Consider the following 259,306-nt stretch of genomic DNA (forward strand, 5'->3'; position numbering starts at 1 on the left):
AACTGAGAAAATGAATAGCATTGTCACATAAAATATCCAGGACTATGCCAGTGAGGAGGAGCACTTTCCTATCCTGTGGGCTGTGGCTGTTGGGATCCAAGGACAAGTCTTGCCGATTCTTAGCTTCAGGGGGTTATTGTCTCATGTACAAAGTGTTTGCTCAGAACTTGGAAGCTGCCATCTTACACCCTGAAGGAAACAAGATTTTATAATTGACAATAATTCATTTGGATGTTATGATAATCAGAAAACAAACAAGAAGATTCCTTTGTAAACTGAGAGGTTGTTCATCTGGGATGCTTTGAAAGGAACACACATATGCTCAGTGAGAGTAACATGTACCAATAACTGACTCTGTTCCATAGAGACTATTCCAGTGTCAAACACAGCAACTTTTTAGCAGTTCGGATTTGCCGGAGAACTATTTTGAGTGGTGTACTAGTGAAGGAACAGCAAGTTTCCTGTGGCTCTCAGCTTTGATTTTAAAGTTCCTAGCCATTATGGCTGCAAAGCTAGACTTGACACCGTATAGGCAATGCTTGGTGGATCTCAGAAGCCTGAGGTGTGACTGAATACGATTCCCAACAGATGAGGGCGTATGAGTCCTTGCAAAAGTGGACTCGAATATGCCACATTCTGTAAACCTGTGTGATTTGCATAATTGCAATAAGGAGTAGGCACGGAATCTGATTTTGTAGTTGAAAAGTTGCAATTTTCTGTCTGTGAAAAATGTGGTGCCCCCACTGATCTTAGTGGTAAGCACATCTGGAAAATTAAGAAACTATCTTAAAATGGCTGCCGGGGGGAGACATGGCCAGCCCAAAATGGCTTGCTTGAGGCAAGGGGTGGGGCGTGGAGAGAACCGGCTAGTCACAAAGCAAAAGTAACTTGCCCAACAAACCAAGGCAGAGGTTGAGACTGAGTCCTGAACCAGATATTTAACCTTACAAAGCCCAACAAAATAAGCGGGTTTTTTCCCAAGGCTAGCTGATGAGGTTCAAAAAAAAGTAACACGGACAAGTCCAAGAAACTGACTACAAGACAGGTTGGGTCTGGGTCCCATATTTAACCTGCATATTTGACTGCATATAGCAGAACAAAATCCCCATTTCACAGAATGGAAGCCAATTAATTTATCCAGATTACATCTGAATGGTTTGTTTATGTGACTGACTATTGATATTGGTGGTTTAAATTCTGTTTTACTGTATGCTGCCATGAGATCACATTCAAGATGAAAGATGCGCTAAAAATAGCTTAAAATATTATTTTCTCTAAAATTAATTTATTCTTCAATATTAATAGGAATATCACTCGCAAACCAATTCTCCCAATTCATTTTTAATCAACTCTCAATACACTCATTTCCCTTTACCCTGCAGGCCAAATGCAGTCCTCTAGGTCACTCTGTCTGGTATTCGGGGTGCTCCCCATGGCCTGTCCCTCAGCAGCCTGGCTCTGCATTCACCTCGAGTTTTTCTAAAGCTGGGTTGTTTCCTTCAAAATCAGATGTGTTGATGTTTCTTGCTTAACCAAAGAGAAGGATTTGGGGGCTTGGCATAGAAAATCTCTGATTCTGTGTACATGATAGGCCCTTCACATGCATGTAACTAACCACGTTGGGTGTAACAGTCACCCAGTGGCAAACACGTACAGGTGATTTAGGCGCTGTGTATTCATTTTAGATCAAGCATTGAACTAAATGTATACTTGTTCTAATGGGTCCATGTATTGTTTCTCACCTTTTCTTTGCATTGGAAGAACCCTACGATTTTACTCCACCAGTAGCAGCAGAGATTATGTTAGTTGCCCTCCTCGTGAGTCTGCCATATTGTTTTCCTAGAAGTTCCCAGGTGTTGCATTGTTCTGGAACATTGTGATATTTTTTATTTTTTATGTTTTTTTAAAGATACTCACCACACACATGCAAAATGGCAGCCCCCCACTGAACTGATTTTTTAAAAAACACAGAATGTCACAATGTCTAGGGCATTGGGGGGGGGGTAGGATGTCAGCCATTAAGAGCGGCTGTCAAAGCCACTGCCACAAATGCCATCCAAAAATGTGAAAACAATGTAGGACAGATGCACGCCTAACAAGCAAATAACAAAACGTATCTGACAAATCAGTAACAAAAGAAGTATTTTATAACAATATATATATATATATAAACCTCCCAGAATGAACAAGCCTTATGATTTAATTCTGTCTTGTTTTGTTCTTCCCACAAATCATTTTTCTTTTGACTCTTTTCTCTAGGTGTAAAAATCACTTCAGAAGTCTGGCTGCACTTTGTATTCTAAAGCCACCATTTTGAAACATCTGGTGTGGGTGTGTGGGCGTTGGAAGGGAAGAAATATGTGTATTTAAAATAAATTAATATGGCAATACAGTAAGGCTAATTATTGAACAAACTGCTGAAGTCTGTACTAGAACAGAAATTTGGAGATAAGTGGCTTAAAAAACCCCCACACCTGCCTATGTGCTTCAAGCACAGCAAATCCTTGTTTAATGAGTCCAAAGGATTAGTGCTGCACACCAGCCATATTAGCACCATATTGGCCAGAGGTGTGTATAGATCCCTTCTCCAGAATCGTACCACTTTTTTTTTTAACTGTGTGCCCCCAAGGCTATGGCTTTTTCCCCATTCTGACTCTTTCCAAAGGAGCGAATCAATACCAGTCCATTACGTACGTAGCTGAAGACCATCAATAAAGGAAGAACTAGCTGGAGGTGAGAAGGCAATAATAGAGGATTTTGCGGTTTTATCAAAGGGCTTTCTCTGTGTTACAACAGACTTTGCATAACTAAGCCTAGCTGGAAATAGTACAAAATAGCATGGAGAAATAAACAGATAAAAAACATAGTTGTAAGTGGACCAGTTGATTATTCTGAGTTATTTGAAAGGGTGTTTTTTCAAAACAAAAACCAACAACAACTATCAGTAGTGCTGACGTGTTCAGGACAGAAAAGATCCTTTAATTTTGATTTGATCTGCTCTACCCAGAGACGGGGTAAAGATTCATATTAAAAAATGGCCTTTTGGAAACAATCATACAAAAGGAACATAATAAATTTGCTAAATTTTGCTAACTTTTTCCACGTAGATGCACAAAATTTTGAAATTGGCATCTTTTAAAACTTCTGATGGAAAACATTAAAATACATAAAATCTGTGAAAGTTACTATAAATGTTATACCAAAAAATTAAATTTGTATCAAGTAGCCCAGCTACCTCCAGTACGATATTCTGTGATAAAAAGATACTTTTATGCATGCAAATAAGGCTGAATTTTAAAAACAGGAGTATAAGCACTGAACTGAAACAATCATTTTCTTGAAAATTTGCCTGAGTAAGACAATAAATTTAGCAATGGTGCCCTCTAGTGGGACAAAATGGCTAGTGCCAAAACAAGTGGAAAGCATGGACGGCAGTCACAAACTATCATCAACCTGGTTTTCCAATAGCAAAGATTCTATTGCAGAGCTAAGGGGATCTTAAGCCTGACCAGGGTTATGTCCTATTGTAAATAGTCAATTATTGTTTGCAATTGCAGTTGTTGGCAGTGCGGGGAGTAGCGCTGGTTTTCCTTACCATGAGGACTGACATTTTTTCTTTCCTAACAAGAGGTTCTGTGCCTTTAATGGCTGCATAGCAGGCAGGCTTCCTAGGCAGGATGATGTAGCGATAAAAAAAGGCTGCCCCTGTGGAGTTTCTACCTCTCATGTGAATGTTAGAGACTGAGAGCTTGGACTGAAAGGTGCCAGAACTCCCTCATTCTCTTATCATGGCAATGGTGCCCACTTGAGAGATGCCAGAACTGAGTTCCAGTGAATTTCAGCTGGAAAAAAAGCCCATTTTCACACTCGCAATATGACTGTGGAGGTGCAGGGCATGTCCACATATTCACACACACGTGTATAAGGTACCGTGAGAGGCAAGCAGTATGCTTGTGCATCTTAACATGTGCCAACCCAACTTGTGCAACCCTTCCTCCTCAGAAATGGGGGCAGAGAACAGAACGACCACACGAATGAGGCCTACGTTGTTACTGAATGAGCATAGTGCTGGCATCATATGCATGTGTCAAGGGGCTGTGCCTGCTTCCCACTACCACCACCTGCAAAGGATCATCGTCATCATCCAAAGCCGGTAAGTACGTTTTACCCCAGGGAGTCAAGCTGATCTTGTTGATATACAGTTGAACTTGGAACAGGAAGTAGTACTAGGTGCACATTTCCATACAGCCACAAAATTCACGGCTTCACCTTGATCCAGTCGTTCTCTCTGCCTAATCTCCAGAGACTGATCTTCTATATAAAACAAAACAAAATGGAAGAGGCCTGTGCTACTTCTAAAGGTGCTGGATAGTTGCTCCAGAGCACTGGAGTCTGTCAAGGAAAGAGATGGGGAATCTGAAAAACTCCATTTGCTACTGGACTACAACTTCCGCCATCCTGGACCACTGGCTATGCTGGCTGGAACTGATAGGAGTTGGAGCTGAGAACAGCTGGAGGGCTACAGCTTTTCCATCCCTGTTCTTGGATGTGGGTGGGCAGGATGGAACCTGAGGTACCAGTTGGTACCAGTGTGGTATAGTGGTTAAGAGCGGTAGACTTGTAATCTGGTGAACCAGGTTCGCTTCCCCGCTCCTCCACATGCAGCTGCTGGGTGACCTTGGGCTAGTCACACTTCTCTGAAGTCTCTCAGCCTCACTCACCTCACAGAGTGTTTGTTTTGGGGGAGGAAGGGAAAGGAGAATGTTAGCCGCTTTGAGGCTCCTTAGGGTGGTGATAAAGCAGGATATCAAATCCAAACCCTGCTGCTGCTGCTTCTTACTTTCCCAGCGGTTTAGAATGTGGTCCTTCTTCAGACGAGTGTGGTGGGAAAACATAGCAATGCTAATACTGTTCAGAACTAAAATTCTGTGATGTATGTTAATGTCATGAAGTTTAAGTGGTAGGAACAGCTCAGAGTCATGACATAAGTTAGGTGTACTATCCAAAGGTTACCTCGTTCAAAGTCTTTATCTTGGATTAATCCCATTTGGGTCAATGGGACTTTTCCAAAGTAAGGATTTTAAAACTGAGACCTAAAGGCCCATTCCTGTAGATCGCTTACACCAGTTGATGGCTACCAATTGGGAGAGAATATTGGCAGCAGGAAAAAAACCCATATAAACAGTGTACGGCTGGGAGGTTCAGAAGGACAATGGGATCGTGCCTGAAGTATTGGAAGCTTTTTGTGATAGCTTTTATAACGGAGTGAAATTTCCTTTCCCTTCTTGAGCTTCATGTTTTCGTAATAAACCCCAGCATGTCACATCACCATTTCTCTCCACACTGGCAGCTGAATGCCTGAGCACCTTATGCACCAGTATCTAATGTACATCAACGCATATTAATAAAGTGATTCTGATCTTTGACTTGCCTGTAAAGTAGCAACTGTTTGTAAAGAATCAATTATGTGTTGACATTAGCAAGCGCAGAGCTGTAATGGATAGTGCAATTCCAGGAGTCAGAGAGGCCATCTGGGATCTTTGACCTTAACCTGAGGAGTAGAAGTCCTTCTCCTTGCTACCATATTAGTTGTTAGTTGATCACTACCTTGGGAGCCTGTTTTCTGACTCGTTTTTAAGCCCTATAGCAAAATCATCATCATAATCATCAAGTTCCATTAAAAAAAGCAGATGGAGAGGATAGGGACATACTTTAATGGCACTCTGCATGTTACATATTTTCCGAGCAACTCAAGGAAATGGGATTATAAACTAGAAAAAATAAGTCAGCAATATAAGCAGAGGAAGAAGCCATCCCAATAAGCAGAACCAGAAACTCCAATCTGGTCATGATGATGAACTAGTGAGCTATTCTGTTTCAAGAGCTGCCACAAATGCAGGAAGCCCAAACTTGGATTTGCCAACAGCGCATCACAGTTGCCATGACACTGCTGCACTGCAGGAATATCATGTGACTCATTCAGGCAGTCAGCTGATCTACATACAGTAAGTGATCTAGCCATAAATTCAGTTGACCTACCAAAACATCGTGCGGTTAAGCTGTGTAAACAGAGTGAGCAGAGGATAAGGGAAGTAAAAGCGGGACGTTGCACTGTGAAAGCTGCCTTGGGCCATGAAGAAATTCCAACCCCGACTGCCAGGCTATGAGGTTGATGCCAGAATGGCTGTAAATGGGCTCCCTTTCTGAGGCATCTTAAAGCACCACTTTCAAGTCAAGAGCTGAGGCTCCTGCAGCCATCTAGTGACAGAGCTTGTGCGGGCAATTATCACCACTACTAAGACTGAACATGCATTAGAGTCATGTTCTTGTAGATATCATCATGATGAATGAAAAAAGATGAACACTTCATGGCTGCCAAAAACAAAAGCAATAGTTGTACTCTTCCCCCACCCCCATCTGTCTTCTTGTCCTGTCCAGTATTTCTTCAGTAGTTTTTCTTTCTCGCTCTGATTCGCCAGAAGCGGCTCCCTCGGCCTATAGAGCAAGATGAGCACCGCAACCCCAGAGTCGTCTGTGACTGGACCTAACGGTCAGGGATACCTTTTCCTTTTTATGCTTTACATATGCATGTTTTTCTCCCAGACCTAAACCAATTCCTCCTGCCAACAAGTGCCTCGTCTTATAAACCGCCTTGATTTCTCCATACCTATTTTACTCTGATTTCCCATCCTCTGCTCTCTTGCTTATTAGCATTTCAGCTATTGTATAGGCTTGATTTGCTTCCTTTGTATATCTTTATCTCCATTGGGGAGGAGTCGTTAGATTAGGGCTGAACCAATTTTTTGTGGGCAAGGATTTTTTTGGTGTGCCATGCTATTTTACCCGTTCACAACCATTCTTACTTTTGGTGCAAAATTTAAAACAGAGGGTAAGTTTCCTCCACTTTCTGATTATGTCTTCTGGCCAATCAGGGATCATATAGGCAGCATTATGATGCCATGGCACCACAAAACCAATTGATTTGGCTGTGTGACAGCACACTGAAGTAAAATCAGAGTTAGGGCAACTCTTCCTGTTTTCACTCTGAAAGTGGGACTATTTACCTCAGTTGCTGAAAAGAGTATCATGTTTCACAAAAACAACTGTTAACCAGGTTTGTGGTTTGAGTCCACCCAGAGGCAGCTGTGAACAATATTGTAGGGGTTGGACTATAGAACCCTCAAGGTCCCTTCCAATTCTACAATTCTATGATTCTATAAAAAATTGTATTTCGAATATCACCTCTTCCTCAGTTTCGGTCAATACTAAGTCATGTGAGTGAGTGAGTGAGTGAAAGAGAATATATCAGAGCAGTGGTAGTGGTGTTTTTCTTAATACTAGTAAATCTAGTAATAAAATCATATTTATTTTCAGGCAGTAATTTGGTGGGTGGGAAAGAAGCCATTGTATTTAATAAATTCTGTATTTTCATGCCTAGCAATACCACTATACCCTCAGCAAAGTATAGCCAGTGCATTGGCTTCTCATTTGCAACAGAGCTACACCAGAGTGCACACAAAACACTGCATTTGTCCAAAATAAAAGTGTTATTGTCATCCCCTGCCACCTCAAGCTATTCTTAGCACTAGATATTTTGAGATCACCAGAATACAGGATCTGAGTAGCTGCTTCTTGGAACTTGGGTCTTGCATGGTTGAGGTTTCATTACTTCTAGAATCATTCATTAGAAGTATAAATTACTTGCTACTCAGTAGCTGCCAAGAATAACTCGCACATCATCCTCTGCCAAGCTCTAACATTGGCACTGGGCTCATGCCCTGTCAAAATAAGCTCAGTTCATGTAGTCAAGCTTTTGGCCAGCACTCAGTATGTTAATATTAGGCACTCATGCTAATGGCAGTGAAGGTCATAGGTGTGACAGTGTCATTTGGTACTAAAAAGGTAATGTGTGCTTTAATTAGCTAATACAGTATTGATAGTGACTGATTTGCCATTGCTATATTTGATCAGTATTGCTAATTTTAATTATCACTCCTCTTTTCCAGAGATGCCCACTTTTGGCTTTGTTTCATTACTCCTTACAGTTCGCTTGACTTACATGGCTCATGGCTTGGTATTCTTTCCTAATGAAATACCAATTGTAACCTCATTATGATCCATAGCGACTGGGTGATGGAAGTGCCTACACAATCTGGGGTAACATATTTCCATGTGCTCTGTGGTGTCCCTGAAAATAGGGTCCAGGCAGAAGACCCAGTTTGCCTCGCAACTACATTATCCACAAGCTCTACATTGTCATTCTTCCCATACGCAACAACGACAGATATTTATATGGGAGAAAGGAAAAGGGCACAGTATCAGGCAGGAGTGGCTAATCTGGCCCCCACGCAATTTTTTCTGACCCTCAGCCCTAATACCTTTGGTGACAGTAGCACCAACACAGACACAGCTTTGGTGTGGGCAGAGTTGGGCTGATGATGTGAATCAGCCTCTTCCCATTCATCATCTCAACCATGTGATGAGCAGAGAGGGGGTGATGATTCCTTTCCTCAACCAATTTGCTCAGATCATTTGAGGAGCTCGGCTGTGTGCATGTGTGAGCAGGATGAGTGTGAGGTGGCCAAATTCTCACCCACCAGTGCCATGCACCCCCTTGCAGCTCCTGTCCAGTTCCCGGTGACACTAGTATAGGAAGGGAAGCACAAAAGGTTTTGCACTTCTTAACTATGTTGCTGTCTGCAGTCCATTGTCTTTGTCCTATAGAGCTCATCGTGAACTGTTGAGAGCCATACCACCCTTCCTTGGATAATCAATCACACCTTGGTTTGCACTGCTTGTTCATGCTACTGCGTGATAAAGAAATGGTACCAAGAATTGTTTTTAGGTATGTAAGTAACTTCACTACTGATATTAATTTACAAAGTGCTTCATGACTGGTCTTCTTCACCCTTGGAACACTGTGAGATATAATCTTGCTCTCTTCCTAGAGGCATAGAGCTGAGGACTAGAGGTTGTGATGGCAAGGTTACCCTTACCCACTGAATTAAGTTCATTAAAATAAATAAATACGCTTATAATCCTGCCTTTCTGCCATGTGGCTCTTAAAGAGGTCTCCATAGGGTTCTCAGGCACTGATTAGAATCAGACCCTGAGCAGCTCAGCTTCAACAAGGTTGCTGCATGAGGCACATTCAGACAGTGTCCTGATCTGGGAGTTGAACTTCAACCCGTATTTGATCTATTTTTAGTTCACACAAAACAGGGAACAAAAAATGCTCAGTTAGTGGGTTAAATATACCAGTATATGTTGACTGAGCAAAAACTGGGAGCAAATTTTATCACTTGTGTAACCTCGCACTGCCATCTTGCTCCACGTTTACTAAACTCACCTCGCCAAAATGGTCCTGGGAGGCAGCCAGGTTACTAAAATATGGCTGTCCACGACAAGTAGAGACAAACCATGATACCATCAATTAATCTATGTGCACCTCAAGTTGCACATTTAACCTTCTCTACAGAAGATAGGACTAGGCAAGGGCTGGTGTGTGTGTGTGTTTAAAAAACATCCTAAGCTATAACAATCTAGTATTATTAAACATAGACAGACAGAAATAGTGCGGGAGGACTTAAGAATTTGTAATTTATTCATAAACTGCTAAGCCATCATAGCAAACTTTTTAAATGAAATCTGATAGTTCTTTAAATATTTACCAGCTTGTTGACCCATTTTCTCAGTTAATTAGGGATTGCATTAACAATGTACTGAACAGAGGCAGCTTTTAAAATTAAGCAGCCCAACTATTCTGCATTGCACAAAGTTTTTATTTTGTTCAATGAAGCTAGAGAAAGGATGCTCAATTGAAAACATCCCAATTCTTTAACAAAAAAGACACCTAATATATGACTAGATTAATCGCTTTTCCTATGACTTAGTTGACAGATCCAGATCATCTTTCTAGGAAGAACATTCATTTTGCAGTCTTCTCTGTTTCTGTAATAGCTTTTTACTGACTTCAGCTGCACATATTTTCTTACCATGATTTCTGTGATAGCCTGCATTATTTTCCAGTGAAAGGTTTTGCAGCATTTGCTTCTAATTAAAATGAATGAGTAATTCATCACACTTTCTCAACCTTTTTCAGTGCACTCGTTCATTTCCATCTTTAAGCTGAATCTCTTCATCTGAAACACATAATTGTGCAGCTGAAAATAATTCAGGGAAGATGTGGCCACACACCCTGTATGGCCTATTGCCAAAAGGGATTGAGAGATGTTTTAGTTGTTTGTTTCTTCTTTCACCTTTATTTTCCCTCACTATTTCCCTGTTATTAGCTGCTGCCTTGTACTTTATTTTGCATATATTTTGAGTTTTGAAGTCTTTTCAAAAATCTTTTTGCAGAGTGTTTCATATTGAGGATGAAAGGTGGGATATAAATGTTTCTAATAAATACATAGCAAGCTCCGGGAGTAAGAAGAGGCATGCCCAGTGCATCCCATTCTATGACAACTTAGTGGTCTCGACGACTATTTAAATCTATTTCAGGTTAAGCAAATTTTTTTTAAAAAGATATGTGATTTTAAAGTGAGAGTTGCAACAATGTTGCAGTTCAGAGTGCTTCTCTACAGGGCCAGCCAGCCAGTCCCATTCCCAGGATACTCCATTAAATTTCCTGATTCCCTGGTCTTCTGTTCTCTTGCCCCACCTACTTCCACAGTCAGCCAGCATTGCATGGTTATTGAGCATGCCTTCCCTGGGGTCCCCCCCCCTTAATAATGATAATTTTTTATATTTCTACATACTTTGGGATTCCCCAAAGCATACCTTTTGGGTATGCTTACAGAAGGATTTGTACTCAGAGTATTAAATAGCCGTTGCCAATTAACTCTGAACTTTAACTTGGTCTCAGACTAACCATTGCTCAGGCCTTCTTTAATCCAGCGCAACCTGAATCCAAAGAAAGTTTTTCCAGTCAAAGTGCTAAAAGGCTGTAAAAGTTGTAATAGGGCCATCCATTGGGTTTCCTGAGTTGACCTGAGGTCTTTGTTCCAATTGTTCCAATAGCTGAACTGACCCAAAGTAGAAAACAAAGCAACTGCCAGCCGTGAGGATTAAACAAGCCAGCATATCAAGGTGCAAATGGCTAGAAGAAGCTTTCTCTCCATTTGCACCTGATGAGCAGCCATGTTCCTCTGCCAAAAGGTGGCATTTACTGTGTCTTTGTTTCCTTCCTGGAGATCAATTCACAATGCAGCCAGTCAGTGTTTGCATCCCATGGATCAATTTTCTTAACCGCCAGTGTTGCTCTGTTTTGTTTTTCTAAAGAGGAAAGTTAGCTCAAGTGGCAAACATTTGACTGATTTGAGAAATCTCACACACCAAACCAAAGGCATCGCAACCTAAGTGAGAAGAGGGCAAAGGGCTTCTGCTTACTTGAAAAGAAAAACTGCAAGAGCAGAAACTTTTTCTGCAGAGACGAACTAGGAGGTGACACTCAGTGGCAGAGGAATGATTTCTATTTCTGGCACTACCTCAAGGCAACAAAGGAAACATAAGGGCAACAATAGTCCAATTTAATGAGCAGGTATGCAATATTAATTGCATTAAGAGTTACACTTTGAACAAAACATACCTTTATGTTTTCATATCTGAAAGTAAGAACATCTGCAATAATATCTGCAAAGTAGCTAGATACATCTGCATTGCAACAAAATTATGCCTACGCAAAATAGGTTTGCTTAGATGGTTATATGCAACTGCTCCACTTCCTGTGCTATTATTTTCTACTGCAGGCCTACAGATGAAGCTATCTGACATCTAACAGGAAGAACCACCACCATCCTAGAGAACAGCTTTTTTCCCACTGCCTGATGGGCTGATCCAGTTGTATTCTGCCTGTACCAGAACAAAGCTGTTCTCTCGTATCTTTCTGAAATGCATCATCTCCCCATTCTCCTGAAGTGCCATGGCATTATTTTCTGGCTCACTAAAGGACACTTCCGTTCGCTTGTGACAATACTGGGAATGGATGCAGCGTAGACCAACAGCCAGCACCATGCTGAGGACAGCAGAGCATCCAAGGAGAACACCCAGCTGAGCTACTACAAGCTGGGACTCCTTGCGTGGCTTTCCTCCAGAAACAGTAGCTTTGGGTGTGGCTCTTGTTACCTTCAGGAGTGTGTTCTCAGGGATATCCTTTCTGCCCTTTTCCTCCTGCTCATGTGATGTAAGTTCAGCCTGGGGCAGGAAGTTTGCTGGAACTGCCCATGTCGCTGCTTGCTTCTCTGCCATCTTCCTCGAAGCTCCTGATAAACTTTGATAGACACTCATGTCCTCTTCACCACCTAAATGCTCTGATATTGTTTCTATGCCTGGAAGGCGTAGAGGATCCTGGAAGTGGGCCAGCGGTGAAGCTGTAATGGGTAGCACAGACTTGCTAAGGCCTGGGTTAGGTGTTGCAGAAACGCCCTTAAAAACAAAGAGATGAAGTACACATGGGATGTGACAGCCATTGTCTTGGCTGAGATATACAATCACCTTTTAGTTGTTCAGTTAGATCAAAACTATCATCGTTAGCCTACTAGAATCATCACAATTCTAACAGATATCTGTTCTCATCATAATAGCACACCACTTAAGAGCTCTTAAAATGATCCTAGAACAGTATTGAATCAGACCAATGGGAGGGGATGAGGAAGAAGATAGGAAACAATTTATTAGCATTCAGAATTCTCATTTTAGAAAGGCTTCTTAGCTTGCAGAGGTAGGAGCAGGTTTATGCTGTGTCACCACATTTTGTGACCTTCAGAGATGAGCATGTTGTTTCTTACTGTGATGCCGTTATATGCTTTGGTGATGGGCTTGGCGTTTGGGTAAAGGAATGTTACAGAACTATTTTGTTTACCCCACTGGTCTGTGCTCGCTCAAAAAATGTCTGATAGGTTTTAGAGACAGGGGAGAATAAAGTTAGCCTGTTGCACAATCAAATGCTTCTATCAGATGTCAAGGAGATAAAGAACAATACAACAATTAGAAGACATCTGGAGGCAACCTTACATAGGGAAAGATTTAATGTATTATTATGCTTTTAATTTGGTGGAAATTCTCCCCCAGTGGCTGGGGCAACCCAATCAGATGGGTGCAGTACATTTATTCATTCATTCATTCATTCATTCATTCATTCATCTAGGTTAGACTCCACCAGGAGCTTTCTTGGCCACTGCCAGTTAAGGAAAATGGAAATGTGAGACCCAATATGGTAGAGAAGGGCAAAACTATGGAAATGCATGTTCCAATTCTCACTAAGTAATAAAGTTCATTGGGTGATCTTTGGGCCAATCACCATCTCTCAGCCTATCCTATTCTATGAAGTAAGCATCTGCCTGTTCTTTTATGCCTTCTGACAGTCTCTGTCTTATCCCTACTATTTATGCGACAATTACTACCCTCTCTCCTTGACACTGCTGCATTGTTTCTTCCGTATGAACTATAACTCCTCTGAGCAGAATCTATCACTTCTGTGTTCTGCTCAGTGCCTAATATCATGAGCAAAAGAAAACACTGAGTAGCAGGACTAGGAAAGCTACTACTACTGAGAATCGTAGTAGTTGAAAGAGCATATCCGTATGCTGTATCTATGGCCCAAGGGTTAATTGTAAGACATGTCTATCCTCTTTCAGCAGAGCTGTTTACAGCCAGCTGTCTCCTGTCTATACAACTCAAGGAATAATTGGCATCAAAATGAACACTTAGAACACAATAGCTTTGAATGTCTGCATAAAAAGGTACCACAAACCCAGTGGGACTTTCTTCCAAGAGTTTACTTTAACTTATTTAAGATTTCAGAGAGTCTACTGCCCTCTAACTGGAGTAAGCGAGAACAGCACTAATGCCTCTGTATATACGTGAGCTACATCAAAATCCACTGGAAAATCAGGCATTGACTATTTAGCCTTCTTTCCAGGACCTGCCATCATGAGTACTGTAGCACTGTGCTCATTTAGTCTTTCTGAATGTACTTCAGATTTTCACTAAATACATACACTTTAAGGGGAGAGAAACTCACCAAATGCACTTCTTTGCTCGGCCTGTTTTCTCTGTGGTCTACACACCATGCCTGTGTCTGAAGCCAGTAATAGTGGGGAGAGAATTATTTGCTTCAGAATCCGACGAATCTTAAAGCTAACTAGGTCACAACTAATTAAGCACATCAGTTTTGGCAATCTGTGCTTATCAAGAGACATGAAATGACCTCAGATGCAGTCTACATGTGCCAGACATTCCAGACAGGATTCCGGAAGGCTAAAATCAAGCTTTTGTTGGATCCTCTGTATTTGTAGACTGGGGGCAAGTTTTCAAGTCACAAAGAATTCTTCCTCACTCAAGTAAAAACCAGAGTTTCTACATGCAAAAGGCTTCTGCCCCATTACCAGCAGGCCGACCCTCTGTTGAACCAAATGTTCTGCAAACAAACAACACATTCCCTACAAGGTCTGTTCAGCCTCGTGTGAGTATGGGACCAAGCCTATGACTTTCCCATCACAAAGCAAACAAAGCAGAAGTGTGTCCATTATACTTTTGAGTTCAAGCCTTCAAGGACAATTTGTTCTCCATATACATGGTTGGGGGGGGGGGGAATACAGTTACAGATTTGTTTTCAGTCCCACATTGTTATACTCTTACAATTTCAATGCAGATTAAATAATGAGACAAGTTCTCATTGCATTCAGTGACACTGTGATTCTCTGACTAGCAGGCCTTACAAAGCAGCAGGAAAATGGTCTCAGGAGCATTTGAATTTCTGTCCGAGGAGAGACTCTAAATTTTATCATTAGTAGGGTTTAGCTATGTGTTGGGTCACTGCAATAGCTCTTACTTATTTGCACAACTCTGTGAGATTAGAGTGTGGTACAAGTTTAAACAAATACATATCACTTTTATCATATTAGGCTTCTGTCAGAAAGACACAATGCTGAAGCAGAACAGTAAGAATGTACTACCAAAGATCTTTCTTGAAAACAAATCAAATGCCATCCTTTCAGTGCTTACCTCCATGCCTTTTATACATGTAGAGCAAAGCTGTGATATGGGAAAGCTTGAAGTATTTTCTCTCCTGAAATGTTGGGGAGCAAAGTGTAAGTTAATTACATTTTGTTCTGATAAATTCAGCTTGTATTCTGCACACATGTTCCCAACTGTCATAGGGAAATTCCTCCCAAAGCTTACTCAGGACTGGGGTTGGGGTGCTTTAATTGTATGGTATGTCACATATATGAATCCCACATAGGAGGCTGCTTACACAGAGCCAGACCACTGGTCTGTGTCGCTCAGCATTGTCTACATGGACAGGTAGCACATCTCCAGGGATTTAGGCAGAGGTCCTTTGCAGACTTACATGGAGATGCTGCAAGCTGGCTACTCTACCATTGAGCCACAGCCCATATGTGCCACAGAATCAGATCTGTTTCATATAAGATAGGCACTATGTGAAGGTCATTTGAATTCATACGCTCAGGTGTGCTCTGGAGCTAAAAACCAAAGACAAGGAATGGGCTAGTGCCCAACACTCTGTGAGCACTGGGACTTCCATTTCCCCTCCTCTCCACTGCAGCCCCTGCACGACCTCCAGAATTGGCTCCAGAGAGGCCCCCGAAGAGAGATTTGGAGGATGCATAGGGGACAGAAGGAAAAGGGGGAAAGGAAAATTCCCTTTGCAGAAGTGGAAGTCAATTCTGCACACACAATGGTGACACTAGATACAAGCTGCAGAGACCATCTCTCCAAAGACTGTCTCTCTCCATGACCATCTTATTTTGCTACCGGACAGCTATCATTCCAAATAACTTTCAAATGGCAGCCATTTTGCATTTAGCTGGTCTTGGTCCTCCAGAATGCCTACACCTGTTTGAAAGCTCTGCTGCTGCTATTTTACAATTATTTACACACTTAAAATGAAAAACAAACAGGGTGTGAGAGAGAGATGCAGCACTCAGAATCTTTTAAGACTCTGCCATGTTTTGGCAAATCCAAAATTCATAAATATTAGTGCAATAAGTGTTATGTGCAGCATGGCATGTAATGCTCAAACAGTACCTGTTGTACATGCTGTGGCTGGAGGAATGATGTTGTGCTATGAGGCCGAGATCCTGGAACTGAAGTGATGGCTCCAGTGTGAGATCACCAACTGTGCCACTTCCATTAGCTTGTCTTTCTCTACTGCGACTGATGGCATGTGAAGTGACCAAGTCTGCAAGGGATTCAGACAGAGCATTTCCATTGTCAGGAGGCTCAGAGACTTGTCGTCCACTGTAAGATGGATCCAAAATCAATGTGGCTGCAAGCCGAGTCAGACTAGTATGTGTAAATTTTGCAAACTGAGTTAAGATGGTGTCAGGAGTGGAACTTTCTGGGGTTAAGCACAAAGCAAAACATTAAAAAATATAATACTGTTAGCAGACATTTCTTAAAATATTGAACATGCTTATCTTATGTATATATTTCTTATTTGTTAAGCTGACATAACTGGAGTACTGGATTAGACACATCTAATCTGTTAGATGCTTCTGTTTCCAATAGTGGCCAAGTAGGTGCCTCTGGGGAACCTCACAAGAAGGGCATGATCATGACATTCAAATCATGACAATCAGTAAGGCAAATACTTTCACATTCATTAGCCCACATTACATTCTGGGAACACAGCACACTGTCTTTTACTGCCACTTCAGTGGTCCACCTCACTCAGTACTGTCTAACTTTATACACCAAGTGGCAGCAGCTCTCCAGGATTTCAGACAGGAGTCTTTCCCAGATCTATATGGAGAAGCTGGGTATCGAAAACAGGACCTTTTCATGCAATGTATGCAGTGTTTATTAAGACTTTCCATTCCCAATGACAATGAGCAGTAATATAAAAGAAAGCTTATAATAAAAGTTAGAAGAAAACCTTTCAGCTTTGGAAAAACAAGTATCATCTTTCGGCTAGTACATATATTCTGTTTTCAATCAGATAAGCAGGAAGATAAGGAAGTTAGAAGAAAGAAATATGAGATGGGAAAGAGGAATGATGGAGTAAGTTTGTGTATGACAAGGAGTTAGACTCTTGGATAAAAGAGCAAATTTAGTTTTACAAAAGAGCAGAGGGGGAGAAGCAACAGTGACACACCCTTCTTCTTTCCCACTTCTACCAAAAAACCTCAAAGAGAACTTGTCTGGATGTCATCCACAGAGATTGTGAATTACTTTGAGAGTTCTCAGTGAGATCTTGTGAGGCCTCAAAGTAATAAGGTGCTCATGCATTTCACTGCAGGTGAGATCCAAGAGCAAGTGATCTCAACAAAGCTGCTTAATACTCCGAATTAGTATGTACAATCTAGCTCTGTTAAAGTCCATTCCCTTTGCAATGTAGTGTGAACTGAATCCAATGGAGATAATCTTAAGGATATTTACTTGAACATCAGGGCCATAGAAATCAGTGGTATTTACTTCTGAGTCAATGGGTGGTACACACCTAAATCATAAGAGTAGGTTCATTGAAATCAACGGATGCAAGTCCCTTAAGTCCAGTGGTTTCAATGAGTCTGTTCTGAGTATGATGCAGGGCATCACACAATGAGTTTATAATTCAATCCAACATAGAAGCTTTGCACTAAGTCCTAATACTTCTAAGTCATATAAGATAATAGAAGTGTGAAATAGCATAGACCTATAGAAATGTTCCACTTTGGCGGCGGGGGGGGGGGAGGATGTCGGATAAAAACATACCTTTCTCTGCAGCAAATGCTCCTTTTAGATCAGTAGACTTTTGAAGAGGTGTGGGCTTTATTACACTGGGGGCTACATGACTTCCAGCTGTGGTTCTGTTTTGTGTTTGTTGAGACACAGTGGAAGATTCAATCCTTGCCCAATAAACAAAGTACGACTGGACGACTGATAAACTGTTTTTAAAAAAGTGTTTGAAGCAAGGCTTTAGTCATTCTGTACCATAAATAAATCATCAGAACATTTGGTAAATCAAAGGGAATTTTTTAAAATCTACAAACAGAATTAGCGTAAAAGACATTAAAGGATTAGACCATAACACTTTTCTGTTTTGAAATGACAACAAATAACCAGATGAAACCTTAGTGAACGGGGTTTTAAATAAAATCACAATTAGAGCTAATCAAAACACATGGGGGGGAGTTACTTTTAATTTAATCAGCTTTTTAAAAATTAATTTTACATTTGACAAAAATAGCGCCATAGTCAAGAAGGGGAAGAAAACTGAATGTCATTAAAAAAAAAAAATCGAGACCAAGTCCTAAGTGTAGCCAGAATTTTTGTTGAGGGAGGGTAGCCAAAGTTGTTGAGTTTTTAAAAGAACATAAAATGTTAATCAGACAAAGACAGAGGCCTGGTCAAATAGAAACATGTACTGGTTAAAGACATATTTTTAATAGATGGAGCTTGTCTTAGCACTGAAGTGTCACACTGGGAAACAGAAAAATGTAATCTCTTTCCACAACAGCCTCGTGAATGCCCTCTAAAGTTGGCTTTAGTTTCTCTAGGCAGGTGGAGCTAGCTGTGTGAGGGGAAAATGTACTGCTCAATTCTAAAAATGTTTACTTAAAAGGACTTGTGCCCAGTGTTTAGTAAATGTGCCCCAAGGCTGGAATCCTAACCTATACTGCCCTGTTTGGCTGGGCGGTTACTAGCATTTAGGATTCTTAAGAAATCTGCCTGTGTTGGATGCCTTCCAAAATGTTGAGGTTTCACTTTACCAGAGAGAGCAGAGCTGATCAATGTTGGAAATCCATTTATATACAGTTTAAAGGTTTAAAAAGAGAAAGCATAAAAATGATGCTTTGCCACTCTGTCTGACTTTAAATATCAAACTTAAATCCTCAGGAGTACAACTGTAAACCTGTGCAAAGAAGAAATGAAACGCTTTCTCTTATTTCCCTTTTCAGTATACACTCCTGCAAGAAAGATTTTTAAAAAATAATAGTTAATAAATTGTTTTGGGTAGGCTTTTATAGAAAATAATTTTAACTTTTTTAAAGAAAGCCTTCCTGAAGGAAAAAGAAAAACAGAAAGTAATTATGTAGGGAAATGGGTTGTAGTTTCTACAAGTGGAATTCCTACCGGACTACAAACAGAGTGGAACTCAAAGGATATTGAAATGGTGGAACAATAATGGAGCAGACCTGGTTCAAGTTCTCTTATAGTGACCATTACGTTTCTGAGCTTAGAATCAATATCATGCTACCATTCCTCAGTAAATTTTGCAAAGAGCCAGCTAGCTAGCACCCATGGATTCCTCCACTAGAAGATTTCCAATCTGTTAACCATCAAGCAGACCAGACCTTCAATCTTAACAATCCAGAATTTCTTACAAGAACCTGATGTCTCCAATGGGCTGATCGGGTGCTTTCCACACAAACGACAGGTTTCTCTTCAGGGACTTGTCTGAATGGGTGACGGTGTCGCCATCTTCAAAACAAGTCAGCAGTTTGGAGCCAGGAGGAATGTAAACAAAAGTGCCAGCAATTTGATCGTTTGATACCCTGCGAGCTTGAAGCATAAAGCCCATGAAATCACGTGTGCTCCTGACGGTGACTGGGGACAAAGTGGAAGTTACACAATAACATAAGCCCTTGGAAATGCATTTTAATATTTGCGTTGTGAAATTTGCTCTACACTCCATGCTAGGAAGTATGCTTGGCAATGCCAAGTTGTTGGAATTTTAGATATTTTAAAATAAATGTTGCCCTTGGTAATTTATTAAGCACAGCCAATATTAGCATTAGGGTCCTGGGGGGCAGTGGCGGGGAGAGATACACTAAAATAAGCCTTGCCATACTGACCTCCACTGATTACTGTCAACATTCTGGTCTCATCATGATGAGATCCAAATCTCAGAAAGCAGAGAGGGGAACCTGTGGCTCTCCACATGCTGATGGACCCAAACTCTTATCAGTCTCAGCCAGGAATGATAGGAGTTGTAGTCCAACCAGATCTGGAGTATATGCACATACAGTTTTATCCCCATAGAACCTACTGCCAGAAGTTGTGCAAATGTGTGGACACCAGGGGGCAGGAACAACAACTAAGACAGTGTCAAAGTGGGGTCAGCAAACACAGTCCCATTCCCCCCTTCACAAATTAACTGTACCCATGAAGGATGAGGGGTGGGGTATTTCTAGCCTGTGAAAGTGAAGCTTTCTTTGCCATAACAGAAGGGAGTCACTAGAGCTTCCATAGCAGGAGGCTAAGTCATCTCCTTCGATGAGAGCCAACTGTAACTGGCAGTGATCCATGAACTGTGTATGAAAAACACTGGTGCTTTATTCCAAGCAATGTCACATGCAAGCTACTCCTTCTGTAATATACATGAGCATAACTGCATTTTGATTTCTGTTTACAGTTACACCCAACACACATTAATTATCACATATAAAGCAAGTTTCCTTTTAAGTAATATATCTTCCCAACATACCCGTAAAGTGCTCGTTGTGTGAGCCACATAAGTATCTTCAAAACTGCCCTATTTTAATTAGTGTTTCAAATTTAATCTTACTGTTACATCTGCTTACTGCTTGTTATTCGTTCTTCTGTTCATTCAATCAGTTTTGTCCTCCTGCATTTGGAGAGCAACTGGGACTTTGGCAAATGCAGGCCATCTTAAGCAGCAAAGAGCAACTGAGAAGGGATTCGGTGCTTAGAATCTTTTTCAGCCTGAGGGCTGCATTGCCCAATGGGCAAACTTCCAGCTGCCACAATGATAGGTGGGACATAAAGCAAAAGTGGGCAGAACAAGGAATGCAAATTTAACCTTTGTACAGTAGGCTAGTTGTTACACTCACATACCACTCTCTATGCACCATCCAGGCAAGCAAAAGCATTATCAGAGTTTCAGTGACACATTCCAGCCAGGCTAAACCACCAGAGGCTCATGCAAAGCAGCAACATTGAAGAGTGTTGCCTGGGGAGAAGGAGTGTTGCTGGGAAGAGTCCCAAGAGCTGTATAAAGGTAAAGGGACCCCTGACCATTAGGTCCAGTCGTGACTAATTCTGGGGTTGTGGCGCTCATCTCGCTTTATTGGCAGAGGGAGCCAGTGCACAGCTTCCAGGTCATGTGGCCAGCATGACTAAGCCGCTTCTGGCGAAGCAGAGCAGTGCACGGAAACGCTGTTCACCTTCCCGCCGGAGCGGTACCTATTTATCTACTTGCACTTTGACATGCTTTCGAACTGCTAGGTTGGCAGGAGCAGGGACCGAGCAACGGGAGCTCACCCCGTCATGGCGATTCGAACCGCCGACCTTCTGATCGGCAAGTCCTAGGCTCTGTGGTTTAACCCACAGCGCCACCCGCGTCCCATAAGAGCTGTATAGAAAGGCCTAAAAGGTTACATGTGGCTCCCAAGGCTGAGGTTCCCGCTCCGGATCTACAGCCTCTAACTGAATACATCCCTCTGTCTTTCCCCCAAAATATCATAATTAGCTGTGACTCCTTACCTGGAACCTTGTCACCTGGAAAAAAGGATATATTGGTATGGATGGTAATATAGTTATTCTGTGGGTTCTGAAGGTGAGCTCTGATATGTTTGGGCCTCATATCAGTACATGCCGAAAGACTGGCCCCATGGGAGAATGCAGCGGTGTATGAAACTAAGCACAGGATTGTCAATGACCACACAACAAAAAGTGCCTGAACTTTCATCTCTTCCTCTACCTGTCAGGAAAAGACGTTGGAAGTTATTGCAGTGCTTTTCAATCAATTTTTTAAAGTACAATTTGTATGAAGCTACACCAGTGACACCTTTGAATTTCAGATGAAACTGTCAATTTCACAAGCTTTGGACTGTGAGAAAGGAGGTTTTAATCTTCCCTGGAGCTTTTTCCTGGTTAGTCCACGGAATAAAACACTTTGAGAACAAAGCAGGCTTTGACTTATTCTGGAACTGTTGGGGTGGCGGGGCAGTAACCACCCAGGCAAAGTGGTTATCTGAAATCCTTTGCCAGTATGCTTCTGGCTCATGGCAATCAGACGGAGCATGTATTCTCTTACATTGTGGCCATGCTGCAAAATGAGAGCTAGCAGTGGGGTAACTATCAGAAACATCGATGGACCTTTCCCAATGTTTAGCACGCAGGGAATGGATAGCAGCTACTTGGATTCCACACACAGTTCAGAGGACACTGCAGCAGCTAACACATCCTTGAAGGGCAGTTGGCATTTCCCCCAGCGTTCAAACCCAATACTGAGTAGCTGGAAGACAACACAGCCATTGAAACTGCAAGTATAATGTGGGATGAGATAGCATAAGTCGGGAAGGGTTTAGTAGTAGGAACACATGCTTTTCATTCAGAAGATCCCAGGTACTTCCATTTTAATGGATCAACCTAGCCGAACAAATGCTCTGAGCTGGTATAAAGCAACTTCCTCTGTGCGTGTTACACATACCTATTTAATTTGTATACTGCTTTTGCAAATATTTCCCAAAGCAGCCTATGACCATATACAAAATTCGTATCACTTATTGGCTGGTCCTCATGGCATCCATAGTGAACAGGGACACAAGTACTTAATGATGCCCACCATGTTGATGCCATTTTATTTTCTAAAATACTTTTTAGAGGCATCTTTAAAAGTTGAGCATTCACAACTGTCCCAATATAGCCATTTAAATCTAGCATTTCAAACCCAATATTTCATCAGTTCTCCAATTTCCCTCACTTTCACTTTACCTCTGTGTGCTCCTCCTGATCAGTGCTGGAACACACAACCCTACTGACTTAGAAATATACCAAAGAAGACTAGGAAAAAGGGAGGTGCTCATATAGTTAAAAACCCATGCTGAATATATTCATGTTCTTGGAAATAAATCCTTCAAAAGTATAAATATACATGTAATTATTAAAAGAAGCTGTGCTTGAATACTGTAGAGCAGCAATATAGAGCTATGGCAGGAAAGGTCCAAGCAGCAGAAGGTCCTGTCCAAGTCAGGCCTAGGTCTCATGGTCACTTCTCTTGAGGTACAGTGCCAAGAGTGTTACCACTCCATATGTGGTCAGTGAAGTTTAAAGGCCTCGTGTCATACTTGACTCCAAAATTTCCTTTAATTATTCATACTTTCCAAAACAAAACAAAAGCCCAGCTTTTCTGGAAGGTGAGTTAAGATTGGAGAGAATGAAGGGTGGTGAAGCAAACATGCAAGAGTAGAAAAATCATTTCCATCTGCACTGCAGATCCATCATCCAATCTCCTCCTGCCACCTATTCCTTCCCCTTCCATTTGGGTCTGCCTATCGGCAAAATCAGTTCTCCATTAAAGAATTATCCATTAGCTGATCCCATAAGCTTCTATAGTCATCTCCTCTATCCTACCAGACCATATCAGCCATTTGGCATTTAAATTAGTGTCTTAAAACACCTTAAGCTCATACACAAGAATGGGTCTATGCAGAGTTCAGCTTATATACTTTCCTACTACCTTTAAATGTGCCTGATCAGTTGCTATTAAATATTGAACTACTTATTCTGAGCCAATGTTTAGCTCAATTCTTTTCCTCTAGTGATTTCTGAAACCGTTTACAGACTGAAGACAACACAAGGCCATATAAAGGAATCCCTTTTTGAAAACCCAGCCCTTGCAATAGAACAGGTTTTGAACAAATTAAGTCACACACACTCCCATCTTCCAATATAATCCCTGCTACAGCCATTTTTGCAAGTAGTTAAATATATACAAGTTATTTTTCCTGTGTAATAGGATATTTCCTCCATATCCCAGTTTTGCTTTTAGCCCTATAAAATCTCCTCTTAGTATTCAACACCTTAGTTGCATTAACATTGCCAGTTTCTTACCTTGGGACACATGTTCCTTCAGACACTCAGCAATTTTCTCCTTCAGCCTGCCAGGCAAACATCCTTTAAGGAAAAAAGTTCTTTACTCTCTCTACTAATGAGAAGAGCAACAGCTGTTACTGCTAATCCTTAATACCTACAGGAACTCTGTCAGTGCTCAAATCCAGTTTTAATCATGTTAGTTTTCTTCACACTCTACTCATCCACTTAAAAAGAAACACAGCAACACCAGGTTTCCACAGTGAAAACAAAACCTGGGCTACCATATTATACACATTTACTTGGAAGAAAATCTCAGATAAACTTAAAAGTGAACATAGGATGAGAGCCATTAAAAAGCCTGTGGGGAATAATCTAGTGTTTCAGGTACATTAAGGTCTGGCCTCTTTCTCTCGCCTCCCCACACAAGTGTAGCACAAAGAAAGATGTGCTTTCTTTTGTGCACTCAAGGATATACACTGAGTATTTTGCCTTTCAGATCTATATGGGAATAACTTGAGAGCAAAAATAATACGGAAGGAATGAGACCTAGACATGTCTATTTCACTGTATTAAAACATAAATGTTTTGACTTCAACAACATTTTAAAATGCAGTTATACAAAGGGGAAAGGTCCTGATCCTTAAAGCTCCCTATTCTCTACCCTCACTTTGGCTGATGTCATTGATTCTGACCAAGAATATAGGTCATGGCCACAAAATCCCATTCTTAGCGTGAAGAAAGGCTGCAAGTCTTAACTGAAGTTTCAAAACAGGTGTTCCAAGCACTAGAGCATGAGCAGCATAGCATTTATTTATACCATATTCCTTGACAACAGCCTCAGTGAAGAACCAATACTGAGAATAAAGCCTGAAAACAACTTAAACTAGTGTGTGTGTGTGTGTGTGTGTGTGTGTGTACGTACACACAGGCACAGACACACACACAAAATATATACTAAAATATTTGTAACCTCCCTTTCACATGTTTTAGGTCTGTGGGCACATCTGGATGTTTGAGCAAGTGCCATGGGTACCACCACCCTGGTCACTTCTGCCCCCCAACCCAAAGAAAGGAAGTGCATGCACATCTTACTTCCAAGGGATCTAGGTTCAGGGAAGCATTCAGAGGCTTTGTGGGCACTAGGAAAAGGCTTCAGGGGCATCATTGTGCCCCTGGATGCAACACTAACGACCTCTGCCCCATGAATACTAACAAGCAACATTAAACAGAGCAGCAGAAATAAAACCAAAAGCACTCAGCAGAGCCAATCAGAAATCCTCTGGAAAGTGGACACTTTGGCCTGGCAAATATTTAAAATCAAGAGGGAAGGGGTAAGGTAATTTCCCCAAGAAAAGTCCCACAGCTTCAATATCACTGCAGAAACAACCCTGGCTCTGCGTATTATCCAGTAGTTGGGGGCATATGTAGCAAGTTCTCTGCAGATTTAAAATTAACAGCTTTAAAATTTGAATGCTGAAAAACTCAAGTGGAAGGCTGTTCTACTTATGTCTCTTTAGGTTTTAAAATCTTCATCAAGCAGAGTAAAAACTAGAACTCTTGCTTTGGGGAAGGATTGTTAGTTCTGCTGTAGACGGATTCTTGGAAGTTTAAAAATTGCTAATTGTCATTTTCCTCATTAATTGCTCCTTTCAGGAAAGCCTAAGTAGGTGATGGCAAATTTTATCACTAGTGGTATTCATTAAAATTGCTAGAGCTATAGATATTTTGTACAGAAATCCTGTACTTCTATCATTGATCAGTTGCACTTTCCTACCCAAGGGAGGAATTTTTGTTTGGACTCAGTCTGGGCATTTTAAAGCAGTTGTTACATGATAATGCTCAACTAGCCTTGAGCAGACACTTCAGAAAATAAAGGGCAACTTACAGTGAGTCCACTTAGAAGCCTTAGCTCAGTGGAACTTAACCCTCAGGTGAGTACAGAATTGCAGTTTTATTATCAAAGAATGTATCAAACAATTTTTTTCATAGACTAATATTGGGCAAATAAGCTTCCTCTTTATAATAGGAAAGTACTGTGCCTTAAATATTCTTGATATGTTACAGATCAGCAGAATACAGACTGAGTTAGCTTTAGACTTTTCAAGATCCCAACAGAAGATAGCAACTTTCTTTTCATTTCCTGCAGGCCTTGATCCACACCAAGAGTTGCTCACTGTGTAAAAGGGCCTAAGGCAAATAGTGAAGGTTCAGCCAAATCGCCCCCAATATATAGGTGGGATTAACTGCGTGATCCTATACACTCAGATGTTAAGCCCTAAGGAGTTCAATGGTGCTTAGTAAAGAAGGTAAAGGGACCCCTGACCATTAGGTCCAGTCGTGGCCGACTCTGGGGTTGCTGCGCTCATCTCACTTTATTGGCCAAGGGAGACAGTTTCCAGGTCAGGTGGCCAGCATGACTAAGCCGCTTCTGGCGAACCAGAGCAGCACACAGAAACGCTGTTTACCTTCCCGCCGGAGCGGTACCTATTTATCTACTTGCACTTTGATGTGCTTTCGAACTGCTAGGTTGGTAAGAGCCGGGACCGAGCAACGGGAGCTCACCCCGTCGCGAGGATTCGAACCGCCGACCTTCTGATCGGCAAGTCCTGGGCTCTGTGGTTTAACCCACAGTGCCACCCGCGTCCCTCAATGGTGCTTACTCACACCCAAATGTCTATTTCAATCACTTTTCTCCTTAACAGCAATTAAGTTAAGTCTTCATCCCTGTCGCTAAGCCATTTTGCCTTCCTGGATAGCCATGATTTAATGTACAGCTACATAATAAAGAACATACAGACATAGCACAATTGCAATGACTCCCAGTCATGCTGCTCTGTTTACATTGCAATGACACAAGGGGATGGCCAGTTATTATCTTGGGCTATGCATGCAATGCAGCGCATGTGTATGCATATATTTGAATTAGGGCTCTTAAATAAAGCTGCTCTTTAGAGTTGTGACAGGATTAAATAACTGAGGGTAAGATATTATATAATAGTGGATATACTTACAATAAACATTCCATAAATACACTGTTTTAGATGTTTGGAAACAAAATACTTTAGCTACTTCCAGCAACCATTTTGGAAGATGAAGGGATCCAGTGACCTTGCCACCTGTAACCTTTTTCCAAAACAAGTTAAAAATTACATAGTAAACCTGAAGGAACATCCATTTTAAAAAGGAGCCATTAATAGAAAACCATGCCTGTGATTTGTATTTACATGGCAGTCCTTTCTCAAGCCCTTGTCAAGGAGTTATAAATTATTGAAACATGCTATAAAATTGGGTTCTCTTTGTATGCTGCACAGAGCCATGTGAAATGTGAATAAGTTAACAATTATTAATTCCTTCCCTTCAAGTGTTGCTATTCCCTCCTTGTACCAAAGGTCTTCTGTTATTTGAGGAGATGGAACAATGTTGTATTCACACGATTGTTAATGCTTATTCATGCACAACTCAAAGAAAGGTATGTGCTGATTTTTAAAGGCAGCTTTAAGTTGTTCAGAGAACAGTATAATGTACAAGGCACCCCATGCTGAGTTGTTTTATAACTTTTTATCAAAACATTCTCAACTCTATACTATAGGACTTGTTTTAGTTTAGCTTTGCATACAGTACAATCCTGTACATGCCTATTCAGAGATGCCCCTTTAAGGTAGGTCCCAGCTGAGTTCAATGGGAATTGTTCCCCAATAAGCTGAACATAGAATTACACCCTAAACATATTTTGAACAGGAGTAAGATTCCTTTGTACACACATCAATGGCTATTTCAGAGTAAGGAAACATTTTGTTTGCAGCAACTGAGTTTTAACTTAGATTGCAAAACACAAGGTTTATAATTCCTTTCCCCCTATTCTTCCATTTCCTCGGGTTAAAAAGTCAGGCATCTAGTTGAACATTTTGGGGCACAAATGTATGAAAGAAAGTGTGTGTGGCCTAAAGAATGGTTAAGGGATATGCAATGGAACTTTGACCACAGCAGCTCTACACGGACCTTCCCCTATTTTTGTTATAGCCCATCCTACCAATTTATTTATTTTTTATTAGTTTCTTAGCTTTCATGTTTCAAGGCTGACTCTGCTTTAAAAATAAAAAAAGAATAGTCTTTGGATTCTGCTCAAGCTGCTGGATTTTACATTACATGTCAGATCCTGCACTCTGTGCAGCCACACAGATTTATGAGCCTCCCAGTGTGCTGAGGGGGGGGGAGGGGAGAAGGAAAAGTTAATGGCAATCAGGAGAGCAAAGGGTTGCCAGGATTTGGAGGGCTGGCACATAAACAGAAGCTTCTCACTTGCAGTGCTTACTTGTAGCTGGCACAATGCTACCCCTGGATTTTTCTTCCATCCTGTTCCTATTGTTGAATTGTCACTGTTACACCCACTATTTAAGATTTTTGTTGGTTCACTTCAGACTGCAACTGAAGATTTTACCGTGTGACTAGAGTTAAAGAAAGAGGCTGTGCTTTTTTAAAACAGGGCATGCAGTTTGCCTTACCTTTCCAGCCATCCAAACTTTGGAAAACAGGCTTTCACAGCAGTCCAAGAAAGGTTCCAGTGTGGTGTTAGGTTCCACTATGGTGTTATTCTCTAACTTACCACTGTTCATGTGAGTACCAGATGTTGTATAAAATTAGCTTAGAGCATAAACAGATCATATTCTTTTCCAAGTTTATTTCATTCCAAATTATAACACAAGATGTATTCCAAACTCTGTCAGCAATATTCCATTTTGTTATTACATATAAAAAATAACCATCCTTTCTTACAGGCCACGTAACTTTTACAACAAAATGAAATAACCTTGTTCACTGAAGAATTGCCAGTAACAAACAAAATAATGTTAAGAAACTAAAGTTGCAATACAAAAATGTTCCATCTTCAGGTATGCTCACATTCTCCTCTTCTGTGTACTTATATACAAAACTGTTTAAAAGGAGGAAAAGACAATTAGGATGTTTTGCATAAATGTACTTGTATATATAATAGTTTATATATAATAGGTATAATTATAACAGCTACAGTCCATAAACTTAATATTATTGCCAGAAATACTGGTTTGATCCAAAAATACCGATCATTGATGGAAACACTGTTTTACATCTTGTCCTATAACACTGTGAGAAAAGTAAAACAAACCTAAAGAGGTTTTGCTACTGCAACCTTTTGTATGAAACCTGCTACAAAACTGATTTCTTATAGAATCATGTGACGTTTTGAATATTTGCACCAACAGTGCTAGTATAGCAGCTTCTGTCTGTTCATTATTCCTTGGAGCCAATGCTGTAGTATAGCTCTAAAGATATTTTTCTTTGTAAGACAATAAAAAATCTTAGTAGTAAGACTAATGCAACCCTAAAAGAGGCATGATCCTGCCAGGACTAAACATTGTTAAAGCCCACTGATTACAATGCAAGCTGTTTATGCATGTGCTCAACTCTTCCATTGAAACTAAAAGGGCAAATGCTTAATGCTCCCATTGAAATTAGAAGGGCAAATAACTAGATATGTACAGCGTATGACACACCCATTAAACTTAAGTTAAGCCATCATACTAGAGAAGCTCCTACCTGCTAGACTGCTCCAAAAGTTTCAAGTGTCCATACTCTAAGGGTCTTTTGTTTCTTTGTTTCAAATATTTATATACATGCATTCCCACCAACCCCGGCTTAATTTACCAGATCCTAGCATCACTACTAAAATAAATGAAGTTATATCACTGCAAAAATTAAGAAAGCCTATTTTTCCAACTCTGTAAAACCTGGTGCAACCATCAAGAAAGCTAATGGAAAATGTTTGAAGAGAAGCACTGCCTAAAAATCTATTTTCCAATCCCAGGAACAATTCCTAAAATGTAAAGTAAAAATAAAACAAACCACCACTGAGCTCCATACTCTTGACTTTGAGGGCAACACAGATCACTTATTACCTTTTCGCAAAGCCTCACTTGAGTTGAAATATTTAATCATACCTCAAATTCTCTCATTTGTACCAGAACATGAGGCAAGAGGAAGGTGTTGTAACATGTCATTCTGCATAAGGCTTTACAGAAGCCAAACATTTATGGATGCCTGCTTACTACATCTAATTCACCATCAAATGTATGTACACGAAGAGCCATTACCTAATTTTTCAAAAAAAAATCTTCCCTCAAAACAATTTGGATAAATAGACCAAAACCCAGTATCTTCTAGTTAAGCATACTTACCATTGTTTCCTCTGATGAAAGCATCCCCATATTTATTCTTTAGTTGCCCATTTACATACTCCTCTGTCTGCTCCAGAGCTATATTCATGTACCCATCCAAGCAAGCCAGAACACCTAAAATCAATGGGACCCAAAGAACTGCTTAGACTTTAGAGCTACATTTTTAAATCCAATGCTGTATTAAAAATTCAGTACAAGTACAGTACATTGTTGCAAAAAATGACCAGGCAAGCAGAAGTGTAGAGCTATAGGTTGTTATGGTAAAAATAATTGCCACGTCTTCCTAGAAACTGATTAAGACTGCAATCCTTACCCTATTTCCTAGGAGTAAGCCCCATTGACTTCAATAAGACTTGATTCCAAGTAGATGTTGTTAGGATTGCACTGTAAGTCACTATCTGTAATTTAGCATATGAAATGTAGTATCACTGTAGCAGAACCCTTTGCCACAAGATCAATAGTTTCTTCTCTGGAGCCTGGAAAGGTTATCCTTCCATTTATGGATTATCTAGAGACTACTGTATCTTAACATTCTGCAGTAAGTTGTCATAAATTTGAATGGACATAGGCACATCAAGTTTACCTCATATTGTATGGCATGTATTTTATGTTTTCATATTGCAAACCACCCTGTGATCTTTGGATGAAGGGTCGTATAGAAACCAAATAAATCCAAATAATAGAAGGAAGCAGCCATGTACACAAGACCAAAAGTCTCTTATCACTGAAAACTGGAATACTACAGCTATAACAACATTTTAGGTATACAATGTGGGAAAAGTTAAACTAAATTATGAAGTTATCTAAAGAGATAATAATCTAACAGGCAACTTTTGTTTTAAAAGTGTGTAGTATTAAAAATGGGACGTGGGTGGTGCTGTGGTTTAAACCACTACGTTGCTTGGACTTGCCAATTAGAAAGTCGGTGGTTCGAGGCCCCACAATGGGCTAAGCTCATTGTTCGGTCCCTGCTCCTGCCAACCTAGCAGTTTGAAAGTACACAGTGCAAGTAGATAAATAGGTACCGCTCCGGCAGGTAGGTAAATGGCATTTCTGTTCGCTGCTCTGGCTTTGCCAGAAGTGGCTTAGTCATGCTGGCCACATGACCCAGAAAAACTGTCTGCGGACAAACGTCAGCTCCCTCGGCCAGTAAAGATGAGCGCCGCAACCCCAGAATCGTTTGCGACTGGACTTAACTATCAGGGGTACCTTTACCTTTACCTTTAGTATTAAAGATAGCTATTTAATATTACCTTAGAGTGCAAACAAGATTCAGATTCAGAGGAAGGCTTGAGGGGGGAAATGCTATGAGTTTATTCTAAAATATGTAATGATTTTGTGGGGTTTAAAAAAATAATGTTGTATGAAATATTTTAAAAATAATGTCCTGCCAACATATTTCAGTTACAGTCGTACCTTGTTACAGTTACAGCGGTACCTTGGTTGTCTAACTTAATCCTGGGAGTCCATTCGACTCCCAAAACGGTTCGAAAACCAAGGCGCAGCTTCTGATTGGAGGCAGGAGCTTCCTGCACTCAATCAGAAGCTGCGTCTGAAGTTCGGCTTCCGAGAAACATTCGCAAATCGGAACACTCATTTCCGGGTTTGCAGTGTTTGGGAGCCATAAAGTCCCGAGTACCAAGGTGTTCAACAACCAAGGTAAAACTGTGTTCTTAAACCAAGGTTTCAACCAGTTTCAAGTAAGTCCTAATGATTTTAAAGGGTCTTACTTTCAAGTTAATATGATGAAAAGTAAGATACTGAAGTTGAGATCATAGAAGTATAGAATTATAGTGTTGGAAGGAACCCTAAGGGTGATCTAGTCCAACCCAATGCAATGCACAATATTTTCCCCAATATCTTGCGCCCATTTAATCATTGATGCTTTAACCAATTCATCCTTTGTTTCCCACTCTAAAATCAGATTATACAATTTAGATATATTTTTTTATTTTTCTTGTATTAAGTATTTATCGAATTTTGATATTTCTTTTTCAAATCCTAACTTTTTGTCTTTCGCTAATCTATACTTAATTTGAATATATTGGAACCAATCACTAATATGAGCTTTAATTTCTGTGTAATCCTTTAATTCCAATTCTCTGTTTTCTTCCTTTAATACAGTTTTATAGGTAGCCCAATTTTCTTTCATATTTAATTTTTTCACTGCGACAATTTCTGCTGGCGATGCCCACCAGGGAGTTTTCGGTTCTAGGAGTCTTTTATATTTCTCCCATATTTTATATATAGATTTTCTGATTGTATGCCCTAGGAAGCCTTTATGTACTCTCACTTTTTCATCTATTAAATAGGCATGCCATCCAAATCTCGTCTCTACTCCCTCTAAATCCAATACATCCGAGTCATCTAATTTGATCCATTCCTTTAGCCACGTCAGACCCACCGCATCGTGATATAACTCCATATCTGGGAGACCAAATCCTCCTCTCTCCTTCTTATCTATCATTATTTTGTGTTTTATTCTTGGCTTTTCCCGACCATATGAATTTAGCCAAATCTCTTTTCCAGTTATTAAAACATTTATCTCCTCCTAGTATTGGGATACTTTGAAATAAAAACATCATCCTTGGTAATATGTTCATCTTTATTACCAATATTTTCCCTAGTAAGGAAAGATTTAATTTCCCCCATACTTGCAAGTCATTTTTTATTTCATTCCATGTTTTCCCATAGTTCTCATTACTTAAATCTATAGTGTTTGTTGTTAAATTTATTCCAAGATACCTTATTTTCTTTTTAATTTCCAATCCTGTAATTTCTTGTAATTTCACTTTATCTTTTTCTTCCATATTTTTCACTAGTATTTTGGTTTTCCCATAGTTTAATTTGAATCCTGCTAATCTGCCATATTCGTTTATGCATTCCAATATTCTAGGTGTACATTGTAGGGGATTTTCTGTTGTGATCATAACATCATCTGCAAAGGCTCTTAACTTGTATCTTTTTTCACCAACTGCTATTCCTCTTATTTGGTTGTCCTGCCTTATTTTCTTTAATAGAACCTCTAATACTATTATAAATAACATTGGGGATAGGGGGCATCCTTATCTTGTACCTTTAAAAATGTTGATTTCTTCTCCAAACTCCCCATTAATAATAATTTTTGCTTTCTGCTTTCTCAATCCAAAAAGTTTGGCTAGGATGATAAAAAGATTCCAGATGTGGGGACTAAATTAATCTCACTACTCCTACCTTTGTATATATAACCCATAATGCCTGAGCTTGACTGTGAAGAACTCTCCAAGAACAGGCCAGGATCATAATCCAAATTATATTGGTTCCTTTCTTCCCAACTCAAAGATCACATAAATATATCATGATGACTGGCACACAAGACTGACAGAACTTACCTCGATAATCAACTCCAGAATTCAACTTTACAACAACTGGTCTCCCAATGATTTGTTTCAAGAAATCACTTGGAGTTTGTTTCCGTAAACTCATTTTGACAGATCTGGGAGGCTAAAGGAAACAGAAATAGGAAAATGGTTGAAATGCAGAACTCAAAACAGCACAAACAAATGCTCAACAAACAGAGGTAGGATGCTGGCTCTGTAAAGTGATCATTTGGGAAATAAATATCAAACAAGAGGATAAAGCAAAAAAAATTTTGAAGCGAGGCTTTTGAAAATGCAATTCTACAGCCATTGCATGAAACTACTCTCAACTACATAGTTTGATATTCTTAATAAGAAGCTTATCTAACACATCTGTTCACAACACACCACCATTTGAAAACATTCAAAGTACTCTGGCATGCCTTTATTCTGTCTCTGTAGTTTTTCTACAAGAGAACTTCACAGTATTGTGGAATTCAGATTCTTTTTTTAACATAGTGACTATGGATTTATAAATAAATAGCTAACTGAGGAAGCACAAGCACAGGCACTCTCATCTCATGTACAGCTAATTCAGAACTTTCATTATTTGAAGGCAGTAACATACTGATGAGTGAAATCACTCCAAAGGTACATTGATATAATCGTATAACAAGCCTAATTTGTTAAACATGTAAATAACCATCTAAAACTTCAGATCCATTTAGTAAATTATTGTTTTTGCAACTGGATACATGTTTCCTAGAAGCACAAGTTGGTGTTGGCAGCATTTCCTCAAATATCACAATAAATATGATCTATTTAAAGTCTCTAAATCTGCTTTTCTTTTGACTATCCTGAACTCTGCACTTTTTGCTAAATCAAGTCAACTTATGCCCATTTCACAATATCCATAGCAGCCCAGATGTAACATACGAGAAGCCTACACAACACAACTGACCTAACTGGGATTTATGCTGTAACAGATTAGGGCTCCTGCCCAAGAACATCAGCAAAGGATTCATCAAAATATTTTCTTCATTTATTGCCTCTAATATGGTGTTCTGGATTTTTAAGAAGTAGTTTTAACTATTCTTATTTTCCTTTTCTATTTTCACCATCATTCACCAGCAAGAAGATGATGACAGTCACAGATAACCTAGAAATGAAAACCTACAAGTAGACAGGATGCACAAGGTTTCTGCATGCAAACAAACACAGGTCAGGCCCATTCATTCATAAAAGCTCCAGATGACCCAATTATTTCCAAGACAGCTAGAGGTAATATCATTATAATATGCTTCTCTGGACTTCCGGAGGTGGCGCCAACGGCAATGGCGGTCTCCTTCTAACTACGAGGGAGAAGCTCCACAGAAATCGGTTCTATCCGCTACGGCGCAGCGGAGACCCTTCAAAAAACCACAGGTGGGGGAAGCCTGCGGCCGTGGGACTCGGCGGGTGCCAAAAGCGCCCCCACAAGTGGCAAAGGGACCCCGCGAGGGGCTCCAGAGCGGAACGGGGGTGGTGCGGCACTGAGAGTCGATCGCTACTTCTGTGGAGTGAAGCCACTGCAGCTGTTGCCGGAGAGCGCTGTCCTTTCTTCCTTGAAATTCGGCTTTTAAACTACAACCCGTGAGTAAGATTTTCTAAAGTTGGAAAGATCAAAGGATTTGTTCCTTTGATCGGAATAAAGAACTTGAATTTGGCTCTGAAGCGGGGAAGACGTAAAAAGGAAGTCCGTCTTCCGGTTTTGTAGACAGTATTAAAGCAAAGACTATTGGAACTAAGAACTGTGAAAGCTGAATTAAAAAGACTTAATTTTAATGCCAGATCTAAGAACCCCCCTTCAGAGTGGGGGGGGGGAGAAGAAAGTACTTTTTGAAGGGAAAATTGGAAGGAAAGAAGAGACCACCACTTAATCCCTGATATTGGTCTGCCAGGAAAGTGGAAAGTATTGCACTGTTTAGAGACATTGTAATTTTATGTGTTTAACCTGCATTTGAACTGAATTGAAGGACCCCCTTTGCAACTGTTGCCATTCTATGGGAAAATTGGAAAGTTAAAAAGAGATACTGCTGCCTTTAGACAAAAGTTGCTTTGAAAAGAACATTGTTGCCATTGTGCTCCCCTAGAGGAGGATTGGGATACAACTGGGGGATTTCCACTGCAGCTGGCTTGGAGATTTTTTCATAACAAAACAAGTTAAGTTGTGAGAACGACCTTGGGACTTTAAGATAAAGTTATGGATCAGGATAAACCCCAGGAAAAATCTACAAGGATAAAAACTAGGCAGCAGCAACGAAGACAGTCGATAGTAGTTCCATCTCTCCCAGAAAAAGAGGATACTGGGCAGACAGGAACAAAGGGAGTAGGCCCTGATGAGACATTAAATGCATCACTTGACAAAATATTTGGAGCTTTGGAAAAATTGTCAGCTAAAATTGATTTAAACACTACAACCATCAGCTCCAATACACAGGCTATTGACCGGCTGCTCCAGGAATCTAAAGAGACAAGGAAAATTGCTGAAGAAGCGAAAGAGAAGGTGACGGAGGTAGAGGAAAAGATATCTCCAATTAATAAGCAATTGGAGGATCACAAGGCCCAACTATCTCTAATTGAACTTAGAGACAAACAGAACAATTTAAGAATCAGGGCAGTACCGGACGTGGAAGGAGGCAATTTGTGTGATTTTCTTACACAGGAGTTTGAGGAATTTTGGGGCCTTGAGTCAGATAAAGATTTCAAGATAGTGAGTGCCTTCAGAATTGGCAAAGGGGGAAGAAAGAACAAAGTGAGAGACTGCTTGATTTCACTTAGATCTAAAGAAGAGAGAGACAAAATATTGAGCCTCCATTACAAGAATCCATTGGAGATAGAAGATTTGAGAATCGAAATCTTCAAAGATATACCAAAACACCTATTGGATTTGAGAGCTAACTACGGTGACTTAGTCCAACTGTTAAGAAGAAACAGCATTATTTTCAGGTGGGAGTTCCCCCAGGGTCTGTCCTTCAATTATAAAGGGAAAAAAGTGAAGATAAGATCAGAGGAAGACAAAGTGAGATTTTTGAACTATCACGAGGAAGATCTACAGAAAGAGGCGGAAAAAGAGCCGAAGACATTAAGACCAGGAGTCCTGGACATAGGGAACCCACCATCAGGCTTGGAAAAAACAGAGAAAGCAATACCACCCACTGATCAAGAACAACTGACGGGAGCAGTTGGAGGGACTACAGAATAACAACACAATGTCTCTGCAAGCACTAAGTTGGAACATCCGGGGTCTGAACTCCCCTGACAAGAGGAAAAGAATTTTTCATTTGTTGAAAAAAGAAAATTTGGACTTGATTTGCCTGCAAGAAACCCACGTGATTAGAACACATAGGAAAGTATTGATTAACAAAAGATTGGGTCAAGAATTCATTGCATCAGACAAAGTTAAGAAAAGAGGAGTGGTGATCTATGCGAAAGAAAGTTTATCCCCAAAATTTGTCTTCAAAGATGAACAAGGAAGATTTGTGGCAATTGAAATACAGGCCCAAGGAGAGAAATTCTTGATAGTAGGTGTTTATGCACCAAATGAGGGGAAATCAGAATTCTTTAAGAAACTGCATGAGATGTTGGACTTTATGGATTATAACATCATTATGCTTGGAGATATGAATGGAGTGGTATCGACAAACATGGACAAGTCAGACAGACAAGTAATAACAAAAGATGGAAGACTACCGAAATCTTTTTTTGAAATGACAGACAATATGGATTTAATTGATACTTGGAGAACTAAGAACCCCCTAAGTAAAGAAGCGACTTTCTTTTCTGAAGCCAAAAAGACCTGGACAAGAATTGACCAAATCTGGATAACCAGAGGAATGGCTCCAAAGATTCGAAAGGTGGAAATCTGCCCCAAAACTTGCTCTGACCATAACCCTGTGAAACTGGAAATGAAACTAACACTGACTGGCTCCTTCAGATGGAGGATGAATGACACCTTGTTTAGAGATCCAGAAATTATTAGGAAGGCCCAAAAAATGGTGAAAGACTATTTTGAGATAAATTTGAAGACATCAGTGGAAAAAAGGGTAATCTGGGATGCAAGTAAAGCCGTTATGAGAGGATTCTTGATTCAGCAGAATGCAATAAAAAAGAGAACTCAAGAAGAGAAAAAGGGAAAGATCTTGGAAAAAATAAAAGGAGAGAAGAAGCTTAGAGTTAAACCAAAGTCGCAGGAAATCTTGAGAGAGATCAAATTTTACCAAGCACAATATATGAAAATGACAAATCAGGAGATAGAATGGAAAATTAAACAGATGAGACAGAAGACTTTTGAATCTGCTAATAAATGTGGGAAATTGCTAGCATGGCAATTGAAGAAAAGACATAAGTTAAATACTGTGACTAACCTTGAAGTGAATGGAAAGAACATACAAAACCCACAGGAGATTAGAAACTGCTTCCAGAGATATTTCAAACAACTTTATACACAAGGGCCACAGACAGAGACTAAAATTGATCAATTTCTGAAAACCAATGGATTACAAAAAATTTCTCAAGAAAACAAATTATTGTTGAACTCTAAAATATCAGAACAAGAGGTTGAAGGTGCCATACAGACTATGCAACTGGGAAAATCTCCAGGGCCTGATGGATTAACCTCCAAATACTACAGAACTTTGAAGGACTATTTGATTCAACCACTAAAGGAGGTTTGCAACGAAATCATGGAGGGGAAAAAGGCGCCGGAGTCGTGGAAAGAAGCCTTCATCACACTTATACCTAAAACTGAGTCTGAGAAGACACAACTCAAGAACTATCGCCCCATATCCCTGCTTAATGTGGATTACAAAATTTTTGCTGATATTTTGGCTAAAAGACTTAAAAAAGTTTTAGCAGAAATGATACATAAAGACCAGGCTGGCTTTCTCCCTGGTAGACATTTATCTGATAATATGAGAAATGTAATTAACATTTTGGAAAAGTTACAAGTGAATATTAATACAAAAGCGGTTTTGATATTCGTAGATGCGGAGAAAGCCTTTGACAACATCTCTTGGATTTTTATGAAGAAAAATCTGCAGGGTATGGGGGGTGGACAAAATTTTGAAAATGGTATAGGTGCGATTTATTCTGAACAAAAGGCTAAACTTATAGTTAATAACATAGTGACAGAAGAATTTAAAACTGAGAAAGGGACACAACAAGGCTGCCCAATTTCCCCACTGCTCTTTATTTCGGTCCTGGAGGTTTTGCTAAATATGATAAGAAGGGACCAGCTGATTCATGGTATTCAGGTCGGAGTAAAACAATATAAACTTAAAGCCTTTGCAGATGATCTTGTATTGACATTACAAGAGCCAGTACCTAGTACCAAGAGGGCTCTAGAATTAATCCAGGAGTTTGGTCATGTGGCAGGCTTTAAGTTAAACAAGTTAAAAACTAAGGTTTTGGAGAAAAACTTGACGCCGATGGAGAGAGAGAGGTTTCAGAAAGAGACAGATCTGACATTAGTAAAGAAGGTAAAATACTTGGGGGTGAATATGACTGCTAAGAATGCAAATTTATTTAAAGATAATTATGAGAAATGTTGGTCAGAAGTGAAGAAAGATTTAGAGATTTGGTCGAATTTGAAGCTTTCCTTGCTGGGTCGGATTGCTGTCATTAAGATGAATGTACTGCCGAGAATGTTGTTTTTGTTTCAATCATTACAAATCATTGACAAGATGGACTGTTTCAAGAGGTGGCAAAGAGATATCTCTAGATTTGTCTGGCAGGGCAAAAAGCCCAGAATAAAATTTAAGATACTTACTGATGCTAAGAGGGGGGTTTGCCCTGCCGGACTTTAAACTTTATTATGAATCAGCAGCTTTTTGCTGGTTGAAGGAATGGCTACTTCTTGAGAACACTGACATCCTAGATCTTGAAGGTTATGATAATGTATTTGGGTGGCATGCATATTTGTGGTATGGCAAGGTTAAAGCGCATAAAGCATTCAAAAACCATATTGTCAGGAAAGCACTATTTAATGTCTGGACAAGATATAAAGATTTTTTGGAGAACAAAACCCCAAGGTGGTTATCACCTATGGAAGCGAAAGCTATGAAAAAACTTAATATGGAGGCAAAATGGCCAAAGTATTGTGAAATTTTGGAACAGGAAGGTGACAAGCTGAAATTGCAGAGTTATGAGAAGCTTAAAGGGAAGGTGCGAGACTGGTTACATTACTTTCAAATAAGAGAGGTTTATAATCAAGATAAAAAAATTGGTTTCCAGGTGGAAAAATCAAAGTTGGAAACAGAATTGTTAGAACCCAATGCTAAGATATTATCAAGAATGTATAACTTGCTGTTGAAATGGAGTACTGAGGAAGAAACGGTAAAATCTGCTATGATTAAATGGGCACAAGATATAGGACATAATATTATGTTTGTTGACTGGGAGCAGTTATGGACCACTGGGATTAAATTTACGGCATGTAATGCCTTAAGAGAGAATATTATGAAAATGATGTACAGGTGGTACATGACCCCAGTCAAGCTAGCAAAAATCTATCATTTGCCCGATAATAAATGTTGGAAATGTAAAGAAATTGAAGGTACATTCTTTCACCTTTGGTGGACGTGCCCGAGGATTAAGGCTTTCTGGGAGATGATTTATAATGAAATGAAAAAGGTACTTAAATACACTTTCGTGAAGAAACCAGAGGCCTTTCTCCTGGGCATAGTTGGCCAATTGGTGTCAAAGAAGGATAGAACTTTCTTTATGTATGCTACACCAGCAGCAAGAATACTCATCGCAAAGCATTGGAAGACACAAGACCTACCCACCATGGAAAAATGGCAGATGCAAGTAATTGACTATATGGAAATGGCGGAGATGACTGGCAGAATCCGAGACCAGGGAGAAGAGTCGGTGGAAGAAGATTGGAGGAAATTTAAAATCTATTTACAGAAATATTGTAAAATGTATGAATGCTGATGACATTGAAATGAAATGAAGGGGTTTTAGTAACAAGATAGATAAAAATTAGAAATTATAAATTTGGAATTTAATATAAGTAAGGATAAAGTAACAGGATATGAATTTGCTGAACCAACTGTTAAAAAGGGATACAAAAAAAGGAGGCGTGAGGAAGTCAGGAAAATAAGTTATCAAAGATAAGAAATTAGAAAAGAGTGATCTGTGTTTTACCTTTTTGTTTGGATATTGATTTTCCCCCCCTTGTTAGGTTAAATGTTTGTAGTTTTGTATTGTGAAATTTTCTATGTTTTATATCCCCTCTGTGTTTATATTGTTTTTGTGAATGTTCTTTTTTCCCTATTGTCAAACTTAATAAAATATTATTTTAAAAAAAATATATAATATGCTTCTCTGCAGCAGCCCTGGCAACCTTTGACACATGATGTACGGTGCATATGTACCCTAGGGGGAAAAACAGGGCAGACTTAAGTGTCCACAATTTTCCATCAAAATGTTGGGCATAGACCAATCATTTGGATTATAAAATTCACAAGCAAAGACTGGAAGAGCTGCTTATAGAAAATGAGTCAAGAGGCCTTGCAACTTAACATTTAGCACTCCCAGAACTATTTTCTGGGACTCCTCCTGGAGTCCTGCTGGTGAAGGATGGATAATAAACTTAATAAAATTTAATAAAACCAAGTGGGTGCATACATAGAACAGCACCAGAGGAAGCTTCCCAGGAAACATTTCCTGAAAGCACCTAACAGAGACCTAGGCTCCTTGACCTATCGCCATTTCGGTTATTTGGCATATGCAATCCTTGTGAAGGGCAGGATTAAAAAAATAAATGCCGCTTTCAAATGTATTCCTATTCTACACAGATGTAAGAAGTTTGCGCTTGGCAGTTATTTTGTTATTACCCGCGTGTGCTCCTGTAAAGGCCACTGTGACAGTAGGTGTGTTCCCGTGTGCTGTACAGTAGTGATCAAAGGGACGTATAGGAAGTGGGTGGGTGTGGGTGGGTTAGGTTCAAATTGCTGCCCAGCTATTAAAGAACCGCCGGGTAACACCGGGCCAGCCCCACCTGCCTCGCAGGTTTATTGTGAGGATAACGCGAACGCGGGGAGGGAGAAGGTGGAATGCAGAACGTTTGCGCGAATTTGAACCCTCTCCACTGCCAGTCCTTCTGTGGGGTCGTATACCGTTAAGGGGCGCACGCCGAAGCCAGGGAGGCTGCTCGGCAGTGTATCGCAGGCACCCAGCAAAGGGAAGGGCTGAGGAGCCGAAGCCCACACAATGCGACGGTCAGGGCCGCAGTCCCCTGCATTTTTTGGGGGGGGTGTCACTTGACTCCCAAGCCGACAGGGTCTAGGAAACCAGCGTCCAGGGGCCCCTCGTTAACAGGGCGGCTGGGAGGCGCTGAGGGAGAAAGCGACACCCTCGACAGCCGCGGCTTGCGAAGGGAGCGGCCCCGCCGCGCAGGCCCTGAGGGAGGCCGCGGCCTAGAATGTTCCGCCACAGCAGCGCGCGCGGCCTCTCCCCCCCCCCCAACCGCCACCCCTCGCGCCGCCGCTGCCCTGGAGTTCCACGCTTGCCCGCCCTCAGTCACTCACCCGCGCTTCTTCGCGTTACTTAACTAGCTCGGGCGGTTTTTCCCGAACGTAAAAGAAAGATGATGGGCTGCTGGCTCCGCCAATCAGCGCGCTTCAGCTTCGCGTCGCAGCTACGGTGCCCCGACCCGGCCAAAAGTCTTCGCTTCCTCCGCCTTTTCAAAATCAGGGCGGAGTTCTTTCCTTAAGGCTAGAGAGAAGGAGTCCCGTTGGACTTAAATCGGGTTCGTTTCCGAGGAAAGGCGACGCACGCAGGGGATCGGGCTGTAGGGCTCCCTTTGAGAGAGCCCCGCCCTGCTAACGGTATAGGCAGGAGAAGCCGCGAGGGAGGAGTTCATAAGCTTTTGTTGTAGTGAAATAAATACGCGCGTGCAGCGATAAGAAGCGAGCTGTGCCTTTGTTTTCAAATCAGGACGTTGTTGCTGCCGGTCTCAAGTATTATAATCATAAAACTGTAAAGTTGGAAAGGGGTCACGAGGGTCATCTAGTCCAACCCCCTGCAGTGCAGGAAACTTTTGCCCAACGCGACTGCCTTAATAAAGAAATAATTGAAATAGCAATCCTTGGAAGAATCCCCTATAAGAAAACGCCTTTTGCTTCGGAGTTGGCAGAAAACATGTTGCAACTGGGTGGGATTCGCTGGTGCTTTCTCCAGGCAGAATTTGGCCCCTCTGCATAGAATTTGCCCCCTGAGTGGAGCAACTGCCTCAAGAGCAGGTGCTGGCAAGGCATCGGGGGGGGGGGCTCTCCAGTGCCCTCTGCTGACCTCATTGGTGGACAACACTAGCCCATTGTAAGTACTGTATTGGGAAACATGTTTGTGGGCTTCCTAGGAACATATGATTGGCCACTGTGAGTACAACATGAGGTGGTTGTTTTTTTAGGGGAGCTGCCACAATTGTTGAGCTTTATTAGAATAAACAGCCAAAACTTACGTACCTGGTGTTTTGAGGGACAGGCAGTGGCTCCACCCACCTGCAACGGTGAAGACACCTAGTAGCTGCCATGCCACCCTGCATCTCCTCTGCTGCCCAGCAGTCCAACCCCCAATGCCCAGGAGACACCATGCCGACCTACAGCCCCCCCTGCGCCCGGGTTGGCTCGCCACCCCGCCCCTACAGTACAGGGACTAGGTAAGCTTTTGGCCTCATTCACCATCAATAAGATTCAACTGCCAATCCAATTGGCCCTCAGTCTAATAGAGGTGCTGCCTTGTTCTTTGCCTCAGGCAACAAAATGTCTTGAGCCAGCCCTGCCGCTAGGGTCAGCTGTTCAGAAATCCCTGTTATCGGCTTGTGCCTAAATACATCACTCAAAAATGCCCCACTGGGCTTGGCAGGATTTCCTTTGCAGAATATGTGCATAGAGGTTTGCACATGATTACTCAGGCTGCATATACATAACTTTAAAGCACATTCAAAGTGCACCCTGCACAAACCCTGGTAACTGTAGAATTGTAAGAAGAGTTGCAGTTCCCGGCACCCTTAAACTACAGTGCTCAGAATTATTTGAGGGGTTAAATGTGGTTTGAATCTTCTTTAAATATATGGTGTTAAGCAGCATCAGAATAAGCCCTGCTGTATTCAGTGGAGCATCTAAGTGCACTTGAGACTGCAGCCTATTGCTCAGGAAGCAGAGTGTACAGCTTGTGAATTGCAACAAGAGTTGCAGAATCCTGAAATTAATGGATTCTGGTACTGGCTAGGGTCTGGAGGTGGAGTCCAGAGAGGGACAATTCAGCTGCAGAATCTAGTGGCTCTTAGCGGACCTAGGAATAGAAAACAGTACAGTTTAAAAAACGTTGCAGAAGATGCTCAGGAGTGACTTTGCCTATTGCTTTTCAAACAATTGTCAGAACCTCCCCCCCCACTGCTTAGTTTGAACTCTCAACAGGTGTGTCACTTGTTTGATGGGACCCTGAGACTGTCAGCTCCCATTATGTGCTAGAGCTAGAGAAATGAGAACGTGCACATAATGCACATGGAGATATGGGTGGGTAGAGCATTGAAAGTCCCGGGTTCAATCCCTGGCATCTCCAGATAAGGCTGAGAGAGAGAGAGCCCTGACTGAAATCCTGGAGAGCCTCTGCTAGTCAGTGTAGACAATACTGAGCTAAATTGACCAATGGTCTGGCAGCTTCCTATGTTCCTAATTCACACAACTCTCCTGGAAAAATATCTAGTCTGCTTTTCTTTTTATTTCAACCTGGTTGAAGTTTTAAAAACATAGATTGAGGACTCCTATATAGGAGCCAAAAATATATTTTGATGATTTTCAAGCCAGAAGATATGAAGTGGTCAAACAGCTGCCTAGACTCTATGAGCTGTAAGGTTTCATGTGACATATTTTACATTCCAATTTTAAGATTTTGGCTCTTGGTTGAAAAATAAAATACCTGTAGTGTCAAAACCAGTTTTGAACACCCGCTAACCCATCATATTGCATATTTTACAGGAATACACAAATGTGCTTTTCTCATATGACTTCCTTGGCCAATCTTGATTTAAATGGCAGCATGAGTTCTTGGCAAATGTTATGTGGAAGGGACCAGGTGAGGGAAATGAGAGGTAGCCAGCTCAGCAACACATTACCCATAGAGGGAAGTTAGGGCAGGGAACTAGTTCTTAATGCTCCTTATCTCCATACCCTTTGTTCTCCATTACATAACTGCTGCCTCTTGATGCATGAACTGAAAATATTTCTTGTTTAGTATGCAATTTCCATTAATTTTGTTTAGTTCCTCTGCCAAGCAAAGCAGGAAGTACACTTTGAGTGCTGGGGTGGCTGTAGCTATGCTCTCCAGAGGACAGATGTCAAGGGGAGACAAGAGTAAACACTCAAAAGAGGTGAGCAGTTTTATGTCTGGCCAGAAGAGAAAGCAGAGACAATGGTTTTTGTATTGTTTAAATGGTTTTCAAAGAAAATTGGTCTTCAAAAACAAGGCATTAGCAGCTGGGAAGGTATCTTGCATAAAACCACAACTTCTGCACAACTTCAGTTTATTTAGGAACATAGAATGCTGCTTTGTACTGAGTTAGATCCCAACTCCATCAAGCTCAGTATTCTCTACACTGACCAGGCTGGTGGTATTCCCAGCCCTAGGGGACCAGGTGGCGCTGTGGCCTAAACCACTGAGCCCCTTGGGCTTGCCAATAGGAAGGTCAGCGGTTCGAATCTGCGCAACAGGGTGAGCTCCCATTGCTCTGTCCCAGATTCTGCCAACCTAGCAGTTCGAAAGCATACCAGTGTGAGTAGATAAATAGGTACCGCTGCGGCAGGAAGGTAAATGGCGTTTTCATGTGCTCTGGTTTCTGTCATGGTCTTCCGTTGTGCCAGAAGCAGTTTAGTCATGCTGGCCACATGACCCGGAAAGCTGTCTGTGGACAAACGCTGGCTCCCTTGGCCTGAAGCGAACTGAGCTCTGCAACCCCATAGTCACCTTTGACTGAACTTAACTGCCCAAGGGTCCTTTAACCTTTTATTCCCAGCCCTACCTAGAGAGGTTAAGAGATTGAATCTGGGACTTTCTGCTTGCAAGGCAGGTACTCTCCTATTGAGCTATGAGCCTTCCCCAAATTTCCCGGAAATTTCAGCAAAGTTTCTGCATAAATTGAATTATGTAGTACAAAATGACGGACGGCATGTCTGCTTAGGGCATGTTGGGAGATAGGGATGTTCTGATAAGCTGGGTCAGCTCATCCACTCTTTGCTAGCCAAAGGGTATCCATGCAAACCTGCACCAATCCTCTGGATTGGCCTTTTTGGACCTATGGGCTGATTAGCCATCCAGAGAAATTGTGGGCACCGCGCACGCACACACACACACACACACACACACCTCCACCACCACCACCGCAACCAAGCACACCTTTGCTACTCACTATAGTAGAATGTATCTTTCAAGCCTCATTTCAGCCGAGAAGAGGACCCTCTGGGTGCCAGAGAAGGCGTATTTGGTTTTTGTGTACTAGAAGGTGCCATGTCGGTGAACCCTGCTCTAGTTAGTACAAGTAGAAGGGCATGCAAAATACGTTCATTTTTTCCCATAGGTTTAACAGCTAACCCAGGGCAGTTGTGAAAGCTCTACCATTATCCCATGAACAGGGCAGTACTTAAAGTTTTATTTTTGCTGGGGTAATTTAATTATTCCTGCACAGTTTCAGTTTGGCTCAGCTCATTTTTTATATTTTACATTCTGTACTGTATGTTTCATTAATAAAAAAAAAAATCATGAAAAAAAAATGCATGAGAAATATTCCTTGGGTTCCATAATCTTTTCCAAAGCCTATTTCGGAAAAGGTGGATGAAACATATTTTCAGCTACACGAATTCCTTTGGCTTGCACTTCTCATGAAGACAGTGCAATAGATAGCAGGAGATGTTAATGCCTTCCTGTCATAGTCCTAACAAAGCTCGCCTGCCAGTGCCAGGCCAGTATGAATATGTCTCCAGCACGTTCTCTCTTACGTAGAATACACTTTCTTGCTAGTGGGTAGTACTTAAAATGAATGTTAGATATCACCAGGCTTATATTTGATAAGTGCTTTGATATATACAGTATATAAAAAGCTTGCCCTTGACCATAGGAGTCATTCACAGAAAAGGCAGGGTAACAATACATTCATCCCCATAGCATCCTCGAACTTCCATTGGAAGGATTGTAATCCAAATTCATTCAGCCTTTCCTTTGGAAAGCAAGGCTCTGATTTTGTTTTTTTCAAAACCACTATTTGGCAATATTTGCGATGGTGCTTTTAGTGTTGACATTTGTAAATAACAGGTATCCTTTCTGCTGTGGTTGAATGTTTAGCACTGGAAAGGGCAAGGGAATATCACATTGTGAACTGTATCTTCACTCTGCATGCTTCCTCTCAACAATTCCATCTAAAGCCTGAACAACTAAAAACAATGGGAAAGCTTCCCTTAGCACCTGTATGATGAAGCTCAACTCATTTGCTCTTCGTCTTCCTGCTACAGTTACTGCTACTTGAGAGATATATTTCCTGTGAATTTCTGCATGATGTGTGCAGCAAAGGGAAGAAATCCCTCCAGTATCATTCAGAGGGCAAATTATGATGCTGAAACTTGGGAAGGCATGGTAAGCATCATCAGAAGAACATAGGAAGCTGCCTTGAATTGAGTCATACCAGCTAGCCCACTATTATTTAGCTTGTAGCAGCTCTCTAAGGTCTTTCACATAATCTACTAGCTCAGAGTTGCTAGACGCCCAAGACCCATCAGCCCCACTCAGCATGACCAGTGGTCAAGACTGATAGGAGCTGTAGTTCAGAAAGACCTGGAGGGCCACGTGTTCCCTACCCCTGCACTACCTGACCCTTTGAGGTGGAGCTGGCAGGGACTGAATCTTAATGAATGGAAGTCAGATTCCCTGAAATTGAAAACACTACAAGCCCAACACCAAACACATTGGTGCAACTACATTGCCAAGGGTTTAGCTGTAGGGTAAGAAACATGTGAAATGAGCCTGTTTAATAGTCCTTTGGTGAAAAGGAGGATCGCCAAAGTTCACTTAACAGCACATTCCTATGCATATTTAATTCAAAGTACATTCTATGCAGGTTGTTATACACCACCCCAATCTCCACAGCCGTGCAAGATTCCAGGGTTACATGTTTCCTTTGGAAATGAGGCACAGTGGAGACTGTGGTGTCTTTATGCTATATGGTTTATTTACACATATATACATCCGAGCCTACAATGTAGGGGTTCAAAGCATTCTACTCAAAGCAGGTTCTGTCTCTCTCATGGCTGCAACGTTTAATCCAAAACTGCCAGCCCCATGCTGCTCTGAGTCCTCCTTCTCCAGCTCGCAAACTCCTTGCCAAATGCAACAAACTCTCCTTCAGCTTACATCCTCGCCCATTCCAGTTCTGCCCCTCACTCCTGCAACTCTGCCTTTTGTCTCCTGCTACCTATCTCTCAGCCCATGGCTGGGCTCCACCTGCCTGCATCCAGATAGTCTTTGCCTTGTTGACGGCTTCCTTGATGGGTCGACACCCTGCCTTCGTTTGCTTAACGACCTGGCCATTCAGGCTGGCCTGAACACTGGAGGATTGGTTTGGCTGTATTTTGCAAAGCCAAACTCAGGGTCTGGCACCCAGGGATTAGAAGTGGCAATTAGAAGGGGAGTCCAGGCACCCCTCAAACTATAGCACAGGTCAATGGGCTAACTTCAAAATAGTGTGTATAGGATTGTAGATAAAACGTGCTAGTAGCAGACTTTACAAAAAGTTGTGTACAAGTACATTTATCTCAATGGCTAGGAGACATTCAAAACATTCAGATAATACACAAATGATGCTGTGTCTGAGACATGCAAAGTAAACGTAGATAGCTGTAATTTTAACTGAAGTATATGCAAGCACTGGATGACCTAGACCATTTGCAGCAAAGGTGAATTAAAGTGATTAATCTGAAGTATCTCAGAAAACATTGGATCAACAGGCAAGTATGCCTTATCTCTCTTACCAGTCAAGAGGAGTGGATATTAATTATTAACAAATGTAGGATGGAAACAGCAGATGAAAATTAAAACTCCTAAGATGGTTGAATTCCATCTTAATATATCCTCGAAGATCATGTAATCACATCTGTTAATGGGCAACCTAAGAATGCTACATTTCCTGAGTGACAAAATCTAAATGACCTCAAAGATATAGTCTTCAAAGAGTTTACGTAATCCATAATTAATGGATGTGTTTAAACAGTTCAAAACTCTGGAGGTGAAAATAAAGCCGATCTATGTTCACTACACAAGTATGACCACAGCGTTGAAATGATTCAGTCACAAATAGCCTTACATGCATTTTGGAGCAACTGGCTTGAACATTGTAGCCCGGTATCTTTTTTAAGTGTTTAACCTATATAGATGCAAGGCAGATTCAGATCAGATCAGGTAGATTCTATGTACTACTGCTTCTGTAAATTTCTTTACAGTGTACCATGGCAAAGCTTTCCTAGTGTTATTATTCATTGGAATCAGACAGAAGCCGCCCTTGTCTTTTAATCAAGATGAACTTGAAAGGTGAACATTGTAAGTGGCAGAAATTATTTATAATTTTGGTAATAAAAGTTTATGTCCAACATTCCAAATTTCATACATCTGCTCTGGTGCTGGCCTTGAGATATAAAACAATTGGAAGTTTCCTTTAGAGTGGGCATTAGTTGAAAGGGGATAAATCAGAATGATAGAGTTCATAGCCATTCCTAGCTCACAAAATTTCCATATTAACATCTTCACCTCAAACATAAATGGTTACAAAGTTACAATGAGGAGAGTTGCATTGGCCTTTGTCAATTGAGCTTAATGATGGAAATCCAGACAATGGAACATTTACCTACTGTGGAGCGTTAAAAGAGGAACAATTTCAGAATCCTTGTGCAGAAGACCCAATTAAAAATTTATGGCCAACTGTAAAACATAAAGTGATATTTGACAGTCTTTCTCTTGTTCTCCTTTTACCGAAGTACAAAACAATGAAACATAAGAAGTCCTCTCACCCCCAACTACTTATAATGAAGCCTTTTTCATAGATCAATGGGAGCTGTACAGAGGATTAAAAATGTGTTTCAGGGTTGTATTTGTTTTATCTGTAGCTCATGCTATTACAAAGGCTGGGATGGCATAACAGAACAAAAAACATAATGTTTTTACAGCTATTAAGCCCTAGCCATAGTTATCAATTTAATTAGGACTGCAGTTCCTTCATTCCTTTACCTGGGAGCAAGCCCCATTGAACTCAATAGGACTTGCTGTTGAGTAGACATGAATAGAAATGTCTATTGAATGACATTTGGGATTTAAAGCACCACAGCTTTAAAGCACATTAAAAGGAAATGTATCATTACATAAATTTTCATGGATTACCAAAAAATGATGCAATCTGATGAAGCGGGCTTTAACTTCCAAATAAGCTTGTGTCATAATAAATTTGTTAGACCTGAAGGTGTTAGTACTGATCTTTTTATCTTTCTGCTAAAATTGTGCTGTGATCTACAGTATTTCACAGGGCTGTTGTGAAGACAGTAGACTGTAAAAGACTTCAGAATTTGGTCACCTCCACACCATACATTAAACACATATGTAAGGCACATTGCATCTCTCAAAGAATCCTGAGAAATGGAGTTTGCAATTCCCAGCAGCCGTAACAAACTACTTTCCCCAGGATTCATTGGGGAGGCCATGTCTCTGGGGGAAGTATAACATTACTGAAGGGCAGCAACTAAGAACATCTTTCTGCTTCCTCCTTCTCAGCCTGTTCCCCACAATGGGCTCCTGCTTCTCTTCTTCATCTGACAGCAATTACCACCCCAGCCTCGAGCCAGTGATGACACCAACCCAAGACAGACTTATCTCCCTCCATAAGTGGATACAGGCATTCCCCACTGTGTACCATTGCACAGTGTTTCCACGGACAAACATAGGGCTCTGGTCCATGACAAATTTTCAGAATTAGGAGAAAGATTGCACTTCAGTATTCACAACCCAAAGCCAAACAACAAAAGCATCCTTAACCGCAAGCCAAAATCACTGTAGTGATAGGAAAGGGTCCGTATGCTCAGACAGGGGTCTCAAGTGGACTCGTTCTGCCAGTGCAGAAGGCAGAGAGAACTAAGCTAGAAACCTCATGTGCTGGAGATTTGACTGGTTCAGTAAACTTAATATATGGCGATAATTGACAAACATGTTTTTGCTGCAGTTTCCTAACCTATCAATCTATTGAGGAGCTTTTAGGCTAGTGTCCTAGTATGCTGTCAGCAATTCCTACAACATTCAGCAGGACTAGCTGATCTTACGAATCACAATTGGCCATGACTAGAAAAGTATTGCTGAAAACAAGCAAGGTCTTAAGAAACTGAATAAGTGGGTGGCAGGCGTGAACTTTATAGAGCCAGGCATGGGCTTTGGCAAGTTCTGAAACAGACCATCTCTGGCCACAATGTGATATCAAGATGTATGTAAAACCAGGGGGGGGCAGTGTGATGCCCTCCAGATGCTGTTGGACTACAATTCCCATCAACCCCAGCCAACATGTCCAATTTTCAGGAACGGTGAGAGTTGTAGTCCAACAACATTTAGAAGACATTACGTTGGCTACCCCTCTTCCAGCACTCCAAAGACTCCACAGCTAGCATGATATGCTGCTGTTTGCCACACCATTTGGGTTGTCTAATAGTGTGTGAGTATTCACACACCCCAAATTTACAAATGGCCAACCCATGTAAACAACTACAGCGACACTCATATTGGCTCTTTTACAGAGTGTGCTGGAGTTGAAGGCACTGGTCCCAGTCCTAAGATGTTGGCAAAGGATCGCACCCAAGGATCACCAATGAGAAAGGATGGGACAAGGTTGTTTGAAGCTGTAAGCACATATATGGGGAATGGGGAAGCAAGAAAAGGACTCAGTCCAGTCTCCAGTCTTGTTTCTCTGTCCCCACCACAGATGCTGCCAGAGATGTCCGTTCTTATTATTTGTTTGGCAGTGTCTCTTCAATACACATGTGCCATGTGAAAGTGCTGGATACACAGTTCTTACTCAGCCTTGTTTGATATTTCTAGCAGGGGTTAGTCTAGTCAGGAATGAAAATTGGTTTCTGCTTTTGCATCACTCTTGCCAAATCGTGGCAATTGTGTGGTTTCAAGCCCATATCTAATATAGAGAAGCTGTATTTCATGTTAGCCTTTGTGGGGGGGAGTGATTAAATCACTGGACAATTTTCCAGTTTTATTATGAATTTTTAACCATATGGATCAATTTCAGGGTGTGTCAATTTCAAGGTCTTGAATTAAAGCTGTATAATTGTCAAACAAGCAGCCTATAACCAGAAATGGTTATTCTCCATCCATGTTTCCAATTACTGAATCTAATATATTATTAAATTAGCCTTTACCCAAAAAGCATTGATTCTCTGCACAAACATCAGCTTAGACTGTCTTGTAAACTGCACATTGTTTTCCCTTCTGCTTTTAATTTCATCAAAGTAGAATTGATTTTGTCATGTAGAAGAGCTAACCATAGCAACAAATCAGGTTTTTGAAACAAAAGTTCATTGTAGATACCATTCCCCCCCCCTTTTGTTGAAAATGTTTATTTTCATTCTTTGCTTTAGTTTAGACTTGGCTTATGAAAAATGCAATGTTTACTGTTACTTATATTGCTCTTTAATGTAGCTAGTTTTGTCTACAATTACTACAATTATGCTTAGGCTATTCAAAGCAAATGTGGTAATATCATGCTCAAAATCTCTTGGACAAAATTACTATCCAGACGTGAATCTTATGGTGTGTCCTAGTGAAAATCACAGATTCTTAGTCTAATTCACTTCAGAAGTTGGTTTGGAGGGTAAAATGAGGCAAATGTGCTCTTGGGATGAGGGCAAGAAATATACTCTAAAATAAATATTAAAAATGGCTAAACACAGCTATTTTCTGGTGACTAGAATTCCATTGAATTCATGGATCTTTCCATGGGTTCCCGTATCAGGGCTTGGTTGCTCCATGTTCTGAAATGCATACTTAAATCTTTCTATGCAGGACTCGCTGGACTCTTGATCAGGACAGCTAAAAGTTTGCTAACTGCTTTTGAAAGACTAGGGCTGTCATGGGCGTAGCCAAGGGGGAGCACGTGCTCCCCTAGACTGAGTAAAACAATATACTTAACTAACTAACCAACCTCGTCAGTTTTGCCCCCACCAACACAAGTCCTGTTCCCCTAACCAAGTCCTGTCTCCCCCAACAAAAATCCCGGCTACACCCATGAAGGTTGTTCTTGTTCTTTTAAGTTCCTCAGCAATACAAGGGAGGCCTGTTTTACAGCCTGAGCCTGTGCAGTATAGTGATTTGACTGTTGACCTGGAACCCAGCAAACCAAAGTTCAAACACCTATGTCAGAGGAAGAGTGGAGCCGGGGGTCGTCAGAAAGAGACAGTGGCAGGCTAGCGACACTTTGACTTGCTAGGGCTGCAGAGCAGCAGAGGTCAGGTTGACAGAAATCTCCCCTGTAGTGCAGGGAGTATAGTGATTTGGTCCTGTTGCAAGAATCTCCAGCTCAAGACCCCCAGAACCTTACACACTGCTGTTCAACTGTGACATTAACTGGGCAATCTTGGGTCAGTCACTTTCCCTCAGCCTAACGTTATTTACAGGGAAGTTGTGAAGATAATATTGGGGAGTCTGGGAGTGTAATATGCTACCAAGAGCTCTTTGAACAAAAGGCTGGTATGCGTGTAATGCTCAAACTTGTGTGCAACAAGCAAGCCACTGTGATATAGTGGTTAGAATGTTGAAATAGGACTTGGGAGTCCAATGATTCCCCAGCAACATCTGAAGGGACAGTGTTATTTTTCTAGATAAAGAGGTGCCGGAACTCACCATGGATGCCTCCCTTGTTCTCTTATAATGGCAATGGCACCCACTAGAGAGGTGGCACTGAATTCCAGTGAGTTCCAGGTGGAAAAAAAGCCCTAGTCCTTAGATATTGCTTGGATGCTAAAGTCTATGATGGATTGGTTTTATGGTGTATTTGCCATGTATAGTTATTGTTGCCCCTTAGGATAGCTTGCTGGTGAAGAGTGGGTTATCAATATTACAATCAGTCAAGCAAGTAAGTCACTTTATTCGTGGAAGTGACTCTAAACCACTTAACACAAGTAAACTGACCCCCAGCACCCCTCACCATCGGCCAATACTGGCTGAGGATAAGGATAGAGGACTCTTCCTATCTCTTTCCTGTGTTCGTTTAAGTTATAGGTCTGTTTTATCCCTCCATGTTTTTTTTTATTATTTGGCAGACTAAACAAATGAAAAGATGCACGAAAAATTCACATTTAAAACTGTACATGTATTTATTGATTTATCCCGCCCTTCCTCCCAAAGCAGCTCAAGGTAGTCAACACTTTATACATATTCTTTCCCAAAATACAGAGTTTGGTCAATGCATCCCCCCCACCCCCAATGAACACATATTTGTACTGTTCCATGGTTGCCACATATTCAATTACCGTAGTTTCTACACAAACTATGGCTTTTAGAGCAGTGTGGCACCCGTACTTTGGAACACTGTTGCCACTGAAATTAGGCAAGCACCCAGAATTCTAGGAACATACGAAACTGTTTTATACTGAGTTATGCCATTGGTCCATCTAGCTCAGTATTGTCTACACTGATTGGCAGTGACTCTCCAGGGTTTTAAGCAGGAGTCTCTCTCAGTCCTAGATGTTGAAGATGAAACTTGGGACTTCCTGCATACAGGGAAAATGCTCTACCACTGAGCTATGCCCTTCCCCAGATTCTGATGTCTTTCTGCCTGCTGAAAATGTTTCTGTTTCGCCAAGCATTTCTAAAGAATTAATTTGATTCAGAGCTGGTCATTTGTTCTGCACATTACAGTTCGATAATTTTATGGTGTTTTAATGATTTTATTGCACACCACTATGCTTTCTTTTTTTTTACAATGAATAGGCAGTTTAGAAGTACACTTGCAAATAAATATCTATAAAACATTCCTCATAAAATATGCATTTTTGCGTGCATTTCTTGAACTGAAAGTGCATCATGAAAGCCAAAGAGCATAATCTGATTGACAGCTTTATTCCGATCTGCATATAGGTCCAGGATCAGCAAATGAGGTCAATTGACTTTAAAATGAAGACTGAATAAATTTCTCTTCCATCCTTAGCTGGGGATTATGGGAGTTGTAGTTCAATAGCATCTGAGGACTTGAGGTTGTGGGAGAATGATGCAGACGTGGGAACCTCCATCCATACTTTTTGTTGTTGCAGGTTAATTACTGAAAAGATATGTAAGTGTGTGCCCTTAACACACATTACAACGCTGGAGAGTAAGGACTGCACAATTAGACACTTTAAAATTACATTAAATTCAATAGGCTTGAACTTATTGCATTAAAGTCAGTGTAACAAAAAGTTATTAATTGGATTGAATCATGTCCTTAATTATTACCTAGGATTATGTATTGTACTTTTAAAAAAAATATCTAAGTACAGATGGGTTTCAGTATTTTTTCCATACGAACCTTAGAAAGTCACGCCCTCCCATCAGATGTCAGGGAGAAAAAGAATTACACAACTTTTAGAAAACATTTGAAGGCAGCCCTGTTCAGGGAAGTTTTTAGCTGACATCTTATTTTATATATATATATATTGCTGGAAGCTGCCCAGAGTGGCTGGGGAAACTCAGCCAGAAGGGGGCAGGTTATTATTGTTGTTGTTGTTGTTGTTGTTGTTGTTAAAGTCAGTCGCTTTTATACCCATTTTAGAGTTCGGGAACTGAGGCTGACGTAACTGAATTGCTAAAAGGTGAGTCAACAGCTCAGGCAGGGCTTTGAATCTTTTATGTTTCATTTTGCTTTTGTAAAGTCATTCCCAATCAGTTTATTGAAAGCACAAAAGCAGGTGAGCTTTACTAGAAGCCTGACAATGCCATGAGACAGAAACTGATACATTATTTATATTTTTATTACTGCTCAGAAGGAATTTTGCTATCAGATTCCTTTATAGCATGTATAATGGTTGGATATTGTTATAGCCATTTCCTAGAGGCCACACAGGTTTTTTTGGTTTGGTTTGGTTTTACGTGTGATTTAAATATGAAAAGAGAGTGGGGGAAACAGGTTAAATTATTGGATGTCATTTCTTTTTGAGGCTGGCGGCCTAAAGTCAATGGGAAAGGCTAATGATTTACTGCATGAGCAAGTTAAAAATGTATGCACTAATACATTTTACTGCTCTGTATATTCATGCTTTATTCCTCTGGCTCTTAAACAAAGTTTTTTTAAAAAAAGAAAAACCATACACAGAGACAGAGAGTTTTCTACATTTAGAGATATCTCCTGAAAAATTGCCCTAACAGATAATAGAAGAGTTAAGAAAATGCAAACATACAATTTTAAAGCAACCTCTTTGCAGCTGTGCATCTTTCCCCTTGTAACATGGGAGCAGAGTCCTTATCTTCCTATTTCCATAATGAAAGCTCCCCAAGCACAGGCCACTGTGGCAGATTTACAGCCCTGGAACAAGAGAAGTGACAGGCATTTTAATATGAATGGAGATATGAGGTCTTTAATGTACAGTGATGTCACTTCTAACAAGGTAGAAAGTGGGGGCGGGGATCGGATGGGACTTTTCATCTGTTTGTTTGTTTCACCTTCTCACTCCAGTTACCAAAGCAAGTGAAACCTGCCCGCTACGTCAATGACCTTTTTTCAACTGGGAAAAGGTCGCAAATAATTGATAAAATAAGGGAGGAGATTCTTCTTATTCAGGTGGAAGGCACATGCTCAGGTTAAGAGAAGGGAACAGACCTTCCTTGGGCATGCATTAACCAAAATAAGGTAAAGCCAAGCATAGTCTCTAGACAGAACTTACTTTGGGAGCGTATAAGGGCAAGACATGGTAATGAATGTCCTCAAGGGAGTGTTAAAATGAATCGCTTATTGGATGTTGACCCTCTTTTTTATTATTCTTTTGAACATCCTGGATATGGCCTAGGAACTTCTATGTAGCCTGATGATCCATCTATTGGTCAGAGAACAGGAGTGGCTGGTGCAATATAGGGCTGTGTTGCAAAGCCATCCTCCTGACTTGGAATAGGCAAATCCATCAAGTTCTGTTTCTTCTCGTTTCTCATTTTCTGGTCTTCAGTCCTTCCCAATTTCCACATCAATCTGCAACTTTTGAAGAAGTCCTCATGGAAATCCACCGGCATCTCAGTGCACAGTTCTTCTAATACCTTTGCAAAGCATTCTTTCCTTAACATAATGCATTTTTGTATGTTATTATCTCCAATATATGCATTTGTATGCACACTGGATATGCACTTTTGAAAATATTTCTTGGCTGAGTCAATGGGAGAAAATGCCTGCTCTGCAATGTTCTGTGGGCTGTGATGCACCAAGTAACATTTACCCAAGTGCTCTTACAGGTTTCTGCAATATGCAAAACTGTTTAGATTCTGTGATCTTTCAGCCCCTCCCCAACCTTCTCTCCTTGGGAAAAGTTAATGAATGAATGGGTCAGTCGACAGCCTGTGGGCCACTTGAGTGCATTTCTGCCAGCTTTCTGGACTTCCATGTCAGTATGGATTTCATTCATTGTATGATCCCAAAACTGCGCTTGTGGCCTTGCTTGACAATCTTTCTCTAGAGACTGACAGGCAAACTTATACTACATTGACCCTATTAGATCTTTCTCTGGCCTTGGGTACATATGACATCAAGAGGTGTTAGGGACACAGTGGTGGGACCTGAGAGGCATTTGCATGCCAGCAACTCCATTTGTTCTCCAAAGAACGTTCCCAAAAGGTAACAGTGAGTAATTGTGCAATGTTCCTCTGGCACCTCCCTTATGGAAAGATTCATAGGTGTCGCATTGTTAGTTTTTACTCTCTCTAACTAGGGCCGGATTTAGGTTTGATGAGGCCCTAAGCTACTGAAGGCAATGGGGCCCTTTATATGTCCAGCTGTCCTTTGTCAACAACAAATTGTCGCTGTTTTTTGTGTTGAATATGTGCTATATGCTAGCAGTTTGAAAGCACGTCAAAGTGCAAGTAGATAAATAGGTACCGCTCCAGTGGGAAGGTAAACAGTGTTTCCGTGCGCTGCTCTGGTTTGCCAGAAGTGGCTTAGTCATGCTGGCCACATGACCCGGAATCTGTACGCCGGCTCCCTCGCCCACAAAAGTGAGATGAGCGCCGCAACCCCAGAGTCAGTCACGACTGGACCTAATGGTCAAGGGTCCCTTTATCTTTACCTTACAACCTAAGCCTACAACAGAGGAGGTCACAGCATTAACACCCCAAAAAGGTTCTGCTTCTCCCATCGTCACAGCCTTGGATTTAAACAGAAATCAAACATTGTTCTGACTCTCTCTCCAGCTTGCAGCTTTTCCTCTTGCTGACATCACTGCAACTCTCTGCTCTCAACTCTGGCTTTGTCCTTCTAACTAACTGGAGTTAAAAGGAGGGGGCTCCACCAATTTGCCATTTCTTAGAGACCCCTTAATGGCCCCTCACCCAGGCTGTCACCTCACCAGGAGACAAGTCTGTCTATTCCAAGAATTAGAAGCTAGATCCAGGACTCGGAAGGGTCTCAGCATACAACCTAACCCCCACCCCCACCCCCGTAGCACTACTTTGGTTTTATATAGCCTCCTTTCCATAGTGATTTATTTCTACCAACTTATTCTGATGGCTACTTCTGCAGTACAATAACTGCCCCAGATTTTGGAATGGAATCAAAGAGGCAAAAGAAAGAAAGAAGTTATCGGGTGTTTTCATAGATTTCTCAGAGTAGTCAGCTTAGGGACCCTCTAAGGTAAAGGTAAAGGTACCCCTTTACCTTTGTGGTGTAGTGTGGTGCCAGTGTGGTGTAGTGGTTAAGAGCGGTAGTCTCGTAATCTGGAGAACCGGGTTCGAGTCTCCGCTCCTCCACATGCAACTGCTGGGTGACCTTGGGCCAGTCACACTTCTCTGAAGTCTCTCAGCCCCACTCACCTCACAGAGTGTTTGTTGTGGGGGAGGAAGGGAAAGGAGAATGTTAGCCGCTTTGAGACTCCTTAAAGGGAGTGAAAGGCGGGATATCAAATCCAAACTCTTCTTCTTCTTCTTCTTCCCTGCCCGTACGGGCCAGTCTTGACAGACTCTAGGGTTGTGCGCTCATCTCACTCTAGAGGCCGGGAGCCAGCGCTGTCCACAGACACTTCCGGGTCACGTGGCCAGCGTGACAAAACTGCTCTGGCAAACCGGCACCAGAGCAGCACACGGAAACGCCGTTTACCTTCCCGCTATACAGCGGTACCTATTTATCTACTTGCACTTAAGGGTGCTTTCGAACTGCTAGGTGGGCAGGAGCTGGGACTGAACGACGGGAGCTCACCCCGCCGCGGGGATTCGAACCGCCGACCATGCGATCGGCAAGTCCTAGGCGCTGAGGTTTTACCCACAGTGCCACCCACGTCCCTCTAGGGACCCTCTAGATACCACCAAACTCCAACTCCCCCATACCTGATCATAAGCATGTTGGGTACGAATAATAGGAGATGGAGTCCAACAATATATGAGTTGGCTACCCTTGGCTTGGGACATGGGTGGCACTGTGGGTTAAACCACAGAGCCTAGGACTTGCTGATCAGAAGATTGACGGTTCGAATCCCCGCAACGGGGTGAGCTATCATTGCTCAGTCCCTGCTTCTGCCAACCTAGCAGTTTGAAAGCACCTCAAAGTGCAAGTAGATAAATAGGTACCACTCCGGTGGGAAGGTAAACAGCATTTCCATGCGCTGCTCTAGTTCGCCAGAAGCGGCTTAGTCATGCTGGTCACACGACCTGGAAGCTGTACGCCGGCTCCCTCGGCCAATAAAGCGAGATGAGCGCCGCAACCCGAGTCGGTCACAACTGGACCTAATGGTCAGGGGTCCCTTTACCTTTACCCTTGGCTTAGGCTATGGCTACCAACTTATTTGGCAATTAGTTTTCTGGGTAAACATGCATAGGATTGCACTGTTTGCTTATCATTACTGTTTATTAAGGTAAAGGTACCCCTGCCCATACGGGCCAGTCTTGACAGACTCTAGGGTTGTGCGCTCATCTCACTCTATAGGCCGGGAGCCAGCGCTGTCCGAAGACACTTCAGGGTCACGTGGCCAGCGTGACAAGCTGCATCTGGCGAGCCAGCGCACCACACGGAACGCCGTTTACCTTCCCGCTGGTAAGCGGTCCCTATTTACTTGCACCCGGGGATGCTTTCGAACTGCTAGGTTGGCAGGCGCTGGGACCGAACGATGGGAGCGCACCCCGCCGCGGGGATTCGAACCGCCGACCATGCGATCGCCAATCCTAGGCGCTGAGGTTTTACCCACAGCACCACCCGCATCCCTGTTTATTACATTGACCTAAATGTACATCCATTCAGTGATGTACGCTTTCAGTGAAAAGCGTCTTCTTTCCATTTTCTCTCTCACACTAACAGCTATCTTGAGAGATGCTTAAAGGCAAATCTCTGGGCATAATGAATGAAAATGTTCGACAGGACCACAAGAACATTTCCAGATGGATCACACCCGTGGCATGCTGCTGCAGATGGAATGTGTTTCAGGAACTGTAGCTCAGTGTGCTGAATCTGTTTAGCAATTAGAATGCCTATGTTGACAAAGACAAAAAAATAAAAATAAAAATCAGCCAAAGATAGTAATGAGAGACTATAGTCATGGCTCCAGTAGAACATATTATTAGCATTAACCTTAGCACTAGGTCATGCACTGTCCCTTCTAATGAGTGATGTTAGGGCTTCTCTGACAGGCTGATTCCAAGCAGAAGAGTAACATAACCTTTACTATTTGATTATGCCAAGAGGCATATATGAACTGCAGAAGGCTAGACAAGCCTAGCCCTGTATTATAAAGAATAATTTGATTTCCATCCTATTCCCTTCCCTGGCCTTTTAATTTCCTGCCAGCAAAGGGGAGTCCAACAGTCCAGTCATATAATGAATCTGGCGGTTAAATCCCATCAAGTTCTACAAGACTTACAGTCCTCAGCGTCTTTACTCAGAAGTAATTTCCACTATACACAATCAGACTTGTTCCCTGAGTACCAGGTGTGTGCATAAGATGGCAGCCTAAATCTAGGATAGGTATGCGCTTGATTACAGCCCAAGAGTCTCAGAGTACACACTCAAGAGAATTGAATGTGGATGAAAGAATACAAGAATGCTTTGGCATCTTAAAGGCTGATTTGTTGCAGCATTTTTGGTATTCAAGAGCTTACTTATCTGATTGATGATTGATTGATTGATTGATTGATTGACGGCATTTACATCACACTTTTTTCTCCAAGGAGCTCAAGGTGGTGTACATGGTTTCCCCCCTCCTTATTTCATCTGCACAACAACCCTGCAAAGTAGATTAAGCTGAGAGGCAGTGGCTGGTACAAAGTCACCCAGTGAGCTTCATAGTTGAGTGGGGATTTGAATCCTGGTCTGACACTCTTAATACTCTAACCTCAAAACCACACTGGCTGATGTACACAATTGTGGTTGTCTGTAATGCAGGCATTGTAAGTGTAAGTGAACACACAAGCACAGACATACACTGGATACTTGAGGGAAAGGAAATAGTTATAAGGAAGGCTGAAAAATCACACCCAACACTGCTAGGCAAGCAAAGAATTTGCACAGCATCACAACATTTGAGTTTTTATTTTTTATTTTTTAAATTATCACATCTACATATCCAATAACCAAAGTAGCAAACAAGCATGAATCGTCTAATCGTCTAATCCTAAACTGCACAGATAGTATACATAAATGTTAAATATTCAGTTTGACCAATGTACCTAAATATTTACTTGAAGCCACATCCACTCCATACATCCATAAAACTTTTAAAATAACAACCACAAATATCAAGTCATTAATGGTTTTAAATTCTAAATGCCATTATAAAAATATTATTTAAGTAATATGCATGTGATATTATTTTTGTTTGTAGTGAGTTGGCCAACCAATATCTTTGAGCAATTAAATTTGCCAGGGTTTAAGATGCACTTATAGTGAGTATTCTTTGACAAAAAAGTGATTAGACAGGCATTGTAATCTTCCTTGTAAATCTTCCATGTAAAACTGTTCTCCCTCACTTATGCATTTTTTAATGTATGTGCATTTTTAGCTAACGATGTCCCTGAGCTTATAGTAAGTCTACCTGAAGTCATAGGTGGAAAGACTGTCCTACAGGTATGTTTTTTGTTGACCACGTGCAGAACGACCTATTTGAATGAGCTACAGCAGCATTCTTGTGATGGAAGTGGGGTATGTCCACACTATTAGCTTATTGTCATAGTATACTTGCTTTGTGCTTTAATAGATACATATTGCATTTTGACAATGAAGTGAGATGGCAGCACAGGAGCAAAACCTGCAAAACTCCCTTGTGATCTTAGCAGGAGCAGAAGCTCGTTAATGCCTAAACAGTGGCTTGGTCCATCTCTTTCAGTCCCACAGATTCCAGTATAAACATGGCAGCCATATGTCTTCAGAAACAAGGAATCCCAATAGTATATCTGCTAATATTCTATAGCAGATCACTTAATTTGGTATACAGGCAGCCCACCCAGCCCACCCCATTTATGCATGTTCAATATGTGCACGATCGTGTATAAGCACATTGCGCCAAACCTGAAAGTGACCCGGAATCGTCCTAAAGACGTCACTGAAATGGGGCGGTGTGGAGTGTTTGCAGCTACATAAGGGAGCTGTTGTATTACAAAGCACTACATAGAAGCTCTCCATGCTGTCCAGTCAGTGATGGCCTTATTTCAGATGCCCTTCTTAATCAATCGTATTGGAGGGGGAGGAAGAAATACCTTTGACCTGCCTATAAGCAAGAATGAGATTGGCTAAAAATATATTGTAAGTCTGTCTGGTGTTAAAGCTCTGATGTTGTGTTCAGCAGGAAATCCACTCAGATCAATGCCACCCAAGCACAACTATCAATAATCAGAAGAGTGTATGACAAGAACTAATGTTTTATATCACAAAATAGGTCTTTTTCACACAAACAGTTAGCTTTTGGATTCTGGGCAAACAGGCTGATGAATAAAAGTGACAACTGCTTTTTTATGCCTGCTTTTAATGTAATTGCTTGCTGCCTTTAACCCTGTTTACTGTATATTTGGTTAATTTAAAATATTGACTGAAGTTTTTGCTTGCAAAGCTCTGTTCTGTAATGCAGATTACTATGCATCTAAATGGGCTTTTTTGCCTTAGATCTTCCTACCAGAGACCCTCTGAGAGATGATCTTTGTTTTGTTCCATATCAATACCCATTTTCCAGCTGCACGCAAGATGACAATAATACATTGCTTCTTTTATACAAGGCAATAAATGACCTTAATAAAGTAATACTTATCTAAGGGGCAGCATGGCTTGTTAAACTGGGAAAAGAATGAAGATCAAGAAAGTTCCAGAGATGTTGGCAACTGTCTTTCTCAAGACAATGGAGTGCACCTCCAGGGGTGAAGTCAAACCACTGGGAAATCACAGTGCCTGCTGTGGCTGCAGAGACCGGTAACTCATAACTGCTGCCTTCTGCATTGTTGTTTCTGCATTAGCAGCACTGAAGTGACATCCTCAGGGCGCAAGCCCAGGAACTGTGTATGGAGGTCCTGGCCTGCCCAGATGACAAGAGCTCATTGATGTGGGCCAAAGGAAAGCAGAACAATATGTTTGGCACCAGTTGCTGGAAGGAAGCATACAAGACTCCATCCAACCCTTTTCACAATGTCACAATTCTCTGAGATGGGAAATGCGATGACTCATGATAGGGTATTCTCAAGAGTGGCACCCCAACTCTGGCATGTCCTCCATTCTCAGGTGCAATCAATATCAACACTAATTGAATTTTGACACCAGGGGGGAAATGTGTCCATTCTTCCAAGCATTTGTCTTGGCTGATGTAGTTCTGTTGTTGGTTTATTGTCTGATTTTAGATTAAATAGTATTTTAATGAGATATTGTTTTATTGTATATTAGTGGTATTCCTCACTCTGGGATTGTGTGAATAATGAAGAGCAGGTTATAAATAATTTAAACAAACATGTATATATGCAAACTGGAGTTGACCCAATGGGTTCCCATGACCTAGAATCTTCTGGGGCTATGTGTGCATATGGAGCCATTTTCTTCGGCATCAAGTTTGACTTGTGCACCCAAGGAGTTTTGTGTGCACATTCTGTGGCACACGTACATTGGTGTTGCACCAATGCCTTTCTTGCTGCTAGGGCTTCACTTGTAAGAACCTGGGCTTGTTTGCAACTTTAAAAAAAAAAAATATGGTGCCTAATATTTACTGAAATCAGCTGAATGTTGACAGGAAAATATAATCAATAATTTCAGAAAATAAATTAAGCCATGTGACAATGTAGCAGCAACCTTCCTTCTTCAAATCTGAATAATGAAGAAGAGGGTGACAAAGAGCAGCAAAAGACGGGTGTTTGAAAGCCTTGGTTTTTTACTAATTAGAGCTCTGGAAAAAAATCGTCATCATCACTGGACTCAGCCCTGAAACACAGAAGCAAACAAACAGCCCTGGTTCAATTTTCAGTTTGTGCTTTTGAGTCAGCTCCGGGGTTGCCTTTGATATGTTACATGCTCATGAACTTTCCATCAATTATAGATGTGAACTTTTTCACTCTGCTGAGTTGTTTGTAAATACTGTGAGGTAGCTTTGCCCCAGATCATACCAACTTAGAACTTCAGAATGGAAAAAACACCTACAAATTTATATGAGATTATCTTCCCCTACACCTATGATTGGCTAGTCAGTTTTGATATGTTTATATTTCTGTCCATCTGCCCATTTATTCTTTGACCCCACCTGAATCAAAGCTATTCTTGAACTCCCCCCTCACCTCCACTTAGCTAGTAATAACTTTGCCGTGGAAACTTTTCCAAAGATTATTCATGAAAACCAAAGTCTACTGTAAACGCTCCGTGCAAATTTAGCTGTGCGCTTGAATGATTCCCACAAAATGCTAACAATATGGAGGCAACTGAGGTAACCCACTATCTGTTGCGGGATAGACAGACTAGGTAGCTAGGAGTGGAGGCAGAAAGTTTGCAAAAGTGAGAACTGCCTGGGAATGAAGGAGAGAGACGATTCAGAACCCATGTAATTTGCACTTCTTGAAACATTACATAAACCAAAGGGAAGCTATCCTACAAAATTCACACTTCTCTGAATTTTGCAATGCAGTCATGCAACTAAATATTGTGTAAAAATGTGCACAGTGGTACCTCAGGTTACATACGCTTCAGGTTACATATGCTTCAGGTTACATACTCTGCTAACCCAGAAATAGTACCTCAGCTTAAGAACTTTGCTTCAGGATAAGAACAGAAATCGTTCTCCTGCGGTGCAGCAGCAGCAGGAGGCCCCATTAGCTAAAGTGGTGCTTCAGGTTAAGAACAGTTTCAGGTTAAGAACAGACCTCTGGAACGAATTAAGTATTTAACCCGAGGTACCACTGTACATTGGGCAAAATTGGAGGCAAAAATATGTTTTATTAGGTAAAATGTGCACTACAATAGTAAAGCCTATTTAAAGCACATTTAGTTCCTCCCCTCAAAGGTAATTTACCCTTCATCGTGCTACAATACCTAGCACACTTAACAGACTACAGTTCCCAAGCTTCTTTGGGGAGGTGCTTTAAATGCAGGGTGAATATGGAGTCAAAGATGAGTGTCTTTCCCAGCTCTGACTGGAGAAGCTGGGGCCTTTTACATGCAAAGCATGTGCTCCGCTCATTGAGCTAAGGTCTTTCCCCTAAGTATTTTGCCTCTGTCCTGGATGACTGAAAATAAGCTGCGAGTTTCTGCCAATCAACATTTCAGATCAAGAATACCTTAGTATGTGGTTGCATCATGCAGGCAGCTTGGCTAATAGCTGATGATTAACTAATATATTCCATTCTAATTGATGTTTCAAACCCAGTTAATATTACTGATTTTTCAAATCAGGAGCAAGATGATTATCAGACAGTCAGCTATTTAAAATTGTTTTCTGAATGTAGGCCAAGTGTTACATTTTCCTGGCATGCATTTGTTATCACTGCTGTTGTCGAGTAGACAACAACACCTATGCAGCTAGAGTAATTCAGAGATTTAACGGCTCTTGTCTGGTGCAATCTCCTTTAATTTCAGAGTGAGGGTGTTTCTAATTAACCTGTTTCCAACAGGTTTGCTTTGAAGTCCCTGAAATACCTTGGGACAGTCCAAGAACTCAGAAATGTCGGATGTGTTCTAAATCCTGCTTCCTCCTCCATCAGGCTTAGTGGCGTAAATTTTTTTTGCTATATGACATTATCAATTGCAACAATTGGGTTATGTATGCTATGATGGAAAGGGAACTCGTTCAGTTGATCCTTGCACTAGACTTGTACATGCTTTTGGGGTTTCATCAGTAATTAGGATAATGGACTTGGTCTTGATTTTCAGAAGAAAACAACCATAATGCCTTAATGTTTTCTATGGCAGCATTCTGGGCAACATATATTTTAGCTTTCACATCTAAATGATGTTTGTTTTGTGGTCTTGACCTGCCTGTCTAGATTAGGTAGCATCCCATTTAAGAGGAGGTTGGGTGGGAGGGAGACAATTTATTATCAATACATTAAATAGCCTCCTCAGTTTATTAATAGCTGTATCCATTACAGAAATGTTTCTAAAGTCTTTCCTGCAATACTGGCATTACTGCTAGCTAAACTATGACAATTTTTCCTGCTATCATTAATCTAGTGAGCTCACCTTTAAAATGTCCATCTTTTTGGCTTTATTCTCCCCTTTGGCATTTTGCCAGTAACTTTTTGCTCTTTTAGCCTTTTTTTTTTTAAGCTACCTAAGTGGATGAAGTAGGACATGCACAAGTCTTCAGATTCGCGTTAAGTGGTTTTCAGAAAGCAAGGAGCAGGAGCAGAAATGTGAATTTCATAATGAAAAAAGGAATGCTCCAGGCTCCAGAATGTATCTGTAATCATTTACGCCCCACGTGGTAGTATGTTTTGGATATGGAGCTAAAAATTGCTGGTCCACTGCAAAAAAGTGATACTAATAATTCCTTTGAAAGTGTTATATACAATCATACCCAGCCCAGGCGTAATTTCTCACCAGTTGTTCAAGACTTTCATACAATTCTGTAGCAGCTAAAAGGTATGGCTGAATAGGACATATTTACTGAGTTCAGAAACTTCTGTGTTCCTATTTCTCCCTGTTACTTACACTAACCTAAAGCCTAATGGGGTTGATAGAGAACTAAAAACATGGCTGCCAGTTTCACTAGATCTTCTTGTAGCAAATGGTGCTGAAGTTTAAATTATTTCCCATATAAAAACTGTTTGAAGTAGATGTTGTTGTTTCTTTGATTTTTACTGATTTATTCTTTAAAATAAATATTGCCTTTTTTTCACAGGAAGCTATCTTATATTGGGCCAGAACATTAGTCCATCTAGTTCTCTATTTTCTGCGCTGACAGACAGCAGCTCTCTAGGCAGGAGTCTACCTGATGACACCAGGGATTGAATCTGGAACCTTTGGCATGCAAATCAGGTGCTCTACTACTGAGCTATAACTCTTCCCTTTGCAAAGCTGATGATTTCTCTTTAGAATAAGAAGGAGCTATGATGCAGTCCAGATTATGCTTGGACCAGGGAGGGACTATGTTATGATGGTGGGCTAAGCAAGGATGTCTTTAAGGGGAACAGTGGCGGAGGACGTCTCTCTGGCACTCGGTGTGGGGTGCTGAGGGGTGGGGCAAACCACCCAGCTGCGCACACACGGCACCAATACGGACAGCGCTCAAACGGCGCCCGTACAGATGGCGCACGTGGCGCCCATACTGACAGCGCGCATGCGGCGTCCATTCCAATGGTGTGCGAGCAATGCCCGTACCAACAGCGCATGCGCGCCCTCGACCACCCTACAGCTGGGAGGGAGGCAGCGGGCAGACAGCACAGAGCCTGCGGGCACCTGAGAAGCGTGGCTTGGGCGCGCTGCAGGTCCTGTGGTGAGTGCCACGCACCATTGTGTCACTCCCCCCTCAGGGTGACACCCAGGATGGCCTGCACCCCCACCCCCCTTTGTACGCCCCTGAAGGGGAAGAGACCCTGAAGGGAACTCCTGGTGGATGGTGGGAGTAGACTTCACGAAGCACCACTGTTACACCATTTCTCCATTTCAGTAAGATTTGTATGGCATGCCCATTTCTTAAAAGCCTTTGCCGTGTGCTTAGAGTTACATATGTTACAGCACTACTTCATAGCAGGATTTCATCACCTATATCATCATTAAAGCAATTATTTCAGAAACGGTAGTCTTCAGTATGCTTGTAGTAGCCAGGATCATATATTGCCAAGTTTTATTTCTGCCTTGTCTATATAAATATATAGGAGCATTAGAGAGCTGCTTTGGCTGCAGATGTAATAGATTTATTTAACTAGCCCATCAGTGTGACAGGTTTTATTTATTTTCATTTTCCTATTGTAATGATAATATAAATCAGCAGTAAGCCTCAGCAACCAGGATTCAAACGGGTGGAGGGAGCAGATGAGCGAGTGCTGAAGAGGCTACAGTGTCATGGTCTGGTTGGACACAAAGGAATGGTGGGAGAAACCAGTTGGGGAACCCCCAAGGGAAGAAGGCTCAGAGCCCGCCTGGGAAAGTGGTGCGACAATGATGACTGGTCAGATGGAGAAGACTGGGAGAAGGAGGCAGAGCCATTGCTACGGAGCGGGGTTTTTTGTCCCAAGTGAAGCCTCCAGAGGGGCACCATTGAGGCTCTCAGTCTGTGTGTACACAAATGTGTGTGTGTACGCATGTGCGCCAAACTGGGTCTTTGGGTGAAATAAAGCCTAGTTTCGCCCTTGGGAGGGGGTGTCAGAAGCTGAGGAGGTAATAGGGCTTAGTGATCTAGGAGAGTCTGTGGCTAAGAGAAGTCCAGAATCAGAGAAAGAAGCTGAAGAAGGAAGGTGGGAGGAGATGAGTGAGGCACAGATGAGTGAGCCTGGTGCAGAGTCACAGATGTCTCCCCCTCCTGCTGCGACAAACTCCCCTACTTTCATCTCTCCCAGAACCAGAAGAGGCATGAAAAGGGCAAAGGAGAGATTGGTGACACAGTCTCTTATTGCTTGGGGGGGAAACCTGAATAGGAGAGGACTTAGGCAGCTGTGGGGAGGCAGGGGACCTTCAATCTCAGCAACTGCTCCATGGGGGCAAGACCTACCGGAGATGAGTTGCTGTGCTTATTAGCACTCCTGTGCAGATTGTGGTTTTCTTAATAAAGAGGTAACTCCAACTTGCACAGTGTTATTTACTGCTGGCTCACTCCTGACACAGTCCTGGAGAACTGTACATTGACCCAAGCGGGTTGCAGCAGTCACACTGACCCAATGGCTAACAAGTGGCTTAATAGGACAGGCAAACAGGGAGATTTTCAGCCATCCAGGGCCGAAAGCCCCAGGTTGGGGGTGGCCGATCTAGTGAGCAGAACATTATAATTGCATTCAAAATGCAACTTGCATAACTGATCGGCTATAGACAGAGAAGAATGTGGCATTGTGTTAAAGTACTGATAACAAGGGCTCTAAATTGGGATCCTTCTTTCAGGTGTATTTATTTATTTCAAAAACTTATATCCCACTTTACAACCTCAAGAAGTTCTCAAAGCAGCTGTACAAAAAAATTGCATAATAGAATCCTATTCAAGACCAGTATCAGGGACATGGGTGTCCATATGGTGCCAGGATTATACAGGCAGCATTTCCTGTCCTCCTCATTAGTCTTCCCTGGTGTCACTCTTTGACTACGTCAGTCTTCACCAGCCTGTGTCTTCCAGATATTTTGGAGTACAACTCCCATGAGCCATAACCAGCACAGCCGCAGCAAAGACTTCTAGCCCAAAACATGTAGAGGTCACCACCAAGTTGAACATCCGGCTAGGCAACAGGCCCCGTTGAGGACCTCTCAGGTAAATCAGTGAGGCAGATTTGCTCAGCTGAATTTGCTCAGCCCATGAGGGAAGCAAATATTCATTTTCTGGCAGTGTGTCAGAAGCTGAGGCAATGAGTTATGCAGCTGAAAACCATTTCTTCTTCGAGACTGCAATCCTACACACTTACCTGGCAGTAAGTCCCATTGGAACTTACTTCTGAATAGACATGCCAATCACTACTGCTATTTTAGCATTAAGAAGGTGAAATAAATTAACTTTAAGCCTGAGACAACTCACATTGGTTCATTGATTTGTTTACTGACATTCCCTTTCTTAAAACTTAAGGGGGGGGAAATCAAAACAATACAATGACACTTCATTAGTGTTAGATTTCACTGGTGAAATTACCGTACAATGATTCTGAAGTGAAAGGAATGCCCATTTGGTCATCACTTTCAAAGTAATGGTTATCACTTTAAACTGTACTATGCAAATCACTAACACATAGATTTCACCTTGAGGGTCAGAGTTCATTTTAGGCCACCTATTTTGACACTAGGTTTGAACTGTATATCAGTTATTCATGACTGCAATTCCACCCCTACCCCCCTCCCTAATCGGACAAGTCATTTTCACATCTGCAATAACCGCTAATGGTAATTATTTAATCAGCCTTTGGTATGCATATTGTGTCCTTTTCTTCTCCTGCTTGATACCTACACTTGTGTAGATTTGAACTTTCATATCCTTTCTGTATTATGCAATAGACGAGGGGTCACACATGTTTCTCTGCTTTGAATAATACATCTCTATGAAGTCTTGGTATATTAACTGTTGGAAAATTTGTTTCTGTCGTTTTAATATTTTATCATTTTTTGTCCTAAGTCGATGACCTTAACTGGTTGCAGTTCATTTCATTTCTTTTCTGCTTAAATATTTTAAAGGCTCTGAAGTACAAATATCAATCATATTGGGTGTTAAGAAAAATGCCAAACTTGAGATTTGGGTTATTTAATTGCAATTGTCAAGCTGTATTTAAATTCTTTTCTTTTCCTTTTCCTTTTCCCCTGCAGTTTTTCCTCTCTCTTCCCATGTAGTTTTCAGCCATACTACCTATTTCCACTGCAAAATACAGAAAGAGACAGGGAAGAAAAGAAACCAATCCAGCAGATAAGTTCATTTATTTATTTAGCACCATCAGTGTGCACAGCAGTTGCAGGATATAAAAGGATTTGTCCCTGTTCTGAGGAGCTTACTAGGGACATGGTTCCATCTTAGATGGGCCACAGGGCCGTCTTACCCATAGGCGCTAGGGGTGCAGGGCACCCAGGCGCCAGGCTCTTAGGGGCGCCAGGCCAAGAGTCCGGGGCCTGAGAGTTGAGTCTGGGGAAGAGCCTGCCCGTCAGTCAGAGCACCACGGTGGGCTCTTCTGCGAGTTTGGGGGCGACCGAGCCAGCGAGACGCTGAGGAGGATGGCTGGTTCCGCCCTCCTGCGTGCCTGGGACTGGGCAACTGGGGGGGGCGGGTGGATCTTTGCACCCAGGCACCACATATGCTTAAGACAGCCCTGATGGGTCACCACCCCTTCCTCTTGCCTTCTGCCACCTCCTCTTCCCTCCTGTCACTGGCTCCTCCCCATCCTCCCTGGCCTGTTGCTCTCATACTGTGCTCTGAGAAAGTGTCCCTTCATCAGAGGGAAACGTTGTGGAAGAAGTTGTGGATGTGGGATGAAGTTGTGGATGTGGGAGCTGGGCATGTTTAGCCTGGAGAAGAGGAGGTTAAGGGGAGTTATGATAGCCATGTTCAAATATATAAAAGGATGTCACATAGAGGAGGGAGAAAGGTTGTTTTCTGCTGCTCCAGAGAAGCGGACACGGAGCAATGGATCCAAACTACAAGAAAGAAGATTCCACCTAAACATTAGGAAGAACTTCCTGACAGTAAGAGCTGTTCTACAGTGGAATTTGCTGCCAAGGAGTGTGGTGGAGTCTCCTTCTTTGGAGGTCTTTAAGCAGAGGCTTGACAACCATATGTCAGGAGTGCTCTGATGGTGTTTCTTGCTTGGCAGGGGGTTGGACTCGATGGCCCTTGTGGTCTCTTCCAACTCTATGATTCTATGATCTATGATTCTAAGTGGCTGCACAGATTGTCCGTGCCATTGCTGCTTTGCTGCAACATTCACAAAGCCTGCTTAAAATTTAACAGCCCACATCAGTCAAAATGCCTCACTCTCAGGAAGGATCCTTTCCTCAGAGTGAGTTGTGGTGGGCCTGGAGAACTTGGTTGGAGTGCCAGTGACGGCTTTTGTCATGATAGAGGTGCTGCATTCCTTGTGAGTGGGCAGGAGGCAGCTACTGCAGCAATAAATTTACCCACAAGTCTTCACTGCAGGGGGTGGTTGTGTGGTGTGGTCGCGGTGTGACAGCAGCAGGAAGCCCTATGGGTTGTTGGGGTGGGGCTGTTAAATTCACTACACATCCTAATTTTCTGCTTGAGGGCTGAGGCACTTGCTCATAGAGCCCAGAAGTTTACCGTGTAATATTTGACACAAGGGAAACAACAGAGAAAAGGCAGGGTAGTGGGTGGAGGGTGCTTGTTTCATTTGTACATGCTTAGGCTTAGATACATGCTAAGAGTCCATCCTAACAGTAGATGCCCAGTATCAGGATGAAATGCAGGCAGAAGATTACATCCAACTAAGTTATACTTGGAATGAAGCCATTCAAGTTAATGGGCTTAAGTTAGTCAGGTCTATTAATTTCCATAGGTTTACTCTTGGTATAACTTAGGCTGGATACACACCATACTTTTAAAGCACATGACTTCACCCCCCAAAAATATTGTTAACAGTCATTTGTTAAGGCTGCAGGGAATTGTAGCTCTTTGAGTGGTTGAACTACAGTTTCCATGATTCTCTGGGGGAAATTATGGGCTTTAAATGTATAGTGCGTATTCAGCCTTAGTTGGATACAGCTCTTAAGAGTTGAATACCACCTTGTAGCCTAGGCATCTTGGCTTCATTTATCATTGGGACTCTCTGCAAGGAACACTGAAAGCCAGGCAGGGAGAAATGGCCAAACACCTGGAAATGCATGCCATGATGGTGTCACGGAAAGGCAGGAGGCAAGAGTTCCTTCATCATGGCATTTCACACTGGAAAATCCCCCACCCCCCATAGAGACCCACAAGAAATAACTCTATGCAATGTCTGCTGGTGGGTGAAAATACCTTTGTATAGAAAAGCTTCCCAGCTGCTGATAATAGGTGGGAACTGGCGTTATTCAAAGCTGCTGCTGTTCTTGTTGCAGTGATGGTCTTCTGTAAGCTCACGGGAAGTAACCTGGTTAAGCGGGGAACACAGTGAGAGAGATTCTTTGAAGCTCATTTAATTTATTACATCTTTGGAATGACAAATATGGAGATGATCCAGATTCATACAGCTTGTTTTCTGAGCTGCAATTTGTTAACTGTAATATTTTTAATGAAACAAACAATTGGAATAGCTTACAATTTGTTGCCTTTTTCACTCTTTTGCTTGATTTAATGCTGCGGAACAGCATAGCCTATTCTTTCCCTGTCAAAGACAACAGAAGAGGCACTATTTCTTAAACCAGTATTTTTATCCTGTCCTCCCTATTCACCCACTTTCAAATGTAAATAATTCCATAATCATATCAAACTCAGAATAAATATTTGTACTATCAATGTTTTTCAAATAAGGCTTAAACAATCCTTTTGGTGTTTGCACACTACTCAGAAATGGCTTTCAACATGCCTAGCAATATCTCCTGTGTTCTGGAAATACAGACCACCTTGTACTGTGTGGCTCCCTTTATTTATTTATTATTATTTTGTAGCTTTCCTCCTCCTAAATGCATGGTGCATGCAACAATGTCAAAGTCATAAACCCTATTAGGATGATTGAAACTGCTTTCATTCCTCCATCCCTCCCAAATCCTTAGCTACTAAAAGTGGTTTCAAATAACCTCTTGGGCAGCCCTTCAGAAAGTGCTCATTTCTGAATACAGTCGTACCTTGGTTGTCAAACACCTTGGTACTTGTACGTTTCGGCTCCTGAATGATCAAAATCCGGAAGTGAGTGTTCTGGTTTTTGAATGTTTTTTTGGAAGCTGAACGTCTGATGCAGCTTCCGCTATTGTTTCCGGTGTGCCTGCGCAATAGGAAGCCAATCGGAAGCTATGCCTTGTTTCTGAACGTTTCAGAAGTCGAATGGACTTCTGGAATGCATTCTGTTCAAAAACCAAGGTACAACTGTATCTATCCTACAGCTGAGTGGCAACCATATGAAAGAGCTAGATAAGGTGTAGAAAAGAGCAACCCAAATCATCAGAGGACCAGCTCAGCTTCCAGATGAGGAAAGTCTACAACAAGGGTGGGGAACCAGTGGCCCTCTAGGTGTTGCACAATTCTCATTGACTATGCTGGCTAGTGTGGATAGGAGTTGAAATCTACCAACATCTGTAGGTTTTCTATCCCTGGTCTACCATTTTGGGGTGGGTGCGCAGTAGAACATGATGCAGACAATAAGGCTTTGTGCAGACCAATCTATAACTCAAATTGTCATGCTGGAGGAGGGTTGGATGAGGCAGAAGTGTCTCTTCACCCAGCTCTGCCAGTGGAGAACCTTCACTATCACTAAGATCTCCACCCAACCCCTCAGAATGGAAGCCAACACTAGATGTATCCTTACTGTGGGTAGTCAGCCTAAACCTATGAAATGGGGTTTTGAGGGGGAGGGAGGGAGCAAGCAAGGCCAAGCCAGCCTAGGATCCGCTGGATCCTAAGCCAGTCCAGCTATGGGCAAATTGTGCTGAGGCTTGTTTTCTGAGCCAGCCTGGAGCTGAAGCAGTAAACATAAAGACTTTTCCTGCCACCCTCCATCCTGGTGTAAGACCAATTCCAGTGGTGAAGCGGGGGCATCTAGACATGGCTTTTAAATCAGCTTTCCAAGTGATGCCCCTGGGATGTTGAGGAAAGAGGTAAGGAGTCTCTGAAAGACTCCAGGGTACACCCTAATCAGTATTAGGAAAAGCAGGATTAAAATTGTGCTTTTAAATTGTGCTGAGAGTCTGGATACCTCAGTTCACATCTCACCGTGTGACTTTAGTTTGGGCAAGCTTACAAACAATGACCAGGAATCAGTGTAGTCTACCCATTCAAGAAGTATTACTCAATTAATTATATGAGCTTTAATGAATAAGTTAATGACTGAAATTTGTATATTAATAAAACAATCATTGTGAAGAGGAAATGCATGTCCTCAGATGTCTGCCTTATGAGTCAGATCACACACTATCACACACTATCTTAGAAGCAGCATAATTTCTTGTGTGCAATAAGATGAACACTTCTTCTGAGATCAGGGGTTGTGTCCAATGCTACATGCGTACAGTTCCTTTCACAAAGCTATATGATCATTACTCTTCCTCTCCTTGTATACCTCTGGAGCAGATATTGAGGTGGAAGGCTGCAGAGGAGAGGAAGGGAGAATTATGCTGCAGAGTTCGGTAAAACCCAATACCTGTCAACTTTCTAACATGTTACAAATACAGATAATCTGCTGCTTGATTAATTAGTGTTTTTGATCAATTAGAAGTTTTAAAATGGGATAATCTGACCAATTAATCCTCACATTGTTACAGCCCTAGTGAGAACCAAACATAATGTCTGTAAAGTGCATAAAGAATTAGAAATGTGCTCTATGCATGCTTGGTATTATGATCGGCAAAGGAGAATTGCAAGTTGATACTGAGGAGGTGTGAGTTACCCCCCTTTTCAGAGAACTCAGCCAATCAAAAAAACAGGTGTAAAGTACTTTTGCCGGGTCTGGTGTCTGTTATTTTTCAGATGTCTGCCCCACCCTTGACCTTAAATTGTTTCTGAGTTATCTTTCTGCAGCCTGGCACATGTAATCATGATTGCTGTGGACACCTGCTAGTCATTGATTAATGGGGCTGGGAAAGAATCTTATTCAGGCAGGCCTGAAATGACTTTTGGACTTCAGAGGTGAAAGAAGGTTGTCTTCTCAGAGAAGCCCATCTAGGGACCTTTGGATTTTTTCCAGTAGTGGGAAGAATGCTTTTAACGCTGCATGTTTCTGCATCTGTTGACATTCTGGAATTAGATCAGCCACATAACAGAGGATAGAAGAGGGCACCACAGCCCCTAGATTATTTTCTACAAGGGTGTTCACACCTTCACATGTCCTATTCAATATGTACAACCTGTGTACACAATAGTTGAGCACTACAAATCCACTCACACAAAGGCTTGTACATGGGTAGAAGCAGCTTGTACCTGTGTTCAGTGGTGTGTGAGCAAGCCTTATAAAAGTTAGGATAGGGTGTTATCAACAAAGCTATAAGGGCTCTCTGCCTGCTAGGCGGCGATACAGGGAGAAATGAGTGTGATCTCTGCAAGCCGTGGGACACCTTCCTATGAGCTACAGACACAGCTATCAACACAGCTGCATGCATTGGGCACAGAAATGTATATTTGCTTCTTAATTAAACATATCTAATGTCCACATATTAGAATTTTAAGAATTTTAAGATGTTGTTTTAGACCATGCATTCAAACCATTATGATACCACATTAAATAGTCATGGCTTCACCCATATAATTTTGGGAGCTGAAGTTTGTTAACAGTGTTGAGAGTGGTTAGGAGGCCCCTATTCCCCTCACAGAACTACAAGTCCCAGAGTGGTTTAATAGTCAATTCCTCTTCACTGGGAACTATGAATTATCATTTTGCCTGATAGTGTGTTGCCTGCTGCACTGAGCACAGAAAAGTCCCTTCCCAGAGAGAAGATGTCATCCAGCACAACATTTGTTGTTGGAAAAACAAAATATTAATATTAAATCAAATCAAACGCTGGGAATTGTAGCTTGGGGAGGGGAATAGGGGTCTTCTACTGCTCTCAGCACCTTTATCAAACTACAGCTTGCAGAATTCTTTGAGGGAAGCCACAACTGTTTAAAGTGCTTTAAATGTATGGTCCGAATGTGGCCTTAGTCTCCTTTGGTGATCTAGGTGGACAAAGAGAGAGCCAATAGTTATGAAATGAAACCCCAGCATTCAGCTGAAGGTCCATGTATACAGCTGACTGGGAACAATGGCATCTGTATACACAGCCACGGATCATTACAGAAGGACGAGTCAATTAGCCTTTGGCGACACTACATCATGAGCCTGCGAAGTAATTTTTGAATACTTTAGGGGCTGTTGTCAAAAGGACAGTACAAGGAGGGCAATAACGGGGGCGGGGGCGGGGGGGAACCAACCACCGTATAAACACTCCAGTGTTCGGAACTCTATCTGATGGCTTACTGTCAAGTAAAAAGGGTTTCGTTTGTTTTTTTTACGAAAAGTATAACAATTAACCTTTACTTACTACACACCATGAAAAAGCAATAGAAGGTGGTCCAAGGCTACATGTCTCATTTGGCCTGTCCGCTGATGCCTATAGCAGGACGCATTATGTACAGAGTGCAGAGGGCAACCCTCCAGGCCTGTGGGATGCAAACATCTTGCTGAAAAGGTCTTGATCTTCCCCAAGTGTGACAAATAAGTTGTTTCAACTTAGTATGTGGTGCATCACAATTAGTCAGATAATAAGGCACCGCCTTTTAATCCCATGGCAGCCTTATTTTTACTTACTTATTGTATTGTCAAAGCAACCGTGTGGGAGGATTGATTTGGATTGGAGCGGCAGTACCGGGGAGGGAGTGTTTAATATTTCCCCTCACTTACCATTATTCCAGTTTAGAGCAAACCCACCCACTCAAAGCTGCTATTAGCCCCACTTGAGAAAGAAATGTGCAAATACAAAAGGTACCTGTATTTCCTTCACAGAGAGGCTAATAGCAGTTTGGGGGTGATTGAGACTGGGAAAATGGCACAGAAGGAAAGGGTTACATTTTACGTGTTCCAGAACTGCTGCTTCCCCAGAAAAACTTTCAAGTTAAAAAATAATAATTAAACCCAACAGTAGGAGATCTGATAACATATATCCTATAGCTTATCTGTTTTGAACCCTAGTAAAGGTAAAGGGACCCCTGACCATTAGGTCCAGTTGTGGCCGACTCTGGGGTTGTGGCGCTCATCTCGCTTTACTGGCCGAGGGAGCTGGCGTACAGCTTCTGGGTCATGTGGCCAGCATGACTAAGCCGCTTCTGGCGAACCAGAGCAGCACACGGAAACGCCGTTTAACTTCCCGCCGGAGCGGTACCTATTTATCTACTTACACTTTGACATGCTTTCAAACTGCTAGGTTGGCAGGAGCAGGGACCGAGCAATGGGAGCTCACCCCGTCGCGGGGATTCAAACCGCCGACCTTCTGATTGGCAAGTCCTAGGCTCTGTGGTTTAACGCACAGCGCCACCCGCGTCCCCGTTTTGAACCCTAGTTAACACCAAAATAACATGTAGAATCTCTGGTATACATATGTATTCCTAGTAAAGGGACTGACACACTGGGGGTTGAATTCTCTCACAATAAGAGACCCTCAGTCTAAAGCACCTACATCCCAGGTGAGCAGCTGTGTGACTACTAGGGATCGGCTCTCTCAGTTCCTCATTTTCTCCAATCTTAAATTCAGTTCTCCACATTTCTGCAGCAATTTGGGGGTTGTGGTTGTTGTTGCTTTAAAAAAAATCTTCATGAAACTTCATCAGTATGTTAGTGAGAATTTCTCCGAATTTTGGCATGCAGTTTTGGCTACACACTTTTGCAAGACCTTCCTCCTAAATAGTGCGTTTTTGTATTCTGTCCACCCTATTACTTTGTATATTGGCCAATCAGAAAAGGCTGTGTCATGAAGTATAGGGCTGTGATGCACAGAAATAGAAAAAGAACATCACACTAAGCATGCTATGTTCTCAAGGTGCACGGAAATTTGGATGTGATCTGAAGAGTCTCTCCGCAAAGTTTCACAGTTTGCATTTCCCGTGTGTGGAAAAGGAATCCTTTAACATTTACTATGTAGAGGTAACTACAGAAAATAACTGGTACCGGATTAGGAAGTACTGGTTCTGGTTGCTAGAATGGAGTAAAGTACACTTTGGATATTCCAAGGACTAAACACATGCAGGAAATAAAAGTCCATTAAATTGGAGGGAGAAATGGCAACACTTTAGGATTCATATCTATTGGCTGGTGTCCAAACAACTCACTCATCAATTGCAGCCCTCACTTCATTCACTGGTTAAAACCTCATTGGTTAAAAAGGTGGGAGCAGACAGCCAGGCTGGCTCATCTCACAGGAATCACGTTTTGCTTCCCTTTCATAGCAGGTAGAAACTTGCATTATTGTTTTTGAAATGAAAGCTGAGTGTCTGGGCATTAGTTGTGAAGTTTGATGGACCCCTTGGAAAAACTCAGTGTCCACCCCCCACCTAGGCCTGCAGCCCCCTGCTATAGGACAACAATCTAACAAAGGAGGTACTGAATCAGAATCTTGGGATTAAGCTCCAATATCTCAACTTCAGTGATGGCTCTCAGATATTTGATATTGAATCTATACATCACAGAGCAGTGGAGACAACACAAACATACCCTTCTGAAGTCCTGCTCTGATTAAGTTTTAGAAGTTGTAGAGTTGTTGGTGACCTCTAAGTTAATCAAGCCACTGTGACAGAGGGCACTGGACACTTGCTTCACATATCATGCATTTTAAAATACTTCAAGTACACCATTGCTGGTGCTTTGCCCTCTACCAGAAACTTTGGTCAAGTATTTCAGTGAGAAACTTTAGCAGAAGGTAAACCAAAGACTGAAAGGAATATATGTTCTCAGGCATATAGACCCATATAAAGCTGTTAATAGAGAGGTGGAAATCAAGAGACCTTTCTGGGCTAGGCTGAGTCAGCTTTATTCAGCAACCAACAGGACTGTTTCAAGTTTATCCCCCTCTCCAGACATAAAAACCAACTACCTCATTTAGAACATATAAATTCCAGGTTGAACTGGGTGGGGGGACAATGCTTGAAGCCTCCAAGATAGTCTCATATGACTGCCCTATTTTTTTATATTTTTATATATATATTTTTTTGCCACATAGTGTTTAGTTCCTACTGCATAGATACTCCTTGTCCTGAAATACTCTTTGTGTGGTGGCCAGACGGACATTTTCCCCACCCAGAATTGTGTGATCTTGGTGTTTTTAAAAAAATGAATTAATAAATATCCCCAATTAAGCATATGTATGGATGTTGTTGATGGCATCCGTCTCTCTCAGGAGACAATAGAAGAGTGCACCATTGGGGGTAAAATCAAACCATTGGAGAATTACAGCACCTGCTGTGGCTGCAGAGACCAATATGGGAGAAATGTTTCTCTGTAGGTGGGGCAGATGAAGGAGGCCAGTTTTGCTACGATGCACTATGGCATTTATTTTCTCTACGCATCTCCCAGTGGTCATTCTCCCTCTGATCACTGCTGTGAATACGCAAGCTAACTGATTGTCTCCAGGCACTGCCATCATCTGCAAGGGATTCCCACATGGCTGGTTTGATGTTGCCAGCCTTCATGTCTTGTTTGCAGACATCCTTGTAATGCGGAGTTGGTTTGCCAGTGGGCCTAGTGCCTGAAGCCAGCTCCCCGTATGGATGTACCAACACATTTTCCAGTAGGTTTGTGCAGCGTGCAAAAAGCTGAAAGGGAGATGGAAGCCTGAGGCAACATCTGGAAACATCTTAATTTCCAGGACCAAAGAATAACTGGATCGTAAGTGTCTGGAGTTTTAGCTTATGGATTATGCTCATTCATAATTGAACATAGTCCTACACATACAGCTACTCATACACATGTGAGCAATTAGCTATGGAAATACTTCAGTCATGCAGTTATATTAGGCTACAGCTCTCAGCTGTTGTTCCTTCTAAATTAAAAATAAATAAATTTAAGCCATGACCCGATTGTGTGAACTCCAGAGACCAAAACCAAACGGGAATTCAATTTAGGGCTGTGCCAAGCCATTATATCTTTGTACCAGGGAGCTTATGTGGCATCAGAATTCTTTTTAGGATATTGAACTAAATCTGCTCCTGGTCCTGCCTTCTTTTGGTTGGTGCCATATTTTGAGAAATACATCATATTCCAAGTGCTCTGTTCCAGTAATGCAGAGGACTACACTGGCAATACATCTGTTGTTGCAATAATATACTGGTGCAATCTATTATCAGATTGAGACATACAAGTAATATATTACTCGAGAGGTGGTACTATTCTGAAAGGAAAGTCACCATGAAAGTATTCAGCTATTGAGCAACAGCCAAGCATAGCATACTTGAAGCCACTTTATTCCGAAATCTCAATATTATAGTCTGCTTAGTACTGTAGCTCTAGACATTAAAATCTTCAGTTCATATGTCTCTTTTAAACCTTTATAAACATACTAAGAGCAACTACCATTAACCTTAAGGTCACTGTAAAACTGACTGCATACCATTGCATTATTTCTACTTTATAGTAGGACAATTCTTACTTACTCGTAACCATTTGGAACCAAGTAACATTGACCCCTAGATGGTCGGAAGAGCACACTGTATCTCATTATAATAATCTCAGCTCCATTCTTTACTCAACATTAATTATTTTCCATTCTAAAACATTTTGTGCTGCATGACAGCAAAACTTTAGCCTGTCGTTATCCGCGGGTCACTTTACCCTAACCTCTTTATTCCCCATTTCAAAGCATTTATTTCTTACAGTTCAGAACAGAGTCGGTCTAGTTTACATTTCCCCCCTGTGAATGATGCAAATTAAATATTTCTAACACCTTCAAAGCATCTTCATAGCATAGGAAGATGCCATGAGCTTTTCTTCCATACATTTCATGCAAGCACTACAGATTAAATAGGCTTTCTTTATCAGGGTTCAAGCTGATATCTCTCCTGTCCCAAGTAAATTTGGAACCAAATTTCACATAAAAACACATTTTTAGAGTCTTGCTTCAACGGGAGAAGTTTCAAGGGAAATTGGGTCAATTTTGATAAGCTACAGCAAGACAAGCGGGAAAAGTCATAGCTTGGTGGCAGAGCACAGGACCCAGGAGAGGAGTTACAGTGGGTACATTGGCCAGAATTTTCCTGGGACCTCAGAAAACATATGCATATATTGCATGAAGACTTGCATTTACACAAAATGCCGTGACATTTCTTCCTCTGCCCGCTTCCTCTTCTGCCAATGTGCCCCCACCTACTTCTCCCATGCAATCCAGAGAGGCAGCAAAATTTAATGTAAGTGGGTAAGTCGAGAAAGCAAGCTTGCTTTGCCTCTCCTGCATGTGATGTTCTTCACCTTCTGAGGGGACTGCTGTCTGCCGATGAAGGGTGTCAGTGCTGACAGTGGCCCGCCTTCAAGCAGAGAAATCTGAACAACAAGCAACACGTTGGCGAATAATATACTGACAATATTTTTATAACACTTTGTTGTTTAGTCGTGTCCGACTCTTTGTGACCCCATGGACCAGAGCACGCCAGGCACTCCTGTCTTCCACTGCCTCCCACAGTTTGGTCAAACTCATGCTGGTAGCTTTGAGAACACTGTCCAACCATCTCGTCCTCTGTCATCCCCTTCTCCTTGTGCCCTCCATCTTTCCCAACATCAGGGTCTTTTCCAGGGAGTCTTCTCTTCTCATGAGGTGGCCAAAGTATTGGAGCCTCAGCTTCACGATCTGTCCTTCCAGATTTAACACTATATTGTATCAAAATTCATAAACAGAAGACATGTAATATGTGCATGGAGTCACAAACTAATAAGAATCAGATAAACGTTCCATAACCAGGAATTGTAGGATTGGTAAGTCACTGTCAAGAATCACTGAAATAGAAGCAGAATGCCTTTCCACAGTCAATATCCTCTCCAAAATATAGTTGGAAGTAAGTTGGAGCACGGTGGTTCTATGGGCACAACACTACAAACATGAGATGATGGGTGCTCCAAACGTTGCAATAGGGTGCTCCGAGCACAGCAGCAGACAGAACAGTTCTTCCAGGATAATGAACAAATTAATCGTCCCCAAAGGTACATCAAATGGCTGTGGATCAGCTATCACTCAAAAGTGTGGTAAGAGGAAGGCAAAGCAGAGGAAGGCAAAGCAGCTCATTGCCACCGTTACCATCACGAACAGATGAAGAACTGACTACATCTGCAAAAATGATCTTTTCCAGACAACTCTCCTAAGAATCAGGAGATAGTTAATAACATGAAAAAGGTCATAGTCACAGAGAACGTTACCTAGCTTGGCAAACTAGAAATGTTCCTGCAGTCTGGGACAGGAGTTCACATCATCTTACAAGCATCCATCAAAACTGAAGCTGTGAAATGGTACTTGTTAAAGTGCATCACCAATGTTGCACTCTTCTTGGGAGAAAATGGTTTAGCAATTACTGATTCATCCCATCAAATTGGTGATTCAAACAATGGAAACTTTTTAGGACTCATTGAACTGCTCTCCAGGTAGGATCCCCATCCTTCAGGAACATGTGCTAAGTGCAGAGGAGTCACAGAAAAGGCGTGAATCTTGTGAAGCAACACTTTTTGCTTGAGAGGCAATCTGCAAATGCTTTGCAGTAATAGTAGACTCTACACCAGATTCTTCCCATGTTGAACAAACAACATTTCTTTGGAGATGTACTTTTAAAAGAAATGCAGTATGAGATTCAGGAAAGATTTCTGAAGTTTGCAGATTGTAGCAACAAAAGAGGGAAAGAAATGGCTCAGATGATAACGAATGCATTGGAAGAACATGCTATTCCTCTCAGTGAATGTACAGCACAGGCCTACGATAATGGGACAAATGGGACATGAAAATACAATGGCACACAAGCCAGGGGTGAACGAAGCATGAACGGTACCCCGGGCAGGGGGGCAGGGCAAACCGAGCGTACGGTGCATGCACGACACCGCTACATATGGCGCATGCTCTGCTCACTCCCTCTGCCTCATGCACCCAGCCTTTTGCCCCACTCCATCAGAAGAAGAAGAGTTTGGATTTGTTATCCCGCTTTTTCACTACCCGAATGAGTCTCAAAGCGGCTAACATTCTCCTTTCCCTTCCTCCCCCACAACAAACACTCTGTGAGGTGAGTGGGGCTGAGAGACTTCAGAGAAGTGTGACTGGCCCAAGGTCACCCAGCAGCTGCATGTGGAGGAGCGGGGAAGCGAACCCGGTTCACCAGATTACAAGTCTACTGCTCTTAACCACTACACCACACTGGCTCTCCAGAGTCAGGCGTCGAGCGTGCAAGAGAGGGAGAGCCGGGAAGGTCACTCTTTCTTTCCCTCTCTCCGTCCACACGCGCCTCCCCCACCCACCCCACTCCGCCAGAGACAGCGGAGGTGACACTGAGGCGGCGGCGGTTAGCGCAAGAGCAGACGCGACCGGGGATGGTGCGCCTCAGGGAGGCGGTGGCCTTTGCCGCTGCTGCTACTGCTCCTCCTGCTGCCCCTCTGTCCTTGCTGTGGGGGTGAAGAGGCGGCAGTGGAAGTGTAGCTACGAGCGGAGGGTCCTTTGCACGCGGCTGTGGCAGCGCGATGGCACCCCCGTGGGGTGCCCTCTTGTCACCCTGCCAGAGATGGTGCCGGAAGGGTTGCGCTCCCTCCACCACCCCTTTCCTACATCACTGGAACAAGCAAAAATACAAGAAAAATACTCAAAAGCAATTTTTTTTCACCTTGTGGTTGTCACACACTCAACTTATGTGGAAATTCTGCTGCTGAATGCATACCTGAAGCAATAACCCATTTTTTTGGAACAATTTAAACTGTGTCCCACCTGTTCAGTTCCAGTCCTAAGTGGTAGGAAATACTATAAAAACTATATTGGTTGTTCTTTTCATAGTATGTCTGAAAGAAGATGCTCAGATCCTGTTGAATGTTGAACTTTGCAGATCACTTGCCTGGTATTAAATTAGCACTGGAAGACCTCCTGGAACTAAATTTGATGGCCAAAACAAGAAATGAAGTCCATGGAGTTTTATTATATGTGACATCTTTTGCCTGTGTGTTATAGTGTCAGCCATGTGGTACAAAACATTAGCTGGCATAGATATTTGAAACAAGGTCTTTCAAGCTAGAGATACCACACTGGATGTTGATGTAACAGAGCTGACAAAACTCCAAAAAAAGTGGAAATGCCTGTGGAATGAAGCCAGATTGGTTGCATCAAACCTAAATATAGAAATAAAACTCTGTCCCATGTATGTAATTAAGTTAGGTGCAAGAGGACAAGGTCACATGACAACAGCACACCTGATGCTAACTTGGAAGAAATGAATGACACAGATGATACTCCAGAAGAGACCCACTTCAGAAAGTGTGTCTTTTAGGTTTTGGTAGGCAATGTTATAGCAGGGTTAACTGTCCACTTCAATGCTGTTAAGCAATTTGCACAAAAATGCTTTCTTCTGGAAATATCTCACCATGTCTGAAAGTGAAGTGGAGAGAAAACCTTTATCTTTATCATAGCAATATCCTGCTGATTTTAATTGGTGATGATTTTGGAAAAGAAATGCAACATTTAGCCTCAGTACACGAAGCAGATTTTGTAAATGTGCAGTTAAAGCCATTAGGTCTGTTGAACTTGTTAAGAAAGTACAGACTTGGTGACCTGTTTCCAAATGTGTGTGCTAGCTTAAGAGTACTATTAACAATTCCAGCAACAGTAGCTTCTGGAGAGAGGTCACTCAGCAAACTTCAGCTAATTAATAATTATTTAAGGTCTACAATGTCTCAGAAACGTCTTGTGAATTTGGCCAGGCTAAGTATTGAATCAAACATTGCCATAACAATTAATTTTCATGCTGTGATTTGAAATTTTTCACAAAAGTCCAGAAAAGCTATTTTTAAAAAGCACATAGTACGTTTATCTTCCTTTCTTTACTAACACCAATGTCTTCTGGTGATCTGATCTGCATTGCAATATAAAGGGATGCTTCAATGTGAATTATTTGGCCTTATCTGTATTGTAGCATAATCAAAGATGTTCCAATCAAATGTGCTTTCTTATCTCTGATCCTCTTTTATTTTATTTATATTTATCGTGGAGGGACTATAAGAGCATAAGGCCTTACATGCAGAATAATAACAGAATGCTCCACTCAGCCCATCTATTGTCTTCCATGCCGTTTTTGACCTTACAGTATAACCAATGGAGAAGGTAAGGGGACCAAAAGAGACATTTCTTGATAAAATTCCTCTTGGAGGCCCTGGTAGAGCATGCAGAAGGTCCCAAGATCAATCCCTGACATCTCCAGGTAGGGCTGGGAAAGACTCCTGCCTGAAACCCTGGAAAACCACTACCAGTCAGTGTAGCCCAGCCAGGGAGAAACTGTGGCCTTCCAGAAGTTGTGGGACTCCAACTCCCAACAACTCCAGCCAGCATTAGCAATTGGCTAGGATGATGGGAGTTGTCATCCAACAGCATCTGAAGGGCTACCGCTTGCAAGCAAAAGCCCCTCTTCACACCTTCCCTGCTCAACATGGGAAGAACAGACACTGAGTGGGCAGAGCCAACATGCACAACAACTGTGCCTCCTACACATGCTTGAATAGGGCTACAGAAGACAACGGTTCTTATAGAGGACAATAAGAATGGAAGAAGTGTCCTGCTGGATGTGGCCCATCTAGGCCAGCATCCTGTTCTCAAGGTGGCCAGCCAGAGGCCTATGGGAAGCCTGAAAGCACAAGCCTGAGCACAATAGCATGCTCCCCACTTGTGAGTCCCAGCAAGTGGTGCCTACAGTGGAGGCTTTCCTACTTCTAATGGGGAGTCATGATGGAGAAAGTGTTCCTTCAGAAACCTCTGGCCCAGATCACCAAATAAGCTGAGGCCTACCTAACTTAAATGAAGCCAATGCTTGTGACAGTCAACTCTGATTAAGCAAGTAAAGTACTGGCTCAATTCCCTTGGCAACGTGCTATATTTTTACTCCAGAAGACCAAGGGGGCCCTATTTGTTTGATTTAGCCCTTTAGACGTTCTTTGTTTTTGAAGCAAAATGCTTCCTTTTGCATTGAATAAAATGGAGTACTCTTTGTTATGTATTTAGACTCAGTTAACAAATAAAAATTCCAGCCAGGAAACAGCAATTAATATCACCATATGCCAAAACTGTTTCTTTCTCCTAACCAAAGAAAACTTATTTTTATTCTATTCAGGGATTAATCTGAGCCAAGGCTCAGCAATGGAACCTCTTTTTAATGCCAGCACTTGGCCCTTGAACATCTGAAGCAAAAACAAACCACGGATGTGTAGAATGCTTTTCCTCATCACTGCGGGAGAGTAACCACAATAGCCTACATACCTAGAATTAGATATTTCCAGGCGGTCTCATCTCCCGGCATCTGTCCACTTCAAAAATTAAAACACTGACTGTCTGTTTCCATACCCCGCCTGCTCTTTAATTAATAGCACTCTCTACACGGGAACTAGAAAAAGAGTCAAATCCTTTCTGGCGGGTGACTGAGAAATTCAAGTTTTAGGAGAGAATTCTCCTCTTGAGAATTCCGTTGTGCACACAGTGCAGGAAAATGTATGAGCTGCTTCATCTTGGCTGTGTTGCCAAGGACCGATTTGGGAGCCATGCATTTTTCCACACAGTTGAGACTCAGACTCAGCAGTTTAGCAAGATGCCTCTCTGGACTAAAGACATAAACCGATGCAAGGAGGCACCCTCTGCCCCCTCGGAACCAACCACAGACCATTCTAAACTTAATACACTGACTTGAAGAAGCATGCCAAGGAGAGAAATGGTGACACAGACACACGGCTGGGATTGTCAGAGGAATGCTGCCAACACCCCCTCAGCTGACCACTCTTAAAGGGAAAACACATGCGCCTTCCGTATGCCTGCCAGCACTCTGCTAACAGTCGTTTATGGGCTTTGGCTCCTCCTGATCAGAGCAAAGTTAAAGAAATCTTACCTAACCAACAAGCTAAAAGGCGTACAGTATTTACACGAGAAGAAGATTTTCTTTTCTCTGCAAACAGCTTTCGGAACTGAATTTACAACCTTCAAACCACTCTGTGAATTCAAGTAAATTCAGTTTCTGGAAAGTCCTATTATAGCAGGGTGAGGCAAAATGCAGTAACTATATGTTTTTGTTCTAATACAGATACCTCTAAATTTAGTGTAAGAAAAGATGGTGCCCTACAACTAATAGTAGCACTATTTCCCAAATTAATATTTGAGTTTTGGTGACATAAGAACAGTAGTGCCTTTTCTTTTATCGCCTTACAATGCTTACTTGGAATGCCTATTTACTTGGGAGTCAGTCCCACTGAATAAAGTGGGACTTACCTCTGAGTAAATATGCACAGGAGACTTAGAACTGTGAGCTGCTCCTCACACACAAGCACCAGCCTGAAAATAGTAAAAAGTAATATGCGGAGACATTTGTAATCCTTTCAGTCTTTCTTCCATAGCCCTGCCCTCTCCGTCAGAAAGGATATATGGAGAAAGTGGCAGTACATTGGGCGGGGGGGGGGTTTAAGCTTCAGCCAGGCCGCTTAATTGGCTCCAGGTGTCCAATGAGCCAAACCAAACCAAACCAGGAGGTTTCAGCAGCAGCTGGGCAAGAATGTGCCACAAATAAAAACGGGCTGTGGTTGTGTAGTAAAAGGAAATGGATGTCTATGCCCAGTTTTTCCTAGGAGAAGAATAGGCTTGGAACAGCAATGCCACGAGTATTACTTTCTTGCCGACGAACAGAATGAGCTATGGCTCAGTAGGCACATAGTGACAGGGTTGTCAACTTTTGGACAGACCAGTGTAGCAGCTTGTTGTGCATACTTTAGCCGTTGGCAACCTTTAGGTTCACATGGTTAAATAAAGCTACAATTATACGGGAGGAGTAGGGAACAGACCGTGTTGCTTTTTCTGATCAGTTGGCAATCATAAAAACTTATTTCTTTATTTAAATATGTGCAAACTGCACTTTTGTAAAACTACAGCAAGGCAATGCACAACATACAAAAGTTACAACAACAATAAAATATCAGAGCAGGGATGGACATCTATAAATATGGGTTGATAAAAAAATAATTTGCATTTCAAAGTCTCATCTGAATAACCCTATTTTTAGGTGACATAAAGAAGGCAGGGATGATTCCTGCTGAACTTCTGCTGGCAAGGACTTCCACAGGGCAAGTGTTAAATATATAAGTTTAATACACATAAATTGTAATGTTTGTATGCACTGAAGTAAAACAAAAAAAAAGGTTATGTAGAGAACTCAGTGTCTTAGTCAGTCTTTGGAGTCAACAGCAGTAGAAGCTCAGCTCAGCGATGATGAACAAGCAAGATGATTGCATAGGATTGCTCTTTGGGGCCAGGGAGAGGAAAGTTTCTTAAACTGTACATTGGTACCTCGGGTTAAGTACTTAATTCGTTCCGGAGGTCCGTACTTAACCTGAAACTGTTATTAACCTGAAGCACCACTTTAGCTAATGGGGCCTCCTGCTGCTGCCGCGCTGCCAGAGCACGATTTCTGTTCTCATCCTGAAGCAAAGTTCTTAACCCGAGGTACTATTTCAGGGTAACCTGAAGCGTCTGTAACCTGAAGCATCTGTAACCCAAGGTACCACTGTATTAAGGACTAGAAAGACAAGCAATCTGTTACTTTGTATTTTTGCAATGTTTTATTTTGTAAGTAGTTTAAGGCAGTTTTGCAGTAAAACCTTTTGGAATGCATTCTTGTGGTGGAGCTCGTTCATTTCTACTCTGCATAAGGTCCAGCTCAGGCATTCCGCTTGCAGCAACTCAAACAGCTAGCCCTGGCACACTAAAGGCTCAGTCCTTAATAAAGGCTGAACAAACCTCAGGGGTGTGGGGAACCACAAAAGTGCCCCATCAGAGAATCTCAGTGACCAAGGTGAAGCATAATGGATCAGGCAATTTTCAAGGTGCTTTGAGACCAAGTTATTTAAGGGTTTGTGAATTAATTCAAGAACTTTGAGCTGAGTCCAGCAGCAAACTGGCAAAAATAGTTTTTAAAGTTGTTTAGCCTTTGAGTTTTTAAAGCTGGGATTGCCAGCTGATAAGAAGTTGAAAAAGCGGCGTGAAGCTTTTTAGTAGAGCTATGATATGCATAAACCAACAAGCAATGCTTTTTAAACTTCGGAAATAAATATTATCACTGATTAGTTGCTTCAGTTCCTATTGCTGTTAGCAACTGTTCCCCTGTCTCCAGTTCTTCAGTGCACAGGGTTAAGGAGAGACTTGTCTTTTTAAAAAGAATTACAATAAACATGTGGCAAGGCAATAACATATTTTGTGTTATCCAAATATCATTCAAAAATCACGTTACATAAAAATGAAATAAGAAAGCCTTGTCAATTTTACCTCTAATGTTTTGAAAGTACAAATGAAATGGTCAAAGGCCTCAACCGCACAGAAGTTGAATGTAGATTTGAAACTGCATTTGATTTTTGGATGTTGCCCACATGATGTTTTCCCCATTCAACTGGTACGCTTTAGTATTTCAACAATATACTTGGATTTTCCCTATCTGGAAAAAATCTGAACAGGGGAAGTAAATCCCAAATAAAATCACTTGGTACCCAACTGCAGACACAGAAGGAGTGCATTGTCTAGATGGGTTCTGGTGATTTCTGTTCTGTTGCTGTCAGCTAAAAAAACCTTGCTGCTTTCCCCTTTTTAAAAAAAGTTTGCAGCCTTCTAACCTGTTTCTGGCCCATTAGAGTGTTTTTTTTAAACTAGCCTCCTGTGAGGAACTTGTCGTAGGCTTTTTGAAAGGCCACATAAATTATGTTGTTCAGTTCCCCTTTTGTTGACCACTTTGGTCATATTTTCCATTTGTAACAGAAGAATGAATTTCCCTTTACAGAACCTTTCCCAGTTTTCTGCCATCTCTTCCTAGACATGCCCAAACCTTATTTTCCACCCTCCCTTTAGCTATCTACTGTGTAACATAAAATGCCAGACACAAAGCTGTCGTTTTTGACTAGGAAGAACTAGTTCCTGCTCTAGGGCTTATGTGAAAAGTGGTCAGGGTGGCTGGGGGTGGAGTGAGGGGCAAGGATAAGCAAGCTGGACTTTTAGCATCTCTGGCACCAACTGGTTAAATTTAAAGTAGACTCGAATCTTTGTTAGGCTTTCTCCACTCAAGCAATTACAGTCATGGAGAGAGCAGGTTCACACTTGCCGCCTTGCCCCCCCCCCCACTGTTGCACCCTGATGCCCTCACACAGAAGCTCCCCATGCAATTTATAGTGCTGCATGAGCAGGATTCTAAACTACCGTATTTTTCTCTCTATAGGACGCACCAGACCATAGGACGCACCTTGTTTTACAGGGGGAGAACAAGGGGGGGGGAAATCTCCCCCTCTCTGCTCAGCGCCCCATCAGCGAAGCGGCAGGAGAAACGGAGCCCCTTCCATTTCTCCTCCCTTTTGGCTGAAGGGGCGCTGCGCAGCTCTCCCTCTTTGCTGAGGCCAGGAGAGTCTTGCGTGAAAGGAACCCGAAGCCTGCAGAGTGCAGCGGGAACTCGTGCTGCACTCCGCAGGCTTCAGGCGGCTATCCCTGAAGCCTGGAAAGCGAGAGGGGTTGGTGCGCACCGACCCTTCTCGCTCTCCAGGCTTCAGCGAAAGCAACGCGAAGCCTCCAGAGCATGGAGGGAGCGCTCCCTCTGTGCTTCGGAGGCTTTGCGTTGCTATCGCTGAAGCCAAGGAGCCTGCATTCGCTCTATAGGACGCACACACATTTCCCCTTAATTTTTGGAGGGGGAAAAGTGCGTCCTATAGAGCGAAAAATACGGTATATGCATGAGCCTATAGGCATGCAGCAGGCTTGCTGTTTCAGTCCTTCCAATGTATAGATGGTGGCAGGGAAGTGAGCAAGGATTGACAGAAGGGGCAGGGCCAGGAAATGCAGGTGGCCATGCTTCTTCCCCTCACACCAACATGTAACTCAGTATTTGGGGATTTTTCCTTTTTGTACAATCTTGTACAATGGGACTTTGGGACATTTTTCGTCATTGTACAGTCTTGTGTGATCAATAAGGACGGGGGAGAAATACCAGTTCACATTTAATGGGAAACCAGGTTAACATGCACTTTCTGAAACAATACACCAACCAAAACACAGCCATTCTTCTCAATTTACTCTTCTCTGAATTTTGCAGTGCAGTTCTCTCACCAAGTAAGCCATGCAATGTGTTACAAAAATGCGTATCACTGCATATTTTAGTGATCAGAAGTTAATGATGTATTTGGGGAAACATATTCAGGGAAACTGCTTTGCAAAAATCTGAATATCTGACAAATTGCATTAAAAAAGTAAGTGTGTGTGGAGAAATTCATGGATGAATTTTACTGAGGGCTTTTTTATTTTAAAAAAGTTGCAAACTGGTGTGGAAATATGGAGAACTGACCTTGAAGATGAGAAAAATGAGAAATTGAGAGAAACCAAAATTGACAGATTTCCCCATCCCTAGTGATAAATTAGACTAAAAGCAATATAAGCCAGAGATGCTATGACTATATTATAACTATTGAGATAAGGTAGATGAGCACTCTGTTTCTAGAGGAAAATGCTTCTAATTTCCGTTCATTTATCCTCAGGTTTCTGCAAGAGACCATGTGTGTCATAGTTCCTGTAAGTTAGCCTTTGGGTAGTTGAACCCGTCATAGGGTTGTCAGTAAAATCACAGGCTGTGACAACTGCTTTGGCCTTCGTAACACAGTACCATCCACCCATATTAGACTCTGAACCAGTGAATGTATCTGTATAGTCAGAGGAGCCTGTGCGGTGTCGTGGTCTGAATGTCAGCATAGGGCCGAGGAGACCCAAGTTCAAATGCCCACTTAACTGTTCAGTTCACTGAATGACCTTGTGCTAGTAACAGCCTGTGGTGGTCATTTATGCATTGCTAAGGAAAGATGAAGTGCATCGTTGAAAAAGAGAACAAAAGAGGGTGCAGATTTGCATAAAATTTACATGTGTTAATTTATGGTGTAGAGGTGCGAATTTAGACAGAAATACTCTAATTTTAATAGAAACACATCTCACCATCAGGGATAAGACAGTGACCAGGTGATCCATGTGTGTGGACTGTTGAGCAACTTCATGGATGCTGCTCTCTCCCCCTTCCTCTGGTTCTTTAGCTTTAAATTGGACGTGGACTAGACAGCCTTTTCTGAAAGAAGATTCATTCGAATAAAACGTCTTCACAATTTCTTCAAAGAGAGGAGAGCCCTCTGCAAAGGCAGCTTGTAGTTCCCCTTCATATCCCAAATATTATCTAAATACTACAGTTTATATCTTTTCTAATATTTGCTAACAGACTTTGGTACCCCAGCTATAATAATATTTTACCTCGTATTTACCTCATTTTACCTCTCAGCTTCTATAAGAATGAATGAACAATGAATGAATGAATGAATGAATGAATGGTTAAAATCCAGGCCAGGAAACAGTCACCAGGTGGCATGACTAAAATCTGGGTAAAACCTGGTCAACCTAGCAAAATGGCCACTCATCTGCTTATATTTGTCTTTTAAAGAAAATATGTGTAGCAGGCTTCATCTGAAACAGCATGAGACAAAATGGGGAATGTGGCATTTAAGGTTAGGGTGGGCAGGTAAAAAAAGAGAACAGTGTTCCTGCACCTTTGATAGTTGTGTATTAAGGGAATCTTAGCAGCTGTACGTGCAGAAATTTCTTCTTCCTCTTGTCTACTACAGATGCAGGAATCCTATCTTCTTCTTCTTCACCTGCTCACCATACTTAAGGTTTTCTTGTCACTTGCACATTTTATAATACTTATATTATTATTAATAATTATTATTATAGGCTGAATCCAACACTACATGCAAGGAGTTACTATTGTGCAGCAGGTCTTCTCCTTCTTCTCTTCTCTGCATGTGCCCTCAGATCTGCTCAGTAGGGTTGTCCAACCCCTTGCAGCAGATTTTGAGGATGCATAGGGAGCTGCAGGAAAGAAGAGGGGACGTTCCATTCCACAAGCCGAAGTCTGCCACACTAGCGGAACAGCAGTGTTGGATCTGACCCTTTGTAAAAATCTGCTGTCTTGTTGCCTCTTTAGTAAATTAAGAAAGTCTTTAATTTATTAATCTAACCAATTAATTGATTAAACATTGCAGTCTTGCATCCTACGTACAATATGAGCAAATTTTTAATACTGGCTTATTTTGCATTACAACTGTTTTGCAGGTTCAATGGCCTTGAATTAATTCTCAAAGCCCTGAACAACTTAGGTCCAGGATACCTTAGGGACTGTCTAAATCCCAGTGCAATCACTGAGATCATCTGAAGGACTGTTGCTGGGCACCCCCTGAATTGGTGAGGCTCATTTGACATCAACATGAAACAGAGCCTTTAGTGTGACCTGTGAGTCCTGTGGAATGAAATGCTAATTGAGAGATTTTCAGAGCAATTCCACAGACTTTAAGCATGAAGCTTATGCAGACAATTAAGAAAATATATTTCCATAATTGTTAAATGATTGTCTTCAATTTAAACTTTGTATGTGTTTTATTAGATATAGATATCACTGTAAATTGCTTTGATATTTTTTATGATATAGCAGTATATAAACATTTTAATAAATAGATACTGTATCTGGCTTTTCTTTGGGCAGAATTTGCCAAGAGTTGCTTTGGTATAAAATTGTGTGTGAGAGAGAGATACACACGTGTGTACACTAAAATAAATGAGTTCTGAGTCCACTGACCAACTGAGTCCATGAGTTATTGGGATAGTAACAAATAATGACAATACAACAACTACTACTACTACTACTACTACTACTACTACTACTACTACTACACATACAGAACAGTTAATAGAATAGTCTCTGTAGAAATCGGTTAATTTCTAGTTCCTTACCCTAGGAGCTAAGGTCACGTTTTGGACAGAGCTTTCAAATTCTGACAGCCCAAAAAAGAGTTATGGAAACCTAGTTTTAAATACAGTCAGTGATTAATAATTACCTTTCATGGAAGTTCAGAAAGGTTGTACAAAATGGTGGTTTTATACTTTCTAGGCTTGTTTTAATTAAAAAAAACACAAATCTCTATTTACTGTGGCAGAACACTTCACTCAGATATGCTGTGTACTGCACACCACTAATTCCCATCTTACTCTTCCATGGGTCTACAGTTTTTCAAGGAAGCTATGACATTGTCCTATGGTGTCTTTGACAGTTTCTACCACCAAAAGTCCTAAAGGAGGTTTCAAATGGTGGAAAGGAAACCAGTGTGCTATAAACAAGTAACAACAGTGTCAGCATTAATTTATTACAGAAATCTGTGGGGAGTTGAAGGGAGAATAACGTTACAGAAAGCAGAAGTCCTCCTGGTAAAAAATTCTCCTGAACCACACAGGGTTGGGTCCCCCCCTGCCCCCAAGTCTTCCTCAGGATCTAGAAGTAATATACTGGTGACAACTTCATATCCCTGAATGAATCCAATTACTCTTAAGTTGCCCTTGTTGGAGGGAAGGTGACAATATTTGCACCTAGTGGTAGAATGAACTCTGAAAACATGTAGTTCGGTTTAGTTCGGTTAAACATATTCAGTATGATAATAATACAATGTGCAGGGCTGGTTTCATGCCTGATGGGGAAAGCACACTTGGGCGGGCTTCCTTGTACATCTGTGGGCTTCCCTAGTAGACTTATTAGGCAGCAGTGCTGTGCCACCATTTTAGTTTCCTAGAATGACCCCAATGTGGCATCACTGTGGAAGATGAATGTGAACTTTGTGGGAGTCTCAGAGTCATGGGAGAGCATCATTTAAATTTCCACAATGCTCGAGAATGAGGCTACATTGGAGAGACACACATGTAAATTTCTTCCTGTTTTTAATTTATTTTTGTTTTTAACTTTTTATCGTTTTATTTATTATTTTATTGTTTGGAAAGAAAGAAAGAAAGAAAGAAAATATATTCTTGCCCAGAGGATCCTATTAATTACTATAAGTTAGGAATAGCTGGGTAAGATTTTCCCCCTCTTCAGTTGACTAGATTGCCTACACATGAGTAGTTTTCAAGTGCTGGCTGAACTAGCTATATATAACATTGGTATATTAATTCTCAACCCCCTTACTAGTACACTGCAATTGTTAAATTTCTACATGTGATGGGGAAGGAATATGCAGTCATTATTTTGTATTGACTTCAGCAGGCTTACGTACAGAACTTAAGGTAGTTCATGGCTTTAGGTCAGTGGCAGTCCTTGGCGACTAATATTTCAGTGGTGTCCTTTGCATTGCTAAAATCCAGTGCGCGTCCCCCTGCCTCTCACCTTCCATTGGATGTCATAGTTGTGGCACCCCCTGCAGCACCCCAGAAGCTTCATGCACTCCCCTAGATCCACCTTTGCTTTAGGTAAGCAACTCCACATAAGCCTCAGTCCCATTCCCCATCCCCTTCTGCAATATAAATAATACTGGCTTACCTGGCAGGGTTGTCGTAAGGGCTACATCTAAAGAAGGTTCACAAAGCACTCTGAACACTTGAAAGTACTATACAAGATAATGATAATGAAGGCAAATATTCATCAGGCTTTTTTCGCCCCATATCTGTAACCAGCATGGGATGACACAAGAATATCAGCTGGGTCACCGATGTTCTAATTGCAGTTCCCTTGCTGTGTTGCACTTACTGATCAGAAGCCTTGGTGTCCCATTATTTATGTAGTGGGGTATCAAAGTGGCATCTCCCAATGTGTTTCCCACTTCAGAGTATACTTTCCTGTCTGGCTTAAACTTGATCCATCACCCCTTGTGATAGCTGTCTCTAGTGAAACGGACAATCAAGGAGATAGAAGCTTCCTTATTCAGAATGGCCAAAATATGACATAGCTCTATATGCAGAACTAGTTTGCACATGCCTTTCACATCCAAAGATAATCTGTGCAGGGAAGTATACTGTTACTCTGTGAAATGTCATGCAAATGTTTCTTTTCGCTATGAATATACAGGTAAGAGCCTCTGAACCTGTGAAACTGAAGTGAAACAAATTGTTCTGTCCTTCACCTGTAGTGCTGCACAAGATCTTCTTTTCACAAAGATGCTTTGCAAATATAATCTGAAAAATGGCTATTACAGGAAGGTAGCCTGCGTGCCTTGTATAGTGTGATGTGCATCATTATCACAATCTAGATTTGGATATTCCCAGGGCTCTGACAGTGCATGGTGTGTGAGTTACTAGAGATGGACTCAGTCACTCCTGCCCCTTTTGTAAAGGAGTATCTTTATGTGCAATGCCTGTTCCATGTTTTGGAGGCCTTTGTGCAAGATCCCCTCAGCAGCCAGCTCCCTGAGTGAACCCACTTTTCCCTCCTTACCACTGTTGCCGATGTCCACTTGCTTGCCCTGCTCTCTCTGTGCTCAAGAAGCCATATCAGAACAACACATGTAAAACATAATGATAGCTCTTTAAATGGCTTCCTCCTCACAGAGCTACAATTTCCAAAGTGGTTTAACAATCAATCCCTCTTCCCAGTGAACTCTGAAAATTGTCACTCTGTGAGGGGAACAGGCCACTCTCAGCACCCCTAGCAAACTACAATTCCCAGCATTTTTTGAGGGAAATCATGACTGTTAAAGTGGTATAATGGTGCTTTAAATGTATGGTACAGCTGAAAGGGTGGACAAGGTGTAGGGCAATTACAGATCATCATCACTTTTCTCTCACTGTGTCATTACAAAGGCCAGATGGACATCTTTCAACCGCCTCCAGTTTTTGCCATCCTCCTTTCTTCAACATGTTGATTGACAATGCCCTGTCTGTTAGGACTGATACTATTAAAACAAGAGCTCTTAAGTGTTTATAAACACACAACCAGCAGAGCGAGGTAGCAAAGGCCTTCTGTTAGCATGGACTGTCCCATGGCACAGGTATCCTCTATGAATGAGGTGTGGAACTAGCACTTCAGGGAGATAGATTTGCCATTCTTGGTCCTGATGTTTTACAAACAACATGAGGCAGCATTCAAAAATGAAGATTCCCCTTTTGTCTAGAATAACAGTCCACTGTTAACAAAAATTCATTGTGTAGTATATTATAATGCTATCTTTTTAAGACCAGACATGCAGAGCCAGACTAGAGAATGACTTCCAAGTTCCTCTGCCTTAGAGAGGACTCTTTTAGTTCTAAGGGGAGAGTGTGAAGAGGCAGCCATTTTGTATTGCATCCTAAATAAATTATCACAGCCAACAGCAGCCTTCCCATGTCAGATGCCCTGCAGATAATTCGAACTATGATGCTCTTCAGCCCTAGCTGAAGAAACTAGCAGTCAGAGAGGATGGGAGTTGTCATCCAAAACATCTGAATGGCAGAAAGACAGGGAAGGCTGGCCTAAAGTATCCTATCTCAGAGCCATCTTTGATGGTGTGCCCTCCATGCCACATGACACTCACTCTGCTGCATGTTTTAGGCCTTGCAAGTAAAGGCCTAAAAGCTAAAGGGCAGTTTCACACACTACAATTGAAAATGCATTATTGAGACTGTCTCCTGCTCATTTAACGATAGATTTTTTATTAAATTTTTCCATAATATCTCCAATCATACAATTTTCCAAATCACATATTTTGACTTATTGAACCTCCCTCAACTCCTCTGACAATCATCCGTAGTTAAATTTCTATCTTCACATTCCTTAATTATAGTATCACCTTTAAGTAAAATTTTTCTGTCCTCATTTACATTCTTTCAATATTCCTTATTTTTTTCCACAAAGCTTCTTTAAAACACACTAGCGTTGTTTGTTCCTCATATACAGTCTTCAAATATTCTCTGAATTTTCCCCAGTCCTCTAGAAACTTATGGTCTCTTTGAAGTCTGATTTTTCCAGTTAATTTGTCCAGTTCTGCATAGTCTGTTAGTTTTGTTCTCCATTCTTCCAAAGTCGGTAGTTCTTCTTGTTTCCGTTTTTGGGCCATCAATATTCTCGCTGCTGTTATTGCGTACTGAAAGAGTTTACAGTCCCTCTTATTTATTTCATTTTTAGTTATTCCCAGTAAGAAGGTTTCTGGTTTCTTTACAAAGCTATATTTCAGCATTTTCTTTAACTCATTATATATCATTTCCCAGAACCCCTTCACTTTCTTACACTCCCACCACATATGAATAAATGTACCCTCTTTCTCTTTACATTTCCAACATTTGTTACAGGTTTCGTACATTTTTGCCAATTTAACTGGTGTCATATACCATCTGTATACCATTTTCATAACATTTTCTTTTAACGTAGTACATGCTGTAAACTTCAGATTTTCATTCCATATTTTTTGCCAATCTTCCATATCTATACTATACCCTAAATCTCTGGCCCAGTGAATCATTACCGCTTTGACTTCCTTATCCATCGTGTGCCATTCCAATAAAATTTTATACATTTTTGAGATTATCTTACAATCATTATTAACAATTTCTGTTTGAAATTTCGAATCTTTTTCTTTATACCCTTTTTCTTTCACATCCTTTTTAAACATATCACTTATCTGATAATAGTGCAGCCAGTCAAATACATGTTCTTTTACTTGCTCATATGGTTTCAATCTCCATTTCTCTCCTTCTTTCACCACCAAATCTCCGTAAGTAATCCAATTACTCCTCATGTTAATTTTCTTGACTCCCATAACCTCTAGTGGGGATAGCCAATGTGGAACCCCCATTTCTAATAAATTTTTGTATCTGTCCCATACTTCAATTAACGATTTCCGGAAGATATGGTTTTCAAACGATTTATAACCCTTTTTCTTCTCTTGCCATAGATACGCATGCCACCCAAATCTGTTATCAAATCCTTCTAGATCCAATAGTTTTGTATTTTTAAGTTTTATCCATTCTTTTAACCAGCAAAGACATGATGCCTCATAGTATAACTTCAAGTCTGGCAGGGCAAAGCCTCCTCTTTCTTTTGCATCTGTTAGTAATTTATATTTAATTCTCGGCTTTTTGCCCTGCCAGATATATCTTGAAATCATTCTTTGCCATTCTTTAAAAATCGTTACTCCTTTTAGTATTGGAATCATCTGAAATAAGAATAACATCTTTGGTAGCACGGTCATCTTGATCATTGAAATTCTACCCCAAAAGGAGAATTTCCCCATACCTCCAGATCTTTCTTGATTCCATTCCACACCGGAACATAATTGTTCTGAAACAAGTCGATATTTTTTGGAGTTAACCATATTCCCAAGTATTCAACCTTTTTAACAATTTCAATACCCATTTGTTGTTGCAGCACTTCCATCATTGTTTGATCCATGTTTTTAATTATAATTTTAGTTTTTTTCCTATTTAAAATAAAACCTGCCACATCACCAAATTTTTCAATTTCCTCTAACACTTCAGTTGCACTATTCATCGGATCTTCCACCATTATAACCAAATCATCGGCAAAGGCTTTGACTTTATATTCATTTTGGCCTACTGTCACCCCCTTTATCCTTTCATTTTTCCTAATTGAATTCAGAAAGACCTCCAGGACCATTATAAACAATAAAGGTGAGAGCGGACAGCCCTGTCTAGTACCTTTTGATATTTTAATTTCTTCTGTTATCACGTTATTTACTATCAGCTTCGCCCTTTGTTCAGTATATATTGCCTTAATTCCATTAAAGAAATCATTCCCCATCTCCATATATTCTATATTTTTCAACATGAAATCCCATGATACATTGTCAAATGCCTTTTCAGCATCTACAAACATTAACATTGCTCGTCTCTCATTCCTGGCTGTCAGATATTCCAAAATATTTATTATATTCCTCACATTATCTCTCATCTGTCTGCCAGGAAGGAAACCCGCTTGGTCCTCATGAATGATTTCTTGTAAACCCTTTTTTAATCTCTTTGCCATTATTCCTGCAAAGATTTTATAGTCCGTATTTAATAAAGAAATCGGTCTGTAGTTCTTTACTTGTGTTGGATCCGCGTCCTCTTTTGGAATAAAAGTTATAAATGCGTCTTTCCAGGTCTCAGGAATCTCTCTCTCTTTTAAGATATTATTCATTACTTCTTTTAATGGTGTCGTCAGGGTTAGTCTCAACTCTTTGTAGTACCTTGCTGTAAAGCCGTCTGGTCCTGGGGCTTTCCCGTTTTTCAGTTCTGTTATTACCTCCTTGATCTCCTCGATGTCAATCGGGGTGTTCAGCCTCTCTGTTGCTTTTGTCGGGATCTTTTGCAACTCTTTCTCTTTTAAATATCTTTCTATTTTCCTCATGTTGTTCTTTTCTTTGTTCCTATACAATTGTCTATACAATTACAAAGTCCAGGAATCCTTTTCTAATACCTTTAGGGCTGATTATCTCTTCTCCTTCCACTTTAATTTTGTTTATTGTACTTTTTTCTTTCCTTTTCTTGATCTGCCAAGCAAGCCATTTTCCTGATTTGTTTGCAAATTCAAAGTTCTTTTGTCTTAATTTTTTAATGTTCCATTCCACCTCTTTGTTTATTATCATTGCAAATTGGGTTTGCAAGACCTTGATGCTTTTCTTAATTCTTGTATTGTTTGGTTTTTTAATTAGTTTTTGTTCATTTTCCATAATTTGTTTTAAAATCTCTTTCTTTTCTTTCTCTCTGTTCTTCTTTTTGATTGAATTTTGTTGTATAAGAAACCCTCTCATCACCGCCTTGCTTGCATCCCACACTATACTCATCTTCGTTCCTTTGTTACAATTGTCCACAAAATATTCATTCAGTTTCTTCTGTGCCTCTTGTACAAATTTTTGATCATCGAATAGATAATCATTCATTCTCCATCTGAATGTTCTTTCTTTAAAGCCTTTGAGTTCTAACTTGATCGGACTATGATCTGAGATTCCTCTTGGTTCAATTTCCACTTGAAGGATTCTTGGGGTTAATTCGCTTGAAATCCAAATTTGATCAATTCTAGACATCGACTGATTTGGTTCTGAATAAAATGTAAATTGTTTTTCCAATGGGTATCTTAGCCTCCAAATGTCTATTAAATTACAATTTTTTACCATTTCAAAAAATGTTTTGGGTAGTTTACCTTCTTTCGTTCCACTGTCTCTCAGGCTATCCATTTCTGTTAAAACTACCCCATTCATATCTCCCATCACAATTATCTTTTGGTCCACATATTCCAACAATTTTTCTTCCAAACTTTTGTAAAAATCAGTTTTATTTCCATTAGGTGCGTAGATCCCGACAATTATTAATTTTTCACCTTGCCAATTAATTTGAACAGCAATAATTCTTCCTTCTTCATCCTTAAAAATTTGCTGGGCTTCAATTTTACTTTTTATATGCAGAATCACTCCTCTTTTCTTTTCTTTGTCTGAAGATATAAATTCGTTTCCGAGTCTTTTGTTAATCAGAATTTTCCTGTGCCTTTTTGCCACATGTGTCTCCTGCAGACAGATTATATCTAAGTTTTTTTTCTTTAGAAATTGTTCCACCTTATTCCGTTTTTTTTTGTCGTTCAGTCCATTAATGTTCCAATTCCATATTTTTAACGCCATATTGTTTCCAATTAATAAAAATGATAATAATTTTTCCTCTAATTTATTTTATTATAATCTTTCCTCTTCTTCCTCTTCTTCTTCTTCTTCGTCAGGCTTTTCTCCAATTTTCATCTTCTCCCCCAAATCCTTCACTCCTTTAACATCCACTCCTCCTGTTGCTCCTTTGACTTCTTCTTCTTCCTCTGTTAGTAATTCTTTATATTTTATCTGGAATTTGCCTATCTCTTCCGGGCTGGTCAGTCTGTGCCTCTTATTTTTGTAAATAAAAGAGATCCCTTCCGGGAACTCCCATTTGAATTCTATATTGTTCTTTTTGAGAATTTGCACCTGTGGCTTGTAGGGGTCTCTCTGTTTTAACAATCTAATTGGAATATCTTTAAAGATAATTATGTAACAGCCATCTATAGATAATCTTTTTTCTCTATTTTTTTGAAGTACCAAATTTCTCATGTCTCTATCCTTAAAAGTTATCAGACAGTCCCCTGGAAATTTTCTTGCCTTAGTCATTCTCACTTTCATTCTGAAAGCATTCTGTACTGTACTTGCCACCTCCTCTACTTGTAACTCCAACCATTGTGCCAATTCTGTTACTAATTTTTGTCTGATATTCTCACCTTGGCTTTCTGGTACCCCCCTCAGCCTTAAGTTGACTTCCCGTTGCCGAAGTTCATTCATGGAGATCGCATCCCACATTTCTTCTTGTGATTTATTGGTTTCCAAGAGACCTACCCTGATTTTGTCATCTTCACGTTTCAATTCCTTCATTTCCAATTTCGTCCTTTTCATTCCTTCCTCTAACGCATGAGTTCTTTTGGATACCTCTTTAATTTGCCCTTTCAGATCATTTACTGTTTCATCTATTTTCTTGTCCATTTTCCCAATCTTTGAGTCCACCTGTTCTATTTTTGTTTCCAAATTCTTCTCACTTTGTCTGATCTCTGCGAACATTTTTAATATTTCGGTTCTGAAATCTGATTCTTGCTTAGACCCCTTTCTTTCTGCCGGAGTCCCCCCATCCCCACCTTTCTTTGGTGGATGAGACATTTTGTACAAATATGTTAATAGTGCACCAATTAAATATAAAACCTATTTCAATATTAGAATCACCAATCCCAAAAAAAGAAAATATAAATCAGTTTTGCAAATATTTTACAAAGCTCAGAGCAAATTCCAATCAATTAAGTTCACTAAAGTTCAGTATATTTGGTTCTGATGTATTTATAATAAATCGTTTTGAATAAAGTTCCAATATCTTCGTCTTGTTGCCACCAATTAGGCTAATCCACCAAATAGAATAATCCGAAAGCCCCCCCCAAAAAGAAACCAAAATTCAAATTATAATCCCTCCAGGGGTATCCAAAGTTTAAGTTGAAATCAGATGCTTAGATCAATTCTTAAATCTTCATGCCTCCATTTAGGCTATTCCTTACAGGGTCGTTTGTAAAGTATTTTTTTAGAACCACTCTTAGTCTTCTTGCCCTCAATTGGGCTAAATTCCACAGAGATTCAGACCAGCAAAAGGTTCCAAAAGAAATTCAGGCAGACCAGAGTTCATCCCCCAAAAGTAAAAATCCAACCTTCAAAAACGATAGGCCGGCCCAGGGAGTCCAGCAAACACCAGAAAAACAAGTTGTAATTTCTCCCCCATCCACCAGGAGTCCACCATCCGGCCAAAAGAAAAAAGAAAAAGAAAAAAAGTCTGCCCAGCTTTTGTTTTAACTTCCCAAAAACAATGGCAATAGTGGCATGTCCATAAAAATTATTTAGAGTTATTTAAGGTTGTCTAAAGTTATTTAAGGTTACGTAAAATCAAAATCCCGAAGGAAAAAGATAGCACAAAAGACGCACCTTCTTCCCCCTTCCTCTTCCAAAGCACACAAAGACAATGAGCAATGGAGTCTAAACAATGAAGCAATGGAATCTTCCGTTGCGCAGAACTTTCAAAGTGAAACTAGATTTCCCTTCTTTCCCACCGTCACAAAGAGGACTAAAAGTAACAAAATATTATCCCTTTGCTCTCCCTCTACTTTCCTCTTTTGCCAGTTATTTTGTATCTTCAAGTGTAATCAGAGAAAGTTAGAGAGGCGAGAGAAACTTTGGCCGCTAGCGTCACTCACGTTTTCCTCCGCTTTGTTTAGATCTCTGCATCCGCGATGATTTCAGATAAGAATTGAGCTCTTTTAGACTTCCTTTTGTTCGAATCTTTCCTTAAATGACATCCAGATTACTTTTGTCCTTTTTTGAGCTCGAATTTCCTTTTTTTGAGAATCCAGCGCTTCTCCTACAGGCTCGGGGCTTCGCTTTTTCGGAGATAGCTATGGCTTCCCTCAGCCCGCTTCTCCCCCCGCCGTACTCTTCACTCCAAACCAGAGTTACCTGACGGCCGGGAGGTCCGTGTTTTGGCTCCGCGGGAACCAGTGTATCTGAACACCCTCCAGATACTTTTCAGGGGACCACGGCGCCCTGTGGAACCCCTATTTTGTCCGAAAAGCTCGGGATTCTCCGCTGGGAAGAAATCCCCGCCTGAGTCGGAGTCGCGCTGAACCGGAAGTCCGTCTCCTGCTCATTTAAAAATGATTTTATTATTTTCCTCCAAGGGAATCAAGATGGCATTCATGCATGGATTTCCTTCCCCAGTCTTTTATTTTCACAACAAGAACAACAACTGCCCTATGCAGAAAATAAGGCTGTAAACAAACCACTGGCCCAAGACCACCCAAATAACTTTGGCTGAGCTGAGAAACAGAGGGCCTTAAAAATATGAGGGCCAGCATAAGGGTTTATCCTTATTAGCTACCTGGGCCCTTGATCAACAATGCTGAATCTTACATTGGGCCTTCCTATGTGTGGATGTGCTTGACAGAAAATGGAAAGGACAGGGCAGTAGTAAGTTCCTACATGCTGTGGAATTCAGGAAAATCATGTTTTTAAAAATGTGCACACATAAAAAAATATAAAACTAAAGAGAGCCAAGGGCATGTCAGACCCTCCAAGTGTCCCTATTTTTCAGGGAAATCCTTGCTTTAGAAAAGCTGTCCTGGTTTTTGATTTGATCCCGGAATATCCTGCTTTTCCTTAGGATGTCCCTATTTTCATTGGAGAAATGTTGGAGGGGATGGAGTTATCCAACCCACAAGCTGTCTGAAGCAATCCTGCATAGGGAAGGTTGTTTTTTTAAAATGTTTAATGTGCAGATAAAAGTGCTCATAGTTAGGCTGAAACAAGAAGCTTGCATAGGCTTACAGGGAAGGGGAAGTAAAAGGTTTCTCTGAGCCCAAGATCTCAGTTTAAAGGATGAAAAAAAATGCACCTCCTCAATTGCACATCCTTTGAGACCAGTTCTTCTACTCTGGGAGATCTACAGCCTCCAACGATTGCTCCACTCCCAGATCCTCTCAGGTTGAGCAGAGGAGCAGCAGCAGCTGCCAAGAGACCAGTCACAGGCATCTTCTCAATCCACATATTTTTTTGAAAACTAAGCACCCCAATCCAGCTAAGGATATCCTCCCGAATAAGCAGACTTCTGTATGTGCATCACTTGCTACTGGATCAGAAACCATAAATATGCATGAGATGCAACTGAGTACAGATGTTTTATCCACATTGTACTGACTTTTAACATACAAATGCAACTAAACACAATTCACTGGGGATTGAGCGTGTGCATGCGGGTGTGCATCTGATTTCTACCTGTCGTTCCTGATCCAATTTTGGAATTGCATTGATTTACACCTGTGGTTCCTGATTTATACCTGTGGTTCTAGCAAGTGACACGTGCAGCAGGAAAGCTTGTTTCTGCATGCAGATCGTTGCATAGAGGTAAGGAAGCCTGGGCAAGATGAGTGATACAATAAAAGGAAGAAAAGTTTCCTGTTCTCTATCCTCCCCTGCCCTGAATGTTTGAGTGTATTGGACACTTTTCTATATTAAGAAATGTGCGTGTTTATAGTTGTTGTTTTTTAAGACCGCCAAAAGTGAAATTCTACTAAACAGAAAGTTTTTAACGTGTCCACTTTTGTAAAAGGAATCAAAAGGAATCATCTATCATATATGCAGGAGCAGATGGCTGCCAAGAATGCACCAGTACAATCTCTTATTTCAGAAACAATTCCCATTGAACTATCAGCAAATTGTGTCCTCCCTTAAAGAGGGTACATGTTGCGGTGAGACCTGGAAACCGATCCCCTGTGTTATGGGTGGGTAAGATTGGTCAGCCACAACACCCGAATGGTAGGTCCCTCGATGCTGGGTTTAATCTGGTCAATGGGGCGCAGTCCAAATGGATCGAGGGACCTATATATGCCCATGCATGTGACCCAGAACTTCCTCTTTCGGCGCGTGCATTCAAAATACCTGCCCACCTCTCCCTACTTTTAGGGCTTTTGTGTTTGACCTTGCTATGCTGTCGTGTGTCGTCTCTCGTTGGGACAGGGGCACGGCAGGAATTTCCCCCACTTAGCTGATTGGCTCTTGCCATTTGGGTTTCGCCTGCCGCGTAGCAAATCGCCACAACTTGTAAGGTTGTGGATAGGCTCTGGTTCAGGTGATAAGGATGGGAGAACGCTCTCGCCATCCCTACGTGAAGGGTATTCCGTTAAAGGAATCCAGGGACTCAAATGGTTTGGTCAACCCCTGAGAGGGGGTTGTGCCCGTGCCAGAGTCCAAGGGGACATCTGGGTGGTGGACATAGTCTGTTCCCGACTTTTTGCTTATCCAGGTTTCACTCTTCGTTGACCTATGCTGGAACCCTGGGTCAGCGCTACCTGCATGGCAGGGAGCTAGTTGAACCAGAGCCTATGCAACCACTCACTTTCTGTAATCAATAAAATTGTGGCCTAAATTCTGCCAAAAACCAAAACTAAAATTTGAGCCAAGTGTTAATTTATTTAGGGGGAGGTTTCTGGGTCTGAACACGCAACAAAAAGTATTTGCCCAGAAGCAAGTCCCACTGATTTAAAAAAAAAGTTTATTCTAAGCATGATGCAGGCATAGAAGTGCAATGTCAGTATAAAATAAAAACTGCACTTCTGCGCAACACTTTAGTTTATCTCTCTGCCTCATTCCATTCTATCCTCATTTGTACATCCAATACTTTCTGCTAGGTTTTAGTACAGATTGGCCTCTGCCTGAGGTTGTTGAACTGAGATGTACTCTGAGGGCTTTACTACACAAATAACTAGTACAATGCATTTTTTTCCTAGAAGAAAAGTGGTATATAAACATTTAAATTACTCAAATGCTGTTGAAACCTATTTCTGAGGAATCCCTATAGGCCATGGGACTCAAAGTATATTTATTCACTGCTATTTAACTAGAAGTGGCTGAAGCAGAAGTGATAGTAAGCAGCCTAAGAGAGTTCTGATGGCTATTTAGAGGGCTTAAGCATGTTGGGCTTGCTTGTGCTTAGGTACCAGTAGAGCTATGACACCACAAATCACACCACTATCTCCCCTACCAGTTATATGATAACCTTAGTAGAGACACCACATGGGGAAAAGGGTGGTGAAACTTGTTTCCTCAAAGGCATCCAGAAAACCTGGATAAATTCTGTTATCTTTATCCTTTCAGATAACCTTCCTCCATTGCAATCCCACCATGCACTGGTTGTAAAAAACTAAATAAATTTTGGGAGAGGGAAGACTGCCCGCTGGGGAGCGGGAGGGCTGGCTAGGTCCCCAACATTTAGAGGCCCTAGGCTTCAGCCTACTTAGCCTTTACATAAATCCAGCACTGTAATCAAGTGCCTGTAAATGTGGGGGGGAAATGTGTGCAGAATTGTCCATATAGTGTGACATGATGATAAATTACATAAAGTACTAGCTAAATGTCTATTTGTTATGATAGGTAGTATATGGATAAAGAAGGTGAATACTATAACAACTTGGGGGCAACAGACAGGGTCTTACAGAAGGTGCAGAGACCACCTTATACTGTCCTGTAGGATTCCAGGCAGCGAAAGCTAAGCCCCCACAAGGTCTGTTGTTGTTGTTGTTGTTGTTTAGGGCCCTTAAACAAACGTGTACCATGTACAGTATTAACTTATATGAACCCATTCACTTATATGTGAGAGTGCAAAGGGGGAACGATTAGGGATACCATTAGGATGGCTAAGACTAATTGCTGCCTCTGGTGATACCAGCAATTGAGGACTGGACCATCTCCTATATTCATGCCCCCATCCTGTTTCTTTGTCACACTGGAGTTTCCATGGAATACTGAGCTTTTGCATCCTTGTGGGTGTATAAAAAGTCTTTGTGTATGTTATAAGTTTATGTTTCAGAAATATTTGCTTCTGTTACACTTGAAGAGCATACAAACTTCCAAGTACCTGTTCATGCTTAATTTAACTAAACTTGGGTCTCCTTCACAAAATATGAACTTCCCACACAGATGGCATTTCTGCGTAGGAATAAAAAGCAGGTAATCTGCTTATGGAGGGTCATGTTTGATGATAGCACTCACACAGTAGAAACCAGTTTTGGCTTGGGCCTCCCAGTGAATGTATACGCTATGTACATTTGGTGCTAGACATGTGAAATAATCAATTTTTGACCTGTCTGAAGCTGTCCTTAATATGGACTGCTGGTGTGTATCTGTCAATCTCTTTAATGCATACTCTCATTGTTCTCCCTTTAAACTAAAACAAGTGCTTCATGGCTAGCAATAATAAATATAAAGTACTAAAATGAGTAATATTGCCAATAGCAAGCAAACAAAAAAGAGGAACACATAGCGTAATAATACATTGAAAATAGTTATTTTTCTTCTGAGTCATAATTCATGTTACATCTTCTACTAAGTTCAAAGATTTTGTTCTTCTTCTCGCACAAAGCAAAAGCTCTGTGAAACAACTGTGCTTCAAATCATTTCACTCCAATTGTACTAACAGGTTTTAAGAGTTTAAATCGCAAGCCACCTCTGAGTGAACCTTTATCCAAATGACTGCAAGTCGCACACAAAAAGAGCACTTCTCTTTCACGGAGTACCTTTTGTGCTTTTGAGCCCCAGTCTCTTTTCTCTCTTTTTCTCTCCCCCCCCTTCATGTTTATCTTTGAAGAAAGATGTGTGCTTTTGTGCCGTAATGAAAGCAGGTATCAGTTAATGACAACCGCAACCCTGGCTTCATAATGTACCTTGGAAATGCTTATAGATAAAGCTTCCCATACCTGCATTTATGTAGGAATAAAGTACAAATTCATAAGTCAGGATGACTGCGAGCCCTGTAGGGGCATCATGTAGCAGTTAAAACCAACTATTAGGGGTGACCTAGTCTTGCTTCCCCCCTTCCCCTTCCCATTCTCCAGATCAAGGAGTTATGATTTTCATGCTGATCCTCTCCCTCGCCCCTCAAACCCGGTTTTAAGCTGTCCTAAAGTGTTCCACATTTGGATAGCACACTGTCCATAATTCAAGTCAGCTACTCACCACTTGATTATTATTTTTTTTAAAAAAATTCATTTCACCCTCTAGTTTAATCAACGGGGGGGGGACGCGGGGGGGGGAGAAGAGTTCCCCTTTAAACTCCCAAATAATATACATTATTATTTTTTTAATGCCGTTACTAAGGTCATCTCAACCTACCCATAAAAAACCACTCTCAATCGCGCCAACTTGACCTTTAGTATTAATTTTAAGAACACCCTGTTTTATTTTAACAATCAACGCGGCTAATGTGGAGAACTCCAAACTTCCCCTGCCCACCCCCCTCCGTCTTTGAGAGGAAAATGGGGCTGCATCCTGCTGGGGCTGCCCCCTTTGCCTGCCTTTGTCCCCCCTTGAACCTCGCTGCGAGGAGCGCTCGCGATTCGGTGTGTGCGTAAAGTACAGCCTAGGAGCCTGGGGGCACCTTCCTCTTTGCTCTGCCTTGTGTGCGTGTGTGTGTGCGTGTGTGTCTCGTCTCCTCTCTCTGCCTCTCTGCCTCTCTCTCCTTCTCCAGCCTGTGTGTGAGCTGTGAGCACTGCTGCCGCCGCCGCTGCCCTTTGATCCCTGCATTAGTGTTAGTTAGGGGCTTGGAGACACACAGGGAGCAGCCATAGACACCGCCGCACCAGCCCTCATTATTGACACCGCATATGAGCACACACTCTCCCTCGCCCATTAGATCCATTTCTATTGAAGAATATTGCGACCGGGGACAAGCCAGGTGCACGACCGGGGGAGGGGAGGGGAGGGGGGGAGAGAAGAAGAGAGAGAGAGAAAAGGTGGGGGAGGAAGGGCAAGAAAAAGGGGAGAGAGGCGAGGCGGGGGGGCTCTTCTCCTTGGCTCCAGGAAAAGCAGCTTCTCAACCCCCCCACCCCCATTGCCCAGGAGAAGAAAACCAGCCCTTGCTGGGCAGCCACCCTTTGCCCCTGCTTTGTGCCTGCCTCTGCCCCACTTTTGGGCTTTTAAAAAAATATATTTGATCCCCCATTAAACCAAGGAGGAGAATGTGAAAAGGGGGGAAAATGCCCAGGAGGAAGCAGGAGCAACCCAAGCGCCTCTCTTCACGTAAGTGCTCCTTTTTTCTCTCTCCCTCCCCCCCCATTTCCCCCTTCTCTCCTTCTCTCCCTCGCCCCCTCTCTCTTTCTCTCTCCCCCCACCCCACCCCCCGGTCTCTGCCTGCCTCCTTCCCCTCCGCAGCCTCCTCCGTTGTTTTGTGCATTAGTTTAGGGTTACAGAGGTGAAACTGACAAAGACACAGCCTGGGTTATTCCTCTTTTAGGTCTGAGCTAAGGCAGCCATGTTGGTGATGAACAGCCTTGTGCCCTTTTAATTTTTTTCCTCTTTCCCCCTCCATGTGTGCGCGCGTGTGTATGTGTGTGTGCGAGGGAGAGAGCGAGCCGGAGAGAGCGAGTGTGTGTGTGTCTCCCCTCTCCCTCCCTCCCCTCTCTTTCTTCGCTCTATTCGTCCTCTCTTCCCTCCCCTTTCTTGTGATTGTGCATTTGTGTGTGAATGGATTTCTCTCTTTATGGCTGGGGTGTGTATGTGTGTTTGTGTGTTGGGGGGGGGAGGAAGAGGCTTCTTTTTATTATTATTATTATTACTGTTATTCTTATTGGGGTGGGGAGTTGCACAATTGGAAACGAAAGCGGTTCGCTGGCGCCTTGCGCGGAATCAATCGCGAGGTCCGTCTCCGGCTAAAGGTTGCGGCTGGGCTCGCCGGCCCCGGAGCCGGGGAGGAGGAGGCGAAGAGCGGCGGGGGAGGGCGAGGGAGGGAGGGAGCGGCGCGGGTGGCGGCGTGGGGGGGGGGACACACAGCGAGAGAGACACACACGAGAGAATCCGGGGCTGCTGCTTCGCTGCCGCCGAGGAGAAGCGAGCATGATATTGGGGGGTGGGGGACGGCACGGGAGGCAGATCGTGGCATGCGAGGTCCCTGCAGAGCGGCGGCGGCAAGCGAGCTCGGGGCTTCTCGCGGCTGCAATAAAATGCAGGGTCAGATGGAGCCTGGGCGAGTCGGAGGCTTCAGCGCCGCCGCTGCCCCAGACCAGAGCAGCAGAGCGCAGGAAGGACTCGAAAAAGTGCCCTCCTCCTCCTCCCACAGCCTGCAGGCAATGCACACACCACACATTGACACAGCCGCTCACCCCGCGCTCTCCCTCCTTTCCCACCCCGCTTCTTCCTCTTCCACCTCCAACCCGCCGCTTCCCCCACCCCCGATTTTTCCTCCTCCTCCTCAATTCTTTGCAAAGCAGTTAACTTTTTCTTCTGGTTCCCTGTGGTAGCAAGAAGCGATCGGGCACTCTTGGAAGGAGGAGGAAATAAAAGTGTTTTGTGTGTGGGGACACACACAAATAATATGTCTTTTAAAAAAAGAGCCCTCGCGTTGGCTTGGTGTGTCTAAAGAAAGGAGGAAGGAAGGGGGCGGCGTGGGTGGATTTAGGGGTCATTTTCCTCCGCTCTGCCTCCGGCACTTCTGCTCGCCGCCTGCTCGCCCGGCCCCTCCCTGGCTCTGCCCCCGGGTTCAGTGTCGGCGGGGCTGAACTGCTTATGTGTCAAAGCCATGGTCGGTCACCTGAAGTTCACTAGGGAGGGAGGGAGAGGGAGAGAGGGCTAAGGTTGTCGCGGATGGCGTGTGTGCCCTGCGCGTGTTTTTGTGTGCGGGGGGGGGGGCTCCCGGCCGCCTTTCCTCTCGCCTCAGACAAAAGAGCACGATCGATTACTTCCCTCTCTCCACAGATACATAATTTTCCGATAGTTTATCAGGGGAAGGGTCTTGGAGAGAGGACTGACCTCCCCCTCCCACTTTTCTTCCCGCCCTCTCATCCTTTCTCTCTGCCTTCTTCCCTCCCCTCCCCTCCCAAGCACACACTAGCAGCCTGCCACGCATGAACCGTAGCAGAGGTGGGGACACCAATGGCACCGGAGGGATCGCGCGCACCAACGTTGCTCCTTTCTCTTGCCGCGCAAAGCCGAGGGAGAAGGGCGCCCTATTGGGCCCCTCCCGGCACTGTTCTAAGCAACCCCCCCCCCCCCCGCATACCGTCTAATCGCCCTCACGTTAGTGGATTCGGTTTTGGAATATTGAGGTTTCCCTATCCTAAAAAGCTAGTTCAGAGAGGTTGCACAATTGAGTTTCCTGAATGTCTAAAGGGGCTACAATTGCGTCCACTGCTACTCCTTTTCTTTGGGTCACTTGCTTCAAAAAAAGGGGGGAGCGGTGGGGTGGGGGCAAGGTCAGTAACCTTTCAGTTTTAAATTATCTATTTTCATATGTATAAATCTCGGAGGGCTTCTGATTGAAAGTTCGCCCAGCCCTAAAATACAATAAAGTGCAATATAAGAGCAAATGGGCATTTTCAAAGCACGCAGAGAGTTTTGTGGAGGCTTCTTTTAAAAAAAAAAAACCAACGGAAGAGCCTGTTGTGTATGTGTGCATTGAAAGTCTGAACTGAGAGTTTTGGGAAGCGTGTTGTCTATGCGGTTGAAGACAGCTATGCAAGCAGCTGCAGACTGCCCCGCTAGTGACCTTGACCTAGACCTGGTGCTGCTGCCCTTTCTGTCTGTTTCTCTAGGGCAGAGATGAAATTCTGTCTCCATTTTAGCTCGCTAGGGAAGAATCTCCCTTGCTGCTTGTGTGGCTATACTTGGGTTGGCTTGGTGTGTCTCTCTTCCCCTCTCCCCTCCAAATGACTGCAAGTTTTATTACCCATTCGCTGTAGCTGTTTGTAGGGGAAGTTAGTGTTTATTATATTACAAGGTGCTGTGGCCTGTCAGGGAAGAGGGCTGTGAAAATTCCAGCTTTTAAAATGTGGTGCCCTATTTCTTAAGCGTTGGTGCTTAGTTTTAAAGTATTTTTAGGATTTTCTGATGTGTATGGCTTGGAGGGGAAGGGTGTGTGTGTACCACTACACCACTGTAAATGGAGGGTGCTTTAGGCCTTGTGTGTACTTTTGATCAAAGAAAAGCAAACCTGCTATTAAAGACTATGAGACGTTTGACACCAAGCATTTGTGATGCTGTTTGTGTCCGGTGGAGACTACAAGGGTACAAGGCATTGTATCACCTCTAAGAGAACGTAATCCTTCTGTAGTTCAGTATGAAAAGTGCAGGGCATTATAGTGTTAGGATGATAAGGTGTCAACATTAATTCTGTCCCTCCTCCCTTCCATGCAGCTATACAGGAAAGTCCTTACATGTTCTCTTATTAATTCTTAATAACATGTTAATGGAGTATACAGCAGCACACACCACATCTTGTAGCACTGTCATACTAGAATTGGTTCACTGTGTAAGCAAGGTCTTTTTTCTGAAGAGAGCCTTGTATATTTTGGCATTCTTTCATAACAAGTAACAGCCTTGCTGTAAGAAAACAGGGTGCTAATGTAGTAGCTACGCATGTCCTGAGCTTGTTATGAAGGCCACAATCCTAAACTTGCTTACCTAAAAGTAAGCCTCAGTAAACTTGGCAGGACTTGCTTCTGAGTAAATATGTCTGGGATTGGGCTGCACCTCCCAATTTGCCCATGTGCTTCTATATGATTACTTTTAAGTTCAACCCTGAGCACTTCACTGTGATAATTATATGACTTTACTCACAAGTAGTTTTATAACAGTCCCTCCTTTTCTACTGTTCCACTGTTTGGGTTTTTGTTAGCTTCTTAGTCACCTTATTCTTCTTGAGTGTTTTACCTCAGAAAAGTTGTGATACCTCAGAGCAATAAAAATAGTATTGTCTACTTTACTGATTGTGGTTGCCACCTGCAAATGCAAAGTTAATTTCAGCAGGCCCATTTGCTTGTTGGGAACTTGGGGGAAAACAGGGATATAGAATCTGATTTTTAACTACATTCATTGAGAGAAAAGTTATATACAGGATAAACTTGACAGTTATGATAGTTAAAATAATCTAATTATAGGAAAAGAGGAGACTGTAGTATGTAAAAAGGGACTTAATAACAAGAATATAATTACTGTAGAAATAGCTTCAAGAATGTGGTAAAGGCCGCAGGACCCAAAGACCCAGTTAGGTTTGTGTAAGCACTTTCCTATGTACATCAGGGCTATCCCGAGAACAGGTGAGGTGCAGTGGTTGGAGTGTTGAACTAGGATCATGGAGACCTAGGTTCAAATCCCCACACTGCCAAGAGATCTACTATCATACTGGTGCAAACAGTTGTGGCCTCCCCCAAAGAATCCTGGGAATTGTAGTTTGTTAAAGGTGCTGAGAGAAGACCCCTTTCCTCTCACAGTGCTACAATTCTCAGAGTGGTCTGACAGCCGATACCTCTACTGTGAGGGGAATAGGGGCCTCATCACAACTCTCAGCGCTCATAACAAACGACAGTACCCAGGATTCTTTGTGGGAAGCCACAACTGTTTAAAGTGGTGTGATAGTGCTTTAAATGCAGAGTGCAAATGGGGCCTGATGGCCTCATCACTTCCTCCCTTTTACCTACCTCACAGAGTTATTGTGAAAGAAAAATAGGGCTGGTGGTAGAGAACAATGCTCCTTATGGGAAAGAAAAGATATCAAGGCCAGAGAGCATCTTGGCTGTGAGTCCTGGAAGACCTGCTCCCTGCCTTGCTGGCCCTTTCCCAGCGGGCCTGGGAGGGTGGGGCCCTGACTGACTCCAGCTACAAAAGCTGACGCTGTGGAACAGATTCTGGCTTGTTTTCAGCCAGAACTCACCACAGCTCAGTTCTGGAAACTCTCAGGTGGGCACCATTGTTGTGGTAAGAGAACAAGGAAGGCGTTTGTGGTGAGTTCCGGCACCTCTTTTTCTAGAAAAAAAGCACTGGGTTGAGGTATAGTTTTGAGGTTTTTGTTGCTGTTGTTGATGCTGTTTATTTTTTTGTACCTTTATTTTTTGATCTTTCAATTTATGTGGAAATTGTTTCATTTGGTTGTGTATGTTTTGTTCATTGTTTGTGACTACTATTGTTATGTTTGTAATTATGTTGTACATGTTGTAAGCTTGCTGGAAAGGCGTGGGCATGGCCAGGATTTATGTTAGGCAGGCAGGCTTTTGTTAGGGGAGGCCGAACCTCAGTTAGTGAAGTATTATTATTTTTATTGATGGGGGGAGCTGCCCCCCCCCCGCTACCTCCATGGCAGCATACAAATAAAATTATGGCTATATATATATATATATATATATATATATATATATAGTTATGGTGCTGATTGGTAGTAACTGAGGGGGTGGGGAGCCAATTTCAGAAGCCTCAAAAGTTCCTCAGCCCATAATAGTCACCTGCACCTCCAACTTTGATCAATACACAGCAGTGGTACAGTTAAGATTGTACATGTTGCCATGCCTGTCATTTATTAGGGGAGTTCACCGTTCAGTTCTACAAAATCTCGATAGTATTTTAATTCTGTCTTCTACATTCTTTTAAAGTAATAAGACAATTGATAGTGCTATTTTTTTGGGGGGGGGGAATTTCACCAACATACCAGAACATTACGCCTATGTGTCATTTAAAAAAAAAAAAGAACTCTGTTCACATGCTCTTTTTTAACCACTGTTGGTTTCTAAATATAAATTTACATCTTAAAAGTGTCCAAAAATGGAAAAAATGTTTTTAGAAAATAATAGTTGACATTTATAGTGTGCTTTGTATATAGCACAATAACCATTACAATAACCTTGTAAGGTAGGTCAGTATCATTATCCCTGTATTGAAGATGAGGCAGGTGCTGAGGTTCAGAGACAAACATTATCCAAAGATCAGATAGTTAGGTAATAACGGGTAAAATTTGAAACGGCCTTCCTGCTTTACAACTATGCTACACTTGTTTTGGAAAAATTCCCGAGTTGTTGCTTGGGATCATTGCTTTATCAGCTGATCCGCCTTAGAGAAGTTTTGTACTGTAGTATTTTGTCAGAAATCCTTATGAGAACGTTTGTATGCTTTTTTGTGTTTCTAGAAGATGCACCACAAGAGGTAGATAGGGAATTGAAATAATAATAGAAAGTCCTTTCTTATTCTTTTCTTGCCCTACTTTGTTGGAAAATCTGTTTGATATTATACCAGGATCTCAAGCTAGGAATGGGCCCCAATGGGCACCCAAAATATGGGGAGCCAGTAGTAGAAGAGAATATAAATAATTTTGCATACTTTATCAGTAATAGGTCTATCAACTGCCAAGTCTCCATTCCTCCCCCCCCCCAAGCAGGTTGTTCCCATGGAATGGTTGAAAGGGAACAAAGGGGTCACAGGTGCCTGATTTCTAAGGACCAATTTGCCCTAGTTGGAGATGAAGTGGTACAGGTGTACATAGGATCCATATAGAGACATATGACTTGTTGTGTGAGTGATAGAAATAATATGTGGGAGTATATACATAGATGCTAGGCAGGAAGATAATAAATAGTGAAGAGGAAAAATGAAGTAAATAAGCATGCTCAATTAAATTTTTAGGCTGAATACCTTGGAAGGTCTAATAAAATTAGGAGATGGCATTTTCAGAAAGTTTGAAAATCACATCCCCAAACATATAATGTATGCACGCTCCTGGATGAGCACTCTAAGCTCTAGATTGGAAGCCAGAAGTTCCATGTTTGTACTCTCATACCTGCCACAAATGATAGTGGAAATGCAAATAGGGAAACCCACAAATCACTTGAGTAGGCAAGTAGGGTTCATTTCATGAAAGCAGGAAATCTTAAAAGGGATTTGATGATCACAGCCTGCATTGTTAGAGTGCCAACCGAGGCGCTTTTCAAATATCTCTAGTTCAGACCACTCAAATCCTATTTTCTAAGTCAAAGGTAGCAATCTTACACCAACCTGTTAGTGAAGAAGACCTACTGTAGTCAGTGGAGTCTCAGACTTTCGTATACAATTTTGAAAAGACTTTTGTATACAGTTGGGCCATGCCACTATTGTAAAAACCCTGCAGGATCTGACCAAAGAGCCACGGAGCCCAACATTCTCTTCCCACAGGGAGTAACCAGATGCGTATGGGAAGCCTGTTGGCAGGACATGAGCTCAGTAGTCCTCTCCCTCTTTCTCTCAGACTCTTCTTATGTTCTATATTGATTGTGTATCTAGAGCAGGCATGCGAAACCTGTGGCTCTCCAGATGTATACTTGCTGTTATCCCTGACCATAAGAAATGCTGGTTGGGGCTGATGGAAGTTGAAACACAACAACTTATGGAGGACCACAGGTTCCTTACCCCTGCTTTAGAATATAATGCTAATTCTTATGTATACACTTGCCTATTATTTTATTTAGCTGTATTACCATTTCCTTATGTTGAACTGCAGCATGTGATATAAGAACACTGGGCAGCATATTAAATGTGTGTTCCCAAGAGTACGTGGAAGATGTTTGGGGGAATGGAGATGGAGACTAGAAAAAGTACATAGTTTTGATGGAATGGCAGCTAGGCAGAGAGTAAAAACCTACTCAGAAGAAGGAAGGAAAATTGTAAGGAGGTTTTTATTACGGTAATGACTTCAACAATAGGACACTCAGTTTAAGGATGCAATACTATGAATACTTAATTAGGAGTAAGTTTCATTGGTTTATGGGACTTAACGCTGAATAAACCTACATCATGCTGCAAAAACGATAGAATGGAAATTCTGAAATATTGTCATAATGAATCTAGTCAGTGTCCACACAGAGTGCATCATATACAGCGGTACCTCAGGTTACATACACTTCACGTTACAGACTCCGCTAACTCTGAAATATTACCTCGGATTAAGAACTTTGCTTCAGGATGAGAACAGAAATCATGCTCCGGCGGCAGCGGGAGGCCCCATTAGCTAAAGTGGTGCTTCAGGTTAAGAACGGACCTCTGGAATGAAATAAGTTTCAGGTTAAGAATGGACCTCTGGAACGAATTAAGTACTTAACCCGAGGTACCACTATATTTGTAATTTACCACAGCAGGACATGGGTGCTACCAGGTCAAATTCACAAAATCCATTTATCTGACATTTCAGGGGATTTGGGGATGATGAATTGGTCTTGTGATCCATGTTGAGATTACAGTTACCATGTCCTTAGGAACACTAGAAAAATTAGGCCAAAGCAGCAAATGCTACATTATTCTCTCACCATGACTCAGAACATTCAGAAGGCTAGTTCGTGAAACCAAAATCTTGCCCCACCCTCCCATCAGTTTAGGGACTTCATAATATAAAAAGATGATCTTAACCATGTGGCCTCAATCTTAGCCAAAGGAGGAGCCTGGCCACATGGGGGTTATGTACTGTGCATTTAATTGTTCAGTTGTTCAGCTGTGGACAAGGTCACCACAGGTGTAACAAGATGAAATAGAGTATAATGTGAAATTATTGCCTTAGGGACAAACCATTTGCAATTGAGTCCTAAGTCAAGAAGGCAACTCTTTGGTGTTTTATGTGTGGAAATTCCAAGGCTTAATCTCCAGTTGGGAAAGGAGCTCAGGTAGCAGTGCTGAAAAAGACCTTGATCTAAGACCATGGAGAGCTCAGAGTAGATAGTACTTAGTTTGATAGGCCATTTTTTCTGCCTCAGAATAGGAATCTCATGTTCCTTTTTGATATTCATATCTTTGTGGTAGTAACCATACTGAAGGTGTCAGTTTGTGTTCTGATGGCTCAATAATTAAAAGAACAAGTTTTGAGATTGAAGATCTTACTTTGTTTCTCAACCATTAACTCACAGGCTAACCTTTGACAAGCCATGATATTTCTGTGTTAGTCCCCATCAGTAAATTTGGAACTGTTTGTTTACTTAATAAATGTATAAACTGCTTTTCAGGTAAAAAACTCTTCACAATGCAGTGTACAGGTATAAAAATCATCACCACCAAATACTGCTTACATGTTAAAAACTTTTAAAACATCCAAAATTCAAAATACTTAAAATCTGTAAAAGCCACCACAAAAACTGAAAGAGACCAGCATAGAATTCAACACGTATCATAAAGCAGCCATATCATTTTTGCAGCCTAGCTGTGTGTTAAGAATATAGAGAAAATTATAATAATTGAATCTAATACAAAGGCAAATTGAGTAGCTGCAAGTCATAAACAATCCTAAAATTATTTGGGTCCCAGGTTTCATTACATGCATATGCTTATGGCACCAGGATTCAGTACTGTACTTTCAATTCTTTCTGAGCTACCTTACAGGAGCCTTGTTAAGATAATACATACAAGTCTTTGGAGTGATAAATGAAAGTACTTTACAAATACTTGGTAGGAGCATTGAAAAAAGAATACTACAAGTGCTCTTTCAATACCACTGTGGATATTTGGTCATTCAGTGCAGGCTTTATATGCACTTGGTGAAGTGGCTGTGTTCAGACTTTGGTTAAAACGTTGTATACGTTTTGGGGTAGGGATGATAAAACTTGTGGCGTATATATTTTATGTAAACTGCTTAGAGATTTTTCATGACCTCTCTCTCTCTCTGAGTGGTTCAGAGGTAGGGTAAGCATATGAGTGCTGTATGAATGGTATCCTTTACTACTGCAAAGGGTTTATCGCTCTTGTATAATTATTTGTAACCATTATAATTACTGTAGGATATCGAGAACATGTACCGGTAAGTGAAATTAGGGAGCTCACAAAGCAAACCTGTAGCAAGACTACCCCCTGTAATCGACAATAGTCAAAGGAGGGAAACAAATATATCAATCCAAAGGAATATGTGTAATTATTTTTAAAAGCATATAATTAGTATAAAGAGTCAGTACCCTAGCGTGTCTCACTAATATATATAAAATTGTTATATAGAAGATTGAGCACAAGAAATAAACTGGGGTTCCGAAAAATAAAGGGCTTCTAATGTACTTGAAACATTTTCCTGTTTTGATTAATGGTGCGTACAAAGCCCCAGCAGTGAGGCAACAATGCTGTACAAACACTATATCATCAATTAGAGATGAAATTTCAGAAATAATTAGATGATAGATTTATGGTGTTGCCCATGATGGAATTGCTGCGGAACTGAGGCCTTCTAGATCTGTTGGGATCCCTGTCACAAGTCCCAAACCTTCCTTGATATCTTAGTCTGCATCACACACACACACACACACACACACACACACACACACACACACACAAGGCTTGTGTACACGGCGTGATAATATCATTATACCATGTTGTTGCAGGAGGCTGCTGGGCATAAACATTACAACCTACAATGACAAAGCCTTTGGGGAACCCCTGGATTCTTGTACATCATCCCAGAAACCAGGAGGGAATTGAGCTTGCATTTTTGACACTTTTCTTTTTGGATTAATGCATACTGCATACTATTGAAATATAACACAAGTGGGGCCTGCAGCCCACCCCCTTTAGGGTACACCTTTATATTGGTGCAGGAAGAGGAGTTTTTGACGATTTTAAAATTTTTTTTATTGAGCTAGATCTTCAAGATAGCCTGCAAAAGAGAACCATAAAACAGATCAAAACAGTTCAAGTTTTTTACTTGCACTCCAGTATGACCCCTACAGGCTGTTAATGGGCTTGAGCAAACCAATCCCCTCCTCTCCCTAACCCCTTCTTAGGTAGTTTTGATTTCTTTTAAAAACGGGTTTCTTCCTTGTAATTTACAAACTTCTGTACTTCTGTTTGCCTAGAGACTCCCCCCCGAAGCACGTAGAAACCACTACCTCCTTTTTGGGAAGCCCCATCTTTCTTTCAAACAAATTTGCTTATTGGGAATTTCCTAAAGACTCCTTATGTCAGCTGAGTCTTCATCTACAACCACAAAGTTACTTTCATTTGCCCCAAGTTTAGCTTGTGCCAGTTCTTAATAGTTCTGAGAACCTTGCTGAGAGGTATGAAGGTGTACAAGGGGAATGTCTGTATGTTATTTTCACTGTTTAACTGTTGTAGTAAGTCATGATACAGTTAATTTCTGATAAGAAGATGCATGCAGAGAAAATTGTTAGTCTAAGTGTGATTGAGTTAATAATTCCATTACTATCGCAGTCATTGAATGAGTTTGGTGAATTTCTCTCCTCCCCCCTTTTAGTGCAAACAGTGGATGTTGTGCGTTAAATTACCTAAAACTATTGACCCTTATTTTCTCAACCCTCGACTTCCTTTTGATTATTGTGGCTACATAAATAAAGTACTTTGAGGTAGCTCAAACCCATATCTTCCACTCTTCTCTTGTTAGAAATTATATGTCTGTCCAAAGCCATATAGTCATTTCTGATTAACAAGGGCTTGGTAATGTAAAATGCCCATTGATTTCAAATACACACCCATTTTCCTTTGAATGGCGTTTGGGATATGGTAGAGATGCAAATTGAGGTAAAGTTCAAGTACTGACTCTATAAACAACCCCAATAAGAGGAACAACTGTGTCCAGGGAAACAGAACAGAATGTATTCTTTCAATGAATGACAAAATCATCACCAATTTGTAAATGTAGTTCCCTCCCTGGCATGTCAAAGGCAGGAGTGGGAGAAGGGATTAAGAACAGATATAAAACAGAAGGGTTAGGAAGAGCTGGTCAGTTCGGAATAAACTATTAGTAATTTTCTGTAATTGAATCAAAACAGATCCCAGAACTAGATAATGAGAGCATGACCTACAAATGAGGACTTTTTGGAAGGCAAAAGGGCTTGTAGCATAAGGCTTTGTAAAGCCATGTGATGTCAAACTCTTCACTTACTTTGTAAATAATGATGCTGGGTCTGGTTTCCAGTGTGACCACTTTCTGTTGCGTGGTTTGTTGAGCAAGATACTGTAAATCAAGTGCTGTAGCTGTAATTTATTTTTTTTAAAGGAAAAAGATTGTACAGTATAGACAGTATATAAGAAAATAGTGCACGCACACAGATTTCAAACATTGCATGATGCGTGACAGTTGGGCATTTTCTCTCTCTGAAATATAGATTTGTATTTTCATCCTCGGATTGTGAATTATATTTTAATGATGCCAGTGGGGAAACATCCATAGCTCAATACTAGAGTACATGCAACCGGGGTGCCAACTTGAATAAAATTTTGTGGGGAGGCAGGTAAGCCCTGCCCCGCATAATCAATGACAGGATGCAGTACACACACACCATTTTAATGTTTTATTGGGGGTGGGCAAAGGAACCTCGGCTCCTAGGAGTTGGTTCCTATGCATGCATACACGTGTAAAAGGTCCAAACTACAGGGCAGCTCCAGGTCGGGCTGGGAAAATTTTCCAGTCTCAAATCTTGGCGAGCTTCTGCCGGTTGGACCAAAGTTCTGACTTGGGCCACATTCACAGCCATACATTTAAAGCAGTATGATACCATTTTGAAAGGTCATGACTTGACCCAAAGAATTCTGGGAGTTGTAGTTTAAGGGTGTTGAAGGAGACCCCAGTCCCCTCCCTGAGCTACAATTGCATGTTCCTTGTGAAGAGATATTGATTGTTAAACCACTCTGGGAATTATAGCTCTGGAAAAGGAGTTAGGGTCTCCTAACAATTCTCATCACCCATAATGAGCTACATCTCTTAGAATTCTTTGGAGGAAGCCATGACTGTTTATAAAGTGGTATCATAGTGCTTTGAATTTATTGTGTGAATATGGCCTTGGTATAAGACCAAGGTACCAAGGCCTTTTTATACCAAGGTATAAGACCTTGGTATAAGACCTTGGTATAAGACCTCTGTGTTCTCTATTTCAAAGTACTGCACACATTCAGAATCTAAATGGAATGGTTCTGTGCAGATGATACTGCTAGTCCGTAAAGATTTGAATTAAGTTTTGCTGCCTCATGACCATTTAAATATTGATATAAAACTTTTAGGCTTGGTTCTTTTAAAGAAAAATTGTGTAGTATATGATGCTGTTTTCCCATTCTTCATGTTGTTTGCCACAGATGGAGATAAAGAGGACAACCATCTAATTTTGCTAGGATCCTGTTGTCCAGCACTCTGAAGCCAGATATGGGCTTAGATTTATTTATAGGTTTTATAGAAGCTGCCCAATAACATTAATCTTGGTGGCTTGCAAACATAAAATAGTAGATGCAGTATTAAATTAGAATATCATAAAACAACAATCACAGCATAAAAGCAGAAGTAGACAGTTGAAACCAGACCTAGTAATGCTTCAAGTAGACCCAAGAAATCAATGGGCCAAAAGTTATGTTTTATGGCTGTTCAATTTCAATAGGTTTACTCTGTCTGTCCAACTATGAATGAACCAGGTTTCACCATTTAAAATGAACATTTAAAAAATAATTATAATGAACACTCCCAGGAGCACTTTTTGTTCTGACGTCATAATACATGGATTTATATCGGAGCCAGGGTGGAGCCACAAGCTGCCATATTCAATGCAAATTTGGGATCAGTGTCTTCCAACCAAGGCTCCTTGCTGTACATTGGTACATCAGTAGTGTGTAGGTATAATCAGGGCTGGAAGCAGGTGCCAAAGGCCCTTCAGTGTTAGTTTGTTTCTGTACCTGTCCTGGTGGGTGCTGGCACTCACAGTGACATGTAGTTACGAAATAACTTGATTTCATGGATAACAGGGAAATTTGCAGCTACCTCCAGGGGGTGGCATACAATAATTTGGTTAAATGTGCAGCAGCCCAGGCTGCTGTGTATCCATCTAACAGCAGACTTGCCTTTTTTCAAGGGCCTTTCATACAGAGTCACTTTATCTAGCAACAATTTCCTTCTAAGAATCTTCTCCACCTCGTGAGTCCCCATTGGTGCTTCATCAGCCCTCTCAGACACACTCCTAGGCTGTTGTTCCTTTTCTGTTTCTGTCTGCCTCTTGCCGTCCCTTTTCCAGCAAGTCAACCCTTCTTAGGTCAGAGCTACAGGTGTTCCCAATGCTCCACAGTCCCATTACATTACATTACCCACCCTTTTGGGAGGTGGGGAGTCTAATTCTTACATCCAGCTAATCCAAACGATAGTCCTCAACTCAGCAGGGTGCTCTGTGCTCTTGCTGCAATTGTCTAGTTATATTTGTCTCGGGCCCCTAAAGAGTCCTGAACCAGTTGCTTATTCTCCTGCATTGATGGTGCTACTTCAGATGTAGCTGTATGCTCCCATCTATGGAACTCACTCCCTTGATTCATTGACTTTGCAAGGTATTGTGTCGTCTTCTGAATCTGTGCCATCTATAAAGTTTGTGCATGACTACAAGACATTGATGTCTTAACTTCTTTGCATCTCTGAGAACTGGTTTTGTCAGTGAGAAAAAATTATTTGGCCGGTACATTGATTTTGTGGCAAGCTGTTGACCTGTTGTTCTGCAGGATCAGGGCCCTGGTATGGTTTGAGTCCATTTTAGTATAGGACAAAGCTATGCCCACCTAGAACTGGCAATGGTTGACACTGCTAAACATTTGTGTATGAACCTCTGTATTTTTGCTGCAATGTAACAGTTAGATGTTTCCACTTTCTCTGGTTTTTGCCTCAGACACTCCCTCACTTGCTATGCATGTGCTCCTTTTGCCTCTGTGTGACTTTATGCTGATGGAGCTTCACTGCTGGGCTTACAGTGCTAAAAATATCAACTAATTCAGTAAATATGCGTAGGGTTTGTATATTTTACCGGTACATCTGCTCCATTCAACAATTCTATGGGGAAAGTAGTCTCATTTCCAAACATTACTATATATGGTATGTGGCACATGGATGACTGCACAATAGATCTGTAGGCCATCATGACATAGGGGAGCATTCTGTCCCAGTTCTGCACAAAAGATAACAAATAGCTGTCAGTGAGAGATTCAAGTGTTCCGGTAGCCCATCTGAATGGTAGGGCATGGTGCAGGTTTTTCTTATCTCAAGTACATTGCAGTTCTTGTGGAATACTCACGCTTAAAAATTTCACCCTTGATTAGTGAGACAGGAGTAAGGAGAACATGAACCGCGTTCACCTAGATTCAGGTAGGTAGCTGTGTTGGTCTGACGCAGTCGAAATACATAAAAAAAAATAAAAAATTGTCCAGTAGCACCTTAGAGACCAACTAAGTTTGTTCTGGGTATAAGCTTTCGTGTTCATGCACACTTCTTCAGATACACTGAAACAGAAGTCACCAGACCCTTCTATATAGTGGGAGGGTAGGGTGGGGTCTTCTCAGATTTTTGGCGTCTGCGCAGACATGGTTTTCGGCGTCTGCGCATGCGCAGACGCGATTTCTGGTGCCACGGAAGTGAGTCCCCACTCCGCGCTGCACCTGTTTAGCACAGTGAGTGAGGGCTCGCCGAGTGGATGGCTCGGTTCAGGGGTGGCTCGTGGGCCGTTTAAATGACCCTCATGGGCTACAGGTTGCCGACCCCTGCTCCAGAGGATTACCATAGTGGCAAACCAACAGCTCTACAAATACTTTAGAGAGTGTTTGAGCTTCTTGGTCAGGCAGAAAGTGTGTCTCTGCCCACTTAGACAATGATCTGCTAGCTCAGAATATTTATTGAGACTTGCTCTAGAGGACTACTTGCTTGTTTGATCACTGTCGGAGCTATGGCTATAACAGAAGTACAGTGGTACCTCAGGTTACAGACTCCGCTAACCCAGAAATAGTACCTCGGGTTAAGAACTTTGCTTCAGGATGAGAACACAAATGATGTGGCGGCAGTGGTAGGCCCCATTAACTAAAGTGGTACCTCAGGTTAAGAACAGTTTCAGGTTAAGAACAGACCTCCAGAACGAATTAAGTTCTTAACCCAAGGTATCACTGTAGTTTCGTGATTACAAGGATTGCATGTATTTTATGATTTCACCCCATCCTTAACAGTTGTGGATCATCCAGGCTAGTAGAGTTTGTTTGTGGGAGTCCTGTCTTCCCATCCAGAGCAGCCATATCCTGGAAGAGGAAAACACCTACCTCAGCTCCCAGCCTCTGTTCCCCTTGTCTCAACTCCCACCATGTCATCCTTCTGTTCTCCTCCTTTGTCTGACTCAGCTTGCCACTGCATACCTGAGCCCAGCAGTGCTTAAGGAGTCAGTCATGACACTAGATACAAGACTTGGACTTCTTTGAAGGTGGGAGTTCTAGCAAGATTCCTGCTTCATTTTCAGCAGTGGTTCCTTCTAGTGTCAGAGTTATGATTAAATTATCAACATGTTATCTCTCAGCCTCAGAGTTCTTGTTGGGATTATCAATGCCTGACAGAGCATCAGAATTTGTGTGTTGTTTTCCTGGGTGATGTGCAATCTGGTACTGGAACTGGAACAGAGCCAGGTGCTCAAGCCAGCACAGCAACTGTCCCTGTGGCCCGTAGAAGTTATGAAGCCATCAAAGTGAATTGCGAACTGCCCTTAGCAGGCATTATTTTACCAAGAGGAAACGAAAATGCTTAGTAAATATCACTACAACTAGCAGGTCTTTCTTTGTAGTGAGGTAGTTCCTTTCCACTTTGATGGGCACCTTCCTAGCATATTATCAGCATCGTACTGTGCTAGTTGGACCACAGCAATACCTGACACTGGCGTCTGTATCCAGGATAAATGTTAGCTGGAGGTCTGGGTAAGCCAGAATTGGTGCAGACATGAGCTTTTGCTTTAACTCTAGGAACAATTCTTGGCTGGCTGTGGTCCCCTGGAACTTTTGCCCCTTGTCTGACAATTTGTGTAATGGCTGGGCAACAATGCCAAAGTTAGCAATAAATCTTCTATAGTATGCAAGTAGATCAGCAAAACTCTGTTTCTCAGCAACTGAGTGTGATGTTGGCTGAGACTGGGTTGCTTCTAGTTGCTTTGTCAGAGTCCGTTCCTATTGCATCTTGGTCTAGGTGCTTCATCACAGAACAAATTATATTTTGCTGGTTTCACCTTTAAGTTAGCTTGACAAAGATTCTCTAGTATTGCTGTCATTTTCTGCAGATGTTCTTCAAAAGATATTCCAATGACAATTATGTCATCAAGGTAAACCAGACGATATGTGCCCTGTAGGTCTGCCAAGACATCTTCCATCAATCTTTGAAACATAACTGGAGCACTGCAGAGTCCAAAGGGCAAAGCATTAAATTGTGCTTCATGGTGAATGCTGTCTTGGGTCGGTCATTAGGATGTACCTCTGTTTGCCAGTCGCCATTGGCCAAATCCAGGGTAGAGAAGAAACAGGCACTTCCAAGCAGGTCTAGAGTGTGATCCAATCCAATAGAACACATCACAGCGGGTCAGAGTGCCACCCACAAATGCATGGAATATAATAATAACTTTGCTGGAGTCAGATCAAAATTCTGTCTGGTTCAGCACTTCACTGATTAGGTTGATAATGGTTTATTTGTGTGTTTTTAATTTATTAAATTGGTCAGTTGCTTTATCTTGCCCAGGGCAACCCAAAGCGACTTACAACCAAATAAACGCCACATCTATACATTAAAACCAGGAGGAAAGAAATGCATTAAAAACATCCCATTCCAGACCTTCCACAGGGCAATCATTGGGAGAGGATAGGCCTCTTTCACAGTAATATTGCTTAGCTGTTGAAAATCCATACATATATTTGAATTCTCCCATCTTTGTTCCTTACCAAGACTTCTCCTGCAGCTCGGGGACTTAATGGATGTTTCCTGGTTCCATCATCTGCTGCAGTTGCTGACTGAAATCTGCCTGATAATATACTCGTATCCTCTACTACCCCAGTCTCACAGGTCTTGTATCTCCTGCCTTGATCAGGCATTTGTCAACCCAGTACATCCCAGGTCATCATCCCTTTTGGAAAAACTATCACTGTAATCTTTCAACAGCTCCCCTCACTGCTTGCTATTGTTTTTATGACACACACTCTTATTTCAGCCTCAGCCCCTGCACAAAGTGTACTATGTGCTACCTGTCCTTTGTCTTCCTATGAGGGTTATCTTGGTGTTCCTGCCTTGGCGTGATAGCAGTGTCTGGCTGTACTGCCAATACCTCAAAGGCCTAATATTCATAAACCACCACGTCCATATGAAATGATCATGTCTTGATACACATTTGAGGCTCTTGTCACATTGGCCACTTGCACTGGGACTCAGACTAACTGATTCTTGGCTGTGGTTCACACAATCAGAATCTCATGTTGGCCTAGCAATATGGGGTCTGGCATGTTTTCCCTTCCTTCTCTGATGTTTTCTTTCATCCTAAGTATAACCAGTTCACTTCATGGGGACAGTGTCACTGTCTTCTCCACAGAAACTTTATCATCTCTGCTTTACCCTCATTGTTGTAGTGACAGACATTCTATCCTTTATAATGTAGAGGCCTTGTCTAAGGCATCATATTTTAAAGGAATCTGTCTCCACTAGGGCTTCCCAGATGTGTCTTCTGTGACTGAACTTCCACAAGGTAGACAACGTGTGCCCATGATGAGGGTACCTCTGATATTTCTATGATGCTGAGCTTGGTCTGGTTTAGAACTTGAATCGCCCCTGGAAAGGCTTCTGTTTCTGCCACCATCCTTTAGTTGTCCTTTTCCAGAATTGTGAATGTACAAGGATAGCTTGTGCTCCAGAAGCAATCAAAATATTACATGGAAGTCCATCCATTTTTGTAACAACGTAGTATTTTGGCCTGCTCTCACTGGCCTGTAAGATACATTGTGGGGGTACTGATTTCTAGGTGGGAGTTTAGCCCATAGTTCCCACCCTGGAAAGTTTCCTGGCATCTTTCAATTATGTTGCTGCGGGCACTCATGTTTAAAATGACTTATTCTGCCACAGTTCCAACATGGCTGCCACTGTAATTCTTTCCTGCTTATAGTGGCCCATGCTTTATCCTAGTGGCCTTGTCTCACTTGTTCTTTTTGAGACTGTGTGGTTCCCTTGCAGCTTTCAGTTCACTGATGTCACACAGCATTGCTGTCATGCCTACAAATAGTTCTTTGAGATTTGAGCCCTATGTCTTCCATGTACCTGAACAACATCTGTTTTGGTCTCACACACTTGTCTTGTTGGAGCTGTGCTGTTGTCAGCTGCTTCTGTGACTTGTTCTAACTTTGTATCTTCTTGTAACCCCTTTAGTTTCTTCTTAAGTAGAACTATTCTGAGTTCCTTCTCAGAACTATTAGCCACAATTTGATCTCAGGCCAGCAGGTTCCTCATGCTGCCATCTTAGCCAGGGTATATCCAAAACCTTGGACAGATTTCTTTTCCTCCACTTTCCTCTTACCAAAAACTATTCAATTCCACTCAGGTTCTGTTGTTCTGTCCAGTGATTGATATAAAGCATTCCTGACAGAAGTGTAGGTTCCCAGACCCCTTATGTTAGTCCTTCAAATATCTCCTGGGCTTTGCCTTGTAGTAGAAGGCCAAGGAAATAAAATTTGGTGGCATCGTTCCAGTTATTTATGTGTGCAGCTCATTCAAAGTGATTGATCCAGTTGGCCCAGCTTGGGCTATTTCCAGTATATGCCTCTGGCATCAGAATAGGTTGTTGCAACAGCTTGTCTCCATTGCCCTGTTCAGTTTCACCAGCAGAACTTTGGGGTATGTTCAGTTAGTAGTCCATTTCCACATATAATACTGTCCTTGCCCGGCTATATGTCTGAAATTGCATCATTATCACAACTGTAAGAAATTTACAAATCATTGGCAATAGGTACGGCCAGCATTGAAGGTGATTGCTGAAGCTATTTCATTGTTAGTAATCTCTGTACTAACCCTGGTGGGTGCCAGGGATCACAGTTGATTAAGTGGGTCATGTGAACAGAGAAACTTGCAGCCACATAGGGACCACGAGAATCATAGAACTGGAAGGGACCACAAGTGTCATCTCATCCAACTCCTTGCAACGTAGGAATCTTTTTGCTCAAACCCATGACCCTGAGATTAAGATTCTCATGCTCAACCAATTGGCAGATAAAAGAACTAAGTTACAAGTGCAACAGTCCAGACTTTTACATTTTATCAGTTCAGCAATAGGCCTGGAGCAGCGTCAGCACAATTTGATGCCTTCCTTCATTTCAAGGGCCTTTTTCACAGTCTATCAACTATCCAAGGGCTACTTTTCTTTCCAAACGGCCAGCATAAATCTCCGTCTTTGAGTCCATTGGTGCTTCACATGTCAGGCATGATGGGACTTGTTGTCCAACAATATCTGGAGGACCACATGTTTCCCATTCCTGCTTTAGAAGTTACATCCATAATGTTTTACTGTTATCTAGTTTAACTGCTCCATTTCTGTGGTATGTTAGGTTTGCTTCATCTAAGAGGGAGCAATTTATTATAGGCCTAAACAATCAAGAAGCACCTAAATAAACCTGTTTTGCTGCATGCCGTGGATTGAAAAAACCGGGATTATCAAAGCAGGTCCTACATATAATATTGGTTGATGGGCTGGATTCATGGGACACAAATCATGCAGATCTGATACAACACAAAATGTATACTTTTTCTAGGTAGGAAGCCTGGTTGGAATCTCATGATTCTTCAAAGACTAACATTTATTATGGCTAAATATATTCTATCTCTAGAAGGCCACAGAAACTAATGGATTCTTTCTGTTTTGCAATATACTGCAGAGAAATTGTATTGTGAAATAGGAGTTCCTCTATGTCAGTTTTTAGATACACTCTCAAAATCTCAATTTTCTCATGCCTTTCATGGTTTCAAAAAAGCGGGGGGAGGTTCAGGAAGGCCTCTTATTCAACCTCCATACGTTGATTATATGACCTTTGACTCTGTCATGGGTCATAAGCTGGGGCAGTGCCTTGAAAGGACATGTCTAAGAGTGAGCAATGCCTATTCCACATGGAGTGTTCTGTTTTAGTGCATTAGCCTAGAAGTACTAGTAGCTTCCTAATCCTCTCTTGTTTGACTCTGCTTGTTAACCCCAAGCAATCCTCTCAGGGGCTGAGAAAGCAGCTGTCTTTGGTGAAGAAAACACAGCCCAGCAAAACAAAAATCTCAAACCTTCCCTTTTGACTTTGTATCATCATACCTTTTGGGGAAGTATTGCTAATACAGTGAAATATAAGTTGTGATATGGCCATCAGAATTATTAAAAGGTAGATTTTGCTGACATTTATGGGAATAGGAGTATGCTTGCAAACTAAAGGCAGAAAGACAACTGGAAACCTTTTCCCTGAACCCCTGGGAACAGTGCCATATTTGAAGTACATCGAGTGAGCAGGAGAGAGAGATCTCACATATGCATTGTAAGTGGTCAATCAGGTGCGCAGTGCATACTAAATATAGCAGTGAACATTACAACTCACAAAACTAGGCACAAAGCAATTGAAAGCAACAATAAATCAGCTTTGTTAGATCTGCTGTGCCTGTGCTCTTATATCACCTGTTAATGTTTGAGTACTGCCCACACATAAGTGAAATCATATTTTTTTTCTGCCAGACCTCTGATGTAAGCACTGTAAACATCATTAAGAATTGTGAAACAGCTTGGACAAAAGTTTTGCCCTATCGTAAGTTTTTCTTCTCCTTATGACACCGTGGTTGTCGTTCACAGCTCTTGGAATGGAGTGAGGTATAAATTGAATGAATGAACAGCTAAGCATAAACTTTAAAACTTTTTTTTGTTTTTAGATATGTTCAGTAGTTTCATATAACATACTTAATTTCTTACTTTTTTTTACAATCAAAAGACCTGTCTATTTTGTCATTGATCAGGACTATCCATTTTAGGAAAGCAATTGAAAATAAAACTGCCAGGGTCATAATGCTATTATACCACTGCTTAGTCTCAACAAGAATATTGCTGATCTAGAAACAGGACAGAAAAGGGGGAGCAAGATTATCAGGGATCGCAGAAGGGAAAGATTACAATGTTTTGGAGCTTCTTAATTTGGGGGGGAGGGAGGTGAGTAAGGGGGGGACCAATGTTTATATAATTATGTATACATGGTGTGGGGAAAGTGAATAGAGAAGTTTCTCCCTCTCTCATAAAACTAGAATCAGGAAGCATCCAGTGAAGGCAGAAGGAAAGACTTCTTCACAAAGTGCATAGTTATGGAATTTGCTAGATGTAGTAATAGCACCAACTTAGATTAAAAAAGGATGAGACAAGTTCATAGTGGATCAGGCTATCAGTGACTGCTAGTCATGATGGTATAAAGGTATAAAGTCTATTTCCAAGTTCAGCAGCAGAATGCCTCTGAATACAAATGGTTGAGAAATAACATAAGGAGAAAGCTGTTGTCTTCGCATCCTGCTTTTGGCTTCCCAGAGACAACTAAGTTGGCCACTTTGTGGAAGAAGGCAGTGCTAATGGTCAACAATGATCAACACAATTTCACTGTTCTACATAGTTGTTTGATGATAAATCGTTTTCTCATTTTGTACTTTTCTGTTGTGAACTGCCTTGGGATCTTCGGATGAAGGGCGGTATACAAATTTAATAAATAATAATAACTTGGAACCCAGTGAAGATGCAGTACCAACACAGGTTCTCTGAACACAAGTACATTCAGCAATGAATAGGTTGCTATATGCTCATTCCTATGACCAGTTACTCAACATGACCTCTTCACAGAACTAATGTCTTCTACATCTGCTGCCATTACCTTGATGGTCCACAACCAAATCCTAACAGTTGTGAGCCACTGATTTGTAGTCCAGGATGGGTGAGTTAGTGATCCGCAGGCTCATGCATACCAGATGTGTGCCTGCAACAGACATTTTTTCCTAGCTGCTTCCTGTTTGGCATATCCTTTGCCAAAACCCAAAATCCACTTTTAAATTTCCTTGAGTTTAAAAATTGCCTTGTGGTTTGCTGTTAGCTGCAGAAAAGGAAATGTCCAGAAAGCTTTTAGTGTGGGTGTACCTTACCTCATTGGAACATGGCCAGAGGGCCTAGAACTGTGACCTAAATATTACTAATAATCCAAATTCTGCAATTTTGCAAAAAAATATATGCATAAGCCTAATCAATTATATTACAGTGGTACCTCGGGTTAAGTACTTAATTCGTTCCAGAGGGCCGTACTTAACCTGAAACTGTTCTTAACCTGAAGCACCACTTTAGCTAATGGGGCCTCCTGCTGCTGCCACGCCACCGGAGCACGATTTCTGTTCTCATCCTGAAGCAAAGTTCTTAACCTGAAGCACTATTTCTCCACTATTTAGTGGAGTCTGTAACCTGAAGCGTATGTAACCCGAGGTACCACTGTATTGTACTGCAGAGTGTATGTGAACAGCATTGCAGAATTTGAAAAGTATTCTTTCCCTTTGTTTCTGGGATTGAGGAAGTAACATTGAAACTCACAGAACAGTTTGGAGCAATTGGTGGGCAAAACAAGAGAGTCCAGGGCAGGGGGGTGGCTGAGGGCAGAAAAAAATGCAGAAGCGATATCCTGACTCCTAAAACTCCCTTTATTACTTCTGCCTTTATCTGATGTCTAAGCCTTTAATAGAAGCTGCCAACACTCCATATGTTTGTGTTTTTGAAAGTGATAGCTAGGGTACTTTAAATTGCTTTTACTGATGCCTGCAAGGAAACCATATTGGTTCCCCAGCTTCCAAAATGTGGACACCGTAGTATTCACAGGACTTGCAACAGAATGTTGCAGTTTAGAAGACTCTTGTTCAAGCCATGTCTTTTTCCAGAATTCCCCCATTCCTTTCCTTACCACCTACTGTAGTGTTCTCTTTCTTTGCCTTAAAAGTCAGTCTTGCATTATTTGGCCACTGAAGCCCTTTGTCATTTGGCAGTTTTGTTTTTTCTCTTTGATTTCCACTTCCCCCCAAAAAAGGTGTGTGTCTGCTCTTGCAAACCTTAGGATATCTCTGAGCCTACTGAGCCTCTTGTGCATGGAAAGGGCCATTTGGGTGACATAAGCATCTACACTCAGAGAATGAGCTCACTATTATTACATATGTAGGAATGTTAAAATCAATTCAGAGCCCCTTCCTGATTGCATTGACTTCTTGTGAGTGCTGGTTCTATCTTAGAGGCATGCTTTATAGTTTATCCTCATTTTAACAGAGCTTTCTATTCGATAGACCCATGAAAACAAGAGCTTCAGTATCCAAAGAAGCATGGTAAAACATTTTTATTTGTGCTGGCAAAACAACAAAAAGTGTGGGCTCCAGGAAGAGCAGTATTTACCCAAAGACAGGCAACCCAGTTATCCTTGGATTGCAGACCACAGCCAGACATTACAGGCTGAATACAAGCTGCTGCAAGGTGTGGCCCCTTTGCATTGCAGGAATCTTTTTGCTCACCATGGGGCTTGATTCCACAACCCTGCAATTGAGAGTCTCATGCTCTGTCACCTGAGCTATGGGGAGCCACAAATCATTACTCAGTACCTTTTGCCTCTTCTTTTCAAAACCAGTTCTAGTTTTATGCATTTCATAGTAAGTTGCATGGATTTTAGAGGCAATACAGTCTTAAGATAAAATAAGAATGATGTTGGCACAACATAATGGTGCCTAACTAGAGACCATAAACAACTGTTTAGTACATACTAGTGGTTTTTTTATGTTGATTTTTATTTTATTTTCCCCAGTGAAAAGTTTTGCCAGCTTCATGACAAAATGAAATTATTCTAAAACGCATCAAAAAAAATTTTAAAGAGAGGTATATTTCTTTTTGTGGAAGATCAATATTCTTTTAGTTCAAGTGGTCAGGTAATCAAACCTTGCAACACTGTGCTCCAGTTTCACTGCCCACCCATAAAACAGATATAAACTTTAAAGGATACATTCTTGGAGATAAAGCTAGAACATATGGATTCTAGCCATTTTCCCAAGAGGGGGAAAATATTTATTTTTCTTTGAAGTTGAGACTCATGTGATTCTAGATATGCCAAAGAGAACTCAAGCTGTTTTGTGGTATTTTCTGTCTCCTTGAGGACATACTGTAGTGGTATGTCCATTCCTATAAGTTGCCTGTACATAATTAGTGCTGATGAAGGCAAGGCCACACGCAACTCGGAGTATGATTCCATCCCTTAAGTTTTGTTGGCTGGGCATGGCAGCATTGCGCCTACACCAACTTGTGCTAATGGATCCCCTACATGAGCACAGCTAGCTCCCTCTTCCAACCTTCACCAAACATACTGAGTTAGGGAGTGAGAGTGTAGGATGTACAATGTCACATGCAGGGCTTTCCACTTCCCTTTATTCACACATTTCATGTGACCAACACGTGACTAGGGCTTTGCTCTGCAGTCGGCCATGACATACCACTAGAAGTATGTAACCCCATGAAGGGGCAGCATGGGTCTTATCAGAGGGCTTTCCTCATTCTGCACCCCACATCTAAAGAACTAGAAGCCTGAAAGTGGGTGCTTTGGTGATGTGGGCATGTGGGCTACTGTGAACAAAGGAACCGTTTTGTGCAATCAATGACTACTCAGCAGTTGGGGAAAACAGAGACACCACAAGATGATTTAAAGAAGAAAGTATTCAACAGGTGCCAAAGAGACAATAGAAGTAGTGCCTGACTGATATGCAACAGGAAGGACTTCTAAAAAGTAGGTGCTGCTGCCACAGATTCTGGCACAGCGTGGAAGAGACCTCCTGATAAGATGATATCTGGAGGATGATGCCCTTTCTTGCAGAGAGCAGTGATCAGTTGGTTATACAAGGGGTGAGATTTAGCAAATAACTGGGTGCTGGTGTAGCAATCCTGTTATCCAACAGGCTGTAGAGTTGCCACATGTCCTACTTTGCAGAGGACAGCCCTCTCTTTGAAGGAATACTCTGTTTGAAGGGCTGCCTGGTCTGTGTCCAGCTTAAAGATAATGAAACAGAAAAGGGGAGATCAGGAAGCTTGAAGTTGATCATCAACAGTTGGCAGCACTTTGCCACACATTCTTCCCTGCTATGGTGAAATGTACTGTTATTTCTATTTAGAGCATAGTCCTTTTAAATGTGAATTTCTGCATATTAAACAGCAGCTGCAAATTTTATGCACATCGGCTGCACCTTTTTTTGTCCTCTTCTTTGGCGATGCACATTGTCAAAAAATTAGAAATGCAGGTGCCCACACTCAGAGGTTGTAGAAGTATTCCCCATTGAGGGAAAGTCAGGAAAGTATTCACTGTGTAGAAAGGGAGCATAGTATAGGTGTGCAGTGATGTGATGGGTGGATGGCAGTGCATTGTCCAAGGACACAGCCAAAGTGTAACGAGTGTTAGTTTTAGTTTCTGCAACTACAGTTTCTGCAACTGCAGTTCTTATGATTACATTGGCAATGGCAACCTGGTGTACCAGGGCTATAGAATAATATCAACTACTTACAGACTCCCTACAAAACAACAGCATTCTTCTGGTAATGGAAAATAAATTTCTTATGAGTAAGCGTTCTAATATAAAGGTACAGATTTATTTTTATAATGCTTTTCCTAATAAGCCAATTGTAATTGCATTGAGCCTGTCCTGGTAATTTAAGACTGTCTTGATAATTTAAAACGATATCTTCTTGTAATAGGTATTGATAATGTACAGATAAAAAACAGAAGACAAATAAAATTCTGGGAAGCAGATAATTGGCTGATCTATCAGCCTTAGAAGTGTGTGTGTGTGTGACCAATAATATGTTGGCTATGTGAAAGTTAGCTTGGATTGCTATAGGAGATAGTGGTATATATCAAGTAGAAAGGCATCCTTTCAGATGAAGAAATGAACCAAGTTGTTGGCCTGTGTTTCTTTAGAGACTTCCTTGTTTATTTTTGTGAGGTATTCTTGGAACTGATTTGCTAATAATAGAACCATAGGGTTGGGCATTGCTTCCTCTTGCCACATGATAGAACCACCCATTCAGCAATTCCCCACACGTTGGTTTAGGGAGCCACACAGAGTTCAGTGGCACAGCCTGTGCATGCCCAAGTTCCTAGCATCAGTGAATCTGTGCCATGTCCAAATAAAATGAGGAGGACCATCAGCTCTAGGGGCAAAAGTAGACTTCAGGCCTCTCTGTCCAGGCTTTTTTTCCATCTGGAGCTCACAAGAACTCCGACACCTCTCAGGTGGGCACCATTGCCATTCTAAGAGAATAAGGGAAAAGTTCATGGTGAGCTCCGACACCTCTTTTTCTAGAAAAATAGCACTTCCTACTTTACACCCTCCTTGAGTGTTTTTGTGTGGCTGGACTTGGCTTTTTGTTCACTTGGATAAAGAATGTGTGTGGAAACTAGCATACTGTAAAGATAAAATTAAAACTGCATGCTCCACTGACTTTTACCTCTGGGCCCACCCACCAGCGGCATGTGGCGCTCAGATGATTGCCCAGAAAGGAATATGGCTCTTGGGCTGAATAGGGCTCCCCATCCTTGAGATAAAAGATCTTAGAACTAGGGCTGAGGAAGGCCTCTGCCTGAAGCCTTGGTGACCTACAGTCAGTAGACAATGCTGGGCAATATGGACCAATGATCTAGTGCTGTATAAGGCAGCTTCACATGCTGTGCTGTGCAGTCTAGGCCATTGTGCATATGCAGAGAACAGGCACATACAAAAATGGCCACAGAACCAACTGCTCCAGGTGAGTCCAGTTTGCAAGCCAACTAGTCCTCTGACTTTCCTCTCCCAGGTGCATTTTAAACAAGCAAAATAGGCTCCCCTCATCTTTGTATTTAACTAGGTATGGGTTTGCCTCTCAGGCAGATTGCACAGTAACTCTTCAACTTTGCTGAATATTGCTGGTGCATGATGGAACACGCTTGCGCACTCTTCTTACAAGTCAGTGCTCTCTGCACCTTCTTTCTCCCCTGGAAGAGAGACTGCAATCTGGTTGCCTTGGCGACCTTGGCAGGTTTAAATGAGTAGCTGCACTAAAAAAAAAATGTTGCTTGCATCCAAGTGCATTGATGTTTTAATCTGAGTGGCCTTAAAATTTTTTATAAAGGGCATTGTATTCTTCATGGCTCAACATTATTATGAGGTTGAAGTACTCTTGTGTCCATTCTGAGGGCCCACAAAGGTTTTCAATACAGTTCTGAGGAGGAGGAGACTCTTCGTTGGGCTGGGGAGACGAGGTGGTGTTTTAAGAAGCTGATTAGAGGATGAGGTCAGGTCAGGTTCCAGCTTCAAAACTGATTACAGGCTGTTGAATGTACTGAACCAGGGAACAGCTAGTTTTTCTTTATTATTTATTGGAATAAGTACAAAGTTAAAGTGAAGCTTTCATCTCGGGGTTCACCAGTCCTTGTTAAAGGCGGTGGTTTTGCCTTTTAAAAATTGTAACCTTCGAAAAACAATGTTTCCCAAACAAACATTTGCTCCTTACAGTAGCCTGTGGGCTTCTTCAAGGTGGGGTATGTGGATGGTTTTTATTTTATTTTATTACACTATACTGCACTTCCATTCATCATGGAACCCAAAGCAGCATAGACATGGTTCCCATCTATGCAGTGACCCAACCCAGACCTTCAGTAAGGTGTTGGCCTCACATGGCAGCAGATCATACCTTGAGCCTCATATACCTCCAGGTTATATCTTGGACTATCAGTTATGAGAAGAAGTAGGGTGTTGTCCATAGCTCCTATGAAGCTGCCTCATACCAGGTTGGGCTATGTATCTGCCTAATCTAGAACTGCAGAGGTCTTTCACGTCACGTGCTACCTGATCCTTTTATTTGGCAATGCCAGTGTTTGAGCCTTGGACCTTCTGCATGCAGAGCACATAGTCTACTACAGGATGATGATTCCTCTCTCCTCTTTGCCCAGTCCCCATCCATAACAGGCAGCTTCTTTCCTGTGGACCCATCCTTCTTGTCCATTGGTTCTAGAGGGCTTCCAGATCCAGTATTGTATCAAATGTTAATCCTAGGAAGAACAGACCCAGTAAAACTAACAGACATGACTAATGTAGGTCTGCTAATTTCAGTGGGTCTACTCGTGAGTATAATTTAGTTGGATACAACCCACAGATTAGAACTTGGGACACTTCATACTACTTGAAACAAAATTTCCCCCTGCCACACACTAGCAACAACTAACTGGATCTCTCATAGCATTTAAATTGCAATTCTGCAAACATCTAAATGGGACATGTTATTTTGCTGTTCTTCAGAGTTCTGCTTATTATTAATTGATTCTGTTAATTGTCTGAGACAGATGTTTTGTATGTTTGGTGGAAGTATAAATGGGCTCAGCTAATAATTCTGTATCCAGGTATTCGGCCATTAATGTTACTAGAGTGATCTTTTAAACCGCTTTTATTTACTGTATCATCACAGTATTCATGTCATTAGATTCTACCTTCCCCCAAATATTCTTGGTGACTCATGGTAGTATAGTATTTCCATGACTCTTTTTATTGTATGAGATGTTCTCTTCTTAAAGCAATCCTGCTATTAAAGGTATCTGGCAAGAAGAGATAGCATCCATTTAATTTTAATGTTACTATTGTTCTTTACTGAATTTTGATTGGCCAGCCTGATGCACAAAAAAGTCCTTGGTCATATCAGTGTCTCTCTGAATGCCTATTGTGAGCAAGAGCAATCCAGGGTCACTGCCCTTTAAACACTGCCAGTCAGTTCTTGGGAGGGAGAAGATATGTTAGAACTGCCAGTGATGAGAAAATGTGGTTAAAGAAGCAAACAATTTTCAATTGAAAAATGACAGTTCTATTGGAAGTGCTCTTCATTTTAACTCCCCCCCCCTTTAGACTACAATCTTATGAAACAGCTAGTTTCTTTCTCTTCCAAGGAAGAAAGAACTGACTTGCTTTTTTATTTTAGACTGGGAGCAGGGAGAGATGAATCCATGTTCTTGGATCCTGATATAATGATTTAGAAATAAACATCACATAGTCATAAATCTTAATATTTAGCAGTTAAGTGGCATTATGCCGGATTGAACTATGTACAATTTCTGGGTGGGGTCCAAAATCTTTCATGTCATGTCTGAATGTAAGTAAAGAAAGAGGTCCCTGGGAAGTGGGATTAATTATGAAATCTGAGAATTGTAGCTTTGTGAGTGGAAAGGGGTTCCTAACAACTCTCAGCACCCTTAACAAACTACAGCTCCCAGAATGCTTTGTGGGGGAGCTGCGACTGTTTAAAGTGGCATAATACTACTTCAAATGCATAGTGCTGATAGGGCTATAATGGCTAACTGTGATAGTCATATTGCAAATACATTTGCTTGTCCTTATTTCTCAAGTCAAGCATACAAATGGTTACATCAAAGCCCTAAAGGATGAGTGTTCTCTGCTTTTTCCTGTATCATATACTGAAAATTTTGTCTTGTGTAATATCCAAAGCAGCATGTAAAAATAGTAAAACACATTACAGTAAGCCCCACAACTTACATGGGGGCTATGTTCCGAAGATTGTGCCTAAAGCCAAAGTCACATATAGCCAGAACATATTGGGTTCACTCGGAGGTGGGATTGCCAACGTCTTTTTTTCCTGGATGCTTACCCCCTTTCTGCCCCCTTTTTATTTTTTTTATTTTTTTGCCAAGCATGTAAAGCTGAATTTGCACAAGTTAATTGTGTAACTCATGGGGTTTCTGTATGAAACAATCTACAATTGAAGTACCGATATTCAGTGCAATACACTGTGGTTGGCGATATATGCCAAATCAGTATCAATGGTATTGGAATCTCTGGGTGAGAAAATTGGTTTTAAAAATATGCTGAAAACGTAACATAGTTGGTGCTAAAGTTGTATCAAACTAATGTTTATTGAGAATCTTTTTGTTAACTTCATAGGACCTCATTGAGTCCTATAGATACACTTAACTTGGACAGAACTTGAAATGAAAGTGATTCCCTTTGATTCTCCACAGATGGTACTCGGCAGGAAGAAGCTGAAGGTGAGCTTAGTGAGGAAGATCACTGGTTTGGAAACTCTTCGGAAACCCCATCAGAAGCATCCTATGGAGAAGTCCAGGAGAACTTCAAATTATCCTTTGAGGATAGGATCCAAGAACAGTCCACATCTCCAGACACTTCTCTGGGGAGTGCAACTCCTAGCAGCAACACCCTGGAGCTAGCAGCTGTTGAGAACGAGGCTCTGAGGGACGTGTTACAGAATAAAGAACACCTTTCCCCCGGTGTGTCTTCTGCATGTGAAGATGACACTCCTGGCCCCAATAAGCCACTGAGTAGTAACCTGAGACGTCTGCTGGAGGCTGGTTCTCTCAAGCTAGACACTAGTGTTGCAGTTAACGGCAGGGTTGAGTCCCCTGTAAATCTTGGCTCAAACATCTCCTTTTCTCCACCTACGCATCATGCTCAGCAGCTAAGTGTCCTTGCTAGAAAGCTGGCTGAAAAACAGGAACATAATGACCAATATGGCGCCAACAACCGGTTTATATGGAATCAAGGCAAGTGGCTGCCCAACTCGGCGCCATCTTGCGGTTTGTCTCCGGACTCAGCCATCCTAAAGTTGAAAGCAGCTGCCAATGCAGTCCTTCAGGACAAGTCGCTTTCTCGAACTGAAGATCCTATCAGGTTTGAAACCTTTTCTTCGCCATTTAGTTCCCAGTCTGCAAGCTCCACCTTAGCCGCGCTATCAAAGAAAGTCAGTGAGAGAAGCATGACTCCTGGTCAGGACCACCCACCGCCAGCTAGCTCTTTTCTTTCTCTCGCCTCAATGACTTCTTCAGCAGCCCTTCTCAAGGAGGTCGCTGCAAGAGCTGCAGGCAGTCTTTTGGCTGAGAAGAAAAAGTCACTGGTTGCAGAAGATCCCCTGCAGCTTTCGGATATGAAGCAAGAGAAAGTAACTCCACCGCAGTCTTTGGAATTATTGTTACTCCCAGCCCCTAAAGGAAGAAGTTCTAAAACCTCTAATCCAGGTATGAGCTGTCATTCTGCTGAGAGTTAAAGCATCGTACGCATTTTCAGTTCTGCATTGTTTCAGTGCGTTAAGGAAACACAATGAAGCAGAAGGCGGTTAAAATAATGTATGTGACGGAGTCCTTAGCCTCCTGTGTGTTTGAAAGGAAACTGGTGTTTAATACAGTTCTCTCTGAAATCTGGGCTCATTATCCAAACCAAATTTAAAATAGTTTTAAAAACATTTTTAGGGGAGGAGATAAAAGAGTTCTTGTTAGATAGCACATATCAGTGAATGTGTGATTTTTTTTACTTAAAAGAGGCTAGGATGCATTTTAATAGCAGCCAAATGCCATACGACATTTCCCTCACCTTGTCAGCTTCTCATCCTGTTCAGTTGTTTGTGTATAGTAAATAGAAAAGCAAGGTTCCTCCAGCCATGGAAGGGACCGTGCTTGCATACACTTTAGGCCAAGGATGGGGGAACCTGTGACCCATCAGCCCCAACCAGCATGGTCCCATCAGCCCCAACTCCCATCAGCCCCAACCAGCATGGTCAGTGTTTAGGGATAATGGGAGTTGTACGTCTCACAACATCTGGATGGCTTCAGGTTCTCCACCTTTCCTTTAGGCTCTTTTCACAGCTTCAGATGAATGTATGTTTGTCAGGCATAAGGTGCCATCTCCCTTCTTGATGAAACAAGGATTCCAAATGGCTGAACAGGGTTACAGCCTATTTGCAAAACAAGGGGTTTAAAGCCCGTATAGGTTGTTCTCTTCTTCCTTTGAGGACGGAGTGCCTGCAGGTGCTACAAATGCTACAAAAATCACATTTAACTGTTACAAATGAGGTTAACCATATCACTAGGCAGAAGAAAATGAACAGGTTTTTCCTAATTATGCTCCATAGAATCTATCTATCCTTATTTTTATCAATTTACTGCTTTAGTCCGAAAGGGCAGAATTCAGTTGTTTGCCCAAAGATACTTCTGCTAGCAAACAACAGATAAACATTTTAAATCATAGATGATAAGTAATGAGATATATATGAATTCTAATTTATTCTTTAGTATACGCATCCCATATTTTTGTTTCCATGGAAATACTGTTGTAGTTCAAAGAAAGTTAACATTTAATCATTTAATATTGTTAGCATGCTTTTTTAAAAAAAACAAAGAAAGAAAACTTATAAGTAACCATGACTTTTTGGAGTAGCAAGCAGCAATGCTCAATGAGAGCAGTGGAACTAGATTGCCACAGGCTTTCAGATCCTGGGTAAACTTTGCAGAGAACATTCATGACACTGTAGAGAACATAGTCTAGTGGCTTGTAGTAAAGTTTGATTCTCCACCAAGCCTAGACTAGTCAGTAGAATAATAATAATAATAATAATAATTAATAAAACCATCCAAATGGAGTACCATCCATAGCATGCAATGAATGTTCATTACATAGGTTTTAGTATTTTTAAGCTAATCTGCATCTCCCCAAACAGAAAAGTGGGGTAAAAATAATAAAACCAAATCAAACTTTGTGGGGAACAAGTAAAAAAGGAGAAACAAACAAAATATAACTTGCTGGGTAGCAATGGGAGACTTCTAGGCCCACTAACATAACTTCAAGAGTCAAGATAGCTTTTGAGCCTCTCCAAGAGAACCCATTTTCCTTTGTATGAGTCCATGTTTTCCGGAATCTCAGGTCCAGTTGTTACATTCTTAAGGTCACACACAGCCTGTTGTGTATTAACAGGCCATTTATGAAGCTCTAGGTAAAAATCAAATAAGTTTACAATACATATTTTTGGTGTTGCTTTGGAAACATCTTACACAGACTTGACTGTTTGTTGGACACTTAATAGGAGCATAACGGCCTGCTGGATCAGGCCAATGGCCCATCTACTCCAGCATCCTGTTCCTCCAGGGGCTAGCCAGGTGCCTCTGGGATCTGAGCACAAGGGCATTCTCCCCTCCTGCCATTTCCAGCAACTGATCTTCAGAAGTATTACTTTGCTTCCTTGTTTGACTTGAAAATAGTTAACTAGATGATAATCAGACGAATAATAATCCTTTACCTTTTTCTTCTTTGTTTTTAAAGAGGAGTTGGGCTGTTTTTTAGGCACACTGTACTCTGCAGTGTTTGTCACTGCTGCAAAAATGGTACCGCTTGCAGAAAGAGGTCACCGTTAATACATGTTTTGGGAAGAAGAAAATTTTGAGCAATTGAGCTGAGTGTAGAAACTGAGTATAATCGCAGTGGAAATAAATCTGATGCATTCCTTTGATTCTTTTCATAACCATAGTTTTATGGCATTCTGTATATTTATGGCATACACAGTATATTTCATTTTTTGAAGCTTTGTTATTTTTGTAGACCTCCTGCTCATATAGCCATGAGTCCTGTCCAGTTGCCATTAAGATAAATGTGATTTCCCTCAAGGATTATATCGGCAGCATTTCTCATTTACTATATGGCCGGGTAAAGAATGGCTCAAATAGATGAAGAATTTGCTTCTTTTCATCACCATTAGCATTTACAGTGTGATGGTTGCAGAATCCCAAAGAAGCAGCAAGAGAGAAAGCATCACTCACGCTTCTTCTTCCTCTGCTTCCGTGTTTGTGGAATAGATACTGAGTCAAATACAGGAACGTGGGTCAGCACTATTGAACCATCAGCACAGCCAGATATGGTATTTTTCTAATAGGGTATCATTACAATTATTTCATTTATGAATTGCTACACATAAAGTATCCAAAAGGGATTTACAATTCTATAAAACAATTTTAACAATTGCATATATAAAAACAATTTTATAAAATCACAAGTATCTATATAAAGCATTTTAAAAGAACAACATAAATAAAATCAATTCAAATCCAATACAGAGGCTAACTGGAATGAAGATCTCCACTTAGAAGGCATTGAAAGGAGAATGCCTTCAATAGGTGCCAAAAGGAAAATAGTGAAGGCACCTGCCTGAAATGTAATGGGAGGAAGTTCCAAATGGCACACTAAAAACCCAATTCCAACATCGTGCAAGGTGGACCTCATGGTAGGATGACAACAGCAGCAACAATTTGATTATTTATATTCTGCCCATCCGACTGGGCCATCCGCTGAAAGCTGCCTTCAGATGTCTTCTAAGATGTCTTCATATAGTTGTTTATCTGTTTGACATTTGATGAAAGGGTGTTCCACAGGGCGGGCACCGCTACTGAGAAGGCCTTCTGCCTAGTATCCATAGCATGCCCGCTGCTGAAGAATGCAGTGGTCGGTTGGGCATGTAGGGGGTGAGATGATCTTTTAGATATCCTTGTCTTAAGCTTTATCGTTAAGTAGACTGAGCTTGAATCCTGGCAAGGTGGAGGCACCATGGGCAAAGGCTTCCTGTGTGTGAGAAAGTGATTAATTGCCTGCACCAATAGGGTTCTACTGCCCCTGAAGGAGCAGGGATGCAGTCTGAGGTGCTTCTGGATCCAGCTTTGTCACTAGAGGTCCAGGTAGCCTCAAGGGCTAGTAGTACCTTTTACCAGTTGTGACTAGTGTGACAGCTGCAGCTATTCCTGGACTGGGAGAGCTTGACCACAGTAGTCCAAGCAGGTTGGATTACTACAACACATTCTTAGCACCTACACTTTGCAGCTCCCTGCCTATTAACATTAGGCAGGTGCCTTTGCTTGTACCCTTTCCAGCGCCTGCTTAAAATGTTTGTATCCAGATACGTAGATGTTAATGTGTTTTCATCTGCCTTTAATTGTCTGTTATGGATAATTTTAATGGGTTGTGAGTTTTTTGTAAACTGGTTTGAGGTTTTATTGCAATCAAATGGTATGTAAATATGGACTGGGAAACAAGGGAATGGAGAAAGTGGAGTTCACTGAAACCTTTGTGTTGAAAGGGTAGCAGTCATTTGGAAAATTCATGTAAGTACGTATATCTGGTAGATCAGTAACTATACCATGTAAAGCTGCCTCATTGTAGTTGTTTATTAGATTTCTTGCCCTTTACCAAAAAGTCCTGGGGAGATTTGCAACCATGTAAAAATGAAATATGGAAATGGACAAAACAATCAGACTGTTCAGTAGAATTCTGTTTTAAAATATTGAAAAGATTCCATCGTTTAAAAGATGGAAGGAATGTAACGGATAAGGAATATGTCCTGCTATCCAAAGGCTTTGTGCTCTGTGAATCCTGTCTAGACTTTTTTTTTTAAAAAAATAGTGGTTTCTCTACAGCAGCCTTTGCCAACTTTGTGCCCTCCAGATTTTCTGGAGTACAGCTCCCATCAACCCCAGCCAGCACATGCTGTGGTCCAAAAAAATTTGAGGGCACCAGCTTTGGCAAAGGATATTCTACAATATACACATCCTTTCTAAACTTTTAGTAGGATAAGTCTGGTTTTGAATCTCGTAATGCCATGTTCCCAGAATCATAGATCTGATTGATTCAGCGGGATCACTTCTGAACATATGTGAACCTAAATATTCCGCGCTCTTTCTCGTGAGCGAAGCAATGCCTTTGGATACTCCCAACGTTTTTATAAAGCTGAACTGAAATATTAGGGGAAATTTGTAGGCCACTTGCCCTCCAGCAAGTAATGGGATGGAAACTTCCATTGGCAAGCATGCTGTGTTTCTTCGGCATTTACATTATTTGCATATGAGGGAAGCAGCATTTTAATCACATTTAGAAAGCTGGAAATGGTTAAGAGAAAGTGGTGCCAGTTCCTATATGATCAGTTATGTTTCTGCCATCTGGAAATATCTGGTACAGGCTTCCTCAAACTCGGCCCTCCAGATGTTTTGAGACTACAGTTCCCATCATCCCTGACCACTGGTCCTGCTAGCTAGGGATCATGGGAGTTGTAAGCCAAAAACATCTGGAGGGCCGAGTTTGAGGAAGCTTTATCTGGTACTTGTACTTTCTAAAGTGGATGGTTAGAATAAAATACACCTAAAAACATTAACTCTGCTGCTTACAGAGCAGGTTGTGGCTATTCAGCTGGACCCAATGCATGTTTACTCAGTAGTAAGTCCCAATGAGTTCAGTGGGACCTTCTCTTAAGAAAGAGTTCATAGGATTGCAAACAGACTTATTAAGGGATAAGCTCCATTGAACACAATGGGACGTACTTCAAAGTGAACATGCGTAGGATTTGAAGAGGCACACAATCCAAGCCTAGTCTAAAGGTGAACTGGATTTACACTGGCATAGGAAGGAATTAAGAAGTGGGCTGAAAAGGTGGGCTTTGCTTATATTTTATCTCTTACTTTTTTGGTAGCAATGGTTGCACTGGCTGGAGATGATAGGAGTTGTAGCCTAAAACATCTGCAGGGGATCAGGTTGGGGAACACTGATCAACATTGCCAGACAGACTGTTGGACTTGAGCTCAGGTGAAAAAAATAAGTAGAAAATTCACTGATATCACTACCACTACTATTACTGCTGCTGTTGCTTCTACTGTTGCGCATTGATTTTTAGCACCAACAGTGTGGGTCTGGCATTGCCCAGTGTGTGGGTGTATATACACACTCCATCCCACATCAAATAGCTCACAGTCTATTGAACAAGGATTAGGTCATGGATTTGTATCTGAAAAGTTAGAATTGGCTGTGAATAGTCAGATAGCAGTTGTGGTAAAGTGAGGATCAGGTGATTCAGGAAAGGCATAAAATTTTGAGGAAAGACTTAAAAGTAGGAAAGAGCAGCGTCCTGATTAACAGAGTGAGTGGGATGGCAATTCCAGCATATCTGGAACGGTATGACAGGATGCAAGGAAAAGAAGTTACTTAACCTACCATTTTATGGAGAATTTGTTAGTGAGAAAGCAACAATTCTGGCATTGTTTTCAGATTATAATTCTCAGTGCCATGATGGAAAAATTGTATCATACATGATGTGAAATGTGAGAGAACTTTGCATTTTTTGGAAAAGCACATGAACACAAAAGTGCATTTTTTTCTCACATGCTTGTTTTATTAAACTAATAAGATGGATTGCTTATATACTTATATACTTAAATTGCACATACGCATAGTATATTCAGCACTGAACATACAATTTCACATCTGGTGAAATCTTAGAAACTGGTGATTAAGCAGGCTTTCTGATGTTTGAAGGCAGGGCTTCAATGCTTTCTGTTGTAGCTTTTCTGTTTCTCATCTCCCCCACCTAACCCGAGTTGCAGAATAAATTAAATAAGGAAGCAGATTTGCATGTATTTCCCTAATTTGCATCACTTATGCAGGTTACTGATTTCACCTGTTTCAGCACAGGACGCTTGAGTGCTGTATTTATTTAATTATTTGCTGAAACAGATTCAGGGTACACATGAACAATCCAGTAGGGCTCTAGCAAAGTCAGCTGAATTATATCTTTACAAGAAAGTCTGCAGCAGGAAATGACAAGTTCATGCAGGTTTTATCACTGCATTCCAAGTCGTAGAAAGTATTGACATTTGAGTTCTCAAAGATGAAAAACAGCTGATGAATACATTAGGGAGTGAGCTGTAATATTCTGGACATAATTCCTAAATATCACAAGAAAAACGCCACTGACTTTTGCAGTTTTGAAAATAATCAGATATCCTTTCGGCAGTCACAGAAATATCTCCTGTTTCCAAGGTAACACTGTAAACTTTCTCATAACAGGACTAGGAATTTGCAGTATAATGTCAGATGGTTGATTATGTCAACTCAGTGGGCAGAATCCTCTCTTCCTCTTTGCATTTTCAACAAGTTGCAAAATCTTTACCTTGCCTTGATAGCACCCACTATCAGTAATGACTGATGGCCACATTTATAAAAGAAGCACTTAATTTTTGAGGTGCTGGGACATAAGGCTGTTTATAAATTATATCTTTTGACTCAGTGGCCTGAATCAGAAGTTATGGCAAACAGTGGTTTCTTTTTATAAGAATGAACAAATGTTAGCCTTGGACTCCTCTTCCTTTAAAGTGTGAGGGGAGGAAATTTAAAGCTTCCAGTCATGGCTTGTAACAAATCACAGTTTCCCCTTTCCTCCCCTTGCATGTAAAGGAAGAGGAAAGGGAATGAGCAGTGTGTGAGTCCAAGTCTCGTACTTGCTCATATTCTTCTAACAACAAGCCATTGTTTGTTGGGCTCATCTTTTAGCATTATGCATAAGTAGTGGCTTTGTGGTTGATTGCTCTGTGTATCTTCAAAGGCGCTTTTCTCTCTAGCTTAACCAGCAGGTGTGAAGAGCAGCATTCAGATATAATATATGATACTTAAAAAAAAAAAAAAGGATTCCAGGGATTAATATGGGGGAGTTGTAATGAAATGCTAAAGTGAATTCTTGGTGCAAAAGTCAAGTCTTCTATGAAAAGTCTTGTGACCATTTAAACATAGCCGTGGTCCCTTAGGTGAGGACCAGCTTGAAGAATAAGTCAGTTGTTTTATATCTGAGTAGAATATGTATGGGTCCTTTATTTCCCATGGAAGGAATCTTCTTCCGACAGAAAGATTCCTTCAACCAGAAACACCTTTAGTTCCATCCCTCATATATCCATGAGAAAGGAGCAGCAGTTTGGGAAGGGAATTAGCCATTTTTATCTGGTTGCTCACAATGAAAGCAGATTCTAGGGCTCAAATTAAGCTCTAGACATAATGTGTGGGTAAAACTGAGTAATGAATTAAATAATGACCTCAGAGTTGCCTCTGAATCTTGAAGTGGCATCAGTGGTCTCCTTGAGCCAGAATGAAATTGCGCAGCAGCAGGGGCTCTAAAATCTCTCAGCATCAGTATTGCAAATGCAGTATGTCATGCTCAGTATTGCTTTCATTCAGGAGGTGTGGATTACTGTGTAATTTAATCACTTCCCTTTTCTTTGAATACTTCAGTGAAAGAAAGTGAAAGAAAGAGCCGAGTACTTTCTCTGTATTACATAGGTCAAAAGCAAAAAAAAAAAAACAAAAACATTTAGCTGCAGGATTATATTCACGAGACTAGGTAAAGCACAGTAGCATCCTCTGCTGGTTGACCAAAGTATGAATGGGACACTTGTCCTCTATTGCCAGCATCACTTTCATTGGACCCATAGGATCCCCATTCCAGGGAAATGATTATTCAACGTTCTAAAAGTTCTGTACCCAGAGATGAATGAAACATTAAGGAAAAGCATCCAAGAGGTATTTCCACAGGAGAGAGATACAATTTGCAAAACTGTATTTAGATAGAGGCAGAGACGTTCACTACAATTTAATGATGTTTTCTTTCTTTTTTTATTGCTCCTTATCCTAAGCCTCAGAAGAAGAAGGTGGGAAACCTTTCCAGTGTCCGATCTGTGGCCTAGTGATAAAAAGGAAGAGCTACTGGAAGCGACACATGGTTATACATACAGGCTTAAAAAGCCATCAATGCCCTTTGTGTCCATTTCGCTGTGCACGCAAGGACAATCTAAAATCGCACATGAAGGTAAGGTCAGCGGATACTAGTAATTGAAGAAATCCAGTCTATGAGGTCATTGCAGTTCTTTAAAAACCCACTCGCTATAAAATCCAGCATGGTGGTGGGTTTTTTTTTGTTTTTTCCCCAGTGCCATTTTAATAGATTCATTTTCTCCAGCATAGGGGTTGGGCAGGGAAAGCAGTAGCCTTCTTGCTATCTATAACAAATACTTGCCAACGTTTGGCCACCATCCAGGAAACCCATTTGCTTGCATGCAAGGGATTGTATACATGCAGCTAAGCTTTGCAATAATTTTTCAGAGAGGTCCCCTGTGAGATGTTTGTGCCTAAACGAACACAAAATATCAGTCTGTGCCAAGCTTTTCTTGATAAGAGCCTTGGTCTAGTACATATAGCTACACATCACTTATAACATTATAAGGGCGAAAATGTAATTATCCATGAGATGAGAAACCCATGGCCTTCCAAATGCTGTTGGATTCCAACCTCTATGAGCCCAGCCAGAATGGCCAATAGTCAGCCCATCAAAGAGTCAGATTTATTTGCTAAAAACCATTGATCATCACACTACAGTCAAGTTGAGAGATACATTTTTAACATAGATCAACTCCAGCACGTTGTACCCCGTTTTGTGTGACAAATTTTTGTCTGATCCATTGAGCCACTAGAATAAACATAGAAACTTTATGTAGAGTCATGGAATTGTAGAGTTGGAAGGGACCACAAGGGTCATTCAGTCCAATGCAGGAATCTTTCACCCAATGTGGTGCTCAAACACATTACCCTGAGATTTAAAAGCCTCATTCTCTACTGACTGAGCTCAGATTATCCCTATCAATCAGTAAATAACCAATCCCCCCTACTGTTTAAAAAAGGAAAGTGTCTGAAGAATCTCTTTCAAAAACCTGTCCTTAGGGAAATTATAGTGGAACAATATAATACTTAGTGATATCTCCCTGGCCACTAATACATAAACAACAATTTACAGATACAGTAGTACCTCAGGTTACATACACTTTTTTTTTTAAATAATTTTTATTAACTGGCCAATCACATCAAATTAAATCACATCGCATAAATTCCAAATTACAAAGCCAAATTTTTAAATTTTGTTGGGGGAACCCATACTTCAAGATCCAGAGGGGGATTCAGATCATCATCTTATTACTGCGTTAATGTCCAAATCAGTCCCAATCAGTCCAGACAAAGTTCATAATTCTATCCAGTCTTATCTTGGTGTTTCCACATCATATCTTGTTCATATAATTTCTCTTTTTCCTTTACGATCTCTTCTGTTAGTCTCCTTAAGCCGATAGCAAGTATAATAATCCTGTGTGGATTTCCCATTCCTCCACTAAGTCCAGATGGTTTCCATATATCTCCTTCGTAGATAACATCACTCTTTCCATCGTAAATTTTGGCATTTGTCGCTCTTAAGTCCCACCGAGGAGTTGATCCACGATATGTAAACAGCTCTATTTCTCTCTTTCTCCTCCCAGACCCAAGAGCTCCAACAATGCCTCCCAAAATGGCGACGGCATTTTTAACTGCGTCATTCCAAAACTCTTAGCTTTCCAGCTTCATCTTGAAACATTGCTTTGGATCGAACGTTTATCTCCACACAGCCTTAAATCCACAGCTTAAGTCCTTAATTTCTGACTCATTAGGGGAGGGGATTCTTGTTAAATCACATAGAAAAAAGGGAAGGCAGGTTTTTCCCCCCTCCCCCCTCAGTCATTTGTCTTGACGTATCTTCTCATATTTTATTCTTGTCTTGTTATCAGAGATCTCTTCTGTCAGCAGTCTTTACTCCCCTTTTTCCTTGAAGCATGTGCAATTAATCTCGTCCAAATTGTTTCTTTTAAAGATCCTTGCAACTAGCGGCGCGAATCAGGGACGGCGTCAAGGAGTGCCGGAATCCCTAGTGCCCCCACCCCCACAAATTCGGGGGATGGTATAGGGCACAGCAGGCAAGGGCCGTCCCCCCCACAATCCTGGGGGGGTTAAGGAGGCTAATTACCCCCATCATAGCCTCCAAATTACCTCGTGTGGGTCGGAGAGATGTTATTGTCAGCCATCTTCCGATGCGCCACCTAGTGGCCCCGGGTTACATACACTTCAGGTTACATACGCTTCAGGTTACACACTCCACTAACCCAGAAATAGTACCTCGGGTTAAGAACTTTGCTTCAGGATGAGAACAGAAATCGCGCAGCAGCAGTGGCGCGACTGCAGCGGGAGACCCCATTAGCTAAAGTGGTGCTCATGTTAAGATCAGTTTCAGGTTAAGAACGGACCTCTGGAACGAATTAAGTATGTAACCAGAGGTACCACTGTATTCTAACTTATCTCCCCTCTAAATATACTGTGGACATAGTTTGGAATCTTAGTGCAGTTAATGCTTTCTCAATTGCACCAACAGATAATTCAGAGAAGTAATCTGGAAGATGATGATCAGATTAAAAACAACAACAAAATGATGAAAATTGCATAGCTTGAAGATGACATGTAGTTAATAAAAGGTCCCACTCTCTAAATTTGTTTTTAATAGTGTTTTGCAGCTATAGGAATAGAAACCTTAAGGATCTCAGGAATCCATCCATATTTTCAGGGATGATGGGAGTTGTAGTCCAACAACATCTGATGGGCCACAGGTTTCCCATCCCTGAATATAGTGCCAAGTACAGAGCAGGTGTGATGAAGGTGCATCATTGCAAAGATGCCTATAATAAAAGGCATAGATTAACTAAACTGCTATCAGAAACTCAAATATGTAAGGCATGCTCTACATGTGAAGGCCTAAGATTTCAGTATCTCCATGCATTCTCCCTTTGGGTATGTGAGTGTAGCTCTGTGTGTGTGTGTGTGTGTGTGTGTGTGTGTGTGTGTGTGTGTGATGTCCAATTGTGGTTGTGATTTATTAAACCATGAACAAGCAATCAGTTTGCAGTTATGAACTTTGCAAACCACTTCAAATGCAGTTAGCTACCTAGTGGCCAGAGCAGATGTTGCATTGGCATGGATTGGCAAAGATGCCAGCCCTGCTGTGTTCCTCCTCCTCCTCCTCCTCCTCCTCCTCCTCCTCCTCCTCCTCATCAACATGATTTAGATGCTGGCTGCCATCAACTGGAAAGGCAGCAGCAATAGAACTCATGAACTGGGGATACAGATACACTAAAGTCAATGGAATTTATTCACAAGTAAACGTGACCAAGGATGGAGTTCTTAGAGTTTTATACACTGTAGGGAATAAAGGCTAGGTCATAAGGACTGATTCCTTGGAACTCTCTCTCTTTCCAGTGAATCAGTCCTTATGACCTAGTCTTTATTCCCTACAGTGTGTAAACACACACACAAACACACACTTATATACACACAGAGATAGATATAGATAGGATAGATAGATAGATAGATAGATAGATAGATAGATAGATATATTACAGGACATAATTGCTTTTGGAACTAATCTGAGAAGCAATGTGCTTTGCAGCTTGCTCTTGAATAATTCTGTGACTTTTAACCCGTGACCTCTGAACAAAGATGTGTACTGTGAAATATTCATCATTAAATTGTCACATATAGACAGGAGAGTCAATCTCAGCTCATCATGCTGACCTCCTTTGTTAAGGTCTTTTGAGATGTGCAAATAAAATGTACTGAGCTCTATAAGCACTAAGGAGGCAGGAAGGCAGCCAGTAGGAGATATGCACAGTATTGGTCTGAAATAAGTTTCTGCTATTTGTCTGAGAGATGTTGTTGCTGTTGTTGTCACTGTTACTTAATCATCAACCGCTTAATCAGGTTCACCAACATCAAGACCGGGGAGAGACATTTCAGTGCCAGCTATGCCCATTTACCTCCTCTCGCCACTTCAGCCTCAAACTCCACATGCGCTGCCACCAGCACTTCCTGAGGACAGAAGCCAAAGTGAAGGAAGAGATCCCAGAAATGGATGTCAAGGGGTCGCCATTGCTAAGTGACAACTCCAGAATGGGGCAGCAGATGGATGGGGCAACAGACCACGCAGGGACTGCGGCCACCTCTAAAACTCCTGAGGTGGCTGGATCTACTGTCCCACCTCTGCTAATAAAAGAAGAGCCCAAAGATGACAGCAGCACCTCCACCCCAACCTTCGCTCTCAGTGTTGTTGACAGAATCACCAACAACACAAAGCTAAAAGACTCCATTGACTTTGTGACCAATACAGCGTCGGCACTTTTCAGCCAGGACATCTCTGTCAAGATGGCATCAGATTTTCTCATGAAGCTCTCAGGTAAGGATGACAAAACTCTGCTTCTGGTCTGCATCCCGTTTTTCATGTTTTTACTCACTATGCCACCCTGTTAAATTCTTACAAAGTATGTATTTAAACACAAGTTTTAAGACATATTTAACTCATATTTTTCTCTCAGAATAAGTTCTAAATGTTACCGGGAACTAGGGTCACAGAGACTCCAAGGTCAATAGAATTGAGTCCCAAGTAAATATGCCCATGATTGGAATTCTTATGCATTATGTGCATTATGTTGTAGCATGCTCTGGGATTATATTTAACAGAGAACAGGTTGGAAATATTCCAAATAAATTTATAATAAAAACTGAGAACTGTCTTGCAATATTCAGAGAAGTGAATATTTAAGTTTCAGTTGGCACATGAATCTAAGGTTACTTCATATAGTGAGTGGCAAAGATTGAATTCTTCAAGCATCTCTACTCTTGGGTATTTGAGATGTGGGCTGAAGTTCCTCAACTCATATAAGACACCTCAGTTTTATGTCCCTGTTTTATATTTTGAGGCAATGGATCTCAGGTGTCTCCCCACCTTGCATTTACATTAATAGTGCAACAACAACAAGGAATCCTGGAGCACTTTCAAGGCTAACTAATTTATGTATTTATTTCAGGTGCTTTTATTTCAGCTGAAAAGGTTTTCAGAGCCTTACAAGGATCAGTAATAAAACAGTCCCTGCCTTTAGGCTTACAATCCAATGATGCAACACAAAAGGAAAAAGAATTGGGAGTCAGGAGAGAAAAAGCAAATTCAAGCATTTATAGGGGCAGAGCAATCCAAATTATAGGAAGCCAGTGTAATTCACAGGATAAAATATTCCGGTGAAATTTATCCCTATTCCAGACTTAGCTCTGGAGTGGGACCACTGCCAGCTGAGTTGGCCTGAGCCCAGCAGAGGGAAAACAAGCCTTTAAAATAGACAGCACCCTTTTTCCAGTGCAATTTCCAAGATCATGTGACTGACCTGAAAGGAATTGGGCTTAGTGGTAAGTCTCCCCTTGCCACACCCCTTTTAAGGACTTCTTCAGCTGAGCCCCTGCTAAGTGTATCTCCACCTGAACCAGGATTGTGGACTTCCAACCTGCCTCATCCCATTGGATCTTGGTTGGGATTACTCCTTTGGTTACAAAGTTCTTATAATAACCAGCTGTAATGGAAAGAGTTTAAGGAGAAGAGGAGCCAAAAGTTGCTACTCTCTCAGCTGAGCTGATGAAGTGGTCTCTTTTCCCTTCTCCCTGCCCCACTGCAACCTGACAGGAATGGCTGTTACAAGTTGATAGTTGGAGTGGGAAAACAGGATAGAGCAGATTTCTCAAGAGAGCTGATGGTGTGCCTCTCCTTCTCCTTTCTCCCTCACTGCAGCTTGATGGAACGGCTATTGCCAGATAACAGGAATGGATCAGACTTCTCAGCAGAGCTGATGAAGTGGTCCTACTTCTCTGTTGTCCCTCTCTGCTGAAATTTGGCTCTTAATCAATGAAAGCTCATGCCATGATTAATTTGCTAGTTTTTAAAGTGCTATAAGGCTAACATGGTTGGTTTTGCTGCAGAACAGACTAATGCAGCACATCCCTCTGCAAATTAATAATGTGATTTCAGTTTTTGTATCTGAGCATTCAAAAGAACATAATCATTTGCCCTAAATTGTTATGCATTAGCTATGCAGCTGCACTGATGCCCAAATGTCTTGTGGGACCACGACAGCAGGCAGTTAAATCACTGGTGTGATCACATAACTAAAGTGTTGACCAGTTTGGCAGGGTGCCAGCACTGGGATATCACTAATCATGATGCTCTTGCAGAGTGATGTGCAGAATATTTTGCAACTCTGCTTCTTGCCATGTTGGGGGTCTGTCATTCTGACTGTCTTCACTTACAGGTTTGTGTTCAAAAAAGAGTGTAAAACTCTGAAACTTCCCTTCTGTTACAGTATGTGTTTGAACTGATGTGCGTGTCCAGCACTCACATATTCATACACACACCATAACGAGAAATTTAGGATCTTTTGCTGGAGTCATAACATGCATCCGTTTATGAATATGTGATTGCCCTCAACCCCATGCCCATAAGAAGTTCTTACACAAAAAGAATAAAGAAAGCTTGGTTTATTATATGAAATGAAAATGGCAGAATATATAAATGCTGCTTCAGACAGAAAAATTACAATTTAAGCAGGCTGTAAACCCTACAACACCTACACACCTAAAGAGTGGGGAAATCGCTGAGTATTCTCAAAGCCTACAAAAGTGAGCGTGGCAATTTGGGCCAGCAGGACTCACCCTAATAGTAAGTTAAGAAATGCGGGGGGGGGGGGAGAATACCTGTCCTTAAGCGAAATGGATTTGTGCTGATTCCTTGGGAGCGTTGTGTGAGTTGCTTTCAATGGAACTGGGAGAACCCAACTAAAACCTGAAAATCCTGGTGTTTTATAATATTTCTTGCTAATGCATCTTAGTGGGGGAGGGGGCCTTGAGATGAGCAATTCCTGCAGTTCTTATTGTCTTTCTTCCAGAGTTTCCCTCCCATTTCTTACCTCGCCCATGTTGCAAATTAGTTTGAAAAGGATATTATCCTAGTGCATGATGTCTAAACTGGTCACCCTTTGTTTGCCCCTTGCCTTCAAATTATCTTGATGGCCCCCATTCAGGTGGTAAATAGGCTGTACTGGCAACTGAATTTACATGTGTTGACCTTTATGCCAGGTCTGAGGGACTCTGAATTTCTTGAATGCCCTCCAGGAGATGAGGCTGGAATCAGACTTGTACCAAGGTCACCAGAGTTCATCATGGAGGGTCTCCTGTCCTTTTAGAGTTATGTCAGTTTTCTTACCTATGCCATGATCTACAGTAATAAACCACAGAATAGGTTCAGATTGACACATACACCTATTCATGCTTCTTTCCCAAATGTTTAGCGCCCCCCCCCCCCCCGCAAATCGCAACAATTTATATTGTTCCTAGTGGATCCATGAGGATCTGGGAAAAATAACTTTCATTTTCTTTTTTGTTGCTGATGCAATGGAATATGCAGATATGCCATTTATTATGACTATTGCTAGTACTTCAGACTTTTTCTGAAAAACCTCACTTGGTGAAGGGAAAGGGGAAAGCCTCTCTGGGGAGAGCATTCCATAACAGGTGTGTCAACACTGAAAAGTTCCTTCACCGAAGAGCCATCTGCTGCACTGAAGACGGGGAGGAATGTAGAGAAGGGTGGGCTTGTAGAAAGGGGAGCCAATATGGTGTCATCGAGGCTTCCATAATCCCTGCCCACTGGCCATGCTGACTTAGGCTGATGGTGGCCACAATGCACACCCATGCTTCATTGTCTTGATTTGCCCTAAATGTTGGATTTCTGGGGTTACAAAAACTGCTATTGGCAAACGTAGGATGGAGAGAAGATTTGTAAAGACGAATTGACAATTAAAGATGCTTAACAAATGCAGTTTGATATGCTAAGAGCAAGCAACTTCTACTAGATTTCTAAGAGGTATACTTCCTAGGGAGTAAGTGCAGTATTGGGATTTACTTCCAAGTAAACATGCATTGAAGGGACACAGCTGGTGCTGTGGGTTAAACCCTGTGACGGGGTGAGCTCCCGTTGTTCGGTCCCTGCTCCTGCCAACCTAGTAGTTTGAAAGCACGTCAAAGTGCAAGTAGATAAATAGGTACCGCTCCGGCGGGAAGGTAAATGGTGTTTCCGTACGCTGCTCTGGTTCGCCAGAAGCGTCTTAAGTCATGTTGGCCACATGACCCAGAAGCTGTACGCCAGCTCCCTCGGCCAATAAAGCGAGATGAGTGCCGCAACCCCAGAGTCGGCCACGACTGGACCTAATGGTCAGGGGTCCCTTTACCTTTACCTTTTAAACATGCATTGGATTATACTGACATAAAATTATGAGGAACTGATAAGTGTTTAGAATTAGGAACACACTGATATCCCTTCCCCCTTTTTCAAACCCAAATCCAAAGGTTTGTAACCAATTTGTGCTACTGCTCTGGCATTTTAGAATAACACTGCTTAAATATATGCCATGCGTTCAGTAACTTTCAACCTTACCTCTACTGACTTGGTGATAGCAGAGCCTGTTTTGGCTGAAAGAAAGGCAACAAGAAGTATTTTAGGGGGAGAGTAGAACATAATACAGACAGAATACAGTCTCACTCTTCATGTTTTTTTATTTAGAAATTGATCTTCAGTGTTCAACAGACAGGAATAGTAAAGGCCCCCAATGTGCATTTTTCATGCAAAAAAGGCCCATGCGCTCATTTTATAGTGTCTTAACGAAAGGTCCTGAAACCTGACTTGTGTGCACTGTTACCTAGCAACATGTTATAAAGTCACTGAAGGAATGGAATATATCTGAAAGATGAAAATATAAACTTGGTAGATATGTCAATGCCACACAAGGGGAAAGATGTTATGCTAAAGGAAGAAATTAAACCCATTGATCAGAGCAATGTGTATCCAAAATAGTGTGTGGAATTGTACATTTGACCAGCACTGCGATACTTAACAGAGTTCCAGCTCATAAAACAGCAGGCGATGATGTTTTATTTAGTGGGCTTGCGAAATTTACTAGCAATGTTTTAGGAGAGTATTTCCATTTATTATAATATGAACAACGGCAAAAACTTAGATGGAGCCTGAGGATAGTTCCCTGTCAGCCTTTTCTGCAAAATTGAACTTTATCCCCAGCCACCCAGCTTGCTTTGGCCCAGATCGATGCGTTGCAGGCTTCTCTGCAAATGAGCAAAATAGAAAGGGTGCAATTAAAGAAAGGAAAAAGTGCCAGGGCTAGACAGCTATATGTCTGATTGGAGCAAGCTGCATATCCTGCCACTGCAGGCATTATTTGAGGAATCCTATGGGCTTGGGGGGTGGGGAGCTCCCTCTGTTGTTCTGTGAGACACTTATCTCCATTGTCCCAAAACCTGACAAAGGTTTTTTAAAAATGATGTAGCGCTGCTTCATGGATGCAACAGAACTCCAAAGGCAGCTTGAAGCATTACTGCCTAGTGAGGATCCTAACTTTTTGGAATTCCAATAGATTAACCAGTGGGATGAATTAGTGCTTCTTCCCTCAGACTGCATCAGAAAGTATATTCTAGGATTGGCATTCAGAAGGCATCAGCTATCTGGTTGCCTTTTGTGTAGGATTTTGTGTAGGAATTTATCAGTACTTGTTGCCTCTTGAAGCCTGCCCAATTTGGTTTTCTGTGTAGAGTTCCCTGCCCTGCACCATCATCCCATGACTCTTGTGAACTTGCTGTCTTCTGATTATACATTTACGCACTTCACTGAACCTTTTCCTCCCCTTCTGTTAACAGCTGCAAATCAAAAAGAATCCTTGCCTCCTACATTTAAAGTGAAAGATGAACCGAAAGATGAGGAAAATGCAAGTTCCACTTTTCCTAAATCTACTTACGTTTTTAGTCCTGAGCCTGAAACATCTGCCCCAAGCCTTCCTGAGGAGAATCTCAAGCCACAAGAAGTGCCAGCGAATGCATTGCAGCAGGACATGTCTGTCAAAGCAGCATCCGAACTTCTTATGAAGCTATCAGGTACCAGATTGATTTTTAAAATATTCAGCTTTCTTTTTTTAGTTGTGAAGTTGCCTCGTTTTAGTTACAACAAAGAGGGCTTTAATAGCTAATTACTGTGATGTACTGATGTTGACTTTCTAACAACCACTATCAAATTATTGCAAAATATTTCTGGTTCCTCTTTGTGAGCTTTTTACAGTTCCATACTTGGAACGGCTACAGATTTGGGATAACCTAGAGCATGGGTAGGCAAACTTAAGGCCTGGGGGCCGGATCCGGCCCAATTGCCTTCTAAATCCGGTCCACGGGCGGTCCGGGAATCAGCGTGTTTTTACATGAGTAGAATGTGTCCTTTTATTTAAAATGCATCTCTGGGCTATTTGTGGGGCATTCCCCCCAAAAAAAAATATAGTGCAGCCCCCCAAAGGGTCTGAGGGACAGTCGACTGGCCTCCTGCTGAAAAAGTTTGCTGACCCCTGCCCTAGAGGATGCTGCAATTCAGAATGTAGGGACATCATACAGGCTTCATGTATCAAGTGTTGTGCTCTAAGCCTGCATCTGCCCTCAGGTGAGTGGGCTTGCTACTAGCCTCCCATATGTAGAACTGGGTAAAGAACTGTTGCTCTCCAAGTGTGGATTGTATGGTACACAGCATCATCCATGCACAAGAATGCAGTATCAGCAGGCATGAGGAAGCCTCAAACATGGGATGGGGATTCCTAAAGCAGAAGTAGGGAAACCTCTGGGCTATGAGCTAATCTTGCCCCCCACCCCAGGATTTCCATTTTCCACCTGTCACAACAGCTGGTGTCACTTGTGATGAGGGGTGGCTGGGGTTCAATTCTGCCTTGGCTGCACAAACAAGTGCTTATAGCCAAAACAGGATTTAGCCATCCACTTCTCAGCTGACGAGGGTTTGCTAAATCCTTCTTATTTTGGCTGCACCAAACTTCCCATTACTCTTTTGGATTGAAAAAGCTAACTTCTACAATTTTATCATTTTCCTAGAGGCAAATTTCCCAATTCATTAGCATTCTTCCGATTCTGCATGTTTAAACTTTTAGCTGCTTTTAATAAGTAATAAATATGGCTGCAATCCTAACCATGTTTACTCTGAAGTAAGTCCCACAGATTTTAGTGGGGCTTACTCCCAAGTAAGTGGGGTTAAATTTGCAGACTAAGTTATTTTTCAGTCTCCAATCTAAAAACAAAATATTTATTTACAAAACATTATATACCATTTGATTGTAATAAAGCCTCTAAGCGGTTTATGAAGTAACTATCATGGAATCTTCACCTTCATTAATCTTACTTAGTGTTAATCTCCAAAATATCTGTATTACTGGTGCATTCTAAATACAGTGGTACCTCTGGTTACGAACTTAATTCATTCCAGAGGTCCGTTCTCAAACTGAAACCATTCTTAACCTGAGGTACCACTTTAGCTAATGGGGCCTCCTGCTGCCGCTGCCGGTGTGAGATTTCTTGTTCTCATCCTGTGGTAAAGTTCTTAACCCGAGGTACTACTTTCGGGTTAGCGGAGTCTGTAACCTGAAGTGTTTGTAACCCGAGGTACCACTGTATGTAGCATATCTGCTTTCGGGCATTTCGGGCAACATGTTGTCTTTTCTTCTAATCTCTTTCTTTTAATTATTTCTGGATATTTTAAGGTGGGTCTATTCATTTTCTGGCTCTCTTTCTATTTCTGTCTATCCACTCCGGCTTCCCCCATTTATCCAGAACATGTTGTTTGGATGTACTGTGTATTCTAGGTAGACCTATTATACGAAAACATTTGTAAACAGCGTGCTTGTCTTGGTAAGCTACTGATGACTGGGCAAGTCTGGATGTCTCTCAGGCTATTCCGAAAAATGAGGTTGTACCCTGCATAAAATATTCAGTATGCAATTATACTTAATAGAGATTTTGAGAAAATTTCCAACAGCATACCTGGTGATATGAGGTTTATTTTTCATTCACAAAGCACAAGTATTTGTGGGTAATGTTTGAATACAAATATAGGAATAAGTTGTTGAGAAGAAGGAAAAAGCATGCCCACTTTCTGCTTTCATGAATAATAAGTGTGAGTTTCTGGAGAGGGAGATTTTATTATTAATAATTCAGTTATAAAGAAATAAAATGTCTTATTTAGCATCCTGATGATATGATTAATTTTTATCACCAGTGATTAGAAATTTAATTGTTGTGACTATTGGGGAAAGCCTCCGGTATACACCATTGGATGATTTAAAACAACAACAACAACAAAACACCTTTCAAAATGGTATGAGGCTACCCTTGTACACAGCATTAGAGGATGGGTTGCTACACTCATACATATACTGGTTGTCACCAAGCAAGGAACCTGTTGAGAGGAGAGCATGAAAGCTTCACCTTGTTGGCTTATAGACAAGTGGTTTGCTCCCAAGTCCTGCCAAGATTTGTGGGCTCTGCTACGAATGCAGAGCTTAATTTGTTGCTAGTTTTATATTAATATGGGTTGTAATGATTTTCTTCGAAATATATGCTTGTGCATTATGATGGCCTATCGGTCCATTTGTAGCTTAAATGAAAATGTTCAGAAGACACATATTAAATCTCCATTCCTTTTTGAGTTTTGAACTCACTGTATTGAAATAATGTATGTTAGAAATACATTAGCAAACCATTTGTCTTGTGTGTGTGCTTTAAGTAATTATGTAAAAAAAATGCTGATGGTAGTGGTGTTTGATATCTAACTCATCAATAAGCTGGAAAGGGAGCAATTAATAGAGGTTTTCTTACAGAAACCACTGCTGATCTTTCTTTGCAGGCTGACTGGTGGGCTTATATTAACCTTCAGATTGAAATATTAGATTGTTCATGACTATCTATTTTCAATATAAAAACTTTTTTGACTTGTTTGAAATGTTCTAGACCAGAAAAATGGTGAATCATACCTTCTGAGTGAGGCTTTCCTTAGTTATATTCCATATAATGTCTTTGTTCCCAGAGATTTTGAACTAGAGCTCATTTTTGGACAGCTATTTTAAATATTCACAGGTGTGCTGCTCATTTTTTTACAAAATCAGGACTTTGCTTACAGGTATATATTCAGAAGTAAACTATGCTGGTGTTGGATGTTTCCTGTGCAATTGCCTTAACAGAACAAATGCTCAGGCTTAAAAAGCCTTGTTGTTAATGATTTGCACTTCAAATTGCTGACAGGTCAGTCTGGTGGGGTGTTTTTTGTGTGTTTTTTTAAGTGCCCCAGTTTCTACGTTTCTCCTGACAATGTCTGCAAGTGCTTCTGCAATCTTAGCAGCAGCTGTCTCATAACTGTAGATGTCTTCTGTGGTTCAGATAGTCCTTCCTTTCATCTTTATCTGATTGAGCTGAATCTATCAGGACAACAGGTCTCCAACGGATTTGCCATTTCTAAGGATGGCTGCTGAGCCAGCGGCATTCCATGGCCTGGTGATGTCACAAGGCCCAGCCTAGTGATGTCATATGGTTACCAACTCTTGCGGGTGGAGGAAATCTCATACCAGAGCAGAATCCCAGCGGTAAAAGAAGAAAAATGAAAAATGTCAGGGGATAAATGGAAATGTAGGGGGAAATTGAAAAGCCCTTTGTGCAAATTTTTTTATAACATTTAAAAATAATATTGTAACAGTTATCTTGCTGCAGAATTCTGAGAACCAAGTTTTGATGCTGGCAGTATCCCTGTGCAGTATAAACCAGGGTTGCCCACTTATGCGTTGCCAAAACAGAGGACGTGCATCATTCAAAAAAGAGGACAATAATTTGCATAAAAATCACATATGATATATTATACAAACGGTCACAAATTTAGAAACAAAATAACAAAATGATACATACACTTCACCATACTGCGGAAGACTTGTGTGCCTGTTGACTCTGCTGACCAGGTGCTGCTAACTGTTGATAGACAGTTTCAAGAACCCTGCTCTCCCTTTTTATGGTCCACTGTCTTTAAAGCAGATTTGGACTGGACATTCAAAACAGAGGACTTTCCTCTAATGTAGGATATGTTGCCATCCTAGTATAAGCAGGCTTGTTGTGGAATGACATTGTAGCATCAGGCTCTTTCTCAACCTACACACATCTGTTTGAATGTCTGAAGATGGCCAACCCACACATACACTCTCTTCTGATGTTCAGATGAATGTGTGTAGATCGGGCACAGAGCCTGCCACAAGAGTGCCACCGAATGCATGCTGCCTGGAAAGAACATCTGTAAAGGGCTTTATTTGGAATGAATATGTAGATAGCATAAATACAGACATTCATAAAGCTGTCTACCAGTTGGGAAGACAGTGGCCTTGCTTGGTGGTGGTGGTGGTGGTTTGACAACTGGCAGAAAAACAGGAAAGGCTGCCCTCCCTCCTCTGCTCCAAAAAAAGCTGGATTCCTTTGTACTGAGCACCATCTCTAGGTCACCAAAAATGACAAGGGTTTTGCCCCATGCTTGCTTACTTCAAGAGCTGGGAACTGTGGCCATTCCTCTCTTGAATACCAAGACTAGAACCTTCATCAAGCCCAGCTGCCTTTTCAAAGTGATCTTTTACCACAATATGTGTGTGTGTGTGAATATATTGTTTGTGTGTATGTATTCACATAGTAAGAAGTGAAAAAGGAGATGGGGAGACAGCTTTTGATTTATGTTTGAGGGAGTAATATTCAAATATACACCTTGATACATAAGTCACATTTACAGCAGCATTGTAACTGTAAGATAACTATTTGTCCAATATATATACATGTGTGGTAAAGATTCAAACAGCAACATTATATAAGTTTGGAAGGTTATTTCACCTGTTTACCAGACCAGAAAGGAAATAAAAATATACAATGTGCATCAGTATTTATTCAACAGTGTTTGGATTTCATCATCTCTGTTTAGATGTATAACACAACCACGTGTTTCTGTTATTGTATTTATGCAAGCAGAGTAGCATGTGCTATTGAAACATTTTTTCCATCTTGAATAATTTGAACTAGCATAACTGTCCTTCCTACAATCCAGTCCAATAAAACAACAGAGGCAACACCCTCCCCCAAAACAGATGCTCCTCAGCTTGTTTACATCAAGGATGGGGAAACTCAGGCTCAGTGGCCAAAGGGGGCCTGCTAGGCTTGTCTATCTGGCCTTCAGAATTTCCCCTGGGCTGCACCCCTTAATGCCCCACCTTTGCACCCCAAGTGCTTTTGCTTGGTTGGAATTTGTCCTTGAAATTTGACAGCGCCTCTTGCTTGTCAGGATGGTGGATACAGTGTGTGTGTGTGTGTGTGTGTGTGTGTAAGTGTGTAAACAAGCCCACTGTACAATGTTAAAATATACATTCATTGCTCTACCCACTGTTGCCTCTGGCTTCTGACATGTGGTCCTCAGAAAGTTGCCCAGAAGGAAATGCAGCTCTTGGGCTGAAAAAAGCCTCCCACCTCTGGTCTACATGGATCATTCTTGCCTTGCATGTACTCAGCTGAATGCAGTACATCTAATCAAGCGTTGGGGACAGGGACACATTCTCCTAAAAGAAAGTGCCTTGTTTATTTTTTTGAAACAGGAGTGAAATAAGTATTGTTTATGAATCTAGTACATTTCATAATACCCAGAGCAGAACATATTAAGAAACATTTTCCTGAATATCTTTATCGACCTTGCAGGCCAAATTTGACAGGGGGTTAGGATCCCCCATATAAACCCCTTCCTGGAGAATGCTGAGCTAGATTTAAACCCTGCTCATCCACTGGTGTTTTCAAGAGGTTTACAAATAACCTACGTTTTGTTTTAAAGGTCACTTTAGGCTCTCACTTAGATTCAGGGTCTCTTTACCTCTGGTTTTAATTCTTAAATAGCTAGAGTTACTGTTTCAAGTTTTTAAAGGTCAAATCCAAATCCTGCAAAGTTTACACTTTAATATATGTTATTTTATATATGTGTGGGTCTTATAGCACAGCAGGTTCATTGAGTCATTTCCTCTTCAGATACTCTTTGATGACAATAACACTTTGACCTTTGCTTTAAATGCATTGCAGAATGCAAAGATAGAAAGCTTAAGGTTTTTTTTTAAAGAGAATAACTGTTTTCCTACAATAAGAGCTTTTTCTTACAATATTGTTGAATTGAAACATTCACCTCAGTGTCTCTATTATCTTCTAAAGAGGGTTGGGGAAAAGAGCATGGGAGATCTTTCAATTTTTAGCCATAATAAACCTTCCTAAGTAAAGCACTGTTCAAAACTCCCCAAGGTAGTGAAGGATTGATTTGTACATGGTTTTGAAAGATGGTATAATCCTCACTTTATCATCTATGTTTCTCAGAAGTTGGCCCTATGTGAAAATGGAGGAACAGTATACCAGGAAAACAAGCTTTCATTCTGATGTAGAAAGGACTGCCATGTCAAGAAGGTGTAGGATTGCCAGGTCTTCTGAACCCTAAGAGTGTTCTTGTGTTCTTTAGAGTTCTTCAGAGACTCTTCTGTCTGCAGAGATAATAAGAATGCTGAACACTTGTATGACACTTTCAAGTGTCTGAAGTGCTTCATGTGCATTATCTAGTTGTAAACCTTACAACAACCCTGTAAGACAAAGTCAGTATTATTATCTCCCCTTGTTGTTGAAGATGGAACTCAAACTAATAAAGTGTGGTTTGCCCAAGGTCATCAAGTGAGTTCATGGCAAGAGTAAGATTCAAATCAGTGATCTTCTGATTCATAGCTCCATCTCTCAGCCAGTACATTATACCAGGTCTCCAAGGTAAATGGAGCAACCAGAGACTGACCAACCCTGGTCTATGGTCTTGATGAGACCAGGTTCCTGGTGCAATCCCCAGCATTTCCAGGTAGGGCTGGGAATTTCTCCTCTCTGAAACCCTGGGAAACCTCTGCCAATCAATATTGACAATACTAAGGTTGATGGACAATTAATCTGACTCAGTACAAGGTAGCTATTTATGCCCCTTTATGGTTGTGATTGCAGATAGATGATTGTCCCTCTATGGGACACTAAGGTGGTTTAGTCCCTGTGTGAGTATCTTTAAAGGTAAAGGTACCCCTGCCCGTACGGGCCAGTCTTGACAGACTCTAGGGTTGTGCGCCCATCTCACTTAAGAGGCCGGGGGCCAGCGCTGTCTGGAGACACTTCTGGGTCACGTGGCCAGCGTGACATCGCTGCTCTGGCGAGCCAGAGCCGCACACGGAAACGCCGTTTACCTTCCCGCTAGTAAGCGGTCCCTATTTATCTACTTGCACCTGGGGGTGCTTTCGAACTGCTAGGTTGGCAGGCGCTGGGATCGAGCAACGGGAGCGCACCCCGCTGCGGGGATTCGAACCGCCGACCTTTTGATCGGCAAGCCCTAGGCGCTGAGGCTTTTACCCACAGCGCCACCCGCGTCCCTGTGAGTATCTTTAAACAACAGGAATTGCCAGGGGATGTGTTAAAAGACAGAACATGTCAGTCAAATCAGCATCTGAGGTTCTTAGCTGGCAGATAGTTGATTCATTTACCACATCACAAACTTATTCATCCATCATTGCAAAGACCAAAGCCCTCTTGGGTGTTCACTCCTGGCAAGTCCTGTCCCCTCTGGCACTTCACCTTGCCCATCTTTACAGCCAAGAGCTTTCTTTGGAAGCAAGGAGGCTCTTCTAGTTATGGAGGACCACTGCAAGATTCAAATCAGGGTTCTTAATTGCTTGGGGAGCATTAGTGAGGAGGTTCCCTGCTTCAGATGAATACCTTTAAGCTCAGGAGGGGCTGTAAAGAGAAGTGATGTGCTAGCAAATGTGTTGCATCCTACACTCAAAAAAGGCTGTCATCCCAAGAGTATCTGGCACTGTGAAACAGGGTAAAAGAAGGCATACCCACTCACATTGCATATACTGGAGAGACGCAGTTTGGCACATCACCTCCTGGTTTGATCATTGATCACTGGCAGAGTGAGAAGGCTGCCCCAGGCAGCAAGTACCAAGGGTATCAAGCAGGCAGAACTATGTGTATCACATGACCTGCCTGCAACACTCTAAGCTAGTCTAGTGCCCTCAGGTGCAGTGGAGATTGGTGTCCCATTGTCAATATTGAAGTAAGATTCAGTCTAAGGCTGTGTATACACCATACATTTAAATAATTCTGGAAACTGAACTGCAGTTCTCAGCAGTGCTTTATCCCTAGAAAAATAGGTGCTGGTACTCACCATGAAGTTGTTACAGCAAGTGCCATACTTTTTGACAACAAAAAAAGAGGTGTCAGTACTGCGTGCCTTTGAGTACCCCCGGGGGGAGCACTCATCATCATCTTTTTATTTATGTGCCGCCTTTCCACAGTTAAAACAATGCTCAAGGCGGCTTACAATATGAAAATATTTACATAATTACAAATCTAGCAAAGTAGTCATAAAATTAAATAAAACACATTAAAAACTACATAACCAAACCGAACAATTTCCACATAAAAATAAAGATACAAAAAGGTAATATCCGTTAATATCAGTAACAACAGCAAAAACTCCCAACAAAACTTCCCCCCAAATACGCCAGTCCTTGCTGGGCAGCACTGGTTCTCAGCCCCCTTAAGAAACTACAATACCCATGATTCTTTAGGGGTGTATGCTTTAAATGTATGGTGAATACACAGCCTAATTGGCTTCTATATGTGAAATGGAGGAAGGGGGTGCCATCTTGTTATTTGCCTCAGGCAGCAAAATGCCTTGGGCCGGCCCTCTCTCAGTGAAAATATGGTGCAGTGGGTAGGAAACTGCAGATTCTGCGATTCCTTTTTTCCGTACATCATTGCTGTGTTACATTAATTTACATCTAATCTGTATGCTTGCAGATTCCCCCCCCCCCCCGAGGGGAGCCATGACGCTAACAATGTGTACCTTCCATTGTAAGGCACTTGAAATCTAATAATAAATTATGGTGAATTCAGTTTATTATGTAAATTCCATAGTGTGCTGACTAGAAGCAGTTTGAATCATTTTATGGTGGATATTTTCAAAGGGAGTTGCTTATGACTGGATGAGATCATCCTTTGGAGAGAGATCACATGGATTCTAAAAATTAAAAAATAATGTTGGCTTTTCTACTCAGAGTGCAATTGCTAAAAACTAACTCCCAATATTTTTGGCACACTAAATGACTGTGCTGAAATGTATTGCAAGGCAGTAGAAGAAATGTGCTGATTTGATAAATGAAGAATATTGCTTTGAGTGTTCCAAGAATATTACATTAGGCAACTCAGCTGATCTCAAATAAACCGTGTAGATGATGCACTGTTGTTACCATTTAATCCGTATACAGTAGTCAGTACTCAACTAACCCTATTTGGGCATGAGCTCCTCAAGTTAAGTAGATGCTGAACTTAATCTGAGTGGGTCCTAAAATACATGACTTTGGCTGGATTGTGTCCATTGTTTTCATGTTTAGGTTTCCTTAAAAAGGGGAGGAAACCTGAAGAGGAGCACAGAATATTGTGTAGTGCTCCTGAGGAAGATTCTCTTCTGAACACATTGGGCCAATAAGCAGTACCTTGTGCATCTAGATGCTTCCTCCCCTTTTCTTTCTAGATTGGGGCCTCTTTCCCTTTTCCTGTTAGCCCTTCCAACAGAACATTTCCACTGAACCACTTTCCCCTTCAATGCATTTGATGTACCTTTGGCAATTTTAATAATAAATTGGGGAGGCAATATGCATAGTAAATGTTTGCTTACTGATGTAATCTGCTTAAAACAGTGCCTTGTTTTTGGAAGATTTTAAAACCAGAATGGACCATTTGCTTTAAGTAATAAATGAGGTGGGATACCTCTTCCTACACTTGACTATTTATCTCTTTAAAAAAACAAATTCTCTTGAGATTCTTGTTCCATTATGGCCCAAATGTTTTTACAGTGTGGTCTTCATGACTAAACACTGTTTGCTACAGCATAAGCCTCTATGCATGTAGGCTGTCCTCTTTACCTGGAACTCTAAGCATGCTGGACTCAAGCTTACAGGGACCACCACTTCTGCATGTTTGGCAGCCTGTGCATCCTTTCAGAGACCACCTATGTGCCCTTTCAAACCTTCCCTCTACGCATAGACAGCATCCGAAAGGGGCCAAGAAAACCACAGAACATCAGGTTTAGTGCTGAGGGTGCAACACTCTTTCAACAAGATTTGCCCCTTCACATGAGTAACACAAAAAGGGAGCGTCAGGTGTGTTTGGATGAAAGGAACTTGTTAAAATACAAAGCTCTTTATTATTGTTTTATTGTCCCACCTTGTAAGGAAATCAGGCTGGGCACATATGGAGACCTGAGGCAGTTAGTGACCACAAATGCCAGCTGTTTATTAATAATACAGTCAAAAGGGGCCTGTGAGTTACACTGAAGACATTTGTCAAAAATGTGTTTGCTAACTTGCCTCAACTGACTGGTAGGCAGTAGCTGGTACTGCTTGCGCCACAGTGCTTCTTAGGGAGGATGTGAGCTGCGTCTGGAACTATTTGGCTTTTTAAATAACATGACTCCACTGGGGGAAAGTATATTAGTTCAGGGCACCTACAAATTTAGCATGTACCGTATTTTACGCTCTATAACACGCACCCGACCATAACATGCACATAGTTTTTAGAGGAGGAAAACAAGAAAAAAAATATTATAGAAAAAAATATTTTATTCAAGAAAACAATATATTATAACGAAACAGTGGATGTATGATTTTTGTGGTTCATGCTGTGGCCACAGACATGTGATCTGACGGTGAGTTTGGGGTAGCCCAATGCAAAAATCCTGAGGATCCATGTGGATCCGTGCTTTGTAACCACGTTTTAGGTGGGGAGGGAAGGAAAAGCGCTCAAGGGACAAGGAGCACGCGAGCGGTGTGTGGAGAAGGATGCTGCTAATAATGCAGAAGAGGGGTATAAGCGGAGAAGGCTCCTCTCCTCTCCCGCTTTGCTCCTTTAAAGAAGCAGGCTCTCTGTCCCTCTCTCCTCCCCACTCAGCGGCTCTTCTCCCGCTTTGCTGTTTCAAAGCGAGCCACAGAGGAGGGAAGAGGAACCATGGATCCTCTCCTCACGACTGCAGCAGATCCCCCCGCCATCCGTAGGCATTCGCTCCATAACACGCACAGACATTTCCCCTTACTTTCTAGGAGGAAAAAAGTGAGTGTTATGGTGCAAAAAATACGGTACTTATCCGTATAGTATGCTTTGAGACTGCAACCCATGACTGTAACTGGATTAATTTCACTGTACGGCAGATGTCCTGACCCCTCCCAGATAAATCTATGTCTTCAGGGCAGCTTGACTTCCTCATATGGGGTTGATTCATCACATCACTTTTATTTCCCCTTAGTTCAGTAGTGTATTTCATGCTGCTCCTGAAATATACTAAATATTACTTCATAAATGCAATCAAGTTAATTAATAGAGTTTGATTATCTTGAAAATTACGTTCAAACTTATTTTTCCAGTTTCCTGCCAAACTGATACATTTTGCAGCTTTCAGCTCAATTCAGTTCATGCTGCTTCAGGCTACCAGAATAAGTCCCAAAGTGTTTTACAGGGAGAATGGTATACAAAATATAATATACAATAAAATATACATTAAAACAAAAATATATAGTAAAAGCCTTCATCCATGTAACAGCCATCCAACAACATAAAATAACCACTACTGACATAAGAATGAACACAACAAATAAATGACCCAAAGCAAGACCATTGGCACTGCCCAAATGCCCAGGAGAAACAAGAGCATCTTCTCCTGGCATCAGAAGGATGACAAAGTCAGTGCTAGGCAGGCTTCCCTGGGGAGAACACAGCTGTTGGTTCTTGCTCCTTAGGATTCTCAAAGCGAGTCCCAGTGAGAAGATGGGACAAGCAGCCAACCAGGGTGAACAGGCCACATACATAGATGTTTCAGGGACTCCAGAAAAACGAAACATTTATCAAAATACAATACTGCAGACTGGTCTGTGACACTAACCGAATAAGAGAGTCATGGAGGGGATACATGTATGGCTCATCATATTGAAGAGAATCAGGTTTGGAGGAGCCGGACCGCCACCTTTCCCCACCCCAGCACAGGGTTGTCTGGTATCTTCCTCCTTGATGAGTTCTTGATGAGTGAAAGGAGGAGGAAGCTGACAGGATGTGTTACCTATTATTTGAAGTAAATTTTACTCTGACTTACTAATTGCCACCCATTCACCCATCCTTTATATCTTTGTATAGGTTTTTTTTTAAATGCAATGTGCTTAAAGTTCTGAACATTAAACAGTATATAAATACCTGAAATAAATAAAATAAATGTCCAAGCAGGAAGATATTCGCAGGCAGGAATTAACCCTTGAATGACACACACATTCATTCAGTTACAGATAGGTAGCCGTGTTGGTCTGCCATAGTCAAAACAAAAATTTTTTTTCCCTTCCAGTAGCACCTTAAAGACCAACTAAGTTAGTTCTTGGTATGAGCTTTCGTGTGCATGCACACTTGTGTATCTGAAGAAGTGTGCATGCACACGAAAGCTCATACCAAGAACTAACTTAGTTGGTCTTTAAGGTGCTACTGGAAGGAAAAATTTTTTTTTGTTTTGACACACATTCATTGTTACACAGAGGCGGCTTTCTAATCTACCACCTGACCACCTTTGCATTTGTTCCAGATGCAACCTGTCTAGCATCTACAGAAGGCTTTTCCATTTGCCATAAATTTTAACAACTCGGGGGCAATGGAAACATGATTAAGCAAAGAGTTGTCCAGAAGAACAATCAAATTTCAGGCATGTTAAAGGAAAAACAAAATAGCATTTCAATTAGCTGCTACTCTAATCCTGAAGAGGTGGCAAACTGGAAATTAACATTTGGCTGGCTCTGATTTGATAAAAATTATTCAGAGTAGGGTGAGTCATTAATCAATCCAAACTCCTTCCTTATCAACTAAATAATTCATTTGCAGGTGAACTGACCTGCCACTCCTAGGAAGGAAATGGATATTTGTATAAATGGTAAACTCTGAGATTTGCTAGTGACAGTTTGTGGTTAGGGAGCATAGAGCTTAACTCTGATCCCTAGTCTGGAAGACATGCTAAGCCAAACCTGTGTTGTTTTGCAAAACTAAGGTTTGGCTTAGCGTGTTGTGCTGATGGTGATGTGGCTGAGATATGAAGCTCAGAGAGAGTTCCAAGAAAAGTTAGGGGTAAGGTCAAAACTTTTCCAAAAGTGCAATCGTCATCAAAGGATAGATGCAACTTTTATGTTAATGCAGTTTTCACACTGAAGATGGATACAAAAGTTATGCCATTATACTGGCACTGTCATATGCATGTGACACTCCTATAAAGAATGACCTGCTTTTGACCTTTGCTTGCTAAGCTCCAGGAACCACTGAAGATTTTGCATGGGGGGGGAGATCCTATTAAAAATAGAAACATAACAATGCAGTAGAAGAATATAAAAATAAAATACAGGCTTCATTAGTTATCTTGTTATATCGCTGCTGACATCTGGTGACAATTAAGCAGTGTTGTAGAGCATATCCTGTTTTCCCAGTTACTTACAGATATTTAATTAACCTGTTGGTGAGATACGTCTAATAAGGACTGTGCCAATTTCGGAGGGTTTTCGGTTTATTACTGGTGAATGCATGCGGCAGAAAGTTTATTTCAGGCAGTTCATTTCATTTAACAGCTTTTTTCATGACAGTCACAGAAACCCAAAATAACATGAGTACCAATATGAGCCAAAAGAGTGAAAAACCAGCATTGAACTTAGACTAGGGAAACCTTCATTCAAAGATTTGTTCAGCCATAAAACTTACTGGGTGATATTGTATGAACTGCTGTGACAATAAAATGCGGAGAGGGACCTGTGTTTGTCCCTCCCCGCATTGGATGAAGGGTGGAATACATTTGCAAAAATTAAAAGTAGTAGTACTGATTGTGTAAATCAGCTAATGTAACTAAATTGGTCTAGAACCCGTGAATCAACTATCTAAGTGCTGAGAAAATCAACCATTTATTTATTTTGGATATTTGTATATCACTTTTAAATAGTAAGTTCTTAAGTGGTTTACATAGTAAATTCTTATTACATAGTTACAGATAAAAACAAGAACTACTAAAAACACAGAAAAACAATAATAAAAAGCAATTAAACTTGATAGAATATATACTGTGGGGATTTAACTGTATGTCTTGTTTACTATGCATGCCTATGAAATTCACAAAGCACACAACTACTTAAACAATAACAATGATGGGGAAATTGGTTTTTAGGGTCACTGCTTGCTACTTAAAAGACTTGGAGCACAGACCTGTGGTACAAATTTGCATGGGGTTTTCATATGCTAATTTATTTGCAAAAATGCAGATTTAGATCAACTTTCAGAGTGGGGCTAAAAACAGATTCTGACTCCTGCTGGACTTCATTGGCTCCTGGTCTTCTTAAGATAGTGAGTGGTTGGCTTTTACCAGTACTGTACTGCATTCTGCAGAATGCCCAGGTAAACTGTCAGCAGAGTCAAAATAAAGATATAACCAAGTGTTTTAAAAAGAGGGGAAGGGATAAGAGATCTTGGAACTAGCAGAAAGTATGTATGCCCCCCCCCACCTGGTCAGGCAACCTCTTACCAACATCCTTACTAGGTTTTCCTCTGGGATGGTTAGAGGTCTCCAAACCATCTAAAACAGATTAGGATTAGCCAATGTTGATAGGCATGAAAGGAGCTGGTTTACAGGTATGGAGATGAGTTGTGTTGACATTAGTATCCAGTTCTTAAAATAATTACAAGTCACCCATCCCAACAAGGATACTGTGATATCTTTGTTAATTTGTTGATAAATATGCATTTTAGTTTTTGCCTTCTGTTTAGAGTGAATCAGAAGGGAAAACAAGCATTTTCAACCCAGCCCTGTAAAACTGTAGCTAGTTCTCTATTTGGCAAATGGACTTTCCCCCCCAAGCCTGAGTGTTTTTCCTCATTAAATATCCTGAAATGCTGTTGTTAGTGAGAAATGTTCATATTCATACAGAGGTAGCATATTAATCACAATGCAATGTACTTTAAAGTTTATTAGATTCTGGTGGATAATCTGCCTTCAAATAGCTTTGAGATTACATCAAATATTTCAAATGACCTTCTACCTCTTTTATGCATGTGTATCTAATGAAAAAACATGTTAATTTGAAAGATGAGATCATTTGAAATAATGTTAAAGGGCAACAGTTTAAAATGTACTCAGCAAACTTCCAATGAGAACTTTAAACTAAAAGCAGTGACCCAGTACACAGTGCTTTGCTGTTACAGCTCTTGACTTATTCAGCCTACAAAGGCCTTCAAAGCTCTGGGAACGTCTAGACCTGAGTCTTCCGGGTGTGAAACAGACTGTTTTACATCACACCACACACTTCCTGGAAAGAGGTATTTTTAGTTTGGGCAGTTAATATTACCATGGTGTGCCGCCTTATGCCAGGCTTGTTTGGGGCCATATGCAAAATGGTGGAGACTGGATCCAGAACCTCTTAGGCTCCTCTTTTCACCCACCGTACTGAGCTCTGTGCATTGTTGAAGTCCAAAGGGTACTCTTTCACATGGTGCTCTGCAAAAGGACACTCCCCTTTCCCCCTTGCTGCTTTGGATGCTTCAAACTACTTCCCAGAAACCTGAGTGACCTCTTCCCCCCACCCCTCCTGAGGCCCTTCTGCACCATCCCTGAAGCCCATTGTCTGTGGGGAGGCAGGGGGTGGCCTTTTTCATTATGGCATTTCTCTGGCAACTCACTCCATGGAGAAGCTCACCTGATGCAGTTTCTGTTATTTTTTGGCATCAATGGAAGACTTTTTTAAAAAAAGGATAGGCTGTTTTTAAATGCTTATCTGCTGAGATATTATTCTGTTGTACTGTATAAGTGTTTGTTGATATGGTATAATGGTATATATATAATGTTGATATAATATAATGGTAAATTTAGAAAGGCAGGCTCGCTTCATGATAGTCAGAACCATGTCCCCTCATAGCCATGCCCCATTTAATATTGTACAGCCTTCTAAGATTATGCAATAGTAAGTATACAACAACAATAATTAGGGATGTATTGAACAATCAGTGCAGATTGCCATGTTTTATTTAAGTTGTTAAATGTTTGCATCTAGGTAGATTGAACCATTAGCATTTTAAATGCCCACTTCATTCTTCTGAGGGCTTTTGACGAGTCAATTCAGCATGTGCAGTTACTTAGTTCCATCTAGTTGATAGTCAAAAAGCAAAGTGGCAGTTTCAGTTTATTAAACAGCAAAGAAAAATCCCTTCACCTCCAAAAGTTGGGATCCCGATGGGTTTAATTCTTTTTTGTTATAACTGAGAGATAGGAAGCTATGAAACCTAAATGTCAACTGCTGAAAAAAAATCAAAATAATTTGAACCTAATTTTGTTTCAGTTTGTTTTTACTGTTTGTTTCAGTATTAGAAACTTGTGCAATGTTTGTAAGATTAATAATAGAAGTTCAAAAGCATAGTGTAAATAAATATCCTTTACAAATAATTTGTAAATATTGTTTATGCTGTGACATAGGCGTGATCTTGAACTTGCTGCACTGATTTAAAAAACACCAACTTAAGTTGGTACAGGTTAGGCTAGTGTGAAAATTTAATGAGATGAAAATTGGGCAGTATGGGGCTATAAATGTAAAATGTACCATTATTACACTGAAAGACTAGCTAATTTGGGTTTGCATACACAGTGTAATGTCACACTACAGTCTAATTTTATTTTAAAGCTTAAAGATCCTGAACACTTTCTTTTCTACCCTTTCAAAACAACAGCGTGGATGTTTCTCAGCTGATGCTTTTGTCTGCTTGCAGAGGAAATCCTTTCAGGAAGCCCAGGACAAGGCAGAAATGGAGCAAGCGGAAAACCTGGGGGGAATGGGAAGGAAATAATAAGGTTTTATTTTTGCATGCAAGGACGTCAGAAGCAGGGCAGTAATTCAGGAGTCAAAACCAAGAGGATCTGGAGTGGGGGAAACTGCTATAATGTGAGCTCATTATAAAGCATTGCTTATCACACATAAATAATATTTTACCTTCTTTTGCTCATATGAATTCAGGATAGCATAGCCTCAGCAATCCATGCTCTTATATTCTCCAGGTTAGATGATTGTAATGTGCTCTACGCCACCAGTCTTCAGCTGGTGGATCAGGGCCCACTAGGTGGTCATGGCCTGATCTGAGGTGGGTCACAGCAGGAGCCGTGCCACCATGCAAATATATGATCAGAGATTAAGAAATGGGTCCCCAAAGGCTTGTTTGGGTTAAGAATGGGCCCTAGGTCTGAAAAGGTTGAAATTGCATCTAGTTCAGAATGCAGAAGGTAGACTACTAGATGTTACTAGTTGTTATGATCATTATACCAGTGCTACACCAGGAGTTGTGCTGATTTCATTCTTGGACCCAAGCCAAAGTGCTAGTTTGGATCTTTTTTGTTTAGGATCAAGTGGCCTTCTCTGCCTACCCATAACATTAAGATTTCTGTTGATGGTATTTGGCAGGTGCCCCTGGCATCTAGAAGGAGAGTGGGTGGCTTCTAGGGCCTTCTTAGTGATGGTGCCCAAATTATGGAATGATCTCCACAGAGAGTTTGATTAAGTTCACAGAGCAAATGTTCCCCATCCCTTACTTCCTACTGCAGCCAGTTACACACTCTCTGAAAAGCCTCTCTGTAGTGGGGAGGGGCTGCTGAATAATGTGGAATGCAGTATAATTGCTGGGGTCAGGGAAGGTGGAGGCAGCCCGGAAGCTGCATTTTAGAGCCCCTGCACCACCATCATATGGGGACTTCCAAGCAGCTCCTGAAGCCAGCCAGAGCCAAGTGCTCTGGGCTGCTGAGACTGCCGCTGCTGTGTTTCCCGGGGACATTAGATGAAATCCGGGGACATTCTGGGGATGGAATTTGTCCGGGGACTTATTGAAACGGGGACATCTGGTAACCCTAGTATAGGAGGACTGCTGAGGCTGAGATGCAGGAAACTTCCCTTCCATGAACTTACTTATCTTGGAAGTCTTTCTTGATTTGGGGTAATTCTCCTCACATCCTCCTGCTTCCCATTGTTCTGGAAAACCCTCAGCTCAAGGCTTTTTGTGGGGTACAGTAGCTGCAGGGGACAGGAAGGGATAGGAATCTTTCCTTCTTTGAACTTTCCTAAGGATAACATCTTAGGATCCCAAAGATCAGCTGTTCCTATGAATGGGCTGTAAGAACAATGCACAGCTCATTATTATTGACCTTCTATCACAAAATTGGAACCTGACTGAAGACTACAGGGTAAGCGTGGCCTGGGGCATGTATATGCGAGGCTGCCTATACAGGGAATTGCTAGACTTTTGAAATCTATCCAGGCTATTGTAATTTACAAAATAAGTTAATATTTTCATAGTTGAATTTTGGAGGTAAAAATGGAACAACTGGGATGTCAGGGACTATGAAAATGGTTCCACTGGTGCTCACTAACTTTAGTTTGGTGATCTGTGCCCATAAAGTCTTAAGACCTAGGCCTCCACTCTGAGATGGCAGCAGCTCAGCCTTCTGGAAAGCTGTTGCCTCTGCCAAGGAAGGAAAATGATGGCTGAGTCTGGGTCACTACAGTCAAGGCTCCCTCGTCTCATGCCACCATTTGCCAAGTCATTCACTATTGCCTGCTTCACATCTCCCCACATGCTCCAAGGCACAGCCTGTCAAGAAAGCACCAGTATTCTTGCCAGATCTAATGCTTTGCTCGATGGTGAAAAAGAATGGGCACTTAATTAGAATTTATTGTGAAATGGCGGACACTTCACTTTGAAGAGGCCCTCTTTTTTCTGCTTTCTTTGTCGTGAGGTGACTAAAGATTTTCACATGTTTACCTTTCTGATTAAAACTTGTACAGTACTTGACAAGTCGTTGAAATAGCAAAAAGAAATGAGGCCTGTTCCAAACAAGGCTGCCCTGGGGCATTTGCTGCCTGAGGCAAAGCCACAAAGGACACCATTACCCTGGCGCCATCAAGTTATATAGTGCCCAAGACTGACCAAGTAATTTTGCCACCTGAGGCAGAAACTCTGGCAAGCATCCTTTTCTGAGGTAAAAAAACAATAATAATGAATTCAATAACAATTTGTGTATTTTCATTACACCTAAAATCAGTTGCCTGAAGCAGGCACTCCACTCTGCCTAATAGTAGGGCTGACTCTGTGTGTTCACTATGATGGTGTGCCCTGAGGTGTCCAACTGGGCAGTATAATTTTAAAACTGCATCTCACTTGCAGTGTGGGTTTTACAGTCCACTTTTGTTACCTCAGGATTTTACCAGTTCGTTTCCATCTCATTCTGCTGCATGTGAAGATCAAGTTTTAAATGTATAGAAGCGTTTCCTGCATGTGAAAATCTGGAACGGTCAATGAGTAAAGGAATATACGGTGTCATTACACGTTTTCCATACCTCGGTCATGCCCATGTGTGCTAGCCAGAAGTGTTTGCAGAGCAGAGGATTAAACTGTGCACGGAGCAGAAACAGAAATAGAAAGAATGTTTCGAAAGAGAGGCTGAGCAACGAAGGTCATCTTGACTCTTGCACCTAAATTTGGAGTCCAGTGCCGGAACTCTAGAGGTCAGACATCTGAAGAACACATTTGTTCTCTCTGTTATCTGAGATTTTCATAGATAAAGATACCCAGTGCATACCTCTGAAGAGCCAAGTTCATTCTTAACGCACAGCGTTTGGGAGGTTTACCCTTCACCCTCAGTCCTGCTGAGAGACAATCATAGGGAAGGAAATAGCAATACAGTAGCCGGGGGGGGGGGGACCTGCATTACATTACTTACTTGAGAATTCAAAAGAAAAGCCTATTTAAGTTTGCAATAAATAAATGAGCTTCAAAATATTGGTGGTGTCATCAATATCCATGCAGTGTTTTAAAGTCAACTACTGTCAAAACAAAGGACAGGCAGAACACCAGTTTGTTTGTGTGTTTTTGTTTTGTTTTTCTAGTATCTGCTGTTTTTGGTACTAAGTACAGTAAATGTGTTGTTTTGGTTGTTAAAAAAAATAGAATCTCAAAATACAGTAAATACCCTTCCCCATTCCCACATGAATACTAAAGCAAACTAGAAATTGATTTTTTTAAGGGGCTAGAACATAAGGCCAAATGCCCATCTAGTCCAGCATCTTGTTCTCACAGTGACCAGCCATAAGCAGGACTTGAGTGCATTTGTGATTCCCAGCAACTGACAACTAAAAGGCTGCAATCCTGTACAAGTGAGTTCCAATGAACTCAGTGGGACTGTTGACAGGTGTAGGATCAGAATGCACATCATTTGGAGTTGTTACATTTATGATTAGGCTTAAGATGGTTCCCTTGTGAACTTGATTCTGTTATGTAGGAAAATGCAATATCCCCCCCCCCCCCCGCCCCGAAGCTAAATGCAAAGGCTGTGTAGTTAAGGGGATGCTGTGCCATTTATCTCAAGTCATGTTCTTAAACATCACATCTTTCATAACAAACTATGTGCCTTAGCTTGACATTTAGCAGGTGGGTGAGAATAAAAATGGAAATGAATGAAAGTAGCAAATAACCATGTTACTGGCTTCTTTGGGGCAGAGGTGAAGTGACAGTGAACCTCATCTCAGAGAAAACAGTAGGGTCCCAAAACTGTACAGTGCCTTATTATTTCAAATACTGGATTAAGAGCTATGTCACACATCACCATTTCCCTCACTGATACCTCTGCTATATACAAAATCCATGTATACTGGGAGGGGTACCTAGATTTCATGGACTGGCTGGATGCAGAGGAGCGGTGGGAGGCACCAGCTGGGGAACCCCCAAGGGAAGAAGGCTCAGAGCTAGGGGATTGGTAGTGGGACAATGATGCGTGGTTGGAGGGAGAAGAAGGAGCAGACTGGGAGGAGGTGGTGTTGGAAGCTGAAGAAGCAACAGGGTTTAGTGAGCAGGAAGAGGCTGTGACAGAGGGCAGTCCAGGCTCAGAGACAGAAGAGGAGGGGGGCCAAGAGGCAGGCTGCCCTCCTTCTGCGATCAGCTCCCCTCCTCCCTGGTCTCCCAGAACACAGAAAGAAATGAAGAGGGTGGAGCAACAAGATACAAGGCCACAATTTAAGAAGGATATTGACAAGCTGGAAACCAAGCCTTATGAAGGAGGGAGTCGGGTGTGTTTAGCCTGGAAAAGAGAAGACTGGGAGCCTTCTTCAAGTATCTAAAGGGCTGTCACATGGGAAATGGAGCAAGCTTGTTTTTTCCTGCTCCCGAGGTAGGACCAAACCAATGGCTTCAAGTTATAAGAAAGGAAGACCTTTCTGACAGTAAGAGCTGTTCAGCAGTGGGATGGACTGCCTAGGGAGGTTATGGACTCTCCTTCCTTGGAGGTTTTTAAGCAGAGGTTGGATGACCATCTGTCATGGATGCTTTAGTTGAGATTCCTGCATTGCAGGGGGTTGGACTAGATAGCCCTTGAGATCCCTTCCAACTGTACAGTTTTATGATTCTAAGGGAATGTTGTGCTTGGGCTGAAGAAGGTTCCCCACACCTACCTACATGGAAGAAGCTTCTGTTTAGGAAATGGCCATGTGTGAAGCAACCCTAACTAGGCCTCATTTATAAGAGTGATCTCCCTTGCCCAGGAAGAAGAGCTTAGTGAACTTATAATACCTCAATTATCAATTTACACTAATGAGAATTTCACTGACTGAAGTTTCATTCAGAGAATTTCCACATATCAATGCTGTTGGGTAACAGATACAAAGGAAAAGAAAAACCTTCCCTCTCTAGTTGTCAAAATTATGACTTAAAAGATGGCAAGTGTGTGTGTGTGCACCATCCAATTAAATTCCTCAGTCTTGCCAGTAGCAGGGCAACCAATTCTCCTTCATTGTGCTTATAACATTGAGATTCCCAACAGCTAGTTGAGTCCTATTCTGCACCTTTCTATCGCAACAAATAAAATGTGCAGCCTTCCCCATTTCGTTTTCTACATACTTCATCTTTCTCTAGGAGGAAGATAGGAGGAGGTGACGCAAACAGCAACTGTCTCCTCTGCTTGAAGCCTGTGAGATTAATTGGCTATCCTACAGCCTATCACCTGTTCTCAAGCAGCAGAAGGATAGCAAACTGATCTGTTAGCGTTTGACCCCTTCCAGTCAGCCTTGAAACCAGGTCACAACATTGTAAAGCATTGGCAACATGGATGGACAATTTCATGGCACACAGCAACAGTAAAACAAATGATGGTGCTATTTCATCTGTCAACTGCTTTTGACATAATGGAGTACGAGTGACTCCCCAAGCTGAAATAATGATTCTTTCCCCAGCATTTCTTAAAAAGAGTCATGACAGCCAGTTCCTCCTCCTCCTCTAAACTGCTGGCATTTACATTTCTGCGGGCAAATCCTTCACCATTGTTTCTTCACAACTTTGTAGAACGATCAGGGAGCATTGTGACATAGCACAAGTTACCCTGCCTGCAGTCAATGGTTTGAGAGACTGAGCATAAGCTGGCTGGTTCCACAGCTATTTCACCGGGCACAAGAAATTGGCGACCAAAACTGTAATCCTAACACCTGCTCCATGCAGGTGGAGCGGATGTTTTGTGCACAGGTGTGGGGCTCCACGTCCATGGAACTCTCAGCTGGGAGAGCCAAATAAACTGTGGCAAAATGAACACTATTGCTGTAGCCAGGATAAAACCTCAAAACAGGGTGTTACGAGGCAGAGCAGGGTTGCATCTACTGGATTCTAAGCTGACCTGTTCCCTATTAAAGGTTCCAGTCTTTGCCCCTCAACTGGCACAACAAAAAACCTAAGCACATATACACAGACCCCCTTATGCTGGTGCAAGTGGCAAGGCTTTGGATGCAGTGGTGGATCTGCTACTTCCCAGCCAGAGTTTGTGTTGCTCTGCCCAAAGAATAAAGAACTGACAGATTTACTGATGGAAGCTCTTTGGCAAGGGTGAAGAACCTTAAGGCCAGGGGCCAAATGTAGCCTTCCAAGCATCTCTGACTAGCTCCTCTTGAGTGTTTTTACCTAGCTAGAATGTGTCCTTGAACTCTGATAATTCCTTTGGCTTGTCTGGATGGAGGATCAGAGGTGTCTTGCTGTACCCACTTTTTCCTCTGGTTCTGTATTCCAGTGGCTTGTGGTCACCCGGGAGGTTGCCCAGAAGAAAATATGACCACTAGGCTTGAAGAGCCTGATTCCCATTCCTGCGAGCACCTTCCTCTTGTCCTTCCATACTTTCATCTTCCTTTTTCCCTCTTCCACCCTCCTCGGTTCCTTTATAATTATTTTTAATTGACAGTGTCCACAGGAATCCTGAGCCAGATCCTTGCTGAGGGTTTCAAAAGCAGAGTTGCGTCTCAGAGCAGACCACCTGCCTTTCAATGTGGTGCCTTTTGCTTTTCTTTTTTGTCTCCTGGTCAAGTTCTCTTGAAGTTCAACCTTTGACATCTCTTTGAAGTGAAGGACAGCAAATACTTCAAAAGGAAACGGTCACTTCACCTGCACTCAAAACCAAAGCATTTTTCAGCCACAGAGAGCAGTCCAGGAACTGCAGCAGGAGTGAAAAAGTGGTTCTTTCCTTGAATGAAGAAGAGGACTTCAAAACACTGAGGGGGAAACGTAGTTGAGGGGAGGGAATCAAATTCTGATGGGATCCAAGATGAATTATGCACGATAGCTATAATTAAAACAAATCTTATTCCTATCTATTGAATGAGTTGGTGGGGGTGACGAAAGAGATTTGCTCATGTTTCCTTTTATTATTTGTACAATCAATCTACCTAGCACTTTGCCAGTGGCAGACTTTGGGCTTTCACATTTCAGCATCACCCTGTACAATGCTAAAATCCATCCCCCCCTTGCTTCTCTCACTCTGTTCTACATTGTTGTAGCGCCTCATGTAGCATGGTGCCCAGTGTGGCCAAACCGGTCACGCTACCATAAAACCGCCTTTGACTTTACAGGACATCCTTTACTGAACTTAATAATACGTGCAAGAGAGAGATTCTTGGCTATTATTAGTAACAAGAATGAAATCCAAATTGAGTACTGTGCCTGGAAATCAGCAAATAAGTTTGGTAAATAAATACATTTTAAATGTGAGAGGCCTATGACACTGAATGAGTGAACTGAGTTTTAAACAGAAGTTATGTATGGTTAGTGTAACTCTGTAAAACAATGAATCCTAATGGTTGCCAGTTTCTGTTATGAAAGCATTTCTTCTTTTAGAGTTTCCAAGTTCTTAAAGTTTTCATTTTTACCAAAAGATGCAGGATGTTTTTTTAAAAAAAATAAACAGTAAATATTTTTGTCAATGCATACTTACAGTACAAGCAAACAAATAGGTGCTGTAGTTCTTTGACTTACATGAGTCATTCTTTTAATGCTGGGTAATATGTGAAGTTAGTAGTGATGCATGGTACTGTTGTTCTTGCAAAATAATGTGTAAGACTTGTATAGCCTCACCTTACATTTTAAATGTTAAATAGATGAATAATAAGCAATTGTGGTGCTTTGTTTTGTTTTCTTCTATTTGCAGCGGAAAGTTGCAAGGAATCTCAAATAATAAAGATCAAAGAAGAGCCCATGGAAGTTGATATTCATGATTCCCAAGCCTCAGTTTCACCTAGCCAAAACATCAGTTATAGCACTTTACTCAGGCAAGAGATAACTGAACACATACAAAAGATACCAGAAGGCCGAGTGCTCCCTGAGAGAAACCTCTTCAGCCAAGATATATCAGTGAAGATGGCTTCAGAGCTACTTTTTCAGTTGTCAGGTAAATAAAGTAGTTGGATACCTACAGTCTACTTTCCTCGTTTTTGTTAAATTTTGAATTTGAATGTGTTGAACTGAGGCTGAAGTCCTTACTAGGACCTTAAGGCTACAATTCTGTACACCACAGGCAGCCAATATGGTGACCACCGGATATTGTTGGTCTTCTACTGCCAACTGCTGCAGCCGGCATGACCAATGGAAACCTGGAGGGTGCCATATTGCCTACCCCAGTTAAACGCAATTACCTGAGAACTTAGTCCCATTGAATTCACTGGACATAATTCTGAGTAGATGTGTGTAAGATGGTACTATAAGTCCTTTTAAATGCAGTGTGGCTTTTTATGAGTAAATGTGCTTCTGATAAAGCTTTCATATCTAGAAAAATAGCTTTGTAAGTACTGCAGTAGCAAAAAGTAAAAAAATACTGTTGCAGATTAACTGGAGACTTACGGTGCAATCCTAAAAGCATCCTTGAAAGAAAGTCCTACAAGCAAATCCCCAGTTACTTAGGGGTTATGTTCCATGGCACTGTTCACATCAGTGAAATTTGAAACACCATTTAAAAGGTCTGCAAACACCCTGACCGTCCCCCATTTTGTGACATTTTTTTGATCATTTTGGGTCACTTCTCGATTCGGCGCGATGTGCATATGTGCGGTCGCACACATATTGAACATGCGTAAATGGGGGTTGCCTTTATTGTATTCAGGCTGTAAGTTTGCTTTTGCTTATTAATTTTAGTTTATTTATTATTACATTTATATCCCACCTTTCCTCCAAGAAGCTCAAGGTGGCATACATGATTCTCATGCTCCCCATTTTATCCTCACAATAACCCTATGAGGTAGTTTAGGCCAAGAGATGAAGCTCACCCAGTGAGCTTCATGGCCAAGTGGGGATTTCAGCTCTCAGGTTCTAGGTCTAACACTCTAACCACTAAACCATATAGGCTCTCTGCATTACAGATAAGCACAATTTTACTGCCAGTATCTGTGTGGTGCCACTTCTTTTCATGCACCATTGTTCCTGTTCTTAAAGGTTCAGCAGCATATCCTGTGGTCCTTTCTGCCCTGTTGAACCTGTGGCACTCAGTGGGAAACCATGAGCACAGAACTTCTTTCCTTTTGAACAATAAAGTTATGAGTCACAGCAAGATTGCAACATTTGAACTGGATGTGAAGAGTTTAAATTTGTGTTCTAGGAAGATTGCGAAATAGTTTCTGTCATCTGTTGAATATGCTTAATGACAAACTAGAAGGGAGTTCCATTCCAAAAAAGCAGTTAATTACCTGGGCAAAAACCTATTCCTACATTGCCTAGAGGAAAAATTAAGCATGCATGACTTTTGATTTTTCTTTCCCCACCTCTGTATGTGTGACATGAGACATATATCTTACTTACAATGGGTGCCATAAGCCACAGATAACTGCTTCTTTCCAGGTCTCTAAATAATATAGGAATAGTTTCCTTGCAGTCATTTGTTCTAACACCAAGGCACCTTGTTTTCCTTTTGCCAATTTCTTTGTTTCCCATAGTATTCAAGCAAATTTATAATATCAAAGGAAAGCACATAAATTGAATAGGGGAATTTTTCAGCAAGGAAACACTGATGCATGTTTTACAATGTAAATGAGAGGTTGGAGAGGATATTTGGATAATAAGTTGATAAAGCCATACAAATAAGATTTTCCTCAGCTGAAAATGGCCAGAACTAGAACTTTTAAAGGAATACTTTTGTTCGTTTTGACTAATTAAAAATAATAATTTATATCTCTGCAGAAAAAGTGAGCAAAGAGCACAATCACTCTAAGGATAACACCATCACAGCTACAACTAGGTAAGCAGCATACATGTTAGAGCATGATAAGTTGATGTATAAGGGCTTTTATGCATGCAGAGAAAAAGGTCAAAGGGTTTAGTTAATTTAGCTGGTTAATTTTGGGTGTTTGTCCTGCACCTGCACTTGCACCTAGTTAAACATGAGAGTGTGTCAGCAAGCATGTGAGAGTGACTCAGCACAAGTATAAATACACTTATGGTTGAAGCAAGTTTGCTCTTGGCCAAAGTCTATTCTGTTTGGGGCACTGCAAGGTGACTGTATGCTGCTGGAAGGATGGTACAGTGGTACCTCTGGATACGAACGGGATCCGTTCCGGAGCCCCGTTCGCATCCTGAAGTAAACTCAACCAGCGTCTGCGCGGGTCACAATTTGCCGCTTATGCGCATGACGTCATTTTGACCATCTGTGCATGCGCGAGCGGCGAAACCCAGAAGTAATGCGTTCTGTTACTTCCTGGTCGCCATGGAGCGCAACCTGAAAGCGCTCAACCTGAAGCAACTTCAATCCAAGGTATGACTGTACAGTATATTACAATGGAATGTAACTTAAAAGCTGTGGAACTGTGTTATTCTGTCAGTAAAGGAACTGACCCTACCTAGAACTATCTGGTGTTTTTCTGTTCCATTGGTCCACTTCACTGGCGTGTTGAATGGGCACTCTGCAAAGGCCATACAGATAAAGCATCCTATAACATGGCAGGTACTTGGCATTGGTGTAGTCGGAATGTTATTTCAGATTTTGAAATGCTGCAGTGTATCAGATGGAGAATCGTACATGGTGTAATCAAACCAAAGTTATGCCCTTTTAAATCTCATTGACCTCATGAGCTCATACCTAAATATTTCCCACAGAAATCAGGGGAATTTTTTTCTTTAAAAAATGCTTAAGTTTGGCATGATCATGCCCATGCTATCTATGTGATAAGCTGATATATTTCTGTTTGACATGTGATTAAAAATTAATTCAATCAATAAGCTCATAGTATTAGGGCAGCTAAGGCAATAAATCAGCAGCAGCAGCGTTGATACACTTCTGATGTGCTTATAAATCATAGGATTGTTAACTACAGCAGGAAGGGAAAAAAGACGTTCTCTGTACCTACTTCCTGTAATAGAGACTCACATTGGATATGAAACCTCACTCTCTCGGTCCCTCTTCACCTCTGGCCTCTGCCATGCTTGATTATTGCAGAGTTGTTCCAAAGTGCAGTGATTTCTCTCGTCCCTGGTCTTTCCTTGAGATCTCACTTCAGTTCATCGGTGCCTCTTCTAGATTCAGCAAAACACAGAAAAGGAAAAAGCAGCGGCCCATGCCATTGCCTCTGCTTATTCTTATTTAGCAGAACAAGGCAGGACTGTAGTTTCCCAGGTGTCCTGGCAAGTCTTGTCAACCAAGGCTGTGTCCCCTCTAGGTCATGTGGGTGGTTGTGTCTGTTGGGCCTTTGTGGGAATACACATGAGCACCTTAGATTCCCCCCCCCCAAATAACCCAATGTTTCCTATCTGCACTAGCAGGCAGAGCTTGATGAGATGTATTCTTGCTGTGTGTTATTTTCTCCACCCCTCAATTAGTGCTTCTGCACCCACCATAAATTCTGGAAACCTGGAGTCTGTTGTGAGCAGGTATTTGTTTACCTGTGTGTATCTGTGCGCAGATACACCAGATTTGCACAAAAAAGCAGTAAAAAAAAAGTGTGTGAGGGGGTCTGTCTGTCCAAGTCAGGTCAGGATTTGGATCCCTTGCATGAAAGGCAACCACTTTCTTTCCTCCTGCTTTCCACCTCATCTATCTGCAAGGGCAATTTTTATTTTTAATAGAGCTGTTTCGTGCAAGAGCAGTTCTGCACAAAAGGCGGGCTGCGTCCTTTCCTGTGGGCTGATAGAAACAAAGTGGAAGTGGAAGGCTGGCAAATGACCACACCCAGAGAAACCTCAGCACATGTGTAAACAAACAGGCGAACAGTGCGCCTCAGAGCACCCATGCTCAAGTAACATGCGATATTATATGGGACTTGATTGTCCTCAAAAGTAGCATGCAGGTAGACCCCCAATCATGAGCAGAAATCCATCTGTTGAACACCCCAAACACTTGGGTACAGTATACCAAAGAGAATTATCCATTCTTTCTGAACCATTTATCTATTCCTTTATTTTTATTTAATTTTTTAATTACATTTATATCTCACCTTTCCTCCAAAGAGCATAAAGCTGTGTACGTGATCCATCTCCTCCCTATCACATCCTCACAATAACCCTGTGAGGTAGGTTAGGCTGAGAGACTGTGGTTGTCCCAAGGTAACCCAGTGAGCTTTATGACTGCGTGGGGGGTTTGATTCCTGGTCTCATAGGTCCTAGTCCAACACTCTTAACCACTACACCACTGTCTCTTCCATTGCGAAATCCTGTCCATCATTTTAGTCCATCATTCCATGTATAGCTCAGGTCAATTTATCCACACAAAAACTTTTGCATGCAGGAGCCAAGTTTTACTTGTTGGGTTGAACATGAACTGATTTTCCCTCCGTCAGTAAATAAGTTGTGTAAAAAGGCACACGGCTTCTCAGTTTGTAGTCCTAGAGCTCCGAGGTCTTCCTGTCACAACCTAAACAACTTCCTTGCATAGGAAACCGAATGTATTGGCTCAGCCAGAGATGAGGGGAATAACTGTAAGGAGAATGCTTAGCTTCATTTAGGCTCCCCCAGTGATACAGACATTTTTCCTGAGAAAATCAGTCTCCCACTAAGGGACACTCAGGACAGGGAGAAGCACTGTCCTCCCTATAGAAGAATATTCAGACAGGATGTGTCAGTCTTCATACTGACATTTACTGTATCCACACCAGCTGGATTAACTTGGCTTGGACATGCTGCTGGAACATATGTCTGAACTGTGAGCTCTTTGCAATGTGGCACTCCATAAAACCTGATACACTGTGCCATGTCCTGAAATTCCTTTGCGCAAACATCACTGGGCTTCAGGAACATGCATGTCTCCTTAAAATGTCTCTGCTGATGCTGCTTTTCTAATGCTAACCATAGCCAGCGAAAGATGGTGGTTCTTCATTAAGGAATAGCTGGGAAAACATAGAGGCCATGCATCAAAATTATATTATTGGCATTGAGGGCTTTTGACTTTTAACGTCAGGGGAGGCCCATGTGGTGGTTGTGGGCCACCCACCTGCCACTGGGGTCACTGCATCTTACCTGGATGGTGATGGGATGGCAGCAAGGTTGGGGTGGGCAGGTGCAGTGGAATGGTCAATCTAGCACTTCCACTGGTGCCCCCCACCCCCCACCCCAGCCTACATTGCCCTGCACCAACCAGTAAGCAGAAGTGATGCCAATATCAGGAGAGCAGCTCTGTCTCACCTCAAAAGCCATTACCATTTGTCTCTTTCTCCAAAGTATTTGTACAAAAAGCTCCAGTTTTTCTGTTTTGATACATGGAATGCTGCGTAGATAACAATGCAGAATTCAGTAGTGAGTGATGGTCAGGTCATTTTGTAAAACAACTGAAATTTTGTTCCAAGGGTTAGTCTTTATTTGAGTTTCAAAAGCAATTTTCATTGTGACAATGTAATCAGAACGTATTTAATTGTGCATTACTGTGTGTGTTTTTTCTGATTAATATTATGTCAGCTTAAAAGAAAACAAATCGTTCTTTTCCTTAGCCCATTTTTCCCTGAAGATACATTTAGACAATCACCATTCACTTCCAACTCAAAAGATCTCCTGTCTAATGAGACTGCTGTTCATGGAAGGACAACAGTACCAGGTATGGGACATTATGTTTTTAGTAACAGTAAAGTTCAGATATTGTGATTGAAAAGTCCTAGTTGTGTTCAGATACATCAAGTGGAAGCATCACAAATCCTGAAACAATATCAGAATTCATCAGCTTTGAAAATATAAGACACCAGTTATAGGCCTTGAAAATATAATTGGCTAAATAAAATGTATTTAACTTAGCATGAATTAATGCTAATTAGAATTAACTGGGATTGGATTCTTCAGCTAAAAAAACAACTTTAATTATTATTTCCAAGAATTGAAGAACATTGCAGTGCACATTGACATAGGTTGACATGCAATGGTGACTGCATGCAAGCTGAAGAGATTTCCACTCATGCAACGCTGGATTTCACTCATAGTCTTTTATGGTCAGCAAGTCACAAAGCCTAGAAAACTACTATGAAAAGGGATGTTGATTAGAAATTCCTCAGCACATAGAGTTCTGGAAACATTTACTTTATCCCAGACTCATTGGGTTGCTTTTCTACCTACACAAATTCAGCTGCAGTTGTGTCATGATAGGAGAAATATTGCTTGCTACTATGACAAGTAAACTTTTAGGTATTAGGTCACTCTGGGGCTGTTGGGGCTTAAGCAGAGTGGAGTGAAGGAGAGGTTAGCATATATAATTGCCCTTACAATTACCAGAAACACAAGATCATGTACAAAACATTATGTATTTTCAGCTTTTCAATTGAAGTTCTGCCTCATCCCAACAAAATCTCAAAATATTTCCATAGTGGCTAACAAACTGAAAGGAACTGGAACTGGACTTTCTGCTTTTAATTTTCTGCCTGTATAAATAAGCACTTCGATATTTCTGTCAACCTGTACATTTTTTTTAATAAAATATTTATTGAGATTTTACAAAAACATAGGTTTAGAAAATACAAGAAGAAACATAGTAGAAGAAAAAGATAAAAAAACAAAAACATACAAAAATTCATAAAAAATACAAAAATACAAAATACAAAAAAAACAGATAGATAAAAAAGAATTAAAAACAAATCCATTTTTTGTAACTTTAAATTCGTTAGCTTATTTCCTTCACCTCCTCACACCTCCCCTTTTTGTATTCCCATTTAAGTAATCAAGTCAGCAAATCCTTGCCCTCTTTCATTTATCTTAACTCTATATCTTAACATATTGTACCTCTATATTTTCATCTTTTAACAATTCATTTTTGCATATTCTCATAACTTTGTTGCTAATGCCACTTATTTCCAATCCAACATCATTTTTAACATTCATTAATTTTACAGTGTTTCTGAAGATAGTCTTTAAATTTCTTCCAGTCTTCTTCCACCAACTCTTCTCCCAGGTCTCGAATTCTGCCAGTCATTTCCGCTAATTCCATATAGTCCATCACCTTCATCTGCCGCTCTCCCAGGGTGGGTAAATCTTGTGTCTTCCAATACTTTACAATGAGTATTCTTGCTGCTGTTGTTGCATACATAAAGAAAGTTCTATCCTTCTTTGGCACCAATTGGCCGACTATGCCCAGGAGAAAGGCCTCGGGTTTCTTCAGGAAGGTATATTTAAATACCTTTTTCATTTCATTATAGATCATCTCCTAGAAAACCTTAATCTTTGGGCACGTCCACCAAAGGTGAAAGAATGTACCTTCATTTTCTTTACATTTCCAGCATTTGTTATCGGGCAAATGATATATTTTTGCAAGCTTGACTGGTGTCATGTACCACCTGTATATCATTTTCATAATATTCTCTCTTAAGGCATTACATGCCGTAAATTTCATACCGGTGGTCCACAACTGTTCCCAGTCTGCAAACATAATGTTATGACCAATATCTTGTGCCCATTTAATCATAGCAGATTTAACCGTTTCATCTTGCGTATTCCATTTCAACAGCAAGTTATACATTCTTGAAAGTATCGTAGTTTTGGGATCTAACAATTCTGTTTCCAATTTTGATTTTTCCACCTGGAAGCCAATTTTTTTGTCCAAATTATAGGCCTCTCTTATTTGATAATAATGAAGCCAGTCTCGCACTTTATCTTTTAATTTCTCAAAACTCTGCAATTTCAGTTTATCTCCTTCTTGTTCCAAAATTTCCCAATATTTTGGCCATTTGGCCTCCATATTGAGCTTTTTCTGAGCCTTCGCTTCCATTGGTGACAACCCACCTTTGGGTTTTATTTTCCAGTAAGTCTTTGTATCTTATCCAGACATTGAACAGTGCTTTCCTGACAATATGGTTTTTAAATGCTTTATGTGCTTTAACCTTGTCGTACCACAAATATGCATGCCACCCAAAAACGTTGTCAAAACCTTCTAAGTCCAAAATGTCCGTGTTCTCAAGAAGCAGCCAGTCTTTCAACCAGCAGAATGCTGCTGATTCATAGTAAAGTTTAAGGTCTGGCAGGGCAAATCCGCCTCTTTCCTTTGCATCAGTTAGTATTTGAAATTTTATTCTGGGCTTCTTGCCCTGCCAGACAAATCTAGAAATATCTCTCTGCCACTTCTTGAAACAGTCCATCCTGTCCAAAATTTGCAATGATTGAAATAAAAATAACATTTTTGGCAATACATTCATCTTTATAGCAGCAATTCGACCCAACAAGGAAAACTTCAAATTTGACCATATTTCTAAGTCTTTTTTCACTTCTGTCCAGCATTTCTCATAGTTATCTTTAAATAAGTTTAAGTTCTTAGAAGTCATATTAACCCCCAGATATTTTACTTTCTTAGCTAATGTTAAACCAGTCTCTTTCTGAAACCTCTCCTTCTCAATCGGTGTTAAATTTTTCTCAAGTACTTTAGTTTTGGACTTGTTCAATTTAAATCCTGCCACATGACCAAATTCTTGAATCAGTTCTAATACTCTTTTTGTACTAGATTCTGGCTCCTGTAACGTCAAAACTAGGTCATCTGCAAAAGCTTTCAGTTTATATTGTTTGGCTCTGACCTGAATACCCCGAATCAGACGGTCCCTTCTAATCATATTTAACAAAACCTCCAGGACCGAAATAAAAAGCAATGGGGAAATTGGGCAGCCTTGTCGTGTCCCTTTCTCTATCTTAAATTCCTCTGTCATCACATTATTAACTATTAGCTTAGCCTTTTGTTCTGAGTAAATTGCACTTATACCATTTTCAAACCCTTGACCCACCCCCATCCCCCGAAGATTTTTCTTCATGAAATTCCAAGAAATATTGTCAAAGGCTTTCTCCGCATCTATAAAAATTAAAACTGCTTTAGTATTAATGTTCACTTGCAACTTCTCCAATATGTTAATTATGTTCCTCGTATTGTCAGACAAGTGTCTACCTGGAAGAAAGCCAGCTTGGTCCTTATGTATCTCTTCCACTAATACTTTTTTTAATCTATTAGCCAAAATATCAGCAAAAATTTTGTAATCCACATTAAGCAGGGATATGGGGCGGTAGTTCTTAAGTTGTGTCTTCTCAGACTCCGTTTTCGGTATAAGTGTAATGTAGGCTTCCTTCCACGACTCTGGCGCTTTTTTCCCCTCCAAAATTTCATTACAGACCTCCTTCAGTGGCTGAATTAACCAATCTTTCAAAGATCTATAATATTTTGAGGTTAAACCATCCGGCCCTGGAGATTTACCCAACTGCATATTCTGAATGGCACCTTCTATCTCCTGTTCTGTGATTTTATAATTCAGCATTATCTTATTTTCTTGAGAGATTTTTTGTAATCCATTTGTTTTTAAAAATTGGTCCATATCAAACTCTTTCTGTGGCCCTTGTGTATATAGCTCTTTAAAGTACCTCTGGAAGCATTTTCTGATTTCCACTGGATTATGAATGTTCTTTCCTTCCACTTCCAAATTAGTGATAGTATTGAGCTTTTGTCTTTTTTTCATTTGCCAAGCTAGCAATTTTCCACATTTATTAGCCGATTCAAATGTCTTTTGTCTCATTTGTTTGATTTTCCATTCAATTTCCTGGTTCATCATCTTCATATATTGCACTTGGTATAACTTTATATCTCTCAGAATCTCTTGTGACTTTGGTTTTGCTCTTAATTTCTTCTCACCCTCCTTTATTTTTTCCAGAATTTTATCTTTTTTTCCATTTTGGGCTCTCTTCTTTATTGTATTCTGTTGAATCAGAAACCCCCTCATAACTGCTTTACTTGCGTCCCAGATTATTCTTTTTTCAGTGGTAGTGTTCAAATTTATCTCAAAATAGTCTCTCAAGGTTTTTTGGGCCTTCTTGATAACCTCTTGATCTCTAAATAAGGTGTCATTCATCCTCCATCTGAAGGAACCGCTTGGTGTTAGCTTCATCTCCATTTTCACAGCATTATGGTCGGAGCAAGTTTTTGGGCAAATTTCCACTTTTCGAGTCTTAGGTGCCAGTCCTCTAGTTATCCATATTTTACAACCTGTACATTTTAAATCATTTCATCCCTTTGGAAACACTCTCAAAAGGGCTTTGCTACTGAAATATTTATTTTATTTATTTCACTGTTGCATGCCAGCCAGCTCTTTCTAACTTTTAAGGAGGCAGGATGTGACCGCCATCTGTAATTTACCTCGCAAGAAAAGAGCATTGGCTGCCTGCCAGGATATCTTAATGTTGCTGTAACCTGACATTAACTTCAGCTGAAAATGTGGTAGGGCAAATTCCAGACTCCTGTGTATGTTGCACAATTGTCCAAAAATCTTGCATGGAATCCAGAGAAGAAACTTTGGTTCTTTGGAAGAGGACACACGTGCAGCCGGTGGTTTTCTTGCTGTTTTTGACAGAAGGCATACGTATAACTAAATACTGACTTCAGCATGCTCTGAGCTGGTGGGGGAGCGGGGCAGGTAGCGAAAGCAAAACTCTGACAGAGAGCACAGTTATTTTCTGCCTGCTAATACAAATAAATAAAGGGGTGGTAGCATCAGCTGCAGTGGATGCTCTGGACACTCATTGTTTGCCCAGCTCTGCCACGTGCTGATGTAAGGCCTTGGCATACATGCAAAACTTGAGTTTCTGTCCCCTCTCTTCCGCTTTCCATGTGCATAAGTGGTATTATTAGCCAGCGGGTTAAATCCATGTTTGTTGCAAATGTGGAAGGTTAATATATGATATGTGAGCCCGTCAAAATGCATTAACCAAGTGTTACAGTATTACCAAAGGAAGATCAAATTAAACTCACCGGGTGAGGTCATAGCTTGATATCAACCGAACTGCAAGAGCTCAAGCTTTTGTCTGGTTGTCAAATGTGTTTTTTAGTTTTTTAGGATGCTATAGACATGAAAACTTTCACTATCTTTATTTGTAAAATTAGGAAAGAATCATTTGCATTGGGTAAAATAAATCCTGTCACAGTTCCATAAATTTGCTGCAAGGATACTAAACCAGTTTTCATTAGGGCTGAGTGGTGTGCTTGGCATACACCACACATGTTTCATTATGTCTCAGGGGTTCTCAGAGAACAAGCTAGTAAATTCCTATGCACTCAAAAAGGCTGCCATAAAGAGACATCACTGGTGGTGACGGGACCAGGGAAGGGAGACTGAGATGCCTTTATTCTGTCTTCTCTCCCTGCTTTCCCTCAGGTGTATTCATTATGTATAAGGGTGGGGGATGTAGCTCAGTGCTACAGCATATTCTTTGCATGCCAAAAGGTTCTAGGTTCAATCCTAAGCATCTCCAAGTGAGGCTGGAAAAGACTTCTGTCCTGTCTGAAATCCTGGAGAGCCACTGCTAGTCACCATTGACATCTACTGAGGTAGCTAGGTAAATGGTCTGATTTGGAATAAGACAGCTTCTTGATTCTATGAGTTTTCCTTGAATGAGAAGCACCAAGGGCTTAGCTGAAAGGAGGGAAGAAGGTTCCAAAGTGAAGAGGACCCTTAGGAGAAGAATCTGTTCCTGGAATAAGTCTCGCAGGGGCAGCATCCCAGATCATTAACACTCCCAACAGTAGCCAACTAGACACTGTAGCCAAGTTCACAGGAAGGGCATGATACACAATCTGCATCATCTAGGAAACTTTGCTTATGAAAATTGTAGTTAGTAGCCATTGCTAGTGTTATGGTCTATATACTACCCCAGTCCTATGACAATGAGTTTCATAGGTTGGTTATATGTTGGAATAAGAAATGCTTCCTTTCATTTGTCCTAAAGCTGCTGAGGGTTTGTTGCTTTTGCGTATTAGTATTAGTAGTATTGTTATTATTTTCTTAGACCTCTTTTCAGACAAATATTGTCTCCCAAAGTGGCTCACATCAGTTTAAAAAAAAAACCTGAGGCTTCTGCCATCAGGCTTACAAACGAAAAGTCAGGACACACGAACTGAGGGAAAAGGTAGAAGAAGTATGACAGTTTGACAATGCCAGAACAAGGTGTTGAGTCATAACCAGGCATTTATATCCACTTAGAGTCAGGCGGATCTTCCTATGTGGGTGGCCTTGCCTGGATTAAGGTGCTGTGACTGGCCCAGCAGCTCTTGCTCCTCTGACTGATGGCAAAGGCCAGAGTGTTCTTCCCTTCACATCTGGGGGGCAACTGGCAGTTAGAGATTTCTTTCTGGCAGGAAACTCCCTGTAGCAGTGATAGATGAAACTGGTCTGGTCTTTCCCTTGCTATGATGTTCTTCCTGGGAGACAGAAGGTGGAACAAACACCCCAGTGGATGGCAGAGACCAGAGTCAACTTCCCTTTGGCTCTCTGGCCCAAGGGTGACTGACAGTTGGAGTCAAGTGCTATTTCAGACAGAGGGGAGAAGCAAGCTCCCCTCAGCTCCTCCTCCTTTGGTTGATAAATGGGGCCAGACTTGCCTTCTCTTATTCTTTCTGGGAGACATAGGGTGTAGCCTTCCAGGGGCCTGTGTTCCCTGGCAGGCGACAGAGGCTAGAGTGTGCATCTCTTCTCCTCTGTGGACCCTCAGCATGGGATACAGAATATATTCTGTGCAGGAAGAAGTTTAAAGAGATTCCTTTTCTAGCGGAGCCTCATTTTAGCAGCAAGGGGTTCTCAAGCTCTCATGTATGTTAGGTCTCTGGTCATGCATTGTGGTTTGACCTCTATTCCTGATTTCACAGCTCCTTTTTCCCGGCTCCTGGCTCACCTCATAATACTTCCCATAGTTCAGTTCCCAATGAATAATTCTTTTCCAATTCCCTCTTTCTAGCCATTAGCAATTTTTACAAACTCCTATTTTGTTGCTCACTCAGTGATCCTTTTTATTTGCTAAAAAGCATCTCTGTCTTTTAAACTCTGCCTCAGAAGTTATTTATTAATTTATATCCAGCCTTACACTCAAAAAGAAAAATCACACACCATCTTGTTTTGTCCCTTTCCAGCTTTCCTATCCCTTTTTTTGAGTTGAGGCAGTAAGAATTTCACACAGTATTCTCTGTGTGGATATTCTGTAGGCCTTTATTAGAAACATCATAACTTGCCGTTTAATCATTTTAATTCCTAACAGTGAGGGCATTTTTTACTGCCACAGTACACCGAGTTGACATTTTCAGTGAGCCATTTAGAAGAACTACCCTTTTAAAATAAAATAAATTCATAGTAGAAACTGAGACTAGTATCAAAAGTCCCAAGCATCTCAGGAGCCTTCCACACGTGTGTGTATAGAGCATGTCTAGAAAACGTCTCTAGCAGTCAATGTGAAATATAGCTGATCTCATCCCAGTAATAGATCTACTACTGACAGCACCACAACAGCTGAGAAGAAGAGCAAGTAACTGCATGCAAACAGAGACTGAAGTACCCTTTCACTCTATGAGACATCATCTTGAGGACAGCACTGAGGAAGCTGTCAGTGCCAATAGACATATAATGCCTAACATCCTGTGAGTGATAGCGTACGTGCTTCTTTACTTTTAAAGACAGCCGCTGATCTGTGTAGCTGAGAGTCCTGCCAGCATTTCCTGCTTGGTTAGCTGGATGTGTGGATTGGCTAGAGTTCTCCAGCAGAACTAAGAATAGTAAGATGGGAAGGAGAAAGTTCACCTGAGCTAGGGTCTGACCAGCAAAAAATTGGCTAGGGTTGGACATGCTGGAATTCAATGCTAGTCCAATGATGCGTTGCAAATTCCAGAAATATTGATGGAGGGATCGCCTATGTTAGGAAATGTTATCTCTCCAGCTTTTGTTAGAGAATCTTTCTAGTTTTCACTGTGGTAGAGAAAATCTTTAAATATCACTACATTGTTTGCCTCTGTCTCTCTCCATTACCTGTCTCTGAAGATTAGTACACCTGCTATATCCCTACTCCTCTGTATTATTTTGTTGCTCTCCCTCCTCTCCGTGGCTTCTCAGACATTTACCTGTTCTCCTGCATACGTATCTCCCTCATGTGCTTCTAAATTCTCTTCTAATAGTATCTCTGTTATTGAGCATCTGTTTCTCAGACTCCGGGAAGGTCTTATTTGTCATTCACAAAATAAAGAAGTCCAACATCTGGGGTGCAGGAAAAATCTATGACCATGTTAATAAAGGTGTTGAAAGAGTGGGTACACATGTCATAATCTTCAAACATTATTACATACATGGTGAGGAACTACAGCTTATCAGACCAGAGCAGAGAGACGTCATTTGCATGCAGCTTCAGTGCTTGGCATCTCCAGTTAAAGGGGGTCAGGTAGCAGGTGATTGGGAAAATCTCTGCCTCAGACACAGGAGAGCTGCTGCCAGTCAAAGTTGACAATACTGGGTTGGGTGGGCAAGGAGGCTGACCTGGTATAAAGCAGCTTTCTAGAAATGTTCCTAGAAATCATGTTCACTTAGTTTTGTTTAAGCTTCTCTCACATATCAGCGGTTATTCATAGAATTGCCATATCCTACTAGCTATGCTGAATAGCTAGGAAGTGCTTGCCAACTGGAGGCATATTGCAATTTGCAATACAGTCTTAATATTATTTGTTAAATTTATATGCTGCCCTTCATCTGAAAACCTCAGGGTGGTTTACAAGATAAAAGTACAGGATAAAAGCTCAAATTAGAACAAAAACAAAACAATACTCCCTCCCAACACATTTAAAAGGCCATAGAATATGAATCAGCCCAAAGCCTGGTTGAAGAGGAATGCTTGACCTGGCGCCTAAAGATATATAATGAAGGGAAAGGAGCAGTGTTGGCTGCTTCTCTAAATTCACCTTATGGCCCAGTCTCCCTGTTAATTTTAAGACACAAAGTTCATGATGTATATAATGTCTTAATTCTTGTCTTATACGCTATTCTATAGTTGGTGGAAACAGTAAATCTCTTGCGATCGCAAGGAACCGGGAAAATCTCGGCATGGGCTTATTTACACAAGAAACAGGTGCCACTGTGAAGCACAAGCAACCTTTAATGAAAGAACAATAAGAGAATTAAACACAGCAAAAGTAAGAGTCAGGAGGTTTGAACAGAAATGGAATAAGGAAGAAAAAGTTAAAAGAATTGCTTTGAAAAACAAAGGTCAGCAGTAACACCACAACAGCCCGATATTGGCCAGGAAACCCATGAAATATGATTGAATTGTTAACGGCTTCCTGAAATGAATCCATGGATTTGAAAGTCAAAAGGATGACTCTCAGCTTCTAGCGTGGATACTGCAACCCAAGCATATTGTTAGTTTGTGCTGAGGTCTTATATATTAAGCTGAAGGAGAAAAGAATCATATATTTGTGTTAAACACACACAGTGCCACTGCACAGATGCTCTACATTATCATCAACGCAAAAGTTTGATGCTAAGAGGCTGTTTCCATTCATGCTCTGTTACATTAGCCCTTTCCCCTCATATTGCTTTCTGGATTCTGTGGTTATAATATAACTATTGCTAAAAACAAATGATTACTTCAGCTGGCCTACAACTGTTTTTTAAAAAAAGAGAAATAGGTTTATGCAAACTGAGCAAGCTTGGAGAAATTTTTACTACAGGCTCTTTATATCTACCTATGTCAAGAGGTAAAGCACAGTTATGGGTTTGCATTGTTCTTGGTCTAAATGTGTCAGTGAATTAAACATTTGCCTGTCAGTTGGCTTTCTTAGCTCTGTGCCAACCTTTAATCCCTTTAAAAATTCTCTACTACCTTTTCTGTCACATCTTGTAACTCAAAACTAAACTCTTGATACCTAGATAAGTGGATTCCTTTGTTTAACCTTTCCTTCCACTTCAGCAATGTGTCCAGATAAGTTCAACTACTGTCAAACTCAGACTCCCTTTATCTCTCTAAATTCTGTTTCTTAGGGCAATAATATATATATTATTTTCCTAATTTGTTCATTGCAGCTCAAGCATAACGAGTTGGCTTTTCCCTCCTTTGGAACCAATGTGTCCTATGTCGTCCTATTTCCTTTCCTACTTCAAGAAGCAGAGTTTTAAGGCAGTGCAACATTATTCTTGGCAGTTCTGGCTACAAGAAATGAAGACTCTTAAGGCCAATAAATGGCCCTGCTTGAGGGTTTCCCACAGGCCTCTGGGTGGCCACTGGGAGAACATGCTGGACTAGATGGGACAATGGCCTGATCCAGCAGGCTCTTCTTACGTTCTTAAGACTGAACAACGGATGGACCATTTCTGCCCTGATTTATTATGACTTCTATTGGAGCAGCCAGCAATGGTGTCTTGTGTCCATTCAGAAACAGTTCTCAAACAATCTAGAATTTTTTCTAGGACAAACAGCCAGCGTGATTATTGTGACACACTAAGTGAGGCTTTTCAAGTGTATGGCATTTGTTTCTTCTTTTGGGGCTAATGTTTTGGACCTTAGGATGGCCTTGGGAGCAACACCTTCCCTCCCCACAAAAGTTTCAAATTCCAGTGTAACATTTAACATTCATTAAATAACTTTTTGAAGCAACAACCTTGTTTGTTATGAATGACTCTGAAGGTCATCTGAGTGACTTCAAGATGCACAGCATGGGTAAGGTAAAGGGACCCCTGACCATTAGGTCCAGTCATGACCGACTCTGGGGTTGCGGCGCTCATCTCGCTTTATTGGCCAAGAGAGCCGGCGTACAGCTTCCAGGTCATGTAGCCAGCATGACTAAGCCACCTCTGGTGAACCAGAGCAGCGTACGGAAACGCCGTTTACCTTCCCGCTGGAGCAGTACCTATTTATCTACTTGCACTTTGACGTGCTTTCAAACTGCTAGGTTGGCAGGAGCAGGGACCGAGCAACGAGAGCTCACCCCGTCGTGGGGTATTCGAACCGCCTACCTTCCGATCGGCAAGTCCTAGGCTCTGTGGTTAACCCACAGCGCCACCCGCATCCCTTGTAATTCCCAATTTTAGGACATCTAAAGGTATCTCAGAAGTTGTGATGGGCAGTAAGAGGATTCTGTTTGCCGTGCTGCAGTTAAAACAGTCCTCTTGACTTGAGTTGACCCATGACAATAATTCTTCATATTTGCTTATACATCAGATTCCATTTTCTGCTGCTCTTCCAAATGCTGTTGACAATTGCCCAGTGGCAGTAGGGAGCACACTTAGAGGTTTTGAATGTAAAGCCATATTTCCATTTAAGGAAGATTTGGCAGGCTTTGGAGATTTCTGAAACAAATTAGTATATTACTTCTGTGAAATGAAGAAGAGTAAATAGTCAGTAGTGTTGAGATTCAGATTGCTATTCTTCTGGCTCCAGAGCTATCATCCTACTGAGATAATGAGGATAATTAACACCATGCTTCCCCATTGTCTGCCCTACTCTGCCAAAAGGCTTCAAATCTAACTGCATTCCTTGCTTTATGAGGATTTCCTTAGTGATTGTAGAAAGCTACGACTTTTCAAAACAGAATATTCCATTTCTAGTCCAGTCCACAGCATCCCAAGCAATGCATCGCTGCTGTGGTTGTTTCATTGTATTAGGTACCCCATAAATGCAAAGAACTTTTTAAAACAAGAGTTTCAAAAACAATGAGTGTTTTATACATTGCAATTGGACCTCTGACTAGATTGGACATTTGTAGTACTTTCACATCAAAATTGCCTTGAAATTGTCCTAACTAGAGGAGACACTTATGGTTAATTTTGAGATACCTACAGGGTGTCGAGTTGGAAAAGGATGGTGGGTAGATGGCCGGGTACATCAAAAATTATCTCAATCACTCACCCATCCACTAACTGCTCTGTTGTCTGGTATTTATTCTCTCTGAATGAGTGGGCAGTAAAATGGCAAATGCAACTTCAGTAAGCTGGTGTAACATAGATGCTGATCCAGAAGCTGCATTTAGAGCAGAATGCTGTAGCACAATTGCTAACAGGATGAGGCCTTGTCAGCATAGAACACCTGTGCTCAGGAATCTGCACTGCTTGCCAATTTGCTACTGAACCAAGTTGAAGGTGATACTATTAGTATTTAAAGCCCTTAACAACTTGGGACCCATTTACCTACAATATTGCCTTTACCCACTTGACTGCTTCAATCAGTTGAATTGTCACTATTACAGGTGCCACGTAATACCCATTTCACATTTATAAGAACTTAATCATTTAGTGTGGCAATGCGTGCACTTTGGAACTCCCTGCCTATTGAGATCAAGCAGGTGCCTTCACTGTACTCTTTTCGGTGCCTGCTAAAAAAAATCTTTTGTATGTTTTTAGGTCTTCTTGCTGATTATCCTCATCAAGACATTGAAACACACCTTTCCCGTTCCCCATGGCAGCGCTGACTAATACTACCGTTGAATGGCAGGCATATATAGAAGGCTAGCTCTGCATTCACTTGCAGCCATTACTATTCTGTAGACCCATAAATCGAGGAATTTGCCTGCAACAGTCTAACATCAGTTTTAGTTATTTGGACTCTCTGTTTCTTACTGTTCTCTTGGAGGCTATTATCATGATTTCCCATAAGCAGAGAACATTCTGGAGCATTGTGTCTCCTTTCTACGCTTTTACCCTTTAGAAAATAGAAAATTTGCCAGCTGGTCTTATTGCTCTTCAGGTTCTCATAACGGAAGAAATAAGACTCATTACGGATTGGAGAAAGCTGGTGCTGGAAAATCAGTTTGTTTGGCAAGTGATGGAGGCAAACATGCTCACAATAGTACTTCTTTTGGAGACACTGATTAACAGTATTTTTTGTCGGGTTCATATTGCACTAAACAGTGCTGCATGTGCTGATTTAGCTCATGTGGATTACTGCTTTGTTTATTCCACTGCTTTGTATCTTGAAAATTCCACAATTATGTGCCTAGCTTACATGCAGCATAGGGCTTATGTTGTTCCATGTGTCTGAAGACCAATATAAAGTATCTTCAGTTGACAATATTCCTATTATCTTTGATAGGGCTGTAAGAAAAGCTAGATTGCAGCTTGTGGTTACAAATTATTACAGCATAAACATTTCCTCCCACTTTCCATGCAATTTTCTTCTGTTGTGATACCAAACTAGCTGGCACTTAATGCAGATGGGCGGCTGAAACATAGGATCTTGGACACATTAAGAGTACCACATTTGCTCTATAAATTTGGCTGAAGAGTTAGATAAGAATTGAAAGCTGCTTTGCACAACAAATGTACTCTGTAATATCTATCAGGCTAATATCTATCTGTGTTGATGGCTGACCCTGCTCACCAACCCGGCCCCGGCCCCCCAACACCCCTCCAATAACACTTTAGACCAGGCCTGGGGAAACATCTTGGCTCTCACTGCTTTTGTTCTCCTTGCCTCCACTGCTGAGGCTGAAAGTGTCATCAGTGAGGTAGACAGCAGCAGCAGAGCAGGTTGGTTGTTGAGGAGCTGCCCTGGCCTGTTGGGACTACTCCTGAATGGACTGCCCACCACAGCCGCCTCCCTCCTCCACTGTTGCAATGGTCCAGCAGCTCTCAGAAGGCTGTTGTTGCAGGATAGTTTGCAGCACCATTGGTCAGTGGATGGCACCACAAACTACAGCATGATGACAGCCTTAGGAAAATATTATAAAAGGATATTTTCTTTCTGGAGAAAATTGTAATTCATACAGTGAATGACATTTCTTTGCTTTCATTTCATAGGACTCCAGATACACGATTGTTCTCATGCAAATGGAGAACAATTTGCAAAGATAGACCATTACTTTCACATACAGTGAAATTTCTTTATTTCTTTATTTCTTTAATACTACTTCTGGTTTTGTGAACGTATAAATTTGAACCAGTTGAGTCAGCTGCTTATTTTGGCTGAAGGGTAAAATGAGAGCAAAGCTGGTAAAAACAGCAAATCCTATCAACTTACATTTACCTTTTTCTGATGGTTTCTTTGTTGCATAACCTTTTTCAGATGACCTCAGTTTTGTAATTATTTTTTCTCCATGGTTGATGACCATTTTATTTATAGAGCTCACCCCACTTTTCTCTTTCCAGGATGTTTAAGCTGTTCTGTAACCATTTCGTACTTTTAAACAGCAAATAGTGATAAAAAACCATATGAAATGCAAACAAATAAGAATGGAAATCAAACCTTCCTGGCAAATAATTCCTTAGGGATGCCTTCATTCTTGACTCAACGGTGCTGATATTGGCACAGTCCACCAGGAATAGGGTACATTTAAGCCACAAACTTCTGTTTAAAAAATTGTGCCTTTAATGTGTATGCAGAAAATCATTTGTATATTGAAGACATACTTTTCTTTCGCTTCAGCCAATACAAAACTTCTTTCACACTATTTCTCATTATGTTAGTTTTGTAAAGGGATAATCACTAATTTTGGGATGCAAAAAATAAAACCCACCCTTTATATCAGCGATAACCAACTCTGTGCCCTCTAGTCTTTGTTGGACTATAACTCCCATCAATAGCCAGTGGTCAGGGATGATGGGAGTTAGGAGACCAACAAAGACTAGAGGGCGCAGAGTTGACTATCCCTGTTCTATATAGTATGCCCATGGACTGGACATAACATGATTAAATAAAAGTTAGAGCCATTTGCTTTCTATGGAAATGTTTTGTTCAGGTGAGACTTGCATTTTGGGGGGTATCACCCACCACACAAGTTTTCTAGGAGGAAGAATTACAGAGCTACAATTCTCAGAGTGATTTAACCATCAATCCCTCTTTCCAGGGAATTCTTGTGAGGGGGATAGACATCTCCTAACAACTCACAGCACTCTTTAGCACACAGTTCACAGGCTTCTTCAGGAGAAGCCATTGCTTTTTATAGTAGTAGGATACTGCTTTAAACATATAGCAAAAATGGACCCTTTGCCATAAGTGTTTTTGTTTAGTCATTTAGTAGTGTCCGGCTCTTTGTGACCCCATGGACCAGAGCAAACTAGGCATTCCTGTCTTCCACTGCCTCCCGCAATTTGGTCAAACTCATGTTCGTAGCTTCGAGAACACTGTCCAACCATCTCATCCTCTGTCGTCCCCTTCTCTTTGTGCCTTCAATCTTTCCCAACATCAGGGTCTTTTTCCAGGGAGTCTTCTCTTCTCATGAGGTGGCCAAAGTATTGGAGCCTCAGCTTCAGGATCTGTCCTTCCAGTGAGCACTCAGGGCTGATTTCCTTCAGAATGGATAGGTTTGATCTTCTTGCAGTCCATGGGACTCTCAAGAGCCTCTTCCAGCACCATAATTGTATTAAACTGTTTTTGGTGTTTTTATGGTATTTTTATTTATGGTATTTTTGGCCATAAGCGTATTACACTATTTTGGGGGGAAGTAGCTGGGAATATTCTAGAGCAGAAGTTGGGAACCTTTTTCGGCTCAAGTGCCACAGTCCCTTGTGGGCCATTTTCTGTGGGCAACATGCCACAGGTATGTGGGGCCAAAGGAAAATGTGGGAGAAGCAGCAGCTATGACTCCTACCTTTGTCCAGCAGGCTACGTTCCAAGCATGGAAAACATCACATCTACAGACACTTTCCTCTGTCTTCCATTCAGGCACACAAGTGGCATTGGCACGGTTTAAAGACACTTTCTGGGCAGGCAGATGGGTGCAGAGCAGGCAGAGGAAGGTGGAAGTGTTGAGGGAGAGCTCCAGAGGATACTTTCAGCCACTTCAGAATGGTCAGTTTCTGCTAGGAGTCACTCGGCTACAAAGGAAGTGCATAGCTGAGGTGGGGGGGGACGACCCACTGCCGAGCATCACTTATAGCAAAGTTGGCCAGGAAAACCTATTAGAAAATATTGGCAACCCAATTCCCAAAAGATTGCCTCTGAGTAGCAGACATTTAGAGGGAATTTTTAAAGCAAGAGAAACTTGTGTTCTAGATGGATGCAATATAAGCTTTTACAAAAGTCTGGTTTCAGCACCTTTGGGGAAATTTGAAAATGGACACTTTTGCAGTTTCCTATGGGATTTCGATGGCGATATTCTTTTCCACAGGAAATAGTTTCTGGTTTCAGCTACTTTATTATGGCAAGGAGAGAGCTAGTGACTAACGCTGAGAGGAATTGTTAAAGAGACGTATTGGCTTTTAATTGAGTCTGCTTGTTTGCTTTGTGTCCAAATTAATTCAGTTTTGTAGTGACCATGCTTTAGGAACTGGCATACACTTGACATTTTCTCATAATCATTACCATATTCCTCCCGTTGAAGCACTGTTTTGATTAAGCACTTAGAAAGCTCTGCTAAAATATCATTGCAGCCGAGTCAAATGACCGCTGTCTTGAACTCAAGACTAATCATAGGAAGAATGGCTCACAATTGATTTCAGGGAAGCATGATACATACTTCAGCTTGTTTCCCCTCCTCCTGCCTTTTAAACTTTACAGAAGGGCTAATTTGGAAGAAGCATGGATAATTTAAGGATAATTTATATTATTATAAGACAAATAGCAGATAATGGTAACACCCAGAGGGCACCCTTCAAGTGTCAAGCTTTTGTTGTTCCAGGTGCTGTATGAACTGTGGCTTTCTTGAGAGATGTGTCCTATAATAAATAGCCTGTTGTGATGGCTGCGTAGATCCTTGCGGCTCTGTTAAGCTGGCTTTGAGGTCTTGCGTGCATTAATTACAATAATTCACATGTATACTGTTTGACTGACGGTTTATCCAGATAGTTCTAGCTTTACATAAATGGAAAAAAATGCAGTTCTGGATAGCAGCTGAACAGGAAGGTTGGGGGCACCTTGCAGTTCACAAGTGCAGTACTAGTTGCTACCATAAGGTCCATTACTGCTGTGGCAGTTACTTTATTATTTTTCATTGTTTATCGTACAATACATTAAAAATAACAGTACGGAAGCAAACTGGAGAACAGAATGTCCTTGCTTGCAGTCACTTTATATCACATGCAGAAATCATCTGTGAGACTGACCATATAGGCACAGAAGGATTTCTGTGTGTTGGGTGGGAGGAGCTGTTTAACTGGGTAAGAGGAAGAGTGCTTATACATGAGGTGCTTCCCCCCCCTTTTCTTTTCTTTTCTTTTCTTTTGTAGTGCCACATGAGCCCTGACCAATGGTTGCTTGCGTAAAGGGGCTGTAGGGGGCTCACATCTTACAGCCCCATTCTCGTTGCCATGCAACTCCTTTCAGCTTTTTTCTTCAGTTTTTATTTACCTACAGATGCGAGACAATAAAACGTAACATTATTATTAATATTTTCCATTTATGAATCGCTTAACATGAGGCATAATGATGTGAATTACAATAGAATAAAAACATTAAACAGTGTCATATATAAAAACATAAGCCCCCCCCCCAATTTAAAACAACATACATAAGATCAATTCAAATCCAATACAGATTCTAACGGGAATAAAGATCTCTATTTAAAAGACTTGTTGAAAGACGAATTCTTTAGCAGGAGCTGAAAAGACAGCAGAGAAGATGACTTCCATGTATAAGGGGAGGAAATTCCAGAGGAGAGGGGCCACCACACTGAAGGCCCAGTTCTGGCACTGTGTGAAATGGATCTCCTGATAGGATGGTATCTGCAGGCAGGATGCCCTCTCCAGACTCTTATTTATTAAATGTATATACTGCCCTTTGTTAGAAAACCACAGGGTGGTTTACAACATACCAGACAATAGGTAACATCCTATTTTTACAACATAAATATCAAAACAATTATATAAATACAGTCATAATAATGAGAGGTTCACAATCTATTAGAAGCATTCTCTTTATTTCTGAGTTAAGCAGAGGTTCCAGTAAAGAAAAATAAATTTAAAATTCTGGGTTATGGCCAAGGGTAGATGCAGACAACTAGTTTTAACCACTGCATAGTGACTTTTAGAGTTATTCTGCAGTGCCTTAGGTTGTCTAAAGGTTCTCACACAGAATGGATCTGGAGCCAGCCTGCTCTAACAAGTCCCCAAATATGAGTGAGTTGCATATTCAATCACACATTGGACCCCATCCCTTCAAACAACTCAAATCTTCCTAGCATGCTGTCACCACAGAGTTAGCAAGAGGTTGGGGAAATGGTTTACTTGACAAGCTAACAAAAATCTGTTTTAGCATCACTTTTTAAAATAACGTATTTGTGGGGAGCCTGAAGGAGAGAAGAGTGAGCATACTGCTAGTTGTGGTGGTTTGCATCACTACAAGTCTTTAAATCAAATTGGGATGTGCTGCATTTCAACCAGAACAGATGGGCTAGATGCAGGAATTGCTAGGTGGATTTTTACAACACCTTTGAAGCAGAATGTCAGGTTTAAGTACCATAATGGCTACCTTCTTGCCTTAAAAATCACCAAGTCTATAAACGATTACTTCAGAAGAGCAGTCACACAGCTCAGCAATTTAGCCTGTTCTGTTTTGCCTTCCTCTGTTATTTATGGCTTAAACTTCTCAGTGTTGGAATATTTGGAGCAATGAAGTGAATGAAAGATGCTACACAACTGTATAGGCATAACTCTTAACAGCTGGTATCATGAAACAGAATTCCTTTTGTAAGTGTTAAAAGCCACTATGAGAGCACATGCGGTGAGGTGAATTCTGACCACTGTAACTACAGTATTGGTATTTCATGAAAAACACCTTGAAAAACAAATCTGCCACTGTAGGATTTGCATTTCATCAGTGGTGAGGCCAGTTCAATTTATGTTTGAACGTCCAGCAGTACCAAGTACACCCATGTTAATGAAACGCCACAGATAATTGTGGCTTTGATTATTTGATCCTCTGAAGGATGCCCTGTTCCTGTAAGGAAGGATGGGATAACCACAAGGGTTTTGCAACCTTAAGATCATATTGGGGAGTAGATGTGCTATGCAAGGGGACAACTGGAAAAGCTTAATTTCACTGGAAGTATCTGTGCATTAAAAGTGAACTACTCAATAGTACTGTTTCCACAGGAGTAAAATTTTGATTAAAATTAAGAAATAAAAGCGGTTGCAGACTAAGATGCTCCAGCTACTCTGAAATTGTCAGTAAAAGAGGCTATACTTGCCAACACGGACTGGCAACTGCTCTCCCTGGTTTCAGACAGGACCTTTTCAACCCTACGTGGAGATGCTGGGGATTGGACCTGGGAGCTTTTGTTTGCAAAGCAGATGCAAAGAAGAACCGTAAAAGAGAGCACTTGTGCGGTCGCATCCTGCTTCCAGAGTCTTACCTGAGAGTTTGAGGCTAATGCATGCTATGTGACTTCCCTACCACTTTACAGAGTTGCTTTCAGCAGGGGTGCCAAGTTGAATAAAATATTGCGGTGGGGGGCAGGTAAGCCCTGCCCCGCATAATTGATCACATGGCATGGTGCATGCACACCATTTGAATGGCAATGCCCAAAAACTTTGGGGGGGGGACCTGACTCCCTCAAATATTTTATTGGGGCTCCCCCGAAGCCCTTAGGAGTTAGCTCCTATGTTTTCAGGCCATGCTTTTAACATGATTGTAACATGGGCTCCAGGGAGGCTCCTGGCCTGCTTAATGTTAGTATGGTTAGTGCAATAAAGGAATCCATTGTCTAAGGCTGCAGTCCTAACCGTGTCTACTGAGAAGTAAGTTCTACTGAATTCAGTGAGGCTTACGTGCAGATAAGCAGGGTTAGGATTACGCCTTGACTGGTGCCACACAAGAATCGTACGCATGTACCACGGCTGACAGTATGGAACAGTGGCATTGTGTTGCTCATGACATATCCAGTGACACATAGTGTGGAATCAAGTCATGCCTTTGAGTCATTAATATTAGAACTGTATTTTCTCCTTTCTTGGGGAATAGAAGCAGAGAAGATAGGGCTGGAGGCTGGAAATGGGTTACCATCTTGGAAATTTAATGACCAGCTCTTTCCCTGTGATGTGTGTGGAAAAGTGTTTGGCCGACAGCAGACGTTGTCCCGACATCTCTCCCTGCACACAGGTAACACTTTTTTAAAATAGTGTTGGGCAGTTTCACTCCATTATTTTCCTGTGGCAACAATGAACATTTCTTTGCATGCAAATAACGGTGGATTGATCTATCCTCTGTACACTTTGCAACACTCCTAGTCAATGGGTCTCTGTCCTTAAAATTCATAGTTTTTTATATTATTATTATTTTTAAAAATTATCCAAAAGTTGGGCCATCTGGTTTTGGTGCTTGATCATGCTGATCATTATCAGTTTGGTAGGGCTTGTGTGTTGGATGCAAGGTCCTTCCCTGCAGTAGCAATTTTTATTTCACTGATACAATCACAATGGAATTAAGACATTTGCCTTTATTATTAAACTTCTGCTCAAGTCTTCTCACATAAACCTGTGAGATAGTCCCCGTACCCCAGTTATGTTATGACATCTGCACTCCCACAATCAGTGCATGTGTTAAAAACACTTCAAAATATATAGGGATCAATCAAAGCCTACTTACATTGCTGAATTAAAATGGCACCAAGTATAACAATGCCAAGATAGATAATCAGTAATGTGATTTTTTAGAAAAGGAAAGAACATAATAGATTTTCTCATAAGCTCAGCTAATTGAACTATTACCCTCTTCCTTGTACTGAAATGCTGTTTGTCTCAAAGCAACTATAACAAAATATTACATGTGGATAGATAACCACAGGTGATCCTGTTAACATTTTGTTCTGTACATCTATGCTCAAAATATTCTAAAGGATTTGTTCTAGAGCAATACTTCAGCTTCAGTGCTTAGGTAAAATTGATGTGATGTTTTAAGCTCCATAGTTACTAATTAGGGGGTAAGTCTTTAGCACATCTATGTTGTTTTAAGACATTTAGTAAAGGCTTTTTAAGCTAACCAGGCTATTTGAATTTGAACAGGTTATAGGCCACAATCCTGTACCCACTTACCTGTGAATAAGCCCCACTGAACTGAACATGCCTATTCAGAAGTGGCATGTATAAGTTTACACTGTTGGACCCAATTTTTAAGGACCTTACATCTGTCACAATAAATCCCCAGTTGAGGTTCAAACATGCTGTCTGAAATCCAAATTCTGGGAATTTACTGAGCAACAGATTGCAGCTTCTGAAAACAATGCCAGGCCATTCCTACAGATACCATCTGTTTGTGTGCCACAAGCTAATAGTTCAAATCATTTTTAAGCACTACAAGTCAGTGATAAAATAGAAATGGAAGTTTTAATATTATTAAGATAAAAGATATAACCTATAGAGAGAGCTGCACAGCCTGTCTGAAAGCCCCCCTCACTATAGTCATACGTTCCACAATGGCTATCTAGATTATACCTCAACGCAGGCTTCAAGGAAGGAAACCAAGGCGCAAAATGAACACTCAAGCCCTTCAAGATCCTAGTAAGTGGGATTGCTTCCAAATGACTCCTAAGGACCATCCTGCTTTTGGAGTTCCCTGATAACATCAAGGAACACTGTACCAAGCTAAAAACATCCGTTATTGAGGCCTGTGAACAAACTACTGGATACCAAACCAAGATACACCAGGACTGGTTTGATGAGAATGATAGTGAGATTGAAGACATTATTGACAAGAAATGGAAGGCCTTTCAGATCTAGCAAAGAGCTAGGAAATGCGCTACTAAGAAAAAACTCTATGCCAACGCTAAGGCTGAGGTTCAATGAAAAACCAGAGAACTAAAGAACACCTGGTGAATTAAAAGAAGCTCAAGAGATCCAGCACTTGGCCAACACTCATGATGCACAGAGTTTCTTTAAAGCCACAAAGACCATCTGTGGGCCAATAAATCATGGCATATGCCTCCTACGCTCAACAGACAGTACCACACTTCTAAAAGATAAAGAAGCTATTGCATTGCGCTGGAAAGAACATTACCAGCCTCTCCTTAACCACAACTCCTCTGTAGCTACAGAGGTCCTCTCACAAATTCCATAAAAACAAATTAAGAGATGAACTTGCAGTATCTCCTAATCTGGGAGAGTTGTGTGCAGCTATTAACCAAATGAAAAACAACAAAGCCAGTGGACCTGATGGGATACCTGCTGAAGTCTTCAAAGTGGGTGGAATTGAACTTACACAACAACTTCACAAGCTCATCAAAAAAAATTGGGGGCGGGGGGAGAGGAGATGCCAGCAGACTTTAGGGATGCTAAAATTATCAACCTTTTTTTTAAAAAAAGGTGACAGAATGGATTGTAGAAACTTATCAAGGCATCTCTTTATTAGCTGCAGCTGGAAATTTTTTTGCAAGGATTTTAGCAAACCATCTCCTAACCATATCCGAGGCTACCCTTCCTGAATCCCAAAATGGTTTTTGACCTCCTAGGGTGACAATGGACATGATTTTCACTGCTTCACAGCTTCAAGAAAAATGCAGAGAGCAAAACCAACCCTGTTTATTGAGCTAAGGCCTTCGACAATGTAAATTGTAATGCCCTGTGGACTGTCCTTCTAAAAATCGGCTGCCCAGATAAATTTGTGAACATCCTTCAACTCCTCCATGATAACATGACAGCAACAATTGCAGTTAACAATGGCTCTCAAAGTAAACCATTCACAGTGGGATCAGGTGTTAAAGAGGGTTGTGTTATCGCCCCAACTCTATTTATTATTTTCATTGCCATGATCCTACACATTGTCGAAGGGAAACTCCCCACTGGGGTAGAACTCACATATCGAACAGATGGAAATCTCTTTAATCTGAGTAGGCTGAAAGCAAAGAGTAAGGTCACCATAACTGCCATCATAGAGCTTCAGTATGCTGATGACAACGTAGTGTGGGCACATTCAAAGGATTACCTCCAAACCATTCTAAATATCTTCGCAGAAGCTTACGAAAAGCTTGCACCAACAAGGAAAAAACAACAACTCTGCTGTACCACCAGTGTACTGGAAGAAGCAAAGATCACCAGTGCTGAAGCAATGATTCTTCAACATCAACTTCGTTGGACTGGTCATGTTGTTTGGATGCCTGATTAGCAACTACTCTATTCTGAACTTAAAAATGGAAAGCTTAATGCTGGTGGTCAACAAAAGAGGTTTAGAGACTCTCTCAAGGCAAATCGAAAAAAATGTAGGATAAAAACCGACAATTGGAGCCTGCGATCGCTCCAATTGGAGAACAGCCTTTACCAAAGTCATGGACTTTGAAGACGCTCAAACTCAGGACAAAAGGGAGAAATGTGCTAAGAGGAAGGCATGTTTGGCAAACCCTCACCATGATCCGCTCCCACCCAGAAACCTATGTCCCCACTGTGGAAGGACGTGTGGTTCCAGAATTGGCCTCCACAGTCACTTATGGACTCACTGTTAATGTTCATGGAAGACAATCTTACTTGGCTACGAGTGATCACCAAAGAAGAAGATTCATTTCAAGCCTACTGAACGTGGCTGAGCACAGGGAGCTGGCTGTGTGCAGCGCTGATTAGATGGCACTTCATGATGTCGCCATCTAATATATATATGTGTATATATATGTATATATAAATGGTTATTAATAAGGGAGACAGCCCAGCTGAAGCAACAGGTGGGGGCAATCTGGTCAGTTGAACTAGCCTTCATTCTGCAGGTGTGAATGCCTATCATTTCTATTGCACAGCCAGGCTCACTAAGATGCTAGGTGCACTGTCTATCCCCTCCCTACCCCCCATGTTTGTCTTCACCTTTAGAGTTGCTGCAGCCATATCTTCAGACTTCATTGCAAAAGAATTACACTGAGCTTTCACCCAAATATTTCCTACTTAAGAATTTGCTGGCCATCACAAGTGAACTGGTGGTCAAGCACAAAATGTATTTCAGTCACTAAAGACTGTATTGTACTTCCTGGGGGCTGTTCTCAGAGATAACTGAACTACCATTGCAAATTATAGCCCCTTTTATATTGTCTTGCTGGGGTGTTTTTTTAAAAACAGCAAGATGCTTGGAGAAACTTGTGATGGGTGAAATGGTACCTCTTGCTGGGCTAAATATTTAGTTTAATGTGTCACAGTTGCATGCTTTCATGCCCAGAGGGGCATAATTGAACTACTTGATATGATAAAAGGTAGCTTTTCATCTCTTCTCATTTTTATACAATATTTAGTCTGAACATATCCCATTAATATAGTAACTGTTGATATAATGCCAAGAGCTTTCTGAACTTTTTACACTTTTAAACAAGGGACATGACCCACACTAAGTTAAGGGCCTTTTTAAAAAGTTAAGAGCTTTTAAACCCTACCTATTTCAGTGGGAGATATCTAAGCAAGTGCTTAACTCTCCCATTTAAACAATGAGGCTCAAAAGTGTTTTAACTTTTGCTCGATCATGCCTAATGTTAGTTAGGATTATTCTGATGGATGAAGATGGTGTTTTTCTTAATTTAATGTGGGACACAAATTCTGTATTAGTCACTTTGCATGTTCACGAGGCTGATTTTCTCTGTGGCAATCCAGACCATGCAGAGAGTCACACACCCATATAGAGATAGACCATGTCCTTTGTTGTTGTTTTTCTTGTTTTTGTTAGCAACATGCCTCTGAAGTTGTTGAAGAGAGATAGAGGCTGTTCCCCCCTTTGGCCATGGTGCCTCTGTGTGGGTGGAAGCCACTCTGAGGAAATGCTGACGATTCCCATGCCGTTGCCTCAGCTCCATGGTGGGGATACAAATGTGAGGTGTGTTTCATGCATGCGAAGCTCCCCCTCAAAGTCTTTTAATGTTTCTTTCCAGAAGAGAGAAAATACAAATGCCATTTGTGCCCATATGCTGCTAAGTGCCGTGCTAACCTGAACCAGCACCTGACTGTCCATTCCGTGAAGCTGGTGAGTACAGACACTGAGGACATTGTCAGCGCTGTCACTTCCGAAGGCAGTGATGGAAAGAAGCACCCTTATTACTACAGGTGAGGACCCGGAAGAAAGCCAAGCCCAGAGACTCCGGCCCCAGCTGCCTTTTCTGCCTCTCTCTGTCTAGGAAAACCCAAAGAACAAGCTCAGTCGGGTTTGCTTCCGAGGGAGAACCTGGCAGGTGCATTTGGCTTGCCTGCATTTAACCTCAGCAGTGGCCCAGAGTGAGGGCGATGGGGATTCTGCAGGCAGATGTGGTAGTTGTAAGCACCTCAAGGACAGAAGTAATGTGTAACTCTTGAATTACTCTCAGCTCACAATCTGAATCCAGAGATTCTATGGCCAACTTCCAGCATTTCCCAGCCTGCTTCTGAATCCATTCTGTATACCCCACACATCCACTCCACCTTCCCACTAATATCCTGGAATGCTTAGCCAAATAGCCTATCACTTGTGGACTTTGGTCTAGCGGAGAGTGTGCCCTCCTCCTGCCACCTGAATAGGTGGACTTAGTCAGGCATCCATGTAATATCTACTTGTTGAGTCACAGCTTTCCATTTTCTGAAAGCCCTTTGAAATGTGGGATGAACCAGGATGCAGCAAGTGACAATATTGCTATTTGTTGTAACCTGCCACAGTAGTCATATAAGCCCTGCAGCTACTCCTCCTTTGGCCAATGGATGGGTTCAGGTTGGTCTTCCCCTTGTTGTGATGTTCTTCCTGGGGGAGCAATTTCCCAGTGGCCCTTGGTACACTGACTGATGACAGAAGTCAGAGTATGCTGCCTACAGAGTGTGCTGTGCTTATCCACTTCAAGCAAGCAACTACACAGTGCCCACTTGGAATCCAAACAACACTGGACCCCATTGCATGGGTCATTCCTATGTAACTGCTTGCCATGCATATCTCCCATATAAATCACACCACTGTAAACTGCCCTGACAGCATGCCATGGTATGCTGGGAGTGGTGAGTCTGTATAGCCCAAATGTTGGTCATGGAGTGTCACTGCTTTTGCAAATAGCTACCCCCAAGCTGATTGTGCAGACTAGGCATTAGGTGACTTGCCAGCCAAGGCTTAGAAATTAATGTTTACAAATCTGACTGGAATGAGAGATGTAGTATTCAGTGTTTTGACTTGTGTAAAACTTGCGAGATCCTGTAAAGAACATCAACTATAGTATGTATACATACGGAAGTGTATTATCCTGCCTTTCTAAGCAAAAGCCAATGCAAGACAGTTTAGAACCATTTGAAATAAATAATACAATTTAAAAACCATCTAAAATGCAATAAACCTGAAAACAGCACTAGCAGTAAAATAGATAAATTAAAAAGGTATTTCCTTTTAAACAAAAAACACCCACCGGGGAATAAACCTGGGTTTGGTGTATTACTCAAATAGGGCTGTGGTGCGCCTCTTTGGAGTGGCCATTCCATAATCTGAGCATCAGGACTGAAAAATCATTTTCGCTTGTCTTGTCCCAACAAGACTGGGTCAGAAAGCAAGGAGGGTCTCGTACTAAGCAACAGAATCTGGTCGTGGGATGCTTAGGAGTTTGAAGGCCAAACCTTGTTTATTGGTTGCCAATACCAGCAGGGCTAGAAGCTGATTGCAAAATGCCTCTTGGTAGCGCTTTGTGTCTGCAGAGCTGATGAGTGCTCCCTGAGCCCATTTTGGCTTGCTTCTGTTGAGATTGCCCGGCATTTCTGCACAAGATCCCAACCTCACATGGGACTGTTTCCAAAGCTTGAGAGCTGCTTGCGAAGTCTGCAGCAAGCTCTCCATTTGTCCACGTAGCAGCCTGACTAAACATCTTGGCAAGGCTGCAGCACATCTTATTGCCCAAAGGAAATAGCTAGGTGATGTGCAGCATCTGGAACCTGTAGTTTTTAATTAACTTTATGATTATTTAGCATCATTATAGCATGTTTGGGATTGTTGCCTTGTGCCTGCCCTTAATCATCTTGGCATGGCTGTCAGTTCAGAAACAGTTCAGCAGACAAAAGAATATCCCAGTGCTATTTAAACAGCGAGAAGAAGACAAAGTTAGTAAAAACAGGAATTGGTCAGGTTGAATGAAGAAAAGTGATGTGTATCTGTCACAAAGCATTTCTGTAAATGCACACTCCTTAATCTTTCTAACTCTCTCCTGCCTCCAGTTGTCATGTGTGTGGATTTGAAACCGAGATGAATGTCCAGTTTGTCAGTCATATGTCGCTTCATGTGGATAAAGAACAGTGGATGTTTTCTATTTGCTGCACAGCCTGTGACTTTGTTACCATGGAGGAGTCAGATATGAAGGCTCATGTCGCCACCAAGCATGCAGGTGATCACCCCAGATCTGGGCTTGTCTCCTACGGCCATCTCTCTCCTTCCCAACTTCTCCACCGAAATGCTGGCTGAGGCCCTCTTGGTTGGATACAGTGGTCTGCAAAATTCCACTGACAGAAACTTCAAGTGCATGATTAAGACCAAACTGTCTTTAAGATTAATCTGTATCATGTGTTAAAACTGCATAGTTTATCATTCTGTTTAGAGTGAACCTTAAAAATCTAAGGCTGCTGTGTGAAGTGTTTGTGAGTATTAATTGCTTCCATTAGATAAGAGAAGGCAAGGACTAACACCTCTTCACACTATCTACGTGTGACCTTCCTTTGCAAATGCTTTGTATAGTATAATGTAGGCATCCTCCCTCTTACCTTTTGCAAACATGCGGAAGTGACCTTATATCCGTGGGTAGAAATGACTTCAGTGATTTCAGTTTCTCATCAATGGAAATAGGGATGAGTTGTAGGTGTTTGTTAACACTAGACCAGTGCTGGTTTCCATTCTCCGCAACTATTTGAGCCAGTGTGGTGGAGTAGTTTGGGTGTTGGACTAAGATCTGGGAGACCAGGGTTTGAATCGCCACTCAGCTGTAAAGCTCACATGGTGACATTGGACCAGTCATTATCCATCAACCGAAACCTGCCTCACAGAGTTATTAGAAAATGGGATGGGGAAGAAGTTTGTACTCCACCTCAAGCTCCTTGCAGGAAAGGTGGGAAATGAATGAAAATGAATGAATGAATGATATGCTGCTGTAGGAGGAAGTACAAGGGGGATCCCAGAAAGGCTGGAATCCAAGGAGAAGCTTCACTCTAGTCATAGAATTGTAGAGTTGGAATGGAAAAGGGTCATCTAGTCTGAAACTCTTTAATGCAGAAATCTTTTGTCCAGTATGGGGCTTGAATCCACGACCCTGAGTCCCCTGCTACATACTGAGCTATCTTTCAGTGTGTCTCTCTGTCTCTTCTAATCAATTGAAAAATGGGGAGATCATGCCTTTCTGAAGAGAGCTCCATTAAATCTGTAATTCAGTGCAAGTAGGACAAAGAAGGCTCTCATAGATAATTGCATTGCTTCCAAGACATGTCTACAGGAAGGTGACACTGGGTGGACTAGAACTACAAAGCTGGCAGCAACCACAGGTCATCTTGCCCCAGCTTCTGCCCATATTCAGAAGCATCTATCCACCAGCCACACGAGGATCAACCTAAGAACAGAGCATTCTGTCAGCAAATTGCTGTAGCGTCCATAGTTCCAGCCCTTGGGAGCTCAACCTCCTATTAAGAATCCTGCATCTACAGCAACAGAGAACCTGGCTAAAAGTCTGAGGCTCTGCTCCAGCCATGGGCAGATAGTTGCACAAAACTTGGTTGCTCTAGATGAGGATGTTCATTCCCATGTGAAACAACTGATGCAACTGGCCAGATCAGGTGGGCAGGATGAGCACCGCAGCATGTGAGTGGAGAAGTGCTTTCAGATATGCAAGAAAAGCTGCTGTAGCACATGGATCTCTGCCTGCATCTGGGGCAAAAAATTTATATAACCCTGATACTAATAAGCAAGCTAATGCTTTGGGTTCTGTTGGTTGGGTTTCTCCGTAGGTGAAGAGAGGAAGACTCCAAGCGACTCAAACAGCCCTTCGTCTTCTTCCCTGTCAGCACTTAGCGATTCTGCCAACAGCAAAGAAGATGCAGAGACCAGCCCCAAGCCCAAGGCTTCAAACAACCTGCTAGTTATTTCCGTAGTGCCTGGTAGTCAGACCTTATTGAACATGGAAGAAAAATCAGAAAAAGGTAAGGAGTTGGTGAAATGGATGCAAAGTCAGTCCCTCCACTTGCACAAGGCTTTGGTGTGCGACTTAGGTAATAGTGTCTGTGATTTCCTCTTGCAGGTTTTGAATGTGTTTTCTGTAACTTTGTCTGCAAAACAAAAAACATGTTTGAGCGCCATTTGCAAATCCACCTGATTACACGGATGTTTGAATGTGATGTGTGCCACAAGTTCATGAAGACTCCTGAGCAGTTACTGGAGCACAAGAAATGCCACACTGTCCCCACCGGTGGGCTCAAGTAAGGAAAGCAAGTACACAAACTTTTACTGTGTTAAGTACCTCAAATATTGTGGGGATAGTAACGGGAGGGGGGAGGGCAACAAATTTGAACAGGATCCATTTCTGCCTGGAGAGCCAGAGCCAGGGAAGTTTACCCTAAAAATCACATTTCACATTCACTACTCAAAACAAAATCCAGCTATAAAGGACAGAATACAAGATTTCTCCTCTTATAACACTAGAACTCATTGACATCCAGCAAAGCCAAAGATTCAGCATAGGCAAAAGAAAGTACCTTTTTTTTACACAGCGTATAGTTAAACTATGGAATTTGCTCCCACGAGAATCAGTGATGGCCAGCAACTTGGATGGCTTGAAAACAAGGTCAGACAATTTCCTGGAGGATAAGGCTCTCAAAAGCTACTAGCTACTCCATCAGTGTTCTACCTCCATTGTTGGGCTGCAAAAGTAAAGCAATAGACATTGACATCTAAGGGGAGGTGGCCTCCATCAGACCATTTAGTCCAGAGTTTGAAAATGAATCACTGAAAATAGATACAGCAAATATTTGGCACTTTGAAGTTTCATTATTTTCAGTGGCAGAGAATTAACCAAAACGAACGTACTAACATGTGTTTTTTGATGTAAATTTGTTTACTGCTGGTTGAATTTTGCCCATTGTTACGTGGAGCTGAAATTCAGGGGCAGGAGTAAAGATGGCCTGTCTCCCCTGCTGTAGCAACCCTCTTAGGTACTGTTTCCAGAGGTCTACAGAGGTTCCATGATTTGGCTGAAATTGGAGAGTGTCAGGGGGCCTTGTGGATTCTGTAGTCTGGTTCTCACATCACAATAAGCCAGAGACAAACCCTGACTACAGATCATGCTTAAAGAGAGAATTTACCCCTGGTTTGTGGTTTGGATGACATGTTAAGCCAAACTTTGGCTCAACTACCATCCTGCACCGATATATGAATGGAGAGGAGAGGAGCAAAGTGCCTGTGATCTTCTCCTTGGGGGCCCTCAAAACAGTGCATATGAAGCACACCTGAGATTAGTGAGAATATTTTCACATCAGCTAGACAGTTGAAGCATTATTGTAGTTTAGTTTACCCACTGAATAATTATGGTTTGGTTTGATACACATAAGTTAGCTATTGCTTCTCTGTAAGGGTGGAAATAAGTTCAAATAATGAAACCCTCCTTTGAGTGTGAAATCCTGAAGGCTGCTTCTCACATTGCATTGGTTTTGTTTTTGTTTTTTTAAACCATCAAGTCACATTTTATATTTGAATTTCCAATTTTAAACTGCTCATTGTGACATTATAGCAGAGGGTCACTCACAATCTGGGTACCTATTTCTTTAACCTGAAATACCCCCCCCAAAAAAAAACACCCCAAGCCCAAAATGTTTCACCTTAAAGACATCTGCATTTGCATGTCAGATTATGTTATAGCAGTAGCTTGACATTTCATGTCTTAAACAGCCAAGGACTAGCCAGGCCGCACAATGGGATGAAGTAGCCAGCGACAGCTTCCTGTTTTCTCTGCAGTTATAGTTTGGGGGGAAATTGAATGTCATGAATGTGTGGAATGGCAAATGTTTGGAAGAATGATTGCCCAGACCCTGTGTTTCAATATTTCTTTGGCGGTTGTTCTTGGTTTCCCCCTCCCACCCGGCAGGTGCCCATTCTGCATTTACTCCACCAACCGCCCCGCAGCGATGGAATGCCATTTGAAGACCCACTACAAAATGGAATACAAGTGCCGGATCTGCCAGGCAGTGAAAGCCAATCAGCTGGAGCTGGAAATGCACATCCGGGAGCATCGCCTTGGCAACCATTACAAGTGTGACCAGTGTGGCTACCTTTCCAAGACGGCCAACAAGCTGATAGAGCATGTGCGTGTACACACCGGGGAGCGCCCTTTCCACTGTGACCAGTGCAGCTACAGCTGCAAACGCAAAGACAATCTCAACCTGCACAAGAAGCTCAAGCACGCTCCCCGCCAGACTTTCAGCTGCGAAGAGTGCCTCTTCAAGACCACCCACCCTTTTGTCTTCAGCCGCCATGTGAAGAAGCACCAAAACGGGGACTGCTCCGAAGAGGAGAAGAAGGGCCAGGGGGCAACCTCCAAGGAAGCCGGCCCTCTCCTAGCTGCCAACAGCCCCCGGAGCCTCTTGTCGCCTCTCTCGGTGATGTCTGCCTCCCAGGCGCTGCAGACGGTGGCCATGTCGGCTGCTCACAGCGGCGGGGCAGAGCCAAACCTGGCACTTAAGGCCTTGGCCATCAACGGCACTTCCCTGTGCTTTGACAAGTACCGGAACTCTGAATTTGCCCACCTCATTCCCTTAACCATGTTTTTCCCCAAGAACCACTTTGAGATCACATTCCATGCGCCCAGGCCACAGACTGTACGGCCGGACGACACTTCGCCGAAGCACTCCTTCCTTGCCTATCTTGGACTAACAGAAAGGGCAGAAACTGTCTGAGGGCAGCCAAGTACTGTACCAAAAAAATAATACTCTCCGCCCACCCACCCCCACCCCCCAACAGACACCCAACAGGTATATGCATTGCTGCAAACCATACACCCAAGAGGTATGGCTGGTTGAACATTTGTACTATAGATCATTAGTAGTAAGGTATAGGAAAAAAATGGCTCTGTGTGTCTCCTTAAATGCATTGACATGAAGGCTGCTTTATTAAAACTCTTCAGAGAAGTGACCTCCTGCATACCTTCAGAGGCATGTTCCCAGTACTCTTATCTAAGAAACTATTTTGTCTTGTTTAAGCTGAACAAGAGCGTCCTTAAAGGCAATCAGCACTTGCTTAAGGTTACATATTGATGCATTTTCCTTTTGAGATGGTGAGTGTGATGAGAGAGTCAGTGTGCCATGACATTGCTTTTGCACATCCTTTTGTACTGGCTTATTTAATATGAACACATGAAGCTGCCTTATATACTGAGTCGGATCAGTGCTCCACCTAGCCCAGTAACGTCCACTCTGACAGGCAGCCGTTCTCCGGGGTCTCAGGCAGGGGTCCTCCCCAGACCACCTGCTCTCTGGGATTATTTAACTGGAGATGCTGAAGATTGAACCTGGGACATTTATACATGCAACGCATGTGCTCTGCCACTGAGCTGCAGCCCCCTCCTCTCGTGATGATTATTGCAGTTCTCCAGTCTCACCACCTTGCCTGCCTAGCTTTATTTTACAGTTACTGGAATGCGGATACAGCAATGCTAGGTTCGAGAAGAACTGGCATGCCAGTCAGCACTACTTGGGATTTGCTTAGTATACTATAGTGCTTGCTTTTGCCTCAGATCTGAGAATTCAAGGATGAACTAGAGAAGCAGGAATTGCTTCTAGCTCTGCAAGGTTAAGGCTGTTTTACATGGTACATTTCCCCCAGCTGGCAGTGATAATATCTGTGTAGGCAAATGCATGGGCACTGTAGTGTTGGACATGTAATATGGTTTTACTCGGTGTACATGGACTGGGTAGAAACTGTGCATACAGGCTGCCTCTTCCCTGCCCCCCGCAAAGCACTCCTACCACCCTTGAAATGTTACAGTGAACATGCATATTCCACCACAGAGATGAGGTTTTTTTTCCTTCGTAGAGATAATGTATGAAGTGGCCCTGAACACACATGAGTGAACAGACACTTGGTGCAGATCAGGGTGGTGGAATCTGCAACCCTCCATCTGTTGTTAGACTCGTCTCCCATTGGCCTCCAGCAAACATGGCCAGGGATGATGGGAGTTGTTGTCCAGCAACCTCTGGAGAGGCCAAGATTCCCATTCCTGGTGCAGACAGACCTGTAAACAGCAAGTGCAATTCATACACGCACAAGGTCAGATTCTTCTGTAACTCAGGGCCACTTCTTACAATAAGTTTTGTATTTGAGTACAGCTATCCAAGTATCAGTTTTAAATGGGGCACATGTATTGCATTTAAATCACTGCTTTTCTTTGTGAAATAACTGGAGTCAGGAATCTGATCACTTCCCCATCATGTTTCTGTCTCGTTCGCTGGGAAGAGATGTGATTTAAACACGTGCACCATTCAAAACTGATGTAAGGCCAATAAAAAGAAGCCCTTTTGATCATAGATCAAACATACACATTCTCAGTATGTATTAATGCAGTGATTACCTTGGTTTGCAAAGACAAGAGTGTACATTCTACAGAGATTAAATCCAGGAATAGGGATTTTTAAAAGGAAGGGTTTGCTATATTCTGGGTATAAATGCTCAGACTAAATAAAGGCAGGTTTTGCACAGTGCTTGAGTCTTGCACTAGTATGTTTCTCACTTGCAAAAAAAAAGGTAAGAAAAGAAAAAGTGTAGAAGATTAAAAAAAACTTTTGTCGACTGAAGAATTATCAGATTGTATATTTGAAAAGTTAATGGCGGAGTCTTTTCAACATAAGAATGGTGCTTTTAAATCATATTATTCTGTTCTATATCCCCAACTGTTCAGCTATATTTTCAGATTTTGTGTCCCTATGAACATTACCCTTCATGTTATTTGTATTCCTTTGTATTATTTTGTTAATGCCTACTTAAGTATACTCTTCTAGGAAGCTAACTTTATATTTTCTTAAAGCTCTTACTTTGTGGTCATTAAAATGACATAAATATTGCACTTTATTGCAGTAAGAAGCAAATGTTGCATTCCTAATACACAATCGAAGTCAATTGTTAACTTTTCCCAAGATTTAACTTTTCTCTTGCCCATGCACTGACATTTATTACGTATCATTATCACATACAGTTTCCTCCACTGAACATGTACGTGAGAATAAGTCCAGATCTGTGTACGTGTTCAAAGACCAGAAACTGTTTACATTGGATGACAAAGAGGAAAGGAACCTAAATATTAGCAAGCTATAATACTAATGTAAAGTAACTACAATCAAAATAATGAGAGTCTGCACATGAGTTTAAACAGCATGTGGCCTCCCCTAATTCAGCTACTATGGTAAAGTAAGTCATTATATTAGTTGTTCCTAACACATGTTGAGCCCTGTTTATTGCACTTAACTCTGCTAAAACTACTCTTTGGGATTCATCCTTTGTTTTTTTGACAAACAAATGTTTTCAGATAAGGTCAGTACAGTGTCATGAATTGTGGCATTCCATCCTAAGATGTGGTGGTGACTTCCTAGTTGCTGTCATGCTGTCACTTGGTAGGTGGTACAAGGTACACCAGCACCATGCAAATCTTAGAAATCAGGTTGGCGTGCGCACACACACACACACAAATGGTTTGATTTCCCATCATTCTGAGCAATTTTTTGCAGGTTTGGAGACTACCCATGTCTGATGTAACCATTTATTTAACTGCAGTCCTGCCACTGGATTGAATGGGCACCACTATATCCTCTGCTAGGAATTTTAAGAGAAGCTGTAATGCTGAAGCAGGACTTACTTGCTAGTCAATAATGTGTAATTAAGAATGGGATAAATGAATATCTTTTTGGTGGAAATCAAGGAGCTTCTCCCCCTATAAGCAGTTGCTGCAGGTAACTAACTAAATATACCCAATACGGTTCTGGTCAGATTTGTCCAAACTGTCAAGTAGTGAGTCTTTTTTTAAAAGGCAGGGTAGTGGGAGAGAGACCAAGCAGTTTGTCAGCTGGAACACAAGCATAGGAATGTTAAAGGAATATTTTTCTGTAAACCAAATGGTGCAATATAACATAGGAACTTCAAGGAATGAAAGTATTACACTGCTCTAAGCAACTGAATGCCTTGGGTTTAACCATTTCCTTTTTGTATTTGTCTGTCATAGTGATGCTTAATGTAATTGGGCAGCTTTATTTAGCACTTTGAAACACTGAATTATTTCTGGAAAGTTAGTTATACATGATTTCCAAATAAGAGAGAGAGAGATGCATCAGGAAGTGTTTTTATTTTTTTAAGGGAAAAAATACAGTATTTATCAAAGCCCTTGCATATACAATAATTGGTTTGCTGTTTGAAGCTAAAGAAAGGAATGCGCCCTACAAATATCCTTTGCTTGTTAAAAGACTTCACATTTCTACCAACATTCTCACTTTGTACCTGCTTTTCTCACTATGCATTCTTTAAGATAGGCTGGTTTCTTGTTTTCCATCTAGTAATTTGCTTACATTCTCAGCACTTTTCTCGCTTCCCCTCTCCGACCTTTCTAACTTGCTGTATCATATTCAAATATCACAGTCAAGGTTTGTGTACATTAATGGAAATTTGTATTGTATAAAGCTTTTTGCATTATAAGGCTGTACAGGGTCATTTTGACAGTAACTGGTATATTTCTTTGCATCTTACGTTGCATTGCCAATTTCTAGTGTATCCAGTTTGGAAGTATATATACTCTAATTAAAAAACAAAGTTGGCTATACTCTGGCATCATGTGTGCCTCTCTTTCCCATTGTTTCATTATTGGGTGTGCAGAGAATAAGGAATTTAGAAGGGAGACCTAAAACAAAACGTTGCAGTATGGAGTGATTACTTCGCAGGACTCGGCTATTTTATTCTCATCTCCGGGTTTCCATTTTCCCTCCTCCCAACTGTCAAGACAGCATTCTGTGGCCCAGAGCATGCTGAGTCCTCACTGGGCAGTTTTTCTGTCCCACCCACACTTGCAAGCCAAAGTTTCCCCCTAAAGATTAGTTGTACTTCTGAAAACCTTGGAGTTTGCCCAAACCAGGTGATGCTTCTCTTTTGAGTATGGGTGGTGCTGCTTTGGATCCACAAGCAATAGCACTTCAAGCCCAAATGTTTAAAACAGAGCAGATGCTATTAAATGCTGGTGGGGAAAGTTGGTAATGCCTGTCTAGCTAGAAGAACTAGGGAAACTGAAATAAAAAGTTAGCATACTACTGCTTTGGCAGTGCTGTTCTGATAAATTCCTATTTATGTTTCCAGGGTTACTTGGTGCTTCAGTTTAAATTGAGACACGGTGAATGTGTTGCTAGGAATAGATCATGCAACAGGCTCCAGGGACAGTGTTGTCTTTTTAAACCTTCTCCATGCATAATTCAGACTGCTGGTTTATCATCTATAAAGCCCTGTAAAATTTATGCCAATGCTTGAATTACAAGTTAAAATACATTCATATAGGCATATAACTAAGGCCACAAAAGTTCCTAGCCTGCAAAAAAATCGGTAGCTTGTGGGCTGACTCCCTCCTCCAACAACAGCCCATTTGGTTTCTATACTGGATGTGGAGGAGTGATGGGGTCCTCCGTTCAACCTCTGCATGTTCACTAAATGTGCAGTTCCTTGTCACAAATGGCTACTGGGTGGGGGATTAACTATAAGGCTGCACTACCATGGTTTACATTACAGTAAAGCAGTGAAATATGCTTCCTTTATGTTTCAGAAATAATTCCTGGAAACATCTTCTATTAATATTTAAAGGTAGTAGCTACTACTGCATCATTCTCCTTAAAAAGAAAAGCTACCAAAGATTATGTTTCTGCTCTAAATAATAGTAGTTTGGAGGAAGCTGAAGGTGTTCCTCCTAAACCCTTTCCCCCTCCTCAAGCTGCTTTTTTCAGCCCAGCTTCTGTTTCTTAATCCATAAATTTACACCGATGATTCATAAGAACATAACAAATAGTGCTGCGCTAAAGGTTTTGACAGGGTTGAGGAACCTGTGATTCTCGAGAGCATGTTGTGCTACCCATCAGCCCCAGCCAACATGGCCAATGGGCAGGAATAATTTGATTCATATCCAGCAGCACCTGCAGGGCCACATGTTCTCCATCCCTGGTTTAGAACATCTGGTTCTGGAACCAAAAAATACATATGATCTCTTGTAGGAATTGCTCAGGGCAAGGGAAAACATTTCTCTATAACCAAGACCTTGGCTGATTGAACAATCTATGGCCTCTTAAATGTGTTTGTTGTTTATCCTCCAGAGAGTGGGTGAGGGTGCTTTCACTTGATGTGTATGACCTGATTTGTTTTCCCACACCAGCAACACTCCCTACCAACTCCTTTTCAGAAAGCTGTCATCAGTGCATGCACAAAAGGCTGTCTGAACTGTACACACATCCGCTTAACCTCAGCTTGCGTTTTCACATAGCATGGAGGCCGGGGGTTTTTTGGGGGGGGGGAGAAACACATCAAAGGGGAGCATTTCTCAAGAAACTTCAGGACACAGATGGATTGTGGCTAACTAGCAGTGGAAGCACATTGGAAGCAGAGTAGATAGTAATGTGCAAATACTCTGAAAGAGCTTCTTGTGTGGACAAGTATTTTATCAACAAGGTTAAACCAGAATGAATTCACAATTCCAGCCCCGTCCCCCAGTATCAATGCATTTTCTAGACATGCAGTAAAGCTTCTCCACCTGCAAGGACTATTCCAATGCATTTCATATAATTGGTATGAGCATTTCTAAGTGGATGTGAATGTGCTCCCCTCCTGCTAATGAAATTAACAAAACCCATGCGCAGAAGAAATCAGTGTGTGCATCAGAGCACACACAAATCTCTGGAGCAAATTTTAAAAAGGCAAATTCTTTACTGTCTCTTGAAATTTGCTGGTACCACCAGTATCTGCTGGTACTATTATTGTAAGATTTCTTTTTCCTGGACTAAACACCCCCCTCTCTCCCAGGTACCATATATGCTCTTTTTGAGTGAATACTGCAACACATTTTATGGGGTTCCTTCCATGTTTGGACCTTGCTTCTCCAGGAGTTGGTAACTGATTCAAAGAAACATACATCTGGCTCCAGTTTAGGCATGGCCATACCTGCACAGTCAGTTGAGGTCAGGAAGATCTTGAGTCACCTTTTCCATGATTTGCAACCCCTGAAACAAATGAGATGGAAAATGCCATTCAGCGTACAGGTTTGCTTGTAAATAAATATCCATGGATGTTCAGCAGAACATCCATGGATAGGACAGGACAGAAAAGGCAAATTTACAGATTTTTTTAATAGATCTGAAAAAGTCTTCAAACTTGCTCGATTTTTAATTGGGTGTCTTTTTCTCCTGCCACTAAGGCCCAGTTGTTCAGTCATAGAATCATAGAACTGTAGAGTTGGAAGGGACCACAAGGGTCATGTAGTCCAAGTCCCTGCAATGCAGGAATCTTTCACCCAACATGGGGCTCGAACCCACAACCCCGGGATTAAGAGTCTCATGCTCCACCCACTGAGCTATCCACAGGGTTTTTAGGATATGTTCTATTCCATTAAGATTGCACGGAAGAAGAGAGAGTAGGCCATGACCCCTGATCCCAGCTCCTGCCAACCCCTTTCCCAAAACTTCTCACACATTGGAGAGATGTATTCAATGGGGAGTGGTGCTGATTGTGCAAAGGCTGGAACTTATGCAGGCGCATGATCCCCTTATCAGCCCTTGTCAATGGTGGCTGGCTGTAGCAGTGTGCATTGCTTCCGTGCCTGCTGCCACCTTTTATCTCCTTAGGAGATGGATTCAGTAACAAAACACATAATACATGGCATTTATAGAGCACTTCAATTCCATTACTGCCATCATGTTAGGGTTTCTCTGGAAGATTATTTTATTATTATTATTATGGGGTGCGGGTGGCACTGTGGGTTAAATCACAGAGCCTAGGGCTTGCCGATCAGAAGGTCGGCGGTTTGAATCCCTGTGACGGGGTGAGCTCCCATTGTTCGGTCCCTGCTCCTGCCAACCTAGCAGTTTGAAAGCACAAAGTGCAAGTAGATAAATCGGTACCACTCCAGCGGGAAGGTAAACGGCGTTTCCGTGCACTGCTCTGGTTCACCAGAAGCAGCTCTGTCATGCTGGCCACATGACCCAGAAGCTGTACACCGGCTCCTTCGGCCAGTCGTCCGCGAATGGACCTAATGGTCAGGGGTCCCTTTACTTTTTATTATTATTATTTATTAACTACACTCTGAAGCTGCACTTGGTATACTTAAGTAAAGCTTCGACTGGCTTTGATGGTGATTAGGGTCCAGCAAATCAGGGATGGCGAACCTTAGCCAGCCTCCATCTATCTGCCAGTAAGTGGCTGTCAGCTTCCTCCTCCTCAGTCTCAGTGTTGCCCCTTGTAGGAAGCAGGAAGGAGGATTGGAACAAAACTAGATTTGAATTGACTTTGCCTGTATAACTCCCTCTCGGCCTCACTGATGTGGTCCAAAGGAACGCAGAGCAATACATTTGGCACCAGCTTGGCTGCAGGAGTTGCCTGAAGGAGGCATGCGAGGCGACATCCAACGGTCTTAGGGACTCCACTGGATACAATTCATAGCTTGCAAAGACCTGTACTTACCACTGAATCGGAACTCCCAGTAACAGGCCACCCGGTCAGAATATCCTGACTTGCAGTTGATGGCGTCCCCGTTTTTATTCCAGTTTGGTTCCCTATAATTAATGGGGGGGGGGGAATAAAAAGTAAAAGCAAAAGCTGGAAATTTTGCCATGGGAAAATGAAAAAAACAAACAAACCTTCCACCAATTAAAGGAATCTGGAGTGCTCACCGTTTACCCTGGGGTATTTCATCGCCTGCTGAATTTCATTCACTGGTACTGCTGGTGATGGAATGATGACTGCATTATGATTCATCTGTATATATTTTTTTCAAAGGAATTGAACATAAGGTGATGAGATTGTAAAGTTGCATCAGTTATAAATAACACGCCTACCTATACATCTGGGTGCCCTCTTTGCCATTACTGTTTTGTTTGCCATGAATTGTATCCTGGACTTCGGCGAGCTAGCAACATTTGGAGCCACTGGATAAATTCCAGGTGTTAAATTTCTAGAACGAGAGGCACCAGCACTTGAGCTTGGCTGGAAGTCACCATTTCTGACCTATCAGCTCTCCCAGTGGATGCTTGAGGTGGAGTGACGAAGCACTTACGGGAAGCACACTCTGTGCATGCTGAAGGCCACTCTCCTGGGTTACGTTCCGCATCCTGGAACTGAGCTCTGCCTCAACAGAAGCCCCGCAAACCTCACTTTCTAAAATGAACCACAATCCCATTAGTTGAAGTTGATATATTACGAATACTGAACACAAACACGTCCCATTGTTTCCATGCTCTGCTTCCTCCTCTCACATGGAGAAAACAGTAATTATTCTCCTGGCAGAAACACCCTCTCTGTTGTCAGAGCTTAATTTGAGAGATGGCTCACTAGAACTTGGTCCCAATATCAGCATGTTATGCCAGGATGCACATATACCTTCAGGGTATTTGTGATATAATTGCCATCCATGTGGAAGGTGGTTTGCAGGGGCACCAAAGGGCAGGTCCCTGCCCCGGGGAGCTTGCAATCATACCGAACAGAGGTGAGGAACCTTTGCCTTGTTGGTTGTACTGCAACTCCCATCACCCATCAAAGATTGCCAATAGCCAGGGATGATGGGAGTTGTAGGCAGCAACATTTGAGAGGCGGGTAGGCTCCCGACACCTGCTCTAGAACATGTAAGGAGATAGGCTCATGCATTTGCAATGATGTGCCCAGCTTAAGGCACGTTTTCCAGCCTCTTATTTCTGGGCACTGCTTCTTAATAGTGCATGCAAATACAAGCCTTTCTTTTTAAAAATTAAAAATAAAAAAAATCTTAGTGTTATGTACTGAGTTGAATAGGATCCAAAATGCAGCAGTCTGATTGGTCCTAGAAAAATAGGGTCCAAAATGCAGCAGTCTGATTGGTCCTAGAACAATAGGATTCAGAATGCAGCAGTCTGGTTGGTCCTAGAACAATGTAGCAATATGATTGGTCTGCAGGAGCCACCCAATCCAGCTCCAGATGGAAGTGAATCCACAACCTTATTGGCCTACAGGAGAATTCTGGAATTAGCCAATCACATGCAGTCCATTGTGTAATTAATGTACATAAAGCAGATACTTTGGTGGAACTTTCATTCCTCACTACTATGAGCTGAATTAAGAGCATGAAATCCACACTCGACTCCGAGTATATTTCACTCAGGATAATGGGTCTTCTTCTTTGCTCTGTAGTAGTGCTAGACCCAATCCTGCAGCAGCAGAGTCTTCCCTGTAGGATGTAATAGAAGCATTGCAGCAAGAGAGAAAGCTCGCTTGCTTCTGTGAAGTGTTTGTGAGAGAGCGCGTACATGCAAAGGAGAGAGGTGTGCAGCCTAAGTGCTAGAAAGGGGGTGTGCCCATTTGACCAAAGGTTTTTTATTTTTAAAAAATGAATGTTAATAAACAAGAAGGCAATCCTCGAAATGGCAGGGCATCGCTGCAGGGGTTAATAAAATGAAATATAACTACCCAAAAATGAAAGGGTTGCAAAAAACGTTTATAGATTAAAATGAGTACCGTATTTTTCGCTCTATAACACGCACCAGACCATAACACGCACGTAGTTTTTAGAGGAGGAAAACAAGAAAAAAATATTCTAAACGAAATAGTGGATATATGATTTTTGTGGTTCATGCTGTGGCCACAGACATGTGATCTGACAGTGAGTTTGGAGTAGCCCAATGCAAAAATCCTGAGGATCCATGTGGATCCATGCTTTGTAACCACGGAGGAGGAAAGGAAGGGGAACCATGGATCCTCTGCTCACGACTGCAGCAGATCCCCCCGCCAGCCGCAGGCATTCGCTCCATAACACGCACAGACATTTCCCCTTACTTTCTAGGAGGAAAAAAGTGAGTGTTATGGTGCAAAAAATACGGTAAGTAGCGCGGTGACCTTTATCAAACAAGTGAAGTGGGAGGGGAAGGAACTGTGTGTTGTTATTAATGATGTCACAAGCACAATCCAGTAAATCACGGGTGGGGAAACTGTAGCCTCACCCCACCAGCTATTATTGGACTCCCACTCCCTCCAGCCACAGCCAGCATGGCCAGTGGGCAGGAATGTTGGGAGTTGTAGTCCAGCAACATTTGGAGTGCCACAGGTTCCCTACCTCTTAAGTAGCCACTCAAACACTTCTACACCTACGTTTCACTACTGCTGGTGGGAGGAGGGTTAAAAGCTGGTTTGCCACTAAGAGGAAAGCAAGGGGAGAATAACATTTTCCACATTTCAAAAAATGCATCATGTGTACAAGCAATTTAGACCATCCTGGAGGTGCCTGCAGATTTACACCAGCCTTTGCCAACTCCAGCTGTTTTTGGACTACAACTCCCATCAGCCTCAAGCAGCATGTGCCAACTGAGGCTGATGGGAGTTGTAGTCCAAAAAGCTGGAGGGCTCCATTTTGGCAACAGCTGCTTTACCTTGTCAAGTCAGTGCTCAACCACCTAAGCCACACATTGCTAGGTCACTTTCACAACTACAGCAGAAGGAGCAGCATCTGTGAGCACATCCCCTTATAAAGCCGGCACCCAAAGATCCAAGACTTGGTCATGAAGTAAGTCAAAATCTCACATAAACTGGAACACACACTGTCTTCATCACTCAATATGCCAATTCTCACACCACTTTACTTTGTGGCCACTAGAGAATAAAAAGCCAACCACATCTCAAGGGAATCCTGCTGGACCCAATAGGATTATTCTGCGATACGTGGCTAGAAGACTGCAGGCTCATTATTTTGCATTTTTGCTCGTCTCATCTATGCAATTTTCACTAGCTTCCTTGCTTCAGAATGCTCAGGTGTAGACAATCAGAGGCAAAGGGGGAAGAAAGAATTGCTATATTGGCCTTGCATGTCATGCCTTCCAACATGACAAGTCTTCATTGGGCAGTGGATGCACTTCTAAGGCTCAGGATGAAATTATACAACATAGGTGTGAATGTGTGCAATGCAACAGCTTCCTCTTCTACCCCGGGGGTGGGGTGGGGGGAGCTCCACGGAAATGTCTATTTGGGAGAGAAGCTGTGGCAGATCTGTCTAACACCCAGTGCTTTTTTTCTAGAAAAACAGGTGCTGGTACTCACCATGAAGTTGTTACAGTAAGTGCCACACTTTTTAACAACAACAACAGAGATGCCGGTACTACATACCCTTGAGTACCCCCGGGGGGGGGGGAAAGCACTGCTAGCACCCATCAAATTCCTTGCAATCCCCAGGGAATTCCAGCCTCTTGTTGAAAGAAAAAAAACCCAACCACCCATATCTGGAATTCCTAATATCTGCTTTTCTCAAGAAGTGGCTTCATGCTGTGTGTATGTGTGCTCACGTTCACATCCATTTGCACATAATGAGTAGTTGGTCCTCAAGCGACACATTCACAAACACACAAATATCTAGTGCTCTACTCACTTGTTGGGAATGGTGTTGAAATTTCTTCCTATTACTTGAAGACTTTAAGAAACTTGGATGACAGCCTAGAGGGCACAAACAGGAAAAAGATTTTTCCCTCCACGAGGAATTTCCTTGATTCCAATTTTTTTACAAATGACAAGGCATGACACAACTGCTTTTCATTCATAAGTGAAACATGCATAGAGTTAGATCAGATGCAAGCCTAACCTGGATAGAAAAATAATCTCAGTTACTGAACATTCTCAATTCTCTCCTCTAGATACCTGCCTTTGTCTACCTTGTGTAGGGTGGCCACTTATGCATTACAAAAAAAGAAAAGAAAAGAAAAAGAAAATTTAGCACCAAAGTAAAAGAAAGAAGTGGATAAGTGTTTGCATATGTTAATATATATGCACATGTATGAATAATTGCTATAATTTTAACAGAAATAGACCAAGATACAGAAGATATAGTCACATACATTACTATCAGGTGAGCATGATAAAACGCACATCTGATTTTTCATAAGTCCTCTTTGTGGCAGAAATTAGGGGCAGGCAAGTCAGGCGAGCACCTGGAATGTCAAGATTGGTGATGCACTGAGCATAGAGGACAGTGGGCTCATGGGGTGCTTGTCTCAGGCTGTCTATTCTGATATCCCCTCAACAAGCTGTAGCAAAAGTTAGTACAGTTTTGTTTTCCCTTGTGAAGCTGGCAATTAACTTGTGCAGCCACTGCTGCATTAAAGTTCTTCTCTTTCTCTCACAGGCAGGAAAATTTACAACATCAGTCAGTGCGCATTCAAGAAACACCATCGGTGGGAATGATTACAATCAAATCTGTGCATATTATGTTCATTGTCTTATGCAACAGAGATAGATGGGTGGAAACTCCACATCAAAATCATGCAACAGGTAGAAGTTGAACAAATGGGGGGAAAGTTTATCATCTGACCTCCAAAATCACCAAATAATCTATCCCTCCTAATTCGGCACTTGCCTTATTATCACTAGATTTGACCCCCAAATCCACCCTTAACTCTAAAGAATTAATTTCCTTCCTGTTCACACAGCTAGACTAGGTATTGCCCAACAATGGAAGGGAACCTCTAATATACCAACAGAGGCTTGGGTTAATAACATCTGGAGTATTGCTCTATCAGAACGCCTCACAGACCATTGGCGACAAATCAAAGGCATCTCCGAAAAAGATACCTTTGATATAATCTGGTCTCCCTTTTTCTCTTTTATTGAACAACAGGATATTTTAATGCCATGATCAGGTGTCTGTGGAGGGGATATATTCATTGAAAATGTTGCGCTGTAACTTTTGAATAAATGTGTGTGTTTTTTAATTTAAAAAAAGACATCGAAGAATTGGAGGCCACCAAAAACCTCCCTTTGTCTAGGGCTGGTCTAGCCACTCTCTTCTACTTACAATCCCATGTGAATGACAAGTGAGAGTGTCACCTGTCATCCTTGCATGCATCTATGTGGCACAGTCAATAAATAGCTGGGTGTGCATCTGAGAGCTTCCAATCTCTGTTTAGCATGAATTTCAATGGGCAGCCTTGGATAAGAAACATTTCCTCAGACTAATGTCCCTCACAAGGCTGTTGTGACGGGAGAGTGAAAACCTCCCATGTGCCGCACATAAATGCGACAGGGACAGATAGCTCTGTGAACAGAGCTTTCCAAGTTACTCTGCTGAATTAGATTCTGGCTGGTTTTGGAATGAGCATTGCTCTATGGCACCATCTAGAGGTTGCCTGCCAGCACAGCACACCACAGCTGCTGTCAGTTGTATACACTGCTATCCAACATATTTATACAGTAGTACCTTGGGTTAAGTACTTAATTTGTTCCGGAGGTCTGTTCTTAACCTGAAACTGTTCTTAACTTGAAGCACCACCTTAGCCTATGTGGCCTCCTGCTGCCGCCGGAGCCCGATTTCTGTTCTTATCCTGAAGCAAAGTTCTTAACCTGAAGCATTATTTCTGGGTTAGCGGAGTGTGTAACCTGAGGTACCACTGTATCTCCCTTCATATTTCTCTTATGTGTCCAGCTGTTTACAAAGACTACTCTCGCCCAGAAAGTTTCTTCTTGGTTTTCCTGGCTGCATCGTGAATTGATGTTTTAAAGCCCGATTACAAAACCCCCTCATTTGCTACAAAATCATAGGAGTCATGCCTCTTTCTTTTTACCCTTGTCAGTTGTCGCACCATGTTTAGGATTGCCGTAGTTTCCAGAAAGATAATGAAGCCGGTTTATCAAAAACACTCTGGAAAAAACACAAAAGGAGATATGAACTCATGTAGAAATTACTGGAAGGAAAAGTAAGAAGTTAACTCTACATAAGGGTTAGGGCATTTGAGTACGATGTTTTTTATTAATTTTATCCAATTTATATTGTGTCCTTCCCCCTGAAGAAGCCCAGGAAGCCAATAATGAAACCATTCTAAAAAATGTTCTCTCAAGCAGAGATCTCAGGGTTGCCATGACCAGTGTCCTTCAAACCTTAAATGAATGGATAAACCAGAATGTTTTTAAATTCCTCCTGAAAGTCAGTGATGAGGGAGACAGACATATTTCACAAGGGATGGCAATCCACAAACAGCCACCAAAAAGGCCTTGTCACAGGTCAACCAGACAACACCCAATGGACATACAGCCAAGAAGGCCTCACCTGCTGATCGTAGGGTCCAAGATAGCTGATTTGGGGGGGAAGGCATACTTTTAGGTACTCAGGTCCCAACAAGCTATTAAGGGCTTTATATACTAGCACTAGCACCATAAATTAGGCCCAGAAGCTCACTGACAGGGCCAAGGCAAGACATTTTGCTGCCTGAAGTAAAGTTGGAAATGGCCCCAACAAATCAAGGTGTCCATAGTACCCAACACCAGCCAGGTTATTTTGGTACCTGAGGCAGAAAATCTCACCATGCAACTTTCCATACCCTGGAAGTAAATATAAAATAATAGTAAATTAAATACCTTTACATTTAGCTGCCCTTTCTTTTCTTTTTTTCTTTCTTTTCGTATCTTATATTTCAATTACTTGTTTCCTGACCTCCTCACACCTCCCTTTTTTTGTATTCCAGTTCACATAGTTAATTCAACAAATCCTTTCCCTCTTTGTTTTTATCTTAATTCTATATCTTAACATATTATAACTTTATATTTTCATCTAATTATCAGTCCATTTTTACATATTCTTTTTAACCTTATTGCTAAAGCCACTTCATTTCAATCCAGCATCATTTTAGCATTCATTAATTTTACAATGTTTCTGCAAATAGTCTTTAAACTTCTTCCAATCTTCTTCCACCAACTCTTCTCCCTGGTCTCGGATTCTGCCAGTCATTTCCGCCAGTTCCATATAGTCTATCACTTTCATCTGCCATTCTTCCAAGGTGGGTAGATCTTGTGTCTTCCAATACTTTGCGATGAGAATTCTTGCTGCTGTTGTTGCATACATAAAGAAAGTTCTGTCCTTCTTTGGCACCAATTGGCCGACCATGCCCAGGAGAAAGGCCTCTGGTTTCTTCAGGAAGGTATATTTAAATACCTTTTTCATTTCATTATATATCATCTCCCAGAAAGCCTTAATCCTTGGGCACGTCCACCAAAGGTGAAAGAATGTACCTTCATTTTCTTTACATTTCCAACACTTATTGTCGGGCAAATGATATATTTTTGCAAGGTTGACTGGTGTCATGTACCACCTGTATATCATTTTCATAATATTCTCTCTTAAGGCATTACATGCCGTGAATTTCATACCTGTGGTCCACAACTGTTCCCAGTCAGCAAACATTATGTTATGTCCAACATCTTGTGCCCATTTTATCATAGCAGATTTAACCGTTTCATCCTGAGTGTTCCATTTCAACAGCAAGTTATACATTCTTGATAATACATTTAGCTGCCCTTTCATGACACCCACGATCAGCTGCCTCACTCTGCCTAGTTATATGGCAGTTATAGCTACCTCACAGTTCACATTTGAAGGAGAACCTAAGCAAGTCACTTTCTGAAACCCTACACACTCTGAAACACAGCCAGCCCTCAAAATTCAGACTTCTGTTAATTTTGCAATGCCATTCCACATGCAAACAATGTGTACACATATGCTCGTACACAATGTGCACACAAATGCATTTATTACCGGAAATAATATACCGAAATATATTATATGAAGCAAAACTGTGTATATGAAGTAAAACTGCATACAAAATTGTGATTTTGGGAAGTATTGGCACTGATAGGCCTACAAATTGTCATGGGGATTTTTAAAATTTGCAAACTGATGAGAAAATGTGGAGAACTGAGTTTAAGACTGGAAGAACAAGAAACCAAAATTGTCAGATTCACCCACTTACAGGCTGAAGGACAGATATAGGACACCACAGGATAACAGAGGCATTCACATCCTACTTTCTCTGCAAGAGTATTTTTTAACTTGTGAACAGGCAAGAGAACAGAACACTCCAGAACAGAGCAACGGCTCTGTTTGAATGACAGAAGAATCACATTGGAGGCTAAGCTGGAAGAAGGAAAATCTAGACTGACATCTGAAGGGCTTGAAAATACATAAAATCGCTAACCCTGAAGACATGATGGATTGGATAATGTGCAGTCTGGATGCTTGCCAGATCAATATTTAAAATGCAAGAAACGCTGTGAAGCGCTACAGCAACAGAAAAGGCATTACCATCAATTCAGAAGTAGTTTCACTCCCTCGCCTTTCCCACAAATTATGCCCAGCCAAGGAACATAATTTGCTGCTTGGAGTTCCCCCTGACCTGTGGAATGGTAGTATAATATCTGTTTGTCTGGCTATGAGTAATATTAATGGAGGGCTTCTAGAGGGTGGGCAAGGAGGGCAAGGTATATATGGAGTTCACCGCAGCTTGAGATACTTTTAACTAGTGCAGTAGGCTACAAGGGGCAGGGCATCACTGCTGCTCCATTGCAGCAGTAACATCCATTCCTATTTATCTTAAAAGCTTATAGAGGCAGCTTATAGAGGAGCGGTGAATTCTGCACACACACGCACTCCCTCTGGTCACACCCTTCCAATACAGGGGTTTTTCTTAGGTTTGGAAGGATCGGTATGACTACAGTGCTGTGCCATCTCCTTGGAGAGGTCTGTGAAACTATAGTGTTCCAAAATTAAGGAAACTTAACTATGTACAACAAGAGTGTTTTATAGTGACAGACCCTTTCAGAGGTCCAGAAAGGCCAGGGCCACTTCTGAAGCCCCTGCGGCCATAATAAAGGTAAAAAAATGATAAGCACAAACAAAATAGTGCACCCCAAAAAAAGAGTGGTTTGTTTCTATATTCAGGTTGGATTAGATTATGCTTGGGGTCCCTTTCTACTCTACAATTCTGTTATTAGACTGTCTCGCTGGAGTGGTGCATGCTCCATTTAACACCAGTCCTGAAAGATCTTCATTGACTCCCAGTACGTTTCCGAGCACAGTTCAAAGTTGGTGCTGACCTTTAAAGCCCTAAACGGCCTCAGCCCAGTATACCTGAAGGAGCGTCTCCAGCCCCACCGTTCAGCCCAGACACTGAGGTCCAGGCACCAAGGGACTTCTGGCAGTTCCCTCACTGTGAGATGTGAGGTTTCAGGGAACCAGGCAGAGGGCCTTCTCGGTAGCGGCGTCCACCCTGTGGAATGCCCTCCCATCAGATGTCAAGGAAATAAACAACTATCTGGCTTTATCTGAAGGTAGCCCTGTATCGGGAAATTTTTAACGTCTAATGTTCTACATTTTTAAATGTGCTGTAAGCAGCCTAGAGTGGCTGGGGAAACCCAGCCAGATGGGTGGGGTATAATATATTATTATTATTATTATTATTATTATTATTATTATTATTATTACTTCTATGATCTGACAGGAGGTTCTACATCCCTGCCTTCAGAACGTAGATCACCTGGTTTCCTTAATGTCAGATTGAAAGCTGTTTTAAAAATTATCCCAAGCTATGGTGGTCTGTTGTTTTATCTGACCATGGTGCTCTTTCAGTTTGTAATTATTTGCCTTGCTTTGATCATTGTCATCTTTCTTTTACAATCAGGAGAGCCATTCTGAGAATTTCTAATGAAGAGAAGGATATCTAAATAAAACAAATGACTCTACACTAAAACAGTGGAATTGTACGGAAAGGGCAAATACCAAGTGACCAGCCCTCAGGCAGGTGCAAGGCTGTTATGGAGAACGTTCCTCATAGGAGCAACTTCTCCTACATGACTCTCTTATACAAGCATTTCCAGAGCAGCATTGGATCCAGGCAGCTGCAATGCCACACTCATAACATACGAATCAGGCCTGTTTTCTCCCTGGTGCCATTTCACGATTTGCTAATGGTCTGTATGGGACAGAAGTTTAGCTTACAGGAACTATGATGCTATAGGCTGCCACAACTGAGACCCCAAGCTCATCTATGTGTCTGTTTAAACCGTATTTTCGCTGATGGGCACAACTCCTATTTTCTGATCTGTCATATAGCAAATATGAGCAGCTGTTTTTCATTATAAGATGAAATTTGGCATAAACAATGAGATCATTTTCTCCTTACTGACAGCATGTACATAAAATTTAAAAAACAACAACAACACACACACACACAGAACTCTATTCTTACTAACAAGAAAGGATATCAAAGCACGACTCTTAAGCTGACCACCCAGGATCTTCCAAGATTTGAGGACTGCTTCACTGCTTGCTTGTTTAAATATATTCCACAACTGCTAGATTTGTTATTATAAGCATAAGATGCACTGCAAGTTTTTCTACCATCTATCATTAACTATAAATGATGCACACAATTTTCTCAAGGCCTTCTCATTATACAGTTGGTGCCATTCCATTAACCATCTCTTCCCACATTACTACTTGCACACAATTACTTTAGACACAGGACCATAAGCAGCAAGTGAGAACCCTTTCAAATACTTACAGATTTTTGCAATGCACATGAATGCACATAATTCAAATCTGCAGAAAAAGCTCTTGCTGTTGGATGACATTTTTTTACCACCCTTGATTGGTGCTTTCTGCAGAGCGTCAAACTGGTTAGGCTTGATGGTCAGGCTTGGATAGTAGAATGAAGGACCACTAGCTAGTATGGGCACACTCAGGATGTGCATGCATGCTCTCTTGGTACTTAGTCAACAGAAGAGAATCAACAAATTAGAAGCTGGGGACAACCACAAAAGGAAACGCCTACTGGGACGAATGGGAGAGATTAAAGTTGCTTCTCAGATACAGATTCAAATGTTTGTAGGTCTAATTCAAATGGGGAAAAGGTTGATTAACAGCCAAATAATGCTCAAATGGGGGCAGGACAGGCCTGTTGTTTTTTTACCAAACCTGCTAATGTTCAGGATCTGGGATGAAAGCTTTCAAGTTACACATAATTCTTCAGTGCAAGATGAAAGCTGGACAAAACAAAAATAGGATTTAAAATAAAAACTGCCACAGATCTGTGCTATCCCAGTGAATCTGAGAGCCTCAAATACAATCACTAGGTTGAAGAAAAACTATATTCTAGTGATATATGGCAAACACAAACATTTTCAACAAATTAACAAGATGTGGCCAAGACAAGTAAAATGCTGCCTCATTTGAACATCAGCAAACATTGACTCACTGACACCTAACAATATAACACTGACTCATAAACTTTCACCCGATATTCTTAAGCCTCGAATGACAAATAAGACCTTGTTAGCTGTATGATGTTAATCCATATTTACCTCACTGACGTTAAATCGTTTTGTGAGGTAATGTGCTTTGTATCTCAGCAACCAACCAGCTGTTTTTCAGGACGTGTATCTAAGAGTTCCATGTTTGCTTTTAGACAGCACTAATTGGATCCAGAGCTGTATAGCAAGGAGCACAAATTCAGGACAAACAAACAACCAAACAAACATGTCAAAGGGAGGGATATCAAAGCCCAAGGTTAGTTGCTCATCCTTTCCACACCCTTCTAGATTTAGCTACCTGCCTGATGAGAGCATTTTTGCTTTCTTTACACACACACACACACACACACAGTGGTTAGGCCCAACTATTAGGGTGTCAAAGGCCAGTGTCATGACAGCCAGTTTTGTGCATGAAATCTTTGGCTTGAAGTTTTACGGACGATCACTTTTACCAGTGCCAGTCCAAGACTTTTTGTGGCCTGAGTACCACCCCTTTAAAAGGGAACAAGTCCCATTCAACTTAGCAGGATTTACTTGTGAGTAGACACGCAGAAGATGGCACTGTCAAGACGACGATTCTTGCCTTCATCTTCTTCCCCCTCCCCTTTCTTCATTGGCCAGCTTTGACCTCCCTGTAAGAAAATGCTTACTCTGGAGGGTGAGGCTTGTGGATCCTGGTAGGAGAGGAGGGGGTGACATGGCAATATGTGGAGCCATCCAGCTTTTTATTTCCATAAGCTCCAGAATAGGTGGTGGAGCAGCTGGCGTCTTCTTGCGTGCGCTGTTCCCAGGCTCGGCCTGCATGGCATTTGATCTCTTCGAAAACTTCTGAAGAAAGAGGGCTGAAGGGCAGCGTCAGCCCGGGAGCCAAGAACACATACTTGGCCATGTGGAGGCCTCCTTCAAAGCCAAACTGCAATATTACGTAACTTTTAAGCAATTCTTTCTCCCTGCTGGTGTCAGTAACTTCACTTGCTTGTGTGGCCCGGCCTACTTAGAGGAAGTGGGGGGGGGGCGGGGAGAAAGGCCTTGCTCTTGTTCATAAAGGTTGCTAAGCAACAGGTCCTGGAGTCAGAAGCATTGTGTACATCAGATAATAAAAAAAAGGCAGAGGGGCAAAAGAGTTTCAAAGAATAACCGATATTCAGCACAGGCTTCAGAGAGCATGTTGACCTGCTCACAAGGAAATGTGAATAGGATCGTGCTCTAAAGCCCACCACGTTCAATGGCGCTGTGGGTTTCTTTGTCGCTGACTCCCCGTTTTACCACCTCCTCAGATATAGTGTCTTCCACTCCCAGCAGGTAGTTAATTTGGAGTTGCCACTGCTCCTAGCTCCCTACTCACTGTCACCAGTTTGGATTGGGCTCCCCACTTTAGCCCCCAAGGCAGGAGTGGAGGAACGTCTGGCTTATGGGTTGGTTTGGGCCCACATCCTGCCATCCTGTCCCTTCTCACACAGCAACTAAGCACAGGGGGAACATTTCCCATTGGATAGCTGGCATAACTCACTTGATGGGAGCATGAGACTCTTAAGCTCAGGGTTGTGGGTTCGAGTTCCACGCTGTGCAAAAGGTTCCAGGGGGCTGGACTAGATGACCCTTGGGGAACCTTCCAGCTCTATGATAACAGTAAAAGGTAAAGGCACCCCTGACCATTAGGTCCAGTCATGACCGACTCTGGGGTTGCGGCACTCATCTCGCTTTATTGGCCGAGGGAGCCGGCGTACAGCTTCTGGGTCATGTGGCCAGCATGACTAAGCCGCTTCTGGCAAACCAGAGCAGCGCATGGAAACACCATTTACCTTCCTGCCGGAGCGGTACCTATTTATCTACTTGCACTTTGACGTGCTTTTAAACTGCTAGGTGGGCAGGAGCAGAGACCGAGCAATGGGAGCTCACCCCATCGCAGCGATCGAACTGCCGACCTTCTGATCGGCAAGTCCTAGGCTCTGTGGTTTAACAGTAGGAGCTTCCAATTTGCTGGAGGTTTATTTTCCCAGCAGCTGCGGAAAAATACAATGAATGAATACTCCCTTTTGCTGTGTGGGATGTTGGGGGGTTAGAGGAAGTATGTGTGAGAGAAAGTGGGGGGTGGGGAGGGAGTATGTGTGAAAGATAAAAAGTGTTGGTGGTGATGATTTTGACACCATCACCATCTTTAGTCTTCCTTCCCTCCACCAAATAGCAGCTTCTCAGGCACTGGATTAAAGACAGCACACAACTTTGGTTTTACTAAACCATCCTTTTCCATCCAGTCCCAAAAGGAAAGAAAAAAATGGGTTGCTTTTCAACAGATATTATCTGGTTACATTTTCACAAAGGTGTTCTACTGTACCACTACTGTAAAAAAATAAAAATAAACGAACCAAACATTTAATAATATGGTTGTGCTTTTTGGGGGGTTTTGAGAATGGCCTTGTTTACTTTAGTACAGCATGGAAAACAAGAGTACAAAATGAAAATAAACACGCAAAGCAAGATGGGAGGTGAAAGAAAACGAGCAAAGGATTAGAAAGGAAGAGAGTGTATGTGGCAGCACTACAGAAATAAGGAAGCAATACGCAGGAGGGCTAGACGTATTAAAGGCTACCCCAGCTTGTGTTACAGGAAGTAATGGATTTAGAAAGGTCCAGTGTAGATTAGATATAGCCGGGAGTGGAGGGAGAGGAACTTCCTTATAAGAGCAACACTGACAATATAACAGCCAAACAATGGATCGTTCAAGCTCCTGAACTTGAAGGAGAAAAATGAGTTTTTATGTATGCAGTGCAGTAGCTAGCAGTTAACTATCAGGAAAATCATGTGCTTTAGAGCTTGTTATTTTATCCCAGTTGAAGATCATCACTAGCTTGCATTGTTTGAGGTTCTTCTCCATGGTCTTTGTACTAAGTCTCCTTTTTTATAACTAATCTGAGGCACTGAAGCCTTGGTCCTTGGCACTAAAATACATCAGCAGGAACAAGAGTAATACTAGACTGAAGAATCAGGGTCAGCATGCATGCAGCATAAGTAGACCGATCTTATGCATGCTTACTCCGCAGGAGCAACCTTTGCTATCAGTGAGGCACGTTCTCAAATATACAGGTATAGGATTGCAACCTAAGCATGAATGAAGACCCACATGTTCACCCTCATGACACAAATGGACCCTGTGCATGCCATCTGGGGCAGAAGGAATTGAGATTCATGGGTTTGCAACACACTGGTGCAACAGTAGTTATGCATCATCATGATGCTGTTAACAGATCTTAGGGTGAAACTCAAGGATTAACATGGTTGTACAATACGTTGGCTTGCAAAAAGCATTATGTCCCTGTTATGCACACAAAGATTCGCCATCCTCTTTTAATCCATATTATCTCTGAGTTGCTGTTAACACAGAATTAAGGACTTCTAAATTAAACTTATTAAAAATAAACCAATGTCTAATTCACTCTTACCCTTTTAATGGTACATTGTAATTAATAAAGTTCAAGCAGTTGGAAGTTTCGACCAATGAAGATGATTGGGCAAGTGCTGATAACTGAGGCAAATATTAAGACATGACTGTGCTCACTGCTGATATTCTCCCTAGCATCCCCTGCAGATTAGAAAGAAATCTGAACTGACAGTAAAGCACTTGTGTACCATTACAACTGCATACCTTTAAACATGCTGTAAATAAAAAGGATCGACTTCCATTTACAGAACATTTTTGTTACCAGGTAAAAGTGTGCAGATTCACTGAAGTAGAACAATTTATGCCTTAGGAAACTGTTTGTAATGTACAGGTAATTGGTGAAAATCAGGTCATGCACAAAGGTGAATGTTAAGATCTTTCTTTAAAAGCTTTGAGCAATAGGTCTGCAGCCAGCCCTGGAGAGAGAATTCCACTGACAACCTTTTCTTCCAGAAGTGGAATCTGATCTCTCACTGCCAAGTGACTCCGGAAATGATCCAGCATGCTTTCTTGGATTACATTCCACATCCACACTTTTTGCTGTCTCCTTCGTTTGGTCATCAACTCGCTGCTTGTAAGCATGAGGTCTCGGAATTCTGTCATCTTATCCCATATGTCAGAGATGCCTTCTCCAGTTTTGGCAGAGATTCGTATTACCTATCAGATTGAGAAGGTTTTTTTCAAGATGCAGGACAAATTAAGGCTATTAGTATTGACCTAAACATTAGTCCTTAGTAACTTATATTCTATAAAACCAGATTCACACTGCAGCAGGCAAGAGCTGCCTTTAAACAAAGAACCTGAAAATCCAAAACTGAATGCTGTACATCTAAGCAAGTTTTTATGCTAAGGAACTAAGCTTGGGCAGGCCAATGCAGACAAGATAGTTAACCGATAGAGTAGCTTTGTATGGTCCAACACCAAGAAAGTTACGAGCTACTTTTGGATCCAAAACAGGGCTTTAAAGGTCAGCACCAACACTCTGAATTGTGCTTGGAAACATACTAAGAGACAATGGAGATCTTTTAGGACCGGTGTTATATGGTCCGGGCGGCTGCTCCCAGTCACCAGTCTAGCTGTCACATTCTGGATTAGTTGTAGTTTCCGAGTAATCTTCAAAGACATTGTCCCTTTGCCTTTTGAAGTAACCTTTCAAAAAGCACATCTCCCAAAACTGAACCTTGGAGGGCTCAACTTTCTACATCCCTTCATTGTGAGAATTGTTCTCTGTTCCTGCTCTCTGCTTCTGCTTACTTAGCCAGTTCCTGATGAACAGAAGAACCTCTTACTGCATGACTGCTAAGCTTACACGGGTGCCTTTGTTGCAGTACCAAATGTGGAAGAAAACTTTGGTACTTGAAGAACCAAGCAGTTTAAGCTAGTACTGTGCCTAGTGTAGTAATTTCTATAGCATTATCTTTCCTCACCTGTGTCTCGTATTTTTTCCTGGCTGAAAAGAAGAGGAAAGGGTTATTTTGGATGTACCAACCTTTGGGCTCCAAACCTTTGAGCGCTTACGGAGTAATTTCAGAGCACTGACGTATTCTGCTTGAATTCTCCGTGCCGGTACAACTAGATCTCCGTCAGCTTTGGTTACAGCAACAAGATCAGCCATCTCAATTATACCTCGCTTGATACCCTGAACAGAACAAGGAAAGAAAGTAACAGAAATCTCAGAGACACTGTCTATAACCAATTAATATCTCCCTCAAATACCCAAAGATCATTTTTAAAACAGAACAACTAGACTTTTAATTGCCATTTCCAGTAACATCCTGAGGACTAGATAAATGAAGAGGGGCAGAAAGAGCCTTCACAAGCTTTTAAAAGGATTCCCTGATTGTTTAGACCACTAAGTTCACATGTCTAATATGAAACATTCACACATTCAGGTGTATATAAACATCTGATGGTAAAAGAAGTAGAGTTATCGTTTTAAAGCCATTATAGGATTTCAACCTTGCCAGACAGAAATAGCTCTTAGCCTGAGTTGCACTCCTATAAAATGAGATCAAGAGTTTCATGTCTTTGCAGGTTTGTTCAGAGGACAAGCAAAATAAAATTGGAAAGCACTCTGTCTCCTAAGCATACACAAAAGCATTAGAGTGGAACCTCAGGTTAAGAACTTAATTTGTTCTGGAGGTCAGTTCTTAACCTGAAACTGTTCTTAACCCGAGGTTCCACTTTAGCTAATGGGGCCTCCTGCTGCTGCCGCACCACCACCATGCGATTTCTGTTCTCATCCTGAAGCAAAGTTCTTAACCCGAGGTACTATTTCTGGGTTAGCAGAGTCTGTAACTTGAAGCGTCTGTAACCTGAAGCATCTGTAACCCGAGGTACCACTGTAATAAAAATAATGAACTATTGCCCATCTGTATTATAACAGCTTTTTAGGAGGCATAAGGATTGCTAGCAAAAACCGGCTATGTCAAAATTCAAAAATGTTTTGCTGGTCAGTTCTGGTAGCTCAGGATGACTCTGGAAGACCTCCTACAGTTATGATCTATATGAAGTTCAGACTTCTGCCAAATGTAGCATTATTACCTGCAGCTCGTCACCTCCTGCTGGTGGCAGTAGCAATACAAACATATCAACCATATCAGCAACAGCAAACTCCGACTGACCCACACCTGAGGATCAAGAGCAGAAATTGACCAGTCACTTTGGAGATACAATGACAAATAATAATAATAATAATAATAATAATAATAATAATAATAATACCAGGATACGACACTACCAGAGGAGGGAAGAAGGGAATCTGAGAGACTTCAACAACTGAGGCTTATGAGAGTAGCAGTAAAACAAATGTTTGCATGCACATCCTAAAAGTTCAAGCAAATTAAGGAATGGGAATAAGCCAATCCACATTATGGAGCTGGGCTGTATTAAATCCCTTCTTGCCTAGGCAGAGTAATTATCGTCCCCTGGGGGATATTCTTCCTGAAGAGTTGTACAAACAGGCTCAGTTGCACTGGACTGTATTGATGGAGCAGCATGGTTGCAGTTTTTCTAGCAATATTTTATCAAAGGGGTGAGGAACCTCTGACCCACATGCCTAATTAGGCCTGCCAGGCCTCCCCATTTGCCCTCCAAGGCAGTTTCAGCCAAGCCACACTGACCTGCCCTACACCTGACAAAATATATGACGTCAGGTGAGAGGCAGGTAAAAGTGGGGTTGGATAAAAGGGGGTTTGCAGGGACTGCTAAGCAGTGGTACCTGAAAAGCCCTATGCACAGCTTTTCTCAAGTGCCAACTATCAGCTGATTATCAGGTGGTGCTTGAAATGATCACCTGATGACATTGCAATACCACCCAGTTGTCAAAATTGGCCTGCCAAAGTGTGAAGATGAGGATATGACCCACTGACCAGATTCAGTTCCTCACCCATTTTATCACAAAGTAGCACTGATTCCGCTGCACCTACGACTTGGGTTGTCTCTCTCTTCTTGGCTCAGCAGGCCACAATGCAAAGCACAACTACCAAGCTGTGTCACCATGGAAGAAGCCATGCTGCAGACTGCATAGAATGGAATGACATTTCACTGACCTACTGTTTCTACAAGAACTATGTCATAGCCTCCTCCTTCACACAGCAGAATGGCTTCATTTGTGGTCCGCGTTACACCTCCTAGCGTTCCTCTGGTTGGAGAGGGCCTGATGTAAGCATTCATATCTCTTGACAACTCGGTCATTCTCGTCTTATCACCCAAGAGTGAGCCTGAAGCATTAAACAAATGAAAGAAAAGGGGGGAAGAGTTTCATAGCAGTCTAGCCATTCAAAACCTTTACCCATGTCTCCATTAAATGCAAACTTATTCTTTGATGAGAACTAGGCTGCAGAGAACAGTCCTTCAAAGAGAGATATTGTGTGCTAAGTTCCTCCACCCAGTTTTGGGTGATTCCCCCCCTCCCAGGGGCCCTTGTACCACATTGCAGACTGTCCACGAAGTGTCCCCCCCTCCAGCCCTACTTTTTCAGGAGAGCAGGAAGCTGCAGGGGGGAGGGATCGGAAAGTTTTCTTCTGTTAACTTCCTTCCGTTCATGGTCTTTAGAATAAAAGCCAGCATCCATAATACTGTCAATTAATCTTATGTCTGCTTTCCAACTTCGTTACGACTGTTGCTGAGCTTTCAAGATGAGGCAAGTCACATAATTAAAGAACAGCCATTAACTGACAGAGTGAAACCAACCCACTCAGATGTAAAGCCCCACCATTTTCCATAGCGCTTTCTCCCAGGTAAGCCTACACAGGCTTGCTGCCCATCTATGTCCCTACAACTGGCAAGGAAAGAAGCATGAGTGATAAGTAATGCATTCACACATACTCACCACCACTGGTGCTAGAGGATGGGTCCACTGCCAAGACAGACACTTTGTGTCCTCTTTCAGTGAGCATTTTCCCAAAGCATTCAATAAATGTTGATTTCCCAGCACCAGGAGGTCCAGACAATCCTAAGTAGGAATATAAAGATCCTTTGTTCTAATGTGCAATCACAACTCTGAGTGCAAGTCTGTCTCCTTACTATGAACATGGCCTAATAATAATAATAATAATAATTTATTATTTATACCCTGCCCATCTGGCTAGGTTTCCCCAGCCACTCTGGGCAGCTCCCAACAGATTAAAAACAAGAATAAAACATCAAACATTAAAAACTTCCCTAAACAGGCCTGCCTTCAGATGTCTTCTAAAAGTGAGATAGTTGTTTATTTCCTTGACATCTGATGGGAGGGCATTTCACAGGGCGGGCACCACCACCAAGAAGGCCCTCTGCCTGGTTCCCTGTAACCTCACTTCTCGCAGTGAGGGAACTGCCAGAAGGCCCTCGGAGCTGGACCTTGGTGTCCAGGCAGAACGTTGGGGGTGGAGACACACTTTCAGGTATACTGGGCCGAGGCCATTTAGGGCTTTAAAGGTCAGCACCAACACTTTGAATTGTGCTTGGAAATGTACTGAGAGCCAATGTAGGTATTTCAGGACCGGTGTTATATGATCTCGGCGGCCGCTCCCAGTCACCAGTCTAGCTGCCGCATTCTGGATTAGTTGTAGTTTCCGGGTCACAATGCATTTTTGGTGGTCTCCTGGAGGGACCACCAGTGCTTACAGAGCTTCAGAAGGCAATGAGCAAGGGAGGAGTCTTCACTGTGGTGGCACCTCCTTCCCTCAAACTTAGGCAGGCACCATTATTGTTGAGAGACTGGCAACTCCTGAGGCCTCTATGGACATCTTATTCCAATATGGGATTTAATTTATTCATTTCCAATTTCAGTTGCATGTAGCTTGTATTGTATTGCATTATGCTTTTATTATTGTACTTGGCTTTTAAAAAATTTGTACGCCACGTTGAGACTGATGTGAAAGGTAGTATAAGAATGTCCCAACACATAAAATAAAAATCCTGAAAATAAACCTTCCTAAACCCAGATAATGTACCAGATAGATACCAATAATCTCTGCTTCACTCTTAATTCTTGACCACAACTCTTCCCTCCAAAGTTATAAATTTTCCCATAATGTTGTTATTGGACAACATACATGTCATGGTTCGCTTTTTAAAGAAAATTCACATTCCACATGGTAACTTCCATCTCTAGAAGGAATCACTTAACTCTTCCCATAGCAGCCCACCTTCTGATTTGTTGACTATTTTCCCTAACCTACAAGAAAGGAATGTCATATACAAGCATATTTCATACCGGTTAAGTAAATTATTTTGCTCCAATTAAAAACAACAGCTGATGCACTGTGCTGGCAGAATATTCATTAAAAAATGAGACAGTTCATAGGGAGCAATTTTAGTGGCACGTTAAAAGTAATGGGACTTTGGGGATGACATTCACTGAACTAAACATATTCCATAGGGGACAAGCTTTATAACAGAGGCATTCAGCAATGCATAGTTAGTGTGACATATCACAACCAATCATAAGCTAATAGGTTACAATTTCTTTTAATTTTAGAATTAAACTGTATTTCTTTAACAACTGACAAGTGAAGACACATTAAATCATCAAAACAGCAATAACTGCACAAACAAAAGAGAACTGACCCACTCTAAAGGCTAGTGGCTTTCCTTTATTTAACTGCTCTTGTTCTCTGTGGTAGGATAGTACCTTCTGAAGGAGCACCTGTGCAATCTCCTTCTTCCTGCTGTGTGTGGATTCTACGAGAGTAATGGCTTCTGCCAGGCAGGCCCTGTGTCCTTGAATTAATCCATTGTACAATTTGTCTAGAAGTCTCTGTTCCTGGTCAGAGAGTGTCTGATGTTCCAACACTGCTGGATAACAGAGGCCTGTGTTCAAGCCCTTTGAAGATATCATCCTCCTTGAAGAACACTGTTGTAATGAATTCAGCTGTTGGGCACATGAAAAAGCAGATACAGGGCTGGACCTCCAGCAATAGTCAAGACTATTAGGAAACCTTCTCTGAAGAAAACAGAGTGGAAATCGCAGCAGCAGTGATGATCCATTCATTTTGTCTTGATTCAGAGAAATCCGTTTTTTGGAAGCCTAATAGGAGAAGAAAAATGCTTGGTAATTCCACATTTTTAAAGTGTATTCATGAAGTGTATTTGAAGCAGCGAAGAGGTACGTAGGGAAAAGGTTCAACACCCCCTTGGCTTCTAACTCTACATAATATACTCAGACCCTTAAAGAAGACAAATATCAGGAAAACCTTAGTGGCAGAGATGTCAATTTTATAACAGTCTTGCCTGGCAGCCGTAAGTGAGGAGTGTGCAGAATCGCATGCAGGTAATAATAATAATAATAATAATAATAATAATAATAATTTATTATTTATAGCCCACCCATCTGGCTGGGTTTCCCCAGCCACTCTGGGCGGCTTCCACAGAGACCAAAAATACACTAAAATGTCACACGTTAAAAACTTCCCTGAACAGGGCTGCCTTAAGATGTCTTCTGAATGTCAGGTAGTTGTTTATCGCTTTGACATCTGATGGGAGGGCGTTCCACAGGGCGGGTGCCACTACCGAGAAGGCCCTCTGCCTGGTTCCCTGTAGCTGGCAAGTGGGTGGGCTGGCAGAAGAGTACTCTGTCCCTTCTCTGTGCCCAGCAAATACAGTAGGCTGCTAGAGGAGAGAATGAGTTCGCCTTCCTCTTATGCCAGCCCCCTGTAGGCTAGAAATTTTTGAGTTTATTTACTAGGCTGTTTTATAATGGTTAAGTTTTTACTTACAATTTCTACCAACCTAATACACACTCTGTGAACTTCACCTCCCCACATCCAGCACTTACTCTCAACCTGCAGATTTTCCAAATCATACAAATTCTCCCTCAATTTCTGATCTACTAGCAACTGAGGACAAAACTAAATGAAACCTGATTCTCTAAACTGAACATAAGCAAACAAAAAACAAACAAATTGCAGAACAGTAGGAAATGACAAATTAAGTTCTCCACAACATTCCCTGGTAAAGGAACCACAGGTTGTTGCCCCTGTTGAGGTGAACTTTAAACTGAAAGTTAATGTACTCTCCATTTGAACAACCCTAACACTCTGGTTGGCCACTCTGAGAAACAGGATACTCAATTAGAGAGGCCTTTAGTCTGATTCAGCAGGGCACTTTATGTTCTCAGAATGACCAACCTGCACACCCATGTTATCTGAACCTAATGGATGCTTCCTATTACATTGTGATATTTGAATTTCTACAATAAAACAGTACTCTTGTGTACACAGAGGGCTCTCTTCCATATTCAGCTATTGTGGGTTTATGTATTAGTCCCACCTCCCTACTCCTATTGATTCTCATATTCCAATGTAGTACTGTAATAGTACAGTAATTCTTTTTATTTACCACTCAGAAAATGTTTTAGGTCAAAATGCTTACTTGGAAGTAAGCTCTACTGAAATCAAGGGAACATTGCTGAATGAAATCAAGGGAACATTGCTGAATCAACACTTATCAGAATTCTAAAACAGACTAAACATTCTAACATACGCAGACACTTATCTTATATTACAAGGCAATCTGACGCACAACACTGACGCTGGTAATTGTTTTTTTGAAAGAAAAGTACAGATTAGCAAGGGCTTTATCAGTTAACCACACTTCTATCCCGCAACATAGACAACTTAAACTTTCTTCTATAACCTACTGTGAGAGATAAAACCAACAGTAGACTAAAATCCACATTTAAGCATTCCAGTTAAATGATATGCTGCCTTCTGAAGTGAAGGAGCTGAGTGACCTTTAAAAAAACTAACAAAACCTAGGCCCCAAGTAACATTGTTACAGTCCAGCAATACTATAGTTTAATTCTCGGGGGGGGGGTGAGAAAAGGGAAGAAGACCCTCTCTCATATATGTTCTCCCAAATTATGTCACGCGGAATACAGATAACTGGTAATTTATAGCTGCATACACTTCCAAGAGCACAACCCTTGTCATGTTTATTTGGGCTTCCGTGGGGCTTAACCCCCAGGTAAGTGTGCACAGGGTCGCCTCTCAAACCACTGCAAAACCTGTACCCCCCACCATCCTGCACTGGTTTTATTGCTACCTAAGATGGTTTGCGTTTAAGCACCGTGGAAGGACAGAGACCTGTTTCTAAATAGGCAACGCCAATACAACGCCGCCAGGGTCCCCCAAACTGGCGGTCCACGAAACCCAGGCGGTCGCGGGTCGACTAGCAAACACGCTCTCTCCCGCCCCCCCCCCCCCCGCCCGCACCACAACAAGGAAATGACCCCGCTGCTCCGAACCTTTTCACATCCGGGATACGCCAGAGGACGCAAAGCAGCACGCAACTTGAACCGCAACCTCCTCTAGCCTTGACCCCGCCCTGCCCAGCTGCTCCGTGACTATGTCTGCCAACTGCGCCTGCGTAGAAACCGGGCAGCTGCGGGGGCGGGGCGGGGGCGTTGCAAAGGGAAACTGGAGCTGCTTCCACGCAGGCGCAGTCGAAGGCAGCCATGTCCGTTGCAGTTTGAAAAAAGTTTTAGACGGCGGTTGTTGTGTCTGCGGAGAGACCTGAACCAGTCTCTTTCTTACAGCCTCGCGCAAAGGGTGAAAGCAAAGATCCTTTAGTTTGGTGTGTGTGTGTTTTTAATTGCCTTGCAAGTATTTGCTTATTTCATAATGCTTATATATTCCTGGGTTGATGAATAAATACATAAAATGCTGTCAAAGCGGTTCTTCGGGAGGGAGCGACGGAAGCCTTATTGTAGGTGGAGGGAGAGTGAAATTCCAGATATTTATGCCCATATTTCATGAGAAGTACATAGATTTCATGAGAAGTGGCTTACAACAATCCTGCAGAGTAGTCCAGGGTTGCTATCCACCCCAGCGCCTAGCCAAGCGAGGTCGTCTGGAGCGTCTCCACCCCCATCATCCAGGCCGGACACTGAGATCCAGCACCAAGGGCCTTCTGGCGGTTCCCTCGCTGCAAGAAGTGAGGTTACAGGGAACCAGGCAGAGGGCCTTCTTGGTAGTGGCGCCTGCCCTGTGGAATACCCTCCCATCATATGTCAAGGCAATAAACAAGTATTTTACTTTTAAACGACACCTGAAGGCGGCCCTGTTTAGGGAAGTTTTTAATGTTTGATGCTGTATTTTTTATATTTGGTTGGAAGCCGCCCAGAGTGGCTGGGGAGACCCAGTCAGATGGGCAGGGTGTAAATAATAAATTATTACTATTATTGCATTGCATCTATTAAAAAACTCTCTGCTCAGAAGAAAGCTGCCCTGAGTTCAGTGGGACTTACTCCCAGGTAAGGGTGTGAAGGGCTATAGCAGTGGTTTTCAGCCAGTATGCTGTGGCACCCTGGGGTTCCTTGAATGAGGGGTGCCGCAGGCAACACTGGCCTCTGTCCCTCTTTGCTTCCCTCCCTTCCTCTGATGCCCTCTTGCATCTCTGCCACCCAAAGGCTTGCAAAGCTGTTTGTTGCAGCAGCCTTGGCTTCAAGCTCCGCAGGCGAATGGTGCTTCTGGGGCTGGCCAGGGGGTGCTGGTTGCCAGCAGAGGCTGCCTCGGACTAAGCAAGTGGGTGAGGGAGCCCAGCCAGCCAGTCCACCAGCCCTTGCTGTTAGCAATGGACAGACAAGTGGGAGGCCAGGAAGGCAGGCCAGCACCTTGCTGGCCTTGTGCTTGCCGTGTGCAATGTCTGCCCGGGAGCTGAGTGGCCCCATGCAGGCCCAGAAGTGCCCAAGGTAAGGTGCTGTCCTCACGTTTGGCCACTGGCCACTAAGGTTGGGGGCATCATCTTCCCAGACTCCTGTGGGGCAGTGTGAGGAGGCACCCCTCTCTTTAGATGCAGCTCAGAGACCAAGGGGCAGCAGCAGCGGCTGCCCAGAGGACTCCCAGGGAGAGGCCAGGAGGCTGAGGGAACACTCAAGAAAGTGTGTTAAAAAATGGGTGAGAGGCTGCCAACTCTGCAGGCCAGGGGTGACATAACTGGGTTCATGAGCCCCACGGGGGTGCTGCAGAAAGAATGTGGTTGGTCAAGGGAGCCGTGGACTCAAAAAGGTTGAAAACCTCTGGGCTGTTTTATCTAGGCAGCCAGGGCTCTTCTGGATAATATCTTTTTGCACCAGGTCAGTGAGGACCACTTGTTTTTTAAAGTTCTCCTATATACAGAACTCCCTAGGTGCCTTTTGGATGTATCTGTAGGTTTCCCCCTCTGTGTCTATTAACTTAGGTCAAATAAGTGTTGTTTGTTTTGTATAATACATGGAAGATGGATCTTCCTTGGGAGGTTCTGGACTCTCCTACCTTGGAGGTTTCTAACCAGAGGTTGGATGGTAATCTGCTATGGATACTTTAGCTGAGTTTCCTACATTTCAGGGGGTTGCACTAGAATGATGACTCTGAGGTCCTTTCCAGCTCCATGAATCTATGTTCTTCTGCTTCACCAATATTTCATTATGTTCCTATCATTTTATGTAATTGTATTTTGTATAAATTATAAGATTATAAATAAAACATGTTCTATTTACGAACAAAACATTTAAATAGCTGCTTTTCTACTGGTAGAATGGGGGGTATGGGTGTAGCCAGGATTTTTGTTAGGGGACAGGCTTTTGTTGGGGGGCAGAACCTCAGATCAGTATTGATTTTTAACACCTTTGGGGGGGCACAGGAAGGAAACAAGGTCGGAAGGGGGCCACAGTCAGAAAAAGTTTGGGAAAGACTGATCTAGTCCAACTCCCCGCAATGCAAGGAATCCTTTGCCCCAACATGGGACTTGAACCCACAACCCTGAGACTGAGTCTCATCCATTACCAACTGAGCTATTTCAGGTTCTGCAATAGCCCCATATTGTAGCTGCAATCGGGGCAGAAAATATCAATCCCTGTTAATATCTACATATTGTGAATTAGGAAGGGGAGGTTATAAACTAGCTCCTGTTATTATCTCCGTCTGGTGCCAACTCCTAAATGAGGTTGAGGTTCAAAAACTATGGATGGGCAGCTGGTGTCTCCCTATTATTACAGAGTTCTGCAATCCAAGTCTTAGAACACGGAAGGTAAACAGTGGCATGAAGAAGAGGATTAACAATTATGGGAAGGCAACTAAGGTTTCTTCCACATCACTTGTGTATTAAGTGCTCAGTCTGATTTGCTTGCAAGGAGGTTATATGATGCCAGCAGTTTATTGAGCATTCTGATCTGCCAGGAAGTTCTATGATTTCACATCAACCAATTTAGCCCACATTTTCCTTAACCCTGAAAAGTCTATTTTATTTTAACTGGAAGCAGTTTTGTTGTGCAAGAACTCCAGATCCACTCTAATGGCACAGTTGAATCCCACTTACAAAATAATATGGAACTGTCCTAAGTTCTAGATCTCATCACCAGAGTTTAGAATAATGATTTAGAATTTGTTTAGTATTTGCACTGATTTCAATCCTGGTGAAAGTAACCACAAATTCCCTAAAGGCGTAAGAAAATAGAGAGAGCCCTGCTGGATCAGAATAAGGGCCTGTGTGTTTACTTGAGGGGTGGGCAACCTGCAGTCTTTTACAGCTCCTTTAAATCTTATATTAATCACACTGGCATCCTCTTCGGGTTACATGTCACTTTCCTAATCATTAGTATTCATTTTCTTTCAGGTTCTATTATTGTGGTTTTAAATGAATTCCAGGCATCCTAAAGAGATTTTAATTGACTTTCAAGTTTCACTTCCTTTTAACTGATCCCCTAATCTTTCCAAGGAGTGGGGAAGAGCAACAGGAAGGGTGATGAGAGCAAGGAAAATGAGCAACAGGCTTCACTTGCCTTGCCCTCTCCTTCTAAGCAATAATGGGCCCAGAGAGAGAGGGCAACTGGCAGTGGGGACAGGGGCAAGGTAGCAGGTCCCTAGAAGGAACACACTGTGGGCATCATGCATGAGACCCCCCCACAAAACCTGGAGCCAGCACTGGCTGAGTCAACCAGCACATCTAGAAAAACAGTGCATTGGCCAACTGATCCCCACTGTCACACACATACACGCTTCCCTGATTTTCGCTGCACTAGCCATGGATTAGCTAGGGACAGGGAGAGGTGATCAAAGTACTGAGAAGTATGAAGGAGGCAGTTTACTGCTGCTCCACCTCATTCTAAATCTGATCAAACTGTTTGGGGTTGCGGTTAGTCTCCAGACAGATCACTTTGAGGCTAACCACAGCTCTAAACAGATCAGTGTTTGGCCAATACTTTATAGCCCAGTCCTATGCAGCCTAAGTCCTAATTACTTAGAAGTAAGTTGCCCTGAATTCACAGGGGCTCAACTCTCCACTAGGAGTACACAGCCTATACTTATATAACATCACTTGCCCATCCTATATGATGTTATATTCAATGCAGTTTTTCTTTAGAAGTTATCCTTTTTTGTATTGCATGAGGTGGTATAGTAACTGCCCATCCATTTTAAAGCCATAGGATAATACAAATCTAACAAACCAAATTGACTCAGGCACCTATACATAGTTCTAGCTGCCCAATTCTATGCATTCAGAAGTAAGTTTTGTTTAGGATTATTCTCAGATAGGCAGCAATCTTATACACACTCAAGTCCTACTGAACTCATAGTTAAGATGCATGGGATTGGGTTGCAGATACAGAATCACACACACCAGGTCAGGCCGTTGGGCTACCTAGCTCAGAATTGTCAAGCTTGACTGGCCATGGCTCTGGATGATTGGGTTTTAGATGCAGACATTTCCAGCCCTGCCTGGAGATGCTGGGGAATCGACGTGGTGTGAATTCATAGGGATTCCTATGTCCATTTTATCATCATAATATTTTTGTCTCCAGAGCTCTTGAGCTCTTTTAAGGCTTTGCATGCATTACAGCTGCCAGACTTCAGAAGAATCCTGAAGTATGCTATATTCACAACTGTAGGTCCCAATCTCTACACTTCAAATGTAAAAGATTAACATTCCAAGTAAACAAAAAGCCTGGTTTGCGGCCATCTTCTTTTCCAGATGCTGTCAGAATGGTGTTTGTATTCTCTGTACCAGCAGGGAGTCAACAATTTTTGAGACATGTTCTTGTCAACTGGTGGGTTTCACTTAGTGACACTAGGCCACTAAACATGGCACACCTCAAATTCATGTGCATGTCTGAAACACTTCCACTCTTGCTTCTTTTACTGAGCCTCTGTGAAGCAGAATTGGAGAAGTGCCGGCATAGCATACATCTTATTAGCACATGCTGTCCTAAGTTGTCAATGATATAAAAACTTCCTGAGCCAAGGAGACACCCTTTAATAGGAGTTACATACCAAGCAGTCTTGGGAGGAGCAGGCACATTGCTATGTGCAATGTGGATCCCAGCCAAATTAGCTTTAAAGTAATTTAAAAACACATCGGAGCTATTTATATTTGTCTTCTGGCTAGTGAGCAGAAAGATTTTATTTTCGACCAAAGAAGACTTGCAATTACTATTATTTAAAGCTAAAGGGTAAACTGAGATTTTAAGTGTTTTAAAAACCAAGCCAAATTGCTT

At 41.7% G+C, this 259,306-nt stretch overlaps 5 protein-coding genes and 2 long non-coding RNA genes across 27 annotated transcripts; 2 read left to right on the plus strand and 5 right to left on the minus strand.

Annotated features, from left to right (window-relative positions):
• Nucleotides 1-11,799: 11,799 nt before the first annotated feature.
• On the minus strand, nucleotides 11,800-28,358 carry REELD1 (reeler domain containing 1). 4 transcript variants are annotated; one of them, XM_053403208.1, is made up of 9 exons: nucleotides 26,799-28,358; nucleotides 23,806-23,868; nucleotides 21,454-21,670; nucleotides 19,332-19,554; nucleotides 17,719-17,891; nucleotides 16,051-16,363; nucleotides 15,007-15,070; nucleotides 14,024-14,080; nucleotides 11,800-12,426 (listed from the first exon to the last, which is right to left on the minus strand). In XM_053403208.1, the coding sequence occupies exons 2-9, from the start codon at nucleotides 23,815-23,817 to the stop codon at nucleotides 11,800-11,802; spliced, it is 1,686 nt and encodes a 561-aa protein (XP_053259183.1). In that variant the 5' UTR covers nucleotides 23,818-23,868; nucleotides 26,799-28,358. The 4 variants fall into 4 exon arrangements, with proteins under 4 accessions (XP_053259183.1, XP_053259186.1, XP_053259184.1 ...); XM_053403211.1 differs by lacking the exon at nucleotides 26,799-28,358 and having other exon boundaries at nucleotides 16,051-16,204; nucleotides 23,806-24,890; XM_053403209.1 differs by lacking the exon at nucleotides 26,799-28,358 and having other exon boundaries at nucleotides 22,687-24,890.
• An 87-nt stretch (nucleotides 28,359-28,445) lies between these two features.
• Nucleotides 28,446-42,038, minus strand: LSM6 (LSM6 homolog, U6 small nuclear RNA and mRNA degradation associated). 4 transcript variants are annotated; one of them, XM_053403212.1, is made up of 4 exons: nucleotides 41,914-42,038; nucleotides 33,371-33,482; nucleotides 30,000-30,113; nucleotides 28,446-28,717 (listed from the first exon to the last, which is right to left on the minus strand). In XM_053403212.1, the coding sequence occupies exons 2-4, from the start codon at nucleotides 33,462-33,464 to the stop codon at nucleotides 28,683-28,685; spliced, it is 243 nt and encodes an 80-aa protein (XP_053259187.1). In that variant the 5' UTR covers nucleotides 33,465-33,482; nucleotides 41,914-42,038; the 3' UTR covers nucleotides 28,446-28,682. The 4 variants fall into 4 exon arrangements, with proteins under 4 accessions (XP_053259187.1, XP_053259190.1, XP_053259191.1 ...); XM_053403215.1 differs by lacking the exon at nucleotides 41,914-42,038 and adding an exon at nucleotides 41,503-41,650; XM_053403216.1 differs by lacking the exon at nucleotides 41,914-42,038 and adding an exon at nucleotides 41,221-41,339.
• Nucleotides 42,039-44,578: 2,540 nt separating this feature from the next.
• On the plus strand, nucleotides 44,579-50,300 carry LOC128421404 (uncharacterized). Its single transcript, XR_008332305.1, has 3 exons — nucleotides 44,579-44,756; nucleotides 48,868-48,964; nucleotides 50,186-50,300. It is a non-coding gene; the product is annotated as an uncharacterized LOC128421404 (long non-coding RNA).
• A 59,509-nt stretch (nucleotides 50,301-109,809) lies between these two features.
• Nucleotides 109,810-222,760, plus strand: ZNF827 (zinc finger protein 827). 6 transcript variants are annotated; one of them, XM_053403245.1, is made up of 14 exons: nucleotides 109,810-110,422; nucleotides 140,945-141,955; nucleotides 150,197-150,369; nucleotides 154,164-154,635; nucleotides 159,984-160,217; nucleotides 184,768-185,007; nucleotides 186,786-186,843; nucleotides 190,517-190,620; nucleotides 210,660-210,797; nucleotides 215,524-215,695; nucleotides 217,802-217,968; nucleotides 219,572-219,763; nucleotides 219,862-220,052; nucleotides 221,701-221,797. In XM_053403245.1, the coding sequence occupies exons 1-13, from the start codon at nucleotides 110,380-110,382 to the stop codon at nucleotides 220,041-220,043; spliced, it is 3,186 nt and encodes a 1,061-aa protein (XP_053259220.1). In that variant the 5' UTR covers nucleotides 109,810-110,379; the 3' UTR covers nucleotides 220,044-220,052; nucleotides 221,701-221,797. The 6 variants fall into 6 exon arrangements, with proteins under 6 accessions (XP_053259220.1, XP_053259219.1, XP_053259215.1 ...); XM_053403244.1 differs by having other exon boundaries at nucleotides 219,862-220,048; XM_053403240.1 differs by having other exon boundaries at nucleotides 109,811-110,422; nucleotides 219,862-220,039; nucleotides 221,701-222,760.
• LOC128421027 (uncharacterized) lies at nucleotides 171,374-179,861 on the minus strand. Of its 2 annotated transcripts, XR_008332208.1 has the most exons (3): nucleotides 179,657-179,861; nucleotides 176,976-177,098; nucleotides 171,374-171,553 (listed from the first exon to the last, which is right to left on the minus strand). It is a non-coding gene; the product is annotated as an uncharacterized LOC128421027 (long non-coding RNA). The 2 variants fall into 2 exon arrangements; XR_008332207.1 differs by lacking the exon at nucleotides 171,374-171,553 and having other exon boundaries at nucleotides 176,634-177,098.
• Nucleotides 222,761-225,920: 3,160 nt separating the features above from the next.
• Nucleotides 225,921-243,606, minus strand: C9H4orf51 (chromosome 9 C4orf51 homolog). 5 transcript variants are annotated; one of them, XM_053403253.1, is made up of 7 exons: nucleotides 242,561-243,604; nucleotides 236,396-236,472; nucleotides 234,211-234,275; nucleotides 230,501-230,585; nucleotides 230,292-230,383; nucleotides 228,777-228,835; nucleotides 225,921-227,803 (listed from the first exon to the last, which is right to left on the minus strand). In XM_053403253.1, the coding sequence occupies exons 1-6, from the start codon at nucleotides 242,797-242,799 to the stop codon at nucleotides 228,785-228,787; spliced, it is 609 nt and encodes a 202-aa protein (XP_053259228.1). In that variant the 5' UTR covers nucleotides 242,800-243,604; the 3' UTR covers nucleotides 225,921-227,803; nucleotides 228,777-228,784. The 5 variants fall into 5 exon arrangements, with proteins under 5 accessions (XP_053259228.1, XP_053259229.1, XP_053259227.1 ...); XM_053403254.1 differs by having other exon boundaries at nucleotides 225,921-228,835; nucleotides 236,414-236,472; nucleotides 242,561-243,606; XM_053403252.1 differs by having other exon boundaries at nucleotides 225,921-228,835; nucleotides 242,561-243,601.
• Nucleotides 243,607-245,629: 2,023 nt separating this feature from the next.
• Nucleotides 245,630-254,187, minus strand: MMAA (metabolism of cobalamin associated A). 5 transcript variants are annotated; one of them, XM_053403248.1, is made up of 7 exons: nucleotides 254,081-254,187; nucleotides 251,404-251,863; nucleotides 249,683-249,805; nucleotides 248,901-249,071; nucleotides 247,894-247,979; nucleotides 246,839-246,988; nucleotides 245,630-246,006 (listed from the first exon to the last, which is right to left on the minus strand). In XM_053403248.1, the coding sequence occupies exons 2-7, from the start codon at nucleotides 251,825-251,827 to the stop codon at nucleotides 245,719-245,721; spliced, it is 1,242 nt and encodes a 413-aa protein (XP_053259223.1). In that variant the 5' UTR covers nucleotides 251,828-251,863; nucleotides 254,081-254,187; the 3' UTR covers nucleotides 245,630-245,718. The 5 variants fall into 5 exon arrangements, with proteins under 5 accessions (XP_053259223.1, XP_053259224.1, XP_053259225.1 ...); XM_053403249.1 differs by lacking the exon at nucleotides 254,081-254,187 and adding an exon at nucleotides 253,920-254,014; XM_053403250.1 differs by lacking the exon at nucleotides 254,081-254,187 and adding an exon at nucleotides 253,879-253,902.
• Nucleotides 254,188-259,306: the final 5,119 nt, after the last annotated feature.

Source organism: Podarcis raffonei, chromosome 9 (assembly GCF_027172205.1).
Source record: "Podarcis raffonei isolate rPodRaf1 chromosome 9, rPodRaf1.pri, whole genome shotgun sequence".
Classification (NCBI taxonomy): Eukaryota; Metazoa; Chordata; class Lepidosauria; order Squamata; family Lacertidae; genus Podarcis; species Podarcis raffonei.

What these genes read in the sequence shown, in the direction of transcription:
- REELD1 (XM_053403208.1), bottom strand. An exon ending in TCCAGGTGACAAGGTTCCAG is followed by an intron (nt 19,555 to 21,453) that starts GTAAGGAGTCAC and finishes CTTTGTCCCCAG; the next exon opens with TCACCGTCAGGAGCACACGT. An exon ending in CATGTATAAAAGGCATGGAG is followed by an intron (nt 14,081 to 15,006) that starts GTAAGCACTGAA and finishes TACTGGCTTCAG; the next exon opens with ACACAGGCATGGTGTGTAGA.
- LSM6 (XM_053403212.1), bottom strand. Translation starts at nt 33,464, where the DNA reads ATGAGTTTACGGAAACAAACTCCAAGTGATTTCTTGAAACAAATCATT. An exon ending in TTCTGGAGTTGATTATCGAG is followed by an intron (nt 30,114 to 33,370) that starts GTAAGTTCTGTC and finishes CATTGATTTTAG; the next exon opens with GTGTTCTGGCTTGCTTGGAT. An exon ending in TTTCATCAGAGGAAACAATG is followed by an intron (nt 28,718 to 29,999) that starts GTAAGTATGCTT and finishes CCTTTTAAACAG; the next exon opens with TTTTGTATATAAGTACACAG.
- ZNF827 (XM_053403240.1), top strand. Translation starts at nt 110,380, where the DNA reads ATGCCCAGGAGGAAGCAGGAGCAACCCAAGCGCCTCTCTTCAC. An exon ending in TGTCGCCACCAAGCATGCAG is followed by an intron (nt 217,969 to 219,571) that starts GTGATCACCCCA and finishes GTTTCTCCGTAG; the next exon opens with GTGAAGAGAGGAAGACTCCA. An exon ending in GGAAGAAAAATCAGAAAAAG is followed by an intron (nt 219,764 to 219,861) that starts GTAAGGAGTTGG and finishes TTCCTCTTGCAG; the next exon opens with GTTTTGAATGTGTTTTCTGT.
- C9H4orf51 (XM_053403253.1), bottom strand. Translation starts at nt 242,799, where the DNA reads ATGGCCAAGTATGTGTTCTTGGCTCCCGGGCTGACGCTGCCCTTCAGC. An exon ending in TTCAACACCATTCCCAACAA is followed by an intron (nt 230,586 to 234,210) that starts GTGAGTAGAGCA and finishes AAATATATACAG; the next exon opens with ATGAATCATAATGCAGTCAT. An exon ending in CTGGGAGTTCCGATTCAGTG is followed by an intron (nt 228,836 to 230,291) that starts GTAAGTACAGGT and finishes CATTTGTTTCAG; the next exon opens with GGGTTGCAAATCATGGAAAA.
- MMAA (XM_053403246.1), bottom strand. Translation starts at nt 252,599, where the DNA reads ATGTGGGGAGGTGAAGTTCACAGAGTGTGTATTAGGTTGGTAGAAATT. An exon ending in CAGGAGGTGACGAGCTGCAG is followed by an intron (nt 246,989 to 247,893) that starts GTAATAATGCTA and finishes TGTTCTGTTCAG; the next exon opens with GGTATCAAGCGAGGTATAAT. An exon ending in CAAAGGTTTGGAGCCCAAAG is followed by an intron (nt 246,007 to 246,838) that starts GTTGGTACATCC and finishes TCAATCTGATAG; the next exon opens with GTAATACGAATCTCTGCCAA.